At 40.5% G+C, this 288,358-nt stretch overlaps 7 protein-coding genes, 1 long non-coding RNA gene and 1 pseudogene across 15 annotated transcripts; 5 read left to right on the forward strand and 4 right to left on the reverse strand.

The window, feature by feature from the left end:
* Positions 1 to 2,318: 2,318 nt before the first annotated feature.
* Positions 2,319 to 27,659, reverse strand: LOC131444128 (kinesin-like protein KIF26B). The gene is made up of 15 exons (XM_058614288.1): positions 27,335 to 27,659; positions 26,729 to 27,109; positions 22,485 to 22,949; positions 19,747 to 19,868; positions 19,386 to 19,557; positions 15,685 to 15,894; positions 15,184 to 15,277; positions 12,843 to 13,114; positions 11,719 to 11,896; positions 11,460 to 11,598; positions 11,060 to 11,219; positions 7,716 to 10,875; positions 6,393 to 6,548; positions 4,016 to 4,166; positions 2,319 to 2,932 (listed from the first exon to the last, which is right to left on the reverse strand). The coding sequence occupies exons 1-15, from the start codon at positions 27,383 to 27,385 to the stop codon at positions 2,929 to 2,931; spliced, it is 5,715 nt and encodes a 1,904-aa protein (XP_058470271.1). The 5' UTR covers positions 27,386 to 27,659; the 3' UTR covers positions 2,319 to 2,928.
* A 2,045-nt stretch (positions 27,660 to 29,704) lies between these two features.
* Positions 29,705 to 38,409, forward strand: hnrnpub (heterogeneous nuclear ribonucleoprotein Ub). The gene is made up of 14 exons (XM_058613327.1): positions 29,705 to 30,416; positions 31,753 to 31,867; positions 33,626 to 33,705; positions 33,812 to 33,951; positions 34,116 to 34,215; positions 34,824 to 34,936; positions 35,194 to 35,457; positions 35,553 to 35,672; positions 35,766 to 35,894; positions 35,985 to 36,153; positions 36,249 to 36,554; positions 36,648 to 36,919; positions 37,157 to 37,297; positions 37,639 to 38,409. The coding sequence occupies exons 1-14, from the start codon at positions 29,882 to 29,884 to the stop codon at positions 37,687 to 37,689; spliced, it is 2,535 nt and encodes an 844-aa protein (XP_058469310.1). The 5' UTR covers positions 29,705 to 29,881; the 3' UTR covers positions 37,690 to 38,409.
* Positions 38,410 to 42,632: 4,223 nt separating this feature from the next.
* Positions 42,633 to 45,168, reverse strand: lft1 (lefty1). Its single transcript, XM_058613888.1, has 4 exons — positions 44,842 to 45,168; positions 44,329 to 44,575; positions 43,964 to 44,203; positions 42,633 to 43,279 (listed from the first exon to the last, which is right to left on the reverse strand). The coding sequence occupies exons 1-4, from the start codon at positions 45,104 to 45,106 to the stop codon at positions 42,955 to 42,957; spliced, it is 1,077 nt and encodes a 358-aa protein (XP_058469871.1). The 5' UTR covers positions 45,107 to 45,168; the 3' UTR covers positions 42,633 to 42,954.
* Positions 45,169 to 54,260: 9,092 nt separating this feature from the next.
* cdc42bpab (CDC42 binding protein kinase alpha (DMPK-like) b) lies at positions 54,261 to 127,966 on the forward strand. 6 transcript variants are annotated; one of them, XM_058612901.1, is made up of 44 exons: positions 54,261 to 54,278; positions 55,961 to 56,273; positions 86,025 to 86,116; positions 91,246 to 91,329; positions 92,644 to 92,739; positions 93,486 to 93,634; positions 102,234 to 102,327; positions 103,020 to 103,220; positions 103,310 to 103,448; positions 103,691 to 103,800; positions 103,931 to 104,010; positions 104,665 to 104,843; positions 104,978 to 105,100; positions 105,259 to 105,392; positions 105,629 to 105,750; positions 105,898 to 106,018; positions 106,341 to 106,451; positions 106,638 to 106,885; positions 108,347 to 108,452; positions 109,716 to 109,840; positions 111,267 to 111,372; positions 111,537 to 111,685; positions 111,833 to 111,924; positions 112,320 to 112,396; positions 113,883 to 113,921; positions 114,498 to 114,617; positions 115,167 to 115,250; positions 115,353 to 115,458; positions 115,590 to 115,726; positions 115,964 to 116,103; positions 116,341 to 116,422; positions 116,567 to 116,786; positions 117,095 to 117,157; positions 117,316 to 117,569; positions 117,649 to 117,773; positions 117,897 to 118,111; positions 118,219 to 118,316; positions 118,515 to 118,599; positions 119,212 to 119,335; positions 119,456 to 119,573; positions 119,960 to 120,077; positions 120,207 to 120,364; positions 121,242 to 121,316; positions 124,247 to 127,966. In XM_058612901.1, the coding sequence occupies exons 2-44, from the start codon at positions 56,096 to 56,098 to the stop codon at positions 124,376 to 124,378; spliced, it is 5,409 nt and encodes a 1,802-aa protein (XP_058468884.1). In that variant the 5' UTR covers positions 54,261 to 54,278; positions 55,961 to 56,095; the 3' UTR covers positions 124,379 to 127,966. The 6 variants fall into 6 exon arrangements, with proteins under 6 accessions (XP_058468884.1, XP_058468886.1, XP_058468883.1 ...); XM_058612903.1 differs by lacking the exon at positions 54,261 to 54,278 and having other exon boundaries at positions 55,050 to 55,972; positions 56,084 to 56,273; XM_058612900.1 differs by lacking the exon at positions 54,261 to 54,278 and adding an exon at positions 55,050 to 55,755.
* A 999-nt stretch (positions 127,967 to 128,965) lies between these two features.
* On the reverse strand, positions 128,966 to 147,413 carry fzd3a (frizzled class receptor 3a). The gene is made up of 9 exons (XM_058612908.1): positions 147,273 to 147,413; positions 145,478 to 146,088; positions 136,446 to 136,642; positions 135,271 to 135,733; positions 134,885 to 135,184; positions 133,876 to 134,127; positions 130,671 to 130,819; positions 129,689 to 129,946; positions 128,966 to 129,604 (listed from the first exon to the last, which is right to left on the reverse strand). The coding sequence occupies exons 2-9, from the start codon at positions 145,676 to 145,678 to the stop codon at positions 129,346 to 129,348; spliced, it is 2,079 nt and encodes a 692-aa protein (XP_058468891.1). The 5' UTR covers positions 145,679 to 146,088; positions 147,273 to 147,413; the 3' UTR covers positions 128,966 to 129,345.
* Positions 147,414 to 147,458: 45 nt separating this feature from the next.
* On the forward strand, positions 147,459 to 157,396 carry LOC131443355 (F-box only protein 16-like; annotated as a pseudogene).
* A 1,811-nt stretch (positions 157,397 to 159,207) lies between these two features.
* On the forward strand, positions 159,208 to 165,100 carry LOC131443354 (F-box only protein 16-like). Its single transcript, XM_058612909.1, is given in 8 exon segments — positions 159,208 to 159,329; positions 159,779 to 159,814; positions 159,941 to 160,147; positions 160,224 to 160,388; positions 160,530 to 160,756; positions 161,387 to 161,498; positions 161,854 to 162,088; positions 164,626 to 165,100. Coding segments are annotated over 8 exon segments (1,134 nt in total). The 5' UTR covers positions 159,208 to 159,233; the 3' UTR covers positions 164,682 to 165,100.
* Positions 165,101 to 165,186: 86 nt separating this feature from the next.
* On the reverse strand, positions 165,187 to 196,465 carry fam49a (family with sequence similarity 49 member A). 3 transcript variants are annotated; one of them, XM_058612910.1, is made up of 13 exons: positions 196,288 to 196,465; positions 180,166 to 180,221; positions 174,745 to 174,824; positions 174,355 to 174,434; positions 171,925 to 172,046; positions 171,603 to 171,708; positions 171,300 to 171,436; positions 170,513 to 170,590; positions 170,112 to 170,228; positions 169,445 to 169,524; positions 168,317 to 168,443; positions 168,163 to 168,233; positions 165,187 to 168,063 (listed from the first exon to the last, which is right to left on the reverse strand). In XM_058612910.1, exons 4-13 carry the CDS (start codon positions 174,425 to 174,427, stop codon positions 168,000 to 168,002), a joined length of 975 nt encoding a protein of 324 aa, XP_058468893.1. In that variant the 5' UTR covers positions 174,428 to 174,434; positions 174,745 to 174,824; positions 180,166 to 180,221; positions 196,288 to 196,465; the 3' UTR covers positions 165,187 to 167,999. The 3 variants fall into 3 exon arrangements, with proteins under 3 accessions (XP_058468893.1, XP_058468894.1, XP_058468895.1); XM_058612911.1 differs by lacking the exon at positions 174,745 to 174,824; XM_058612912.1 differs by lacking the exon at positions 174,355 to 174,434 and having other exon boundaries at positions 196,288 to 196,464.
* Positions 171,430 to 186,371, forward strand: LOC131443357 (uncharacterized). The gene is made up of 4 exons (XR_009233605.1): positions 171,430 to 172,063; positions 184,981 to 185,049; positions 185,249 to 185,383; positions 185,458 to 186,371. It is a non-coding gene; the product is annotated as an uncharacterized LOC131443357 (long non-coding RNA).
* Positions 196,466 to 288,358: the final 91,893 nt, after the last annotated feature.

The raw sequence follows: 288,358 nt of genomic DNA on the forward strand, positions 1-288,358 counted from the left end.
GAGAAAGTCAGCGTTTGTGTCGTTGTCAGAACCACAAAAAAAAGTGGGAAGTGAGGAGCGGTTGGTCGGTTTTTGGTTGGTCCTCACCTTCTGTCACCTTTTGAGGGTTAATACTTGGTTTCAGGGTTAGGGTTATAATTGAGTTTAGGTTTGGGTTAGGGTTAGGCATTTAGTTGTGATGGATAAGGAGCTAGGGAATGCATTATGTCTACGAGTGTTATTACGTCTACACAAATGTGTGTGTATTTGTTACCTTTTTAAGACATTTTCTAGCATAAACGCTGACCTTTTCAGGACCAGTAGTCCTCATGGAGACCAAAACCTGGCCCTAACGTGGCATGAACTCATATCTGAGGAACTGGTTAAGTTTAGGGCTAAGATTAGGGTTTGGCATTAACTGGTTGTGCTCTTACCTTTGCAGCAGGAAGACCCAGGTTTGAGACCTGGTCGGAACAAGGGCCTTCATGCATGGAGTTTGCATGTTCTCCCTCTGTGTGCGTGGGTTTTCTCCAGGTTCTCCGGCTTCCTCCCACAGTCCAAAAACATGCAATATGGGGATTAGGTAAATTGGTTACTCTAAATTGGCCGTAGTGAGTGGATGGTTGTTTGTCGCCTATATGTGTCCCTGTGATCTGACCATAGTTCAGGATAATCCAATTGAATGGAAGTCAATGCATCGTCCCAACAACAGCAGCTGTGCACGTGTGTGTTTTTACGTTCAAATGAAATGCACACTGATTGCCACACACAGCCAAACATACGAGGATGAGACCATGAGTGGAAACACTATTACTTTTAATTTCACAAATCAAAGGACACACAGTTCGCCGTGTTCTACAAACACTGAGAGCTGAGAGCCGCGTAACGTAGTACAACCTTCTGATTAATCAGACTCACAGAAACGAACATCCAGTGTATATCTGTGTACGTCTAAGTGCATCGATCCAGGTAGAAAAGCTAGTATTGATTACTCTGAATCTGCACCTTGTCCCTGATTGGCTCAGAGGTTCAGAACCACAAGGCTCTTCAAACACAATGACGTTATACCTTTAATGTAATTACACCTCCATTAGACTGAGAGCCACGTTTTTTTTTTTTATTGTTCAGTCACAATATTTACTAATGTATTATAGCAGCCAGTTTATTGATTACAGTCCACACATCTGAAGACGGGGGGGGGGGGATCACAGTGGTGTCTTTTGGGGTTGGTTTTAAGTACAGAGACCTCGACTCAAATCCTCTATCAGCTTCAGAAGCTTTGATTCCTAATGTTCACATCAACGCAGCACACTCTCCATGGAACAAACGTTTTTCTTACATTAGTTTAAAGATGTGAAATTCCCTTTTATTTCCATAATTGTATCAGTCACCAAAGTCTATATACAAACTAGTGTCAGGTTACCATCTGCATGACAATTGGCGTCATCGTTAAGGCAGACGAACAATTTCATTAGTCTGAGTTTTGCTGCAAAACCTAAATTAACGTTTCAAATGACACACACGGTTATGTACGTTGGCTTATTCAAGTTTTAATTAGTCAGTTTGATCATAAAACGAGTGGCAATGTCAACATAAGAAAGCAAAGATCTCAGTAAAATGTGCAGTGAAGTGTTCCTGAATCCTGTAAACGTGTATTTGAAGACTGTGAGGTACATGTTTGCATCACATTTCCCAGAAACCGCTTGACATCATAACCTAGTTTATAAAAAAGTGCATAATGTTGGGGCCTTGACCTGTGACGACCTACACACACACACACACACACACACATGCATCAGCTTCTACTCTACGAAGCCTTTTGAGCATAAACTCAAAGTGACAATTTCAGAACCACGTGAATTAAGACAAATCTCTTAAAGGGATAGATCAGTTGTTTTTTGTATGTGTGGATGTATGAGGTAGTGACACATAAGCATGTTAGACGTGTTACTGTGTGCACTCCCTGAGCCTAGAACCAGCCAGATATAGGTGGGAACACTCGGCTGCCAGCAGGACATAAGGAAAAAAAAGGATTTTATAAATAACGACATAACTGAGTCAACACAGTCCTAAAAAAACAGTTATTTCAGTCTGGTAATGTGAACGTAGCCTCTGTTTGTAACTCATACAACTGCACTTAAAGAACAACATCAATTTAAATCAGATTGGTGACAGTTTTGTGGGGTTTTTGCTGTTAATTAAAATAATGCTTTGAATTTAGGATGTACCACATTTATTTTTTCTGAAAAAAAAAAAAAACAAGGGCCAGGTGATAAAACAATCACTGATGTTTGGAATATAATATTTTGCAATCGCAATTTAAAATTATTATTGATTTGTTCATGTAAACACTTCTTTTAAAGGTTTAATCTTTAATATTTGTGAAACGCTTCACAATTTCTTCAACTTTTACTCAGGAAGAAAAATGAAGCTTCAATTATTTGCTCTTTATCAGAGTAATTATTGATATTGAATGATTTTAAATGTTTTATTGCGATGTGACCAAATGACACAGCCCTACAACAACAAAAAACAAGCTACTCCTTATTGTGACTGGCAAAAAAAAGACTTACAAGTGAAGAGAATCAAGTTGCTTTGTACAAGTGTCAGCCCTTTGTGAGTGGAGACTTCCTGTCAACTGTCTCTGAGCTTTGTCCCCACTGTGAAGACATTCAAGATCCAGGACTTGTTCATTTAGGTAGCTATCACAGGTGATGGCGTGGTGTGGAACATAAAGTGTGTGCAAAGATAAGAGATAAGATTTAAGTGGTGGAAATAAAACATAAGCGTCCAAGAGGAAAAGATGCCTTAGTTTGCATGAAGTCTCTCTGTTCACACCTTCTCCTCTTATGCTGCCTCTCAGTGGTGATGTCAAAGCAGCATCATGACGTTGGCTTTGCAGCTTTGTTGTCCAGCCGAGCCGTCACCACCTCCAACGTCTGCCACAGGTCAACTGAGGGAGGACGGTGAGAACATAAGTGAAGCACATTACTGTGTCTGGGTTAGTAGACAACATTAAGCAAAGCAAAGATTAGAGAGGGAAAACACAGACTAGCCACAATGTATCTGCAGATTAAGAGATTAAAGATGATCATTTGTGGGAAAAGTGATTAAATTAGATCAGTCACAGCCACTTATATATGTGATTATGTGATTTTCAGTGTTAAATATAGGGGACAAAATGCGTGTGTATAATATACACTATTAAAAATTGTAATTTTAAACGTTAAATTGTCACTTCATTTTAACTGTCACTTTATTCAAATAATACTTTATTCATATCACTCAAACAGTCATGTCACTATTTGAATATTTCATTCAACAGCTTGGAACTTGAATGCACAGAATTGAATATTGTTTAATTTCATTCTAGACTTTTATCCCTGTATCCCTGTATCCCTGTATCGATTCTGTTTGCTTTTTATTTTATTCTGTTTGCACAACATCAAGACAGAAACTTCATTTAACAGTTTGACGATGTAGCTCCACAAGTGGAGAATAAAAAAATGTTGAATCCCACTGTTGTTCATTTCACAAAATTAGCAACATATGTGGTGTTTGTCACATGAAGATATCCAAACTATTGATATGTCATGACTCTCATACAAGGCATTGGACCTACATTATAGTTTCCAGCCATAATGTCATTAGGGTGTCCTGCACAAAGGAATAAGGAGTTTAAATTGCTATGGACTAAGAAAATCATCTGATTTTTATTTTTTATTTGTTTTTTTTAAACGGTGTCTGATTCCATCTTCTCTGCTGTGTTTTTGTTGCTTTCTCTGACAGTACATGCTGACTTATTCAAAATTGTTTGGTTCTGAATGATTCGCCATAAGAAATATTATTGAAAATATTACTTTGGGCCTAAAGAGACACTTAAAAGCATATTTTTGCTTTTTTGTTTGTATCCAAATCTGTAGAGTCTATACACTTGTATTAACTTTTCTTTTTAGGGGTGTAAAAATATTGTTTTATGTGTTGGTTTTTTGGCTGCTTTTTTTGTTGCTTTGAAAGAATAAATAAATTCACTGACACTCTTGGTTCCATGTGGCAGGCTCCAGGATGAGGTTGTGGTTGACCTGCTCCAGCTCCCTCCTCAGGTTGTTGTATTTGGGTCAGACCTCTGAGATCCTCTGCTGACGATGATCCAAAAGCTCTAGCTTGGCGCTGAAGCATGCCGGACCCTGAAAACACACACACACACACACACACACGTCATTAACTTTATTTGTTAAGATTTTGGACTTTCTGTTGTATTTGATGAATTTTTAATTCAGGATCAGGATTTATTTTTGTAATATTCTGAATTTCTGTATGTAGTTTACTTCATGTTTTACTTTGTAGCATCTCTTCCCTTGTGTGTGTGTGTGTGTTTATTTTTACTTTCCCTGGTTAACGACACCTGTTCCTAATTGCTTTAACCTGTGCCTCGTTATCTCTGTGTTTGTTTCTTTGTTCCCTGTCAGTTGTCCTGTCTGTTCTGGTTAGTATTTAATCATTCTTTCCTATATATGTGTGAATCTGTTACAGGGTTTTTCACCATAATATAACAATTATGGACAATATTACCCAGACTAAAGTGACCCCACCACCAAAATATGTGAATTATGGATCCATGCATAGTATATACCACTTAAAAACATGTGATATACATGTTTTGGAAACCCTTCTCATATCTTTTAATTTGCATTCTTGCATTGAAATATAAAGTTAATATTTTTGATGGTGTCATGTTAACGCTCCATCACATTACACAGGGAATATTGGACCAAATAATGAATTCCTGTTGACGTTTAAAATAACAAATTCAAATGGATGTCATTGTATATTTTACCCAGCTATTCAGCCCTGCTAAGACAACAATCTGTTACATGTAAACATCATGTGATGTCACATACATCCACTCTAAAGAGGGAACTGAAACATAAGATACAAAAACAAAACAAAACCATTCAAACCTCAATAAAGAGGAGGAACAGTTTCAATGGAAAACAAAAGTACACTAAGGATCAAATGGGCTGTAGTGTTAATGTTTTACCACACCATAGTCCCCATAACCCTAAAAGATAATTTACTATGTTATGATATTCGCTTACTGAGTGCTATGTGCTTCAAAATCTCCTGTCATTTACCTATAGTGCTCTATATTATTTGTATTTCCAGTGGTCTTTGTTCTTAGCGGCAACATTGACCCAATTCCCCCCCATGTGGTCATTAAAATTGTATCAAAGTTGCCGTGTCTGAGACCGGAGGAGGCAGGGAGTGGTCTCATGGGGCCAGACCTCCTGTCATTGGGACATTACATCACCATGTGCATCTGGTCATGTTTTTTGAGCACATTTTGACTCAATGTGCAAGCTAGGATTTATTTAACCTTTATTTACCAAGGGTCAATTCCCTACATGCTACCCTAAAGTCAGGAGACGGCTTGTACCCTGTACCACCAGTCTTTGCTTGTGATATCTTTAAGGGTCCATTTATGATCTCTTACTAATTAGAAGCGGCAGCCCATAAAATATTAAGGTGAAGCCACTGGAGCTGGGTTTTAAAGATAATCATATGTTATGTTGTCTGCATAGAGCCTTGCAAAAAACCAAGTAAGGTCATGCTTCTACAATTCACAACAACAGAATAACTACCCAGATTTATTGTATTTATTTATTTTCATTTTTCATCATGGTCATTTATTTAATTACCCAGTGGGTTTGGTTAAAAAAGGGGATGTCTCCCACATTTTGAATCTTTCTTGCTCACAGCGATACATTATGCACTTCAGACCCTGGATCCATCCATCCATGCTCTATGATGCTTTTTCTTTGAAATGGGGGGGGTGGGGGAGCCAATTCCAGCTGACACTGGCTGACAGGCAGTATACACTGTACCATGGACAGCTCACCAACCAGTGACAGCAGATGCTAAGCATGTTTGTAATGATTAAGATGTTAGCCTAGATTGGCTAACATCAGGTTTTCCTACTACGTTCCTTTGGCAACAAGCAGCTAATCCAAGTTATTAATGCTTGATGGTTTGTGTAAAATTGAAATTAGTTAAAAACCTTCACAAAGACTTGGTTTACTTATATTTGTCACTGATTTAAAAAAGAGGGGTTTGTAAGAATATAAAAAAGTTATGATTATGGACATTTTGTGCCAAAATCTCAGCAGGAATCAGGTCCAAAACCACACTGGCTGCTGCAAACCAGCCAGAATCTCAAGAGAGAAAACTGTTAAATGACTTTTTGTGACACAAACCTGGTGTTGATATGATGTTAGAGGCTGCAGGGACCCTAGAAGAGCCTGAGCTGGGATTTGGTCTGCCAATGTCCCATGGGTCTCTGGCTGAGGTTGCTAAAGGTCATATATTGCGTAATGCCCTTTAACCTCCAAAAAACGTCTAAATAAACCCAGCACCTGTTCTTTTCTGCATCCTCTGCCGGTTGTCGATCTCATAGACCTTGATCTCAAAGGCCTCTGGGATTCCCCGATCCACCCAGTGAGACCGCAGACCACTAGTCGAGCGTCTCAGGGAAGTGGTTGAATCTTGGGAGGGACGCCGCTGGTGAGAACCTACAGTGAGGTGAGAAAGACAATACACACATATTTCCCTTTTATCCCTCTGTGAAACATTCTGCAATGTAAGCACCGTGCTGTTTTGTTTTTAAACAAATGCATGAGGCAGAGTAGGAGGTTAATGCATCTACAGGGCGGCTACAGCTGAAACAAAGTCATCTCTGCTACGCTGTCAAAAAAAAAAAACAGTCTACACTAAAAGCATCATGCATCACCGTGACAATGAAAGTGATAAAGACGTGTCCCTGAGTGCCCTTTAACACACAGGCCATGTGCACTTCTGCAACAGTCTGCCTGAGGGCAAACGCTGCTTACCAGGGTTCAAATATTATTCATCATAGTCGAGATGCAGGATGTGATTTTTCTATAAACTGCATTTGCCGATTTGAGAACGGAGATATGCAGTTTGTTTCTGGACCTTTACACATTAAGAATATGATTTAAGTCTAAAGTACATGTGTTACTTTTCATCAGAATGCATTTAATGCAAAATGAAGTACATCAGAATTATTTCACCCACTTAAAAGGCTTGTTTGGAGACTTAATTCATGTGTTCATCCATCGAAGCTTGGTCTATTTCCTGCTCCAGTAGTTCTGTCACCATGTTAACTATGTTTTAATCAAAAATGTCATAAAATGTTTCACTCTACATACGTCCTTTTGCAATTAAGTGTTAGTACGTATATGCACACATCCATCTTTATATTTCACTGCACCATGCAATCATCTTAATTTTCTGCAGTTATGCTTCCATTACTAAGTGCCTTCATAGTGTTCATCTATTAATGATGCGACCTCCTGCAATTAACATTTAATGTCTGTAATGAAATGAGGTCTGACTGCATATGTGTCGTCTCCAATTAATGTTACATGAAAATTTCATGTAGTCAGATGACAAGACTAAATATTGTGAATGTACGATCATGAAAATGAACATGTTTTAAGTTGAATATAATTAATCATACCATAAGACATGATAGACATATGCTAAATTTGTCAAAAGGTGAATTTTGTATGAATTTACCATCAGAATGGTTCTAATGTAAAAAAAAAAAAAAACAATGTATAAAGAAATTTGTTTTATAATATTTCTATAGTTTTTACTTTTGAAATGCTATTTAAATTGTGTAAATTCATGAGTTCAGTTTAATAACTGCCAGTTACCTGTGTTGCCTTTCCTCCGCGATGCTCGGCTGCTGCGACCCACACTGAGGAGAGAGCCGCTCCTGTCACTGACAGACTCTCTGGGTGAGACGCTGCTACCTGTGTTTTCACTGTCCCTCAGCATGCTGCCATAGCCACTGCTCACCATACTGGTTCTGTTGGAGAAATACAGGGATGTCTTCCCCATTGCGGGTGGCAGATCACCACTCAGCACACTGGTGGTGTCACTCGCATGCCCACTCAGGTGATCAGGCGACCGTGGTGCCGTCACCCGACTGTACGGCGAGGAAAAAGGAGTTATTTCATCCACTCCTCCTGCAGTGGGGCTGGAGACCCTCTCCTTTAGTAGGTCTGAGATCCGGCCGTTGACAAACCCCTGGATGACAGATTTTGTGGATGAACATGTGGAACTCTGGCTTGGAGTCCGACTGATGGATTGAAAAGATCGTGGAGGGGAAGAGGGAAGAAAGGAGGATCCCCGCTCAAAGCTAACAGTTTTACTGTCCGGAGAAAGACTGGCACTACGACTGGAGGACTGCCGTAGGCCTTTGTGAGACATAGTGAGGTTCTTTATGCTGGGGGCAGACAGTCGGCGGACTTTGGGGGTAGCCAACTTGAGTTTTCCAACAGCAGAGAGCTTGCTATGGGTCTGCTTGGCAGATTGAGCTAAAGAGCTCTGAGAAGAGAAGAAGTGATGACTGTGGTCAGAACGACGGCTCTTCCTGGGGCTCCTGCTAGCCCTTGGTAAAGTACAATGTCCCTCATTAATGTCCTTATAACCTCCCTTACAAGCCGCTTCATAACTTCCCTTGGAGCTCCCCTTAGAGCTCATAGACGTGTTACTACTGTCTCTGTACAGAGTCGGAAAGTCTCTTGGAATTCTCCCAAGGGAATTAGTCCTGCAGGCCAGCTGCTCCAATTTAGTGTTGAAAAGCCTGCCGCTGTTCTCAGTGGGTGACTGCAACCTTCCACTAATATCATCATGTTTTATTCTTGGACTTGAGGTCTCGGATACAGATCCAATGCCCGTTCTTGAAGAGCTACTAGCTTCCTGTCTATACTCTATTTCATATTTCCGAGGAGAGGAGTGGTGGAGGCTATGGTTCACTGGAGAGTCATGTCTGCCCTGCCTCCTTTCCAGTGTTACTCCTGGGCTGCATGGGGTGGATGATGTCACCTCCCTCGGGTCTCTGTGGTTGTCTGCCATGTGACCGTCCTGGTGGTTGGCATTTTGCCAGCCTCTAGGCAAACTACCCATTTTGCATGAAGCAGGGGCAGTTTCTTGGCAACCAGGTGAAACACCAGTTCTCCTGGGGGCATTCCCAACACGTTTGCAGGTCATTTCTACCCCCTCTGAGTTCCCTGTAGAGTTGGAGCTGGAATAAACATGTTCCTTGTCTCTTGGGTGTCTCCTGTCTGTATTTCTTGTTTTTTTTCCACACATTTTGTAGTCTGCTGCATCATCACAGAAGGCAGAATCCTCCAAAATCACTGAATCATAACACATTTTGGTAAAAGAGTCAAATAACTTGTCAGACTTTTTGACATGAGTGTCAGCAGCAAACGTTCCACTCCTTTTTACATGACTTATTTCATCTTCTGGACATTTGACAGTATTTCTTTTGACCTCAGACCCTGACTTTACTCCTGTGTTTGTATCATAAGGACTTTCTTTTTCTTTAGCACCATCCAAAACACAATCTTCATCTGTATTAATCAACATGGGATTAATAAATGAAGGTAAGAACCCTTTTTCCCTTCGGCACTGATGCTGGGGCTTTTCAGCACTAGCCTCTGAGACTGCAGCCTGAACAACAGAGCCTTTAGTTATACTGGAGGAAGCTGCAGCTACAGATTCTTCACTGACATTGCTGATTATCCTGATTGGTTGAGCATTGACAGAGCCTTGAGTATGTCCCTGTGACTGCCCATTGTCTCTGATACAAATAATGTTTCCACCTGTTCTTCCTCTGTCCAATGCTCCACTAATGGTCACCTCTTCTACCATAGAGAAGACAAGTTCATCTTGACCATTTAGGTCCAGCGGCTGTTGAACAGTGACTGTGATAGTGGCCTTCATTTCCTTAACACCCTCTGTAGGGAAGTTAGTTAAGACATCCCTGTGTATGGCACCGGTAGCCACGGACTGTGACGATGAGCAGGAGGATGAGGGAGATATGGGGGAGCTCTTACCAACTGGTGAGATCCTTTTGTCTGCTTTGGACCATTCAGCAGTTTCAGGACTCGGCTGTTTTCTTGTGGGCTGAAGTGCAAGGGAATTAGTTGCAGCAATATCAGCAGGGAGGGAGGGTTGAGCAGGGAGCTTATCACCTAACTTCAGAGTTCCACTGTTGGGCAACTCAAAGCAACAGGTCTTGTTCAGACTTAGTGTTTGATTCAAGAGTTCTTCACTTGAACTGGCTGCACTGCACTCCTCACAGTCATACAAACCTGAATCCTCTCTTTGGAAACTGTCTGCAGGGAGGGCACTATCTGTCTTCCTTTCTGCTTCAGGGGGCTGACTGCAACCTAACCCCTGATTCATCAAGACCTGTGGTACTTTTGACGAGTGGGTCGATTTGGTGTCTGTCTGCTTCCCTGCTTCTTTTTTGTGATGTGATTTGGTTGTGACATTGTCAACACGAGGGACTTTTGAGGAAGACTTGAGTACTTCAAGTATCTCACTTCCATCGATACAGCCCAAACGCTCTTGAAGTTCAGCAAATGTTTCACATTTAAGACAATCCCTCTCTGGTGGCTTCATGTCTGCTTTGAGCATATCCATATGGCCTTGAACATTTTCCTCCTTCTTTTCCCCCTGCAGCTGAGGGATTCTCAGAAGCTCTTGTAGGAGCGCAGTAAACTCTGGGTCATCCAAGTCAGGTTTGTTGGGAGGCAAAGACGGTATGATTGGCACAAATTCAGGTTGTGTCCGCCTTGGTGCTCCTTTGGACTTGATGAAGCCATCTGAGTCTATTTGGATGACTGTATCACAAGACTGGTCACTACTGGAATGCTCATCTAGTTCACCCCGAAGACGGAGAGGATGGATGTCAACATCAACCTCATCAGTGGAGTGGAAGGCCCGAAGGGAGAAAGATTGAGGCCCTCTCTTTTCTCTTGTTAGACTCCTGCCGCAAGGAGAGCATGAGGTGGATTGCTGTTGAATGTGAATGAATCATGCTGTTAGTTCTAGATCTTGATCATCAATTTACGTACAAATCAATGCAACAATACAACCAATTTTAAAGCAAATTCATTGGTAAAACCTTCATTTTCTTTATAAAAAAATGGGCCACTAATTAAAACATGATATACAATAGACTAGGGGGCATAGACAGTACCTTTGTCCTTTTCTGTGTCCTGCGAATACGTGCTGCCAGCTGGATGGTGGATAACGTTTCTTGAAGGTGTGACAGTGACTCAGCAACTTCAGCGATCACTGTGGTGTGGCAGTTCGTATGACCCAAGGACTCTCGAAGGAGCATCGTCAACTTACTGCTCCTGCGCAGAGACGGTGAATATTTCCACATATTAACTAAAAGAACGGATCAATCACTTTCAGTCTCCTGCCACTTTTAATGTAGTTGCTGGAGTGCCTTATGGGTTTATTTTTAGAAAAAGTTACAGGACTAACGGTAATAATTTGCTTAATGGTCACTGCCAAGATATTAATAGAGCTGACTCCACACTAATGTCTACCATACCATTTGCACCAATAATATTTGGAAGAAACGGTCTTACTTGTTGGACGTAGTTTTATGTCCACTTAGTAGAGACACGATGACTGGGCCCAGCTCAGAATGAGGGGGTTTGATTTTGCTCATAGCGCTCATTCCACTACACACATCTATCAGGGTCAACTTAGTGGGGCCACGGGAACCTACAGAGAGCAGAAGAAGGTTAAAATTCTGGATTAACTATGGAAAGAAAATTCATGGGCAAACAGAAAATTTAGCATGAATGAGCATCACTGAGTGAGTGAATATATTATTATTACAACCTTTGCCAATGGTACTGCTCTCTGTACGAGGGGGCTGGACATGGAGGGTGAAGAACATTATGGAGGTGTGGGACAGGTACGTAATGAAGTCACTGTGCCGACGCGCTGCAATGGCCACGTCCAGCAGGGAAGCTGCTCGCTCAGCAGTGGGGGCCTTCACCCGGTTGTGGTTACGTAGCTGGAAGGATTGGAAGAGACAAAAAAGAGTCAGAAAATCAAATGTGGACAGGAGATCTCATGACTTATTTCAGAAGAAACTGCAGGGTGTGTTTCACAATTATCTAACAAAGCAAATTTGGATGCCAGATTATAAAAATATCAGATTTAAAGAACTGCTTTGGATCTGTAGAAGTTTGCACTTTGTAAAAACTTTGTTGTAACGGCTTCATTCGTACACTCAGTGTTCATGTTTACTGATGGAATACTGAGAAATGCACAGACATCTCTGCCATGCATTTAGGAAACAAGTCCAAGGGAGGAGAGAGCTGCTCACTCATAATGTAATCAGATCTAATCTAATAGAGTTCACTCATTACCAGCATTATCTTCTCACATATGGTGTAGTCTATTATATACGCTGATTCCTAATAAGAACTGACAGTAATCATACCATGTCTACAGAGGAGAGATCCCATTAAAGAAATCTAGTAAAACACCAGATATCAATGCCACCTTATGAAAATGGATGGACGTTTCTTTGTGACCCCCAAAAAAGTTTTTCCAGGAATATGGGCACATTTTCAGTTTCATGGCTGTTAAAACAACCATAAAATAACACTCCTCTGTGAGCTAATTTTCAAATTGAGACTCTGACACATTGCCAGCAAACCTAAAGCCAAGAAAATGTCAAACTAGTACGGGCAGCAAAAAAAATGAAATAACCTTGGCTCTTTGGTTTTCAGATGCAGCACAAGCTGATTTATGTTCACAGAGATTGATTAGACTGCTAAAAATGCCAGAAAATAACCTGTTTTAGAGGAGAAATTGTGCTTCAAAGAAATTCACCACCAATTAGTGTCAATGAATCGTTAAAAAGACTTCACGAGACAAATTAGAATGCACTGATAATTTATACTATTATTTATGCCCTTTTTCTTTCTAATAAGAAGTGTGATTAATCCTACTTGTATCCCGTAGACCGGATCTTCTTGGAGTCTGATACGAGCTCTCGGGCTATCCTGGACGCTGCCCACAGAAGGAACGACCTCCCCCAGGAGATCTCTTAGCGTGTCCTCCTCTCCGCAGCACAGCTCAACGGCAGACACTGATACTGTCAGGTCAGTCCAGGTCTTCTCTCTCCGCCGCTCGATGGTGCTGTACAGCCAGGAGATGGCACAGGGAATGAGCCCCAGCTTCTGGACGCTCTCATCACTCCCCACCATGCTGGACCAGGAGCCTGAGGTACACAATGGAACAAATGATGCATCCATGCAGTATAAATACCATGCCAAGCATATTAAAATGTCCACCCCGTAGTATACACACAAATACCACCAATCTCTTAACACACAAGAGATACGACAGGACTTCTGTATTTGTACTGCTGTTTTGAAAGAGCTACAGGAGTTTTTTGGTTTTTTTCAATTACTCCATTATTCATCAAGCTGGTTATTTTACAATCAAATACAAAAAAACGGTGGAATTTTAGAGTTATGTGAGGATAATGAAAACCATTCTTAAAGGGCCAGTGTGTCATCTATTATCAATTATCTATTATCAGTACATATGTATATATATTCATACATTTTATATACAGAATCTCACTTAACATTTCAAAAGAAATCTCAAATGCTACAAGGGCAAGACGACCCATAAAACTGCATCAATTTGCTGGAGATAAAAAGCTAACATCATAAAAGAATGGCCATAAAAACATCAACCACTGAGGCTAATTAAAAGCCAAAGGTTTTCCATGTAGGAGGATCTGCTCCCTCTGACACACAAACATTTTCAGATCATAATATATAATTGAAAATACCCTTGAATTCAATTTCTCTTCATATATCCCTCCCTTAATCCTATACACTGGACCTTTAACTCTGTACGCTACATATGAAAGTACTATTAGCAGCTGGTAAGCTTAGCATTATCTTAAATAGTGTTGCATCTTGTTTGTTTGAACAGAGGTTTATGTCCTGTGCAATTTGCACCAAGGCAATAAAGTGGTTTGAGAATACAGGGTGGACCACAGACCACGGCATTTTTACTACTACAGTTGACCTGGTCATAGGTGGAAGTTGGTGTTTTTGTCTTGTCACTGTCATAGTGCATTGTGGGAGTGGAGCCTAAGGGGTGACAGTATGTACCACCCAGGCAATTATACCCCCTTTTAAAATGCCCAATAATGGCAGGAAAGGAAGAAGCATCTGATAATGTGAGCATGTCTGCTGCAGTTTGCAGGTCAGAGGTGAGCAGTGACCGTGTCTGTGACACTGAGAGAAGACAAATACAAGAGAATATGGTATCATTAATGGCAGAAATGCACTGATACGAAATACAATGCAGGAACACTTAAAAAAGCCCAAATAAAGCCGACACAGGTATTCAGAAACATCCTCACAAACAGATTTTCTTATGGTTTGGTGCCTTGCTGGATGTCCTGTTGCACTTTTGCCCCCACATCAGTTGTGAGTCGCGCTTTTATCCTTTTTTGTCGTATCCAAACTTAAATTGAATAAGGATAGGGGAATTGGTTTACTAGATTTAAAGGCCGAGCTGCCTGCCGTTATTCAGAGAGAATAGTATTCTGTGGAGGAGATTGATATCCCCCTGGCTGTGGGCCACGTGTAGTCTGAATTGGCCAACTAATTCAATCAGATTTACGGAGAGTGGCGTCATGTGAACAAGCAGCTCCAAGGAGACCATGTCCTTACTCCTGCGTGTGTGTGTGTGTGTGTGTTGCACGTCTATTAAACCCCTTCACTGATGCTAAGTGCAGGGTTCCATCTCTGTAATAGCAATGGATTACAGTCCATTTTGTTTCCACTGCACACTGAGCTTGGTGTGTCAGAAAAATAAAATATTATTTTTTCCTGATCATTATCTTTCACCACAGTCACAGCGCTGATGTCTTTTTGTGGTGTGCTGTGAGGAATGGCTGGCTTTTTCTTTTAAAGCACATGTATTGTATAATTAATGAATAGGCTTTTATTCACAAAGTAACAGGTGCAAGACGAATGGTAATGCAGGACCGAGTGGATGGCAACACTTTAGGTCACTATACTGTGGGGAAGGAAAGAGGATGGAGAAAGGACAAATGGAGAAAGAGAGTGTATCAGGATTGGCAGTGGGACAGAGATGTAAAAGGGAGACATGAAGTTTAAGCAATAATGAAAGAGTGAATGATAGCAGGAGCGGGCCAGAGGAGCAGGAGGAGGGGAGGGTACGTTGGCCCCTGAGATAAAAGCATCCCACTCCCATCTTGAGATTTTAACCCGTGGCCTCACACAGTGACCGATTACTCACCCACGTCAGCACACCCCAAACCCAGGACACATCCATCGCTGCCGCTGAGCACACAGCGGATGACATCAGCCAAGACGCCTGCACACACCTCAGCCTGGCCGGAGAGAACAAAGGACAGCAGAGCATCTCGTGATTCACCTCCACACTGGAAAAGTGCATCCAATGAAATGAAAGTGCTGAAGCGGAGGAGGGATGCATGCTGATTCTCTACATTCCCCTGGGCTCAGATACTGTAAGCAGAGCTCGGAGAAGGTTGAGTTTAATTGATGGACTGTAAGATTGTGGTGGCTATCCAGGCCCTATCAGCTTTCAGGTCATCAGACAGGGAGAGCAATCGCGCCATTATGTGGTGTAGAAGTGGAAAAATGCCTTTTCAATATTAAAACACAGAATGCACAACATTTGTCCATGTAAAACAAATCCATCAAGAGAGATCAGTCATTTTGAGCTCAAACAGAAACCATTTGAAATAATATTAATCAGAATCAGAAGGAACCAAACCTGGCTTGACTCTTGAGGAAATGCAGCATCAAAGTTGAATGTTCTCAGAAGACTTTTGCCATCCCTGCCGAGTATCACTGCAGTGGGTGGTTGGCTGTTGCTCACTGGTTCCATTATGATGACTCTTTTTTTAGACGGGTCAATCTGGAGAACAGGTGGTTGGCCTTGGCCCCGTGACTGTTCTGGGCTTACCCTGAGCACGACTTTGACCTGTATTCAAAGGAAATTAGAAGGAGAATCATGTTGATTGTTACATACGAAAAACAGATGACTTCAAATATGTTTTTTTTTTAATTTGACGAGGTACATTTAGTAGTACTGTAAACAATACAAGTATTTCTTGAGATTAAGAGATGCTAATAAGAAGCTATAGTTGTGGCTGTTGAATAAAGAGTGTGCACAAATATGTGACTCACTCACAAATACGCATGCAAGTGATTTCAGAGGAAGCCTGAGAAAGAAAGTGGACCAGCAGTCATTTCTGAACATAAACACCAAATATCTTCATATCAAATTTGGTGCGTTTCTAACATTGCTGTCTTTGCATCCTGATTTCAGAGGAAACTTAAATATACTGCATACACATATACATATATATATACTGTAAATATAGAGAGAGAGCATGATGTCATATGTAGCAAAGAGAGCAAACTATTGGACAGACTGTGTGAATGAGGCATGGAGTAGTTTGTAAATTGGAAATGGGAACCTTGGAAAAAATAATTTGGTTTAAGCACTGGGTGTGGTGAGATAATGATGCTGCATTTGGCTGTTACTTACAGTATATTTGCAAATGACATCATTTTTAAAAATGTTTTTATTCATTCGTTCATTTCAAAGGAAGAGTTTAAAGTTAGAAAATAAATGTTACCATTTGATGCACCGTACCAGACTATAGCTTACAACTGATTTGCATGTGCAGTTGCTTGTGCAGCATTTACACAAGGAAAACGTAAATATAAAGTACATCACAGATGTATGCTTGAAAATCAAATGAATAGTTAATCTTGAGTCACAAAAAGAGTGCAGAGCTGAGCAGCTTTTAACAGACTTTATAAGTCGTTAAAAGTGTGGAAACACCTGCAGCTTCTCACATCATCAAATATGTTCCACTTAATTGCAGCAGCAGAAAAAGCCAACGACCAAAATGCAATCGTAAAGTCCAGCGCATGCAGTATAAATGACATTCTAAAGGAGCTCATGGAATACTTACCTTGTGGGTGGGGCCAAAAACAAATCTAAACATTTTAAAGCAGAGTATTTATTATTTTAGATTAGATTTAGATTATTTTATCCAGTATCTGACAGTGAAAAGAGGGCTTTGCTCGTTTGTTAAGAGCTTTCAAAGTTTGATTGTATAAAGAGCCTTGAACTGATTTGCACAAATACAAAGAACAGACTTTATATTTTTCTTTAATGTTTCCTTGAGATAAAAAACCTGCTTCCTTTTGATTGCATTGAATAGACACTTGATCCAGTGAATGCAGAAACTGCATGTAATTACAAATACATAGTGAGGCATACCACCTGCTTTATATTTCCGCATGTCATGACATTAATTCCTTAATGCAGCTCTGTTCGGGAAGCCCTAGAATTTAGAGGCTTTAAGGTCTTAAATTAAGTTAGACCCTGACTCTGACAGCGTTTAACAAGGCTCATACGTCTCAGTCTGCAGGAAGTCAAGGCAGCATTTACCTCACAAAGGACAATATGCTGTATTATAGTATGTAAACCAGTTATTAAGTCATTCATAATCGGGGATTCAGGTCTGCAAGATTGCACATAGGCCAGATAAAACAGGATGACATTACACCATGACATCATCCGCCATTGACGATGTAAAAACCAGACAGCCATTTTCCATCTGCCACATAAGTTTCCAGTGAAGGATTTTTCCCTCTCTCCCCCCTCATAATTTTTATACCTTATGCAACCCTATTGAACATGTGTCAAACTCTATTTATGAGGATTAAATTATTCAAGAGATCAATTTAAAAGCAGGGAAAATCTTCCTCCACTCCCGCACACATGTATATTCTTCCACACACACACACACACATAGCTGAGTGCTCGGGCAGGTGCGGGGTCTATCCAAGCCCTTATCTGTAACTCTAGACTAAACCCAAGAGTCCATCTATGAGACAAGGGAAGGGCAGGCAGCCATATTGATCCCCCAGTTTCTCCCCGAGGAGGAGAGGAGAGGAGAGGGGAGGGGAGGAACAAGATGGAGACATTAGCACCACATTACAGTGTATCATGAAAGAGGATTGATATAGGATCTCCTCCAAAGTGACTGTGAGCTTGTTACTCTGCAACACGGGTGGTGAAAACACTTCCAAGGTGGTGTAAAGATGGAGTAATATTCTTTCACATTCACACCACTATTCCAGGCTTGTTATTCTTGTCTCGAGAGTAAAGTAGACCAATTTTCAAGCGTAATCTCAGAAAAATGTGCAGAAAATTGGGTCCAAACATTTGCCAGAGCTGGAGATTGTCAGGGTCAGAGGTGTTCACAACAGCAGGAGAATCTCTGGAACATCTTTTCCTGCTCAAGGCAGACGAGGAGGTGGAGGCTCCACCTCCTCGTCTGCCTTGAGCAGGAAAAGAGGCAAGACACTTGCAAACTCACTCACTGTGTATAATCCAAAGTTTCTCCTGCTGCGTTCACACATGAGCTTACATGGACGTTATCCAGGGATTTGGTGAGGAAGCTGGCGGGAGACGAGCCGGAGAATGTCCAAAGTGACTTTTGAGGGTGTTCGCGTTCACATATACAGCCACTCTATACAATTTCAGGGATATGTTTGGACTTCAGTCCATGTCTGAAAGCAGCTTAATACCCTCCTACAGACTGTGAGATTTCATCAATCTTATAAGACCATTATGAATCACACTGTGCACCATGGATCTAATAAACGTGGCTAAGTAATCAAGTATAAAGCATGCAGAGTCTACAATGCTGACACATACTGAATCGTAGGCTACAACAAGCATTAACGTGTATTGGCAATCTCTTTATGTGTGCGAGAAAAATTCAAATAAGAGGCAACAGATCCCACATAAGCATTCAGTTTGTGTTTTGCCTACATGTGCTGCTTCATGTTTTCATTGGCTAGTCAGTAGAAGTTGAATATAGCAGGTCTTTTCACATACATTTCACAGAATTCTTGTGATGGTCTTTGTGTGGCTGTCTTGACTTGATATATGATATGAAGTCAAAAGCCTGAATCAGTCGAACCTTTACGAATACAAGCTGCGCTGACCTTTGTGAGCACAGATAATGGCTGAGGGCTGCCCCTGATACTGTAATTACTTTGAAGGTTAAATAAATAAGGTGTGTTTCTGATGACATATGATAAACGAGCACCGTTTCTAATCGAATCTGTTTTGGTTTTGTTACAGCAAGGATGTTCAGTTGGAGGCTCATTAGGGAACATGACTGGCTACGAGCCACTTCCTCCAATGAGGTTGATTTTAGTTTGACAATCTTCATCTCCATGGAAATTGTCTTTTGTTCATATCATAGTTATTCAACAGCATGCCCAAACCAATTTAATGATTTGCTTTATGCCTTTAGATAATCAAGTAGCTCCAAAAGGATTATTGGCATTATAACCCAGTTACATCCGTATGAAAGTGGTCCATTTAAAAACAGAAAAATCTTCTGTAAGTCTACTGGAATGTGAAGCTGCAGGATCTACCTTGCCAACATTGGGTGAGTCTCTGGTTCTGGTGGCAGCTTGGAGCAGGCAGGAGGGAACTGATGGTGGGTTTTTCTGGACAATCTCCCTGAAGCAGGTGGAGAGATGGGCGGGAGCTGGATCAGATGCCTGGCCCTTTTTCCTCAATGTCAGGCTGAGCTTCTCAGCCGCTCTGCAGGAGGAGAGGAGGCAGCATGACATGCCAGTGAAACCACTAATGAAACCGTTACAGTCAGGATGCAGATAGACATTTGCTGTTATATTTCACATATAGAGTAGATATATATATATATATATATATATATATATATATATATATATATATATATATATATATATATATATATATATATATGTATACTTTGCCAGAAAGGACATGGCAGCAGTGTTGGCGATGTTGACCACTTTGGAGATGTGAGGGATCTTGGAGCTCGTCTGTACAGGCCCAGCATCAACACAGCCCTGGGTTGCATCACCTGCAGCCTATCAGGAGAGAGAGCTCATTATAGAAATCCAAATTTGTAATTGCCCACCATTACCCACTCCAGGAGAGGATATTATCTTGGGAAATACTCTGGGGAGAAACCCAGGGCGTGTGTGTGTTGAAGTAGGGCATCTAGGCTGAGAGAGCACTGGGTTAAACATGAATCATTAAGTCATATTACAGCCGTGCGGCTCGCAGCGTGTGGAGAGTGAGGCAGCACTTGTGATGGCAGAGGTGACTGCCCTCTCGAATTGAAACATGAATCAAACATGACACAGGCACACAAACCTGCAGTCATGTTCCAAGTCATTCCAACACTTTCGCAGTCGTTGCTTCACAGTGTGTGGTTTGCCCATTCATAACGTGTGTGTGTGTGTGTGTGTGTGTGTGTGTACACAACATGACCTATTCAGCATGCATCTGCTGCTGCTCAACGTGAAGTAACAGAACCTCGCCACAGGCCTCAGAGTCACTGTTGTTGTATGACATTGGTCTTCTGCTCCGCTCCAAACCTCCACATCTCATCAGTGTCTCACACATTTTTAAGGCAGCTAATTTTTTTCCCTCATAATAATGTCCAACAATGACAATTAATGCCATGGCAGAAGAAATACAGTCGTAATTTTGAATGAGACTAAAGTGAAATTGTAAAGATGTTGTTAATACTGAATGTAAAAGAAATACAAGCACTGCGTAATTCCTCCTCCCTTCCTCCTGTTCTGATTTGCTCTCGTGGTCATTTATTATCTTGTTTTCTTCTCTCCCACTCGCCACTCCATCATCTAACTTTTTCCCTTCCTTCTCATCTGCTTGTTTTGTCTGCTTACTCTTTTCTCTACTCTCCTACTATTTCCTCTCAGATGCATAAACCTGTATTGATCTGCTCTGATACAGGACGTGCCAAGACAATTTCTTCTTGAACAAACCAGGACAGTTTTATGTGAGTAGAATTGTTGCATTGTTGAATTTGACCAGACATTACAGGGTAATTACAACATTGCCCTAAAGGCCATTTTAGTCTGGATGAAAATTACTTCACACCCTTCAATATAAAAGCACTGCTCTTATATTGTTTATGTGTAAACATGTTTATATACTGTAAATATATAGCATTTTTTTTTCTTTTAACATTAAAGTTAAGTCAAACAATAAACAAAACAAATCAAGAGGCCAAAAATATCAAGAAAGTGTAAACATGTAATTTTGTACATAAACCAAACATAACTGTTTACCAGCTATAAACATTTAAAAAAATTCAAATTATGCTATATAATAACATGGTCCTGTACAACACTGGTATACTTTGTGATGTACAGTCGACCTGGTCATTTCAAATAGTTTTTAAAGCTGGAAGACAACTTATCATTATGTTGTTGTTACACCATGATATTATTTATGTTGTTATAAATAATATCATGGTGTACTTTGACCATCCACATTTGTATAGTTCGCCTAAAAGCCCTGCCTTCACGATTACTGTCTTGGCAATGGGGACATGTTTTTTTTTCCATTTAAAAATAGGGGTTAATTTACAACTCAAAGAAGTTGCATTGTTCTGCATCCAAGACAATGAAGAAACTAGCTTTCACCGGGTATTTATGCTGTTTTTCATACAGAAGGAGGGAAAATACCCTTGTTACTCACGTCTTAACCACTGCTGCATCTTTCTGTCAATAATAATACACCTGGAACCACTATGTGAAAGTATTTTGTTGCTTCTTTAAGTTAAATGAAGAAATAAGTACCACTAACTGATGTGTTTGGCTAATAGAGCTGCTAACGTTAGCCTAGCTCAGGTTAGCTTGTCGTGTTTTATCATGAGCACATGTTTAATGTAACACTTCACAAATCTACTCTGTGTAAAGTACAGTGTTAGGTTACTTAGGTTAATGGACGTAACAGCGTTGTTAGCCAGACATGCTAATATGCCGAGCTTACACCAGAGCACATCAACACAACGTTAGACACATTTAAAACAAAATCCACCCTTTCATTTCATGGGGAAAAGCAAAGCTTATAAGTGTCTGTTGTTAAAGTGTGACTGAAAAAAATGCTGCTCAAGGAAGTGGTTTAGCAAATGGTTTGTTGTGATGTCTATGAATATTTTATTAAGTGAGGCAAATAGTGCATCAATGTTGAGATATTTGGATTTTCCCTTTGTCCTTCGAAGTAAAAGGAGAACTCCACAAAAACTCACCTAACAACATCATACAGTATAAAAACTGTTCACACTTTAAAAGCTTTTTCATTGGGAGCTGGAAAGTAGTGTGCGCTCAATCTGCTTTGACTTCCATCACAGTAATGCATATCACAAACCACCCTGTTAAATATGACCACCCCCCTATTGATCACAAATGCATTTTGACTCACTGGCTTTTATGATGGGGTTAAATCATGACCCGATTCCATTCCATTAGCAAAAGTACTTTTAAACAACGGCCCAAGCCAAAGGATCTGAATAGGCTCTGATTAGTCTCTGTAAATCATTGCACTGCTGACACAAGTACCCGTAAGAACATACTTCACCCACACTGCTCATTTAAAGGGGGACCCTCACTGGGGATTGTGTTGTGTGAGATTTATTGGTCGAGAGAAAGCTTTTAAGGGAAGCCTACCTTATGGTAACGATAGATGGTGACACCATCAGGATTGTACACAGATTTACAAGTGATGAGCTGCTGCTCCTCCACCCAGCGGTCCATATCCTGGTTGGGGAGTTTGAGCCCCCTGCGTCTGAGGGTTTGAGGGGTTCTCTGAGGGGTCCTGGGGCTCTGTGGACTGTAGGTTTGAACATGCGGTTGATGTGCAGCCATGTCAGCTTCTCTCAGACCCCGATCCCCATATCTTGTCTCACTTAGTCCCAGCAGTGTACTGCTGCTGAGGCTGGGCTCAGGCAGAGGCTTAGCCAGCGACTGACCCCTGTTCAGAGCCAGGTGGATGGCCTCATGTTTGAGCTGGTTCAGGCTCGTACCACAGGCTGAACACTGACCCTGCTCCCTGTCTCTGTCCCTGCATTCAGTGGTGGAGCGGCTGTGGACGCGGAGGTTGTCATTAAGAAATGCTGATAGGTCACTTGAGTCCTGCAGGATCAGAAAAGAAGACAGAATTACTGGATTTCAAACAGGAATCGGACTTAAAGCTGCAGGACATGATTTTTAGTGAGTGTGGTTGTTAATATCATTCTGCCTCTTTTGGGTCTTCCTGATCAGAAACTCTGGTCTGTCAAGCATTACTATCAGACCAGTTTGTGTGTATGCAGCAGCACTGAATTGTTGAACAACTGGGCTTACTGAGCAGTAGAATTCACTTCTTGGGCACTTGTTTGTGTTTTCAGTCATTCTCCAAACTCTCTGCAGCTGTCTCACTTTACTCGTACAATTGCTGTTGCTCTGTCTGTCCTGACATACAATGAATCACTTCCTATGTGCAGCACGGGAATGTTGCCAGGCAACATGATATCTCAACACTGCGATACTGAAAAACACAGAGAGTTGTGACAAAGTTTTCATTCAATCATTAGTTTATATTTAAAAGTTACGCACTACAGCTTTAAGTGTTGAATACTCCTGACTTGATTTTCTATATTTTTGCAGAGTTTGCACTTGTCTGCGTTATGATCTAAGCTTGATTTTCCAAAAGCTTATGAAGCCACTATGAGCTAATGTGCTGTATCAGGATTGAGAATTACATAAATGATTACTGTGCATATGAAAATTGAGCCCGGGGACGGCACTGTGGGCGGTCCCGGCACTTAGCAAAGTAATCACTGTGTCGGTAGTATTGAAACAACCCTCGTCATCTTTATTAGAGCAGTAAGCAAAAAAATGAATCGACCGAACCGCTAACGCACATGAAACATGTCATGAATCAGAAATCTGCAGTTAACGACAAATTCATGGAGAATGACACAGAGTGACACATCATCACGCAGCCATAGTAACAGGATCTCTTTTTTTTCCAACTCATTTGAAATCTGAAGATTTTCTCCCTGGCTGCAAGACATGTTGGTAAAATACTATAAAACATAGAAACAAGAGCATAAGGAAGGCTACTTTCTATGAATAAGAGTTTGCAGTTCTTCTATGTCATCCTTGTTCTGGCTCCTTACCTCAAATAATATTTGATTATGTATTCTAAATGCTCCACTGGGTCCCATTAAAACAAAATCCATCTCATTTGAAAACTGGAGGTGATTAGAAATTTCAGGCACTTTTAGGGCCCCATTTTTCTGTCCTTTTAAATCTCTTTTAAACATGTTTTTACTAGTTTAAATCCTTGCTGTCTTTTTATGTTGTGTGTCAGATAGCATTTCTATTATTTCTTATTTTAACATCTTACTGTACTATAAAGCTTTTGTTTTAACGCCTTATCTGTTGTAAAGCACATTTAAACTTTGTTTTTGAAAGGTACTATATAAATGAATGTATTATTGTGATGTCATGATTCAATGATCATGTGTCACTAACTCATCTCTTTTTAACATCTTCTTTCCTCTAACACTTAAAACATACAGTACATTATAATGCTCTTCTGGTGCGTTTCAAAGCACTTTTTTTGGGGCCCTTTGATCAAATCAAACCAACCCCAGACCACATGATATCAAACCACAAATTGAAAACAATAGTGAATTACATTTGCTTATTGTGTATTAACAGCTTGGACAGAAGCTGGTCCACTAAAGACCCAGCTGTTTTAGCACTGAATTGAAAACCCTACTCGTTTTTTTGCTGCTATATAATATTAAACCTTGTCATCAATTATTCATTAATTTATTTTCCTTCTCCACTTGCCTCGAGTCCCTGAAGCGCTGGAACACTTCATGGTTTATACCTTACAGAAATGATGAAGCTTTTGGCAGCAGTGTTAGTGGCCTGTTAAAAGGGGGGTACTCTTTCTTTGGGGACACTCTCTCTCTCATGTCAGGGCCCCAGGGAATTGTCTGCTTTGCTTATACCCTGTTGCTGTCCCCCCCGTCTCCATTTTGTCTTATCAAACTAATACTGCTTTGCTTTTGTGTGTTTTTCCTCCTTTGTCTGCACCCCCTGCCTAAACAAAAATGAATCCAACCTCCAAATCATGATATTGGACACTCCTGCAGTGCAGTCACTTCCTGTTTGTTCTGTCCTTGACACCCACCGACGTCCAATGGACTCAGTCACCCTCTAGCCCCTCCCATCCACTCCATCCATCCTGCCAGTGCATCACAAGTGACCCATATTCCCCCAGAGGAGCACTGAAGGAGCGCTCAACTGTTCCATAAAAACAAAGTCATTCATATTCTGAAAGGGCTGATATATAATACCAGACAAATCGTGCCACTTTCAGTTTTCAACTAGCAACTCATTAAAAGGTTTAAAGACAGACACATAGTCGGGGACAGGACTTTCCATCTTAGCGAGATCACAAACACTTAAATACCTCTAAAAGATGATATTACAGAGACACAATGCTTTTGAGAAACCACGCTTAGTTAGATCAATAAACCTGCGACAAACTGACTGGCTTATCAGATTTCGACTGACCATGTCTGTGGCCACAGGATACAATCTCTCCATTCTGCTGCTGCTCGGACTGTGGTCTCTCTCTAAAAACACTACAACGCTAACTGCATGCATGCCCCATCCCACTCGAAGGAGGACGGAATAAATGGCCTTCCCTCCTTGGAGAGGACTGTGAGGATGACGCAAGCATGTAGAGATGAAATATTCATGTCCATTTGAAAGCGCTCACACTGGAGCAACACTGGTTTACTCTGTCGATTGGAGTGTTTGATGGATGTCAGCGGTGACAAATGATGGATGGATGCAGAAGTGTGTGGGCATGTGCATTCCTAATAGACAGCACGGGAAACACTGATGCTCCACTGTAATGTGCCTATAGTGTTTATAGTGTTTTTATTACCAAATATTACACATTTTCAGAACTTAAATTGGCCGTATTTAAATGTTTTAAACTGTCTTTATGCTATATCTAGAATGGAAAATTAAATTGCTTTAATTATGCCCAAATATTGCTGCCATATATGCAATGTTCCCCATCTTTATTAATTTCAGTCTCATTTAAAATAAATTTTAATCTCAATTTGACTATCCAGTGGCTGAATATGTATATACAGTATACATATATATATATATATATATACTGTATGCATGTATATACAGTATAAATATATATATACTGTATGTATGTATATATATATAAATAATTTATAATGCAAAACATTAAAAGTGTAAATAATAAGTGGATTTATTTTATAATTTGCATCTATGAAATCTAAGAAAACATTGATACACTAAAATATTATGGATAAACATGTTAATGTAAATATGGAAATATTCTTGACAGTGCTTTAGTATTTAATCCTCTGAGTGTGACCACTGGTTGGGATTTCAGCCATTTGACTCTCTTCCACGCTCCCCTCAGACAAAGAAAACTGTATCTATAACATTGTTATTTTTGCTATTAGTTTGTCTTATTGTTATGGTGGAAAAATCACAATATATCAACTATAATATCCAAATCTATCACAGTGTATAATCACACCTGAAATGTATCACATCACCAGATTTTATTGCCAAAACACAATATTTTGGGTGGAGACAGAAGAAAGCTTATGCTTATGAATGTGAGTCTAATATTTTTAACCTTTAATTTTGTTTTATTCAATTATATATGTTTCTCATTTATGACCCTACACCACCTGCCGAGAATCCTGTGATGTGTGTTATTTAATTATTTCAGCCCATGCCAAACCTTTAACACATTTCTGACAAATTATTATTCCAACAACAATTAGAAAGCATGTGTGATGGTGCATTCACGGTCCACGGTCCTCCAGCGGAGGCTCTCTGTGACTGACCTTGCAGGAGAAGTGATGGTGAACAGCCAGACTCAGAGCCTGTTTCTTCAGAGCAACGAGGGTCGCTGAGCACTTCTCACAACACGCAACTTTCCCCTCGGACCTCCCGAAGCCGGGTTTCTTCGCTTTGGATCCTCTGCACATGCTCCCAGCACCAAACCACATAGTAGTCCTGATGCGGTCCCCCACGGAGCCGGGCAGGGACATGTACGAGCCCGGGACAGCGTCCGATCCCTGGTACATATTCCGGTGTGGGTCTCCCTGTCTGGAGACTCCGGCGCCCTCAGGAGCAGGGCGCTCCCTGTTGGGTTTTAAGCGGTCTGTTCCTTTAACACTTGTAGAAAAAGCAGTGGTCTCACAGTGATGCTGCACTTCACAGCTCTGAGGAATAAATCATCATAATAAAGAGGATGATGCGTGTTGGGTTTTGGCTGTGGATAATTAGATATTAATCGACATGCACAACTGTCTGTAACCACACCCAAGTGTTTTTCTTCTTTTCTTTCTCACAGAGCAACAATGTGGTTCTTTTTATAAAAGTCTCAACAAACCAAACATGGTTTTAATAACGTGAAGAGGAAGATAAAGAAGAAATGTGCCACTTACCCAGTGCGCTCCTCTGACCGAGCTCTCTCCTCTTCCAGTCAGAGATGACATGACAACTTGTTAATATTTAAAAAGATATCCGGAACAAAGGCGGGCTGCGCTTTTATTTAATTTCGCCAAAGCTCCGTGGGTGTGAAGCAAAACCATTTCACTCATGATGATCAGAGGTGGACAGTGATGAGACAAACTCAGAGGCTGCCTGTGAGGAGACTGTGAGAGATGGAGCGGTGACAGTGGCACAGTGGAGACGGAGACAGCGAGCGCGCCGGAGAAGTATACCGTGCATTGATTCACTTGTCCTCGGGGAGGCGCTGAAGAGCAGACAAGTACAGTCAGCAGGTTGGACCAGACGCTCAACAGTTTTTTTAATAAGAAGAATAAAAACAAATATGTTATACACAAGAGGCAGTGTGAGGGAGAATATCCCCTACATGCTCAATAGAAAAAAAACAGGTAAACAGCATTTACTGTGTTAATTATGTGTCTCATAATTATAATGCACAATAAAAACATAGTTTGGTAAAGTGTTTTGGCAACAGATGTTTGTATGTTGTTGCTGTATGTGTGCTATGTTGTTACCTGCAATTATTGTTTTGTTGTTTTTTTTTCTCTCTCTCTGTGTGTGTGTGTGTGTGTGTGTGTGTACTTGTATCATTACCTCTTTAGGATCTTTCTGGCATAAACTCTGACCTGTACTATGACCAGATGGTCCAAGTGACCAACATCTGCTCCTAATGAGCCTTTTCTGAGGAACTTAAGTTTCAGGCTTGGATGTGCTCCATTATGGATGGGGTTGTTTTTTTGTGGCTTTTTTTATCCCACATTATATGTGAATGTTTGTGGTCAAGGAGCATGCTGCTGACAGATACTCTAGTATTATTATAATAATAATAATTATTATTATCATTATTATTTTTTAAAGCGGTAGAAGATGGATGGATGGTCAATGATAATGCAACTGATCATGTAGAGGTATCTTTATGTCTGTCTGTCTACTGAATTTTAAACACAAACACAATATAAAAGGTGATCATACTTAATACAAGGGGGGAATAATAACTGAAACCCATGCAGTTTATATACAGTGCATGTGGAAAGTAAGGGTCTGTTAAAAAAGCGATTATTAAATTGCTGTGGAGAGTATTTGTTATTAATGTATAGGAAGAGGATTTCATATTTTGGACCCTTGGAATAACATATTAAAGAGGGATTGCGAAATATGGGGGGAGGGCTACGCCTTGGTAGCCCATGAAATTGATAATTCAAAGTAAATTATGTCATAAAGGAAGAAGGCAGGGATCTTTTGAAATAAGTATGTAGAAATAAACTGTTCAGTGAAGATTCTTGCAACATAGCAATTAAATACAACTGCCTTTACAATTGTGGACACATGCAGTCTTTGAAAGGTTCCTAATATCAGTATAAGCCCTGTGATGTGACTTTTGTGATGGCACTAGAGATCTCATACATGCAGCGACAGTTTCCTGATAAATAAGAGGTGAGTGTAAAGTAAAAAGGCAAGATCATTTTAGCAAGGATAGTTTTGTTATCTTTTAATGTGTGAAAAACAGGGATATATCATGACTTGAAAAAATAGATGAAAGACCTACTCCAGTGTGTTGGTACTGCACCTCGATGTGGCCACAATAACCTCAATTAGTCTTTTATTGGTTTGCATCAATCTCTTAAAACATAGAAATGTAAATTTCTACAACTGATGATTTCATTGGGATGTTTTGCAGAATATAGTGTCTTCCATGAGATTAAATCCTACCTAATTAAATTAATTTTGAAATAAAAAACATCAAATGGGTATCAGTGTATTTCCCAGAGAAGCGAGAGCTTTTAGTGCCTTTCACTTACAGAGTTGCATCAGTTTTTTTTCCACATCACTTTGAAAATTGACATAATTTGATCTTCTTGGCTCTTCCTTTGCACACAAAGCAGATGATGCTTAATGGGGTGTGTCAATTATTCTTTCTTAAAACCATATGATTCCATATATTATATCATACTTTACATACGCATATTATATCATACGTTGTAATACTTTATAAGTGTGGTAACACTGCATTATGGTGATCGTATCATTGACCTTAATGATATTGAGGGTTCTTGTCAGTTTTGAACACTTCTTATTACATTTTCCTTATGTGTACCATATATAAGTTTCTTATTGTCCAAAAACATGTACATATTTGAATAAATAAGCAAGGTAATATCCATTTTTTTCTTTGTACGAGCTGTGTGTTTTTATGCCCCACTTTTTCCACAACAAAGAATCCTTGGCCCTTGTTAAAGCGGCGACAGATGGCGTGTACGCTACAAAAGCTGGCCGCGCTGCTTTCTGGGTAATTACGGTATCGTCATCCTCCTCCCCCACGGCACAGACTCTGCTCAGCTCTTTAGCCGGCGAAAGATTTCTCGGAGAGCGGCTGCCATTTGGCGCAGAATTGAGCCACATCCAAGATCAAAGCGCGACAATTTATTTATATATTCTCGTATTTGTTCATTTTACTTGACACACTTTACCGTTAAACATTCACGATGAGCTCAATCAACGTTAAGAAGCTGAAAGTCAACGAGCTGAAGGACGAGCTGAAAAAGCGAAATCTTTCGGACAAGGGGCTGAAGGCCGAGCTGATGGACCGCCTGCAGGCTGCACTGGACGAGGAGGTCTTTGCCGGTGACTCCCCGCTGGAACAAGAAGAATCGGCAACGGACGAGGGTTTCGACCAGGCCGCCGAACAGGAGTGCATGGGCGAGGAAGAAGAGGGCGAGGGCCCGGTAGAAGAAAGCATGGAGGCCAACGAAGAAGAAGAAGAAGTAGAGGAGGAGGAGGAGGAGGAGGAGGTGGAAGAGGTGGCGGCGGCTGCGACGACGACGGCGGTGACGGTAACGGTGAAGGTGGAAGACGAGAACGAGGGCGAAGGCGATCGCGTCGCCGAGGACGAAGAAATGGGTGAAGGGGAGGAGGACGGTGATGAAGACGACGACATGGACCCCATGCTTAAAGCAGATGTGGACGACATGGAGAAAATAGATACAGAGGATGGTGAGCCCGGGGACCAGGCTGCTGAGGGTGAGTCTACCAAGTTGATATTTTAGAAATGAGATTGGCTGGATGGGCTATGGCTGGATGTCGATTTTCTGCTATCACGTTAGCGTTAATGCTACCGCGGGAGGGAGCCCGCTGGACTACAGTTCAAATGCGTTACCACCATGTTAGCTAGCTGCGGGTAGCGTGACCTCGCTAGGCTAGCATAAACGGTTAGCCCGCTAGCGTAGCATCCGTCACCGGTGGTAAAGTTAACCGTTAAGCAACATTTACTATTGACGACGTAACTACATACGTAGGCATTTAGTGTCACGTTCAGCACTGAATGTAGTTAGCTACACTTCCAGTGTGAAGGAACGTGTGTAATGGTTAATAAACGAGCTTAACCTGGCTTTTCGTTTCGTTTGGTTAGCGTGTTAGCTTTTAAGCATTTTCTTTGTGTCCTTGGTGCAGTGCTAACTAGCTCGTCGTCCGTTTAGCTAGTTCAATTGTTCCCATGTTAACGTTTGAACATTGGGTGGGGCTGGTTTACGAAAAGCTCTATGTATATGGTGTCCGAATTAATACAACGTGAAATTAAATGGGTTGGAAAACATCAGCGGTTTGTTCCTTATGCCACATCCAAATGCGCCAAATGAATTAGCATTAGCTCTGGTAGGGCAGTGGGTTGTTCCGAAGAGAAATTAAAGCCTTTAGGAAAATTTGCAATAAAACTACTTAAAACACCCGAGGCTCACTGTGTTTGACCATAATGACTGGGAACAAATGAACTTGCTAACATAAAGCTGTGCGTAAGATTTGGTAGGCGCCGAACTACTTGTTAGCTAGCACATGGTTAGGTTGTCAGTGGTTTGAGTAGAACGTGTATTAAGTAATTTAAGAAAATATAGATAAACACTGATTAGTCTCTAACGTAGTCCATGGTAAACTGTGAGGGTGGGAGTCAATACAGGGCTAAGTAGGCCCCCCTATTTCCTTGCATGATGATGCATTTGTCCCAGTCAACAGTTCTTAGTCTTAATGTATTATAAATATTAAACAATCCCTTCTATTGCAGGGCTAATGTCCCATTTACTTTGCAGAGACTTGTTTTTCCAGCCCCAGCAAATACTGTTGATAATATTTGGACCAGCCTACATTGTAATTACTATCTGGTCATTACAGTATATGAAATATGATTGTATTGTTTCAGTCTAACCTTGAGGTGTAACCTCTTGGATATCTATAACATTGATGATTATGGTCGACACAATGTAACTAATGAACGGGCTTTGTGGGCCATAAACCCCACTGCCAGTCCGACCTCTCTCTCTCACAAAAAAGGAGCACCTCATTCTATATCTTTGTTCTATTTTCAAAGGGGATGCGGACAAAGACACGAATGCTGATCAGAAGAATAAGAAGGGTGTTAAGAGACGCCGGGAGGAACATGGAAGGGGCTACTTTGAATTTATTGAAGAGAACAAATACAGCTGGTAAGGATGGGACAGAGCAAAAATGGCCTTCGGCATCCCTGAAGCGCCATCCATAGCTTTGTTGAACTGTATTGGCTTTAAGGGCCAATGCACATATAACTAGCAAGAGGAAAACCCTCACTTTTAATCGTACTATCTATCAATATCCTTACTCTCACACACATGTTTTTGAGGGTCATTCCTGAGCACTTAAAGAGCCTTACCATTAACCTTTTACAGTGCCCACTCACAATGTCTTTAATGGACTGCATTCTGTAGCAGAAGTGCATCTATCAAGTCTCTGAACTTTCACACCTGTTCCTTCTGCCACTTATTGTTTTTGAAAGCCCGTTGTGTCCTCAAGGTGAATCACAGCTGCTCAAAGAGAACCCAGAGGAAAGTAGCAGATGTGCACTTTGAGTGGAGGGTGGGTGGGGAGGAATAGCTGAGAGTTGTGGGAGCAGGGTTCCATTGCTGCAAAGGTAGCACACACGGATGTAGCAAAATTCCTTAAGTGTTTGGAAATTCCAAGGAGGAGCTCGTTCTCGACCGTCCATCGTTTTACCTCGCAATGGTCTTTTATTGTTTTTGTTTGTTTTCCGTTCTTGTTTTTTTCACTAGTTGTATGACTTAAATGCTATATCTGTCTCGTGTATCATGTCTTGTGAGTGTTTATCATGGTGTGGTGGAATGGGTGAATGTATGTATTTGCAGGGCTATTTTCTACCCTTGCACAGGTGACTTGATGCATGGTGTGTGTGTGGCATACATTTACCAACTTACTGGTCAGTGTTTTGTTTCCATTGCGCTGTTCACATACTGTAACAATCAAGAAGAAGATGGAATCCCTTTTTAAAGACATTTTTATGTATCGGGAAAAGTCTAGAGCTCTCCAAGGTGCCACGGTGAATGGAATACAATATTGCAGCATTGTCTTTTCCCTTCCTATTGTCTGACAAAAAATCCCAATTAGAATGGTAGTGCTTTAATCTACCCCATTTTAAAATGGCTGCCCTGCTCATCCACATGCCCACAATGGAGCAACCAATATATGGCCCACCACACATTTACTGATCGACTTCAGACTGGCGCCAACTTGTATTTACCAGAGCTTCTGTCGCTCTCCCTGCTGCAGCCATTTCTACACCACTCACTCAAATGTATTGTACTCTGTTCCACCAGATCTACTTTGGGTGGAACACTGTGTTCCTTTTTATAGTTTGTTAAATGTTTATACATAAACACAAGCTACTAATGATGTAATGAGTTGCTCTAGTTTTCAGGACACCATTAGAAGCATCTGGGCATGATGGCAACTTGTATTGCATAGTTATGTAGTTCAACAGAACAGAGTTAGTTGTGACCTTTTCATTTGGAATACCACACATAAGAAGTTAAATATAACTGCACGTAGCATTGCTGTGAGTGACCCCACAGTAATCATAGACATCAAAAACACACTGAATTAAAGGGAGAATTTAATTAATTAATTATTTATACCAATCAGAATTGCAGAGCTGCTTTCTTTCCATGTATCTTTCACATTTTAGACTTCACTGGACTCTTCAAGGTAAGTGTTTACTGCTGAGGCCCTCTATACAGCAAATTATCCAAATTCTGGAGGCTTGTTTGCCTGTTTATTTTGTGTTTTCCCCTAGTCTGTCTTTCCAATTCTTTCCCTCAATGTTTTTTCAGGGAGTGATACCCAAGACTTTTAAATGTTCCATGCAGCTGCATTGACATATCAACACACTCACTGTTGTTGGTGTCTCTTTTCAGGGCCTCATTTAAGTCTCCTGTGCCACCTCTGGAGGAGGAAGATGAAGAGTTTGATGACACAAAAGTCTGTCTGGATACCTGTAAGTCACCATATTCAACAGTTTTTGATTGCTCTTAAAGAATATTTAACCAGACGTATTCATGTTGGTAACATTCTGTTGAATGTGCATTTCCTTTGTGCTTCAGACAACTGCGACCTGCACTTTAAGGTGTCAAGGGACCGCTACAGTGCTTCCTCTCTCACAATGGAGAGTTTCGCTTACCTGTGGTCTGGAGGCAAGGCCACCTATGGTGTTAACCAAGGCAAAGCCTGTTTTGAGATGAAGGTACAGCAACAATTCTGTGTACTGTAAATAATTCACATTTTCCTGTTCTAGCACACGGATCTCCCTTATCCTAGCAATGAAAATGTTATTAAATTCAAAATAGGGAAACTATTGGACACATTTGACCACAATCCTTACCTCTCTTTATTCATGTGTTTTACCAGATAACAGAGAAAATTCCTGTGAAGCACATTTCCAGCAAGAACATGGAGATCCATGATGTGCAGGTTGGCTGGTCCTTGGCTACTGGCAGTCTGCTCTTGGGTCAGTTTCTTTATACATATGTTACCTCTGAACATATTGTACTGTGTCATTCCGTATGAGTGGAATAAAATGGCCAACAGAAAAACGAGTAATTTCTTCTGTCAGATTCAACATGGTGGACAGTGCAATGTTAAATACGGTCCTTCTGTTTGGAGCCCGCCATTTTCAGTCAATAACGTTCCTGTTCTTATTTGCTGTTATTCATTCATGCGGGATCCTCAAGATACTTTTTTTTTTCTTACCGATCTGCTACATCTAATAGATGTGGGCAACAAAGTCACTACTTTTCACTTGGAACTTGGTCAAAACTCACGGCACTGTCTGTTTGCATTTGTATAAAGGTCCGCAAAGTAGCTCTAAAACTGCAGCTGTGCTCTGAAAGGTAGTCTATCCCAAGGTAGCCCTCTAGTGGTGCAAATGCAGCATGACATGTTGGTGTAAAATGGCTCCAACTTTGGCTGCAACGTTGTAATGGTGTCTGGCATCGTGCCAACATGGACAATGCGTTCTCCATTTACAGAGACACTGTTGTAATACAGTAATGTCATGTGACCACTGTTTACGCGATGAATTAATCATTTAAAGTTGGTTTTCCTGTCAATGTCCAGGTGAAGAGCAACATTCTTACGCCTACTCTGGGAAAGGAAAGAAGACGGTCAACTGTGTGACAGAGGACTTTGGGGAGACTTATGAGGAGAACGATGTCATCTGCTGCCTTATTGTAAGCCATGACTTTTTAGTGTTTGTATTGTGGTGTTTTTTTATATTTATATATATATATATCATTTTACAACAGTTGTACAAGCCAAGTGTAGATCATAATTGCATATCTTAAAGAAAGATTAAATGCAGTGATTATTTTCTGCAGCATATGCATTTTTCTGATAAATTGCATTCATTTTGAAAACATTTTGTATAAAGTGTTTTTTGGTTTCTAGCAGATGTGTAACAACCTTCCGTTTTGTTGTCTTTGCTCAGGACTTTGAGGGCGAAGAGGTTGTGATGTCCTTCTCTAAGAACGGTGCAGACCCTCAGGTCGCCTTCCAGGTCAACAAGGACACTCTGAACGGCCAGGCCCTTTTCCCCCACGTCATCTGCCACAACTGTGCCGTGGAGTTCAACTTTGGTCAGATGGAGACTCCGTATTTCCCTCAGCCTCAGGACTACACCTTCCTGCAGCAGGTCCCTGTTGATGAGCGTGTCCGGGGCCTCAAGGGGCCACAGACCAAGGCGGACTGTGAGGCAAGTATAGATCCAGATGTCACAAAGTCGTCTGTATAAAATATTTGTCATTGATGTTCATAATTAATTCCATATTTTGTCTTTTGGCTGTGTAGATCATCGTGATGGTCGGTCTGCCAGGCTCAGGGAAGACGACATGGGTGAAGAACCACATCCAGGAGAACCCTGGGAAATACTACATCCTGAGCAGTGACACGATTGTGGACAAGATGATGGTCAGTGCTTATCCAATAGTTCTATGACAGATGGACATAGAATTAAGAACAGTTGTGTGAAAGTTGCATATTTTATCCTTTAATTTGACACAGATCAACAGCCTGAAACGGCAGTCAAAGGACATTACAAAACTGACCGGCATTTCCCAGCGAGCACCACTTTTCCTGGGCAAGTTCATCGAGATCGCCGCCCGCAAGAAGAGAAACTACATCCTGGATCATGTAAGTGGTTTCTAAATAATCACTGCCTTTGCTGCGATAAAACGGAAACTGCGATTCCTGTGTAATTGAACATCTCTTTCCACTTTTCAGACTAACCTGTCTGCCCCGGGACAGAAGAGGAAGATGTGTCTGTTTGCAGGCTTCCAGCGTAAGGCTGTGGTGGTGTGTCCATCTGAGGACGACCAGAAGGAGAGAGTCCAGAAGAAGGTGGAGAACGATGGCAAAGAAGTGCCCGAGCATGCGGTCCTCAAAATGAAAGGTAAAAACCCAGTGAAACCTGTCCCAATAGTTTTAAACTTCTGCTCTGTCGTTGCTTTCCCCGTCATGTTCTGGTGTGTTTTCCCTCTGCCACAGGTTTCTATTCTCTGCCTGAGGAGGGAGAAAGCTTTAACGAGGTCCTTTACGCTGAGCTGCAGAAGGAGGATGCCGCCAAGCTGCTGGAGCAGTACAAAGAGGAGAGCAAGACCGCTCTGCCCGCTGAAAAGAAACCCAACCAGGGAAGCACAACGCCAAAGAGAGGAGGCGGAGGTGGTGGTGCCGGCGGTGGCGGCGGCCAGCGCACTGGTGGCCGGGGAGGCAAGAACCAGTTTGGTCGTGGTGGACCTGGACAGAGAGGTGGTGGCCGTGGGGGCTTCCCTAACAGAGGAGGCTTCAGAGGAAGTAAGTTGGACATTTAGGGATGTCATTATTTGTGGAAAAGTTGTGATATTGTGAAACTCATTCATCCTAATTTGCCTCCTGTTCGGCCTGCAGTTCCCGGTCCTCGTGGCGGTTTCAACCGTCCACCTCGTGGCTTCCTGCCTCCCCCGGCCTTCAGAGGATTCCCGAGCCGTGGAAACTTCAACCGGGGCGGCCCCATCCCCAGCCTGGGCGGATCCCCCCGTGGTGGCCCAATGAGGGGTAACATGGGGCCCAGAGGAGGACCCATGAACAGGGGTGGCCCCATGCACAGAGGGAACATGAACAGGGGAGGCGGAGGCGGAGGCAACATGAGCCGCGGTGGAAACAGAGGTCATCCCGGCCAGGTGTGTTAAATTGTCGTATTTGTTGTGTTTTTATGTAGATTGGGTAGACAAACTACTAGTGTTGTTCAATAAGGTTATTAATTTAAGTAAAGCTTTTTTTTTTCTATTTATTATTAAATGCTTAAGAAATAAAATTTTGGAAAAATCAGCATCATTTATCTTCCTGAAAAATTGGTTATAGAAAAACCCACACTGGTCAAATTCAAATCACGTGACCATTGTCTACCCCTCTTACAGTTTCAGCAGAGAGGTGGTAACCGTGGCAACTACGGCAACAAGAACGGCAACTATGGAAACAACAGGAACAGCGGAAACTTTGGCGGTAACAGGAACGGCATGGACAAGGCCCAGGCCTTCAACCAGAGCTGGCAGCAGGGGGTCAGTATTTCTGCTTTTGACCAAGTGTTTTAAAGGAGGGTTTGACAACTTTGATAAAGAATTCATTAAATAAATGAAAAAATAGAAGTGTAATAGTTGAAGAACACTTAATGACAGCCACATAGAAAGCTCTAGATTTCTGTCTTGATTGTCCTTGTGTGACAGCTTTGTTTAGTGACTTACGCATTGTGAATGGAAACTCTTTGTCGTGAATGGAAACTTTGTCGTGAGTTGGTCTCGGCGACACTGACGCACTGTAACTGACGTTATTTCTCGTTTTTGTTTTGAAATGAAAAGCTCGCTCACCCAGACTGAACTTGCGTGTCTTGTGTTCTGTGCAGTTCTGGAACCAGAAGCCGTGGAGCCAGCAGTACCAGCCTGGATATTACTAAAACACTTGTTGTAAAGGGACTGGTGGCCGACACGGAGACCCACCTCTTGCCACGGAACATCCCTCCACTCAACTGTCTGACTTATATTTTTACCATTACTGAATTTGTCTCTTCTTTTTTTTTTTCCAAAACCCCAAACTTATTAATCCAAAACCAATCATGACTGAAGAGAAATGGAGCAACAACATTCCACATCAGAGAGGAGAGCAGGCAGCCAGGAGCGTAATTAACGTCCGATGTGGGTTCAGTCTCTCATTCAGCCTTTTTTTTCCCCTTCCTGTTGTATATTTCATTCATATTCTCACCACTTTTAAATGACATGCTTTTAAAAAGAGAAATCTGTTTGTAATATCAGGAACCACAAACATTTTGCATACCCAGCAAGTGTTTAAGCAACTTTTTTTGTTTTTCAGGGTTGTGCATTTTATCTGTGCTGTGATTTTTTTTTTTATTTTTTTTTTTTTTTTATGACGAATTGTAAATATTTTTTTTGTTTTCATAGTTTGTATGAGAAATTTAAGAGAACGGTATTGATTAAAAATTCACCTTAGCTTCTCTGAAGCATGGTAGCTGATTGAATTGTTAGACTGTCCATGTCCACTGTTAAACTGAAGAAGCAGCAGGTCATTATTATTTTTTTGTCTTTTGTTCCCACTATCAAACTTGTAACCTTAACTTCATAGACCTACAATAAACAACTGGTTGGCTTTTTTACATTCATCCTGGCTTATGACTTTTGATTGACTTCAAAGGTGTGTAAAAGACCTTTGAATGGGCGATGGCCTGGTTTGCTACTTCAAACAGTAAGGACATCAGCCCCACTTCAAGCCCCTGTTGACACGTCAGAAGTTAAGTATTCAGTCAGTCTCCGCTCTTTGCTCCGTTATTTCCTCTTCTCTAACTATTCTGATGCACATTGTCAAAGCAAAAGTATTCTGGCTGAGCCATTTTAAGGATATAACTAAGCCATTTTAATACGTGTGCTTTTACTTAATTTATATTAAAATGAGTGCTTTTGCTCTGCTTGATGACTAGATAAGTGGTTTTCCAGATAATCAGTTGTCCTTATTGTGGTGTAGTTTTGACCAGTCCAGTTTCTAAAACCCAGAACAACAAACTCTTAACCCTTCTTTTTTTTTTTTTTTTATCTTTTGCATGTCTCTTTGGGTAACGATTCATATTTTGAAGTATTTAAATTTCCCAGCTTCTTTGTAACAATGCCGGTTTAACACAAAGTGGTTTGAAAGAGGTGCGGTTGCTCATTTTCACCAGCAAACCTAAAGGGCTATGCAGTGTCACATCCACACAACAACCACCAACAGCAGCAGCTCATGGAAAAACCTCAGCTGGACGGGAACCAACGCGGAGAGTAACTTAAAGCATTAGTGCGTTGTTTTCTGTAGAGTCCGTGGTGGTGAGCGTGGGGGCAGCTCATTCTCACCACTCCCAGTGTGTGTGTGTGTGTGTCCCTCCTGGCAGAGGACGCACCGCTCACGCACGTCCACACTGGAGCGAGACCAGATTAAATTTGACGATGCAAATCGGTCGTTTTGATTTTTCAGTTAATAAACGTGTAAATATTGCGCAACTGTTTCAGCCATGCACGAATGTTCATGAATAATCTGACTTTTACGAGTAACAAGTGTATTGTGATTAAGAAAGTGTTAGTTTGCCAGATTACTGCTGTGTGTGATGTATTCTACTTTTATGTGTGGGCACTTCATGCTCGTCCTGTTTTAATGTACCAGATACACACATGTATCAGAATGCGAGCTATGAGTTTACAGTATCTATAATCTATAATACAACAGATCAGACACTATATTTTTATTGCTTTGTGTTGCAGGTTGTATATCAGGTCTTTTATTATTAAAAAAAAAACCCAACCGTTGCAAAAGCTTTGAGACTTTTTTTCTGAGATTTGTTGTCTTTTTTATCGGATGGTTTTTTGATATTTGTGTTTGGAAAAAAAAAAAACAATTTGAAATTGTATTGTTTTTTTAATTTGTCTCAACTATTAAAGTTAAAGAAAAAGAGTTCTAGTGTGGCTTTGTGGTTTTGTTGCAGTGGAGGATAAAGCGGTAGAAGATGGATGGATGGAATTTGTGTTCTCATTGTTATCTTTGTGAAAACAGATCTCCACTGAGGAGAGATGGTGATGGGGATCACACAGGCACGGCTAATTGCAGAGAATACTGAAAAATTCTACTCGAGTAAAAGTACCACTATTTAAATGGGACATATTATATCCTATAAGTTAAAATAGTTCCCTGGTCTAAAAATGTACTTGAGTTAAAGAAAGAAGAGTAAAAGTTACTTTTTTTAACATGGTTGGGCTTCTGTCTTGTGTTGTGCAAAAAGGACATGAATTGTTTTAAATGAGAAAAATTGGAAATGAAAGTGCTGACAAAATAAAACATGTATTCATGTGATGTATCAGTCAAAATGGGTCAAGGGTCACTAATGCTTTAACTTTCTCACTCGGCACCGATTCACCTGTTCTCATTATTCACCGCCAACATTTTGTTTACTGATTTAAAACGTATCGGAATACAGTACTTCCAAAAAGCCATACTTAATTAAAAGCAGAATTTCTAATTTAAAAAAATACTATAAAGCATAAAAGTACTTTCTCCAAATCAGGACTGAATCATTTATTCAGCCATTTTCTTGAGTTTTCTCCTTATTTCGTTGCACACCCTCTCTTAAAACAATGACTTTCACAGAAACATGAACCCACAACTGTCTCTGATATAACTTGAAAATGATTTATTATTATATAATTATAATCCACGCTTAAGACAAACTTAATATTTCATTACAATGAGACGTCTGTGTCTGCAGGTAGTTTGGCCCCCTATTGTTGTTTGAATAGTTTCAATAATGGTCTTTATTCACGTTTTCTTTTTAAAACAGCAGCATTTTTTATAGTTTCTATTCTGTACACTGTAAATGTGCTGTTTAAATGTTCTGTCCATGAACACAGAGCTGATCTGACGATGCTTAAATACTGCAAAGAATATTCTCCTAGGATCTTTGTAGTTTGTCCACATGAAAACTCAAGTCTTAAAATTAAACACATTTTCATTAAGAATAAAAAGTGTGTCCATGTCTGTGTTGTGTGTTGCTTTTTAGTTGATTTATGTCGAGTCATGGTGTTCACCTCCTATTTTGCCACAACCACGACTCAGCAAAGACTTCACAAAGTGGTAAGTGTTGTTCTTCTCTCACCTTGGCCCCTGACGTCCTGCTGGAAAACTAATCAACTGTGTTTTCTTCCAGGAGTTCTTCATATTTGGCTCTGCCGCCTCAGTGTGACGTTGTCTCACAGACACCTGAGTCGTGACTCTGGAAATAGACGCCTGCGTCAAATGATCCCGACTGAACTCTCTCAACAACCGTTCTGGATTCCTTGTCCGCTGTGTGACAATTAGTGACATCTAATGGTTAGACTGCAGATTATACCAAACACCCCTCCATTCCCAAGCATGACTGAGAACTAGAGTGATCTTCACATAACAGAACAATGTTCATTTCTTTGTTGGCATAGTAAGATTCCACTTAAAAAAAAATATCTACATAAATAATACATCTATTAATGTAGATGTAACGTAATGTTTGTCTTTACACTGAGACAGGAAACCGAAGTTTGTGTCATCTCATCTTAAACCAAAGTCTATAGAGAAAACCAGCGATTTTACCTGACAGCACACAGGAGTTGTTGACCCACTGCTGCCTCCATCGGTGAGTTCAAATGTTTTCTTTTGTGATTTCAGCATTTTAAATCCTGTGTTTGGTTTTATTTAAGTGACACAAACTGACCTATAGAGGCAGCAGTGGACCAGCAGCAGTGTGAAAAACAGTGATTTTCTCTATGGACTTTGGTGGAGACGGGAGCAGGTCGAGACGTCGAGAACTTTCAGTTTCCAGTGGGAAAAGTCCGTCTAACAGCAAGATAAAGCAACAGACTTGTTCTCAAGGTATCGTAGACTTAAAGGAATACTTCACCGATTTGAATTTAGCTTTGTATTACTAGAATAGGTGTAGTATTTTTGAAAAACTGTGCTTCCCATACTCAGTTTCCCCTGAATTGAGGGTTAGGGTTAGGGGTTCTTTGTTACGTGCCCACCAATGACACTTGGTCCTGTTAGTGTAAAGATGGCGACACTGTTTACATTCTGGGAATGAGGTCTAAAAAGTGTGGAATTCACGCTGCAGTTAAAGCGAAATGCAAATCTGTGAAGTATTCCTTTAAGCTGGCGTAGACAGTTTTTCAGCGTTGCTTACGGTGACAGAAAGCGTCTGTTTGTGAATGTGTGACAGTTTGTAAATGCATGAGCTCAAGTCATTTTGTAAATAACCATGTTGACATTCACGTTTCTTTACAGCACCACCTGTGCTTCCTCTCCTCTCGTGGCTCCTGCTGCTGCTGGAGGTGTATAATGGCAATCCACTTCACTTCCCTCCCAGACAGAGGCGCAGACAGCTGCTTGTCCTCGGCAGGGACGACGCGTTTGCCTACATCAGCAGCGTATTAGTGAATGACAGGACCCCCCACTCAGATGGCAAACAGTACATTAGGTATTGGCCCTGATTACCAACGTTTGGCCCGGTCTAAGCCTGATGTAAACGCATTCTCTGGCTCAATGTGAATTGACTTCATGTTTCTCTGTATGTGGCCGTGTCGCTCCTTCCCACTGCAAACACTGCGGCTCAGTGCAACAGGTGTGATAAGTCATTAGGCAAATGATTTGCTCTGCTCCACTATTTCCTACGCGTGTGAATGAAGATTAAGCGGCGGCGGCAGCTGTATGTAACTGCATGTGAATGTGATCATGAATGTGAATGGAGGGCACACACACACACACACACACACACACACACACAGGGATAGACAGCAGGAAGTAGAAGGAACGGAAACTTTTCTTCTTCTTTTTTAGTGAAACAAAATATTTTTATTTTTTCCAAACATAAACTCATTCATATTATGTACAGCGTGAAAATATACCACAGGAGACAGAATTGGAGTGACTGCTGCACCGTCGGCTGCAGCCTCAGACAAATTCGAATATAAAAAAAGATATAAAAATGTACAAATTATATAAAAGTGCTCGTGTGGAAGGAGGTGGAGCCCCGTCGCCTGTGAAACTCCACATTTAATGTCCATTTAAATAGAAAGTACTAGACGTGTCGCTTAAAACCTTTAAATATATCAGCACCTCGACGAGGGAAAGAAACCGATCACTACAGCTGCTCCCCGTGACTTCATACCACAGACACGTTGTCCATTGTGCACGCGCACCGTTCTACGATCATATTGGGGAACTCGGCCACTTCTATCTCGGTGTAGTCGCCTTTCTTCACCAGGTACATGATGGGCAGGGGGGCGCTCTCGGACACCGTGCACCGCCGCTCGCCGTATCCGTAGTTGCGCTTCGGCTGCTTGCAGCCCCCAGTGCACTTGAAGGCCTGGTAGCCCGCGGGCTCGATGATCCAGTACTGCGTCCATGTGAGCGCGCGGAAGTCGATGTAGTACTGCTCTCTGCAGCAGGTGCCTTTGCTCTGGCTGACCTCGCAGTCGCCACTGGAACTGAGGAACAAGAAAGAAGGAGAAGAGTTAGACAAGTGCTTTTTTTTTAGCTGGTGGGTCATGTTTCAGGTGGGCCGAGAATTTCTTAGATGCACCCCTGCTTGTAATACAACTGTTAAATTATGATGTCTGTCGGAAAAGGCACTATTTCTTAAATTACATTACATATTATATTACATTATACTACATGACACACGTCTTTAGAGTACAATGTACACATTATAATGAGTGACTTTTTATTTGGTTGTCTGAAATCGCTCCTATATTGTTCAGTTTATCACACAAACACATGAAATACCCTGCTCCAGAAAATAAGGGAGCACTTTAAATTACATAGAAAATCCTGATTTGTGTAATATTTCATCTGAAAATCCTCAAAGGTGTAAACAAAATAATGTAACATCCATCAATGGAAAATCACACAGAAAATCAAAGACTGTAGTGATTAAGTGTTTATCTTTATTTACTTATGTATGTGCTAATGTCTTTGGACACAGGTTTTATTATTGTTATTATGAAACGTCACTCACTAATTTACCCCTACAATGAGACTAAAGGCCCGTGTGTCACACTTCCGCTCATCCACAAATGAACGCGGGTGAAAACAAACATCAACGCAGGCGGATACAGGCCCAATTGTCACGCTTATACAATATCCTGTATATCAAAAGCTCGAGCCCTTACCCGTATTCTTCGAGGTTGAGTGTGTAGAGGATGAGCTCAGGCTTCCCCAAGGTGTTGTCCGTCTGCTCCTGGGTGGTAAAGTGGACACTCCTGGCCAACTCTCCCGCGTAGCTGCCAGGTCTCTCGCCCTCGATCCACACCTCCAGGTGCATAGGTGTCTTCTGCTGCGTCTTGGACCAATAGTGCACCGCCTGAGTCACATCAAAGCTCTTCCAGCCGCTCTCATGAATGGGGATCAGCCTGCGAACACGAGAGATAAGCAGCATTGATTAAAAAAAGAAAAAAAGGAGATGGAAGGTGTTTTCTGCAATTGAATTATGGTTTGGCACCGGCATCCTCACAACAGGGGGGAATCGAACCCTTACCTTGAGTCTACTAGCGATGTCCGGTTGGATCCGTTGGGTAACACCTCCACCCAGTAGATGCTGACCCGCGCGTTGTTGACGGCGCGGTGGTTCTTCCTCTCCACAGTGAGGCGCATGTGATGGTTGGCGCGCTGGTAGAGCTTCAGCTCCGCCATGGTCACCTCGCTGTTAACCGGGATCCTCGCCTCCATGTCGAACACCATGCGGTACCGGGCGGAGTCAGAGTAAACGTACTCCCCAGAAATGTCTAAAGCACAAGACAGTTGCGACATTTTAGCCTCTTTACATTGTTGTTTACTCAGGACAACCTGGTGCGTAAAACTGCTTTTACGCACTGTTTACGCACGGGAACAACCGCGCTTCAAATGATTATTGATGATGATGATGATTATTATCATTGTTATTATTATTATTATTGTTGTTGTTATTATTTAAAATAATAATAATGATATTAATAATAATGTTAAATGGAAAAAACATTTTGATTTTAACGAGGTAAATGTCCTTTCTTACCTGCATTGCCGGGGATTCCCCTCAGGATGCCCGCTAAGCTGGGCAGAGATCTGCGTCTCCTGCTGTGGTGCATCTTCAGCATGGACATGTACTTGTTTCTGATGTGCGCCGGAACCACCAGGTTCTCCAAATCCCTTTTTTGGATCTTAGGAACTTCATCCAAGCCCAGTTTCTCCAGCAGCGCGTCCTTCATATCCTGATGCGTAAAAGCCTTGGCGAGGCAGAGCAGAGCTGAGCACAGGAGACAAGCGCGGAGGAAATCCATGAGGGGGAAGAAAAAGTTGAGTTGTGTATAAAAAAAAAGAGCTGCACCGTCGCACAGGTCACCCAGAGACAGACAAGTGTCCCCCGTCTCTTCTCTGGCCCCTTATATTGTTGCGGCCCTCCCAGTCGTTCGCACTTTGTCGATGGGGGCAGGGAAACCTTATCAGAACAAAGGTGACAATACAGCCCCATCCTAAACAGGATATCTAAGTGGCCATACTTCAAACAGCAACAATTAGACTCGAGTGCCAACCATATTGTGGAGGTGTAATTTCACCATAGTTTCACTAAAACTATGCTTGATGTTGTTGGCCATGATGCCACAGTGAGAGATTTAAATTTAGCTTCTTATGGTGTAAAAAAAAAAAAAAAAAGTATCTTTTCTTCCCGGAAATTGTGGATGAGGTGATGCTAACTGTCAAATCTTTACATGTATTGGTCACATCACGATTTTAGAAATCCAAATGAGTTATTGCCCCAATAATTTAGTTTCTGACTGTCTTGCATTAAATCAGAAACACAATTTTCTGGATATTGAGGTTGTTGGGATCAACCTTAAAGGCTTTTATTCTGGAAAATAGTCACTGAGTTGATGCTAAATGTACAAAAGGAACTGTCAAACCTTTACAAATTTCATATCACTACAAACCTCATGTTAATCCTTCAGATTTGGACTTGTCTTTACCATCAAATAAATCAGGTAAAAAGTGTCTTTATGAGCATTCATTTGAATTATTTGCACTGTTTTTGTCCAGAATTAGAACACGCTGCTCCTCGTGTGCCCCAGACAGACAGACATTTCATCTCTTGACCCTGTGAACCTGAAGTGCCCTCTCTTCAGTCGCACCCTTGTCTACACACACACACACACACACACCCCACACACACTCTGTTGTGTACATTCCACTGCACGATGTCAGGCTGGGACAGTCTGGCAACAGCATGTCACAGACACAGTGGGGTTTATCTCTTGCCCCGCTGCAGCTTCTCTGTGCAGCACGAGTTTAAAGAGCATCACCACATCCAGTCTGTTCACTTTAGTCCAAGTGTGTAGCACATGAGGGGAGTCAAGGAGGAAGTAGTGCAGAGGAGGGAGGAGGGCGGCAGAGGATTAGATGTTTATTCCGAGCCCTGTCACCCATTCTGGGCCCTCTCCAGCAGATTAAAATTATTAGCCAAACAGACAGTTAATCCAGGGGCCGGGGGGCCGGCGTGGATGTGGATTGGGGCAGGCTCTTCACAGGTTGGTGATTATCTGATTCCATTGCGAGGATTTGCCTTGCCTTTTTTGTCACACAAACATTAGAAGAGGGGCTGCTCTCGCTGGCTGCCCACAAGGCCCTGCCTGTGGTTGTGTATTGGCCGGTGTTTGCTTAGAGATGTCAGACAGACTGAAGGGACACACAGGAAGAGCAAATGACAGATGACTGCCAGACCTGCTCGCTCACTGCAGCTACACTGGCTGCAGCTGACTAACAACAGCTATTATTAATTAGTGCAAGAGGCCTGAAATATCATGATGTACTGTATGTGTGCAGACATTACGACAACCAGTAAACTTCATTCAATGCAATGTTAATGCAGGCACGGCTTTTAAATGCAGCATGAGTGTATTATTGCGAATATAATATGAATATTTTACTCACTTCTCTGTTAAAAGCACTGACTATTTACCTTATTTGCATGTTTACTCTCCTGATAATTATTATTGTTATTGTCTATTTGTTCTTTTTATGTCATTACCGAGTGAAATTGACATAAATATCATTTAAAACGTGAATGTGCTTGCAGTAACACAAAAAGTGTCTCTTTCTCTGTATGTATGCGTGTGTGTAGCTTAATATTTATTTACTTATTTTTGTCATGTCATAAAGTATTATTTATTTCACACTGTACCGCACATTTTCAAAACTTTTCTTACAAAACGACTGCGTGAAAGTCAAAGTTAATCATTATTATGTAATGAACACTAATTAATATTTACATTATTTCTGTAATATGGGCTGTTACACGTCAAATCAACAATATTGAACAGAAAAGATACTGCAAATGAGCCAAAAATGGCGTTTGAGGCTGCTTTATTCAGTCAGAAACCCACAGAAACTACATTTAAAGGAATATACATACAACATAATGCTACATTTTGAATTTTGAACAAATATGATCAAATTTGAAGTTTAAATATGAGAACAGAGGCATTTTTTAAAAATCGTTTCTGGATCACACAGACGTTGATCCCCGTCTATGATCACATGTGTAGTGTAAAGGTGATCTGGCCATACTGGTCTAGAAGCAGCAGCATCATCATCATCATCATCATCAATGCAGACATGTAAATTCACTATTGTCCAGTCCAGCCAAAGACCAGTCTAATAGAGGGCCAGTCTAACAGAGGCCTGTCCTCCAGAGCCTCACATACACAGATTGTGCTGCTGCTGCTGCTTCTGCTGCTTCTGCTCCTTCTGCTGCTGCTGCTGCTCCTCGTCCCCTCACATTACAACCGCTAATTTGGGAAATTAAGATGCCCTTTGTGTGATATTTCTCAGTCTTTCTTCCTTCCCATGCCAATCAAAGCCAAGTTGCCTGTAGTTCAAAGCTACATCTCGATGCTCCAATAGGTGCCATTTCTTTTCAATCAAAGGACCAACAAGCTCCCACAATCAACAACACAGGTGTTAATTAACATCCAGCCATTTGCATACAAAAGCCGTCCAATTTATAGGTCATTCCCTTCCATTTGTGAAACATGAAATCCCCTTTACCTGGAAAACAAGAGAGAAGTGCTGTTTGTAGAAGACAAACTTCAAATGCTCACAGCAGACAAACAGCAGTGTTTGTAGACTTCAGCTGGAGGAACGTGGATGCTGCCACTCAAATCCTACACTCATGCTCAAATATATACTTTGTTTTATAATTTCATATATATTTAAGCTTTAGTTTAATATTATTGCACAGTGATTGTCCTTCTTTTCTTAAATGAATCTGCTTTATACTGACCTTGAGTTATCTCAAGTCTTTCTTTGCTGTTGTGTTTGTTCTGCACCAAAAATCAAAGCATATTCCTTTATGTATAATACAATGTAATATAATAACATTTACTGGCAATTTTCATATATACAAGACACTGTTATTGAGCAAGATTTTATTTAAGTTAACCTACATTTACATCCTCAATGTATGGAGTTGATGTATTTATTCTAAATGTGGGCAGGTGGTTCTTTTCATTTATTCTACCTTTACTATTTGTGTTTATTTTTCTTTAATTTTCCCTTTTTTTATTCTTTAAATAATCTTGTTAATGTATGGGCACAGAGTTATAGTCAACTGACAGATAGATAGATAGATAGATAGATAGATAGATGTGGAATACACTAGTCAATTTGAATTTTTTCCCATTTTTAATGTTTTTAAATGTTTCAATGTATTACCCTGTTATAAAATTGATAGAAAAAAAAGAAAAACAATTACTAGAACATAATACAGATTCTGCTTCTGGTTCTTCATACATTATAGACGCTCTTCCATGGGAACAAGGCAAAAGCTGCTGCTGCTCCACAGAGTCAATATTGAACCTGTGTTGTTGGAGGGTAAATTTCTCATTATTCACATTATTCACATGGATATACAAGAGACTTCCTGACCTGCTTTATCTTAACATCAAATATTTGGGAGAAAGAAACAGTGACAGAGACAAAGAAGGAGGAGGAGGAGGAGGGGAGTGGAGGGGAGGGGGCGCTCTTCTCCACTTTACTTTGCACCATAATGGCTCCCAAACATACGAGCTGCTGTGTGTGTGTGTGTGTGTGTGTGTGTGAGCGTCGCAGAGATGGATGTGACTGCTAATAATCGTCATCCATCAGTCTGTCAGAGGGAGGGAGAAGCGCCAGACCTGTGTGCAGGGACAGCGCCATTATTACTCAATGGTTCTCCACATGTAGACAAAGTGCAGGACAGTCTAATTGCATTTCACACACACACACACACACACACAGTTAATGACAGGCCAATCAGCGCTTTAATCCCACCACTGCAGACTTGACCAAATACGATCAGACATGATTAGATAGAACTAACAATAATTATTTTTCATTCACTTTTCATTAAAGCACAGGGTTAAGTGGAGGCGTTTATTGTTAGTGCATGATATTTGTGATGAGGTGGATTTATGCACCATAAGTGTGTGATACATTAATATAATCTACATTATATCAATACCTTTGGATTATTAATAGTGGGATTCAAAAGTGACAAAATATCTGAAATTAACTCGCGAGACGAGACTTCAAACAGTTGTAGGAAGAGGCTTTGTGCAGCAGAGGGCGCTACAGTAGTGTTAGTCAAGCAGCCACAGGCTTTAAAGGGAACATCCACATAAAAAGCAGATCTCTCACCCATTAACGCCTGGATCAATGAGAACTGCTGCTCATATATATGTGAATGGATGAATTCAAAATGTCTGAATCCCTTTGTTATTAATGCGGTTTACTCTGTTTTATCTTTTGTTTTTGTCATTTGCCTCATGTTCAACTTTTAATTGACTTAATCCATCTTCGTAGTTTGTTATTTAATAATTTCCTATGCTTTTTTTTTCACCTCATGTAAAAAACAGACCTAAAAAGAATACATTATTATGAATAATATAGTTTGATATACATTTTTTTTTACAGTTTTAATATAAGTTTGTTTAAATATGCTATCGAAATAAACGTAAGTTATATTTTATCATATATTCTGAGATTGGTTGAGCAACATGGCCAAAAACATTACATTAAAGTCACTCTACGTTGTTAAAACCAGTTAGTTATGGTTTAAAAATTATTAATGAGCAACAAAAAAACAAAAGATTTTATAGTGAAACAACAGCAAACAATAGTCATTTTATGACTTATTTGTTTGCATTATATATTAACATAGTACTAATGAATATATATATACATATATACTGTATATATACATATATTAACATATTTTGGACCTCTTTTAGTAATATTGAAGACAATTTCATGAAGGAATGTTGTTATTAAGTTATTACTCAATATTATACATTATATATGTTCCCACTGTTAACTGTCATGGCGTAGTCAGAAAATGATGAATAACCCCTGCATATATTTATACTGTTATTATATATTTAAACTGGGCACCACACCAATGGACACTATTACACACACAGACGTGACATTGATTGTGTGTAACACGCCCATGGTGATTAAAACCCTTCACAACTTACAAGAAGACAACAAAGAAGTCTAATCAGTGAAACGTCAATAACTGATGTGTGATGGATGTGGTGCATGTGAACGTTTGATAAGGTGACCTGGTTTGTGCGGTGCGACGCACAACAGTGAGTCAGGGATATTGTGAAATACAGTGAAAACACATGTTTTCGTCTTTACTACTCTGTTGATATATTGTGTTGCTCATGGTGCTATTTCCAAACCAGCTTAATCAATCATGTGGTCATGGTTACACACAGTGTAGAGTATGTAAACTATTATTGGGCCAGTTGTGATAAACTGTCATGCAAAGACGGCATGTTTCAAATTACATCTTGGTCACCAGCTAAATCGATTTTATTGAACACATCTTGAGTGCTAAGTGGCTCTTTGTGCCTTCCTTCTCCCTGGCATGGAAAAAATAAGAGACATTGTAGCAAGAATTAATTTGAATTTGTTCTGGAATTTTTTAAAATAAGTTTTTATTTTGGTGTTTTCCAGTGTTCGGGACACAGAGCCACACTCACAAACACTCACAGGGCTTCCTGCACCAAAGATTTGGCCGCTTTGTGTGCTGTTAATCATTCATAGGTGTACTTTGAGAGGTGATAAGCAGCGCCACTTCAAAAAGATGCAAGATTTCCAAGCAGGAGATGATAATGAGTTCAGAGGACCGGCCTGAGAAAGTGTATCAAGCCCCGCACGTTGTGTGTCATCAATTAGTTGAGCAATAGATCAGGATTACACTGTCACATATCACTTTTGGCGTGATGCTTTTTATGACACAGACAGCATGATAACTAGTGTTTACAGCAATGTTAGATAGCAACGCAATCATAATAGCCTTGTTCCTTTTGTGGAGATGTTATCTGATTAACTCAGGACTGTCTGTGTGACATGTCCTCAGTGTGGATCAGGCTCTGATGAAGGACACAACTCACTTTTTAACTACTGTATTGTTCTATGTGGCAGTTTTGACGTCTTTTGACCTTCCCTCTTCCTCTCTGTGCAGAGTTATAATGAGGTGAGTGAGGTTAAAGGCTCAGCGTGTAATGTTTATTTGCAGGACCTATATGTGTGCTTGTTTAAATTCGTATGTAATTGCTTTAAAATTAAATTTGCTTGGTAGGCAAAGACCTTTATTGTCAGAGGCTTCACAGATCTTGAGGCGACGTGTTTCTACGGCAGCCTAAATGGACAAAAACAGTCAAAGCGTTTATTACTTGACTTTGGAAGTTGAACTTTACTCCATTAGGTAACAATTACATCATTTCTGGTACGTGAGGGCCACCATAGTTTCCCGATGTGCTTGAGAAAGAGAGGGATGGAGACCTTGGTTTGTTGCAATCTACAGTCTCACCATTAGATGTCACTAATTCTTACCCAATGAACCTTTAAGAAAGGGAATGGTGAAGGTTACAGGAGGCAACATTGCAACATTACTAACACGGTGGGGGCGTCAATTGAAATGCTTCTCATGAACTTATAATGGAGTTGCATCAGCATGAGCGTCTGCCAATTAAAACAACACAGGCCTTAGTCAGTCACATCACAAGTTATGCGTTCAGCTGAGATCCTGGACAAGGTTGTTCTTCACGTTTCTGATGCATTTCACCGGACAAGGTGTGCCCTGAAATGGCAGACATCCCATCACCATCACTTTAGCATCATTAGCAACTCTTGCATTATAGTTATGGTGCATTTCAGTTGTAGTTTCCAATGTATCTGACTCTGTCATGGGTTTTCACCTCAGTCTTATTTGTATCGCAGTAAATCAGTCGTAGACATCGCACAGGCGTGTCTACAGTTATGAGTTTGCTCTCAGCTTTAGGCCTTTAGTCGCAGGAGCTGCATCCTGGAAGTACACACACTTGATGCCGTGGCCCTGCAAGGACCCTGCAGACAGTCCAAACCCTTCTGCTGAGACACCCGTCTAAAAGTTGATGTCACCTATGAGGGCGTGATGTCATTGATGTGATGCAGTCAGCAGTGAATGTAAACATGTGGCCGTTGGTGTAAAAAACAAACATTCAGAAGTGGGATGTAACCATGTTATTATAGGCTGCTGGACATTTGCATGAATGCAACACACAAGCCAAAGTAGGCAAGGTGTGTGTGTGTGTGTGTTCACTGCAACAGCACAGGTTCCACTGACGCACAGCACTGAGCCAGTTAAAGGGACAGCAGCCATTGTTATTCCAGTCCGTAGAAAATGTGTCCTGACTGCAGCACGCTGACAGACAGCCTGCTGTTTCCATTCACAGTATTGACAGTCCCTCACCCCCTCACTCTCCCCCTCCTCGCCCTCACCCTCCCCTCCGCACAGCAGATGCTGTGACGGGCGCCATGATGATGAGCTGGGATTTTGCCTGCAGCGGCAGACAGAGATGCTGTGTCGCAGAGAGATAGGCCGCCGTCTGTAAAAGGGATTCACAAAAGATGGCGGATTTGAGGATTCCGAAGTGTGTTTAACTTTTTTGGGGAAAAAAAGAAGCATGACAAAGTCACGGCCTTTTCGCGTCGCAGACAAAGAAGCTACGTTAAGTGATGGAAAATAGTTTACGAGACTTTATAACAAACTTGTTTTTTACGCGTATACTGTCTGTTATTAGCAGCGTCGTGAGCTAAAGCTTCCATTTTTGACTCATTCATATTTTACTGCCGAGCCCCACTTCCCACAATCCACCGCGGTGTTACGTACAGTGCTGTCTACTGGACCGTCTCTCCTGTCGAGTGTCTCCGGCCGCTGCTGCTGCCGCTGCTGCTGCTGCTGGTGGCGGCTTGACTGTGCAAAGACAGCGAGCAGCGACCGACCGGTGTTCTGAGCCGCGTGGATCGCTCACCAACTAGTTACTTTGCGCGCTCACGAGGCTTGTGCACAAGCAGCCTTGTATCTGCTGCTGTGACTGTGTAAGTTTGAACTCAATCAAAACACATGACAAACATATAATAAAATAATAATAAAAAATCTCTGAGGTGGATTCAAACACGCAACTGCAATTTCCACCCACTTGCTTGATGCATTTCTAAAATATGACAAACAATAAGTCATGATGAAGCTCTATAAGAGCAAATGTAGGCATTATGTAGAGTGAGTAAACCCAGTGGTATGCACAGACATTTGGAAGGGCAGGGGCAAAAGGGGCACCTACTGCAAGAAAATAAAGCACGCCACAGAGTGGTTGCTTTTAAGTTTTGTGTCTAAATCCTGTGTTGAACACACATATTACTACAGTATTCAGTCTATTTCTGTCTTTTATTTTGACTGTTGTTGCCTTTACCAACAGTCTGTTCTTTGACTGGATTTTTGTATTTCATTAAATAAAAGCAGACGGCAGTTTGGCTAACTAGTTGTTGTCCGTTCTTTAGCTGGCTCTTATTCAACGAGCTAGTGGCTGGCTGCTTTATTGTGTTTTTTTATGGCAGAAATTATTAGTGCGGTGGAAAATGAACAAGCTATAAGAAGTATTGACATTGACATTTAACAGGTGCTTTGTCTCAGGTTCAACTGACTCAGCATCACGTGCACACATTGCCCTGTGTGTCCTCTCTCTATGGCCCTGCACACACCTTTGTAAATCACCTGCCAAGGGCGAAGTCTGTCAAACTGACCCAATGGAAGGTCATGTGATTGACAGATAGACTCTTGTCTTTGATTTGTCTTTGATGGGAATCTTGAATCTAACTCTCTCTTTTATGACTTTGATGTGCTGCGACCCAAGACACAGGCACACACACAGAGACATGCACAGACAGACAGACAGACAGACAGACATTTCTTGATTTAATGTCTTGAATTAGTAGAGAGATAACTGTTCACCTTAGCTTTAAATCTGTAATTTAGCGCTAAATCAAATGTATACTGTAGCTTTAAACTACATCAGTTTACCTCTGCTTCAATCAACAACCGGTTACAACAACCGGTTACAACAACCTACACTAGTGCTAAATCAACAGGTACTGTATGCTCAGCTTAATGTAATATTATGGTGCCAACTGCCTTAAAACTCTACCAACACCAACTACCAGCAGCCATTTTGACAGGACACAGGTGTAAACAGGGCCGGCCCAAGCCTAAGCTCAGAGTAGCCAGTGTTTGATTATTATTGATACAAATATAAGACTATAAATTGTATTTTATTATTATTTTTATCTTAGAGGGTGTGGTGAACATGAATGAAACTACTTAATTACTTTGCTTTTTAACACTTAGAACATATGTGCACTAAATGAGCAATCATCAACTCCAGAATAAAACCAAATAACACCATTTAGATTATTTATTCACTTGGGCTGGCTCTGGGCGTAAATGATCAATGGATGATGGCTGAGTTCCATTTGGCTTCTTCAGTTTCAGGGCACATGCTGGTTTACTCTCACACTGTCCTGACATACGTGTATTAAACACAGCCTTCGTGAATATTATCAGTAACACGTGCTTTTCTTCAGCTACTTGTCAAAATGGCTGCTGAGCAAAGAGTCAATTAGGTTAATTTCATAGACTAAATATCTAAGTGAAACCACGTGTAACGTGTTTGTTTCCAATGTATTTTTTAATGTGTGTTTGAGATGTAAACATATCAGGAGAATGAAATGCGGCCTTAAAATCGTGATTAATTTATTCGAGAATACATGAGCAAGCTCACTGCAGAGCAGACAGACAGGGGCAGGACGACACTGCGTCCGCGTGCTCGCGCAAGGAACGCAGTTGGTGAGGGAACCAGAAAGCGCATAACACCAGCGGCGGAGGAAGGCAACGACAAGGGGGAAAGGACAACGGGAATTTAGGCTGTGTCCCGTATTTGGAATAAGCAGGAGCAGACTGCAGCTCTCCTGCTGGCGTGAAACAAACCAACTCCTCTGTAACCTTCAGCGAGGACCCGCGTTTTGACTGCGAACTTAATGAGTCACTGTAACTGTTCAGCTGCCCGTGGTTTTGAACTGGGGGAGAAACTAAAGCGACGTTTCGGGACGAAGAATGGGATTTAAAGAACATATCTGCCAGTACTGAGTTGTGAAAACAAGGGGATATTTTTTCCCAGTTGGATATAAGAATAGCGAATAACGCCGAAACGAGTTGAATTCAGTCCAGCTTTATTAACACGGTGCATATCATATGTCCACTCCTGGAAAAAGGGGGTCAATGATGGCATTTAGGAGCGGAGAAAAGTAGCGTTAACGTTAGCTCGCTGGCTAGCTCAGTAGCTAACCTAGCAGGCTGCTAACTAAGCCTGTGTCGCCCTTCCATTCCTGGAGCAGCGGAGGGGCGCTGGGGCTTTGTAGCATTGCGGATCTGCCTTGCATTTTTGGGTTGCTGCAGGAATGGAGAGCCCCAGAAATCTGCCACATCTACTCATGAGGATTTGTTGAACCACTACGACTTTGTTATTTTACTATTCGCCACAAAGAGAAGAGCAGAAAGTTCCAGCAAACGGTGGGATTTTATCAAAATTAGCCGGCCCGGGGCAGCTTGGGACTACTTCTTATGTGTGGGGATTGGTGTTAAAAAAATGGGGAAGTGCTGCACGTCTTATCCACCTCTTAGATACTGGACATCGAGAGGGAGATCATGAATAGGCTGGTTTTAACGCGGAATTAGCCCCGGCTTGTCCTAAACTCAAATCCTTTTTTATTTTCAGGACATATTCAAGGTGAGCAAACTTCTTTACGGGCCCTCCTGCGCTCACTAACAGGCCGAGGGGGTGTTTGGTACTCTTCCCTTCCTCTCTTAACTTCTCCATCATCATTACTTCAAAAACCAGCAAGCCGGAATAATGTCGGGAGAGGTGCGTTTGAAGAAGCTGGAGAAGCTGATCCTGGACGGGCCAGTTCAGTCCACAGGCCAGTGCCTGAGTGTGGAAACACTGCTGGATATCCTGGTGTGTCTCTACGATGAGTGCAACAACTCCCCGCTCAGAAGAGAGAAAAATATCTTGGAGTTTTTGGACTGGGGTAAGACAACTTAATTTATTATCTTTATTCATTTTATTGCCTTTTGTTTGGGCCCATGCACCCAGCCTCTCTTGTCTTTTTGGTAAGATGATAGGCTAATAATGTTGGTGGTGCAGTGGCCCTCCCTTTCCCATCACATTCCTTTTATAGTAGTAGTGGAGCTCTGTTGGCCTGAACTCTTCTCACTCAAACCCTCCCTGAAACTACAAACAAGGCCAGTTTATTCTTTTGCAAGTAAATGTTTGATAAGTTCTGGCAAAAAAAAGACATGCACAATGACCACATCAGCAGTCATGTCAAAAAGCAGTTGAACTGGAAAAAGAGAATGAAAGAAAGAAAACTTGGTACCAAGTTGACAGTTGGTGGCTTTCCTTCAACCTGTTTGTATTTCTCATGTTTGGTTTGCACATGTAACCCCAAACATGTCCAAAACATTGAATTATTACTGCTATATAGATGGAGAGGCACAACAAAAAGCAAAGGGCTAGTGTCACTCTTTATTTACACTATTGCATTGTGCCTTCTTATTCCTCTACTTTGTGCTCCACTTACTGCTGATCTTGACGAAATGATTCCCAAAATACATGCATGCTAAAACGCAGCGTGTTTTCTCTTGTTTTTGTAAATTGGGTTCAAGTTTGCTGTACATTTTAGGAGTGTGGTTGCCATACTTACAGAAATATTTAAATACTGAGATGCACTCCTTTACACTGTGTTCATGTTCATAGACATACACTTATACAACTGTGTTTTTTATTTTTTATTTACTTATTTCGTTAATTTTAGTGTTGGCTACAGGCAGAATTTGAAAGTGTCTGTTTTAGAGCAGAAGCAGAATATTATCACGAGAGGAGACGACACAGTGACAGTAATGGCAAAAACGTTATATATATTAAATATCCACTGTGTGTGTGTGTGTGTGTGCGAGAGAGAGGGGGTGTAAGCTAACGTTGGCAGGTGTTCTCCGTTTTGCTGCTGCATTAGGAAAAAAGCATCTAAAACTTCCCCTTTCAGTTGTTCTTATTAACTGTACCAACACTTCAGACCCTTTCTTCTGCTCTGGTTGAGACATTTTTGAGAGGGGTAGTGAGGCTTTTTAGGTTTGATGTTTCTGGCATCCTTTGTGTTGAAGTGTTCTGAGCTGTATTATATCATGGTTGGTGGTGGGGTGGCACAATAGACCAAGTTTGTTGCCACAAATGAAAATTTATTTCATGAAAATACTGCACCATTGCTGTCACTGAAACCAGTATTTTAGTTTGACATGTTTCCTTAATCTCTGACCTATTATGGTCATCTCAGATCTTAATATAATACATTTCTTTTATATAGCGCCTTTTAGTGAAACCAATTTACAGAGATTTACATTAATTATTTATGACATTAATTTGAGCTGTATTTTAAGCAGGCACATTTAAATGTTGGTAATGAATCCAAGATATTATAAAGATTTTCCACTACATGTTCTTCTTTCAATAAGTAAGTGCCACCAAACCCTCTTCAGTTTGCTTTTCACAGCTTAGCACGTCAGTTTGTTTTCCTTTTTATGGGTGTGTAAGGGTGAAAGGTTGCTGATGACATACATGGCTGCCTATTAAAGGCACTGATGTGACAAAGCAAAACAGTGGAATTTTGTTGCCATCTGCTGTAGATAGAGATTAGTGGTATAAATGTTTTACTCTGAGCTTGATTGGTTTAGGAGGACAAGCAGTGTTTTGGCTAAGAGCTCTGTAACTTCACTTCTCTAGTTAAAGCAAGGTTTGAAAAACACAACTGGCAGGAAGACCACACACACACACATAGACAAATGATTGAGCTGTGTGTGTGTGTGACATCGGGGGTTTGGTTTGTGCATGAAGCAGGAATGTGAACAACTCACCTTTTTTATCTGGCGCAGAGGCCCAGCTAGCTGCCGGAGCATGCCTGGCTGGTCTGCTTGTGCTTTAAAGCCCTAAAAGAAGCAGCACTTTGAGGCAGAGCATGAACAAATCATTGCACCAAATCAGGGCAAATGAATATTGCAGCAGGCAAAAGGAAAGGAAAAAAAACAGAAGTATAATGGAAAGAAAGTAGTGTCTGACATATTTGTGTGTGTCAGTTATTTATTTAATAGTTTAAACACTTTAACATACAATGCTAAGCAGGCTGTGTCTAAAACAGACTGGAGGGCAGACGAATCAATAAAATGGTGGTCAATTTTTGCTGTGGTTGTCAAGTTGGTCAACCCCACCAGCCACCATCTTTTTTTCAATTCTGTGCTTAAAACTGGAGCTACCCTGGCTGGTAAAATACTGGAAGTGGCTGTATTTGGTGGTCTTGTGTTTAGAGATGAAGAAAGCACTTTCCTCTAGGGGTGGATATTGTGATTGATCTTGTTTTTTCTTTTCTTTTGGGATAATTGAAAAAATATTTTCTCCCTTAGAATCATGCTATTTCTACTGGCCCGATAAATGTAAACAACTATCAAAGCACCTGAAAAACTATTTCTCTTAGTCAGTGTTATCTGCAATGTAGTGTTTTATCTTAAAACTTCTGTAGGAACGACAGTGTCTTGAGCTTGCAGGAGCAGCTTCATGATGCATTCAAGAAACCTGTTGAATATCATCACTTCTGCTAACACCCATGCAGTCCACTCACTAAATGCTTGCGACTGCTATGGAATCTGCACCCTAGTATTGTGATACAATTGAATCACAACAAAAGCATATCGTCCAAGCCCAAGTTATCCAACCATGTTTATTCATTGCACATGTATTAGTTCTGTTAGAGCAGTACACTTGTGGCCTTGCTGGTTGTCCAGGGCCGATGTGCTGCTGAAAACCTGTCCATGCAACTGGCCCTGAAACAATGCCAGTGTGCCCTGGCTTTTAAGGAGAGGTGCCCTGTGCTTTGGTGCCAAGTGGTGATTTCATCCTGACATTTCCCTGTGTTGACACTTGAAACTCCCTGACTGAGCTCGTCCAGACACAACACACAACATGCAGACTTGGTGTCAGTGTCATAATTGTGCAAGAGGTCCCATGTTGTTGCTTTGTTGTATTCCAATCCAAAGACATTTGTATGAGAATCCTCTAGTCACAATCCTCAATTAAATCAAGTAGCAAGAAGTTGATGAAGCTGAAGAAAATTAATTGAGACCCTAAAGACCCCTTTTGTTTTCTCGAAAGAAAAAAAAAAAAATTGGAAAATGAAATGTAATGAAAAAGACTTGTAACTCAATTGTGAAATTCAACAAAACATTGCATCCATACATGTTTTTTGAAGAGGTGGTTTGATACTGTCGCTTTAACGTTTATTTTCTGTGTCGACTTCACACGTCACCCCTTTAGCATGAGCCATGTCGCCGCTATGACTGTATACCTCTGTGTGTGTGTGTGTAATGCACTGGGGAGAGAGGAAATTAAACCACAGTGGACCAAATTAGGCATTGTAATACAATGTTGACATTGACTTGGCACTTTATTAGTCTTCCTCATGTCATGTTCAACTGTTTGAGAGTTATTAAGTGTTTGCACACAGAGCAGAGGCCCATTTTTCAGTCGGAGCGCCTCCCCTCTGGTCAGACCCAGAATGTAAAAATATAGAGTGAGGATTGCAAGCGAGTGTTCCTGAATTCTGAAGCTGTGGTGGTGAATTTTTTGCTGTGGCCACAATGAAACATGTGTAGAAGAAACCCTAATTTATGTATACTACAAACAAGATGTGGAACAAAAAAATGATGCAGTGGTGTATCGTCATCCTGATGACGATACACTCTCCTCTTCTTTGAAGAGATGCAATCAATTGTGTAATTCTGTAATGTGTTTGAAAATGCATCGATACAATTACAATTAAAAAACACGGTAGACCACCCAGCCCTAACAGATGGTGTTGACAGGGTTGCAAAATTCTCATATTAAAGGGAATTTGTGGGAATTCATGGGAATCAACTGGAAATGCTCAAAATTGAAGGTTGGCAACTTAAACATAGTTAATTATATATTGTAATAATATCCAGATGATTTCTAGGAACCTGGTCTATTGAAGTCACACATTTGAGCCCCACATGTTTTTGTTGTTCAATGAAAGAATTGATTGTACAATGGAATATTTTTATTTCTTATTTATTCCCATATGTTCCCACAATTCCCATGAACCGTTTCCATCCATCAGCTGATATAGGGCGAAAAGCTGGTCACACCCTGGACAGATTGCTAGTCCAGCACAGGGCCTGAAGCATTTCAAATTTGGAATATTTTCAAAACTCCCAAAATAAATTTCCCATGGAAAGTTATTGGGAATTTACTGGCGGTTTTCTTCCCCTTTGCAACCCTAATGAAAATATCTAACTCCTTCAAAACCTACACTTCACCTTTTTAGGTGGACACTGGACAGATGTCATAATGGATTGTTAGTCAATATATCAGTAGTCGCTAAACAATCACTACTTTATGATATTATCATTATTTTGGGCCATGTTTTGCATCACAAGAAAAAAAAAATTATTCCCACCGCCAGTTTTGACAATATAGTTTGAACCAGTATAAGCACTGTCTCCCTGAAGGCGTTGCATCAGGGCTCGGTGGGGTGGATCCAGTGAGTCACACTGTAATGGTGTGACGCAGACAATGAGGATAAGGTGTATGTGTTTCATCACTCGGCTGCTGGATGTGAATACAAACCATGCTGATGAGTAGATTTTATCTTTTAGGAAAATATTGTGATATTGCACGTCCACCAGATAGCACACCACACCTTTTGAGATTAAGTCGCCAACAAAAATAAGGTTTAATTGAGGCCAAGTCTTAACTTGCTCCCTAAACATTTTGGAGGGTCACCACTCCCATGTTTTCCTTTTTTGCTCAGCAGAGCATCCACCCAGAGAGTCTTAAGTGCTGTTACACACGTAGCATCTTTGGGATAAGTTGGACAATTACAAGCTTAATATTAGCCAAAGATAATAATATCAAAGCATTGACACACTATATTTAAATTAACCAACAGAGTCAGTGAGGGCTCATGTATCCTGTTAAGACATTAATCCATTTGAAGTGTTTGCCAAAATGTTACTGTGCAACACATAACCAGAGATTCCAAGGTTTGATTCCAACTGCATACTTTTGCTGCTGCTTGTTTGCTTCTTTATGGATGAATATCAAACATTCAACCTTTAAAAAGATTGAATGTTTGATAATTGACGGACAGCATTACAGACAGCATTAAAACACTTTAAGCAAAGTTTAAAATGACAGTGACCTCTGTATTTTTATTCTCGGACTCTACTATTGTGGCTTTGTATGATTCAAAAAGAGTTTGTATTTATCTCTAACTAAGTGTTATGCAATTACTCAGGACCTCTGACTGAAACAGGCAATATTAGATATATATCAGTTTATGTCCCTCTTAAAAGGGCCCTTTGTAAGCCCAAATTCTTCTGATTAAACACCCAAAAGCCAGCCAGGTGGCACCATACCCAGTGCTTGTAAACATTAACTATTGATGTGGTGGTTCTGGGAGAAAACTATTTAGAACTAAATAACTTTGTCAAATTTAACTGTATATTACTAAACTCTAATCTGATTTGCAATACAATTGTGTGACACAAACCTCCACAGAAACAGATCTCAGCAGGACTTGGTACATAGTATTGGGAGACACTGGGTTATGGTTGTATAATGACGAGTTTTCCCCAAACCTCAAAAATGACAAACTAAGGACAGTCAATTTACTCTCATGGAGGAGCAAAGAAACCAAAAAAAAAAGCTCAATTTTTGATTGACTGATTTTATGTACCTTATTAAATAATAACCCCACTTAAACTGATCTTAACTATTAGCTAAGTAGTTGGCAGTTAATTAATATTTGATCAATTGATTGCTCTCTTAATCACTATCCTAAAAATACCCATATTAGTTGTTACATGTCTGTAAAATGAGCTGAACTGCCATGTGAAGTTGGGAATGTCTATTGTCAGGAAATACAAATCAAATAAAGTTTATTCTGTTATTGCCTAATGACAGTTACAGTAAATCTGCAGCATTAATCAACACAGTGCCGTATATAAAATATAATCATATTCATGAAGACTGTTTTGGGCTGAGCTTGGAGAGTAATTAATGCTACATACAGGGAAAAATGGTTGAAGTGTGGCTCCGTGAAACCTAAGGACTTGTCTGACTTGATAGTGATCTGCCTCTGTGCTCTGAAAGGAAAGATGCATCATGGTACCTTAGTCACCAGTTCTGTGAACCTTTCTTATTCAGCGGTAAGGATGCGACACAGCTGCCGCTGTCTTCCTCCTCCTTCTTGACGATGTTTATGAGCCGGAGAGGTAGACAAACATTTGTAGTGGGTTTGCTTTTCCCTCTTGTTTGGTGACCTCATTTAAGCTGAAATGGAGACCCCTATATGACCTGCAGCCACAGGGGAAGTGAACATGGGAAAGTACACTGTATTCTGACTCCTCACTCTTAGCACACTCGTTATGTGTCTACCAATATCACTTGCTCAGACCTGCACTTGTGTTATAGTCTTGCTTGTGACAGTGCAGTGTCAGCCTGCCAGCATGTGTCTTGTGCATTTCTCATTTAATAGGGTTTTTAAAACGAAGAGAGTTCAGTTTTCTGTGGATGTAACAGTCAGTTGTTCATAGTTACACCCCCTCCACCAACATTTCCTACTTTGTTTTTTGTCCTAATCTCCCTCCCGGTTTTGGGAAGTCGACTGAGGGGCCACTGAATGAAAATGTGCAGCCGTGCCAGCCCACAGTTGCCAAACATGGGGGAAGGCAGCCTAACCTCTTCTCAATCCAGACTCAGTGTTGGCCTGCAGTGGCCAGCTGTTCAGCTGCAGCTGATGTGTGCTCCACCCTGCAAGGCTTTCATTGGCAGCATGCCTCACACACTATTCTCAGTGGAGATGCATACACCACTATTATTGTGGTTCTGCCTAACAAGGCTATCTCACTATGCACAGACTGGAGACCCTCCCTGTTATTCCCGTTGAACAGACCATTACATTTTCAAGAATTTGTGATTTGTGTCACAAAGATTTAAATTTAGTTTGGGGGCCAATATTCACCCCGCAAGAAAACAAACGCGTACTCTTTACACACCACTGTTACACAGCTCCATTTGAAGCTAATGGTTTGCTCACTGCTTTGCCTGTTGTGTTGTAGCAATCAGCAGCACTGCAGCAACATCAGTGATGCTGCACAGTGTTCCTTGTTCAGGTAGATGTAGACGAGACATGAAATGTAATCTAGTGTATTTATTTTTGGCAGTATGTGGTGGATAATTAAGACAAAGTGGAGAGTTGATTGCTCAGCAGTGCACTATTAAATTATAATTGATCAGCTAAAGAAAATATTTAAATAGATGCTGGTAACAATACTTCTGTAGTGTTATGATTAATGCTTGTGGTGTGAAGTGCTGATAGTAGAGTATACAGTAAGTTGTCATCGCTGGTTGTCTCCATCAATGCATTAGTATGAGAGGTTAAAATCCAGTGTAGTCTCAGACGCCCCCGTTATCCCTGCTCTCTGGTTGTTGAGCTGTTTCCTGGCTTGCTGTCCGGTGGTTGTAACCGGTCCAGAAAACAGGAAGGAACTACAAGGACTCAGTGAGCTTGTCTGGACCCAAATGGGTGCATGATGTCATACGAGGAAGTGGGACAGCTGTATCGCATTGTGTACTCTTTGGATCACTCATTTCCAACATATAACTGTTGTTGGGAATGCGCAAGGCCACTAGCATGTTTATTTCCTTTTATGTCCCTTGTCTCACCAGCTCACGTCAACACTTAGTTCTTTCTATAGGGTACACGCACACACACAGAAATTCCTTTTTGTCCTAAGTACACTCACAATCAATCAGACATAGCAGAAGGGCCCATGTAGATCCTCTCTACTCCCAAAGGGAGCAGTCCAACATCCTTTTTTGTACTACTCCATTTTTGTTTAAAAATGAATCAGTTCTGCTCTGGATATATACCTGCTTTCCATACAACCCCAGCATGATTTAAAAAAACAGATGTCTAAAAATGCTGCTGGTTTGGTTTTAGTTAAAAAATAATTTTATTCTGTATAGGCAGAAATGGAGACCTCTGAAGGTGATAATGCAGTAACCTGCATTCACTTCTTGATTGGTACTCTAATAAAAGAAATCCTTGTTCTTTTAACCATTGTTTAACTACATAGTAGAGGAGAGAATCAGCTTCCTGTTTACACTGGCATGAGCATGCCTTGTGTACCTGAATCTTTGTGTGGTGTGTTTTTAGGTGTGTTAGTATGGAAGCAGATTATTTAGTCTATGAAGCTGAAAAACTTGTCTGGACACAAATTGTTTAATCTGGAAACACCTTTTTCAAATGAAAACCCAGGTGTATGCGTTGTCTAAATCAACTCTGCAGCACTCTAGAACAACCTGCCAGAAAACAAAGATGAATCATTCATTGACATGTTGTAGTGATTTACCTGATTTAAATTACTCTAGCTTTACACTAGTTGCCTATGTTATAGAATTGCTTAGTTCATCTTGAAAGAGGCAATTTAGTATTTAGACATGACACATGGGTTGTAGTCTTTTGTACAGGGTCCATTCCTTCTTGTATTCTATAGTATGTTTATGATGGTATACCACAATTCCCATAATGCATATCAAATGAATTGTGTCTCCCAGGTGACCCAATTCTGACACCTTTAAAATGATTCTCCAAACCCGAGTCCAGGCAACCCTAATAACATCATTAGGGTTATCTTCACAGGCTTTGGTAAACCCCCTACTCATAGCCACAAATGACATTATAGCTACTACAGCGTGAGCAGTATGATGAATACACGGACCTTGGTGGAACAGCTGTTCAATACCAGCGGTTAACTGATGCAATCAGTGGCCAAAGCTTATCTGACAAGAAACCAGTGATTTTCCTACGTCCCATGCCTAATGACATTGAGAGTTGGGCATGTTAAATTACACCAGTCCCTTGAGTGCAGTTGGTGTGTTTTTTATTAATCATGTTACTGTCATTGAGGATTACCTGGACCTTTGCCAGTAGCGTATGACATTTCCAGCATCCTAATATTCACAGGTGGCCTTTTAAAAACACTTAGTCAGTGTGCCTGGCAGCTTCTGTAGGCAGGGAAATGCCTGCTGCTAATTGTGATGTGTCATCAGAAAGTGGTAGGGGAAGGGTTGGCTTCCTCTCTCCGTCCCCCAGAGGACACGTTGCACCGCAGGTCATTAGCCAGCCCTTCACCACCCTCGGGATCCAACTACAAATGGCCTCGCCTCCCCCCATTTCTGTCTTAACTTTACCTCAAAGTCCCATCTCTTTCCTTTCTTCGCTTTTCTTTTTCTGCCTCATTTCCCCCCCATGCAGTGTCTGTTATTGACCGACACCCAGGGCTCAGCTGTACGTCCATCACCCCAGTCAGTGTTTACACATCAAATGAATGAATAAAGCGGCTCAGATGACCATTTTTAGACTCATTATAATGTTTCTTTTTCCACTGCAGCTTTTCAAAATAAGACAACCTTTGTTCAATGAATCTATTTTAGCATAATGCAAACACTGTGCACTTTTAGAGGCAGAATTATGTCGTTTTAGTCTGGCCAGTCAGGAAAGATCATGGTTTGCATGAATTAGGGCTGAAGTTGAAATGAGTATTGTGCGTCATGCTGTTCCTTCAAAGATATTTAGATATCCCCCTCGCTCACATGCACACATGAAATGTGACATACTTTATTATTCTGAAGACGTTAGTCAGCAGATTTGTTAGTAATTTTGCCATCTTTAGTGTAGAACCTGAAATACTTCCACACACCGCTCTTCAGATTCTTTGGTTGTTATGATTATCCTCTCAGGAGTTCAGTTCTTGGCTTTACACAGCATAACAACATAACATTGCCGTTTTATTTTTCCAGTGTCATCACTTTTCAGATGGTCTGATGCTCTTCTAGGCTGTATATTTTGATCGCAAATTGGTTTTTGAGGTTCGAGTTGGAACCTAAACTTAATCTAGTGCTTTTACTTCGGTAATATTAGGCCCCTAAAAAACTACAAGAGGGTTTGGTGCTACACTCAAAATAATAGAAGTGTGTTGTTGTTTTTTCATATACTGAAGGAAAATGTTCTCTTGTTCTCTTCAGCTCGGAGGAGCAGTTGGCAAGTCCTCCTGTTAGTCTGTGCGCTAAGTCACAAACACACACACAAACGCCACAGACAGAGCGACATTGTTTTCTCACAATATTTTTTTCTCTTCATGTCAAAGGGTTTTCCATCCCTCCTCCTGTTACACCGAAGCGGTCCCAGAGCCAACTGGCGAAGGCACTTCCTCGCATAATTTTGTCGCTTCCCATACTTACTGGACTTGGGAGAATGTGTCAGTGCAGAGGAGTGAATCCACACTGATCGTACTGAGCAGAATAGCAGTAAAAATCTTATACAAAACGCCAGCAGAGAAATGCACACTGCGGACATTCCTCCTTTTATTCATTCATAAAACCAAGGGGAATATTCCTGAAAGTTTCTCATTGCACATTCAGTCTGATTATTTTATATTTTGTATATATCTTAAATATCAATGTTGATCCGATTTATAAATCTACTGCATCTCTGGTGTCTGGTGCACATTCACCAGTAGTAGTTATTTTCCTGGTATCTGCAGTATGTTGTGGTACACTTGTGACAGGGTAAGAGTCTTAATTATCCTTTAAAGTTTAACCACTGTTAAATGTAGGGATTAGTGAAAGTTTTTTTTTGGGCTCTGACCATAAACAAAATTTTGGCAACCATACAATTTTCTCCCAGATGCTATTCAAACTGTGCCTACACAGTAATATCTTATTTGTGCCACATTTCTAAACAAAATCATTTTCTTTTTATACTATTATTTCAAACAGATAAAGATGGATGTCAGAGGGTGAAAAATAACTTAAAGTGCAAGTACATCCTGTTGTTTCTCATACAAATCCATCAGAATGGAAGTGTGCCTTATGCCCAACCCTCCACTGTCTCCAACCCCGGGGTAAAACCTATTAGCTGCTCTTAAAACCCGAGTCCTCAGGAGCCCTGCAAGGGCACAAGGTCATAAATAACATGGAAGTAAACTGCAGCATGTGATCCTCTTTGGTGCTTTGGTTTCTCCTGTTCTTTCTTCTCCTTCCTTTGGTCTTTTCCATGGCAGGATGTTTCTCTGACATACAGAGAAACAGCCAGGCAGTTTGGCATGAAGTCCCAGCTCTGGTAGTATGGGGAGATGCCAAGGAATGCAGTTCACCTCTGCTTGTGTCTCCATGAAGCTTGTGCTTCCTAGATACAGTTTGTTACCAGGGACATTCTGTTTTCTTTATGTTGAATTCAATTTTTTCAACATTTAGTCAATTGCGATTGCCATCTTTGGCTGTGCGTTGATTTTCCAGCTGTATTTTGTTGGCCCATATTTGTTCTGTGGTGTCTGACAGTGAGTTTGCATTAGCTTCAGCATGGCAACAGTCAACATTAATATTACATACTCAATCTAACCTGTTAGTCATCCATGTTCTGTGCTAATGTTATGTTTAATTAATGAGGATAGTGTCTTTTGCTCACTGCACCAGCTCTGCCTCTGCTATAATGCCTTGACTATAGAAACGTCCGTAACATTTTTAATTTATCATGTTGCAGTGTCTCCATTATTACATTAATTTCAGTGGCATTTACTAGGTGGAGTTCAACACAATTCTGACACTTTTGTGCTGAAAAACATAATCCAGAACAGATAATGTAAACCATAGCTAGTGTCTTATGCATGGATGCAGACGGCACATCCCCTGGCTGCTTTGAGCTGAGGGCTCAACTGTGTGTGTGTGTGTGTGTGTGTGCGTGTGCGTGTGTGTGTGTGTGTGTGTGTGTGTGTAGTGCTGACTCAGGCCCCAACCCCTCATAACCAGGCTGCCTCTGGAATTTGGAGCTGAGGTGCAACATTTGGGAGAACAGCAGCTGTTAGGATGAGGTCTAATTCTTTGTCCACCAGTGCCACTTACCCCATTCACTCTACAGGGCTGCCTGTCAACCTCTGTGATCTCTCTGGCTCCCATTGTTTATCTCACTGTTGTCCCTGCATTCACACAAGCTACTGCCATGCTACTTCATTTTCATAAAAAAAGCAGGAAGCAGACTAGAGCTGCAACTAACGATTATTTTCATAATCGATTAATCTGTTAATTATTTTTTCGATTCATCTGTTAATTATTTTTTCAATTAATCACGTAATCATTTGGTCCATAAAATGTCAGAAAACGTTAAAAAACATTGATCAGTGTTTGTCAAACCTGCAAAATTTCTTTGTTATGTGGAGCAAAGAAATTAAGAAAATATTCACATTTAAGAAGGTGAAACAATCAGAAATCTTGTTAAAACCGATTATCAAAATAGTTGACGATTCATTTAGTAATCAATTAAAAGTCGATGAATCGAGTAATTGTTTCTGCTCTAAAGCAGACTGTACTACTCCTACTTGTGACTAAAAGGCTGTGGTAGTGTGAGCAGCAGAAATTACCAGGAGCAGAATGTATAATGTTTTCAATTAAAAACAAAGTAGCCTTTGTGGATGCAGCCTCTTCATTGCTTTTATGCAATCTATGTTTTTTTATGCAATCTCAGTTGGCCCTCATTTTCATCTCTTTTCCCCTCTCCTCCTCTCTCTTTCCTTCTTTTATTTCTTCTGTTTGCTCTCTCCTCCTTTCCTTTCCCTCCCCTTCCTGTCTCCACTCAGCCCCCTCCCTCACTGTATCCTACGGCTTGATCCCAGTTTTGCCTAGTGACAGAGAAGGCAGGGTTGGTGTGTGTATGTGACCCAGTAGTATCATGTATTGTGCACATTTATACACTTGTCTCTTTTTGGATATGTTTGTGTGTGTTTGTGTTAGTCTGTGCAGACAAGGACACGCATGCAGACGCTGAGTCGATCAGGCGGCTCACGCAGCCAGCAACAGCCTGACAGCACAGAGCTGAGCATCCCTGACAAAAAACATCTTCTGCTGCATCTCCACATGCACAAACAGGCTTTGATCTTTTATCCTATGCTGTAATACAAGGGAACTTCATGCCAAATGAAGTCGGTATTTGCTCTTTGATTATGTCTGGGCTAAATAAGGACTGCACACTCCAGTGGCTTAAGTCACTGCATAGCACGACTATTACAACTGTGCTGCAGCAGCCGACACGATCCAACATTCATATGCCTTTTCTAACATCTGGCTGAAATGTAGTCAAAGCTAAAAGTCTTTTCATGTTGTCATTCATATTATACTATTAGTGTTGTTTTCATAGCAATGTCTGTCACATTGTTACTTCTACGTATTGAGTGTAGAGCAAAATATTCCCCATGATTCAAAAAGAAAAAGTATTGGACACAGTCCAACTCATTTGGCGTTCAAACTTGTATTTTGTGGCATTTCCGCTCAATCCTCTTAATTGGATAATGAGGGAGGAGATGTGAGAAATTAGGCAAAGTGTGGAGTGTGACAGAGCAAGATTGGAATTGAATTGAAATAGTTGAAAAAAGCTTATATGAACCCACATAGTGGAGGTCATGATGTCACACTCTGTTGCTCTGCCTTGGTGCTGCTTACAGAACTGCTGTGTGATGGAGCATTGACCTTGGCTAGTTGTGCGGTGGCACATTCGGTGGTGACGTGTTCTATTCTTGGACCTCTCTATATACTGTACGTACACTGCAGAGTGCGTGTCTGTCTCTTGTACTTACTGTTCCAGCCTCCCCTGTGTTTATAGTGTAGACCCATGACCTGAATGATGTTGGATTCTGCAGCAGTTTGTCTGCCCCATTCATCCATCTTCCACCTGAATGGCCGTCATTCACAGCAGTGGGTCTCACATGCAACTGATCTGATTGTCTCTGATTCCTTCCGCTTGAGTCTGAATCACTGCGTTGTCTGGGCAGATGCTCCGTGATAAAATGAAGGCCCTGTGCAGCACCTGACAGTCTGTTTACGCACAAGGGCATGTCTCCACTCAGCTATTTTGTGGTTTTGAAAGAGGTAATTTTTTGTGGGTTCTGGGGGAAGTGTGTCACACTGAGTTGGTGACTGCTTTTGTGTAACACCGGAGCTGTTTGTATGTGACTATAAATGGATGTTTTGTAAGTTCCTCCATATATTCCAATGACACTTACATGTGGTTTTACTAGCCAGTATCCTCCTGCTGTCTCTGTCCGCCTCCCGACACGTTTCTGCTGAGGAAATCCTGTGGTCGTGTCAATTCACATCTCAATTGTCTTCCACCGCTCAATTCCTATATATAGAGACCTCCATCACGCTGTTTCCTCTCAGAATGGAGGGTCATGATACAGACACAACAATCTGACATTACATCTGAGGAGTAAGTTCCATCCCCCAAACCAAATTTTACCCTTTAGACATTTAGAAAAGACTAATAAGTTCCTCAGACTTTTAATACATTTTTTTCTCCTTCCGTTTGTTGATTTCTTGTATTTCATAGTCCTCAGTTTTGTGTGATACTGTTGTGAATCAGTTAAGCATGACCCACTTTTTTCTTAGAAAAGGAAATACTCACAGCATTACACACACATACACATACACTCTTTTTTCCGCACTAGAGCCCACACATGTTTCTTACACAAACATCTAATTGACTCATACTTTATTATCAGCATTTCCAAATACATGGTTAAATGTAATTAGCCTTTATTGCAATATTCCGTCCAATTCACTGATATTGAGTAATAACGACTTGCATGCACTGGAGATGCTCTGGCCAGATGCTTAGCCTTAATTGCATTGCTAAGTTCCCATCTGTTTCCAAAATGTCTTATTTGTGCAAATCAGTTTCCCTCCAGACTCGGGCCTTTTCCGATAAGGAAATGATGTAAATGAGGTATTTGCCATTTATTATTGTCATAATATTCCCATGGTTGGTGAATGAATTAGCAGGGGCACGATTTAGCCACAAAGAAACACATTTATTGGTGAATTAAAGTGCTTCTTCACTGGTGCTGTTGCAAACCTGAATATTGCGGATTAAACCATTTTAGTGTGAAGTTTATAGTCACTGGAGTTATAGTTGAAGTAGTAAATTGGATTTGGAGTGGAGCGGTTTCGGTATGGTGCATATTTTTTTGCCTTTCCGTTAGGAATAGTACCAAATAACCAGCCCCAGTTGTTCCATTCTTTGGTACCCTTCCCTTGGGGTACCAGAGTAATGGTACGGTATGGGTGGAGCTGTACCATAGTAATCTCTAATCGCTATTGATATTGATAATCTACTGGTAAGACAACAATATTGACACAGGATTTGAACCTTTATTAAACCCCATGTGTAGCCTATGTTCTGGCTGTCAAACTTTCCTTACATCCATTGTACACGGGCAATTTATAGTGATTATGGTTGAACATATACAAAGTAAATGCATGAAAAGCAGGCTTATTGAATTTTGTGAACCCTGAAAAATGCTACCACATTTTATTGTAGATAGCTGGCTTGCAAATGCTTGTTAAATTCATGTGGTTGGTGAATGCAGTCAACTCAGACTGATATGTTTTTAAACAAAACTTTCTCCACTCCTGCATTTCATGGCTACAGACACGATAGCATGCTTGAAGAGTGAAGTTGATGCTGTAAGCGGAGCAACTCTGAAATGAAAGTATCTCTTGTTTTAGCTGTAAGCCTGGCGCTTCAACTATTAAAAGTTAAAAGCTTGAAAGAATTGAAATGCTTCACATAATTTGATCAGTTATGACTATTTCTGTTCCAGATCCCCATCTGTTAGTCAGTCCTAGATGGAGGCGATCATTGTTTTTTTTATTCGTAATATTTCATGGCTTTATGTGTGACTGAACCAGTGACAAACTCATCCATTTAAAGTATGAAAACAATCATCCTCTAGCCAATGCTAACAGTGAAAAATCAAAAGGAATTCAAAAGCTAAATGGTCAATCATACAGTGGTAATATTCTAACAATACAAAATACCACACAGTCTTTTTTGATAAAGTGCTGAGATAAATGCTCTTCACACTGTGGACACATGCCCTCATTCTCCTTTAAACTTCCTTTATAAAAGTCATTGTTCACCGACTCACCCAGCATAAATTAGTCGTAAGAAGTTGTGGAGGTTCAATGACCCACCTGAGGAAGTCACAGGTGTTGAGACTTAAGTGTTTATGATGAAACATCTTCAGCTACAGGTGCTGGGCACTGCCCTGTGACATGTCCAGCGTGTTACTGTGGAAGCAGACAAAGTGCAGCCAGTGGTTTATCAGCCCGTTGAGAGAGTTTGTGTCTGCCATCATCTAGATGTCCCACGTCCTCGTCAAAACAAGGGCCCATCCCACTGGAGCCTCCCACGCCAACTCAATCTGCTTATCAGTGAGGTCATTAGTCTTGTAACAGTTATCTAGGTGTCTGCCTGCTAACTACGTGGCCACTGTTTGTTCTCGCAGCTTATACCGTTGGGTCTGAGCTCTTGGATAAGTCCTAAATGGATAAGGGCTGGAGTTATCTCTGCTTGTTTAAATCACGATTGATCCTTTAATGGGTCTTGCAGTTAATTTAATTGTTAAAATGTATTGCTCTAGTTCCATGTTAATTATTGAATAAATTACAATAGTTATATTTGGTCCAAAAATATTATGTGATTATAGAAGATTGTTTGTCCTTTAATAATGAAGGCAGGATGTTTTTTTTTTTTTTAAGACTGATCATTTTCTGTGCTTATCGTTGTGTTCATACTGCAGAGGTCACATATCTACCTGTCTCCTAAAAAAACCGACATGTGCTAACATGCCCAGCTGTTGCCAGATATTTTCAGGATGTTTTTGGTCACATGTTCCACCACAGACACCTTTCTTCCGGGAGTTATAATTAGTACCCAAGCCCCAGTCCATTTTGAAGTGACAGAAAGTGTCTGTTGTGAACGGCTACAGTGGAGAGTGTGTGTGTGTGTGCAAGCCATCACCTGCATTGGAAAAGTGAACATTGTCACAATGCTGTGGTATCAGTTACATTTTTATTCTTTTAGGGTGCATATCCTGTCAATGATTAGCTGAGAGTTTCAGTTATTCTACCGTACATTGTACTTCTGTCTATTTCATGTTGTTTTGATGTGATCTTATCACTGTGTAGAGACACAACCAGCAGGATTATGTAATACCCCTTTAAAACCACACTGTCTAGAATGTGTCAGTCTGTATGTAGTTTTGCAGTTCATGAGCTGCTCATTTTGTAACAGTATACAGAAATTCAAAATGGATTTGATACAGTGTCATTCATCTCAGGAATGTATAGGCCTTTATTTTTAAATTTGTAATCTTAAAAGCCCCCAGGTTTTTTTTTATGTAGAATAAAATAGCCTGAGAAAATGGTATCTCATGCCTTGTGCTAAATCACTTCTGACTGTCCCTCAAGATTTCTTTTGACTAAGTATTATTTACCCACTTATCTGTTTCAGTGTCATCTGTCTGAATTTGTTAGTTACGGTAACTACCAAACAGACATGAGTGTATGTCTTGTCAATAGTCTATGGGAGGAGTTGGGAGCAGATAATGTGAGAGCAATAATTGTGCTGAATGTTCCTCTAGTGCTGGAGATTAATTACGGCAATATAATTGTCTGGGATAGCAATATGACAAAAGTTCACTTTGTGTCATTTTCAGTATAGTATTTATGCATCGCACAAACGCTGAGATTGAAGCAACTACTGTGAATGTTTTGTCTCAGAACCACATTTAACTGGTGTCTTTGTGTCTTTGTCTTTAAATTATCCGGCATTTGTATAGTTTGAGGGCTGCTAAAGCGATGTAAACATTTCATTCGGTTTTACATTTCCTTGATTGCGTGAATGTTGTGGGCTGCTGGAAACAGACATGTAATCTGGGGATATAGCATGCTGCAACTTTAAACGAGCAAGAGACAACGTTCATGCCTCGAGCTGTTCCTGTTTGGCCAGTACTTTTCCTCAGCGCCGGTGATGTGTTGTGTCATAATAAAGCATCCCTGTGTGGAGATATTGAGTGAACGCTGTGCTAGCTAGTCTCTGCAGTGTTTTAAACATGGAATAATGCAGTGCCTTTGTAAACTGATATGCTGTTTTTCTGACAAAAATCCCAAACCGATGGAGAAAAACATAGTATCATTTTTCTATTGCCACAAAACTGTGAAATCAGTTTTAACATCATAATGATAACTTGTCGATTTCAGCTTTAAAGCAGACCTCGCTGAGAGATTGGCAAACAATTTAAGATCGGAACTAAGTTGGAGTGTTTTTCACTTGATGCTCACCTGAGCTGCCTGTTCATGGTGAGAGTTTTAGTCCCATTATTTATCCCTGAGCTGTGATTAGTCACACACAATTACTTTGCATCACATTGGCAGTTCATTACAGTACCACCTACATATTTAACTGCATAATCACATTTATGATCATCAGTTGTTTTTTTTTATCCATTCAGTGTATATGATTCACAAGTCCTCACCAGGATGATGTGTGCAACCTTGGCCTGTTTCTTATCTGTCATTGTCTTCATGTCAGCCCAAGCTGGAGCACACCTCGCTGGGCAGGTTTCCAAAGAATGAAAAGGATCTTGGGTTACCTTCACCATGACACATATTGCCACAGGGTGCCCACAGCTGCAACACATCTTAATGCTGAATAGAAGAGACCTGGATCATCTTTGTACTAAATATCACACTGGTTGTTTTCTCCTGTGACAGCAGTGGGGGGAGGAGTGTGTGTATGTGTGAAAAGTTTACCTTTCTTTGTGTGTATCACGAGACAGTGTAGCTTTAATCTCACAGACATGTTTCTTTTTTTTTTAAATATGCCTTTTTCACTCCTGCCAGGTTTTTTTTTTACTTTCCCTCCTCTTTACTGCTCCTCCCTTATTCCTCTGCATCCTCGCCTTTTTTGCATCCACCTGTTGTCATTTCTTTTCTTATCTCTTTTTTCATACACTGCCCATCTTTTTTCAGTCTTCTATCTATCTCTCCCCTCTGTGCGTCTTCTTTACTTGAGACCTGAAATTCCCTCTCCATCCATGCTAGTTTAACTTTCCATATTATTGTAATCCCCTCACTATTGCTTTAAAGCACTTAACGAAGTCTTAGTGGATGCTTTCATCCATTTTGGTGGATCCATTTATAGTATGGGTGGTCCCAATGGGAATCAAACCCTTAAATGGTGCAATGTCAGTGCTGGGCCGTACCAGTCGAGCCGCAGAGGGCCGTTGCATGTTAACAACCCCCCTCATTTTCCACAAGCTGACGACATCCAGAGAAGGGGAAAAAATCAATGAGAGGATGAGCCCAGAAAAGGCAGTAGGAAAGTTGGCCTATAATATGTGTCAAGATGTTGTGACATGTTGGTGCTGGAACAGCACTGGCAGTAAAATCCTACTTTTGTTTAAGTGATTGGTGACTTTAATTTGACTGATCTTAAAATTTATAAGGTGCTGCTGGAACTGGAGGAGGTGCCACATCACGGCCACATTCTTGTGTATACGTGCTGTGCCAGTTCAGAGCTTTACACATTCGGTATTGGAAAATAATATCAGGGTTGCTGAACATTCCCACAGCACATGCCCAGTATTCCTTGCTCTGGCTCTTGTAACCAGCCTGTAGTTTTTTTCCCTTTCAGGTTGGTGTGGGGGCGATGGCCCGTAAAGCGGCTCTCAGGCTGCCATAAAGTAATTTCTTCCTGGGACTGAACAGCAAGTGTTTCTGCTGGCAGTAAAAGTGGACGATTCATACAGCTGTCAGTGTCTGTCTCTCTGGTGGCCACCTCCAGGCTGCATCCACACTAATATCGTTTAGATTTACCACACGTCACTTTTGCTATGCTTATGTTTTGCATCCTCTCTCTTTTTTTTTTAAAGTTGTTGAGCCCCTAAAACAGAGGAAAACCATTGGAAAAAATGCTTGTCTGTTTCACTTTGAAAACTCCAGGGATATGTTTTAGTTTGGCGTGGCAGAAACTAAGACTTTGTGGAGTCATGATAAGGCAGATACCCAAGTTCACTTCCTGATTGGGTCTTATCAGTCACAATGTATCCTTCCCTGATTAGCCATGCCACTATCATGTGACCTTTTACCTGAAGAAACAAACAGCAGTCAGCCTAAACAAGTGACTGCAGCATAAATAATGAATTCATAAGGTTGCTAAACCTATACTCTATATAGGGAACATGAATTCCATTTGCACTAATGGCTGCTGCTATATTATATTAATGCTCTCAACAAAGCAGGAATGAGCTGATTTTAATTCTCTGTATTAGCATTGGTCTTAAACTGGTCAAAATCACTGGATCAGATATTTTAAAGAATAAAGTAAAATCTAATGCAATCAGCAAACCGTAAATATCCCTTTATTGATCCATTTAGCTTGTTGTAAAGAGAGACATGTGCCACAGCTGTCATGTGACTGTTGCATTGCTAATCAACATTTATTACGTTAAATACATTTGCGTAAAAAATTAGAAATAAAAGTCACTTAAGAATACTTTTAATTTTAAGCCTAAGTATTTGTGATAGCATATTTATAATTCATTTCATTGTTTCTAAAATGTGTAATTTAATTACATTTAACATTTAAACAGCCAAATAAATAAACCAGGTATTATCTGAAACGAAAAATAAAGTAGTGTATATACTGTATTTAAGTCATAAACAGTAGATAATGTATTTACAGTGTATTGTCACTCTCCTTTTCATGAGCCCAGAGAAGCAACCTGTGTCCAGCTTTATATCTCGATATATCTCTTATATTGGGATATAGCCTAAAAATATCCTGATTATTTATAAGCTATGTCACCCACCCTTACTTGTTGGTATAGGACATGAAAGTGTGGTATTGAACACAGTATATTTACTTAAACAACTGAAGCATTTTTCATTACAAAAGAAAACGTGGAATATGTAATTACAGGATGTAAAAATAAATGACCTTTTTGCAAAACAGATATAGCAAAATATACTGAAATTAAATACTTTCAGCTGATGTCACAAGGTGCAAATTAAAATGTGTGTTTTTTAAGTTCTGATTTATTGCACTGGAGTCAGGTTTACTTATTGACTTACATTTTTTTCCCCTTGACATCCTGCCCACTTATAGTCATTGCTCAATGACTATCAATAACCACCGGGGAACAATGCAGCACCTGGTGCTTCCACCACCAACAGAGTCGAGTGGCAGACAGTATGCAAAGTCAGCCAAGCTGGGTAACAACATGGCCTGGCAGGCTCCTTCTCCATTCGCCCTTTATCTCCAGATGGCATCAGACGGCTGTGTTGACACAGAATTGTGTAAATCTACTTGTTTTGCGATATGGGTTGAGCAGGTCATGCTTATGTGCGGGCTTGAAGGTTTCTTTGATGTATTGTTCGTATGTATGTACCCCTCTGTACCTGCAGTAACGGGTGTAGCCTAGCCCCACTAAGGTAGTTTTTCCTCCTATTCTGTCAGCCTGTGTGTCCGTCACTGCAGCTTTAACACACAGTTGGTCCCATGTGTTGTTTTGACAGGCTCTGCCTAACTTCTTTTCTTTGGTGTTTGTGGTTTCTTGATATTTTGGGAACATCCTGTTTGTGTGTTTAATGCCGCAGGGCACAAATTGTTTAGTTTAAGCCCACTGACCATTCCCATCCTCTTTTGTTAGATTAGACCTGAATGATTAGGAAAAGATATCGCAATTTCTGACAGATTTGCAATGCAAACAGTTCAGTTCAAAATTGACTGGAAAATAGGGTTAATATCGTAATGCACAATAGTATTGGGGGCCGTAATTTATCCGCCAGTGATGAGAATAAAATGTTATTTGAATTTATTGTTATAATTTAATTTAATACGAGGCTTTAGGAAAACATCATGAATTTAAATTTGATTGAGCATTATCATACCAGCAAGGGTGAAAACATAAAGATATTATATTGTTTAAATTGCATAAAATAGAAGACTTTAAAACAAGAAATTGTAAAGCCTTAGTGTCCATGTACTATGAAAATGATTCATCGATTATCCTTCATGGTTCCCTGAATTTATCAATAATTTAATGATGCACCCCAACCTATCGGATGATTTACATGTATCATGCACAATAAGTGTCTGGTCACCGTCTGTGCCCCCTGGCAACTGCCTGTTAGGATCATGTGTGACATGAGAAAAATCTATTATTGGGGTTGGCTGTGCCTCCCTTCATCCAGCTGCTGGGAGAACCTGTGGCTGTGACATAAAGGGGCCTGGTTCTATTTCCATCTGTAATTTAGATAATTTGCTGGATGTTTTTCAGCTAGTTACAATTGAATTGCTCATAGCGCGGTGTGTTTGAAGTGCCTCTGGCAATGAGTCACTTTCCCCTTTTAAGGACTATGTTATTAGAATCCCAGCTTTAATTTGTCCTTTAAGGACCTTGGTGTGCCATCTAGTCAGCCACAACTTTGTCGCATTTATTTGGCTTTTATTTAACCAGGAAGCACTTTTATAATGAGGCATTTGTTATTCTTAGCAGACCACAGTCTCGTATTTATGAATAAACAGGACACATTGTATCAGGAACAGCTTAAACCCAAGTCTATGTCTATATCTGACAGCCAAGTAGGTTCAATAGTTTTATTTTAACTCTTAAGAACTCAGCAGTTTCATGTACTTTGTGTCAGGAGTGGTGGGATGATGGTCTCATTTCCTGGGCAGAACATGCTGAAGCAGGAAAATTACACAGCAGTTGGTTGGTGGACCCTGTTTGAGTTGGTTTCAGGGTTTCTGCTGACACAGTGGCACCGAAATGTCACATACGTTGCCGTTTTGAATCGGAGATTAAAGGTGACATGGGGTGAGAGGTGGTGAGAGGAGTGGTGAGGTATACTGATGACAAAATCAACATACGGAAGTGCCGATTGGCTTCGCGGAGCCCAAGAAAACAATGAAACCCTATTTTCTCAGCAGTGGCTGAACTGTTTGTTCTGAAACTTTAGGGTTTCATAAACATGGTAATGATGCAGATACACACACAAATGCAGCGTTAATTGGAGCTTCCGATCTATGTCGCCTTTAATGTAACAGACCGCCTGGCTGGCAGCAATTTAGGGGAAGCTTGTACCATGTGACCTCACAGGAAAATGTGTGCTAGTACATTTATACAACTTACATCCAAAAATATCAAAGAAGAACAGATTTAGTGTAAAATTCCTGATTCCAGATTCCTATTGTATGTATTTAATGGCTAATGTAATAAATCAGGAAAATAAATCAGACCATTTATGACCCTGGCAGCATCACAGGCCAGAGTTATCATTTGCTCCATTTTTATAATGCAGAGTGTTTCTTCAGCAAAGGTTTACGCAGTCTAGGAAAACTCTTCGGCAGGTTATGAGGTGTAATAAGTTTGTCCCTGCCATGGTCAGATGGAGGAAAGGCCATCCTTGGGTCTCTCCCTCTCCAATCTTTCTCTGCCATGGTTCCTCTTCAGGTCAGATGCTGGAAGGCCATTCTCTCTCCCTCTCTCCCGTCTTCCCTGTCTTTCTCTCAAGCAGCATTTTTCTGTCGTTACCTCACTGTGGTTGTAAATAATCCCCATTATGGCTTCCAGATGTCTCTCCATCCTCTTCTGGATTTGAGGATGGGGTTTGAGCGCAGTGGGGGTGTAAGGGTTGGACACTTACTGTAACTGGCTCAGCTGCTGACTGGGCTCAAGTATAAGATGCTTTCTCTGTCTCAGCTTTCTCATTCTCTTTGTCTGGCTCAGACTAACTTCCTCCTAATAGTTGGGATGTAATTACTTTTTTCCTGTCTCAGTTTCTCATGTTTTCTCACTCCCACTTTGTCCCACGTTTGTCCTCTGCCCTTTTCAATTCTGATTCTTAAAGTCAAAAGTGTGATGAGATGGTCCATCTTTTCAAATTCAACATAACACCACCAACTTAACCCTATTATTTGGTCACGCATATTAAAATGTGCCACTTATTAGGGCTGGGTGATGAGTCCTAAAAATAAGCTCTTATGTATTTACACCAAACATTTTCTTTTTAACTGGCGATATGTCAAGGGTGTACCCTGCTGAGATTGGCACAGCGCCTCATGCCCCTCATGTGGAGAATAAAGCGGTAGAAGATGGATGGATGGGTGGATTTTCTTTTGGTAAACCCCTGGGTTATGCTTGCGTTTCGACTAAGAACAGGTCTATTACTTGGCAGATGGGATGTGTGCCTGTGTCAGCAAGATATTTAGCGTGGCATCGCATCGTCAAACACAACACACCACACAACAACGGATGCTTTTAGTTGACATCTTCTTCGTGATAGAGTGCTATTTAAAATTGCCTCGACTTCTATGGGATATTTCCACCTGTTGCAAGGGGGAGACATTTTTCTGTCGCCCAATCAGCTGACGTCCGTGGGTGGAGCCAGTCTAGCTCCACTCTGGGGTACCTTACTCTGGTGTTTTAAAATCTTTGACCTGCATATATACTGTATCTATATATCGTGGCGAGTGACATCTCAGTTATCTCAAGGCTCATGCACACGTTCACTCTGAAGAATGTACCAGACGCTCTCTATGTACCAAGTTGATGTTTGTTTTTCCTGAAATATTGACAGAGGTGGTGGGTGTGCCAAATTTCACTTAAGAACACAGATAATGTAACACACCCAAAAACAGTTTCATAGTTATTAGCACACTGTAGTAGTGCAATGTTCTAACAGTTATGTTTTATTCGCTGCTGAAAAACATTAAACAAGTAAAGACAGAGCAGCATTAAGGTTTGTCAACGTAATTGCATTTACAATAAGCTATTACAAGTTTCTATTAAGTTAATTTACATTCATTTCACAAAAGAAAATGTTACACCCAGCACTGAGTCACAAACAGAGACTGTGTGTGTAACAGACATTGTATGCACGCTCTTATTCTGACAGATTTCACATGAGCACGCCCTGGAGACATAGCATGGAAGAAACTGAGGCTGAGGCCTGCTGTGAGTTCTGAGCATATCATTTGTGGGCCGGCTGCTAAGTGAACACACTTGCATGTAGTTACAGAGTTTCACACAAACATGGCTCAGACTTTTTTTTTTTGCTGGTATGGAGCAAGAACAGCCTAATAAATGCTCAGCATTTTGGGTTAAACCAGTCCGGCTATGTGGATTAGCTGGCAACACTTCATTTTCCAGTTTTGCTACATGTTAAAGCCAACTACGGAACATATTTGTGTTTGTGTGTGTGTGCATTTCATTCAATATGTGGATGAGTGTCTTTTCCCCACAGAGCATGAGGTACATTAATGTGATTAACATGTCGTCTTTTTCCAGTGATGACCCACTTGCCCTACACATTGCTAAACCATCTGAAAACAAAGAGCTTCAGTCATGTTGAAGCTTAGATTACCTTATTTCCAAGCGTTGCCAGGGGTATGTACCACACCTTTACATAGCAACCGTTGCTGTGTTAAGCCTCCCTATATTTATTTATATATATATATATGTATTGCTAGTGAGTAAAGCCCTATTACCAAATCAATGGTATGTTTTCTCTATTTATGAAAAAAAGGATGAGACATGTGCTATGAAAAGTACAAAAAGTGCTTTGAATCCCTTGGTAATTATGGGTGGACTGTTGTACTGTGTATCTGTGGGATGTGGTGGAAAAGACTTAAAACAGCACTTCTACTCGCTCGTCATAAATACAAGATCTTGAGATAATTGTCATGACATTGTATATGGTTATTGTAACAATGCCATGGCGATTGTGTGCTTTAGGCAATCTAAAGTTCTGGTTCAAACTGAATATTTGAGTTTGTGGCTTTTCTATTGGCCGGGCAGTGGATGTTGACCCTACACACTGACATATAGTGTCTAGTATTTCCAAAATACAACACACACACACAAACCTACAATTGATTTCCATCAACAAATTACACCACTGACAAATTACAGGCTGGAATAATGTGTTAAAAGCTGCTGCTGTGTGCACGAATGAACCACCTGCCGTTGGAGTGCTGTTCGTTTTTTACTCTTCAGATAAGCAGAACATCCAATGTGCTCAGCTCCTGTATTTCTGCCAAGGCCAGAGCATAACATAGTCACCAATTACATGTCAGATGTAGATGTAGGGCACTAATTCTTGTTTGTGTGTGTGTGCACATACTTGTATGTATACATGTTTATATGTGTGCTTTGTTGTGGATAGGGCCTGTGGGCTCCTGGCTCAGAGATGAAAGAACTTTCTCATGTGGCTGGTTTAGTTGGAGCTCCTGAGTCAGCATGCAGCTACTAATCAGTGTTTTCTCCTTCTCAGCTAGCTGTTCCCTGCTACTTTATAGCCTGACTTATATAATTGAGAATTAAATCACAAGTGAGGTGGATGGACTGTATGTATTTTAGCCTTGAGCTGAAGAGTGAAAAGCTGCTCGACCTTGTCGGATCAGTTTAGATGGAGAAGATGGGGTGAGGAAGCAAGGCATCTAAAATTACAGAGAGATGGCCTAGTTGTCTTCCCTATCGCACTGGTCTTTGTTGTTGTGGACTTTGAGTATAAACACAGTTGAATTGGGATGACAACTGAATGGGAAACACCCACAGGGTTCAAGGTTTGGTCTATAAGAAGTAGATTTGTCTGCATTAGATCAGTCCACCCTGCTGTACTGTCATGATATTTAAGACAATTTGGCTGTTCACTATTTTACAATTAGTAAAATAACACATTAGTGGAATATACAGAGCTTTGATCAACTACAATAGCAGCTTTCTGACTGAAAGCATCAGGGTTAGAATCTCTGCTGAGATTCTGTGAAAAATGTCTGGGGGAGCTGTACATATGTGTGAATGCAAATGTCCACAGAAGTCGCATCAGGGAATCCCTGGAGATTCTCTTGCCAGCTCCCTAAAATAATCCCTGGGTGAGCTCATATAAGAACACGTTGAAGAAACCCCTACTGCTGTGCAGCTCAAAGATCTTCATCACAGTTTAAAGAATCATCAACCTCCATTCACTTTAAGGGCAACGTCATGTGAACGGACAAGACTTATAATCCTCGTTCAGGGCGTTTTCAGTATCATTCAATTTTTCTGCTCTTTGAAATCAGAGTTCATGTCTAAAACCCACTACAGATAAACTTCTTTGTCAGAATGTGAACAAGTCACACACAAGTTGCAATAAATGTTAAGACTTAGCAGTTTCTTTACATGCAGTTTTTGGATATCAGAGTTTTGTACTAACGTACGCGAATGGAAACTGAAAAAAAAATCTGCTCATGCAATTAAACATTGAAAATTGTCCTTTTTTAAATATACCTAATCTCTTGCATAATCTTTTGCTACTCCAGCATATTTATGTGGCTTTGACACATGAATTAATATGAATCCCTTTAGGATTTAGTTACCAGATAGTATCATGACCCTGGAAAACATGCCGTGACTGGTTAGCTATGTTGGCAAAAATAGAGAACTCTATTTGGCAGAGACTGAAAAGAGTTTGCAGTGGAAATTATCACAAGCCTTTAGCCAAATGACTGCAGACTTGACTGACTTATTACGTATGAGCTTTTCTTTCAGTCAGTTTGGCAGTTGACCTGTGGTCAACCTGTTCTGAATGAGAGACATGAGGTGATTATCACAACCAACAATGCAAGTTGACATGTAAGTTTCTGTGAGACCTGAGGAGGACAATATTTCTCGGAAAAAACCTGATTTCACATTTTTAAAGATCATATCGACACGGCAGCAAATCAAATTTAGAGGGGGCATTTTGCCAGCCAAACATCTGTACTGTAGACTTGGCTACTGTTTGGATATAATCTGTTTGCTTCTAGCAGTGGATCTTGGGTCTTTCCAGGTCACAGTGCTATGTATCATTCTCTCCCAGAGACTTTACATTTTTTTGTAGCTTGCTCAGTGGTTTGTTACTGCACGAAGAGCAGAGACGAGGATAAACACGACAACAGTGGGGGGAAAGACCTATTATTCGTGTGATGCAGCCTTGTTTGTTTTCATTTTTTGCAGACTTGTGGTGATGTTTTCTTGAGTGGCTTGAAGCTGGCACACCACCCCAGATACAGCTGTGTTGATCAACAGCTATGCAAAACTGTGTCTCTGGTCTTTTTTCTGTGTAACATGTCAGGTGTTTCCCAGCATTGCAGAGTGGACTGTTCACATTGCCTGTGTGTGTCTGGTCTGTAGCAGCCTGTGCCAGGACATGGCACACTGCACTTGCCCTTACTTCTTCTCTGCCCTGCAGTCATAGCAGGCTGGGTCAGCTGTGAGTGGGCTGTTAGTGGAGTGCATGAAAGCTAGAGGTTGTTGAGCTATGAGTGTCCTGTTTGTTTCAATTGCAACAGGCATCTCCCTGTTTCACGTTATCCTTTTCTGGAGGTTGTGTCAAGTCATGGCAAGTTCAGCATGATATTTGTCCAGTTAGGGGTTGTAAACAGACAGACATTGTAAGCTTGGCACAGTTTGTATAGTAGATGGAAATGGTGTCTCTTTTTTTAATCAAAGTTGCTTCTGTATGTAGTCAAACACAGAAGTGTGTGTTAATGCTAAACTGTGCTAATCTTGCCGTCAACAAAGCATTTAAACTGCAAATCCCTTTTGAATAAATATTTAAGTTTAGTTATCTCTTATCAGAAAATCTGTGTATCAGTGAAACTAATTTGCTGACCTTGGTGAACTTTCAGCCAATCTCAGTTATCCTTGGCATGCAGGAATCATGTAAACCAGGAAGTGCTTGAATAGCTCTCCACAAATGAGGGAAATGCTGACTATGTCAGCCATAGATGAAATCTGGCTAGCTTTGTGAGAGAACCCTGGTGTCCCTTGCTGATCCCTCCCATGTCCTTTTTCCCACCAGGAACCATAACCACAGGGGTAACAATAGCTTGCTTTATCATACAGCCCCTCTGTGTCCGGTGTCATGAGCAAAAAGAGCTCCAGGTGGTCACTACCGCTGATAAAGTTCATGTAAATGAGCGCAGCAGCCTTTCATGTGTTGCGGGGGAAATGGCTCCCCACATGATTAGCACAAGTATGTTTCCACAAGACTGTGTGAGACGATAAAAGTGCATTTCCCTGCCTGAACCTTTTTGCCTGGCCATTACGTGGGTCTGACAATTGGTGATTCTTCTGATAATAAGTCTTAGCTTAATTTAGAACAGTGGTCAAAAGAGTTGGTGAGCATTGTCTCCCCTCCTCAGTCTCATCATGGCCATTGCTGTCAGCCTTATTTTCTGTCTAAAACATGATCCTGTTTGTTCAAATACTAATTTTCAGTGGTAGCAGTTACCTCCTTTTATCTTTGTGATTCTTTGGTGTGCTGTGGGTAAAAGCCCTTTTATAGCATCAGAGTTTGGCTTAGTTCTGGCCACTTTTATGTCTCATTTATAGACACGATTCTTTTCTCTCACAACACAAGCTTGGGATTGTATGAAATTCAGCTTTTTGTTTGTTTTTCTTTTCCCCAGAAGAAGAAAACATTGATATTTAAAATGAAAAAGTGTATAATTGACCCTGACATTAGGGGACAGATAGTCACCTTAAGGGCGAGGCCCCTTACTGTGGGTAGTTCTGATAGTCATGATATTTGAAGGAGCCAAATACAATCTTGCTTGAGTGTGCTTGATATTTACCTCTGTAAAGTCTACATCATACTGTGTTGTTCAGTTCAATCAGTCAATTCTATTTTGCAGTGTTATCAGAAAAACACCTGATTAAAATGGCGCTCATTGTATATATCACCTTTTGACCCATTTAAATTAACCCAACTTTGCTTCTCTCCACAGCCAAACCCTTCACATCTAAAGTGAAGCAGATGCGCCTTCACAAAGAAGACTTTGAGATCCTCAAGGTGATTGGACGAGGAGCCTTTGGAGAGGTAATATACCTTCTAGTTTTACACTCAACCTAACTATGAATTACCCATTACCACACAATTCAACAATCTGCTGTGTGGTTTCCCGCCTTTGTCTTTTTTTGTATAAGAAACAGGAGTTGTAGTTAGCTTGGGGCATTTTCTTATTGGTATATCATCAGGAATGTATATTTGTTTGTCTACTAGTACGTTTTGACAGGAGACATCTAAAAACATGGAAGTCATTCCTTGAGGCAAGGAGTTTTCAGTGGGAACATGGGAACATACCTGCACGGAAAAGGGCTGTTGTCTTCTTCTCTTGTACCCTTGTACCTTCCTACCTGTGTTACAAAAGCCAGGAGTGTTGCTGCATTTAATAGTGGATTGCTTTCCGCTGCATTCCTGTAGCAGTGCGTAGTATTGGTCTGCCACATGAGCATGACTCTACTTGCAGCTGGAAGAGAACTTTTCACATCTCCTCTCACATCTAACCCACGAGGAGAAAATGAATTGGTGTCAGTGAAACCACCTCGTGTGGGTTTACATATTGATGTTTGTTTGGTTTGTCTTCAATTATGTGCCTGTAGGGAGGTTGAAATGCATTTGTCACTGGGTTTCAGGTAATGATGTCAAAGCTGGGGAATGCTGGAGGGACAGGTATCGTGGTTCTCAGCCAAGAAGACTCTTGCATAATGTCATCAACGTGCACAAACCCTTTGTCTTAAAAGCTGATTATTTCGTAATTCCGCATAATTCTCCCTGTGATGTTTCTTTAATAGATTTTGTTTCAACATTCATTTGTTAATCTTGACGCATGACACACACTTCCTACCTTTTAATCTTGGAAATTGTTATCCAGTATCTGTACAAACAAGTTAGCAAATTCCTTTTAAAATGCTCTGAGAGGTGGAGGTAGACAGAACGAAGTCAGGAAAGTGATAGATTTGTGGCTGTGGATGGATCGGACACACCTGCCAGCATGTAGCAACAACGGCAGTGTACTAATGTGCTCACTTGAGCCACTGTGAGGACGGCTGGTATTAGTGTGTGTGAGTCATGTGTCTTGTGTCTTGTGTGTGTCTCTAAGGCTTGTTCTCAGCAGTGTGGTGTGACCCATGAATGGTGTTACATTGTGGTGACATTCCAGCCTCCATTCTCTCAGCCAGCCGTGCGTGTGTGTGTATATGAGTTAAACATGACGGCAAAATTAAATTAGTTTAAGAAACATCACATTTGTCCCATGGCTTCAACTTTTAATCACCTGATGGAGACATGCTTGATACATTGTGTACATTGTGTACATGTATCATGCTTGATACATTGTGTACACAATGATACATTGTGTACCGCAACTAGAGCAAGCTAGATATCTTGTTGATTTTATAGTTACTATATATTTATATGTACATTTTATTTCTTGTACCAACTCAGCATTATCAGATTCGGATAAGCTCATTTTCGCACCCATTGTTGACTACTTCGTGAGACAGCTTTTGTTTAATGTTATTTTCCTTTACCCTTTTATTAAAAAAAGATTAATCAGGTTGAAACAGTGAAATTGCTTTTTGTACATATGACAGTTAAGGAAGGGATGAAAATATGTTCTACATTATTCATTAGATCATGGAGTGAATCCAAAATGGAGAAGCTCACAAACAGGCTGTAAATGGCAGACTAATATGCAAACATGCCTGAAGCACTGCGCTCAATAGCTGTCTGACAAGGCTGCTAAAGTGCTGCTTCTTACAGGCAAGCGAAAAGTGTTGAAAACAAAAAAAGCACATGCCATAGTGTTTCTTAAAGTCAGTGCAAAGTGAGGTTGTCTTACAAATACACAGCTGGATGACGGTAATAATAGCTGTCTGAACTGAGGACAGACCTAACACATATAGAAAATGTGTATTTTGCGGTTTGTGCCATGGAATTTTATAAGTGTATGATTTTTATATAGTGGCTTTTTCAAGAAAAGTGAGGCGATGTGGGAACACGCAGTCAGTTAAAGATACAGAAGCAAATGGATCCAGACAGGCAGACACAGGCACAGGAAAACAAAGTTTAGAAAAAAATACTTTGAGAGTCAGAAAGGAAGGCGAGTGAGCTAGAGTTGCAGGATGTTTTGATTTCATCCTCCCATTGTCAGCAGCAGGCAGAGGAATGGCCTGGGTGCGTGCTGTTGTGGTCTTCGCCTGATGAATGGACCAGTGTGTACTGGCCGACTGGCTGCGAGACTCATCAGGACTCCGTTGTCTTTCCACCAACACAAATGCCAGGGTTAAAGGTTTTGTTTTTAGTGGCTGATATTGCCCAACATGGATGTCATTGTGGTAGCAGTGCAGTTTCTCAGGCGGTGTCTTCCGTCACATCCTTGTAAATGTGAACTTGATTGGTCAGAAGCCAGTTTTCAGCTCATAGCCAGTGGGTTTTCAGGCTCTCTTTCCCATTTTTAAATTTGTCTACTGCTGAATCAGTAGTAGAACAGATGTTCACAGATATATCAGTTTCAGCATATATAATGTCCTACATGCACAGTTTGCTACTACCTCATTTTCTTTTTCCATTTGTTGCTTTTACATGGGGACCAGTTACCCAGAGGTGGTAACAAAGTTATATAAAGCGTTACAAATAATTGGTAATATTATTACTTTTAAAATGACATATAACACGTTACCACCTGTACTCTGAAGCCAGGTTAGTGAGCTAATGTGAGCAGAACATAACCTGGTCTTGAGGTTTGAGACTAAAATGCCCCCAAAACAGAGTGGTAATTTTTCCTCTTTTAGGTTATACGGTCAATGAGGGATTCTCAGATAAAGATTTTGCTTTTAATGCACAATAATGAGACTGAACAAAGTCCAGTAATAACGCTGTCAGTAGAGCACAAATGTATGACTTTGTAAAATAATTTGAGGTGAACAGACACCAGCATTCATGCTGAATATATCCTCTCATCCAACGCTGAATAAATGATGACTGAACAGAATTGTAAAACCCTAATGTTGATTTTATGGTTTTGTTTATCTGCAACAATTAGTTTCACACAGCTGTTTTTGTGCGGGTCGTAATAATTAAGTTATGAAAAGAAAGTTGTATTGTAGTATAACTTACTACCTTTTAAACACAAATGAGTAATAGGCAATATATACATTTCTTTAAATAACAGGAGCAATAAAATTACCCCTGTGTTTTCAAGCCCTAAAAACAGAAAAGATTGAAAATGCTGCTAAAGGAAACCAGCAGCTATCACCTTGTCTTTCCCTGATTAACTCTTATTGGCCATGACTTGACGATGAACTGTGAGTGAAAAGCTTCATTAATGCTTGCTTTGAGTTTGAGTTTGACCTTGTGTTTGGTCTCATAACAGAATATTAGTTCTTACTTGTCAGTGTTGTTTCTATTCAGTAGCACGCTCTGAGAGAGAAGCTGCTTCCTGATCCCGCTAGTGTGATATACGTTTTCTGGTGTTTTTGTATGGATCCAGGTTATTTTATGCTCATCTAGACACAGACTGTTTTAATCTGACAAAGCTGTCGTCAAATGAAAATGTTGTAGTGTGGATGCAGCCCTACATTATAAAAAAAAAAGTATTGGCTGAAATTACTCTCGGAATTTTAAACTCGCCAAAATTGGCATCAACCTCAAACATTTTTTTTTAATTTGACACTGTGTCTAAGAGGGAGGATGAAATCAAGGAATGAACACTAGAGAGAGAAGAAAGGAGACTTGAGGACAAAAACAGCTAGGCGTTTGCCAAGAACAGTGAACTCCCCCCTTGTCCTCCTGTCTTCCTCCGCTATTCCCCCTCTCCTCTGGTGAGGGATCACTGGGGGAAATCCAAACACTGCAGGAATGTTATCATTGTATTGCATTAGCAGCATTCCCCAGCTCATTTAATAGACTACAGACCCCTCTGTTGCGTAGGGCGCCTAAGTTTGTTTCGCTACTCATCACTGTGTGTGTGCGTGTGCACGCACAGGCAAGCAATGCACTTAGAAAATTCCTCTATGTACATTTTCTGTGTTTTTTTTATTAGAATATATCTATGCTGTTCCCTCATACCTCTGTGTGTATGAATCAATCATTTTAAGAGACATATTGAAACTGAAATCTTGCTTTGTGGGTGAGTTGAGTACAATGAGGCTAAACAAGGTCCGCCCACACATACATGTGCATGAGTGTGGCCTTTGGCTGGCAGCTCGCAGCAGTGATTTGTCACAGCAGCTTGTGCAGCTCCTTTTTTGGCTAAATGTGAAGCCAGAGCTGAGGTGGTTCATCATTGTAATGGTCAGCAATTATCAGTGAAGGGAAAGTTGGCAGTTATGTTGTTAATGTGGCACAACAGGCTATGAGAAACGTAATGGAAGAGTGTGAAGGAGCCTTTAAATGACAAAGCATTGTACCTTGTTAATGGGGGGGATATTAACAGGGTATCACTAGTAGCCGTTTTAAATATTTAGCTTAAACATCATTTGTTAAGATTGTTGCTTTGCTACTCAGTGGTTTGTTTATTTTTTGAGATTGTGGTGGAAGGGCTAGAAAATGCTGTGCTTCAATATCCAGTTTCCTCTTTATCCTTGTTCTCTTCACTCATATTCGTCCGTTCTTTATTTCCATAAACCCATAAATCATCCACCTTAATCTGTCTCTGCTCCGTCCCCTTTCCCCTCTCCTTTCGATATACAACTCTCTCTATTCATACTAAATGCAAAATACTTCAAATTTAGCTCAGTCATAATTTCCTCTTCTTCTCTATGTCCTTATGATTTCTTCTCAGGATCACCTACTTCTGTTTCCACATATTCTCACATGTTGTTATCATTATTTATATTATTAATAGATAAGTGGATGTCATGTAATGATTCTGACAGTCTTACATTCAAGAGTGAACATTATGGGAAAAACTATGTTGTAATTTGTAAAATTGTGTAAATATTGATTTGACATTGTCTGGCCACACATTGTTTTGATTGTATGTTAATGTGATTTTTGAAATGTGATCACATCTCTTTCTTCATGTAAGGATAAATTAAGTTGGTTTGGTGTTTTTTGTATTCTCTGTTTTTAAACATGCTCCACATTCTTTGACTGGCTTTGCTGTCACACAGATGATTAAAAACAGTTTTCTTAACACTGCAACCTTTGTGTCCTCGGTGCAGGTCGCTGTCGTAAAAGTGAAAAACACTGACAAGGTCTTTGCTATGAAGATTCTCAACAAGTGGGAGATGCTGAAGCGAGCAGAGGTGAGTATCAGCTGCCGATTAGTCCAAACCTCAGTGGTTTCAGATACAGGGTCGGTGAATTAGTTCTGGACAGACATTTAAGATAAAGAATCACAAGGATTAATGATACATTCAAAAGTCTCTGCTGTCAAAAGGAACCATAACCCTTGACTATCGTCCTCCAAATCAGACTTTCATTGATGGATGTTTGCAGAACATGTCGCTGCCTGAGCGGCACGAGCTGTTGATGCATGTTTTTCTCATCGACTTCTTCGTAACAGTCTGACATTCCTGTCAGTCCCGCGGGTCTTCAATCTTCATGCCTCATACGTCACAGGCCAAAACTAGTCCCCGTTGTGTGTGTTTTAACGCCTCCATATGGGAACCAGTGTAGACACATAAATGTACTGTAGACGGCGCACACTATGAGCATACTCTGCTCTACTGTTACATGCTTATACAAAGGTACCACTAGGGATAATATATGCAGTAATAACAAACATTTATTTTTCCCTTCTGGGCACAAGACTGAGTTTTACTTGCATGATGTGTTGATGTTTGTTCGCAAGTCAAAAAATTCCATTAATTTGATTGACACAGAAAACCTGACGTGACCTTGTGTACTTGAAGTGATCAGTTATGCCATTCCTGCTCTCTCTCTGTGTTTTGAATTGGAATTTTATAAAACGACCCACTGTTCAGCTGTTGCAGTAATTTTATGTCGACTTACGTGAGTTTCAGATTTAGTTTGTCAGATTAAGTTAGATTTAATTCATTTATTTTGGACATAATGATCCCCCAACAGCAAATTACATTAGCAGTTTCAGTCCTTTTTTATTTCTTTTTTTTGCAGTTTTTTTTATGACAAAAGAAAGGGTCTTTTCTATAGTAAATTTGAGTGCAAGAAATCAGGTTATTGCAGAATGCTGACACACCTAGCTGCTTAAAAGAATATGAATTCCCTGAGCTGAAAGGTCATCTCCATGTTAAACTGTCCTTAAGCTAAACAACTAATTCTTGAGAATTCCACACATGCAGTTGTGTATAAGGTTGTGACATCTGACACTAAAATAGGATTGGGTCAGAGGTGTCACATAGTATAAAACACTTATACAGACAACACAGAGGATTAGTGATTTTAATGTTTTTAATGATTTAATGTCCTTATAAAGGAGCTGAAATAAACTCTGAAAGAAGATATATTGGTTTTGGCATAAAGGTTGACCTGGCACTGATGTTTGGCACATCAGAAAGTTAAATCACCATCTTTCTCATATTGTTGTGTGATGAAACTTGTGTTATATTTCTAATGTTAATCTGTGCATCTGTCTGTAGACGGCATGTTTTCGGGAGGAGCGAGACGTGTTGGTAAATGGAGACTGTCAGTGGATCACCACCCTGCACTACGCCTTCCAGGATGACAATAATTTGGTAATGCTGCATTCTGCCTTCTCTCTGTATACAAGCGCACTACCTGTCAAACTGGAGTGTGACAGTGATGACGTCATTAGGGCTGTGTCTCAATTCAGAAATCTCTCTCTGTACTTCTTTTCCTCTCACTGTGAATATTGAAATTTAGATGCAGATACAGAGAAAACCTTATCAGATGTCAGATTATTTTATACTCTTCAGCAAATTAAAATTTTTGAGGGTAAAAATCTTTTAATACAAAAATAATACACTACCCGTACGTACTTCAGCATCCACCCGCTTTTATAGTGGAGTTTCGCACTCTGTCTAACCTGACAGAGTGTCCTCTCACTATGACCCTGAGCTCAAATGCCAGGACTGCTTGTCATTCCAGTTCCCACATTCTCACAACAAATGCTTTGCCCTGGACACTCCCCAAGGCATTAAAAATATACACCACTGCCCATCCAGCCATCTATTTTTAGGAAAATGAAAAAAGTTAATCACCCTTTAGGCACCCGCTGCCTCACTGCCCCTCTGTTTTAATAACACTGTGAGAAAACAGGGAGGGGAGACATGGTGAACTATGAGTGGCATGTTTTTACTTAATATGTCATTGTTGGGGTTTTTACATAAATAAACTCACTGTTTCATAATTGATTTAACTCTCACTTAGTGACCCTCCCTATTGATTTCTGATGACATAATGAACTGTGCTTCACAGCATTTCAGTTCTCACATTTTCTTTATTTCCTCTCTATGTCCAGTATCTGGTCATGGACTACTATGTGGGTGGTGACCTGCTGACTCTGCTCAGTAAGTTTGAGGACCGTCTGCCCGAGGAGATGTCCAGGTTCTACCTGGCTGAGATGGTGCTGGCCATCGACTCTGTTCATCAGTTACACTACGTACACAGGTGAGGAGCATGCAGGGTGTGTCTGTGAACTGTGTGTGTGTGTGTGTGTGAGTGTACATTTTTGAGGGTAAAAATCTGTCTGAGATAAACAGACTGAGCAATAAGTCTCGTTGATAGATGATCGGTGTGTTTACATTATTCTTTGCCCTGTGGACATTTTTCCATCTGTGGGGAGCCACTTAGCTAAATGAAAATAACCGAGAACAGTGGAGCGCGATTGTGTGTGTACAGGTTTGTCAGTCGTCACTAATGGTAGTCAATGCCACTGACTAATTATAGAGGATATTAGTTTTTGTTCTCCCGCGTGTGTTCTTTAAATATTTCACTCACTTGAGGTTGTGTGAGACAATATTTCAATGCTTTAGAGAATCTTCTAATCCAATCTCGGTCTCTAATAGAAACCTCACCCAAAAGAGCAGTTACAGGCTATGATTTTTGGGAGGTAGATGTGAAAATGTTCAACCAATAGAAAATCTTTTCCTTGGGAGCAGGAAATGAGGCCGTACCGAACAGGAAGTGAGCACAACAGCCTGATGACTGTTACAGTGTTGCTTCCATTAAGTTTTTGTTGCACAATGAGTAAGGGAAGGATGGACAGACGGGGGGGAGATGTATAACAACAAGGCACGGTGAGAGAAAAGAGCAAGATAAAACTCGAGATTAAAGGGACAGTAGGGGTGGAATCTGGTGGGCTGACTTTTCGGGTGTGTCTTCAGTGACACTCATTGCTGGAAATGTTGGAGGAAAAAAAGTTATGGAGAGATGTAGGTATAAATGTATAAGTCAAGAAAAGGAATGAATGAGAAGAGAGCGGGGAGCCACTAATTGCATGGTGTTATCTGGGGGCTGTGGGTGGGGGTTGGCAGAGACAGAGACAGAAGTGGATGCAGGGGAAAAAAGGCCAAGGAGGAGGGGACAGCACTGTTTCTCTTTAAGTCCCCCCGTGGATGCTTTGGGACAGTAATGATGGGGTATGGGTGTGTGGGTGGGGGTGTGGTGCTTCTATCTCCCCCCCATGTACCAACCCCCCAACTCCTCCTTTGCTCTCACTTAGTCGTGGGAGATTTGTGCGCTTGCTTTGTCGAGGGTGGAGACTGACAGGCAGGTCCCCCGAGGAGGGTGTGTCCTGCTGACTGGTCCTGTCTGATGAGTGTGTGCATATGTGTGTGTGTGTGTGTGTGTGTGCGTGCATGTGTTTCAGGGTGTGTGTTTGTCTTGGCAGTGGTGTGTATGTGCAAATGTGGTGTGTTTCCTATTCTTGTGACTAAGCCAAAAGACAATGTGTTAACCCTGTAATTTAAAGGCTTTAATGTCCATTAAACATCAACGTCATTTTCATTGGTCACTTTCAGTTGCACCTAACACACATAATTAGGCCCCTATTTGTGAGTATTAACACAGCAGGGTAATAGTCGCTTTGCGTTTCTCCTGGGACATTTTCAGTGGCCTGTGTTTGCCCATTTATTTCCTGGGAAAAATATTTGAGGTCCCTCTCTCATGTGACTCGGTGTCTGGTACTCATCCAGATGCCAAAGTGTGATCTGTCTTTCCAGTCTGTAAAAACACTATATAAGCCTGAATGAAAGACAGAGATGCTTGTTGTGAGAGTTCCCCTGCTTTTCCAAAGTCCTTTTTTTTTTTTTTGGAAAATTACATTATTTCTTTTGAAAACCTCTGACATGTTAATTGCTGCCAAATATGAATATGAAATATAAAATGCACAAATCAACGTAAGATCATGAACTGACTAAAACTTTAAGTTCACTAAAAACAAGTATTGTGTAACTGTTCCACTGTTAACTTCAATCTTAATGACAGCTATGATATCAGTCACACTGCTGGGAAGTTTACCCGGTCAAAAATAAGGAATCGGTCTAACTGATGAAGCAGCCAGAGTGATCATTTCTGGTAGTTATTATTTTTTTATTTAGCTCTATATTGTAGCTCCGTGCTGCCTTAAGTCTTGGCTGCTTGGCTTATCATTCATCCTTAGTGTGTTCCTCCTTTAGAGCTGCAGTGGGACATGTTTATTGCCGTCCTAAATGTATTTGTGGCTGCAAAACCATGTTCCACAGGCCATGGGAAACTCCTGCGGTTAAACTTGGATAATTACACACAATTGGTGCACTCATTGGCATTGCTACATTAACGCTATAAACAAACCCATAATGCATGCATATTGTGAATAGGTTTTCAGTCAGCGGATGGAACTCAAGTGTTGTAGGTTGCTTTAATTGTGCGAATGATCTTTTGAGAATGTATTTCACTCCCATGAACTGTGCTGAATGTGTGGTAGTTAATTTGCAAGGTGGAAAATTGTCAATACTCCTGTAGTAATTGGTTGGTTTTGAAGATCATATCAATAGAGAAGGAGCTGACCTCACTCCAACTACTACTGTAATATCCTTGTGAAAAAACAAAGAAATGAGAGTTAAACTCTGGTGGTTGTTGATGTGGATTATTGCCCACAATTTTAATACATCTGCAGATATTCATTGAATACACACGTCTGCAAAATGTCTCATTTTATCACGACTATCACTCATGGTAGCAATCATCATTTCACCCAATGTGAAAATCCTTTAAATGACCGTTTAATCAAATGTTTCTAGCACCTAGCGTGTCATTTTCAATGTATTGCGATGAAGCTGACCTTGGCACATTGTCGTCCCATTTCAGAATTAATATCTTTGGTCCTGTTGACACTGATGAAGTTGAAAAGAGCCCAGATGAAAGAAATGATGAGCAAAGAGCATTGATGTCAACCTTCTGTCCCCTTCTGAGTCCCATGAGAGGCTAAGTGTGTTAGAGTCAGATGCTCAGGGGGACTGTGTGTGTGTGTGTGTGTGTATGGTTGAGTGTGTTCATTTATTCAGTGGTCAGTGATCTGTGTGGCCTCCCAGAGGGGCCTGACAAACGTTTCAATAGGCAAACTCAGCATGGCTTTGTGCTGCCGAGAACCACATCTGTCTGCCATTGGTGTGTGTGTGTATGTGTCCGTCCATGGGTCACAGTGAGATAGGAGGAGTCCGATAGTGAGTGGAGAGAGGGGGGGTTGGTACACGGGGACAAAAGTGGATAGAAAGAGGGGGATTTGTTGTGAACACCAACAACACCAACAGAGAAAGACCTACAGGGACACAAACCCTCTTAATCCAATATGATGTTATGTGTGTTAGTCAGCATCACTTATGAGTGAGGTCTTTCTACTGTAGAGTATTGTGTAATTGTGTGTGTATCTAGTGATGTGTGTGTTTCTGATGACTGTAGCCTTTGTGTGTTTTATTGATCAGGGCCATGTGTCTCTTCACAGCCCAGTGATCTAAACGAGCATCGCTCTCTCTTCTCTCTCTCTCTCTCTCTCTCTCTCTCGCTCTCTCTCGCTCTCTCTCGCTCTCTCTCGCTCTCTCAAAACAATCATTTAACATCAAGTTTTATTAATATGTTGTTATTGGACACTTCAGTAAAATATTTAATAAGAGACATTCAGATAAGGAGACTGTGTGTGTCTTTCTTTGTCTGTCAAGTGATGCCAGAAGTTGCACAAGCAGCAGTTCTTTATACCATTAGTTTGCAAACCCTTAGCCAGAGCTGTGTAGACATGTCTCCTCTGTGCAGCTTTTAGTGTTGCTGCTGGGTACTGTGTGTGTTTGTGTGTCTCTCTGTGTGTGTGTATTGTGAGGTGGTGACCAGATGGCCCTCACAGATGGATGCTGTGGTCTTAGAGGAGATTACCTCCCTCTATTCTTGTCCCTGTGCTGCTCCTTAACACCACAGGAGCCTTGTGACACAGTAGCCCAGTTAGCTCCACATGTTAGCCTAGCATAAGTTTAGCATTATCACCTTTATAAGTCCATGTGTGGAAGGATAAATGTTAGTCCACTCTTGACCTGTCAGCTCAGTTGACTCTTGGTATATGAGGAAGTGCGGGGTCAGGAATATAGTGTGTGTGTGTGTGTGTGTGTGTGTGTGTGTGTGTGTGTGTGTGTGTGTGTGTGTGTGTGTGTGTGTATATATATATATATATATATATATATATATATATATATATATATATATATATATATATATATATATATATGTATATGTATATATATATATATATATGTACAGCAAAAAAAGGGCAGGGAACACTGTTATTGTTGTTAAGTTATTAGTACTAAATAACAGTAGGAGCATCACATTCACCCATTTGGCTTTTTTAAACAGCAGATTAATACCATTAGGCAACTAATACACCTGTAACTAACATACAGTACCCTGCAGCACAGATGCCATTTATACAAAATATGATGTATTACTAGGGCAGCATTATTTAATTGATTCCGTTTTGATAATCGGAACAGTTTTGATAATCCAGTTATTGGTTTGGGTGTTTTTTGAGTTCTCTTTTTCAGTTTTCAGCTTTTTGAATGTGAATATTTTCAAACTGAAAATAATAATTTCAAATGTTTGGGAAACACCAGTCAACATTTTTCAACATTTTGATTAATCGAGAAATAATTAACAGCTTAAGCAAGTTTGTAAGTAACTGTTCATTACAGCCTTTCTATGTATTATTATTATTATTATCTGATAGTGAGACATGTTTATTTTAGGAAAAGCAGCTGTGTCCAGCAGCTGAAACATGTTTACTGATGTCATTGTTGTTAAACACATGATTACATTTTCCTTAGAATATTAGGTATATTACAATTCTAATAGTTGTCTGTTTTTATGGATGGAAGATTAAGCAGAACTTTAGTGTAGAGCAGAGTGGACATCAGGACAAAAAAGCGGGATGTAAATATAGATCCATTACCATTTACCTCATTACTTGTTAAAAGCCTCATGTCCAAATTTCCAGTTTAGAGTGCTGGCATTTTTTTAACAGACCTGCCACTGAAACTGAATTATGTTTCATGTTTGCAAAGTAGAATGGACACTTCTCTAAAGGCAAAAAAGATTTATAAGATTTTAAGATGGCAAGCCAAAAACCACAAATGTTTTCCACTGATTATGCCCAAGTTTGTGTCCTCTTCCTCACGTCTTACCTCATGTCTCGGTTTGAGTTGTTAGAGTTAAGGTGGAGGTTTACAACAGAGCAGTGTTCGCTCCAAGAGAAATGTCCTTCAAGAGACATTAAAATTTTATCTGAGAAATCTTAATCCCACCATCTCTGCATTTTATGCTCTTTTTGATGGTCCGACATTGAATGTACATCATGTCAGTTGTTTATGTGTGTTTTTGTGACTGCCAAGTTGAAGTTGCTCCTCACGGGTTTGCGTGAATGTATGCACTTGGGTACAGTATGTGGTTTCCATTCAAAGTGTTATGTACAGTATCTACTTTGGAAAGTGATGTCCAATCTGGAACTCGTCAGTGAGCAGTCTTGTTCTTTAAAAAGACTTCTAAGAAACCCAACGATGCAAACAGAGATTTGGTTTAAGTGTCAGTTTATATACAGTTGAAAGAAAATGACACTTTTTGGAGGCTGACTTTATGTATACAAGTCACATATGTGCAGCCTTCACTTAAATACATGGTTTTATTAGGTTGGTGATTTGATGGCGTCTTTTGAAGCAGAGAGACGTATAGATAGGACTATTAAGACTAGTGATAAATGTCAGGGGCTTCACATCTGGCTTTGTACAAATCTCTCGCTGAAGACAGAGGCATCAAAGACAACTTCAAAGTCAGTGTGTGCCGATTTACTCCGTATGTCTCCGGCTTGGGTCACAAGTCTCATGTCTTAATTAAGTAGATCAAAAAAGAGGGAAAAGAAATGAAAATGTTTAGTGGACTGTTAGAATTTCACGAGGTTTAACTGAAAAACAAAACAATATTACATTGCTTGTTGTCTACCATGAGTCTCTGGAACGTAGTGGTTCCTCCTTGTAACTTGAGTGCTCTGAGATTCTTAATTTTCATGTATTGAGCTTAGAAGGTCATGTCTCTGCTCGCTGTCCTTTATTATTATACACACTTTTCATAAGTCAACCTCTTGTTATTAGTATTAGTGCACTGCTGGTTTGTTTGTACATCAGTTATAGAGGGAGGGCAATGTGTGGGGGTGTGTTCTTATGTTGGTATCAGGTTTATTATTTTAAGCGGAGTCACGCTCGCATCACTGGACAGAAATAGCACCGGCTCACTTCTCTGACCTGTTACATCAGCAACTGTTTGGATGACTACGACTTCCACATTAAACCTTTAACCAGTGTATTTGAGTCTCTATGTGAAAATGTGTGTATGTGTAGTTGTATAGGTCACATCTTCTGCCATAATCACTGACCTTATCAGGACCAGTAGTCCTCATGGAGACCAACACCTGGTCCTAATGTAGCAAAACCTCATTTCTGAGGAACTGGTTAAGATTAGGTTAGGTGCTAACTGGTTATGGTTAAGGTTAGAAATAAGGCTTTCTTTAGGCTGTTCAAATGCAATGGAGGTCTTTGCAGAGTCCTAAGAAGAATAGCTGTGCAAACCTCTGTGTGTGTGGGTGTGTATGTGTGTGTATGTGTTAACGCTACTACAAAGAGTTTTTTATGTTCCCTTCATAGCAAGTGTATTGGGGCATGTCGTGGTTCAGTGTGTTAATATGAGGGCACAGACGCGGGGCTCGACAGGGTCTGCCCTCAGGGGAAATCATCGGAATGGTCAGACGAGGACAAAGGCTAAATTTAGCCTTGATGGGGGGACACAGTGATGTCTCTGTGTCATACCAACTGAGGCTAATGATCATCGGGGTTATTTAGTATGTTTTTCACAGTTATTGTGTGTGGATTTCAAACAGAACATACACACAAATCAAACACATTAGCACTGACAATAACAGGTCACAGGTGAAACAAAGGGTGGGGGATGTCATCCAAGAAGAACAAGCATGGAGTCACTCATCAGAGGCTGGATTAGACGAGGCCTGGGAGCAGAGCAGTGTAAGACAATAGCACCAGTAGTCCAACATAAACCACCTGTCAGACATCACCTGGTTGACATGCTGGAAAATGTCCTGCACATTATTCTGGTTGTTTGTAGAGACCAAAAAGGTAAAGGTACAACCAACAGGAATTAGACAACTGTTTAACTTTAAAATTTAGTGCAAAACTCAATTCCCTGAATCAATCTAGGGTAACATGTTTTCATTTAAGTAACAAAGGTGGCCAGATTTAATCATTTAATCAAATATATTGTATTATTTTGCTAGTTCCAGTAATTGTTCAAGTTTAATTATGTCACAATTAATTCAGCATCTTTGTCAGCATTTTTTTTCTCTCAACATTTTAAAGGTACAGTGCGTAAAGTTTAGCAACATATATTGGTGAAGTTTGCCGGTCCCAAGCCCAGATAAATGTGAGGGTAGCACCAGGAAAAGGTTAGGACCGGAAGGGAAAAATAAAAATAATTGGTGAAATTTAATGTTGCAGCTGAAAATCCTGCTTTCCCTTCCAAGTGTGTTGGGGAATCTATGTAGCTTTCATTTAGCATTAAAACAAATGACGTTAAGTTTGTCCATTATAGGCTACTGTAAGAACAGAGAGGTTCAAAATGGCAACCTCCGCAGAGTTGACCCTGATCCTGACATGAATATAGAATGCTCATTCAGGGATAATGAAAAACAACAATTCACACAATGAAGTGATTGTACACTTAATACAAATTGAGAAATGTTTATCTTTAATTTGTCTAAAATTAAAATAATCCAACCTTGATTTTACGCAGTGGACCTTTAATAAGCCAAACTAACAATCAGTCGGGGAAACAACTCTTTGTTAAAGCCTGAACCAAATAAATGCTGCTATTTTTGTTTGTTGTTGGAAAGTCTTTCCGTCTGTCCTATGATCCTGTTACACTCAGAAAAACTTAGTTTACGAGTTAAGCAGTGAAAGTAGCTGAATCCTGAGATGTTACAGCTGGTTGTAGCTAACAGACAGCAAACTGGAAACAAGCCACGGTATGTGTCTATATTATAAACACATCACCAGCGGTAGTAATGTAGAACAGATTCAGGTTGATGAAAGCCTACAGCAGCCACTGCGAAGACCACATCTGCAAAGGAATGTGTTGTCAGTAAACCCCCCCGTTCCCCCTCACCCTGCCCGACTCTGTTCACAAACACAAATATTGTCGGAAAAGGGAACAGGGGAGTGTGTCTCTTTAGGACAAGGTTTCTGCTTTCTTGTTTTTTGAGGGGGGTTTGTAAGTGGGAGTGTGTTTGTGCACTGCATATTTCCTCCAACAGGGCATGTTTGTGAGTGCTTTGTATCTTTGAAACGACACACACTCACGCAGTGTGTAGAGCGAATTCCCACAACACAGCTTTTTCCAGAGTTGATTCCCTACTTTGGTTGATTTAGGGTTGCTGCTGATAAATGAGATGGGGAAATTACATTTGATTAGGGATGTATCGCCATCATTCTTCGAGTTTGAGTTATCTAATTGAGTTTGATGAAAAATTGCTGGAGAATTTGCACATTAATGTGAGATCCAGCTAGTGTGTGTGTGTGTGTTTTGGATGCCCTGCAAGTGTTGTTTTGTTTTCCTGATATTCATAATTTCTTTTGAGTGATCACTTTCTCAACGTGTCTCTTGTCTTTTCCCTCTTTCCGTCTTCTTTCAGGGACATTAAGCCCGACAACATTCTGTTGGATATGAACGGCCACATCCGCCTGGCCGATTTCGGCTCCTGCCTCAAGCTCATGGAGGACGGGACGGTAAGTTTTTACCACACTGCTGCTGATGCCTCGTCCTCTGGTCCAAAGCAAACATACCAGAGCTTTACTGACCTCCCCGTCAACCCCCCGGGGGTCTCCCAGGAGGAGTGTGTGCGGTTCAGATGCTTGGCCGTGTCTGCATTTTATGATTCAGACAATTCTTCGAGCAAAAAAGAAAACTTTCCCCACTGTTTATAAAAGGAAAATGAAAAGGATGAAATACATGATCAAAGGAGCGCTGGTGTTTGCTCCTCTAATTCGAACTTTAATTTTGATTAAAGAGTGAATCATGTCATAAAGCAGCTTCTTGAATGATGACGTCAGGTGATGTTTCCAAACTCTGCTGCTTTTTTCTTTCACTACAAATATTGGCACTTGATCGTTAGAGTCATTTGTGAAAATGTATATCTTTGCATTTTAAAATGTTCATATCCACTGCTTTGATTGTTTTTAATGAAGGACTCAGGACATTCTCATTTTCAATTCTTGTATTGAGGATCTGAATGCTCAATAATGCTCTTTGTTTTATTATGGCATTTATGGTGCATGTCTCCCAAGAGCTCAGCCAGTATCTTCATTATTTGCATGTAACTGAAGTTTACATTTTGAAATCAGGGTTGTTCATGTGTAAGACTGTGTCAGATGTGACAGTTTGGAATCGGCCACTGACTTTTGTTTTGTCCCTTCACCAGGTCCAGTCCTCTGTTGCAGTGGGGACTCCAGACTACATCTCTCCAGAAATCCTCCAGGCGATGGAGGATGGGAAAGGCAAATATGGCCCAGAGTGTGACTGGTGGTCCCTGGGCGTCTGCATGTATGAAATGCTGTACGGCGAGACCCCTTTCTATGCAGAGTCCCTGGTGGAAACCTATGGGAAGATCATGAATCACAAGGTAAAGGCTCGAGTGAAATTTAATTCAGGAGTCGGCAGCACCACAGGATCGCATTATTTTCTCATCTCAAATCCGTTTTGTTTACTCAGGAGCGTTTCCAGTTCCCACAGCAGATATCAGACGTGTCGGAGGAAGCAAAGGATCTGATTCGCCGGCTTATTTGCAGTCGAGAGCACCGATTGGGCCAGAACGGCATTGAGGACTTCAAGCAGCACCCTTTTTTCATTGGTATGGGCTGTCAGACCTCTAATGTCACAATGTCCTCTGGGATTTTAGATAAATTGACATGTGTTCCTTTATCAAGGCTACTGAATGAATAGATTAAAAATTTTAAATCATATAACGGTCTAAATTCGATGTATTTGCATCCTGTGCAGGTTTTTGTACTGCCTTCATGAAATGGACCAGTCTGACTGGACTGTAAATCTCTAAATAGGTGGAGTGTAACTTTTAACTTATCTTGTGTTCAGGCATCGATTGGGACAACATCCGCACATGTGAGGCCCCATACATCCCAGAAGTCAGCAGTCCTACAGATACCTCCAACTTTGATGTTGATGACGACTGTCTGAAGAACTCGGTAAGACTTGTTTAGGAACCAGCGGGGATGTCTGTCCGCTCTGTATACTGCAAATTTATAATTATATATTTACTATCACATGTATCTGTTGGGATTTTAATTGATAAAAATTGTCTTTGTCATGTTTCAGGAGACCATGCCCCCTCCCTCTCACACAGCCTTCTCTGGCCACCACCTGCCCTTTGTGGGCTTCACATACACAAGTAAATGGTGAGTGCTTTCAACAAATTTTGGTTGGAATTGGATTTTGAGGCACTTTTCTCCTTGAGTTTTTCCTGTTTCTAGCAAATGTAATATTATTTAAGGTGAAAATGAGGCCCCTGTCATTTCATTGATTCATGTTTAGTTAAGAGACACTCCTCACTACATAGCATTCACATTTGCTGTCCTCCCTAATAAGGTGATGTTCATGACTTGCTGTAGATCTTAACAATGAAGTGGCCCCCGTGAGAAAGTGACCAGTCACTTATCTACTCATGGCTCAGTCATTATGGTGTTTCTACTTCTTTCTCTTTCCCCTGCTCTGTCTCTATCCATCTCTAGCTTTTATCTCACATCTGCCTTTATGTCCCTGTCACTCCTTCTTCACCCTCCTTCTACCCCCTTCTTCCATGACTCAACATCCTCCCAATCTTTAAACTCATCACTCTGTCGTCTGCTTCTCTTTCCTGTTTCCCCTCCCTTGGCTATTTCTCTGGCATTTCCTTCTCCTCTCATTTGCTCCGTAAAACAAACACTTTCATATTGAATTTTCTTTCAGTGTTCAACACCATTATAGCCATTACTCACCCCCAGAAGTGTTTTGTTTTCCCAAATCACAACTTAATAATAATATTATTCCTTTCTTGTTCTCCTCAACTGTAGTTATCTGTCTGACCGCGGTTGCCTGCGGCAACTGACAGGAGTGTCGGGTACAGCAGGTCAGGACCAGTTGGACTTGGATGTCCAGCGCAGCCTGGAGGACAGCCTGGCCACTGAGGCTTATGAGAGGAGAATCCGCCGCCTGGAGCAGGAGAAACTAGAGCTGAGTCGCAAACTGCAAGGTGAGGGTAAAGAACTGGGTGTCGATTTAAGAGGGAGCATTCATGTCATCAGTTATGCACACCAAAGCATGCCACAATCATGGTTTATAAATATATTAAAAAGAAAAACATGTCTTTGACCTGACCTGCTGCAGAGTCGACACAGACGGTGCAGGCGCTGCAGCATCCAACAAGCGAGAGCCCCATCAGCACCAACAAAGAGGTGGAGATCAGGAGTTTGAAGAGCGAGATCGACATCCTCAAGAAGCAGATCGCTGGTTAGGATTAATTTGTCTATGTTCTAGTTCAACTCAACAATATTATACCAAATTTTTAGTTTCAAAGTGGAGGGTTATTGCAGAAAAATGTCACTGACGAAAATGAACAGTGATTTTTTTCCATTTGACCTTAAAATATAACTTATTTGTTTGCTCAGACTCTGGACAACTAGAGAAGCAGCTAGAGGATGTGACGTTGGCCCGCAGAGACCTGGAGGACTCCTCGAAATACATTAAAACTCTAGAGAAACAGATGAAGAACCTTACACAGGAGAGAGACGATCTGCACAAGGTACAACCATTATTTCCTGTGTGATTGTGAGACAGTGTGCAGACGGGCAGTTTGTTCATGTTTATTTAAACACTGTCTACCTGGCTTCCAGTGCTTTTAAAAAAGTAGCCATAGCTATTGCAGAAATGACTAATGGCAACCAAATGGACATTTTTACCTTCTTGTCAATCAATAAAGGATAATGTGTGTTTGAATATCGCTGTGTGAATCTTACCGAGCTGTACCTGTTGTGACAGGATCTTGTGGATGCCAGTGAGAGAATGAAGTCCCAGTCAAAGGAGCTTAAGGATGCTCACAGTCAGCGAAAACTGGCCATGCAGGAATTTTCCGAGATCAACGAGAGACTCACGGAACTCAGGTATAGCCACGGCCCAAATCATATACTTGCACTTGGTGTAATTTATGTCTAGAATTATGTTTCTCATTGACACATGCCAGTGAACCTGATGTTCCTCGACTCACCTGCAACATTGACCCCGTGATGTGTCCGAACTTTTCTACCCAGGTCGGCAAAGCAGCGTCTCGTTCGGCAGTTGCGCGATAAGGAGGAAGAAATTGAGAGCCATAGTCAGAAGGTTGAGGCTCTCCGCCTTGAGGTGCGAAAGGCTGAGAGGGCCAAGAAGGAGGTAGAGTAGTCCCCCTGTGTTTGCTAGCACACACCCTCTTCTCTCTCCATTTACTGGTTGGTGCACGATTCAAAGTCCTATTGTTGTCTGTGTACTGTTTCTGTATCACCATTAGAACTTTATTAAGTATTTATGCAGTACAATAGAAACAGTGTTGTAGTAGTGTAATTTTCCAGTGTATTGGTGTTGTTATGTATTGGTAGTAGCCTTTGCATGTTTTTTAAGGTTGTCGGTATGAAAATGATTGCCATGCCTGCTTATTCTAACGTGGGAACATTTTTTGATGATTTCACACTTTTTGTTTGTGCGTGTTAATCACCAGATGGAGGCGCAGGTAGAGGAGCAGTCAGAAGAGACTCAGAAAGAGAGGAAGCTCAGAGAGCGCAATGAGCAGCACAGCCGACAGCTGGAGGAGGAGTTAGAAGGGCTTAAGGTGAATTTGCAAAAAAGCACAACACAAACTCTCCTTCTATGGAATGTGTGTCCTGTCCAGATACATAAAACCCGTTTTTTCCATTGGAAAGAGAAACCTCAAATTTCCCCTGTAGTGTTTGAGTCAATCTCCATCATCTCTGATACACGGCCTCACCAACGTTTTTCCCATATTCCCACCACCCAGCTTAAGCAGGCCGGTCCTTCAGCTTCTCCGGCCTCAGCTGACCAGACCCAAGAGGTTGGACGCCTGCGGGGAGACTTGGAGAAGAAAACACTCCTGTATGAGGAGGAACTGGCTCGTAGGGAGGCGCAGCACAGCAGTGAATTTAAGGCCCTGCGGAAGGAGCTGAGGGATGCTGAGAGCCAGCATCTCGCTCTGCAGAAAGAAATCCTAATGCTTAAAGACAAGCTGGATAAGACTCGCCGTGAGAGGTACTTTTTTTCTGTCCCCCTTATTCTACTGTCAGCATGATTTGATATCACCAGTCGTATGAGAAAGGACCTTTTTTCTTTTACATCTATATTTGTGGTTAGTGCTGGATCACTGGTGTTTCTGCCAGTATTGGTTATGATACATTTACTTATTATATTATTTTTCTTCATTCTCTTTTTCAGTGGTGATTCCATGAGGTAATTGAAGTTAAATTAATGCCCTGTCTGGTGTAAACATGTAGTCGTTGTTAAGCGGTGTTTCTTTTAAATAGTTAATGTAGCTTTTCCCCAGAAAGTCTGAAGATAAGACAACCATAACACAATTCAAGTTGACTTTAGACCCTGTTGATACAATTGAAGTGGATAAGGCTAAAATAAGAGCTTTTTCAGATTCAAAGATTATATATATGTTCTCAGAAGGAAACTCTTGCGTGTTTTATTTTTAAACCAGACAAGTGTTTGTACTCTTGACAGTTTAAAGGCCTTATCTCTCCTCTCATTTACACAATACCCAAAAGGAAACCAAGCAGAAAGACACCCATAGTGTTGTTATTCCTGCTCGGCTCATATGATGAGTATGTAGCTCAATAACTCAACATTCCACTTAGTCTCATGTTTACCTCAGTCACATTCCTAAGCCTAACAGTTAAAGTTAAGAGCTAAGCAGGCAGTCCTGCAGCTATCCTCGTGAAAATGCATTGATTTATGTGCTCCTTGCTGAATTTGTAATTACTAAAAGTGAACAAAAATTGTCAAACCAAACAGTCAGTCAAAATGTGACAACACGGATATTGAATACTAATCAGTCTTGCAAAGTAAAGTCCTTTTCCTTCTCTGGTGGGTACTGAGTGGCACCTGATCCCACTGTGCGACCTCCTGCTTCAATCCACCTGAAATAGAATCTTGTTTTTGAGTAGAGCTTTGTTTTTATAGCCACCTTCTCAACCTTCCTGTCTGGTATTCCCATCATATTCTCACTACTTACAAATTAATTTTCAAACACATAGCTGTATTAGATTCTGACTGCATTACTGTGTTTGGGTTAAATAATATGTACCTGGTCTCAGTACCAAGCCTTAGATTTATTTAGGTTTTGTAAGAAAATATGTAAATGGAGCCTAGAGCCCACACAAGAACAAAGGTAGGAGGATAGAAGAGGCTTTCTGCTGGAGGTTGACTGGAAAATTGGTGGATATTTGATTGAATACATGATGCGTTTGTACTGATGCTGTTATAAAACTCAGATTATTTGACGTAATCATTTACTGTAGAGTGACTGGAGAGGAGGCAGAAAACTAGTCCACAAAACCCAAATCTCTGAATAAAATCCTACTTTTGGAAGATTGAGTCAGCATTCATGTTGAATGACTCAGGCAGTTATAATTTATGGTAAGGGCATAAATGTAAGTTCAGACCAAGTTGCAAATGTAACACTTTTGTGTGTGTGTGTGTTCTCTGCAGCCAAAGTGAACGGGAAGAGTTTGAGACGGAGTACAAGCAGAAGTATGAGAGGGAAAGAATCCTGCTGACTGAGGAAAATAAGAAGCTTTCCAGTGAAATAGATAAGGTATGTTATCTGTTCATATATACAAATAATGAAATCTCTCTCTGAAAGTCAGGTTTTTCCCTTTTTTTTTTCCTTTTATCAATGTTTTTTCTGTCTTGATTTCTCAGCTTTTTAGTGTTATGTTTATCCCTCCAACATGCACATGCAGAAAAACACGATTCCCTGACCCCAGGTAACCTTTTGTGGTCGGCCCAAACTCTTTCATCACATTCCTTCCTCCACCCCCCTCTCTCTCAACAATGCCAAAGAAATCACTGTTCAATATTCCCATAAAAACACCCTGTAGCCTCCTACACAGTCAGATGGAATGACTCTCTGGATTACGCTCTGTTGACTTTGGAAATGGCTTGTGGAAGTTCAAAAAGGCTCCCAACTTAAACAGTGTCTCAGAGGTGGAAGGCATTTTGACATATGGAATAAAAAGTGAGAGTGTTATTTTTAAAGTCTGCAACTGATGAAAAAATGAAATGGAAAGAATATGGATGTGGTTGCCACTGGAAGGACTGTAGTTATTTAATGTATTATTCTGTTTCACTTTTTGAGAAATTGTATTTTAAAAGATAAAGCACTCGGGAAGGATTGGATCTCTCTCCGTGCCAGTCCCTGCACAATATAGCTCGTAAATGCATGTAGAGTGTCTGAAAATATTATTGTATGACTTGTCTTACTTTTAAAAGAAGGTGCTAAATTTCAGCAGTATTTGCTTTGTAGCAGAATGAGGCCAATCCATCTCATAGTTCTAATGGCTTTTCATACGTGTTGTCAGTGAGTGAGTGATTGGGACGTTTATTTTTCACTGCTGTCAAGATCAAACTGGTGATGAGTGTGTGAGTGTGTGAGAATGCAGAGAGACGAGCTCGGTGAACGGTGGTTTAACGAGACATTAGTAACTTGAACTATTTTACTATTAAACTGCACGTGTTAAACACAACACAGCTTTCAAATACTGGGCCTCATGCAGGAGTATTTATTTATATATATATATATATATGTGTGTGTATATATATATATATATATATATGCATATATATGTATATGTATATATATATATATATATATATATATATATATATATATATATATATATATATATATAATCAAAGGGTTCATAATGCATTTAGATCAATACAAAATCTGTGTATTTGTACCTTTTACTTTATAATTGAATGCCTATTTGTACTGGTTAATTGTCTCAACCCTAATATAAATACAAATGTGGGTATATATTTATCTGCGTGTGTGTTTTTGTGGTTGTTTCCGCAGCTGACGAGCATGTTTGAGAAGGTGAGCACCTCCAACCGGCAGCTGGAGGATGAGATGAGGGAACTGGCTGACAAAGAGGAGAGTGTGGCTCACTGGGAGGCCCAAATCACTGAAATCATCCAATGGTGAGACACAGATGTAAAGCATAAATACCCACATGCATGTGTGCAGTGACTTTCGCCCATGACATCGATACTTTCTATCTATGTCCCTTATCTTTTTTTATGCTATAGCCCGGCCGGAAAGACAGCTCAGCTAAAATTGCAGACACATGCTCACACACACTCCCATGTTGTGCAGTGCTGGATTGGGTTCCCTCCATACAGTTGTAACTGCCGCATTTCTCACATACCTCTGGAGATCTAAGAGCTTCTCAACCCTCCCTTCCTCTCAGATCACTTCCCATTGCAGCTGACACCTCGCCAGCTGCTCAGCCTCCCTCTGTTGGACAAGGCTGCAGTCCCCACATACCTCACATACCACACACACACACACACACACACATATAGCAAACATGTACATACAAATTTAGTCGGGGATATACTTTCAGAAGAATTTAATGATCCATATTGCCCCCTAGTGGTGATGCTGGGGTACTACAGGAGATGAACTAGGAAACAAGATGGTCTTGAGCAGTTATCCAAAACTTGGTCATATATTCTTCTTTAATCTGAAGTTTGAAGTTTTTAGGATATCATGCGTGTGATATCATGATAGCATGAACATGTGATATTGAAATGTATTATTTCCATTCCAATTTGAGTTCCAGTTTCCATTTTGTGAAAAGGTGTATCGCAGGGATTCCAAAAACATTTCATATGGGCGCCCACCCTTAAAAGATGATCCAATTCTTAATATAGATTCACAACAGTAACAGGTTTCAGACTATTTTCACAGCTGTAATTAATTTTAATCACATTCAGCTAATATTATTTTAGGCACATCAAATGAATCACATGTCCCTAAGTAAATGGCTGGAAAAAGTCTTCATAATTTTTCGGTGTGTCCTGACCCAGTATGCGTGATTGACTGGAATATTGCACTTTGATGATATTGCAATGATGGTAAATGTTCGATTTGTTATTTTGTGCAGCCCTAATTCTTTGTGTAAAGTCTGTCTGTGCATGAGGAAGTCGGTACATGTTTAAGTTAGAGTTAGCTTGAGTTTGTAGGTGTAGCTCTGTCAGTGTTTATTCACTGTTGAATAAACAGTTGAAGATTAGTGAGCTGCCTAGAGCTACTCAAGCACTGTGTGTGTGTGTGTGTGTGTGAAGATGTGGAGGTGATCTGGATCAGGTTGTTCTAAAGGCAGTTTTTACATCATGAGTGTGTTTGTTTTAAATTTGTCCTCCTCAATGATGTTTGCAGAAAATAAAAACGTGTGTGTCTGCATATGTGATTATACTGTACATGTGACATTTAAATGAAAGTAACACAATACAGGCATTTAAAGCAGAAATGTGGACAGTCGGCGGGTGTTATGCCATGATTATCCGTTGTCAGTGCATGTGTGTTGATGCAAATATGTGTTTTTGTTTGTGTTTGCTGCAGGGTGAGTGATGAGAAGGATGCTCGAGGATATCTGCAGGCTCTGGCCACCAAGATGACAGAAGAGCTCGAGGGACTGAGGAACACCAGTCTGGGAGCCAGAGCCACGGTACAATAAGACACTGTAGACACTCTGAGTCATTTATTATATTTATCTTGTAATTATTCTATAGTAGTGATGGATCAGGAGAGTTCCTCTCATCCAATCTCATCTTTTGGACTTCCGTGTTTCATTGTTTGTCATCTGCTGACATTTGTACTTGCTTGTTTCAGGACATGCCATGGAAGATGCGTCGTTTTGCTAAGTTGGACATGTCGGCACGTCTGGAGCTGCAGTCAGCCTTGGATGCCGAGATCAGGGCGAAGCAGACCATCCAGGACGAACTGAATAAGGTCAAGGCCAACAACATTTCCACAGACTGGTACGAATTCTTCACAAAAGTTGCTCAATAGCTGATTTTCTCCCCTTGAGTTTATTTTTTAAAACTGTTGGCAATGTATGTGTGTTTTCAGTGATTAAACAGATGTCCAAAACTCTAGTTCATACTTTTTTGTCTCTGATTCACCAGTAAACTGCAGGAGGTGGAGAGTAAAAACCAGGAACTCTTGGCTGAGATTGATCGGCTCAAAAAGGAGACAGAAGAGCTTCGGCTACGAAGGGGTATGTATTTCAAATTATTCTTTTAGTCGCCAACAATGGATGACATAGCAGTAATTGTAGTATATTAGTGACCTTTCATGTTTATGTTTTTTTTCTAATTGTACTCACAGTGCAGATTTAGAGAGTAGGGCAACGTTTAAAAAAATGTTTGGGGCTGATGTTTGACTTCACACTGTGAATGTTTCTGTGAGAGATTATCTCTGTGAAAGAGGTTTTTTTCTACAGTCGGAGCCAAATTAGAAGGGTTTTACATGAAAATGTATTGTTACCTCATATGAAACAGCCCCGTCCCCTCCAAAGAAACAGTCCTGGGACTGATTTTGTATAAGTCACTCTTTGAAGTTTTAATATCATGTACTTAACCAGAGTTGTGTTGTTTTGTTCTGTGTCCTTAGGTGTCAAGCACCAGGATTCCCAGAATTCCTTCTTGGCTTTTCTCAACGCCCCCACCTCAGCACTCGACCAGTTTGATGTAAGTATTTAAGAAATCCCATCATACACAGGCTGTATTTATTTTATAGCTAATGTGAGCAACCATGTATGTGTCAAAGGTTCACTTTTGATCTCGTGAATTTTCCCAGATCTTTATGTTTGTTTTGTTTTTGGCCCTTTTTTTTTTTTTGCTTCACTCTTTGGTTCTTCAGGACTCTTATTCCTCATCCTCATCCTCTTTAATTGAGTTTTGGGAGGACGTAAGTTTATCTTGGTTAGGTAGAAATCCATGTGTATGCATATGCCCATTCAGACCTGCAACAGATACTGTACATTGTAGAACTGTGGGCACAGAAGCTAGATGAGAAACATAGAGTAGATGTGTGTATGTACATGCTGTAGATGTGTCAGGACGTGTGTGTGTCTGTGTAATCACTGTTCTATCTACAAGGAAGAGAGAAACCACTGCAAAATAAGATGGTCCTGACATTTTAACAGGGTTGATGGAATTAAAATGAAGGCGATAATTCAATTTTTTCCAGTTCATACAGTATTTGAGACTATATTAAATCCAAACAATTGTTAAGGTGGACATTGTCCCCTGTATTCACATGCTTTGACCCTCATTGGCTTAAGGAATTCTCTGCTTCCTAGTGCTAGGACTTTTATCAGTTTGAACAGAACCACAGAATACATCATTGAAATCCTACTCTTTATATGTTTTTGTTTTTCACCAGTCATGAAGTGAACTTGAGTAGTCACTATGTGTTGCATACAGATTTTTCCCGAGCTGTGTTCCCTCCCCGTGACTCCTTTTCCTTCCTTCCTTCCTTCCTTCAGCATCCATCCCTTTTCCTCAGTCTCTGTCCTTAGTTAAATCCTAGTTAGGATACTGTGGTAGTCTAATGCAGTGATTCCCAACCTGTGGTTTAAATAGAGACAGCTATCTACATATTTATGCTCAATATTATAAACATCCAAGAAATGTTGTAACCCGTAATGAAAAGTATGTATAGCAAGTTAGAATGCAAACTGAGAATTTAATAGAGTTGGATATTTGTACAAGTTTTGAAATGATTATCTAAATGTAAGCAGTAAGCTAACATTACTGAATAATCACATGTTAAGACTTCAGCAATAAATTAGCTATTAGTACAGTTAACTTTAAGTACAGGCTAATTATTAAATTATTCCAAATTATTGGAAGATTATCTATTTTTATATAATATTACCATTAAGTATCAGTCAGTGTAAATCTGTAAGTTAGAAGTTTCTCTGTGGATGATGAAGCAAAAGGTTGGGAACCACTGGTCCAGTGTCACCCAGATATATATATATATATATATATATATATATATATATATATATATATATATATATATATATATATATATATATATATATATATATATATATATATATATCTGTCTCATTGAATGTGTTTTCAGCTCTGTGAGTCTGACTTTCTGATAATTCACTCATCTCTGTGTCTCTGCCACTCTCTGTCTCTTCTCCTGCCACTGAAGCGCTCGCCATCCGTTGGCCCAGCTAGCAAAGGCAGACGTGTAAGCACCATCACTGCGCTCTGTGACTGCTCTCATTGAGCTTTTCTGAATGTTGTGTCTTGTCCTTTTCAACGTGATTAATTTTTGTGTGCACTCTCGGTATATGTTTATTATAGCTGCTTGTTAGTTGTCAGACATTAATTAATGGTTCCATGCTTATTATGAATCTGTGGGTGCTGCAAAGGTGGCTGTGCTGGTGTCTGTGGTTATTCTGCAATGTTGCTTTGTGATTGGCTGTGCATGGTGTACGGTGTCTTTGAGCAGCATGGTCTTCGGGCTGTGATATGTGGTTATGTGTTATAATACCTGAGGTGCGATAGAGTTGTAGTCAGTTTTCTTTTATAGATTACACATATTGACCACAGTATTTCTTTATTCTGTTTATTATGAATGTTCATTATATAGCTTTAAGCATGGCTGCTGCACTTCTCTCTTTGTCATCCACCTTTCCTCCTGCCATCATCCTCTGCTTATATACTTCTATTCTCCCTCCTTTTGGCCTCTTTCCTCCTCCCCTCACTTAAACTTTCTTACTTATCCCCGTCTCCCCTCATTCTCCATTTTCTCCACTCTCAGGTGGACTCGATGGATAACTTCACCCCCTCCAACACTCCATCCCGGGAAGATGACCCCAAGTCCCACCTCAAGTCCCGCTCACGTTCACCATCCATGGCCAGCGATATGGAGCCTATAGAGGTCAGAAAACTCCAAAACACCTCCGTTTTTCAGTGGAAAACTCTCATTTCCTTTAGTCTTGTTCCCCTCTCAAAGTGTGACCAGGATTATTTTAATTTAAACATGAGCACAGGAGAAAGGATTTCCAGGGAAACTTCTCAGAATCAAGAACGTCTGTATTTAGTTAAAGCCATTACTCGGAGTAACTCACAATACCGAGACTGTTGAATGTCAGCTCTTGTGAATCATAACTAACTCAGTTAAGGGGAAATGCAGGGAACAACAGAACAAAGATAAGGAGTCATTCTAACACAGAGATGTCATGTGCATGTGTAATGTGGGGAAAAACGAGAATTGCCTTTGGGAACATTGGAACTCCAAAGTCACATTTACAGTTTTATTTTTATCCTGTCCTCACTGCTGAATTGAGCGATGACGATACAAGTATTTATAAATAATAAATAAACCCACCTGGGTTGCACTATCGTTCATTTTGAAATGTCAGTGTCACACACAGTATGGGAATTATGACCTCTGTAACCATGTTTTACTTTGTATCCTCGGTTTCAGTTGATGGATCATCCTCCTCGAACAGTCCAGACCCCCACCATGCGCTCAGGAGGATACGGCAGCATTGGACGCTCCTCACCTAAGGTTGGACCTTCTTCTGTGGAGTCCCGCTCCAGTGTTGTTCACGTTTGCCTCAGTGATCTTAAAACCTCTGATTGTAATCTCATTCTCTCTTTCACTCCACAGCCCAAAGCACATCAGTTTGTGGTGAAGACATTCAGCACGCCCACTAAGTGTAACCAGTGCACTTCCCTCATGGTGGGACTCATACGTCAGGGTTGTACCTGTGAAGGTAAAGGCTGTTTATTTGTACTTTAAGATTAGAACTTCAAAGCTGCTTTGCTTTCATTGATTTTAACATCTGATACATAACCAGTTAAACCTCATTTGTTTCTCATTGACTCTTTCGCTCTCTTCACCCAGTGTGTAACTTCTCCTGCCATGTAACATGTGCGGACAAGGCTCCTGCTGTTTGTCCGGTGCCCCAGGACCAGACTAAGGGCCCGCTGGGTATCGACCCTCAGAGAGGCATTGGTACTGCATACGAAGGCCATGTCAGGGTGAGTGAGACCCATGAAGACCTTGGTTGTCTTCAGCTCCTAGTTATGACTCAGCTGTCACCATATACTCCGCAATCAATGAAGAATGCAGCTGTTTTCCCACTTGTTTACTTGTTTTTAAACCTTGACTTTCACTATTTTTCACTAATTAGTATAATTTGTATTTGTAAAAAAACGCAGTATTTTAACAGGTTTTGCTTCTGTTCCACGTGTAACCCTGAACTGTGTTTGTTCCAGGTGCCCAAACCTACAGGAGTGAAGAAAGGTTGGCAGAGGGCGATGGCTGTGGTGTGTGACTTCAAACTGTTCCTCTATGAACTGGGAGAAGGAAAAGCAACACAACCAAGTGTAGTAGTCAGTCAAGTCATAGACATGAGGTAAATGAAGCACTGCTGAAACAATCTATGCACAAGTGAAGTTTTGCGACTATGTCTTGATTTTCTTGGGCTGTGGTAGATTGTGAAAATTAGTTTTCCCCCTTTTCTGGCATTTTATGTACCAATGGATTAATCGAGAAATATAGAAAATAATCAATAAATTGTAATGTAGTAATTTTAAGTTTTATTCTGGAGAAGATGCCAAGAAACTAACTCATTACATTTCATGTCATCCAGGGATGAAGAGTTTTCAGTCAGTTCTGTCCTGGCCTCTGATGTCATCCACGCCAGCCGCAAAGACATCCCCTGTATATTCAGAGTAAGTTAAAGTCAAGTCATTCAATCTAATGGAGCCAATGTAGATGACATCAAGTGGATTTGGAGTTGCTGAGAGGTGAATTAGAAGCAGCAGAAATGTTATATTCAACATCTTACCTGACTGTTGATTCCCTCCTCTCCTCAGGTGACAGCGTCACAGCTCTCCCCCTCCAGCAGCCACAAGCCCTCCATCTTAATCCTGGCTGACAGCGACCAGGAGAGAAACAAATGGGTGGGCCTCCTCAACGAGCTCCACCGCATCCTCAAGAAGAACAAGCTCAAGGAGCGGTTTGTCTACATCCCCAAGGAGGCTTACGACAGCACGCTGCCACTCATCAAGACAACACAGTCTGCTGCTATCATAGGTGTGCGACACTTGACCCTTACACTACAGACACGATGTCGAGGTGTGAGAGAAGGCAATATCTCAAGATGTTACAGTTGCACACTCACCTTTTATCCTCATCGTCATAAACGCACTTAAAAGTAGATTCTTCTTTGGGAATTCTCAGCAAAGTGTTCCACAGAGAAACCATCTATGCCTCACATTTGAGTCCAACGTGTTATGAAATTAGACACCAGCAGACTGGAACATTTTCTGCACACCATGTCCTTTTCTTTCTCCTCTCTGGCACTAAAGTCACTGTTTTCCCTTCGTCCCTTTTGCCACCAGATCATGAGCGTGTCGCCCTGGGCAACGAGGAAGGTCTTTTTGTCATCCATGTCACCAAAGATGGTGAGACCCACTTCAAAGATGTTTATTTGTCTCCATGTAAATCTGTCTATAAAAGTGTTTACATAGTTAGAATTGGTTGATTTCCTGCTTCTGTTTGCCTCTTCACCGCTTCCTTCCTCTTCCCTTTACTAATGCACACACTCTGCACACTTCCTCAGAAATAATCCGGGTGGGAGACAATAAGAAAGTGCACCACGTCGACCTGATCCCCCAGGAGCAGCTGCTGGCCGTCATCTCCGGCAGGAACCGCCACGTCCGTCTCGTCCCCACACAGGCACTGGACGGACGCGAGATCGACTCGCACAAGCTGGTCGAGACGAAAGGCTGCCAGACCATCGTCTCTGGCCCCGTCCGCAACAGCTCGCTCACCTGCCTCTGTGTGGCCATGAAGAGACAGATCATATGTTATGAGGTCAGAAAAAACATTCCTTCTGTTTTCTTTTTTAACATATTATAAGATCTTTAAAAATGATTTTCATTTCTTTCTCCAGGTGAATAAAAGTAAAGGGCGTCACCGTCGGTTGCGAGAGTTTCAGGCACCAGGTCTGGTCCAGTGGATGGGTCTGCTCAGCGAGCGACTCTATGTGGGCTATCAGTCCGGCTTCACCCGATACAGGTACGCAACTCTTTTCCAGCTTTTCCTCCGCCGCTTTAAAAAAAAATGTTCCAGCTGAGATAAACACACTGACGGTGTTTTGCATGTGAATTTGCTTGATCTAACCTTGCATTTCCTCCACAGTGTCCATGGTGACATGTCTCCCATCAGCCTGCTCCACCCTGAGGACCACACCCTGGCCTTTATCCCCCAGCATAGCTTGGATGCTCTCTGCGCTGTGGAGATTTCCAGCAAAGAGCTGCTGCTGTGCTTCAGCGCCATCGGGGTGTACGTGGACTCTCAGGGCCGGAGGTCGCGTCAGCAGGAGCTGATGTGGCCAGCTGCACCCATCGCCGCCTGTGAGTGGAAGAACTCTGGTGTCATATGATGATGAGCTTAAGTGATGCGTGGAGAGTGTGGATTACTTACTAGAAATAAATGATAAATAATGTTTCCTTTTGTCCAGGCTACAACGCCCCCTACCTGTCAGTTTACAGTGAGAATGCTGTTGATGTGTTTGACGTCAACACCATGGAGTGGATTCAGACCATCCCTCTCAAGAAGGTCAGTTGTCTCTGGCTCCACCTGCTGGCTGAAATTATTATTTATTTGTACTTGTCTTGTCACTACAGTAAGCTCTCATATCTTCTTTAACTGTGCTGCCAGAGCAAAAATGTTAATTAAACGCAGATTTCATGTTTATTTTAGATCAGTGTGAGAAATATTAGGTTGCACTCCTCTGATTCTCTGATTCCATTTCAGGTGCGGCCACTGAACGTTGACGGCTCTCTGAACCTCCTGGGACTGGAGACGGTCCGGCTTATCTACTTCAGAAACAAGATGGCTGGTAAGAATTTAAAAGTGCATTGGGTCAGGGGCTGTTTCCATGTTCATTGCACATTTCCCTCACAGCAGCTTTGCGGCTTGTTGTATGTGAGGAGAAAACAAGAAAAACAAGCGTGCATAGTAGTGTGTCCTTTATTTGAAGTTACAGAATGGACAAAGAACAGTTTGATCTACTTTAGAAAAATTTGCTTGAATATCAAAAACGAAATCTAGTCACTGATGACACAACAAAGGTTTATTTTATTCTGGGTTGGAAAGTAAAAGGTTTGTTTCTTTGACATTATGATCATATATGAGTAAGAAGAAGTCAATAATGCAACATTATTACAAATGCAAACTTCTAAGAAGAAGCTCCAGCAGGATCCACTGATACTGAGCAGCTGCTGAAGCAGGCAGCTGTTTTTGCAGAACTCTTGATTTGTGGCCTATTAAACTGTTTTCACTGAGTGAGCCATCTCCTCTTTTATACACAGTACTCTGTGTTTAACAGCACAACAGAGACCGAAGTCGGAGAGGAAAGTCTGACTTGCTCCTCTTTCGACAGCAACGTAAATCTGAAGAGCTTTGTAGTCGTTCATGTAAACATATGTGGGGCTTTGTTTTGATCTTCCAGAGGGTGACGAGCTGGTCGTCCCGGAGACGTCAGACAACAGCAGGAAGCAGATGGTGCGCAGCATGAACAACAAGAGGCGCTTCTCCTTCAGGGTGCCTGAGGAAGAGCGACTTCAGCAGAGGAGGTATGTTTACCTGCAGCACTTATCAGTCTCCTGCTTTATATTCACTGTATGACATCCGTCTTCCCTCTGCTCTGATTCCTTGTGTCCTGCGTGTTTTTATGCATTTTTTTGTGATTCCAGAGAGATGCTGCGAGACCCAGAGATGAGGAACAAGCTGATCTCCAACCCCACCAACTTCAACCACGTAGCCCATATGGGACCAGGAGATGGGATCCAGATCCTTAAAGACCTGCCCATGGTAGACACACGTGCACACTCACTTACGCATGCACTCTTGACACACACACTCTAAAGTAAAAAAAAAAAAGGCAGATACACTGCGCTAATTCAATCAGGAAGTAAGAACAAAGATAACACACACACACACACACACATGAGTTTAGAATGTAAAGCATGCATTAGTAGTGTTTTTTGTTCGGACTGAAAAGGACTTTTCTTCACCTGAACACGGTGTGTTTATCGTCACATGTTTGCATGTCTCTCTGCTTAGATCTTACTGGTTGATCACATTTGTTTTCAGTTGTTTGTCACAGTGCACCCTCCTCACTCCTGTTCCCTGCACTGCACTCTCTGTGTGTGTGTGTGTGTGTGTGTGTGTGTTTCTTCTGTGTTTGTTAAAACCAGAACGTCCGTGTTCAGGAGAACCGTGCAGGCTTCAGCGGTTCAGTCAGTATCCCCTCCATCACCAAGAACCGGGGTGAGCCAGGCCGCTCTATGAGCGCCAGCAGTGGACTGGGCATCCGTGAGTAAAAGGAGTTCATAAATCTTATCAGAATGAGTAACTGCATTCTCTTCTAAACCATTTTCTTCAAAGTTTATGTTCAACTCACCTTCTTCTCTTCTTCCTCATCCTCCTCCTAACTTCCCTCAGGCTCGTCCTCACAGAACGGCAGCGCCTTGCGCAGAGAGCTGTCAGGCGGAAGCTACAGCTCTAAACGTCAGACCATGACGTCTCCCTCTGAAAGCTCTTTGTCCTCTGGTGGAGGAATGGACTGCGGTGATGCGCCACTCTCACAGTTTGACAGAGAGGTCAGTAACTGCATTAAATAATAATAAAAAAACACTCAACATACAGCTTTATGTGCGGTTGACCCTAACACTGAAAGGATTTAATGCAAAAAAAATTTGCAAGAGGTCAAGTCTAAACATCTAATCAATCAGAATGTGGAGTTAATGTCAACCCAGCATCAGCTTTGTATGAACACGCGTGGTTGTTCCCATGATTGTAGACATTAGACAAGACGTTATTAAATCCTTAAAATACATCCCATTGTTTTCCACTGGAAAAAATAAATCCTTGTATCCCATCAGTCACAAACATCCCAGCCTCTCTGTGCAGGCCTCTCACCTCATCCCACTCCTATTGGCAGATTGGTTAGCTCTCTCTGTGATGTCAGTGCTTCTGACAGCGTCCTCTGGCCGCCTCCTCTCTTCCCAGTGTAGAAACTGTTGTTCCCTCCCTGTAAAACCTGCTTTAAAAGGTTTAGGTAGGGCTAGTGTAATGACACAAACGCTGATCCCTTTAATAGTTAATAAATAAGTTATAACTCAAACCAAACACTGACTTTAAAAGTAGCAGCATTTATCATAAGATTTCACCCCTCAAACACACAGATTGCATCCGACATTAGCTTTGTTTTTCAAGCGCAACCCACATTTGCTCACCTCACCTTCAAACTGCCCGAGATCCTCCTCGTGGCTCCTCATCCCCACGGCCCGCACACCTGGATCCTGTCAACTCCATTTGCGCATCATTGTGCCCCATTGTGCCCCCATCCCTCGTCTCCTTCCTCCCTCACCCCCAGCTGTGCCCCGCCCGCCCTCCCCTCTTGCCTGCCTGCCCGCCCCCTCCCACCCCAGCATGTTGTCTGTGGGCTGGGCGCTGAGTCTGAACTCTCCTCTGCAGTGGCAGGCGGTCTCACCGTCGGAGAAGACCCCCGATCTGAAAAGGGCTTTAAGGACCCTGCTTAGTAAGATGAAGGTAATGTCAACGGCTGCAACGACTTTGCACCAAACACACACTCCCGAGAGCACCGTGTCATTGAGTATGTGTACACACACACACACACACACACACACGCGCACACAGCCTCTGTGTTACTGGGCAAACACGCATCAGTAGCATGAGCTGCATTCAAATTCATGAACACACAGAGGCTGTCGTGCCACAGTCCCCTGCTGCACCATTTTAGCCGCATCATGTCCGCAGCGTCTGACTGCTCATGATCACCGGACCATCAGCTTTTGACCATTATTCCGCTGCTCTCTCAGCCAATCACAGAGCATGTTTGCATCGGCACAGGTGGCACTTTGCACGATGCTAAACAAGTGGTGTCCAGGTCAGAGCACAAACAAGGCCAGAGGGAACTCAGGAATCTACCATGACAAAGTAGAACTGAAAGTGCGGAAGACTCGGCAGCAGCTGCTGGGCGGTTCACACTCTCTCATCACATGACTGTAGCATCTGCAGTCACCTCCACACACTAAAGTGTTGTCCTTGTAAAACACATCAGCTCTGCCCCAGATTCACTCGTTTCAAGCCCCTAAAGAAAGTTAGAAAATGCTGCTGACTCTGATAAAGTTTAAAAACTGGTGCTGGGTTTTTGTCTGCGCAAACAGAAATGAAGACTTGTCGAAACTGGAGAAGTTAAGCCAGTGCTTCAAGCTACTGAGATGTTGCAACTTTTAACCATTTGAGGACTTTGGAAACATTTGAGGAAAAGTTTTTTCTTTTTGTAACCACACCTCCTTGTCCCTGCTCTTAAGATTCAGCTTCTTTAATGCAGTGTTTCCCGACCCTGGTCCTGGGGTAACACTGTCCTTCCATGTCTTAGATGTTGCCCTGCTCCAATTAACGATTATTTCCATAATTGATTAATCATTTGGTCCATAAAATATCAGAAAACCTTAACAAATGTTGATCTGTGTTCAAATGTCTTGTTTTGCCCACAAACCAAAATTATTTCAAATGATTTCTTTGTTATCCAGAGCAAAGAAATTATGAAAATTACGGAAAAACTTGTTTAAATCATGAAAAAAGCTTAGAACCGATTAATCAATGATCAAAATTGATTCATTTAGTAATCAATAAATAATCAATTAATCAAGAAATGGTTTCAGCTCTAGCTCCAGCACACCTGATTCAGGTATGTTGGAGCAGGGACTCATCTAAGACGTGTAGGCACCAGAGTTGGGAAACACTGGGTTAATAGATAAGATACTTGAGTCTTTTAAAGTTTCCACACTGTCCTCAGGCCGTTGCAGGACAGTCTTTATGCTGAACCTCAGCACATATTTGTTTGAGGGCAACAGATGAGCAGAGTGATTAAAGTTACTGTTTAATTTGTGCCACATTTTTACATATTAGTGGAAACTGCACAAGGTCATCTCAGGTTTACAGTGATTGAAGGATGAAAATAAGGAATCTTGGAAGTGCAGTGAAGTTGGGTGTGGGAGTGACTGCTGCTGCTGAATGATTTGCACTTTTCTTAGCTTTACCAGTTGGAGGAATATAAATAGCAAATAAGATGTTTCCAAACTCTCTAGGGAGATGAAAGAGTCTCAGTGATGATCTGAATGTCTGTAACTCAGGGCTGCAGAGACTTAGTTTCTCTGATCATAACATGTTTACTCACATACTTCCATGAGTGTTAAAGTGTGTGTGTGATTTCTAAAACAGATGTAAAAACATGTCGTGTGAACTTGGCTGTAAATAATCAACAGTGATTCAAACCATCACAACACAACGTATATGACAGACTCTGCAAGTCCAACTCATACTGTCTTGTACAGCATTGTTTCCCTCACTTTTCATAAGAGACGTCTGTAACACCCAATATCATATATTTGAATTGTTACTCCGAATAATTTTAAAGAGATGTTTAGTAAATAAATTATAACTTCATATAACACACACACACACGCTTTGACGTGTCCTCATCTGCATGTTTGTTTTCCCTGAGCCGATCATTTCTGGTCAATTGAGTAGCTCATGTGCTGATGGTGTGGAACGTAGTGGAAGCTGAAGGTGGAGGTGGAGCAGCACACTCTCACTTGTGTCACATCTGCCTGCCAACACAAGCACATTCACGAGGAGGGCGGAGGTGAAGACAGGCATGCAGCTGTCAGAGATCACATCTTCACTGCTGCCTGTCTGTCTGTCTCTGTGTGTGTGTGTGTGTTTTCACAAACCGGCAGTCACGTTGTTAATGTTTAATTTTAGGTGGAGACATGAGCCTGATTTAAACTCAATGACTCGATACTTTTCATAAATGTTGCTCAGCAAAACTTAAAGAATCATGCAACTATGGTCAGTTTATGCTCTGGGGAAACGTTTTAACACAGAATCATCCGTCGTCCTGTTTATTTGTGTCCATATCCGTGATGATTTTTCTTTGTTTTGATAATGGATGGATTTATTTAAATTGTTATAATTGAGAAATAAGAGATTTGGAATAAAGCATTATCAATTGATTGATCACACAGAAACTATGACCTGCTCCTTTTATTGCTTTCTGTCAACGTCAATTTGACGTCCAGTCGTGAGACATTTAGCTCTGGTATCAGTCGCTCGACACATTTAAAGTGTTGTGAGTGTAAATCAGGCTTCAGTCTCCACCTTCATTAGTCTGAGTCACAGAGAAGTGATGCAGTGTTTCCCAAACTTAACATGTGCATGTTATTAAAACATGAATCTTAATTAAACTGATTGGAACATTTTGCTAATTTGCTTAGGGAATCTCCTGTGACCCATAAGTGGGTCCCGACCCAGTCTTTGGGCATCACTGATGTCTTGTTATTTATCTAACGTGTGTCTTGTTTGTTTTTTTTGTTTTCTTTCCCAAAACGTCACCTTCTTCCCCTCCCCTCTCCTCTCTCTCTCTCTCTCTCTCTGGTCTCCCCTCCCTGCAGGACTCGGACTCCCCCCGTCACTCCACGGCCTCCAACAGCTCCACCTTCAGCAGCCCCCCCAGCCCGGCCTCCCCACACAAGACCAAGTCCCTGTCCCTGGAGAGCACAGACCGCATGGCCTGGGACACATGAGCCTCCTCCAGCCTCGTCGTCCACTCATCATTACCAACGACCGACCGACTAACGACAGACTGACCGACAGCACAGGACTCCAAACCTTCCTCCTCCTCCTCCTCTTCTTCTTCTCCTTCCTTCTTCTTCCTCCCCTCCCCCCCGTCCCCCCTTCACTGCCCAGTGAACTGCACCTCCTGCTCCCTCCTCGTCGACGTTTGTCCCACTTCACCGCTTCAGTTTGTCTCTCGCCGCAGCTCCGGCGAGAAACTGAGGGAGAATCTGATCCTGTTTCAACGCTAGTGCTGATGTCTGAACGTCTGAGTGTGTGTGTGTGTGTGTGTGAGTGTGTGAGTGAGAGAAGCCATCTTGTGCTTGCCAGTGTGTGCGTGTGTGTCTGTGTGTGTGTGTGTGTGTGTGTGAGTGTGAGGACGGATGTGATAGGAATGAAAAACTCTGCCCCCGATCACAAACAAACAAAGAGAGGAGGATTATTGTTGAAAGAAAATGATTTGTACTTGTACATAACACTACGACCCTCTGGGTTTTAGGGGACGATGTTTTAATTTATTTATCGATCTCAGATGAGGAAAAGGGACGTTTGCTTCTTTATGGCCTGAAGCAGACGAGTGGAGTTTAGACTCCTCACTCCCCTCTGTTGCTTTCTCTTTGGGTGCTGCAAAAATAAGAAAACAAAAAAAAGAAAAAAAAAGAAGAGAAAGTGAGGAAAAAAAAAACACTATTTTTCTTTTTTAAATTTTTTGCTCATGAATACTAAGTGCAGTGATCTTTATAATATTTTTTTTATTTTCGACCGCCGGTATATAAAAAAAAAAACAAAGCTCCGCGCTGCGCTCATAACAAACCGTCGTCACGTCGCGGCTCCGCCTACTGTGCTACTCTTCTTCTTCCTCATTGGTCCGGTGCGAGCGGCGTCGTCCACCGTGTAGCGTAGATGTTCCACTTTGCTGTAAAACCAAACTGACCAACTCACCACAGACTCTCCCATCACAATAATGTACATAAGTAGAGAGTAATATATGATAATGTAGAAAACTACACGGGAAAGTCAAATAATCCTCTGTTGACTTTTTATTTCTGTTTTGTTTTTAGTGATTTGAGGTTGTTTTCACACACACACACACACACACACAAAAAAAGCCATTTTAAACGACTTTTCTTTTTTTAAAACGTTTGATTTTAGATTTATTTTTATTGTTTGTATGACACGTGTTTTGTGTTTATTCTTATTTTTCCCTCACTTGGTTTGAATTTGAGTGAAGAGCAGCGACGTCAGGACCCGTCATGTAGCGTGAACACAAACACACACACACACACACACACTGAGGTGGTGTTATTATGCAGCAGCAGCAGCAGATGCCTTGTCGTCCTGCTGCTCCTCCTCTGACCGTCAGAGGTGAAGCAGCTGCGATCATTGACGTGTGTTTCTGCTTTTTGTTCCACTGTGGCACCTGTGTGGAGAGCGTGAGTCCTTCTGCTCCTGGGAAACGCCAAAAAAGAAAGAAAGAAAGAAAGAAAGGGAGGGACTTTGAGACGCCATTTTCTTTCTCACAGCCTTTACACGTCCTCGAGATTGTTAAAAAAACAACGAGCTCTTCATTTAAGGGTCCAGTGTGTGAGATTTCACAAAATAAGTGCAACACAGCCAAGTGCAATATTCAGATTGAAAGACACTGCTGTTTGTATTATTGTGACAAAATGACACAAATTCACTGGCGAAAATGACATTTAAGTGCTCGTCCTAAATATGATTCATATCCCAATCACAATATCAGTCAAAATAATCACAATATATATATTTTTTTTACGTATTGTGTACGAGTGACATCTTACAGTGAGACGATGACCTTCACATTCTACTTCTACTTCTCCGTTTGCATAATAATCGTCCATGTTCTGACTGATTAGTGCAGTCAGGCTGCTGTAGAAACTTCTTTGCTTAAAGTACATCTATATAAGTCTTAATTTAAGGCTACAAGCACCAAAGGACGGTTATTTTAAAGCGATTGTACACTCACTATACCTAAATGTTACACACTGGACCTTTAAAAGCTGAAGAAGCTCGTGTAAGAATGTAAAAAAAATCAAATAAATAAAAGTCAGAGCGAGTGTCAGCACTTAGGTTTCTGAGGATAAAATAATCCCAGTGCTTCCCGTGGTTGTTGTGGTTGTTGAATGGATCTCTGTGGCAGAGTGAAACAGTGTGGCGCCTCCTGGCTGCGGAGCAGAGCACTCGCAGCCAAAATAAACCCCCCAGTTACCTCCGTTCCTTCGTCTCCTTCACTTCACACAAACTGAAGAGTATTTTTTTTACTCGTTAAACACACAACTGTGACCTGGATTTACTGTGGTTTTATGTGCAGAGAGAAAAGATCAGTGTGTTGTGACTGTCGTTGGCGATGAGAGCAGAGGGATCACACACACACACACACACACACACACACTGAATGCTCCTACAGTGCAGCGTCCCGGCTCACAATCCTCCGCTTTATTCCGCTTGTCTCGTTTGTCAGAAAGGGAAACAAAACTTTTAAAGTACTTCGGCGCACATTCCTGCTCCGCTCAAACACAAAGTAGCTCCTAACGACACATTCCATGTGTTTCATTTCACTGCGTATGTGAACGTAGGACAGAGAGGTGTGGAGCCCCCACAGTGTGTGACACAGATGTGTTGTTTTTTTCTTTTTTTATTATTATTATTATTATTATTATTGTTATTATTCCAAAACAGCCACCTCTCAGAAATGTTTTTAAGCTATCAGCTCTCCTCGGTCCCTGCTGGAGTAATTGTGTAAGAATGTATTTCTCTAAAGACCGAGGAAACGCCTCACGTCTGGTGTTTGATTTTTCAGCCCTTATTACTATTATTATTATTATTATTATTATTATTATTGTACATAGGACCTGATCCCAGACACAGAGAGATAGAGAGAGGAAGAGAAACTCAGGAAATGTCAGAACCAATGAATTATTTTCATTTAGATGAGAGAAAGAGTGATTGAATGATGGATGGAGGAGTGAGTGATTGAGGGAAATCTGGCTGTGATGTACAGTAGAAGAAAAGAAAAAGAGATGAAGTGTTTGTGGGGGTGAAGGGTGACGGCGGTTTGACGGCTGCTGCGGTGCCACAGTCAAAACATTAAAGAGGAAGAAAAATGTTTGTTTTTTTTAAAGAAAAGTCAAAACGCCTTTGCATTTCAGTGAGGTCTTATCCACAGTACCTTCTATATTATTTTGCTCTTTCATATCATATTACACTTTTTCTTTTGTTTTCATTTTCTAGGATTGCTTTGTAATAATTTGTACAGTTTTGCATGTTATAGATGTAATCATCTTTTGTTTTTGTTTTTTTTTCTTTGGTTTGTTGTTTTACTTGGACTTGCTCCTTTTTGAACGGTTTGGGCGTTTTACTGAGGATAACCCACTACAGGTGATGTAGATTCTTTTTTGCACAAAAAAAATATTTAAGGTGTAAGGTCAAAGCAAAAAAAATAATGTATGGAACTGGCTGCCACACTTATGTGGAAGAACTCATTATATTAACCTGACTCCGATGTATTTCAATAAAGCGGAGGGCTGTTACAAATACACAGGAAGTGAGTGTTTTTTTTCCCTTGTTTTCTTTAAAAAAAAAACTTTATTTAAAATGAACAAAAGATAATTTTCTTTACATCTATGCACAAGTGTTGCCACTAGAGGAAATGTTGGTCTAACATTTACAGCAGCTAAGCAGTTAAGGACACATTTAGCAGGATCAACTATTCACACTTGGACTAATTTCAGGACGGACTAACTTCTAACTGTGTTCAGACAGAACGTGGAGTCAAACCGTGTTTCTTTAATCTGTGTAATCTCATTCAAAACATTGTTTTTTTTTCCCACATAGCACCAGAACATGCAGATTTTCCAGTTATTATAGAAGCTCATGCTCGTTTTCTCTGCTTCTAACGAACATTCACACGTCTGTAAGCTTCTCGTTCTGTCTGATCACACAGCTGTAAGGCAGGAGTTTGGACTCAGCTGGTTTTCAGCCCTTAAATTCAAACAAAAACAACCGTATTCATTTTTTTCATCTTTACGTACAGTACACACTGCACAGGTGCAGTGAAGTGCACCTCGGTATTAAAAACAGTGTCAACAGTGAGACGAAGCTTCTGTAAAAAGGTGAAAGTGTTTGTAGAGATAAAAGTCAACTTTGACAGTTTTTGGGAATCAGCTCGTTGGTCAAGTAAAGCTGAGAGGACGTTTAAGGCAAAAAATAAAGCCACACTCGGTCAGTAGTTGGTTCTTCTGTATAAACTCACAGATAACGTGGGACTTTTTAAAAACTGTTTATAAATACAAGTTTTAGCAGGTTGAGTTACCAGAACCTTTCCGGACATTTTAAAGTAAAAAATAACTGTGATATCAGAAGCTGAAGAGGTGCAGAAAAAGTAAAAATAAAAAAAATTAAAAATAAAATACCCTGCATTCACTGTTTGTTTCTTTCCACGTGCTGCACACAGGAGCCTGGACTTGGATGAGGTTCAGTAGTGAGTCCAGGTTCCGTCACACAGCAGAAACACAATAAAGTCTTCAGACACGGACAAGAGGAGGAGACCCTGAACGTCTCATTCAGAGTCTTTAATACACACACAAACACAGAACAAGAACTCGGTCCAGTGCAGTCTCTGTCAGTGTCGGTCACATTCTGTCTGTAGTGGCTCAGTCGTCGAGGTCGGACGGTGAATCTTCTCTCGTCACCGTCGGGGGGGGGGGGGAGTTCAGTTTTGGGATCAGCTGAGGTTCAGGTAAAGGTTTTAAGGCATTGATCCACACTCTGTTCTCTCAGTCAGATCTGAGTCCTTGTCTCCAACAGTGAGGTCTGCGCTCCCAGAGTCAGCAGAAGTGGTTGCTCGAACTTTTACGCCAGATCCTCACACATTCTTTTATCGTCTCTCTCCCGCTCTGACGTTCCTGCCTCAGTGTCAGGCCGTGGCTCCGTCCTCCTCCAGGACTCTGTGAATCCCGTTTCCTGGGACGCTGAGGACGGCTTGCACGGTGCTGCTCAGGTCCCTGACGCTGCCGTGGCGCGACTGGTTCTCCAGACGCTGCGTGGAGCTGTGTCGCGACAGGCTGTCCAGGCGACCGACGCTGCAGTGTCTGGACTGCGAGTGGTCGTTGAGGCGGGGCATGCTGCCGTACGGCGGCCGCTCGTCTGCCGCTCTGAAACTGGAGGCCGTGTATCTGAGGCGGTACAGGAAGGAAGAGCATGTTCAGAGGGGGAGGAGTTCTGTAGAGCTGATGGAAAAAGTGAAATAAAAACCTCACCTTCCGTCTCTGGAGCGATGCAGGCTGCCGTGGTAACTGCTCATCTTGGAGCGCGCGCTGCGGACCGAGCCGGCTCGGCTGGTGCTGGCGCTGGGCGGTTCGTCCAGCATGGCCAGGTGGGTGGAGGAGGCGTGGGTGGAGGTTCCCTGTGTGGACGTGCCCCGCGACTTCCTCGCGATGGGTGTGTTGGGGTCACGGAGCAGCAGCTGGGAGAAGTCGGGCTCCTGGAGAACCTGACGGCTGTCGTTGACCATCGCACTGCGGCGGGAGGAGCAAGGAGAGGGCAGAGGAGGCAGGGAGAGACGCAGGGGGGTGGGGAGGGAGAGGGGGAAAGTAGAGAGGAGGTGGGAGTGGTAGAGGATGGAGGAGTGTGTGGAGCAGACGGTGAGAGAAGAGGTGAACACTCTGAGGGGTGAGGAGTGAGAAGTGCTTGTGTTCAGACAAGACACATCACAGCAAAGCTTTGTAGAAACATGTCACTCAGAGTCTCGGAGTCAAAAACAATAACAAAAGACCTAGTTTACTGATGACAGGAAGCAGTGTGGGATCATGGGAATTGTTGTCTTGTCTTGTTTGGTTTCTGTGTGTGTGTTTGATCTTTGTGAGGAGAACGAAGCAAAACTAAACCTGAGTAGCATCGTTACCTTGAATAGAAATACTGATTTCTGTACATTTTGACTAATGTCACTCCACTACTCTGTTGTTTTTTAGATCTTTTAATGCAGAAATGTTAAATTTTATAACAGCTACTGTGAGATAGATAAACATCAGTGAGTGTCATCTTATTTCATGATTGTATATTGGTGAAAATGCGCTGATACAGTGTACAGATTATGTGTGATTTAGATTTCCATGACTTGAGTGTTTCTGAGGAACTGGTTACATTTAGGGTTATAATTGAATAGAATTGTGGTCGGATTGAATTGAGGTTTAGGGATAAAGCTATGGTTAGGCTGCACACAAAGGAGTGGAAGTTACGTACTTTTTGCGTCTCTTGCCGTGGAAGAAGCTGGCCCACTCAAAGCAGGTCTTCTTACTGCCCACCCAGAACACAGAGGGGATTCCTACGATCAGCATCATCAGATATTTGATGAGGAACAAGACGAGGTCAGGACGACTGGTGCTCTCCACCTGCACACAGAGAGAGAGGTTAGAGTTAACTGTGATGCCAACAGCAGCTAATTCAGCCACTTACGACCTGAGGGTGTTAATGTGTGTGTGTGTGTCTCATGTAAACACAATACAGCCGTGCTTTCTTTATTAAAGGTCCAGTGAAACATGTAAACATCGACATTCACCTCTGACCTGCAGCAGAAAAACAGCTCACATTAGTGCTTTGTCTACAGTCGCTCACAGGTTTGTTTGTTTGTTGACACAGTCCAAAAAAAATCAAAGTTATAGCTATTTATTCATCACTATGATGGAAAACTAATCAGTCGTACTAATTATGAATCATATCATCACAATATTTGTCAAAATAATCTGAAAAAATGTGTTGTTGATCACATGGTGCAGCTCTGTGATGTAAACATGACAGCTGAGTGAATTCAGTCATTTCACCATCTACAGTCTGATCATTTTACTCAATTTAGACAATTTAACGTGCGATTAAACTGACAAAAAGCTTCGTTATGACTACAGTGGTTCAACATACACATTATGTATTTACATTCACATACAGTCATGGTTTTTCATTTCAGTTGAAGTTCTGTAGACTGTAGTTACCACAATTCTGCTTTCTGCCATAGCAACAATAATTCAAGTGGCATGAAATCACATCTCCCTTTCTCTCCTCCGGTTTCTCCCTCTCTCTCTTAGACACACACACACACACACACGGAGAGAAAGAAGTATTCATGATGGCCTCATTATGAGTGAGCCAGGCTCAGAGCCCTGAGGCTCAGTGATCCACAGATACACTAGTTATAGCAGAGAGATAAAGAGACCGAATGACTACAGCAAACAGCCTTGTTTTCTCAATAGTAACACACACACACACACACACACACACACACACACACACACACACACACGTGCATGTGCAACCACAGCAGCAGCTTTAAAAGCTTCAGACTAAACAGCGTTTACACAACTGAGCCTAAAATTTGTTTTTGCTCTTTTGTCCAAACTTATGTTTGAGTCAGTCCTGTGTTGGTTAAGTTTTAATTGTAGTTTGGTTAAGGTTAGGTTGATAAGGAGACACTTAGGTTAGGCTGTCTAGATTGATGAAAGTTAATGCAGCATCCTTTAAAGGATAGCTCTGTGAACCTGTGTGTGTGTGTGTGTGTGTAGCAGAGAAAGGGTTTGAGCCTCAGGCGAAGCTTCTGAGTTAAATATAGTGCGGCACTTTCGTATCTGAGCTTTTTATTGATGTATGTTATGGACTTTGTGTGTGAGTGAATACAAACACGTGTTTTCACGATCACAGAGGAGTGAGAGGGGGTGGATGTGTGGGTTTACACTGAGCAGCAGCAGCATCATTACACTCAGCTGTATCTGTACGATGTGGAGCAGCGCGCCCTCAGCGACCCTGTCCTCTCGCAGCACAAACACTCACACACACACTGGATTATCGCAGTGTGCCGCTCAATTATACGACAAAGTGTTTCTGTGACAGATTATGAGCAGGACAACGCACACAGCTTTAGGCCAACTCAGTGACCCTGCATCTCATCGTTTAACATTACACTTTAAAACAAGGCAATAAGCAGATGATAAAGCCTGCACTTTGCTTGTTCTTTTACTGGTTGTTTTCATAATCGATTAATCTTTGGCTCCATAAAAATGTCATAAAATGTTGAAAAATGTTGATCAGTGTTTGTCAAACCTGGAAATGATGATGTTCTTGAATGTCTTGTTTTGTCCACACACCAAAATGATTCTGTTTTTAATCATTTCTTTCAGAAAATCTTCACATTTAAGAAGCTGAAACAATCAGAAATCTTGTTTTAATAATGGAAAAAGCTTCAAACCGATGAATCGCTTAATATTTGACGATTCATTTAGTGTTCGATTAATAATCGAGTAATCGTTTCAGCTCTAACTGTACGTGAAGAACTTCTGCTAATCGCTAGTCACTTGACTGAGACTCATTATTTCTAAGGTTAAATGAGATTTACTGTGTCACACACACTATTATGAATCGGTTACAAAAAACATCCCATGTCTATTTGCCGCTGCTGAATAGTCTGAGATAAATGCATGTTTATTTGTGTCTTTAAAGTTATTAATAATTGTGATTTAAAGTCAAGTAAGAGAACTAGCTAAGAAACAGCTGATTACTGCAGAATTCAAATTAAAGTTGGCAGTTAAAGGCGAGCGTTTGTTTTTCTTTTCCTGGTTTGAAGGTTCTCAGTCATACAGGTCATTTTATCGTTAAGAGTGTAGAAAACAGCAACTGGTTCCTGAGGAAGTGAATATATTATTCACTGACGGATTAACACGTATTGATGGTTTATAATCAAACCATAACGAGACAAGACATTCTCACACTTGCAAATAAACCAAAAGCCAAATCAACAAGAGCACACACAGAACACAGAGTAGCTGATAAAACACATATACAGATCTAGCTCTGTGCTCTACCACAAAATCTGCGTTTGACAGCGTGATGACAGAGGAGTGAAGGCAGCTGCAAACATGGAAGGTGATACCTGACTGAAAGGAGAAGAAGAAGAGCAACGGAGAGAGGGAAAGCGGTCTGAATTATTCACTGCTCTCACAGTCTGCAGTGTGCTGATGCTGGAGGCACACACACAGAAAGTGAGTGTGTGTGTTCGGTCTGTGTTGGACAGTGACTGTGTATGTGGCAGTTCCTGCACTTTGACGTCTCCGTACAAACACACGTGTCAGTTTAACAGCTTTCTCCAGCTCGTGCTTCCTGCTCCTGTCTTCTAGCTTCCCTGCTGAAGTCTCAGTGGTGTGTTATAATGAGCAGCAACATCTGTGCAAAGTATTTCATCTGCCGTCACTACTTTGCATAGTGGAGGGTGTAAATTGTTCATTAACTCGATATCTTCAGAATATTTCAATGCAGCAGGTGAATTTCCCTCATGTGGGATCAGTTAAGTCTAATATGATCTAATCTGAACCATCCACCCAACCAACCACCACTAATAACCTGTTTATGTGTAAATAATACTGTCATCATCCCCTAAATGGTGGATCCATTTATCAGAGTGTATTACCTGGTAGGGGCAGGGAATGTGGTAGTCTCTGCACCGCTCCTGCACCCAGGTGGTCTCCCACACGGCCCTGTAGCTGTTCTCGTAAAGGTAGCAGGCCAGCACGGTGAGCAGAGGAACCAGGTAGAGCACGGAGAACACGGCGATGCGAATCATGAACTTGACCAGTTTCTCCTGGTTCTCCTTCTCCAGCGGGATCTCCATGCGCACGCGGTTCAGAGCTGCGATGCCTGCCAGAAGCAACGCCACGCCAACCTACGGTCACATGACAGAGGGACACGGTTAAACAACAGGCGTGACAGTTTGTATATGTAAGAAAAGACATGTTAATAATATTAAACTATGTCTTTGTGAATATAAATGACTTTCATCTGAAAACAGGCTATGTCAAGCAATTCCATCAGACCTGACTGAGGGAGCGTTTGTGTGTATAGGAATTCACGCCTGAAACTTATCGTAGAAGCTTCTTTGTGTTTTCAGTCAAACTCCAACCTGTTTGTAGCCGTCTCACTTTATTCAACTACTGTATAAGATAAGATAAGATAGCTTTTATTTATCTCACAGTGGAGAGAAAACGGCGTATGTGTAGGAAGATCTAAACACTGCTTTACTGAATAACACAGAGAGACTTAATTAGCATTGTGTGGACTCAGTTTACAATGGTTTGAATCGAGCAGACATTTGTTTATATTTAAAAGTTACGCACTACAGTTTTAAGACATAGATGAAATTAGCAAGTTGGTGATATCTCTGCAGTTTAAATGTTTTTAAACTTTGTGTTTAGTGCAGTTTAGCATTACTTTTATAACAATGTATAAAAAGTACTGCTCCAATAGTCGTGTTAACTGCAAAACACACAAGCCATTACTTCATGGAGGAGTGACTCTGTATGTTATTGTAGCAGAGGACCAAAGATTTTATTCATAAATCTGCTCTGTAATAACAATTTACACCCTTTATATTTTCTTTTAGCAAACCAGTGAGATGCAGAGAAGACAGAACAAGTCCTCACCACTACGTCCAGTCCCAGTGGAGCCAGTAGGAACCAGCGCAGCACCGTGATGTTGTAGAGTCCCACAAAGCAAACTCCACTGACACTGTCTCCTTCAATCTTGTTCATGGCGAGCAGACTGACAGTGAGGACACCGGGGATGCCCCACGCGCAGGCGTGGAAGAGGAGGGCCTTCTTCTCTATGGCCTCACTGCCCCACTTGGGAACAGCAGCCAGGAACCAGGTGATGGTCAGAATGACCCACCACACGCTGCCGGCCATGGTGAAGAAATACAGCACCATGAAGAGCAGAGTGCAGGCCTGAGACAGAGGGAAATAAAAACAAAGATTAGAAATTAGCAGGAAAACAAGAGAAGAATCCAAAGACCAAAGGCCACATTTCTGACCTTATTGTGGGAGCCTTGAGTCACAGTCGAAGCCCTAAACCTGCCAGGACTCGCAGCGTTACAGGAAACTCTGTCCTCCAGAAGAAAGCCCAGGAAGAAGACCAGGGACACCATCATGTAGCACACGGCGTAGAATATAATCGGACGCTCCGGGTAGCGGAATCGCGACACGTCGATGAGAAAAGTCAGGAAGGTGAAGAGAGTGGCGGACAGGCAGACGATGGACACCACCCCGATGAAGTACCGGGCGAATGTCAGCTCCTCGCGTGTGAAGTACATGTTGGAACAGGGGGGCGAGCAGTCGCGAATGCCCATGAACGAGTACCCGAGCTCGGGGTCGATCTTAAGTTCCCGTGGACACCAGAAGCCGTAGTCTCTCTGGACGGACATGGGGGACTCTGTGGTGTCCAAGCTGGAGAGGAGGTCAACGGGGCGAGGGTAAGACTCGTAACAGTCTGGGAACCTGAGAGCACACGAGACAAGAGAGAGTCACATTCACCTCTGCTCTTCCAAATATGGACTGTTATTATTATTTATAATTTTATGACAGTATTTTTGTATCTTTTATTACTAATTTATTGCCGTCTTGGTTTGTTATTCATGGCTTTGTATTTGTACATTTGTGTGTGTAAATTATATGCAGCTATTAATGTTATTCAGTTGCCTGACATTGACATGTATAATCTTAAATCTGCTTTCTAACTGATATTTAATTAAATTTAAGCCACATTTTTATACTGTTTATCCAGTTTCATTTTTTCACCTCCTCCAAAGAGGTTGTTTTTCTGGGATTTTGATGTAATTTTCTGTGGTTTTATGGGTTACAAATGTATAGATTTTGATGGTCACCTAGAAACAAAGTCACGTTTTTATTATTTAACACATAATCATTAAGTTTGTAAGATATGGGGAGAGTTAAATCTTTTGTTAAAACAGATTTTGGCATCACTCATTCAACATGTCTTTGCTTGACACAGTTGAAATCTCTAATGTGATCTGCTTTTGTCCTCTGCCAAAAAATGTGCCCTCTGTCTCAAAAATAATATTCTCCTAAGCCTCGTCTGCTCTATGATCATGAAAATCTTTATTGTGGCTCCGCCTACAAAGGAAGAATGATGCTGCAGTTACTGTCAAACTAAATCCAGGGGGAAAAGACTGATTACTGTTGTAACAACCTGTTGCAGTCCATCTCCTCCGGCCAGCTGACGCCAAACATGTCCATGAGTTTGTAGCAGTCGCTCTTGGCCCGCAGACACAGGCGGCGACAGGGCAGAGTTATCCTGCCGTACTCTGTGCACACGGGAGCGTAGAGCGCGCAGAGGAACATCCTGAGCTCTGGGGAGCACTGAAGGTTCACCATGGGATGAAACGGCTGCAGGTAGACACACAGAGAGAGAAAGACTTCAGATATGTGAGCAAAATAATACTTTTCTATAGTTTGGGATGAACTCTGGACAGCAAACGCCACAAAGTAGAGTATTAGTACAACCCAACACAAAGTGAGCACAAAGAGATCAGTGGAGCATGTCGGCTGGCAGTTTCTGGAGATGAGTCCAAAAAACAACTTGGGCCTTTTTCCTAATAATCCCCTCCACCCCAATAATGTCAGATCCCCCTTCCTCTCTCATCTCATCTCATCTCTGTTCCTTCCTTCCAACCTTCACATGGTCAGAGCTCCATGAGTTCAGCAACCCCCCACCAATACACACACACTCACTGACTTAACACTGGGCTTCTTCTGCTGCTGACAGGGTCTTTGTGTTACGGGGAGGACCACGCTGTGAGTGACTGACACGCTGTAGTAACGTGCAGGCGCTCACACATAAGCCGCAGTGCCAATGGAAGTATATTATTTACATGCTAACACACCCACGTACCAGCACAATAATGATCCCACACATATGAGAAGAGCCAAGAGGCAGCATGAGTGTAGGAAGTGTCTGTGGGGAATGTTGTTGATATGCAAATAGCTTGAGGAGAGAGAGTGTGTGTGTGTGTAGTTGTATTTGTTACCTCTTCAGGAGCTTTTCTGGCATAAACACTGACCTTGTCAGGACCATTGGTCCTCATGGAGAACAAAACCTGGTCCTAACAAGGCAGAACCTCATTTCTGAGCACCTGTATAGGTTCCTGGCTAAGATTTGAACTGTGTGTGTTTGTGTTTGTATTTGAAATTTAGTGGGGAAGTCCTGATACTTATCATTGTATCCAGGAGAGGACAGTTCATTTACTCTGTCTGCATGAATTTGCATATACCTCGATTCTGTGTGTGTGTGTGTGTGTGTGTTTGTGTGTGTGTTACAGAAAGGCCTCCAGCCACACCCAAGTCAGTCAGACAAACGTTACTCACCCTCCCCCCAAAATTTAAAGACAGAGGTCTGTATGACAGACAGGGATGATGAGGGGGAGGGGAAGGGAAGGGAAGGGAAGGGAAGGGTGAGGAGCAATTTGTCCCTGTGTTTGTTAGAGAAGACTGGATTTTTAAAGAGGACGAGGACACTGTGGTTGAAAGCATTGAAAGATTTTGTTCTGCTTCGTCTGTAAAATAAAGGACTGACGTTTGTTTGAATAAAGTAAGTCAGGAACGGACCAAATAAGACACAATTTAGTGTCACTTTGTGAGGGACATCATCTGCCACATGCAAAAGCTGCTTCACAGACAGAATCAAAGCAGGAGCAGCTACATCTACATACCATGAAATCTTAAGAACAGACTGTAGGACACTGAGATAGAATGTTTATTTTGACAGACCTCAATCCGATGTCCACACATCCATGACTGTCACCCACATGGGATGTCTTTATGTATAAAGGACTGTAATGTCATTAGGCTCGGCTCTTAACGCACAAAGCACCGTAGACATTAATGCAGCTTTCAGCACAATGTTCATATCACATTCAGGAGAGAGAGAGGATATTCTGCTGCTGAGGAAGCGACAGAGAGTGATTATGAGACAACTATGACAGTCACGTCCACTGTTAGAGGTCAAGATGACGACAAGGATGTACGATCAGTATTCATATCCTCTCTGAAATGCAGAGAATCCATTTTGGAGACCTACAAGCCTGTCCTCAATGAGATTAATCAACTATTAGATTGTGTAATTCCTTAAATGAAGTAATCTCTTTCCATTTGGCACCACTGTACATTAACGCAATGACACAAGCACCCGCAGCGATGCTCTGAGACAGAATTAACTGTGAAGCAAGAAGATTTATATACTTTTAAATCGATCCATTATTGCAAACTGCACCATTTAATAACTTCAGGAAGTATATCCAGCCTGTCCTGTGACAAATGGACTAACCTTTGAGTCATACATTACAGGTCTCTTTTCAGATTTATGTCAAATCTTAAAATTTGAATTTAACTGATTGCTTTGAGTAACAATTATTTTAAAATAGAAATTGTTGATTAACTGTTTGGTCTATAATGTCAAAAAAAAATCTAAATTGACATCTTCAAATTAAGGAAACTAACAAATATGACTTATTTGTGTGCTTAAAATGACTATTATGAATATTATTTAAACTAATCTTGTGTTACATAAAAGTAGACTTAGATGGAGAAATACCAGAAAACCTCCCAGTAGCATGAGCACAGACCTAGTATCTTTCAGTGATTTACCCACAGTTCAGCTGTAGTTTCCATGACCGGGCACAACAAGGTCAAAGAAACCAGAGTATGTTGTTACACAGTCTCCGGCTGTGTAACACACAAAAGCACAAAATCCTGAAGTTCGCTCCACCCTGTCAGTACGATGAAAAAGGTGTTACTGTGCTGTTTCTCCTCCCTGTCACTCCCACTGCATTCTGATGCCAGTGTGGATTCCTGTCTCATCTCATACTTCATCAGTAGAGCCCCGTAACCACTCACTCACACATATGATCTAATGGAGCTAAAGCGAGTTTGCATCTTTGCTCTCCATCTCTGTTTTGATCCCCAGAGGCCACTGATAAGCTGCACAGCCCATAATACACTGCACTGAGGTGGACTGCACACTGAAATGACATAGGAAACGCATGAATAAATATGTAGGTTACAAGAAGTGAGCCTTTACCAGGGGAAAAAAGCTCTGCTTCTCTTCATATTCATCCCAATTCCTTTTCATCATTTTTCTATTTATACACTCTTCCATCATCCATCCCACCCCTGCTCCTCTTACCCCTCCTCCATCTCTTCACTATCTCCATTCAGCCATTTTATGATGGTCCACCCATCATGTGAGCCAGTGTGGGCAGGACTTAGCTGGTGGTCGATGGGACATATGTCTGGTTGGTCAGTCGCCCATATCATTCCAAACACCAACAACTTGAGGTTCAGCAGAAGCTCTCCACTCTCCACACTGATACGGTGTTAATGGTGGCACTGGAAACAGCTGGTAAACCACTGGTGCGATAAATGGACAGAGGTTTGTCATGGCGCTGTGTTACCCAGAGTCAGCCATGTAAGGTGAATCAAGCGTGTCATACACACAACTCTGTGTAATGGTGCAGGCCTGGGGGGGGGACGGTATGCTAATGTAACTTTAGCTTCACTGCCACTGCTACAGTCATTACGTATTCATGGGAGTTTGTTAGGGGGATTTTTGATCTCTGAAAATGTGAAATAATATGCCGGTGTCTGTGTGAGCAGCCTCACACACAGTCACACACAAAGGGAAATTTGTTAACCTAATAGTGTAAGACAACACTGAAGGCAAATGAACTAAAACTAAACAGAAGGCAAATCCCAGACTGACCTGAACAAGAGATCTTTTGTTGGGAATTAAATCGATAGATTACTTAAATATCTGAACATAACAGGATCAGAATCCATGTACCTGGGACTACAGCATCTAAATGGTCAAACTGGTTAAACAGTTTTGTTTTCAGTGTTGGTGCCAGCTAAAGGACACAAAAAGATTGAAAAGTGACACTGAAGTTGCCCTTTTTCTGCAGGACAGGTAAAGGTTTTGTGTGTGTCTGTGTGAACTGTAGGGGCTGTGATTTCTTTATTGTCCAGACCAGTTCAGTAATGTAGTTACATAGCAGTTACTTATGGACAGTAGGGGACAGGAGTTGGTGGTTGGAGATTTTCAACTACAGCCTGCTCTTGCTGGCTTTTCCTGAATTGCAGACAACACCTTTAATAGTAGTTGTGCTGGTGATCTGTGAGTTAATGGCACTAGAGAAGCTATGAAGGTATTATATTATTAGTATTAATCAGTGTATTCATATAAATCTTATTATTGTTAAAATGCTTTAGCATTTACTTGACACTTAACATATGATTTGAATTTTCAATTTTTCTAATCTCTGTCGAACCGGGGAGACGTTGTGACCTTACTTTCGCCTCTGTGCAGTTTTGAGAATAACCAGTGTGTTTTAAATCAAATCACGATTGTCTTGCTGTTAATTATTAATACAGCCTGGTCCAATGAGGAGCATGCAAGTGTGGCAGTATCAATCTTCCAAATGCTTAAGTAATTACTCTTTAATAAAGGCTGTGAGTCAGCTGCTTAGATGCAGCGACTGATAAATCGCCCACCACAGCCAACTGCTCAGTGTCGAGCTGTCCTTTAATAAATACCTCCAAGTCACCTCTCTTCCCATCATCCCCCCCTCTCTCCCGCAGCAACCTCTCCCTCCCACATTTTCTCTATCTCACTCTCGCCCTCTTTTATGCCATTCCAATTCCTCCAAATTTTCCAAGCTCAGCGCCATGGTGACGAGTGATGCATCACCAGGAAGGAGGAGGAGGAAGAAGGAGGAGGGCTGAGTTTGAGGAGGTCAGGGTGTGGGGCGGAGGGGACCACCTCCCGGGAGGCAAGAAAGCCTCTGCTCCCTTTGTTAACAGCACAATTGGGACCGTTTCCTGGGCAACGGGTGAGCCCTGCGTAGGGGGAGGGGGAGGACAAAAGAGATGGGCGAAGGGGGAGTGACAGGGAGGCCGAGAGAGAAGGAGAGAGAGTAGGGATGGGTTGACTGAGTCAGCCGTGTCATTCACCACTGAGAAAGTGGTTAAAAACCCTACACTCTGGCAGTGTGTAGTGTCTGCATACACACACAAAGGTTGTTGTGGACCAGCAGCTTGCTCTCTGGATGTGCTGCTCATTCACTCCACAGCCAATAAACACGGTGTTGGACATTAAATAAAACAAGAGGCTCTTTTAAAGTGCAGGTCACGCTGGGTAGGATTTATCAGACCATGTTGTGTCTGCATGTGTGTGAGAGAGTGCACTTCTCTAAAGTACATCTTTACTAGCTGGCACAATAAGCATGTTAAATGGTGTCTTTTTTTTTTTAGTTCACTGCAGCTCTGTTTTTTACAGACTTGCAGCCACCGCACACCTTTGTCAGCATTTTACACACACAGCTCTACCACACACACCTTTACCAATCCATTCACACAGCTTGGGTGGAGCATCTCGGTTTTTCTGAACAGAAGCTGTAACACGACACACAGTTTATCTGGGCGAGTTGTAAACCTGAGACAAGAGGCTGATTTAACGACCTGAATGGAGGAGGAAACGAGTTAAAGTGGAACTGAGCAGATTAAAAAGAGACCGTTTGTGTCACTGCACGAACCCCACACAAAACAAAACGTGTCATATTCACACAAAAAGCTGGAATCCACATCAGCTACCATTTCCACAACGAATTTCCTCCCAAGGAGTTCTTTAATGGCACAGCCATTAAAATGATTTGCTGGCTTGCCTTTGGCTTCATGTAAACACACCCTCTTATCAGTCCAATTCAATTATGATCTTCACTTTGTCCTAGCTCTAGCTCGTCCCATCTGTCCTTGAATAAGCAGTCCTTATTCTCATAATCTTGACCTGACAGTGACTCCAACATCTCTGTGAAAAAAACACCTACAGCAGCCAGACTAAACTCACTTTGACAGTATGCTTTCATCATTTTAATCCAAGAAGTGTATCAAATGATAAAAAAATGTGCCCGGTTTTATTTGTTCTGGATATTGAAAGACAATCACAATAACATAGGTTAGTTATGGTTTGGTTACTGAACAGATTGCTTCTGTTGACTGTCCAATAAAACACATAGCTGCAAGAGTAATTTTCCACATGACTATCTTCATTACATCGATAGCAGCCTTGATATACTGTATATCATCACTGTCTCCTGATCTGAGGGGGGGGGGGGCAAGGACAGTTCATTCATTGCAGCTCAACTGATTCACTGTGAGGAACCCACACTGCTTTACACTCGTCCAATAGCCACGCTGTGCAACTATCTCCAAAGACGGGGATTGTAGCCCTTTTCTTTCGTCTTTTTGTAATGCCAGTAAGATTTGCCATGCTAACACTTATCTTATGATTGTGGCATAGTATCATTGTGGCACAGAGATAGCAGATTCCCAGCCCTGAGGCTACTGCCCCACTTCAGCGTTGGGGTCATTCAACGGTCAGCAAATACTGACTGAGAAAGGATAGATTCCAAAACAGAAAACATTGTATTTAAGTGTCATTGTATTGTGTCCGATAGTGAAAAAACTAAAATAAACTTGTAAACTGAGTAAATTTCCCATTAACCACATAATTAGCAACAAACAAAAAGATCACTCCTGCAATTAGAGGCACTAGACAGTAGTTTAAGTCAAATTTAGCTCAAAGCACAAAGAAAGGGGACAAGTTTAATAATTATGTTATAATTTGTGTCCACTTTCTCAAAAACAAAAACCTTGAAAAGACCTTGAGAAGCAAGACGGGAAAAAGAAACCCTGAGAGACACCACTTCAGGGGGTTTTAGACAAAAACTGCAAGAACGGCAGGCGCTGGTTCTCATCCAACTCCCAGCTTCTCCATGGTGCAAGGCATTCATCATCATTATCATGGCTATTCAGTGGAGCTAATTCCCTTTAAAATCAACTGTCAATTCTCATTTGGCTGCCCTCAACATCTTCGAGGCTTTGAATTCTCCCATGAACTGGATCTCGGGCAAGTTATCCAGAAAACAAGAGCCAACTAGAGGCATAGTTTCTGCTTTTTGGAATGTATTCAGTTGTCCTTGTGTTTCCAACGCACATTTCTGAGCACTAAAAGAGACTTAATTGCGAATCCATGACCAATCAAAGTGAACACCGTCTAAACCAAAAGTGTTTCTCCCTGTTCACTGCGACCCACACAATGTGATGAGGAGTATAACGCTCACCAGGCCTCAAAACAACGCTGTCTTAATAAAGTACCTGCAATGAGAGAGTCTACCAACACCAATATCATTATTACAAATGCACATTTGTTCTCAGAAATTTGAGAACTGATATTAACTTAACTTATATGTAACCAGATGGTGGGGGAAAAAAAGAAAATTGGCTAAATATATTGGCCGGGAAATCTGCAATTATCGACCATTGGCTGCTCTGATTTCTAAAAAGCAGAGTTTTCACACTAAAATGCAACCAGCAGCATTTACTTCTCAGTTTTTAGGGCAATAAAACATCTGGGTAATGGACGCCCAGCATGTGAATGCAGAGTGCACAATTTATGTGTTTTTAAACAAAAACAGAGTCATACGGATGAGACATAACTTCAACTTGAAGACCATAAAAAGAGTGTCAGGCGATGAGACAGAATTATCTTAGCAGTGACAAGAAAGGACACAGCAAGTCTGAATAGAAACAGCGAGAACAGGCAGTCAAAGTGGGATGGACACGAGTCAGTACAGTATTTGCATCTTTTTTAAAAGTGAGTGCAGCTGTGATGTTGTGTGATCTGATGTGATGCTACATGCTCCCAGGTTACATAAGCCCGGATTTTCATGCCATGCGCCTGCGGCTCCTCCCACCAATCATCTCCCTCTCACTCACACTCAACATGTTCTCAGTGCAGACTAGAGTACTGCAAAGTGGACAAAGCACAGATGGTCAGCAGGGCTCCACACACATCAACAACAACATCAACACTTTGCCAGGCAGGGCGGGGCGTAGTCAAAGGGTAAAAGTGATAGAGGGAGCTGGAGGCGAGGTTGGATAAACTGCGGTAAATATAGACAGATGAACAAATAGTTCAGTCAACAGAGCATCCGATCCAGTGTTGCTGCAGTGTGGCCAGTAATTGCTCGATGGATTAAATTCCAGAAATATGGGCCTACATACAGTAAAGGATGGGATTAACTTAACGAGGAGATGCATCTGCTCCATGATTGTGTGTAAATTACTTACTCGACATTTTCTTAGAGGATAACACAGCTCTGCCAGTCAGATGTGGTGGCTGGTATTCTATAGATTATCTAATCTAAGAGGCAGAAACAATAAACATGGACTAAACATTAGGATCTGAATTTTAATCCATCAGCCGAACCAAACTGAAACTAAAATTTGCACTTTTCTTCACTCCCAGTAATGTTAGATGGATTTTAGATGTGAAGAGTCACAATCTTTCTCCCTGATGTTTGGCCATAAACCATTTTAGAAGGACACACCCTGTTAAATCAGTAGAGTACAATAATGTACTGTTCTCGTGGCCTCCAGGGATAAATATTAAAACTTAATTTTCCGCTTAATGTTTTGATAATACACACCCACTCCCTGCAGCTCGTCGAGCCAAATTAAAGTAGGCTAGAACTTTGATATGATCAGCTCTTAGCACATACAGCTGCGGTGTAACTATATCTAGGCTACTCATGTCCACGGGGCAGGTAGAGCAGCACATGCACTGAACCAATTATTCAACGTACTCTACATGACCCAAACATAAAATCAAACCTTACAAAAAACGACTACATGAAGCTGTGTGCAATCATGTCCCACACATGTTCTCCATCCATGACACAATTGCACCAGCTTACGGAGCAGTAGACAGAAAAAAACAGCAGATCAAAAAACATTTGTGAAAAAGGGTAGGAAATGGAGAGCAAAAAATAATGATTATATAACAAACACATCAAATTATTATTAATAATAAAACAATAATAAAATGGGCAACTGATTAATTTACACTTAATCGTGTAAATAGAAGGTTAAACCTGGTTCAGTTATTTTAATTCACTTATTTCTGAGACCATTGTATTCAATTTATACAATCTTGTATATTGTGACAAAAATGTATATATTTCTATTGTATATAATAATATTTCATTCTTATTCTTCTCTTTTTTACTTCTATAAATTAGGTTGTAAATCTTGTTACAATTTTTTTAGCGACCTGTTATGGATAGTTGAAAGCTGAGAAAAAAGGTTTATCTGCAACAATGAGTACTGTACCTCCATGGCGAGAGCGGCCGTTTGCTGGTCGTAATGGTTCAGTATATTGGGCATGAAGGTGGAGTTGTAGGACAAACCCTGACACATGCGGAGGGTGATGGGCTCACAGGTGAACATACTGTGGCTCCCTGCGACCGCGTCCATGGGAATGGCGACACACACCGTCAGCATGGACACCGACAGTGCCCACAGCAGATCCATGACTGTGCGGTTCGTACAGGAGGAGGAGAAAAATCCAGTGAAGGCTTGTTAAGGTAAGTGTTTGAACCCTGTTTGAATCTGGCTCGATCACCAGGGAGGAAGAATCTCGAGGCTTAAGGAGTGTCTGGCAGTCTCTTCTTCTTCCTCCTCCTCAGATCACACAGAAGTACTCTGTGTTGGGCGGCACAATCCAACAACACAGCCATGGTTGAAAGTGGCTCCATCCATCACTGCGGCGTCTGGGGCTGGAGTCTGTCACAAGACTTCCATCACCTGAGAGATGCTGTGGTCCTTTAAGACGCTGTGCTGTGAGCGGATGACTCACCCTCCTCCCTCTGCTGCCTTAATGGACGGTGGTGATGCTTCAAAGAGATACTGATGTCAACCACAGATGGGAATGATGCTGCAATCTGAAACATAAAACCACATTTCAAATACACCCTACTCTCTATACCTTCAAACCCAATGTTATACTGATACTATGTTGTATGTCAATGGCCAAAAATGACCTTTCTGTTAACTGAAAATGCAATTTAATACAAAACTCAAGGGAAAAAGATATAAGACGGCTTTTTTAATGAGAGTTTTGGGCCACTGTGGTGGTGGGCTATGTGGATGAATTATTAGCATTAGCAGCATTAACTATCAGCAATACATCATCATGAGCTAAATGGAATAGAGCAATAACGGTGTGAATAGACTGCTTATTTATGTACAGCTTTTTGTTTTGTGTGTTTATGTGTTTTTTGTTTTGTTAAAGTTATGTTAAGGGGTTATGACTGGTAATTTTAGTAGTAATTTTAGCCGCTTTTAAAATAGAACCTTCTAATTCTTTGCTGCCACGTAAAACAAAATCCCTCACATCATTTTTAGTCTTTTACGCATTTTGTTGCTTTTCGTGTAACTGTTTTAAGTTTCTAATGTAATATTTTATTATAAATTGTATTTGTTTTAAATCTTTCTTTTAACATCTCACCCTCTGTGTGTGCTTTCTCTCAGTGTACATTGTGGGTGTTCTTTTGGTGGTTCTTTAATTTCTCTAAAGCACACTGAATAACCTCTATAGTAATGTGTTATAGACACACATTTGCACGCCAGTACACACCCATAACAACCCGATACCATTCCATTCACTAACTCTAAAAATAAATATCTCCATACTATTTTAGTAATAAATGTCAAACAAACGCGGTTTTGCTATATTAATGTCATTTATACTGAATGTGTTCATATACCTGTGTTAACGGTTCCTGCTGCCGCTCCTCGCCGCACATTCGTACATTAATTGCTGCTCGTAAATGAGCGAGTACGTCACGAGCGTTACCGGAGGACTCGTCACTGTTCATTTATTCGCTTTTTTCCTCCGTTAAAACCGGTGTAAATGTCAGGCGACGCAGCGCAGACAAAAGATGACGCTTACTTCATTACTGATAGTAACAGCGGCATAAACACAGCAGCCTGCTATGTGGCGGTGAAGACGGTAACCGAGCCGAGGTGAACCGAACAGAGCCGCGCGGTAACGGGTGTAGCTGTGCCACGTAATGAACGCGCCGGTGTTGAATGTTAGCTAACATTGTTAAAACAGCAACTTTACCTGACTGCGGTGCCGAACATTCACGTGCAGCGGCGAGGTCTCCGGTCCACGGAGCCGGTGTCTGTACTCCTCCTCAAGCAGTTAGAAACAATGAGTGAGTGCATGTCCTTTTCTCCAGCAGCAGCGGCACCCTCCTCCTCCTCCTCCTCTTCTCCTCCTCCCTCTGTCTCTCTCCTCTGTGCCCAGGGTCGAGCTCGCGACATTTTAAAAATGGCTTCCAGTCGAACCCGTCAAACTAAAAGCATCTCCGACAAAAGTAGACTAACACAGAACTTTCACAAAATAGAGAACACAGGTAAGTGGCTTAATTGAGCCTACACTTTTACACTTCCTTCTTTATACATATAAAATAGAAGAAGGACACACTTAATCATTTGGAGGACAATGTGAAGAGAATTCTAGAATTTTGGAAATTGGCATTCTACTCAATTTCATGGAAGCATCTAGATTCTCTAGAGTCAGTTGGCAGAAATAGGAAATACTATACAAATATTTGTTTGTGTAAGTGTAAAATGAATTTAACATAAAAATATTTGTTTTTTGTTGCTTAAGAATATTTATTTTACGTGTACTTTAGGCATGTACTTGATGAAGGACGCCATCTTGGTTCAGGTGTGTTAATTAGTATACAGTATTAATGTATAGTAGTGTAAAGTATAAAAGCCCATTTCCACCACTTGAAAAATGTATATGTATACATATATATATATGTATGTATATATATATGTATATATATATATATATATATATATTAGTAACTCATAATTCTGAGATACATTCTCATATTTTGACTTATTTCATAATAATTAGATACTTTTTGTTTATTATGACTTTGTATTTCATAATTAAGAGATGCCTACTCATAATTATGACTTACTATCTCATAATAATGAGAAACTTTCTCCTAATGTTGACTTATTATCTCATGATAACGAGATACTTTCTCATAATTATGACATACTAAATAGGCTTTCATAGTGAGGCATTACAACTTTCAAAACTGTAATAATATTACAATAACTAAGCAATTACTGCTGAGTGACTATATTACTCTATTGCAATTTGTCATTTGTCATTTGACAGCTAATTATTTTTTCAATAAAGTAGATTCAGTTCCAGAAGAAACTTGAACATCATGTTTTTATTGTATTTACTGACACATTAAGTAAAAATAATGAGGGGTGTAACATTACTTTTGATACTTCCTGGTGCAGACTGTATTTCACTTAATTTCCATTAAAAATACCATGGGTTAAAAAAAGAGGGGGAAAAAGAAAAAATTTCCTTAAATATTGTAAAAGAAATACTAAATAATACTATTATGAGCATGTATGATTTCAACCCAACTTGACCTACACCTTCACCTATAGTAATCCTGGCTTGTCCTATGTTAAATGTTTAAAACCATGACTGACTGATACAACTATAGGTCAAGCCAGGCCTTCTCTCTAATCCTGGATTCCCTATTTCTGATTTTGTGACACAACCCTCTGATGCTAATGTTTAAACACGCAGAAAGTCAAAGAACAGCTTTTTAAACATATATGTATCTTTATTTTATTAAGATTAAAGTAACACATGAAACAAGAGCCAGCACAAACCCAGTACTTATAAACTTATAATTTGTGTTAGTATTTACTTAGATGTATTGAAACCAATCATTTCAATTGTGTAAATAGCAGATTGCAGATAGCAAAGGGCGTTATTCACAGCAGCCATCTTGACAGATCTCAGGAGGAAAATCGCAGGTGATGACTGAATAAGTTACATGTCGCTTGGCATGTGCTGGCTTACTGTCACACATTCCTGACTGAGATGAGTGAAAATGTCTGCTGTAAATGAAAAAGCTGTGGCGGTGGGCGTGGTTGACAGTCAGCTGGAAGTGGAGGTGTGGAGGTGTGCAGGTGTTCAGGTGGCTCATGAAGCAGTGTCAGGTGAGCTGATTGTCACAGCTGATGCTCGTTTTGCTCTCCCTTGCAGTCGCAGCCTGGAGCCTGTGAGGCTGACTGCTGCACACTCTAAAGAAGATGCTGTTTTGTGGAAACCTGGACGTGTATTGGCCAAAGAAGCCAGGACGCAAGTGCGGTTAAGTTTGTATTTTATTTTCTTTATGTGTGGGCAGTAGCGTTGATAATAATATTCCTTATTAACTGTTTGTGGCCTGACCTGCATCAGTTGTTGAGTGAACTCATGGTGGAAGCATATTACTGCTGCGTCTTTATGTTTTGAGAACAGTTAGGGTAATTTCCTGCTGGGCCATTTTATCAAATGTTAGTGTACCTTGTATTTTTCTCCAAATATGTTGTTTCTTCTATCATAGTATTGCCAGAGCCTCCCCAAAACAAATCTATGACTTTTTAAGGCATTTGAATACCCCTTAGAATGAAATACCAGACCAAAATGGAAGGTCAGTATTCATTTTAAGCCCATATGGTAAATAAAAAAATAAATGAGAAATTTTCTATAATCTTTAACAGAGTTGAGAGCTGTGTGTACTCTGGATGCAACTGGCTATCTCCAACTTGGGCCTGCAAACCTGGTTAACCATCTGTTTTATGGGGAAATTAAAATCATGTTAATTTAAAGGGAATTTTTGCATTGTATTTCTTGTCCTGCCTTCCAATATAAATAATTTTAAATGAGGCTGCATCAACTAGCAGACATAGTAAAAAGGTAAGCAGTGATGCACGAGAATGACCAGTCCATGTTCATTGTTGACCATTTCTCCCAGCAGCCACATTTCTGCAATATTAATACATTTGCTTTGGTATATTATGATGATACTTTGTGTGATGCCATTTTATTCAGTGAAATGTTGAGTATTATTAAATATAGTACCTGAGAAATCAACATTGACAAGTGTGAAGCATTACACTGTATAATACATACTGGTACTGTTTAAACCTGCTCTCTGGCTCGTCTGAAAATCAACCCTCTTGCCACACTAGGTTTTGCATTTTACTTTGAAGGAGGAATTGCTGCGTGGTTTCCTGTTGTGATCTGTCTCTGTGGGTGTAACTTGATAAAGCGCTCTCCCTCCTTTTCTTCACAGCAGGTTGTCTGCTTTTTATTGCGGGTGATCAACCATCTGAGCAGGAGCAGGGGGACATCTCAGACTAGTGAGATGAGAAGAGTTTAGTGTGTGTGTCTAAAAGGGGCATTATTGTGAATAATAATAATAATAATAATGATAATAATAATAATAAAAACACTCTTGTGTATGTAGATCACATTTATTTCACCTGGCCTCTCGTTTCATAGATGAATTTGTTGATATAGGGAAATTATGTAAATCTAGAGTTCAAAAGTATATTCCATCTTGTCTAAGCAGAATCTAATCTGTTAAACCTTTTTTTTTTGCAGCATCACAGTATTCACACCAGCTGGTCTCTATAGCAGTTGCAGTGTCAGACCTTCTGCTCCTACATTTGTCATCATTAGAGCAACTGAGATCTGCACACTCCACACTTTACACTTCACTGTGGTTTACATTGCAGCAGCTCCCCCCTCCTGTGTGTGACAGACTGTGACAGCCAGTGTGTCTCTATGGAAACAAGTAAACTGTGCACAGGAGAGTAGGGAAGATGAGAACAAGAGTTTGGTGCAGGGACACAAAAGAGGCCATCAGGAGCGAGCACATGACCACAGTGAGTTTAGGAGTTGGATTGATTTATTTCTGTCAACTGAGAAGTGACGGTGAGTCAAATAACACAGGAGTGAGTTTTACAGCAATCGGCGTACAGTGTCCTGTTCACACATACACACTGCTGTTTTGAATAAGTGTGTGTGAGGTTGGATTTGCTCTTTTTTCTAACTCTTTGAAATCTGCAGAAATACAAATGAAGATGCTGTGTAAGGTAACAGAAGAATGTGAAACAAAACCATCAGAATGGGTTGAAGGATTAACATCTGACACTGTTTATAGCAGAATTTTAAGTGTTATAATAAAAGCTGGTATGTTATGTAACCTCAGTTTTTGGAGGCTTAACATAAGCTCGAGCTTATGCCTATCTCTCTTGTAAACAATGCTGTAAAACATTAAGACACATGATGTACCAAGACAATGTGGGCAAAAATGATCAAACGTAAGTTTTGTGTCAGTGTACCATAGGACATCGCTAATACATAGACCCTGAGATGCCACATCCACCACGATCTGCCAACAACTGTGGCAAAATGCAGACAAAACTGAGCACCTGGACTCCTCTGAACCATCCTGTGGCAAATGGCAAGGTCAGATCAACTCATCTCCTAACTAAATGGAAGCAATAGCTTATTTTATATTTAAGATTAATCCCAATGTGCAAGTCATAAGAAGTGTTACCACCACATGAAAACCTTTGTGACAAATGCATCTTGACTTTAGTGTCAAACTGAATTTTAAGATTGAAATGCTATTAAGACATTGTATGTGTGTGCATGTTTTTTTAATGTGGTTGTGTAAGGCAGTGATATACAGCCAGTGGTCTGAGCTCATTCTCACTGAAAATGTTGCCGTCTGCAAGAACACAATGAAACATAGATTTTAACCACAAAACAAACGGCTCCCCTAATAAAATCTATGCCTGTTAAAGTTTTAGATTTTCTGAAGCTTTGCTGTTTTTTGCCTCGGTGAGACGTCCTTTTCTGACTGGAAATGTAATTGTTCATTTTTAAAGCTCTTTCTTTTTAAACCTTTTAGTCCCAGCACTAATGAGTTCAAATGTGTTGTAACACAAACTTACCAAATGAGGCAACAGTGTAAAAGCAGCTCCTGTGTCCCCTCAAGCTTTTTCAAATTTCTGGTCAAAAAAGTCTGTATAAGAGATAAAGCAGCAGGCATATTCTCAATATTTTGTAGATTTAATCAGGTATACATTTTATTAGATGAGCCTTTTATAGATTGTCTAAAGTCAGTTTTTCTTGTGTCCCCACTGGCAACCATTTTTCCAGGGACAGCATTTAAAATCAAGTAAAACCCAAGATTAATGTAAGGTGGCAGTGTATGACAGAAAAAACACATCAGGTCCATTGGTGTAACAGAATTTCTCACCGTCACTTGAAGATTGATGCCAGTATTCTTCTCCCTCAGGTATTTGAAGAACGACGGACTCTTCTGGCAAAGTGGGTAAGTGTAGGTCACACCGGCAGACACAGTCAAAAATAATTATGTGCTGTTCACCAGGGCAGCTGATGTTCCTGAGTGTCATTGTGAGCAGACAGCTCCCCCTGCAGGCAGCAGACTTCACTTACCTGCTGCCTAGAGCCCTCTGCCTCTACATCTTCTCCTCCCTGGACCCTCGCAGCCTCTGTAGATGTGCACAGGTACACAAACTGAACATGAACTTGACCTGTTGGCTTGTTTACATGGAGGACTAACAAAGTAATGTACTGTGCGCAGGTGAGCTGGCACTGGAAGAACATTGTGGAGCTGGACCAGCTGTGGATGCCCAAGTGTCTGAGGTTCAGCTGGTGCATCAGTTTCTCCCCCTCACCGCTTAAGCAGGGCGTCTGGAAGAGACACTATATTCAGACTGTGCAGGAGCTGAGACTGACCCGACTGCAGGTCAGGAGATCGTTTACAGAATCAGCCCACTGGTCAAACATGACGGTGGCTCAGGAGGATGATAATAATACAAAAGAAACGCATGTTTCAAGGTACAAATGCTGTGAAGAATAATCAAAAATAAATTCCTTGATCCACCTCCAGAGTGCCACGTCCATGCAGTTTGTGATCCCAAAAGTAACAAGGATGAGCAGCAGACATGAGGATGAGTCAGAACCAGCCTTACTCACAGAGAATCATCCAGTGTCTGAGAAAAAAGCCAAGCAGCAGAGTGCTCTGCCTCCATGGAGAGATTCTGACAGACGTCCTAAAGACACACTGCGTTTTAACTACCTGGACAACCTGAGCCCCATCAAACAAGCCCTGAAAACGTAAGACTACGCAGCAGGCACATGAAGCACTTTACAGTAAACACAGCTTTGTGAATTAAAACATTATTTAACTGTAATGTGACAAATGTTGATGGAGGTACAAAAACAATTTGAAAATGAAAGTTTCTTTTTCCCTATATAATGTTGTAAGTTAAAGTGCCTTGAGATAATGTATGTTGTGATTTGGTACCAGACAAATACTGTTATTGTGATGCAGAGCTCAAACTTCTACTGCCTCATGTAACTCATGCCTAATGCCTCAGTCAGGACTGTTTAGAGAAATGTTAAAATAACAAAACTCAAACTTATGTCAAATACATTGGTGTATGTGTAAGAGACCATGGGAAGTAGATTTCTAGACAGTAATGGAGTTGCACATTAACGTAGTTTCAGAGATAAAAAGGCTTTAGCAACAAAGAAAATGAAGATGGAATTGATTGAAATAATAAAAATCAATTTTAAATTGAGGTTGTATTTTCTCTTTCTGCAGCCACATTAAAAGCCCAGCTCTCACCTGCCGCCACAACACATCGCAGCACACATCAGACGTCGAGAGCAAGAAATCCCCGTCTGAGGCCACTCACAAACTCTGCAAAGCCAAATCTCTGGTAAACCATGCTCCATTTATCATCGCTACAGTAACCCCACTGTGACGGTGACCTCCTTCTCCTCCTCCATTCTCTGGAGATGCTGCAACCAGCAGACGTCATGCATTATGGATCAGCATTTACACAGAGATGCATGTTAATGATGAGCTGCTCAAACAGGGAGGTGATGGGGAGGAGGTGTCCACATTTAGTTAATGATGGGGTTTGGGGGAGGAAAGGGTGAGATAGAGGACACCATGATATTTAATATTCAGTTGAAATCAATTTTTTTTTCTTCATATCATATTGAGTACATTTGTATTTTCATAAACACGTTAATTCAGATTTTGCTCACTTCTTGCAGATGTTCCTCAGTTCCAACTACAGACCCCAACATCCTCCTCTGCCTCCTCATCATCATCATGATGCCCAAACTCGGCCTCAACAGGACTCTTGTGGTAACAGTCATCCTGTCACTAAAGAGACCACCAGGAGCCTGCTGAGCCTGGCCCAGTGGAATGCTGGGGTCCGTCCAGGGCCCGTGAGGTCGGCAGTTCCCCAGCTGAGCGTGGAAACACTCACAGCACAGCTCTCCCAGTGAGTAATCACAGCTCCTCCACTCCTCTAGGCTCAATATGATGTAACCACAGCCAGAAATGCATAAATTATGGATTAAAAAGACTGAGTAGTTTGTGATTCTATTAGGAATGTTGTTTATTAACCTGATTTGATTGTTTTTTAGGTTCAAACATTATGGTTTTCTTTAACAAATGAATGCCCAATAGTGTAAATGTGTTAATAACCTCATTTCTACCCTCACAAGTCACTTTATTGGGTACAGCGAAAACCTAATAAAATGATAGGAGACACTCAGTGTGGTCCTCTGTTCCTGTAGTCCAGGCCTGGCCAACCCATGGCTCTCTTGCGCTCATATCAATGTGTTTTGTTTTTTTTCATGTATATGTGTACACATGTTTGCCTTAGTTCAATATCAAACGCACACAGGAAAACAATGAGGGAAAACCTAATTTTTGAGTAAACAATTTGTCGTTCGCTCTGAAATAAGAGGTCTGTGTGTGTGTGTGAGAGAGAGACAGAGTGAGAGGAAGGGATGGGGGGATGTTCATGTGTGCCCGTGTGTATGATGTGGCTCTTTGCAGTAACACTGTAAATAATGTGGCTCTTAGTCTGAGTGGTTGGCCCCCCTGTGTAGTCCATCTGCTTCAAGATTAGTCGTGCATTCAGAAGTGTGAGCTATACTTTTATACTTCTATTTTGAACCAGTCTGGCTGTTCTACTCTGGCAATAATGTGGTATTTAGACCATTTCCTGTAAACCATTGATATGGTTGTACATAAATAATCCCAGTTGACGTTCAGTTTGAATTTAAACAGGTCATCTTGACCATGTGTTACTTTATTGTACTTGAAAATGTAATTTATTTTCAATATTACATTTTTCCACACACTACAGTTAAGGTTTTTGTTAAACAGTCTACAACTGTCTTAAACCCCATTGTAGAGTAATCAATTATCATATCAATAACACCCAAACTGTTTGAAAGTCTCATGACAGAAGTGAGTTTCTGAGATAGTTTTCTCTCCACCTTTCTTGCTCAGTTTACATCAGGCGTTCGCTCTCCTTCTCCGCCTTCGGGAACCTGTTTGAGGTCACCGATCTTCCACAGTTCCTTGTTCCTTTGCCACTTCTCATTGTCCTTCTGCTTCTCTTGCTCAAGGTCTTTGACTTTTCTCCTCCACATGTTGTCTCTCACAGCCAGTTCTCTCTCCGCGATGCCGTGGAGTTGGCTCAGCTTGTCTTTCCACCTGGCTTCTCTGCTCTGCAGCTCAGTGATTTTCTGGGTGAGCAGAATGGTGTGGTACATTCCTAGTCTGAACGACTTCTCCTTGTCCCTCTTCAGAGCCTGGAGTTGGTCCTGGAGGATGCAGATGAGGCTGTTAGCCCTGGTCTCTGTCACTCTCCACTCCTCCTCTCTCTTTTGCCACCTCTCAGCGTCTGTCTTTCTCGCTCTCTCGACCTCCTTCAGCTGCCAGTTTTTCTCTGTCAACATGCTCAAACAGTTTAAATAGTCCTTGTTACGGACCTGCCTCCTCTGTACAGCGCGTTTGAGCTTTTTCTGGAGCAGGTTCTCTCTTTTCTGAAGCCGGACCATTTGCTCTTTGAGAGCCTCGTTCTTCTTTTGCAAAGACTCGCTGCCCTCAGGTCCTGTGGAGATGGTGTCTCTCACAGTCAGGGGAGTCGAGGTGACTTGGTCGGTCTGATGCTCCATGACTGGAAGAAATACTTGTTGAAGGTTTGTTAGATGTTGAGAGTTTTGTTGTTGTTCTGTTCAAGGAGAGTGATCTTGTTGAATACCTGGTCTGAAGCGATAAACTGCCTCCGGGGTTTAAGTAGTCTCAGTCCCCGATGATGTATCAAAGGACAACTTGATCACGTGACTTTACAGTCAATAACCGTTGTAGTAGAACTGCCATATGTGTATGGAAAATACAGTGGGTTTTTTTTTTATAAGTATGTACTGAATTAAATACAGGAAAAAAACAAATATATTTTTATTGGTTATTTTTTCTCCTGACTCCACCATTAGCTACAACACATTATACACTGTTAAAATTCCTCAGCAACACAAGTAGATATGAATGTAATGTCAGTTTGCACTTTGTCATACTTGCAGCTTAGTTTTCACAGTTCTTACAAAGGTAGGACAAAAAAAAAAACATAGTTTACACAAAATATGGATTTACAAAAAACGATAATTCATCTAGATAGCTTGCCAGTGTGGTTGCTAGGCAACACGATCAGCCTTGCTGAGCCCAGTCCTGCACCAGATTGAAGTAAGTTATAAAAACTGTAAGAGGGAACTTTTCCATCAAATAAATGTTCATTTATAAATAATTCTCCTTGAAAGTTGAGCAGGAAAACACTGTCTGTCTGAAGATAATTAGCTTCTTTCAAGTATGACAGTGTGGTCCTATATAATCTTCTGGTTAATGGAGTTGTTTATAATATATTATGTTTATATGCATATAGATTTAACAGAGCAGTAAAGTAGACATCGGAGGGAGGTCAGGGGCTTTTGTCGTGGAACAAGGAGGGAATTATTAGATTTTGTTGTTAATCCAGATTGAGGATTATATTAATCAGTTAACCTTGAGATGTGGGAGTAAATTATTGATACTGTGGGAAACTGAATAGCCTTGGCTGAGTTTTGTGCTCCCTGAGTACGTTATTCTGTTTCCCTATATCTGACAAATATGTGTTTAATTTAAGATGACTCATAAACCTATACTGTTTACTTCACCATTATGTTGCAGTCATTGTTTTATTTTGGTAACTTGAAGGAATTCAAGTGTTTGATGGATGATGGTGAGGTTGTCAGCTTTACTGTGTCGCCTACATTGTTTTAATTCATGTTTGGATAGATTTTAGGTTTTAACGTATGAATCATTTTAATCCTCAGGTTCACCACTGTTTGAAGTTCAACCATGGACTGTGGCTGCTTCACACACACAATAATGAAGAGCAGAATACATCGCCCTCGTCAGGAAGACATGAGAACTACACTTTGAGGACACAACTCATGGTTCCAGCCTGTGCTTTGCAACTGAGGTTTATTTTCAGGGTTTTGTTTTTTTATATTAATCACTTGATTAATCACTTGATTGAATTACTTAAAGTAACCCAGTAACATTCTTTTTTTTTTTTTAAACAGGAGTTTGCATGATCCATAAATCGGTTTTTATTTATATTAATTAAATTGTACTCCACAAAGCAAACACTAAACTGCTCAAATTAACAGCACCAATATATGGCAGTGTTTTCAATGAGTGAGCTACAGTTTTGTTTGTCTGGACTCACAAGGTCTTCTCCAGACAATGAAAGAAACTCCACAGGAAAACGTTACATTTTGGATTAAGCGAATGAACTTGAGCTGTATTATAATACCATAGGTCAACCATTTTTAAACTTAAGAACCCAAATTAAATCTTCTGTGGCTTACAGAAATATTTTACTGGCATGTTTTACCACTTGAACTATCACTCCGGTGTGTTTTGGTCAAATATGATCCCCAACTAATTAGGAGAGACATGTTTCGGTATGAGTGTTACAGATCTAAAGACTGTACTAATACAGGTAAGAAAAAGTTGTAAATGAAAATAATTTAAATTCCATGTTTTTTTTTACAACTTGCTTATGCTACGCGACCACTGCATGTGATGATAAATAATCCAATGGAAACGGCTTGTGTAAGAAAACGTACTACCTTTATTATCCAATCCACATAGTCTAATTCAGAATGCTGACTCATCTGAAAATCAGCACCACTCTTGCCACAGCATGTTTTACATTTTACTTTGAAGGAGGAATGGCTGTCAGGTTTCTGGTTGTGATCTGTGTCTATATGTTTAACTTGACAAAGCTTTCTCTCTCCTTTTCCTCTCAGCAGGTTTGTTGCTTTTATTGCGAGTGATCGACCATCTGAGCAGGAGAAGGACGACTTCTCAGACTAGTGAGATGTAGACTTCATCTGCTTCTACATGGTACTTTATTGTGTAGAAGTAAATAAAGTTCATGTAGATAACATTTATTTCACTCGACAGGTCGTGAATTTGTTGCGATAGGGATTTACAGTATGTAATATATTCTAAACTTTGTCTATGCAAAAACAAATCTGTCACACTTGTATTTTACAGCATCACCGTGTTCACACCAGCTGTTCTCTAGTTGTCGTCATTAGAGCAGTTAGAGATCTGCACACTCCACACTTTACACTTCACTGTGGTTTGCATTGCAGCAGCTCCCCCCTCCTGTGTGTGACAGACTGTGACAGCCAGTGTGTCTCTATGGAAACAAGTAAACTGTGCACAGGAGAGTAGGGACGACGAAGACGAGAGCAAGAGTTTGGTGCAGGGACACAAAAGAGGCCATCAGGAGCGAGCACATGACCACAGTGAGTTTAGGAGTTGGATTTATTTATTTCTGTCAACTGAGAAGTGACGGTGAGTAAAATACCACAGGAGTGAGTTTTACAGCAATCGGCGTAAAGTGTCCTGTTCACACATACACTGCTGTTTTGAATTAGTGTGTGTGTGTGTGTGAGGTTGGACATTTGCTCTTTTTTTGTAACACTTTTTAAAAGCTGCAGAAATAAAGATGGAGTTGATGTGTTTAACAGAAGAATGTGAAACAAAACCCATGGGTCTGGGTTGAAGGATTAACATCTGACACTGTTTATAGGAGAATTTTAAGTGTTATAATAAAAGCTGGTATGTTATGTGACCTCGGTTTTGGAAGGGCTCGAGCAGCCTATTTCTCTTGTAAACAATGCTGTAAAACATTAAGACACATGATGTGCCAAGACAATGTGGGCAAAAATGATCAAATGTAAGTTTTGTGTTTGTGTACCATAGCACATCGCTAATACGTAGACCCTGAGATGCCACATCCACCACGATCTGCCAACAACTGTGACAAAATGCAGACAAAACTGAGCGCCTGGACTCCTCTGAACCATCCTGTGGCCAACGGCAAGGTCAGTACAACTCATTTCCTAAACTGAAGACTAAATGTGTTGTTCTGGTGTGACTTACATCAACAAAATCTTTAGTTTGGTTTTCTCTATGTGACACAAACTTGACAAATGAGGCAGCTCTCGTGTCCCCACAAGATAAAAACTCTTTGGCATACGTGTGTGAGCAATTTATATACTTGAGTTTCTTGTCACAAAAGGCTATGAGAGGCTAAAATCAGTTTATCTTGTGTCGCCACTGGCAACCATGCTTCCAGTGCCAGGGTCACATGCTTCCTGTGACCCTGGGGTAGGTACATACAGCCACACTTTAAAACTGAACTAAATCAAATGAAGCCCAAGATTAATGTTATGTGGCAGGATATGCCCATATGACAGAATCAGGTCCATTGGTGTAACAGAATTTCTCACCGTCACCTGAAGATTGATGCCAGTATTCTCTTCTCCCTCAGGTATTTGAAGAACGACGGACTCTTCTGGCAAAGTGGGTAAGTGTAGGTCACAGTAGCAGACACAGACGAAAATATTTATGTGCTCTGTGGAGACCATTGTGAATCAGTTCATCTGAGGCACACTGGAAATAATCCAGTCACATTATTTCACCTGCTGGTCAGTTTGACAGGTGGTCTGACAGCCAGAGGAGAGCAGTGCTGCAGGACTTTGTACTGAGCTGTTCACCAGGGCAGCTGAAGTTCCTGAGTGTCATTGTGAGCAGACGGCTCCCCCTGCAGGCAGCAGACTTCACTTGCCTGCTGCCCAGAGCCCTCTGCCTCTACATCTTCTCCTTCCTGGACCCTCGCAGCCTCTGTAGATGTGCACAGGTACACAAACTGAACATGAACTTGACCTGTTGGCTTGTTTACATGGAGGACTAACAAAGTAATGTACTGTGTGCAGGTGAGCTGGCACTGGAAGAACATTGTGGAGCTGGACCAGCTGTGGATGCCCAAGTGTCTGAGGTTCAGCTGGTGCATCAGTTTCTCCCCCTCACCGCTTGAGCAGGGCGTCTGGAAGAGACACTATATTCAGACTGTGCAGGAGCTGAGACTGACCCGACTGCAGGTCAGGAGATCGTTTACAGAATCAGCCCACTGGTCAAACATGACGGTGGCTCAGGAGGATAATAATACAAAAGAAACACATGTTTCAAGGTACAAATGCTGTGAAAAATAATCAAAAATAAATTCCTTGATCCAACTCCAGAGTGCCACGTCCATGCAGTTTGTGATCCCAAAAGTAACAAGGATGAGCAGCAGACATGAGGATGAGTCAGAACCAGCCTTACTCACAGAGAATCATCCAGTGTCTGAGAGAAAAGCCAAGCAGCAGAGTGCTCTACCTCCATGGAGAGATTCTGACAGACGTCCTAAAGACACACTGCGTTTTAACTACCTGGACAACCTGAGCCCCATCAAACAAGCCCTGAAAACGTAAGACTACGCAGCAGGCACATGAAGCACTTTACAGTAAACACAGCTTTGTGAATTAAAACATTTTTACTTGAACTGTGATAAATGTTTATTGATGGAGGTACAAATTTGCATCCTTTTGCACAAACTAATTGAAAAAGAGCAACAACTGTTTGTGAATAGAAGCAGACTTAAGTACTACACAATTATTTATGAATGAAACTTACTATACTTAAAATTTGACCCAATCCAGCAGAGGCCGCTCTCACTGGTTTATTTATTATTAAATTCACTTTTGCCAAGTGTTTGTTTAGTTTCTTTTTCCCTATATAATATTGTAAGGCTTCTCTAAAAAACCTTGAATTGATGTATGTTGTGATTTGGTGCTATATAAATAAACGTAATTTGATATTGTGATGCTGAGCTCAAACTATTGTTGAATGCATTTGTGTGTGTGGCTAACGAACCATATTCTCATTTACCTGCATGGGAAGTAGATTTTTTAGACAGTTGAGGAGTTGCTTATTAATGTAGTTTCAACAGCAGCCAGGTTTCAGAGATAAAAACAAGGCTCAACAGAAAATGAAGATAGAATTGATTAAAATAACAAAAATACATTTTAACTTGAGGTTGCACTTTCTCTTTCTGCAGCCACATGAAAAGCCCAGCTCTCACCTGCTGCCACAACACGTCGCAGCCAGACGTCGAGATCAAGAAATCCCCGTCTGAGGCCACTTACAAACTCCGCAAAGCCAAATCTCTGGTAAACCATGCTCCATTTATCATCGCTACGGTAACCCCACTGTGACGGTGACCTCCTTCTCCTCCTCCATTCTCTGGAGATGCTGCAACCAGCAGGCGTCATGCATTATGGATCAGCATTTACACAGAGATGCAAACAGGGAGGTGATGGGGAGGAGGCGTCCACATTTTGTTAATGATGGGGTTTGAGGGAGGAAAGGGTGAGATGGAGGACAACATGATATTTAATATTCAGTTGAAATCATTTTTTTTCTTCCTGAATACAAATGAATGAAAAGATTTTGTGCTTAAAGTCATATTAAGTACATTTCTATTTTCATAAACACGTTAATTCAGATTTTGCTCATTTCTTTCAGATGTTCATCAGTTCCAACTACAGACCCCAACATCCTCCTCTGCCTCCTCATCATCATCAGCCTCAACAGGCGTCTTCTGGTAACAGTCATCGTGTCACTAAGGAGACCACCAGGAGCCTGCTGTGCCTGGCCCAGTGGAATGCTGGGGTCCGTCCAGGGCCTGTGAGGTCAGCAGTTCCCCAGCTGAGCGTGGAGGCTCTCAGAGTGTGGAAACGCTCACAGCGCAGCTCTCCCAGTGAGTAATCACAGCTCCTCTACCCCTCTAGGCTCAATATGATGTAACCACAGCCAGAAATGCAGTCAGGATGAATAAATGATGGATTAAAAAGACTGAGTAGTGTGTGATCCTATTAGGAATGTTGTTTATTAACCTGATTTTTTTTTGTTTTTTTTGTTTTTTTAGTTTAAAACATTTTGAAAGGGTTTTCTTTAACAAATGAGTGCCCAATAGTGTAAGTGTGTTAATAAGTTCATTTCTAGACTCACAAGTCACTTTATTAAGTACAGGACACCTAATAAAATGACAGGAGTGATGCTCAGTGTGTTCCTGTAGTCCATCTGCCTCAAGATTAGACATGTGCATTCAGAGATTATTTTGAACCAGTTCTACTCTGGTAATAACATGGTATTGTTGACTAGAAAACTGCTGCTTACTGGATATTTTCTTTTTTGGACCATTCCTTGTAAACCATAATCAACCATGGTTGTGCATAAAAAATCCCAGTTGTCGTTCAGTTTTAACTTAAAAATGTCATTTATTTTCATTATTACATTTTCCCACACACTACATAATAATGTTTATTAAAGAGTGTACAACTTTGTCTTAATCCCCACTATAAGTATAAGTAAATAAAAACACTTGTGACACAGCAGTGAATCAGTCTAATGTGAGATATAATCACACCAACTTTTCCTACAGCAAACCTGGAGATTGAGGTTCACTGTTACTCAGTGAATAAATGATATCAGACACCACATGATGTAGATCAACCATGAAATGAATGTATAAACATGCTCATAATTTGTCTTTAAATGAGGCAGTAATTCAACATTATGGATGCAGCTGCCAGTAAACAATATTATCAACCAACCTGTTTTAAAAGTGACGATTATACTATTTACTCATAACCATACAATCCTGTATAAAACACAGACTTATACAGTTTGTGACCACAATTTATTTTATTTGAACATTTCATGATATATTCTTACATTTCCTAAAGCATTTACTCAATATTTACAAATACAGATGGAGGTGCGAGAGGGGATTATGGGCAGGTGGGTGGTGAGTGGGTAAGGTAATGAATCAGGATTCAGGGTTGGCGGTCTCATGACAGAAGTGAGTTTTCTCTCCACCTTTCTTGCTCTCCTTCTTCCTAGTCTGAACGACTTCTCCTTGTCCCTCTTCAGAGCCTGGAGTTGGTCCTGGAGGATGCAGATGAGGCTGTTAGCCCTGGTCTCTGTCACTCTCCACGACTCCTCTCTCTTTTGCCACCTCTCAGCGTCTGTCTTTCTCTCTCTCTCGACCTCCTTCAGCTGCCAGTTTTTCTCTGTCAACATGCTCAAACAGTTCAAATAGTCCTTGTTACGGACCTGCCTCCTCTGTACAGCGCGTTTGAGCTTTTTCTGGAGCAGGTTCTCTCTTTTCTGAAGCCGGACCATTTGCTCTTTGAGAGCCTCGTTCTTCTTTTGCAAAGACTCGCTGCCCTCAGGTCCTGTGGAGATGGTGTCTCTCACAGTCAGGGGAGTCGAGGTGACTTGGTCGGTCTGATGCTCCATGACTGGAAGAAATACTTGTTGAAGGTTTGTTAGATGTTGGGAGTTTTGTTGTTGTTCTGTTCAAGGAGAGTGATCTTGTTGAATACCTGGTCTGAAGTGATGCCTCCGGGGTTTAAGTAGTCTCAGTCCCCGATGACGTATCAAAGGACAACTTAATCACGTGACTTTACGGTCAATAACCGTTGTACAATTGCCATATTTAACCGTGGATGGAAAATATGGGGTTTTTATGACTATGTTCTGAATTAAAATGTAGAAATAAACGAATATATTTTTATTGGTTAACATATTTTTTTTTCTCCCGACTTGCACCAACACACTGTTAAGTGTTTTAAGTGGATATTAATGTAATATCGGTTTGTAATTTGTAAGAATTCTGAAAACTAAACTGCAAGTATGACATAAGTGGGACACATTCTTAGCTTCATTCATGACAAAATAGACGAAACCGGCGACTTATTTGTGTTCACCGCAATTTAGTGGAGCCGCCATTTTGTGTCGTTACCGACGGTGACTAAGCTAGTGCTACAAGCTAAGCTAACTCCGTTTAGCTGTGACGTTATGACAACCGCGGCCAGAAGTGAGCTATTGCTTTCATATATAGTACAAAGTGTAGTAGTTTGTAATTTATAAAGTCGTTTAAAGTGTAAATTATTGTAAAAAAATATATACATAGTCTACGCAAAACATGGATTTACAAAGAAAACACAAATTCGTCTCGTTAGCCTGCCCAATGTGGTTGCTATGTAGCACAATCAGCCTGCTGGTGCTCTGCTGAGCCCAGTCCTGCACCAGATTGAAGTAAGTTTTAAAAACTGTATGAGGGAACTTTTCCATCAAATAAATGTACATTTATAAATAATTCTCCGTGAAAGTTGAGCAGGAAAACACTGTCTGTCTGAAGATAATTAGCTTCTTTCATGTATGTGTGGTCCTATATAATCTTCTTGTTAATGTTTCATGTTTTAACGTGTGCATCATTTTAATTCTCAGGTTCACCACTGTTTGAAGTTTAATCATGGACTGTGGCTGCTTCACACACACAATAATGAAGAGCGGAGTACATCGCCCTCGTCAGGAAGACATGAGAACTACACTTCGAGGACACAACTCATGGTTCCAGCCTGTGCTTCACAACTGAGGTTTCTTTTTAGGATTTTGTGTAAAGCAAAAAGAATACATTTTTATATTAATTCTCTGAAAATAGTATATTCTTGAAATAAAATGCACTTAAAGGGGGAAAAAAATTCCCAGAAGCAAATGTGTTATTCAAACAGTAGTATGTACTACACATAGTTTTTATTATTTATATTATGATTGAATTGTGTGTTCCATAAAGCAAACAAATGAGCTTCTATAGGCAGAAAAATAACCTCCACAGGAAAACGTTACATTTTGGATTAAATTGTGATAAGGTAAAAAAAAAAAAAAATCTGGTGACACTAGACTGTATAAAAACAATTATAATTTAGCATCATTTAAATCCCATGTTTTACAACTTGCTTATGCGTCGTGTTTACCACATCTGATAAATAATCCAATGGAAACAGCTGGTGTAAGAAATGTACCACCTTTATTATCATCCAATCCACTTTGTCCCATTCAAAATGCAGTACAAAAGCCAAAGCAATCTATATAAAAACGACGAGTTTGAACTCCAACAATATTAAACATAGCTGTCAGTTTAAGACCCAACACAAACAAAATCAACATCATTTTTTCTCTCAGTATTCAACACACAGTAGCAGATCATGAGAGGAGCTTCGTGTACATCAATCATGACAGACGACGTGACGTTTCTTTCAGAAAATCACTTCAGTCAAAAGAAATATCAGTATCATACGTACACTTCACTTTAAGTCTCATTCACACTCTTTACGTGAGAAACATAGCATCAAATGTATGGCTTACAATCACACACTCACACTCACACATGCTGGCGTATATATTACTAAATACAAGAGGATCCAAAACTAACAAGTCTTAAATGAACGATAGATGCCCGACATGTTAATTTAACGTTGATATATTGATGTGTTAATGTCAGGTCAGTGAGGGGTTTATTAATGGAGAAAAACAACATGTCTTCACAGGTTAAATGCTACTGATTTACAGGAGTGATGCAAGTTATTACGGTCATAGCTTTAGATGGTTAAATAAATAAAAAAAAGGATGCTCGGATGTTTCTCTGGAAAAGTAGCTTTGACAACAATTTTACCAAAATAAAGTGTTTGAAAACTGATCTAGTTGAATGGCTCTAAAATGGGTGTCTAGGTTCTATGATGAATGCATTTATTGACTAAAACTACAGAAAATGTCCTAATTGAATTACACAGTAATATAGACCTATGTAAGGTATTACTGTATTACCCCAAAGAAATACTTACATTTTAGCAGTTATTAATTAAAATTAATCTTGAATTCTTGGACAATAAATTACTTAAATACCCAGAAAATATGTAATCAAAATCCATAATCATGTTCTACCAGCATTCAACATTCGTTGATGTTAATCATGATATACTGCATTTAGATCAATGTAGGGCTGAAAATTAATCCGTTAATTTGATAATGTTTTGTAAATCCGCCCCAGCTTCTTAAATGTGAATATTTTCTGCTTTCCTTGCTCCATATAACAAAGAAATCATTAAAAACAGATTTATGTTGGTTTTTGGACAAATTATGTTTGAGAAAATCACAATTTTGAGGTTTGGAAAACCAACATTTTATGGATCAAACGACTAATTGTTGGTCTTAGAGGACAAAGAACAGTCTGATTTTCATTATCTAATCTGAAACAGTTAATAGATTACTTCCTTTTCAAACAGATGAGGGGATAACCAGAACATATGGTTTTAATCTCATGAGGCTTCTTGGCTGAGAATCAAAATGAGAACCTGTTGATTTGTCTTAGTTGCATTCTTTAATACAAACTCGTTATTATCCACTAACCTTCAATGAGATTTACAGTGACAGTAAAACTGTGACTTTATACAATGTAAAACCATCAGAAGCGATTGTCTGACCGTGTGAAGGAGGTTAGTTTTAGCAGGTGTTAGAGCAGCAGGAATCACAAGAGTCTGTGGTGTCATAGCAGTAACACAAGGACGTGAGGAAACGGGCTTTAAAATGACAAAGTTTCTTACACACAGTCCAATTTTAAGGCAAATTCTGAGATGGTTATAGGTTATGATGTAATTAGTTTGAATAAAAGACAATGAGTTTATTAGAAGTGGGTAGCAGTGCAACATTTACTGCTTAGTAATCTACATTAATTATAGTTCATGATCAATTTTGTCTGATTTCAGCTTCTTCATACTTTCTTTGCTTCTCTACGACAGTAAACTGAACATCTTTGGTTTGCAGACAAATAACATTTAAGTTTATTGTCATTTTTCACAATTTTAATGGATAAAAAAATGTAGATGGTTTAATTGAGAAAAATCAACAGATGAATCATAAATGAAACTGTTGTGTAACTCAATTTAAATATAACTCGGCAACATTTCACATTAGTCCCCCAGGTGGACACACAGATTTAAAAAAACAAAACATCATTTATTTAACTTAAAGATTTTTTGGGTGTTTATTTTTTGAGAAACTGATTTCCTGTTTTATATAAAAAAAGCCACTTAAAGCACACCAAAACACACAGTTATCATTCATAGCACTGCCACATTTGGTTGATTTGTTTCTGTGATTCATTATCTTAGTATTTCTATTCAGTCCGCAAAAGCAAACTGTGACGTCCTGGATTTGACTCAATATTTAATTGTGGATTTATATTTAATCAGCTGCACAAAGCGAGAGAAACAAAGAAAAATACTGCTTTGACCATTTTATCAAACCAATCAATCCCTTATCTTCAATATTTAGCCCTTCACAGAAATATTCACTGATTAGTTTCATATTCTGCCTTTTTAAATCAGAAAGATAGAACTTCACTTACTGTCAGAATTTAACTTCACCATTTCAGGGAGGAAAAAAAAAGAAGATTTATTTTGCTTCAAAAACACAAAATTCAGTCAGACTTAAATCTGTACACGACGCTATAAAAAAAGGATTTGTTTAAGGACATTTAGCTTCTGCTGCCTTGTTCACTTGTTTCCAAGTGTTGTGGCACATAAGGCTGATGGTTATTGATATTTTGTGCTTTGACAGTTACCAGTAAAGACAAGTCACATGATGCTTTCAGGAGGGGGATTCATTTTGTTGCTAGGTACAAGTTCTGCAGGGAATGACTATGCAAATCCACACAAGTATGAACATCGAGTCTGTTTCTTTAAATAATGTAAACATATACATCTTATCTGAGGTCAGAGCATTGATCCTCTTCATATCTATTATAGTTTATAAAAGAGCAAACATTACTGGAGCATCGTCCGGATGTTCTTCGGAGTGGACTCGTCATTCAGGTGTTTTGTGGTGAATCTGCAGAGACGTGAACGTTAAACATAGTGGGTTAGTGTCGCCATTGTCGTCGTCCGTGCAGCTGCTCTGTGTGCAGGTGTTTAAACAGTGTGAACCTACTTGAGGGCGTTGAGGAGACCTTCTACGTTGTCTGCGGGCTGCTCCTTCAGGACTTTGATGCAGCCTTTCATCTGGAAACCAAACAGAGACAGAATGAAGACGCTGAGAGACGCCGAGAGTCCGCATCACAAACACGCGTGTGTGTGTCTCTTACATCGATCTTAGACGACTTGTTGAAGGCGCCGTTGGGATGGACGTGGTCGTACAGAATGATGACCCCGACCATGACCCTCATGCAAAACAGGAGCGTGTCCTCGCTGCTGAAGCGACTCGAATATTCTCTAGAAACACAGAAAGGCAGGAGTCAGGAGAGAGCACGTACTTACTGGGCGTAGGTGGCTCAGTGGTAGAGCGAGTTGTCTTTTAACTGGAAGGTTGTGGGTTTGTTTCCTGGCTCGAAACTTAACCCAGCGGCATGTGAATGGGCATGAAAGATGTGTGACAAGATGCACTGTATGAAAGAGTGTGAATGGCAAAACTGAAGTGTAAAGCGGCTTTGAATGGTCATCAAGACTAGAAATAAAATGCTTAATAACCATTTACTATTTAAAATGACCAAATAAAAGGTATGCCAAGTCAACAGGTGGTGATATAACCATAACTGTAGTAGAGATATAGACAAAAACTCACTAATTGTTCTGGTATAATAAAAAAGAACAATAGCACAAATTTGACAGACGTCAAACGCTGCAAACAGAGGAGACGCTGACACATAGTGTGACGTTACAAGCCAAAGACTGTTTGAAAATCTTCACCCTGTAGTTTAAAAAAAAAAAAAAAAATCATAGATCTGACCAGCAATCTGTGTGTGTGCATATATTAAAGTCTAAATGCTTTCAAAAATTCCCTCTCACATGACTGAGCATTAGAAACCTTGTGATTGTGTGAGCAGGGTTCATCCACTGTTTAAAAGGTCAAACTCAAGCACATTCACTGACCATTTTCAAACTTTTCCAGCACATAAAGCTGTGTTAAATTATATATATCTAAAATGATTATTTCACTTCTTTAAATTGCATTCAAGAGTTGATGATGGAAGCAGCTTTTCAAACCTTAAACACATTCCATTTTCAAGAATTTCAAGCACCCATATGAACCCTGCGTGTGCTTGTATTTGTCATCTCTTTGGGACTTTTTGTGGCATAAACCCTAATGAACCAGTACCTCATTTCTGAGGAACTGGTTAAGTTTAGGGCTAAGATTTGTATTGTGGTTAGGTTAAGGATAGGGTGAAGCATTAATGAATGGGTCAGTGGAGGTTTGGCTGTGTGTGTTTACTCACGGTGTCTCCAGCATGACTTTGCAGACACTGGCCATGGTGCTGAGACAGTCTGTCGTGTTCTCCAGAGGAAGAGTTTTATTCTACAGAGAAACAATCACATTATGAACAATGACTTTATTGTCCTTGCAATAAACTACATGTGTCCTTAATCAGTATAGATGTGTGCATGTGTGTTAATTTTAAAGGGAGACTGGGTGTCGCCAGGATTTAAGTTTTTCTCATTTAATTTTACAGGCAGTGTCAGTGCTGGTATTTCAGACGTATTAAACGTATGCATCGCTTCAGTGCTTGATGGTGTGTGTCATGTCTGACTTTGTAGCAAAAGAAGATAATGGTGATAAAGCTACGGCAACATGGTGTCTGGTGCCGTTGGGTGCACTCTGTCCAATATGCATCCACAGACTGGAGGGTGAGCTGTTTGGGCTTAAACACATAATAAATGTGATTTGAGCTGCCATTACCTGAGCTGGATTATTGTATAAAATGAAGTGTGAAAGGCTGGTTCTGAGAAAAAAAAAAAAAGTGAAGCAACACATCCACGATGTCGTCTGATAAAGTGTGACACGGCCTCATTTAATGTGAATAAGAAGCATTTCAGTCGACGCCTCCACTGTGTGTTAATATGTATTAGTATGTATAAGTGTGAGACAACGGTTGGTTTTCACACCTCTGTCACAAAGTTTGTGGTTGCGTTGCTGAGTGTTTTCAGCATGGGTGTGGCCTCGGCGTAGAACAGAGACATCCTGTTGGCCATCTCGTTGTTCACTTCATTCTCAATGTCCAACTGTGGGGGAAGAAATGCATGAAAACGTGGTCATTAATTAAATGCACATGAATCTGTCTTTTATAGAGAGAACTGAGGCAGCACCAGCTTAATTTTTAACGAGTAACATCAGATCAGTTTTTCTAGATTCTGCCCAAACATAAAAAAGAATAAAGTTTCCTTATGTCATTCTATATTTGTTTCCTGTGCTTTTCCTGACAGAAAATCACTGGGGATAATAAGTACAGAAAAATCAAAGCCTGCTGTTGGACTGGATACTGATCTTTAATTTCTTGCCAACTCACATTCATGTTGTTTATTCGGTTTCGACTGATCGTTCTTCTGTAGTAGCTGAAGTCGTTCTGGATGGCAGGAATTCTCATCTGAAGGAAAACAACATCACGGTTAGCCGTCACTGTCAAATAGAATGGATCCAACACAACAAGTATGTGTCCTGGCTTTTCAAATGCATCCTGAATGCAGCACAATCACAAGTGACCTAGTGATCACTTGTGATTGGATCTTACATCTGAAAATGTGTTATTCCTGCACCTAACCATTCTTTACATAATCTTTAAATCTGTCATTTATTTTCTTGATTAATCCAGCAGTAGTTTGGTCCACAAAATGTTTCGAAATGTCTTTGTTTTGTCTGTAACCTTAACGTAATCAGTTTGAATGTCATATGGAGCCAGGAAATCAGAAAATACTCGCATTGTAGGAGCTGAAAGCTCAAAATTAATTAAAATTATTAAGCAAAATACCACTGAAACTGAAAAGTATTTCTAACTGTTTTCTTCTTCTGTGAACAGCTTACATCAGCTCACATCAAAGCCTGGAAGCAGGAACAGTGGAGCATGTGCAGAGCACCCAGGCCTCTCTAGGTACCATCGAAGGTATACATGCAGTAGTAATGGGTGAGTTAATCCGACTTGACTAATATGATTAAACTTCATGTATTTTCAAAGTCCAGATTTAGTCAGGCAAACAATCAGTGTGTCTATGCGAGAAGTAGCGATCAGCTAAAAACAGCAGAGTCTGTGTGTGTGTGTGTGTGTTTCTGAGATAAAGCCCTCTGTCTTCCCCGCAGACCTTGAGTTCATCGAAGCGCAGAGTAAAGTGCAGGATCTCTGCGAACTGTTTGGCCAGTGCCTGCTCCCTCTCCAGGTGCTGTGTAGGCGTGAAGGGCGGACACGTCAGGCACTCCAACAAACTCTGCAGAGCCTCCTCTGCAGACAAGCACACGTCACACGGCCACACATTTAACACACTTTCAAAACTAAAGGGATGTGAAATGTAACGGATATTAAAATGAAATATCGTGTTTTCACTAATTCATGGCTGTGGGCTGAAGGTGTAATAACCCAGATTAAATGTGTTATATTTGACTTGTACCAAGTCTGAGAGAGAAGCTGTAGAACTTCTTGAGTTTGATGACCAGCGGGCAGACGGAGTTCCAGGCTCGCTCCTGCAGCATGTGGTCACTGGGATTTTGAATTGCCTGGAGAAAAAAACCCAAAAAACCCTTAAATCTCTATTTATTTATATTATACTTTAATTTCAGTATAATATCGTGGACCATGTGAATCTAAACAGTGTTGGTGTTTGTTAGACACTCAGATACTTTAAAAAGTTAACTGTATTTACTTGTAATTAGACATGAAAGCAGTGTGTTGTTTTGCTTATTTGCTGTAAGTGTTGTTTGTACACTCCTTACATCTCTGATCTCTTGGCCGGCGCCTTTGTACGCCTGCAGGCCCAACAGGATGTTCTCAGAGTCCTGCAGGACGGAGTTCACCTGGTTCCACACGTCTCGCTCTCCTTCTGTGGGCTGTGCATCTAACAGACAAACACATGTGAGTAACACACACACAGACACACACAGAATCACATCACGACAGTAAGCCTGAGCTGTGATTATGCATACGCACATATTACAAAGCTATAAAGCCCTTGAGATGAATTATTATTATTACACAGATCTGATTGTCCAACTTAATATTGCAGAACTGCATGTTTAATATTCGTAACATTTGTAATCATCATGATCAGACGCCGGGGGAAACAGACATTCATTTTGTGCCATTAAAATTAAATCTGTGTTTATTTGATTTTGGTCATGTGATTGTTTAGAAGACGAGTAGATAAGAATATTCGGCATAAAGAACTGTGTGTGGGTGAAATTTCTACAGACAGCAAAGTATACGAGTTTATCCACAGTCAGCTGTTTTAATGTGCTGCCTCGAGCGCCCACAGTGCCAATAACCTGTGAGAGAATTCTGCTGTAAACTTAAAAGCTCCACATCAGTTTAATAATTCATTATCAAAAACACACACACAGCAACTATACATTTGGAGCTGGAGGCATTTTCTGTATCACTGTTTCACAGTTTAGAGACTATTTCAAGGCAGCAATATATGTCAGCTCACAGTAAACGAGCGAGCAGTGGAGTATACACCAGGTTGTATGTCATTTTAGCAGTATATGTGTTTGCAGGTATCTTATTCTAAAGCATGCTGCAGCAGGCTCTTAGACAGACATTACACTACAGCAGAATCTTCTTCATGAGCCGTGCAAACAAAATGAAGTCATGTGTTCAAAGTCGGGTTCATAATATTCATGGAATTTTACTATGTGAGAATAACTGATTTTTTGTTCAGTCTAATCTACAGGGCTCTGCAGCCTGCAGTCAAGTTTACTGTTATATTCCCTGCATTATTACAGCAAGAACACAACACACATGCCTGAATAAGGACATTGATTGTTTCCGTGGTTCTGCAGAAACTTTATTCCTTTAAATAAACTAAAAATGTGTTGACAGCTTGGTCTACTTCAGTTGTTGGGAAACTTTGTGTGTATGTGTGTGTGTTTGAGCTCCATAATTCCATATATAATTTTCATTTTAGGTTGTCTTCAGGCGGAATAACAGCTTTGACTATCATGACCCCAGAGAGTGAGACTGTACAACAACAGCTCTAAATATAGAGCATCGCTGACATTAAAACGCTGCGTCTGGGGTCTGTTTTGCATTTCAAAAACCCTTCCACACCCATCATTTCCTCTTTGCTGAACAAACAAAGCCTGAGGTTGGCTACATTGTGAGTGTGGCTGAAATGCCATAGTGGAGGCGTATTGTTTGTTTTTCTGTGGGAGGTTTTCACAAAAACACTAAGGTAGATTTATTTGCTGTGTTTTAAAAACAGTAATGTAATGTGGCTGATCAAATACTTTGATGCAGTAGTCGCTGATATTAAAGCTGCAGTGCATAACTTTGGGTGATGTTATCCTTCTGTTTCTTCGTGAACAGAAACAATGTAACATCAATTGTATGCTGTGTCCATCTGAAAACTGTCGAGCAATACTATCAGACCTGACTGAGGGAGTGTTTGTGTGTATACAGCAGTGCTGCAGGGGTGGGAGGGGTCAAGAAGTGACCAGTGGAATTCATTTCTGAAACTTTTAAACGTTACTTCTTTGTGTTTTCAGTTTTTTCAGTTTGGAGCTGACTCGCTTTACTAGCACAATGTTGTTGTTGCCTGTCTATCTTGATATAAATCACTTCCTGTGTGCAGTGCAGAGATGTCAGTGGATGACACATTTAAACGCTGCTATACTGAGAAAACAGGGAGTTGTGTGGAGCTGATAGACTTAATCAGCAATGTGTGAACTCATTTGACAATAGTTTGGACATTTGTTTATGTTTAAAAGTTACACACTACAGTTTTAACAAGGCTATATGTAGATAAAAACATTTTACAGTGTTTACAGGACCTGATGTGTTAGTAACTACATAATGCCACATATAGTACATATGCATCAAATGTGCCTTATTGCATGTCAACATACAGGGTCATACATGCAAGTTAGTAAAGACAGACGGCAAAAGTCAAGGGTCAACTCCATTCTTCAACTTATCGTACAGAGAATTGACGTGGAAATCAATAATAGTTTATAATAACAGCCTTCAGAGGCAGCATTACACAATCAAAGGGGTCAGGTTAACAATTCAATCGTTGAATGGGTTGACCCTTGACAAGTAACCGCAGCCAACAAGAGCTTTAGAGGAATGAAGGAAGGAATGAATATCAGGGTATGGAAGGGGAAGGGTTGACCTAACAAAGACAGACAGGCATGAGCTGTTCTCACTTTCAAAGTCAAGGAAAAAGTTTGGCGCCTGTTCAAGCTCTGTGCAAGTGAGCACTTTTAACAGATTCCCCATTTGGTTTCTGCAAGAGAGAAATAAACAGACAGAAAGAAAGGGAAAGGAAGAAGAGAGGTACGTGTGATGTTAAGAAGTCATCAAAACAAACGTTACTCGAAGATCAGATCTGAAATAACAGGAGGTCATTACTGAGTAGAAGAAAAAAGAAAGGGGGGGGGGGGGGAGGAGAAAAGGCAGGAGCATAAGCAGACTCCTTTATGGCTTTGTCATCGGGAGCAGAAACCTGCTAACAGAAAAGAAACAGCTGAGTCGTTCATCATCCCCCCACTTCATTTATCTTTTCTCCCTCTGTTCCACTTCTTGGCCAGACTTACTTTCAAAGTCCAGGAAAAAGTGTGGATAGTTCTCTATATCTCTTGTTAGGACTTTTAGCAGGTTACCCATCCCAGCAAACCTGATGGTCAAAATACAGTGGTAAACAACACAAGACACAAGAAGACATAAATGCAGACATTTTTACATACAATGTGTAGATAAAAGTACATGACACAACAAAGACAACGATAACTTCACACAGTATGTAATTGTCTTCATCGCACAAACATGATTGAGACCCACAAATTGAATACAGACACCTCAGTGTATTTGATCTCTACATGTAAATAAAGCCTGTGTGTTTCCAGAAAATAACTATAAGTGTTCAGCTGATGCATTTCAGATAACAGGATTTTAGTTGCAACCCTGCTTCAGGACAGGCATGTGCATTTAACCTGTAGAAAGAAACCCAACTACTTTATACAGTATATGCTGATGATTGTACTGCATGTGTTATGTGTGACACAATTCAGAAGGTTCTGCTTCTGCTCTGTTGGACTGAGGCTGTTCTGAGCGTAACCAAACAGGGATGGAGTCCTAAAATGGCAGTTACACTCTATAAAGGTTTTATTGGAGGCAAAAGGCAGGAGGTGTAGGTAGCAATTTCCTGGGGAAATTCTCTCTCTCGAGTCTTGGCGGGTGGTCACAAACTCTGTAATCACAGCGGGCCTCAAACTTACAATAGTCAGGAGGCCGTGATTACGGTTTGAAGCAAAACGTCACAATATTGTCAAGGTTATGTATGCCGAGACCGTTTAAGGCCCAGTTCACATCGGACTCTGCCTCATGTTTTTTATAGTTTTGGCGCCCATGTTAACAGACTGCAGTCGTGGGGGTCCATTTCAGATTTCCATGCATGACATGAAGCACAGTTTCCAGCTAAAATAGACAGAGCAAACCTGCTTTTAATGGTATTGACATTCTATAGGCAATATTACATAAAACCTTTCACAGTCGTTTTAGAGTCTAGACTGAATCTAAACAGAAATATTATATTTTATAACCGTTTTGTGGAGAAAGTGGAGCAACAACTACAGGAAAACCTGATGTAGGTTATAATTATATCAGGTAAAGGGCAGATTCTCTCTGATTCTAAAACGCCATGGGATTTTTGTTTACTCAGATGGACACAAACATACTGGTGGGTGTGGGGAGGCACAGGAGCAAGACACAGCAGACACACATGCCGGTGTGAACCAGGCCTAACCTTAGTTGGGAATAGAAGCTTGTTATTCGAGTCTGTAAAATGTAAGAATCTTGCGTGACAGATTGATACAGTGCAGAGAAGAATTTTCTTCTCACACCCCACTTCCTCTTGACTGATGATGTGGCGTGAAGTAACAACAAAAGAGACACTGTACTGCAGCTGCACATGATAATCACACTGGATTTCTCTGCACAGCTTCTACCAAGTGCCCGTCTTGTTTCAGACAGTTGTGGTTAATGATTCCTCATTCTCAAAAATGCATACAGATGTGACAGCCCACATGAACTGATGCTGCAACTTTGAAACATCAGACGCATGTTCAGCTAAGGAAGTCTCTCCACACTCGGTTAGTGTACATGCTACCGCAGTCTTGTAAGAACCCAGCAGGGGGCAGTGCTGGTTCATTTCTTTTTTTAACATTTCACTGACAGGATTCAGTTTGCACTGTAATGGTGTCATGTTGGCACATGTGTTGCAGCAGCTGGATTTTTTTTCCTCTTTTCCAAATTCTAACCTGCGGCGACAAGTTCCCCAAGAACCTCACCTGCTTTAATCTTCAGCCAAACAACTGCTGCTACCTGCAGCTACCATTCAACAATTCAACTGAGAGCCAGTTCCATCAGTGACAAAAATGTCCCACTAACATCTCATGGAGTTTTTATTTTTATTTTTTGAAAGGCCACAGATGAGGGAAAAGTAAATGTTCTGTCAAAAACAATATAACTTTTGACTGAAAGTGATTTTTCCTCTTTCAGGACATTTTTGAAATTCTTTTTCAGTCATTAGGGGAAAATATGTCACAGTAAACAAGTCTCATATTTTCAACATTATGAAAGAAACCCTGAAGGTAAATGTGATTTGCTTTCACATTGCCGGGAATCAATTATTCAGTCTCTATACAAAAACTTCTTTATAGTCTTAAATCAAAGCTCTCTCTCTTACTGAGTGTGTATGTACTTGTATTTTGGGGACTTTTCCAGGCATAAACACCGACCTTGTCAGGGCCAGTAGTCCTCATGGGACCACAACCTGGTCCTAATGAGGCAAAACCTAATTTGTGAGGAACTGGTTAAGTTTGAATTGTGGTTAGGTTAAGGTTAGGGATAACGCTTTGTGTTGGAAGTCCATTCAGTGTCCTAAGAAGAATACTGTAGCAGTGCAAACGTGTGTGTGTGTTTGGGTGTGTTAACATAGCTAACCAGCTGGTTTAGAAACACCAGGGAAAGTTGATAATTGCGGTGATGTCATTCAAATTTAGCTACACAGCACCAAGTTCATGGCTTTTGTAATGCAAGGCAAAACTGCAACATCTAAACAGGGAAAACCATGATTTATACATAATCTGACCAAAAAATGTCAAGCAAGTAAAAATATGCTAATGTGTATGCAAATCCAAGCCTCCAGTAACATCGTTTGACACTTGACTGGAGGTAAACAAACCAGATCCAGCTGCTTTCTCTTCTCAAACGACGTCAAGATGAAAAGAAAACAAAAGACAGCGGGGGTTTGTTCTGAACAAGCTGAAAATACTGGATGAACTCAGAGCAGCACAGTAAAAAGAGTTCCATGATGACATAATAATGACAACTGTTTTTGTGTGCTAACTGGCTATAAACAATAGAAAACAACAAACTGTAAATCTGTTTATGTGCAGCAATTATTCACATTCTGTTCTCCTCACTCTCTCGTGTTTATTTACTCACAGCTAAATGTACCATACAGCTTGTTGCCATGATAACTATTTTTGTTGAATAGTCGAAGCAAAAGAGTCAAGAAGGTCTTTTTACATTGAAAAAGTTGTTAGGTTAAGTTTTTACTAGTCCTCATAACTGAGTGACACATCTGAATAAACCACAGCCATAAATTATTGAAATGACCAGCACTCTCCACTGTTAAAAAGGGATTAATTTGGCTTTTGCAGAGTCATGCATTAAATATTCAGAGAATCACTTGTTCACAGTTGATAGTAGAGGGAGCAGGCAGGACTGATGCGTTAACCGAATAGCTTCAAGCAAAAGCACTTCACCTGACCCTGCTTCAAAACCCTCGTCTTGACCCGAGATAAACACAGGTCAAGAGATTGGATGGGGAATTTAATTTAAAGCTACTAACAACTTTTAAATGACGAGTCCAAAATAGTGAGAGATAATCAGAGAGTATGCAGAGAGACTCCCAACTTCATCTGGAACTTAAGTAATGTAATTCTGTGTAATTAAATGGTTTAGCACTGATGTGCTTAAAGCTACAGTTGGAAGACTCTGAAGAGAAAACCGACAAGAGACCAACTCATGATAAGGCAAATGCACAGTCAAGCAAATGGTTCACTGCTGTGTATTTCTTGTGCTTTCACATTGACTGAACTTTATAGACTCATAAACCGCTCTGATATGCAAGAGTTTCTCCGCCTGTAGCCTTTCATGTTAAATCTTCGTACCAGACAGGGAAGGAAAAATCACGCAGGGAATTTTCTTGTCTGTCTGGTTCCTCTTTCACAATCACTTATCTATATGGTTGGACAGAGAATGGAAACTTTGACTTTCCTCTTTCCCGTAGTATTTACAGCATCAGCTGACGTGTTAGTAAGTAAAGTGAAATACCACATTCAGTATAGGACGTATGAATATTATTCTGTGCGCAAAACTAAAACTGTCCATTTAACAAATAAATACTCCCTTTTAAATTTAAGGAAGTGGACATGATATAATGAGACTTCTCCAAATCAAAGAGAGACACAAAAACTCCCCCAGTTTCCCCCCAATATCTTTTTTAAGCTATAAATCAAAATTTCAAATCCGTCTCTAGGCCCAAATGGCGAATTGTACGTGTGAAGAACTCTTCATTTCCATGTTAGTCAACTTGTCTGTCTTGATCAGTGACCTCCCTTTCCAGTGACAGAATAATCCCACTCCCTCAGAAATAATCCCACTGTCCTCCTTTTACATAAATTTGAACATTCCTGCTGCTGTAAAAACATGCATGTCAAACGACCTGCAGCAGTCTCTGGGTTACCCCCTGCTTTATTTAAAAAACAACAATAGTTTTCTTTTCTTGTTCTTCCAATCGTGAACGTCATTTGTCATGTTTTTACAAGGTTTAATATTTGATTTTAAATAAAGAGGGGAAAATATCTAGATGTCAAAAGTATTTTCACATCTACGGTCAGTGTTTCTGTCTTCAGTTGAACAGGAACAGCAAAGTACCCAAATCATTACATACTTCAGTTTTCATTTTCATTTACAGTTATTTGAAAAACACACACGTACAAGAAACATGACATTAAATCAAAAAAACATAAATGGCAAATAATTGACTTGCACATGTTCAATGTGAGAAAAAAAACATGGAGTCGAAGTGTTTGTTTGGCCTCACTGTGTTTTGGTGAGAAACACTGGACGTAAACAGAGCTTTAGTTTGTTTGTAGGGAAACTCCACAGGGATTTTTTGTGGGTTATGCTCACGGTACACTGTTTTTCACTTTTTCTTCCATTTATAATCTTCCATTTGTCAACTCTGTCCACAAGAAAAGCATCAGAGATTTAGTTTACGTCATGCGAGACAGACCGATCTGTGGATTGTGGAACTTCGTCAATAACTGTGATTTTACTCAGTAGAGGAGGAGATGCTGAGAGACTGATGTTCACTCTGACTACCTAAAATGCTTTGGCCACATCCAAACTAATTCATTTTCATTTGTTTTCAAAACAAAAAGGTCCAGACAGGCGTTTCAGCTTCATGCCACATGTATATCATTCTGCAACACTGGGCATGTGCCATTGTAAACAAGAGAGGGAACTTATTCTGTGCAGTTGTTTGCCTTGTTCAGAAAATACTACTAACGGAAAACGAAGAGCAGGGATTTGTTCAATTAGACTGACAATGAGGTGAAACTGAAATTTAAAGTAAGCGTAAACAGAGCTTTTCGTTAATTTGCTAAATTGGAGGTAGACTTCTTGAGGTTGTAGCCTTTGATAAGTTTTAAATCAGATGCTTTTGTCAGCCCTCAGGACAAACAGTAGCCGCAGAGAGAAAGAGAAAGTTTTTGGGCTTAGATGAGAAAATGCAGGCTAATCCCTGCTGTAATCACCTAAACCACAGCATTGTTACAGGGATGATGTGCGTCAGTGGCAGCTTAGAGCGTATTAAACAAACATGACTACACTAGTTTGATTCATTTTTTCTTTGTTAAGTGTGCATGTGTGTGTTATTCCTTTACCTTCTCTGGTGGCTGCACTGTGGTTGCTGTCTATATCATCCGCTCTTTCTTGGTCTCTGAAAAAGGCGAGAGAGAAAAAAAAGAAATCATATTCAAAATGAATGTTTGCATGTTTGTTGGTCAGAACCAGACGGTATCCACTTTCAACTTCACAAACCACCTTTTCTTCAGACATACAAGCTAACTACGAACCTGCTCCCATCTCTAAATACGCCACTAAATTATTCAGCAGTGAAATAGACACCACTCTCTGTTATATCCTAAATACAGCTGATTAAGCTTCTGTCTCCTTTATACTCACTGGAGTATTAAATGTCCTGTGACAAGCTGGAGCTGCTAACAGTCACTGGGATCTAGTGCACTGCAAGTCCCCGCAGGGTGAGGCAATAAAATAAATAGATTTAGTTAAAAACTAGGGTAGTGCTCATTCAGTGTGACATTTATTGCTCAGCCAAAGATGATGAAGACCAACAGGAATAAGTGAAGGTCATTAATCAGATTATTCATGTTGTATAACTAGGGATGGGCACTTTAAGCAAAAATGCTGTTTGGATATTTGGCCGGATTATTCGAATATTCCTTTGTGTTGAATAAGCATTGGTGCTTCAGCCAAACCTATGAGAAACACTTTAATTTGTGTTTCTTCATCAGATATCAATTTGTCAGTGGGAAATTCTCCACTTCAACCCAATTAATCAATCATCATAATCAAATAGTTGGCAAATATTTATTAACTAGTCTCTGCAGCGCTAACACGTGTGCACACACACACGCACACAAACGCACACCTTCTGTAACATCTATTTGCCAAAACACCATGTGGACAGCACAGAATGAGTGTTGATGAGCAGCGACACGTCACCATCACACCCACTTCACTCATGACACATTTAACTTCTCCTCTTTACTTCCACTTATGTATCCACATATAATCCCCTTCTCTCCTCCCCTTTTCTTTTCCTCATCACATTCTTTCTCCCTTTCACTCCACTTTCCTCTTTCTGTCAAAACGGCTCAGTGGATTTCCTCTGTATTTCCAGCCGGACTGACAGATGTCATCAGGCAGTGCGCTTCATTAACACAATAACACTGAATATGATTAAGCAATTTACAGAATCAGTTAGCAGTCATTCTTGCAGACTAAAAAGCAGCCTTAGCTAGTCAGTCTAGCCTATCATATGGACCAGTTGGTTAGCCTTGTGAGCCAACCAGTTCAGAAGCAAGCCACATTTTGTCAGTTCAGGAGTCGGTCAGTAAATCTGTCAGTCACCCTGGCAGGTAGCGGAGCCAGACAGAGAGTCAGGAGGTGAATGCAGACTCCTAAAAAATAAACATGTTTTTCAGGAAACATCTACTGAGAATAGGAATGGAATTTTCCAAGGACCCCATAGCAACAGCATGCATAATAATGATGATAATACAGGCCTGCTACTGTACGCACCGTTGCGAGTTATTAAATATGACTATTGTGAGGTCAATATCACCATAAAAAGTATTGTTAAAGCATGTGAGCAGTAGTTAAGTTGATTTTACAAATATGTTCTGCTGGAATGACATTTAATTGAGTTTGGGTTATGATGACATTACTTTTCGGTAGGAAGTTTTGTTAATATGGTAAATGAGTGCAAAGGTTTCATTTCCATTACTGTATATTATAATCAACGTGTTGTGTTGCCAGGCTCTGAAACCATTGTTTGCCTGGTCTTAATCAGACCATTTTAGTCAGTGAGTTGAAATGATGCAGGTAACGTGATACTGACAGAATAAGAATCTTAGAAATCCAGGGAAGACTATGCACTTTTGCATCTTTTTTCTTTAAAGAGAGGTTTATGTTTATAATTATTGCGATGTATTCCTCGTTTCCACCGAGCAACTTTTGTGCATAGCCATGCATCTCGCCTGCCATGTCTCGTCTTAAAGTTGTGTTTCCATGGTGCCAGCAGGGATGTTCAATGAAACAGGGGAAGTGTATGCATTTGACAAGAGTGTAACACACGTGTACACTTTTTTCATTAATGTTAGCTGTTAAGAAAAAGGGAAGGTTCGTGATGCAAGCTGTTGTCACTTCTGGTGTTCAGATGCCAAACGTGATGGGTGGAGGGAGTGACAGACTGCAGGCGAGTCATGAAGATGAGAAAATAACAGAAATGAGAACTCCTGGATAAATATTTTATATGTGAAAAAGTATAAGTAGAAGGTTTTGCATCTAAATAAGATACAACAACCTCCTTCTTATCAAGTCAATACTCCAGGGTTGCTGAAGGGAATGAACAGTGAATTAAAAAAATATAGTGAAACAAGGGTGCATTGAACGATTTCCCTTCATGTACCACATGGAAGAAACATGCACAACTTGACTTTGTCAGACCTCAGTGAATGTCCGACCTAATGTCTACAGCCGTAGTTTACACGCAATGACAAAAGACTCCATATCCCATAATTCACTGGGTCTAATAAACTGAACTATCACGAGATCCTCTTATCTACCTCTCATATCAGCTGTGTTTTCACAGTGTGCTGATAACACTAGCCTCAAGCCACTGAGTACTTAATAAATCACTGAACACATATTACAATCTAGAGTGAAGTTTGATTTTCTTACAAACAAAAACATCAACATGCAAATATTATAAACAGGGCTGCTATGATTAAAAAAAACAATACATCAATGACAAACATCGTTAGGGAAAACTGATCAATATTTCTGACATTATTTGGATCAAACAAATAATTAACTGAGAAAATAATCATCAGATAAATCAATTATGTATATAATCATTAGTTGCAGACAGCCCTAATAACTACTCAACACTAAATGTTTGAGTGCTGTTGTATGCCTGGAAGCTGATGACATCATTTTGAAATGTATTCATAAATCATTTCCAACTAATTGTGGGTCCCTCTCAATATTTTTCACAAATGCCAGGTAAAGGAAAAAATAATTTAGTGAAGTAATATCCCGAGTACTTAGATACAAAGAGACAAAGTCAGAGGACATTTGTCTTGAGAGCAGACAGTAGAATCAACAAAATACAACGTCATCAAGGCCATCTCAGATGGGAAATACAATGCTTCCGAACACAAAATGACACAGTGAAGACTTATACAGTTGAACTGTTGTGTCAGTGCTGAGTCAAAAGATCTCTTTCCTGAGGAGAGGAAGAGGCCACGATCCATTTTGGATCAAGACCAAATTTCTACTGATAATTAATGTGAAGAGCTACAAAATACAGTAACCAGAGGATTAGGGAAACATAATTTTTACGTTGTTATTTTTTTTAAATCCACTGGTAATTGATTCAGCGTTGGTAGATATGCATAGTCCAGGTGTTGGGATGGAAAACAAAAAATTATGATAAAATGAATGAATGTAATTGTTGATAACTGTCAACCACACCACACATCTTTCATCTCTCTTTCTACATCTCTGCTGAGAGTGACAAGCGTAACAACAGATGCCTCCGCCAACTCTGTTAGCTCTGTTTGATCTTTACTTTGTCATCGATACCATAGAACCAGAAATACTTCCACACGCTTTTCAGATGGTTTGGAGTTATGATCTTCAGTTTAGGAGAATTTGTAAGCTCATTTGTGTCCACCACTATCACAGCAATCGTCAATAATTGATGACTATTAAAATAGTTTCAGCCCTATACTGGAACAAAACTGATAAATGCATACAACGTGTACTTACTGCATTTTAATGAGGATTAAAACCTCAGCAATGGGGAAAAACGGTTAGCATAAAATGACCAAAGGTTTCTGCTTTCACAGTCAAACCAGCTGTTGCTCCTCCATTATACCCGCCATAAAAGTGAGACAAGGGAGCCTTGGCATAAAACATGAATAGCGTGACAGCTGCTGATGCTCACAGACATTCAAAAGTGAACCTGTGAATCAATTATTTACATGAATGAGCATCATCTCCACTGGAAAATGCACATTTCCAACATGGCGCCCAGTCACGCAAGAGGAGATGATGTGCAATTTTGTGGAAGGAATAAGCACGAGGTCCCAGATGAGACCAACCCAACTCGCGTTTGCCAACAAGAAGCAAATGTGTGTCAGTGTGTTCATATGAGCACACATCTCTGAGGGCAAAAGCCTCTATGTCACAATGAGTGGAATGAGTCTCTCTGAGAGAGTGTGTGTGGTGGACTTTAGGTCTTCTACAGGCTCCCTCTTAGGGAGTTAGACTAGGGTTAACTCTTAATGGAGGTTCAATGGGCTGGAAGACTGCAACCACTGTATGTGTGTGATGAGAGAGAGAACTACGGTGTTCTTCCATTCTGCATGGCAACAGCGGATGAATGGATGATGGATTCCAAACAGCTCAGTGACTTCTGTGTTTGGGGGAAGCAGGGACATCACTAAAGCCTGATTTATACTCTTTATCGCATGAAAAAATTAACACACTGAACGACAGAAAATTACGGAAACAAGAATCATTTGAAACTTTCCTCACATGTCGCTCAACTGTAGAATTTTCATGTGTTGTGGATACTGGCACCAAATCCATTTATTATCAAAACCGAAAAAGTAGCACAGACATAGACACTAATATGCTGACATTGCCATGAGGATAATACGATCTGAATTGGTAAGTGAAAGCGCTGGCTAGAGGTGTGGGGTTACACAGACAACAGAGATTATAGAAACCTTTCTCCCTTGTTGCATGACTTGCAAGTTTTGTCACGTGACGATTCTCCAAAGTGGCAAGTGGGGTATAAAGCAGGCTCATGGTTTGTGTTTCTTTGAAACTACAGAATTGTAAGAGTCATACTTCTGCAGGTAATACCTTTCATTCATCAACAGACACTCAGTGGAACAGGAAATGCAGCAGTCTACTCAGTCACTGTGAAGTGCAGAGATACTGACTGTGTGGTGAGTAAAACTGTTATGTTCCTTTTTCATACATGTGAAACTACACAGCTTCATGTGACATGTGATTACCATTCTTTTAAAAAAGCCCAGTTCCTCTTTAGTTAATATTTCTGCATATCTGCTCTTTTTGCTCTTTCATTATACAGTATGTAAGCAATAATATATAATTGTTGTCCTAAACAAAATTTCCCTCTACAAGGAAAACCCCAAGCCGGCTGAACCTGATCTGCAGTTTGTGGAATCTGGTTCCACTTTGGGTCAAAGTGATGTCACACTCCTGCAAATACTTCAGCATCTTCGGCAAACAACTGTCAAACAAAAGCTCTTTTCAAAGGTAAAATATAATAATGTAAGAAAACATCTTTGTGTACGTTGGTGTAATTGCTTTTTTTTTTTTTTTTTTTAAAGCTGAGAAGCATGCATTAGAAACAGAAAAGAAAACCTGGGCCTGAGTAACACATTCCCTGGCAGAATAAAAGCCTTCTGTGTGTTCATCATGTTGAGGAAAAATAATCTGCCAATGCAAAAATAAATACATTTTAAAAACACTTGTGGCACTATTCAAACAGTGAATCCCAGACAGAGGAATATGACCAACAGCCAAAAGTATCTCCATGTTGGCAGAGTTCTGGAATTCATTTACCAGCCACTTTGGAAAGGAATCAGATATGGAAAACTTGAAAAGACGATTTTGTTAAGTATCAAGTGAAGAATTCAGTTTACAAAAAAGTTGGCAAATTTTTTGGGGTCTTGATGGGGGTTAAATTCTTGCTGCCACCGCAGTGCAACGAATTCCAAATCTTGCAAAAGTAGTTGCACTTTAAGTGGGGTTAAGTTTGAAATCAGCTACCACAACTGAATGTGACAGACTGAAGCACCTGTCAATCAAACAAACATGAGTCACAACTCTCTAGTAAATCTGGACTTTCCTCTTCTTCCTTCTGCTTTGTACATGTTGTTCTCTTTCTCTATCCTTGTTAAGAAAAACATAACAGATTAATTGCCTGAGAAAGAGACAACAATGTGGTATGTGCAGAATGTAAATAGGTCAAAAATAATACTGAGAGCTATGAGAACTTCTTTGCAGCATAAGGTGCATAACCACACTTTGTCAACTGTACCACTACATTATTTTTTAGTTTCTGTTTCTTTTGGTTCTAGCTTTATTTTGGCAACAAGAATTTGAAGAATGTATCTTTAACTTTGTTAAAAGTGCCACAAAGACATCAAACTGTGTTATGTATTAAAAAAAATGACTGCTATGTAATGCAATGATCTTTTCTGCTTTTTTCAAATTTTTATGTGACTGGATATCTACTTCTAACGACTACTATTTCAATGGCACTTCAACCGCGGTGTGCCTACCCACAACACATGTCAATGTGGGAGTTGATGTTCAATCCTCTTAAACACTCCACACTCACCCAATAGTTCTTGTGTTAATTCAAATCCATTTCCTTTGAGAGAAACTTTATATAAACCAAAGGAAACCAAAGTCAACACCAAAAACCCAAAATAACCTCTGTTGGGTAATCTCTAGGAAAATGTCTGGTGGACAAAAAATGAATTGTTTAACTTACGTGTCTCTCACCAACAGTGTTATCCAAACTCAACTGCTTTTACAGTAACCCAGCAGTCTGTCAGTTTATTGTCAACTTTAATGGACATTTATGTTTAAATATTCCGTAATTAATAAAAACCACTGAATTTCTGAACTTCATTCACCACAATGAGTTCGGAAAAGTAAAGAGGAAACCAATAATACTCATGTCAGTGACCTCTTGCCTGGCATAACCTGGGTGTGTTCACTACACCAGATTTATTGTGACAGTTACTGTGACGTCATGCAGTTATGCAAACGATTACCAAGTACTAATTACACAAACTACATTGGAGGTAACAACTGCCATGACAGAATGAGCACATTAGAGCAGAATAATAAGAGGTTGGTACTTTCAAAACATAATTAAATGTTCTATGAATGGCAGACCGCTCAAACTATGCACATATAAAACTATTAAGGGACTTTGGAGCAGGCACTAATCTCTTCTCAAGATAAGGCTATTATGTGTTAGCCCTCAAAAAGCAAAACAAAACAAAAAAAACATCAGGCCGACACTTAAATGCATTCAACTTGACCGGCCTTGGCTTCCTGCATCCATTTTTAAAATCCTTCTGCTGTTTTGACTGGCCAGGAAAACAGGCCTTCAAATTGGGTTAAGGGAGCTGTGTCTCCCTCAGGCTCCCTTTGCAGGAGCAAATGTGACAGCAAGGCGTGTTTAGGGATGGGTGGGGGGTGAGCTCAGCTCAAGGGGAGGTTGGCTGAGTTTTGCCCTAATATGGACACAGGCCGGGGGGCGGTGGGGTGCTTCTGGAAGGCAGGGCAAGAGGGGTGGGCTCTTGCGGCGAAAACCTGAACAGCACCACCACAATGGCAGCCTTACTTTCCTCTGTTGTGTCACCCATGCCCTTTATCCTTGCCTCTTGTGCCTCTTTCACATACCAGCAGCACAGGACTCAACTGTTATGGTTTACTAACTGCTCTCTAAACGCTCTGCACACAATGAAGATCTCTTTAGCAGTCAGGACTTACAGATCGGCACAGTGAAGTTTTAAGTGCTCCCGATGCCCTCCAAAATGCTCTCACTCCGAAACCATGCACCGAATACAGTATCACGCACACTTAAGTCGGTGACACTAAAGCCCAGTGCTGAGTCTCTTTCTCTGCAGCAATGCTCAGCTGCTGGCTCTGTGTGCCCTCCAGCTCAGCCAGCTGGGCCTACTGCCTTATTTTACACTTGCTCATTACAGACTCACCACTATCCCTCCACATCTGGCCTCTGGTGCACAGAGAGGGAGAGACGGTGATAAAGGCGACCGCGACAAAAACTCACAGTGGTCATATTTTTCTGCACGGGGAGAGCTGAGGATGAAGGGGTGAGGTGGGGTGTGAGTGAACATAGTAAACAACTCAAAGAGGCTTCTGTCAATGCTAAGAAAGAGAAAGTGGGATGGAGAAACTGCCAAGGCACATACGAATGATGAAAAGAACAATAGACGGAGGAAAAGAAATCAAGGCAAAAGGCAAGTAGGAAAGTTAGGGAGGGCATTTGGTATTTAAATAGGAGGAGGGGGCAGAGGGCTGTCTGGCTACTAGTGGCCATTGCTGCATAGAGTGGGACTCCAGGCGTAAAAATTCCTCCTACGTCTTTTCTCAATGCCACTTCTGTTCTGCCAAGCCCTGCATGTCAGCAGCACTGCAGATACAAAAGGCAACCATGTCTGTGTGAAACTGACTTGTGTGAAACTAGTGTTAGCCACAGTGTATGTGAGGGCATCAAACCATTCTCCACCACTACAGGCTCCTTTTCTGCTGGAAGGTGTGGCAAGCTAGCGGGGCTATGCCCAAGAGAATCAAAGTGATGTTATTTGTATGATAGTATTCTGTCAAGCAATACTATCACAACTGACTGAGGGTAAGAGCGAGAAGCGTTTATCCCATCAAACGGACAGTTTTTTGTTTGTGAATTATACTTTTATTTTAGGCTAATTCAGTAGAATTCACTTCTGAAACTTGTCATCCATCCATAGGAGTAATTCTTAGCATTCAACTAGAGTTGCCCTATATGTTGTCAGGTCTGTAACATATCCTGCATTTATTCTATTGAATCATAGTGTATGAGGCTTACACGTTACACTTTTCTAAAAACCTTGACAGTTTGGGAAATACATTCTGCACTTGTTGCTGACAGTAGGATGGAAAGATTAAGAACTCTTTGTGAAATGAAGCGTAACAAATGGTAAAAGACCTCAAATTTAACATAATAATAGCCACAAGGCAGTGACGTTCAATGTTTACCATTAGGGATGCGGCTTCCACATCAGGTTAAAGAAATGGTCTCGTTTGTCCCAATACAGTATCAAAATGTTCAGATTTATTACAGATCTCACGTTTGTTCTGTCTCCCTCTCTTGAACATATTGACTTCTGTCTATAGTCTATCTAAAGTCTTTTTTTGAAAAATCCTTTGTGTAGCATATTCAAGCTAAAATAAATGATCATTATCTAACTAGAAAGAGAACCACTTATGTTTGGTGTTCACAGCTAAGAGGGAGGGAGAGAGAGAGAGTCATTAATTTCTGTGAAAACAAGTTGTAAAATGCAGGTGGTAAGGCACAGGGGTTTTCTTATAAAAACAAACTATTTATAGCCTTGTACTGTTTCTACAGTGAAAGATCAGTGCAGGATCACATCACCAAGAATGACCAAGCAGACGATTCTTGACCTTTGTGGACGATGCAGGCCTTTGGTCTCTGTCATTGGACAAGTCTGTCAACCAAAGCCAAGTGCACTCACAGTTAGTCACGCAACATAATTAGGTCATACTTGTTTTTTTTTTCCCGTCTTAGACCACTTTCACTTTTGTTACCTTTGCTTTGTGTTTACAGGTTGTATCTTATATCTTGGTTCAGCAAACAAGCTGCTCTAGTCCCTCCACTGCTTTTTGAACATTAATACAACCTCTTTACCAAAGATCTTCTTAAGTTAAACATCCTAATATTTATACTCTCACGGACAGCCTGCTTGTCATGAATAACTAACAGCCATAAATCTCTGGATTCCTGCACCTGCTGAGATCAGTGAGCGGGCTGCTAGGTTGCAAGAAGCCAGTCAGACAAGGAAAACATCCCGTCTGCCAGCTGAGAAAATGCATAAATAGAAACAGGTGGAATGGCAGAGCGGGGTACAGCCAGCTCACTCAGTTCTCAGTTCAGTATACTGATGAATATTCCTGCATCTTGCTCTTTTTACAGTCCAACTGAATATACTTTATAACTTGCTGATCTGGCAGCAGCAGCATTGTGTGACTCACAGGTAACGTCTTTACACGAACCAGAGAGCACGACTCACGGACCATAAGGAACATGTTATGTGAAACATGAAATGATCAGAATAAATCAATCTTGAGTAACATTTAAATTTAGTGCCATGGCTTTAAATCAAGCTTCGTAAACATATTTCAAGGCTTTCTGATTGTTTCCAGTGGCCTAGAAAGAATCATGCCTGGGGCATTTGTGCATAAATAAAGTGCCACAGCAAAGAAGCCCTTTGTTGAAAGTAGTAGGTGTACAAAATCGATAAGACAAATGGCGTGCATTTTAAATGACCCTGGTGTGTCGCTGCTCAGGTTTCAATAACTACAGTTACTTATCAGGCATAAGTCAGCATAAAAAGCTCCCAAGGTCAAATGAGGCCAAAGCCAAAGTTGTAAAAAAAAAGGGGGAAAACAGAAAGACAAATATTTCTCATCACAACAGCAATCATAAAAAACACATAAAAACATTTCTGTGTATTAACACACATTGGCGATGTGGTTTTAAAGTGGGAGGATTTGAAACACCCTTGGTTACCCAGAAAAATCTGTTTCCTATCATGGCACAAACCTTTAAATATTCCTGTGGAGAATTGTTACATAAACAAACAAGAAACTAAGGCTGAACATTTCGAGGAATGATCTACTTTACATTACTTTTCTCACAGATATTATGATTGTGACTATTTGCGTCACTTCAGTTCAGTTTAATAGTAATTGTTATTATTTACTTGGATTAGTGACAATTATGTTTTCTCTCTTTAGTAATAGTTATAAATTTGAAATGTAATGGAGCACTACCAAATTACACAAAAAAATATCCACTACTGTATATTCTAATGCAAGGTTGAGAACTAAGATAATAAACTGTTTCCAGTGGGTGAATTAAAAACAACAATAAATGAAAATTTGGTAACCACGTTAGACACAAAATGAAGGCTAATTTATTGGGACAGATTACTCACCAAACATATTTTTGTTTTGTTTTATTAAAAACAAATTCTCTACTTTCATCTACATAAATGTGAGTATTTTCTTACGTTAATATCTTTGGTTTATGGACAAAACATCATTATTTTGAGGTTAAGGAAACCCTGATTTACATTTCTCACCTTTATATTTCACAAAAGTAATTGATTCAACCAGAAAATAATCAACAGTTTACCCGATAATGTAAATACTCATAAGCTGTAGCCCTATTATAGCGATAACATAACTGACAATAAAAAGCACACCCTCAGCACAACGCTAGTGATCAAGTGCACAGCAGACACACTTACACAGAGCTGTTGTCCCGCTGACAGGATGCGAGTATAAAAAGTGAAACGTGAGCGGGAAGTGTGCAGGGTCACAGGGCAGCGCAGTTCGACGCACACTTGTTCTCACAGGCTCACAGACAGATAAGAACGACAGGCAGACGACGCATAGTTTGGGGTAAAACAGGAACCTGGAGGACAGTTTAATCCACATGTTATTTGACTGTGACAGCCGCAGCTGGCTACGCACACACATAATGCCTTTCCTGAGCAGAATGAAAACAGGACGGGGTGACACAGCAGGGTCAAATAATATAAGAGAATAATAATTATTAATTATTGCTGATGAATACAATACAATGGTGGCTTAAATGTTAGAACACTGAGCTTTTAAGAGATTTGCCAGAATTGTGAGATGGAAAGATCTCCTCATGTAAGTGAGTACCGAACAACAGCTACAATGATAATGTTGATTTGAGGGTATTTTTCACAGCAGACATTTTGATGTGTCACTGTAAGAAAAGGACAGGTGCTGTTTAACAAAGGCTGTGTTCTATTCATATGTCCAAATAAGTAATGACAGTGCAGAAGTGAGCCAGCATGCACAATGTGAAGAGCCTGAAACTGAAGTAGCTGAATGGAATGTGTCAAAATGTCTTTGTGAATGAGACATTATAACTTATTACAAAGCCATTTGGTCCAACAATACAGCCGGCTTTGCTTGTGACATACGAGATCTCTATTTGAAATTGCAGGCATAGCACAATATCCTCGCCTTAACGGTCGGGCTAGGCAATAATTCACTAACAATATACATTGCAATATACATTTCATAAAGTGTAATGTAGCGAAGGTTCAACTTTCAATAAAATATTTATGTATTACAAAGCAATTTTTGATAGTTTTAACTAAAATGTGTGAAATGTTTCTGTTTTTAGCTAGCGTTAGTTGTTTTTTGTCCATTAAAATGTTTAAAATCGCAATGTACTATTTTCTTCAAATTTAATAATTATCAATTTCTTTTTCAGTGGAAATGGGAGGCAGATTTGTAGAGCTAAAACTCAAGTTTAAAGTACTTTCATCAGTCTGTTATTTACTTAAAATCAAAGCCGGTTATGACCAGCACCAAAGTGGGATTCTCCAATGTGCCACCAGAGAAAGTGGTAAGACCATTTCTATAAATACATGGTCAAATAATAGAAACATGCAGACGTTTCTGTGTTCATTTGGATGTACATAGTACAGTTTAGTTGCTATTACCAGATTAATCAACTCTGTCAATATAAGTAATATACAGAAAGATATTTTTCATTTTTCAGACTCAAGTCTTAGTCAGTGTAGTATTCTTGTAGTTATCACTATCACACTTTCACTGGAGATTTCTAACTATATTCACTGTCACACGCATACATACAAACACACTCACAAAATCTGTTGGCTGAGAAAATGAGGCACTACTGCCAGTGAGAAGTCTGCCGTGTTTTCTGTTCCAGCACAGATGGCAGCATTGGTTGAGTCAGCGTTGGCTGATGGTTCACTGGATGATTAGCTGTTGATAACGGGAGGAGAGCCGAGCACAAAGAGCCAGGAGCTGAGGAACTGGGAGACATCTTAGCCAGTTTGTTGTGTTTGAATGAAATAATGGCTTGAACACGTGTAATGAGAGTGTTCAGCTTCATTAAAGAAAAGGATACTTTTAAACACGAAAGGACAAATGAAGCCAGAAACATTTGCAGTATCTGCTTCAAATAATGTTTTTATACTGAGACAACATTGTATATGCAGCTTTTACTTTCTATTTATTTTCTCTTGTCGTAACAGTCATGTTCTCATTCCGTTGAATGAACACAGAAGGAAGAATGTTATGCCAAAATCTGACATGCATCAACAAATGTGAGATCAAATGTACATGAGACAGTCGCTCAACTGAGCTGGAACATGTGAAATAATGATTTAAGAAGGCGTCACAGTGCTTGTTCAGCACTGTTGCACTGAGCGGCACTAGAGGCAGATGCTCTTATACAGAGTCAAGAAGCAACTTGTGATTGATAGCTGAACTAAAAAAATAAAATATTTTTTAAATCACTGCTGCTAGCAGTCTCATTTTGAGAGTTTGAGAACAGCCAAACTGCAAATATCACATTACCTCTATCCGGTCTGTTGAGACTTTAAAGTAGCACATTTCAGTAGATAGTAGCCCCTTTGTAATATGACTATAATGGCTAAAGTCATCATGTTTCACACATCAGAAGGCCGTGTCACTGGCAGTTTGCTAACTGAGTTTAAATATGGATACTGCATTGCTTTGATCATTAGGCCAGTTTTGGTTATGATAGGGGTTGTAGGTCTTAAACTTTAAACCACAATATAAATATTAACACACAACATCTCCCACATGTTTACTACGGTTGATCTTCATGGATTCCTTACTTATTATATTTTCTCCAGACATTACAGCAGTGGCCTTGTTGTAAAAGTCTAGCAGAGCTAAATAAGTGCAAAAGAGCCTATGTGTTGCAACACAAAGGCTTTCCCCATGTGCTCGCCTCAGGCAACCTGTAATGCAGCAGCAGGTAAAAACCACAGTGAAATGCCACAGTTCGAGAGCGTTTGAGATGCCATATCCTGTTTTTCTGTTTTACACACAAACACTAAACGGTGTGAGAACAGCCAAACAAACTCACACTGCTCTCAGTTCTGCCAAGATTAATTTGTTAAGTCTGGCATGCATTCTGCTCTTTTTGGTGTTCTCCCATTAACTGTACCACAAAGCATCAGCACAACATCTGAACCCTTTCCACGGTTCACAAGACGCACACAAAACCCAACAAGAGCTGATTAGTCCTTTTAAATTAGCTGCACATAACTAAGAATTAAATCATCAGTTGAATCATTGTGATTGTTGCCAAACTGAGCTTGCTGGAACATCTCTAGGATATTAAAGAAAACATTGAGCAGTTGACACTGACTGAGATGTTTAATATATATTGGGAGGGTGATAGTGCTAAATATAGGGGTATTTTGGGTTAAGTCATACAGAAAAAGACTTGGATTAAAGGCATTGCACATGGTTGTGAACAAAATGCCACATCATTCGTGGTTCTTTTTATATGTTGCCGTTCATAGTCATGACCTAGTATCTTGCTTTTGGGGGCTATATAAAGCCCTGCGTGCACCAACTTGTTTCCACCATCTAAAAGTGAATACTGCAACACAGAGCTACGCTAGGCCATGCAAAAACACATGCAAAGCATTTTAACTTATTCCAAGAGAGATAAGTTTCACCCACAATAGCCATTGTTCACAGTATGTTGTAAGTCACTGAATTCAACCAGCATTCCAGAAATGCTGCAATTACAGCCTGGCATACTGACTGAAACAAAACACATACACACATGTATGCACATACTCAATCCCTCTCACACACACACACACACACGCCGTTGTTAGGGGATGCAGCTGTTGCTGTATGTCTTCTTCGACAAAAGAGCGCCATTTCAGTCCACTAAGAGCCACAATAAAACACATTCCTCTCACAGCTAACAGAAATTAGTATCTCAGCTGGCAGCATCAGATGTGCCACTCATTTTATGTCTCAAACTTCACTTTGGAAAATTGGCTGGTTAATTTTATTCTTGAAGTCTATTCATGGCTGATTTCAGAGACAATCAATACTTGCAATGTAATAACTGTTCGGTACCACCATTTACACCTCAACCCTTCCATGTCTTTAAGTTAGGGTTGGGCAATATGGCCAGAAAAGATTCCTATCACCATATAAACCTTCATATCATTTCATACTGATAGTTATCACTAAATCAAGATCATTTTGGACTGATTTTTGCACCTTAAATACTGAAACATGTGAGGTTAAACATCCAAAGCATTTATCTCAAAGTGGATCTGCACAATGTACAAAACAATCATGTTATAGGATCTGGATTCAGGATAAAAACAAACAATTGTTGACCTTGCAAGATAGAGTGGTGTATCGACAGTGGAATTGACACTGTGGTAAACTTGGTGAAGCGTTATCTAGTTGTATCACTGCCCAACCCTGCTTGAAGTGTCTGGCACTTAGAGTCTGGCATTTACAACAGCAGTCTGAGAGAAACATTTCACTGAGCTTGGAATATTGGGCTTTTGACTTCCACCAGTCCAACGGGTTGAGATGTTTGAAATTCTTCAAACCTATAGCAAGCAATTTTACAATAGCTTTCATTGGACAGTTGTGGAAGGTATGGATTATGTATAGATCCGCTATTCAGTTTTACCTAGTCAAATATCCACTATATAAAACTTGCTTCATCATGTGTTGTTCAAGGTATCTTAATCCCCCCCTGGGATTACGTTAGTATAACATTATACATATCACAAACCGGGATTATGGCTAGACTCATAAATGCAGTATAGCTGAATTAAATTGTTGATATGTGAAAGAATCATGGAAATCTGTAATATAACATTTTAAAAAGGCACACCATACAATCCATCCACCTGCTTGTCGATGATGTACATGTACTTCACTGTTGGACTTTGGACAGTTGTGAGCACACGGTGATTGAGGTTAAAAAAGATGTTATTAAAATGTCATAACAACTTCAAACTAACCAGCACCCTAAAGAATGTATCTCCAGTAATGTATTTTGTCCAAACGACTCAATATCAAACCAAAGCAGTGACTACATCACTGAGTGAGCTGACCATGAGGACATTCAAATAAAATGTGGCTGGAACTCTTTGCTTGTCTGCTACTTGTAAGCTAAGTTTGCTGGTTAGCCAGTCCGCCCGTTAGCCAGCACTGCTGCCAGGCAAACCATGGAAAAAGCTGGTTACATCAACACAAAACTCTAAACAACTTTGCTTTGGATGTCAGAGTCTTCACACTCACGAACAGCGCTTTAACTCCACCGCGGAACTCATTTGCAGCGCTTAAAGTCGGCTGTTGCTAGCTAGCACGTTAGCGCTTTCCTCCCCGGCATCTCTTCCCATGTGAACTCGTTTGACAGTCACTGCTTTCACTGACGGGGGAACACAATTTGGCACGACACGGGGAACTTCACGACCCCACGAAAGACGAATAAAAGTTCACCAACGCCAAAAACTCACCGGTGCGTTGCTCGTTGTCAGTAGTTTTCTAGGAAGTAAGCACCTGAGCGTTGACGTGAGCAGGACTTTCACCGACCCTCTGCGCGTCTGTCCCCAGCAGCAGCAGCAGCAGCAGCAGCATACACATTCACACACACATACACGGACAACAACACTCGCAGAGGTTCCCCCTCCCTGACTCTGCCAGCGGAGAAAATAAAGACTCGAGTTTCAGACCACGCCCACTCACATTTTAATTGGTCGGAATTAGGGACAATGCGAAAATAACCCAATAGAATTAGTTGAAGTTGCACTTGTAATGCGTCAGATTATGTAATTGTTCAGTAGTTTCTGATAATGATTCTCCTCAAAATTAAATTCAGGCTGGAAATGTGTGAATTTCCGATTAAGATCAGAGCACAACATAGTTATAAGAGAGTCGCAGTTTTCCTCAATGACTAAAAATACTCAATATTCAGTAACTACATTTAAAACATGAAAAATTAAGTTTCTGTATGGATTTCTGCGACTTACATTTAATACTGTACATCAGTTGGCCACGTGTAAAGCAGGTATACTATGATATTAAATCTTGTTAATAACTTACATTTTCAATATCTACTAATGTATTAACTTATCTATTTTAATTAACTTTTCTTTTTCTGTCATTTGATTGCAAAAGTGAATAGCTCTTTTTGACTGTGGGTCAGACCAACCAAGCAATCTAAACATGTGACATTGCAAAAAAACCCACAGTTTAATAATAATAACACTAATAATACTAATACTAATACTACGACTTCTACTACTACTGCTAATAATAATAATAACAACGATAATAATAATAATGCTTACAGCCATTTTACAGAGTTGGAAATCAAAGAATACTATGAAACCGAGGGCAGAAAGATAATTTAGCTTTTAAAAGTAATTCATTATCAGTTAATAAGATACTGTTTGACATTAGCTCATGCTCCCCTCACATAAATGCTATATGTAATGATTTAATAAACTACATAGTATTTTTTTTTAATCATTGTTGTTTTTATCAGTGTATTTTTAGTATCTTAATTCTCAGACAATTGTAGTCCTAATTTAATTCTAATCATAATTTGGAGTGTTGTGGCTTTGACCGATGCAGTTTTATGTTATGTGTGGTTGTGTGTGGTCCGATCTGAATGAACTCCTGTAACCTCTGTAATATCCTGTGAAGGATCAATAAAGTATACAAAGTATCTATCTATTTATTTATCTAATGCATAATGTAACTTTAATTTTAGTTCAATTTTAATATACTTAGTAAGTTTTGAGTTTGAATGTGTCATTCCTCCAAAAACCTCTCTCATGGCCACACCACAGGGTCACAATTCAAACTGGAATCTACATCATAACAAAGTTCCTGCTTGTAACGGCTGGTCTGTGCCTGCAGTAAGATTGATGGATGAAGTCAAAGGCGAGTTTGAATGAGGTCCTGCATACTTGGCCTTTGGGGCTGCGATGCAAAGGAACACACAAACACACATATACTGTAGCTCACTATGCAAGGCTACACTGACATTACCAGGCACATTCTACAATTATGATTCAAAAAGCTGCATTGACTCTGATATGATCATTCTCACCCATGTCACATGACTCTGTGATGTATTTTTATCCAGTCCCGGGCTGCATACTGAATCCCAACTGACAATCAAGATTTCTGTGTTTAATCAGCCCGGAAAAAAAAACTCAGATATGAGTCACTTGGTAATGGGTATGCAGTCCCAGTCCCCTGTGTTTTGCCATAATGAACCCCAGGCTTTGTGAGTGCGGGAAAAGTAAGATGCTCATTGCAATAAGCAGTGTCATCCATGGCATGCATAGGGTTAAGACACCTCCACAGGACTGTGAGGGCTATTTAGGTCGGATGATGAGAGGTCAGAGTACAACCATGTGTTCCACAACAACTGTCTTTTGTGGAATCAAGTCTCTTTTATAGTAACTCACTCACACCAAACACACAATGATATACACATAAAGATGCGTGTTATTCGGTCCTGCCCTCCTAGTACATGTAACACTGTCTTGTACCTACAAGGGATACTTGAGTAAAAGTACAAGTACTGTATCTTACCAGGAAATGACTTTGTTAGAAGTTAGAAGACTGAAGTTTTTTTTTATAATATTACTAAAGTAAAAGTCTTGAAGTATATGACATTTACTGTGCTTAAGTACTCAAGTTTTAGAAGTGAATGTAAGAGTATTAAAAAAAGTGAGAAGTTAGGATCGAGCCATGGTGGATCAGTGGTAGGGCCAGTTGTCTTTCAACTGGAAGGTCGTGGGTTCAATTCAATTTGAAGCATAACTGTAACTGCAAAACTGTAGTGTAAAGCAGCTCATCAAGACTAGAAAAGCTCTATATACTGTTAATACAGACCATAATACCAACTCTTCTTCTTCTGATTTGATTTGGTAGTAACGAGTCACAAAGAGAGTTTGAGGAAATATAGTGGAGTGAAAGTAAAAGTTGCTAGAAATATAAATAAATTAAAGTACAGATACATGAATTATGTACATTACAACACTGATATCATGCAATTATTCTCTTATGTGTTGTATCGATTGAATTATGTCACCATCAGTTGCCAGGGTAACATTGTGAATGACAGACAGCTTTATGGAAATACACTATTACAGACAGAGGTATTTTAACAGTAAGAGCAAAGTTGAGTGACATAACTTAATTTCACTCTCTGAGCAGCAGATCAACTGACTAGACTGAAATCATAAGAAATCTAATGTATCATGAAGCTTAAGTTGTTGGTCCCACTGTTCATTTTTAATCATTTAAAACACAAGTGATTGAGGGAGGAATAATGCAGAACTGAGCTTATGTAAACTTGTCAAAAAGTGACATCTAGTGGTGACTCCTGGTAGATGTTGCACTGAATGGCCCATTTTTTGTACACGATTAGTTGAAATAATAATAACTCCAAAACAGTGGTTTATTAAGTGGCTCCAACCGTGGTCCATGTATGACTGACCACTTTCTGGTGCTTACAGAGAGACACAGTACAGGTCTGAAGCAAAAGTAAAAGTCAAAGATTTTTTATATTTTATGATATAATTATACAATTGTGTTGTTGTTCCTCAATCACCTCAAGTGAATGCTTTAATACAAATGTTCCCACAAATGTTTTGGACCCTCAAACATCTCATGATCTTACACAATGTACTGATTTATTTATTCATTATTGCTATAACTCTTGTTCATTCACATGCTTCTGCAATGAATGACCAGTCTAAGAGGAACATGATGGCCAATCCTACTAAATAAATCTAAGAAAAGATTTAACAAAATAATAATAATCACTTTTATCAACTTAAAATACCACAGTAAACTACAAACAACCTGTGGGTAAAGTACAAAGAAAAACAACACTCACTTCCCTAATAATATCATTAATAATCATCAGTATTAGGTTTACTTCAGTTATGACACCTCTTCAGTGCAAGTCAAAAACTTGCATATTTAGACAAACAAATACAATTGTTTTGCAAATAAAAACCCATTTTTCTCTCCATAGCAGAACTAAACAAAGCCTGAGCCTCTTGGTGGCAGTAGTTCACCACACTGCTGACTCAGCTGATTCTAAGTGTATCTGTGCAGGTCTGGACTGAATTGAATAAAATGCTCATCATCTGTGTTTTAACACACGATACACAACAGCTAATCCAGTTTTGCAGAGATGTATGATCTATAGTTTGAGCATTAGAAAAATAACTTGTTTTGGTGCTCGTCAATGCTCTTAACGGCTTCTCTTAAATGCTTTCTCATCCACGTCCCACGGTGCCTGCTCAATTATTTATACTTTATGCTTGAAGATTTATGAACATAATGCGACTGCAGCAGGGGTTTGCAGTCACCTAATAGGATTTTAAGTTAGTCGTGTCCCTGAGCAAGGACGACAAAATCTTATTTACTGTCTGCACTAAACGACTCCCAAGAGGGGGATCAGAAATTAGCTTAATATAGTGATGTAATGCAGCTGTTGTTCCCAGGAGGAGGCAAAGAGGTGGCATAAAATAATACATACATCAGTTTCGGCATCTGAACCACAGGGGTGGAAGCGATTGAAAAAAACAACCTTTCTGTTTGCCCTGAGCACTGTGGAAAGCAGAACGATAGTTTATGCCATTTTCATCTTTCAAAGTCCACAAGCAGAGGCATTTCCCTTAAATGGACTATATTCCCTTCAATTCAGATTTATTTTTATATTCACATTCATAAATCCTCCAGACATGCAGTTTTAGGATTAATTATTGTAAAACCCTAAAAGGATAAATGTAAAATGTATCTTTACAATTAAACTAGAGTTGAGACTTTCCAATATTTAAAGCTGCCGTGTGAAACGTTTAAGTGAAAACAAATGTCCGTTACATTTAAGCCATTGTCAGACAGGTTCACACAATGGCAGTGGATTGTTTTCATGTCTGTGGAGACACAGAGGGACAACCGAACAGCTACACTAGCAAAGTGAGACAGTGGGGAACTTTAGGTTAAGGCATTAACCCCAGTTCTCTGAAACAACTGAGGCAGTGCAATAATGAAAGCAATGGGAAAAGAGTTGGAATATGGACCGAGTGTCGTTCTTTCAGAATCCTCTGCAAGTCTTTCTTTATTATTATATTTATTATTGTTGTATTATATGTTAATGCATATGGCATAAAGTGCATAAAGTGTATCCATTGAAACCCATTATAAACTCTATTTTTAATCACCCTGTCCCAGAAAGATGCAAAATCATGCATTCCATGTTATTATGCGTTCATTCTGATGTCATGGTCTCCAGCTGGAAGAAACTGATGATAGAAAAGGGTCTGGAAGAAAGAGGGTTACTACAAAAGCAGAGGATAAACATGTCATTGTCACCAGTAAGTGAGATCGACAAAAATACAACAGCGACAAGGTCAAAACACACATCTCTGACAACTGTAAAAAGATGTTTGAGAAAGGCTAGACTGAAGGGTTGTGTGTCTGCAGAAACAAAACAAAACATTACTTTTCCCACAAAACAAGATGAAGAGACGCAAAAATTAGACCTATGATGACTGGAAACAAGTTATATTTGGTTTGAATCTTTGTCTGCAGAGAAACTGGTGAACGTCACCCACAGTAAAGCATGGAGGTGGTAGTGCCATGGTATGGAGATGTTGTACAGGTGATAAAGTAGGAGATATGTTTGAAATAATGTGTGTTTTGCAGCAAGATAATGACCCATTCTCCCAAGCTATGTCAGGGTTACAAAAAAGATGAGGATGGTGTTCTTCAGTCCCTCAGTATATAGTCATCCATTAGGTTTTTATAGTATTATTCTTTGTGTAGTGTCATTTCAAAATGATGAGTAGTCTCCTCAGGGTGTAGTGAACTACTTTGTTGGACACAGTTAGGTGTTTTTTCCAATTTCTCTTTCAGTGTATCCTCCTTTCCTCAATGTCAGAGACATGGACACAGTTGAGATTTATTGGGATTTTTGTATGTAAACTCTCAAAAGCCATGTGTATAATGCAAACTGTGATTTTTTATTTGTTGATGTTGCGACTCTTGCAAATCCTCTCAACCCTAAAACTAAGCCCTTCTTTTCTTTTGTGAACAATTATTCAGCCTTACTCTGGTAACATCAATATACCTAGAGGTAAATTGAGGAAAATGGTGCATATCAATGAAAGCAAAGTCTGATCATGCAGTAAATACACAAAATCCAGAGAACTCATACTGGTTTTTGGAAAAGAAAGGCATTTTTGAACAGAAACTTGAAGTTTGTGTCCTGTAGTATGCATGTATATGTATATGTATATATATATATATATATATATATATATATATATATATATATATATATATATATATATACTTATGAATGTGATATATGTTAATATAATTTTTTTCTCTCTTTCTGTTTCTCCCTCTCTCAGGGTCCCCACAGCGGATGATCTGCATACTTGCCCTCCCTTTTATCTGGGCTTGAGACCGACACTAGGATGTGTCTCCCCCATAGCTGGGGTCAATATAGAGTGTCCAATTAACAATGAGAACACTGAGCAATGGGGACTGGGTACCTTGCTCAGGGGTAACCCATTCTTGATTTGAACTGGCAACCCTCACGTTACAAGCCCAATTCTCTTCTGCCCATCCATGGCCTGCCCATAAATGAATAGATATTATACATATAGAAGTATATAATGTTTATTAGCAGTTTTAGTGATAGTACATTTTGTGAACACAAGGTGCTGAGAGGGTAGTCCTTTTTTAAATCTGATCATAATATTGATGTTTAAAGATAATTTTCCCTCATTTTTACTCATTTGCACTTTCCACATACTGAAAAACACGTTTTGCTTGAAAACAGAGGGAAAAATGTTAAATGATATGTCAACATTAACATTTTTGTGGTCCACGTCCAAACGCTGCCAGGAGAGCTGTGAATATACATGGATTCTAAATGTCACCACTGCTGCATGATGAAAAGGGCTCTGTGTTGCCCAGTGGACCAGGTGCACTGAAGTGTCACCGCCACTTCCTCGCAAACTCTCAACACCGCCAAGTGTCCAAATGTCAGCCCTTTGTTTGCTCCGGTTGTAGAAACAACCGGTTTCCTTTTCTTCCATTTTTCTCGATCTGGTCTGGTGACACTCGACTAAACTGTTCCATCTTGTTTTCATGTTCAAGTGTTCCATGTCACACCAAAGGGAGGGACGGATCCACAGAGAAGGTGAGACTCCGGCCGTGCCAGACACTCGTGAAGTTAGTGCAGCAAGTCTCAGACTTTAAAACCTCCAAACAGTGCAGGCCTAAGCCTTTACGGGGCCTTATGCACAGTTTTATTTGGGCCCCCCTCCCACCGCTTGTGCTTGAGTGTTATTGATACAAATGTAACAGTATAAATTGCATTAATTATAGTTGTGATATTTAATCCAAACCAGTATCACACTTGTTTTAACCCTTTAACACCGAGTATATTGCAGACGAAACGTTTGTGCAAGTGCACTTCACATTACCGTAATTATGCGACAGTATGTGCTATTGGAAAAATTCCAAAGAAGTTGAAATGTCAAAGCAAACATGTGGTTATTGCGGTAATTTCACTTGCGCTGTTGCAGGAAGCCGGTCAATCAGAGTCTTTGTCACCAGGGAGGAGAGAGAGATGGAAAAACACCTGTACAAATTTTTTGTCAAATTTTGTGCCCTGTTTCTGGACATTGAGACAAAAACTCAAACAAATGTTATTTTAGATATGTGTTATACTGTTCATATCTCAAAATTGCTTATTTTTCTAGATTTGTATATATCTCTATATTTTGTGGGGTTTATAATGCATGCTTTCCATTTATTATTGACTTTTTCTTTGACTATATCTGCTGCTCTAACACTGCAAATTCCCCCATTATGGGACTAATAAAGGATCAACTTAACTTAAATTCTCTTCCTATTTAAAGGGTGTTGAAATGAAATGCTGTTTGAATGTCATCTGCCCTAAAAGGAGGCAGCGTTGAAGTGTTCCCCTGTTCTCCAACACCCATGTGCCTCACACAGTTGTGTTGTCACGCTAATTGGCTTCTGTTCTGCAAGCGTGTTACACACAAACAAGCACACACACACACATACACCTTGACAGTAAACAGCCTTTCTCAGATCTGCCAGGCTCTCTCGGCTTTAAAGCACTTGTTGGATGTTTCTGCACATTTTGATCTGATTAACTTGGTCATAACCCCTTTGCCTCTTCTTTGTCTCCTTGTCTCCTCCGTGCGGCCTGTTTTCTCTGCAGCTCACTGGATCATAATCAAAGCTCCTGCCTCCAGAGCTTTGTTGCACTGGTAATTGTTTGATGTAGCTTGCCATTGAGCAAACATGTGCATCTTTTTTTCCTCTCTATTCTCCACCCTTTTCCACACTGAACTGACTGCCTGTGAAAAATAAATTTTCAGCGCGCAGTTTATCACAAAGAATCCGAGGGTTGGTTGTGGTAACATCTTCCTTTGTATACCGATCAATAACCAGAAGAGCACAGTGCGTTTATTGGTGCAGAAACATGTCAGAGAAGAGAATGGCAGCAGCAGCAGCAGCAGCAGCAGCAGCAGCAGCAGCAGCAGCAGCAGCAGCAGCAGCAGCAGCAGCAGCCTTGGGGGACCTGACCGATTAGTACAGACAGAAAAGAGGAAAATAAAAGAACCAAAAATCATTAATGGAAAAAAGAAAAGGCAGCATAAGCACTAAAACCCACAGCATTTTCAAGCTGTTGTGCGTCCACACCCTAGGCTTTATCATCAGATTACTGTGAGACATTAATAGGGAGGATGGGAACTCGGGCATTGTTGACATATGAGCATTTATACTGCATGCAGTGAAATTGAAAAGGAGTGTGTGTGTGTGTTTGCCCTGGAGCCATGCAGTCACTGTGCTTGGATATTCAAGTCTAGCCTCATTGTACCTGCAGTGAAGCCCAGCTTTTGTTGTGGGTAGAACAAAAAAATAAATAAATCATATAATCCTGTGATGGTTAATGATTTTGACATTAAGCTTATAAGATGTAGCACTGAATGCAAGAAATAAATCCAGCTTGGGCAGCTCTAATTCTAAAATACTCATGGTTGCTTTTACCTGGAGGGGCACTGTGGCCTACTTTTCTTCCATCACCTTCCATTTCTCACTTCAGACTGCATGGCACATCAATTAGGTCAGCATCAGTGCATTTAAAGAAGCAACGACATGAAACAAAGCAAACACAGATCACATCAGAATCTTTTGAGATTGAAGGTATTTGAATGGGCCCTTGCACACACACAGTGATTGATGCGTCTGTCCATTATGTTTTCACTTCCACACACACACACACACACACACCTGACAAGTGAATGACGTGTAATTTCCTGCATGGAGTGCATGCACAGCTTCAGGGCAGACATGATAATTCTTTTATACCACATACTACATTAAGTGTAGATCAGACTATGAAAGTCTCAGTAAAGATCATTGTTATAAAATGTTAATTTCCTATCACCAGCGCTGTAACTACATCTGAATATTGGCAGAGCAGTGGTCAGCAACTGGCGTGCCACCATCAGTTTCTAAAAATGACAAGTTCATCCAGAAATCAGAGCCTTTATTCTAAAGAAGTAGGAACTGAAAGAAAGAGATTCTGTTCTGCAATCACTTCTGTATTTAAGAAGTGATGCATACATAATACATGCCTCATGTACATTCCTCTCAATTTGGCAGGCTATTTAAGCTGCAAAATTTCCCCCATCTCTCCCTCTGCTCATCAGTGCTACTGCTGCCCTGTGCCAGTGTTGCTGCTCATGCATTAAGCCTCACCACCCCAGCATCCACCTGCAGGCTCTACAGGGTTTAAAATGTTTGCTCATCACACCCCGATATGTCAATGTAACATATCTGTGGGGAGTGATTAAGTCGGATATAACCATTTGTATTCTGATGCATTAAACAGTCTAACATTCAAACGAGTTAGGCCCAAAGAAGAAGCAGTCATTCTCAAAATTAAAATGATGCACAATGATGAGAAAATATAGTTTGTTAAGAGCACTTTCATTTTTACATTTTATTCTCATCATCTCTCACACATTTGCGTCTTAAAAGAGTCTTTGTAAGAAGTTGGTGATTGAAGACAACGTCCACATTTTCATCAGGCCACTATTGTTTGCTTAAGGCAGCTCACAGATGTGGGTTTTTGTCTCCAACTGAAGACATTTTAAGACAATCGCAAAAAAGGTGGAGAAGGTGAAGACACTGTAGAGTAAACATCAAGATGAATTTGCCTCAATGGAAGTGACTTTAATTACAGTAGATCTTTGGAGTGGAGACAGACAGGCAGATAGACAGACAGACAGGCTTTTTGTTGTTGTGATTACAGGTTTGGACCCTCATAAATATTTTCCTTTATTTGATCTATTTTCAGATAAAAAGGAAACAGGGGGAGGGACAGTCAACAAAGAGCCTGCTGATTTTCACAAGTCCAAAAAAAGAGTTAAACAATGTTTAGCATTTCACTTGTTGATTTTTGTTGCTCCCTTCATTTTTTTTTATATATTCAATTGCACTTAAAATGAATTTAAATGGAAACAGTGGCCTCACATTTTTAAAGGTTTAGCCATTTTGTTGCTAATGTACAGCTAAAAAGATTTTTTTTATATAGACTACATTTTTCAACAACCCCCTTAAGTAATTGATTTACCTGAACAAAATAGATAGATAGAGTAATATGATATATTCTGGGATAGATTGTGAGCCAGTGTGGGCACAGATTATAATAATACGGCCCTATTAGATATGTCACATAACTTAACCTTCGTTATTAGACTGAGGGCCCATCATGTTGCCTAAGGAAGGATAGTAATGCAGAGACCTGGGCTTCAGGGCAGCCTGAGCGGCCTGGGCTCCGTACAGTAATCCATACATGCATATTGATATTATATTAGCCCATGGTTTTCCACAAGCTTCCTTCTACTTGGAGGGAAATCAGAAATACTGTTCTGGTGTATACATACCAGGGTATGTGAGCAGTGTGGAGTTAATGAATTTGAAACAAAAAAAAAATGATTAGATCCACCTTATCTCTCATTCAGTCTTAATCTAATGTCACTATACCAGTGTGTGTGTATATTTCTATATGTATATGTGTGTATGTGAGGAAGAGGAGGATGGTGAGACAGTAAATGATTTTATTGAGAGTAAATCTGCCTAGTGTGAAAAGTCTGGAGCTGACTTTGCGCGACCTATTTACACCCCTGTATTTTAACGTTGGTGATAATAGTGATACTCAATATTTTATCAGGTGGTACCTGGTATAACAAGTTTGAGAACCCCTGATATAAATAGTAAGGATAGAAGGGCGTATAATTATTTAAATTCTCATTTTATAATTTGGGTCAACGCGCCGAGTAATCAGCTGATTACCTGACGTGTATCAGGTGCGCCTCACTTCATCACCTCAGAGAAGAGCATGTTCTTCTCGCGCCTTCACGTCGACCAGCAGCTGCAGAAACAAGAAGAAACCCCGCACACACAAAACTGTGGACATTTCAAACAACATTTCAGACACTTAACAATTCTGGAGGAGGAGGGTTTAAGGTTTTAAGGTTTTTAAAACAAACGCTCGACACAGCAGCGAGTGTGACGTCAGACGCCAAACAGGTTGTCACGTTTAACAAAGTAGTTGTCGCGTGCGCAGCAGGGAATTTAATTCATTTAATACATTTAATAAACTCATGGATTGAAATTATGGCAGAAGATCAGAGGCGACATATAGACCTGGTCCAGATTCAACACTCATGCACAGAAGGTGAGTCATTGTTTGTTATTTTTCCAGATATTCTTTAGTTTATGTGTTCAGAAGCAAAGTCTGTGAAGCCGTTGATTTATAATTAAGTCTTTACGTCACACAAACTTGTTTTCGTTCTTGTTTTTCATTAATTAGGACTTCTGCTTCCCACTCCGGGACCAGGTCGTGCTCCACAAACACCTGAGACTCTCTGAGAACATGTGAGTGACACATGTTTGTTTGTTTGTTTGTTTCTTTGCAAGTACAAGATGAATCATGAATCTAATCTTCTTTGCTCATTTAAACTTTGCACATTCTGTGAAATTAATAAATTCAAAGCCTCATTAGCTTAAACACAGAACCTAAACATGCTTGCTAAAATTATTTATTAAATGTATTCATATTTGAATTTGAAATTAACTTTTTCCGGTGACCTTTTCAACTTCAACTTTAAAAAAAAAAAAATAAATAAATGATGTACGGTGTATTTCCTCAAATTCTCAAATTGTTTATACGTACTAGGATTAAAAGCATAATTTTATAATTTTTTGCCTAATTAAAATATTATAATGTGAACAGTTGAGACTGGACCCTTCATTTTCTCTTTCTCCTCCACAGGTTGATCTTCATGAAGATCTCCAAACAGTAAGAGTAATTGTTTTTATTCTGGGTGGTCGCCGTGCCCCCTCTTCGCTTGGCCGCTGTGCCAGTATCGCTGTACCTGTGTGTTAATCATGGCTGCCGTGACATTTTCATGACTTGTCCTCCAACATGCCGATCTGTACGTTAGGTCTGGCCACTCATTACTCCATCCATCTGTCTTTCTTTATCCATCTGTCTCTTTTCTGTTGAATTAGCTGTTGAGGATTATTCATGGAGCTGCAGCCACATACTGTCAGAGCTCATTTGAAGTCAAGCAGCAGGGCAAGACATGCTTTCTGTGCTCAAGGGGAAAGAGTAGAGCATATAGCAGTTCTCTGCTTATTCGGTGGTTGAAATTCTGTCACCGATGTAGTTTTTTGGGCCTAGTTTTCTTGTGGTAAACAGCTCAAGAGGTTTTAAACTTTAAACCCACAATGTTGGTGTGAGGAATAATAAACTTAACTGTGACATTTCCATCAAAATATAAATAAGATAACTGACTAGTGTGATCATTTTTAAAGTCAGTCTGCTCCAATAATAAGCCTGGCTAAAGCAATAAACAGTAAAAACAGTTTATAAAACAAAAACTCTATCCCGATACTAGATTTCCGTGATCATCAATTTGTCAGCATTTCATTTTCACTTCACTGCCACGTCTTCGTCCAGCATTTTTGAATTTCCTCATGGATCACCGCTTCATCTCCCGATGGGTATAAATCAATTGTAAGTACCATTTTCCTCTCTGTGTTGTGGTTGTACTTGGCTGCTGTGTCATAACTACACTTCTATTTCAGCTCCTCCAAGCAAGATCACCACCCACTTCATTTTATTCTGCACATCAACATTTTTCCTCCTGGATTTTCCGTCAATCGAAATGTTCGTTCATCCCGTCTTGCGTTCGGTCTAAAAAGTACCAATTATCTTGACGTAGGTGAGGTGTGTCATTTGTGACAACCCTCACATACGTCAAGATATGTGGCTAAAAATGGAATAGAAAAATATAGAAAATGGAGCAGTTGAGTTGATGACAAAAAATAACAGTACTTTATGATGGTGACTGCTTTATCCACAAAACTAAAACCTTCAGGGAAGTGCTGTTCATGAGTTTAAATGTGTACTAAAAGGGATTCTTGTTGGTGTTTAGAGATTATTTCAGTGACCTAGAGGACCAGAGTCAATCGGATCTTAGTTCAGGGTGGAGAGTTTGTTGGTAGAGCTTGTTCACTTAATATTTACAGAACACTTTATGAACCGAATTGTGTCAAAAGTTTAAAAACTAGCTCAGTCTGCATATTGAAGGTGCCTTGTCCTGGTTTCTAACATGGCTGCCTGTCTCTCCAATTCTGTCCTTTTTTTCTATTTGCCGCAAAATACGACATATTTCATAATATTTTTCCTGTCATCCTACACATCGTCCATTTTATCAGTCATTTTACTTCAAAAATAATCAAACAAAACACACAAATTGTACACAGGAAGTGGCTTTTCAGCTTGTGGTTTTGCAATATCTGCTTGTCCATAAAACTGCCTGTTCAACATAGTTGTGCATCTGCCCAATATTGTGTTTTAGTTGCATGTCAAAATATGCCGTTTTGCCCGGCCTCGGTGCGCTGCTTCTCTGCATCATTCTAATGAGTCTACAATGAAAGTGCTCTGATTTGGCTGCCCCGCCACAGGGGCTAAGGTTTTTCAAATAACATGGCCACTGCGTTTATGACTGCTCTCTTGGCCGCTGTGCTCTTATTTATTTCCCTTTCATCAGCCTCTTGTGTTTGTACCAACACTTGGTGTGTGTGTGTGTGTGTGTGTGTGTGTGTGTGTGTGTGTGTGTGTGTGTGTGTGTGTGTGACTTTGACAGACTACTCAAAAATCTGACTGACTTTGAAATTTATTGGACCAAGTCAAATTGGCTTTATTGGAAACCAATATTGCCAAAGAAGCAATTAAAATTAAACCTACCAGATTAGCAAAACAGAATAGAAAAATATTCAAGTTTGAAAACAAATATTCAATAGCCTTCAAAGCAAACAGGGCCAAGTGGTTAGCTGATATATAGGAATGAGATCCAATCTTTGCAGTCAGCTCTGTATTACAAGCTGCCAAAGATGTGACAAAAGTTTGTTCTGAGCTTCCCCATTATCCGACATTCTTCGTTAGAATAAAACAGCACTATTCGGTCACAGATTTAGTATTCTCCTTTCAAGGCTGCTATGGTAAGACTCAACATCATACATGGAACAGGTGAGTTACTGTAGATCTGATACATTGCAGAATAAATTCAAATGAACTGATTTCACGTTTGTTTAAATGAATGGTGAAAACTGAAATGGTGAAGGAGAACCGAAGGCTGCGCCACCATGGACCCTGACGGAGGAAGGCTGTGAACCTGAGACGTTGCATCTTGAATTGCTGTGACGAAGGCTGCCCAGCTTTTTTTGCCACAGTATGTTTTCATGAGTCTTTAGAAATAATCTGCCTCCTTAATCTGTTTGCTTTATTCTTAACTGTTCTTTGCTTTCAGATGTTCAGTCTTGAGGACATGACCTGAGCTCATCCAGCCCTGCATGCTGCCTTGACCTCCAGACCTCACCTCTGACTGCTCTCTTCACACCACAAGGCCTGTTTTACCACCCTGCTCTTGATATTTTGAATGAATTGGCCCACCCTAAGCCAAAGACTTGCCCATTGCATCCTACCGCTGTGAAATCACAGCACACCACTCTGTAGAAGTAAACCCACCTTTCAGTCTGTGTTAGCTTCTCCCAAGGTTTCTCTCACTGCTTCCAATTCCTCTGGTCCTCTTTTCTCTTTAAGCAGCTTTTCAACATTCACCACTGCTGTTGTATCTTCTGCAAAAGGGTTTCTAAATCCTCCATGTTTGAAGATGTGATGGTGCTTCTTTGACAAAACATAGTGTGAAATGCTCGATCCTAATTTGCCCGAATAATTGACATAGCTGAACGTGCTTTTATTATATCTGAGGGTCTGTAACTGGACTCTTTAGTCCTTTTAAACAGTTTAAAGATTGTGCATCACATGCACCACTTACTCAATTAGGAAATACGTCAGGGGGTTCATAGTCTGCTCTCCCTAACACTACAGAGAACTAGGTCACCTGAGTCGACTCATCAGCTGGTAAGGATTTTCTCCTTCCCCTACTTCTCTGTGTGTGAGGAAATCCGACCATGGACCCTTAATGACTCATAGGGCGTGGTTGTGCTGTTTCCTAAACTAGATAAGGATCCATCTAGTTTTGTGAATCGGCTCACCATGGGGTGCCATCATCCCACTACACCAAGACACAACCAGCAGTTATGGGTGTGTCATGAAGCTTTTTGGCAAACTGGGGTGAAGCATAAAATACTGGATGCTTTGTCAAAGATCCGCTGCCACATCTGACCAAACATGTTAGATCAGGAAACTCTTTGTAGATGAGATGACGGGAGCAATGAATGTTGAAAAGCTGCATGAAGAGAGAATAGAGCTGGAGAAAAGGTTGAAGTGGTGAGAGAAACCTTTGCGTTGCATGTTTCCTATTCCTAAGGAATCTCTTCCCCTTAATCAATATAACAATGCACATAACTATTGGAATGGTTCCATAAATTGTGGTGATGGGAAGAGAGAAGGCAGCTGAAAGGGGGTCAAGGCTGGATTCACACCCAGGACACTGTGGTAAGATTTGACCTTGCATACTTGAACAATTGCTCTATGAATTTACCTTTCAAGGCTTGATTTTTTTTACAGTGATTTGAAATGAAATGACAAGTTTTACATTTAACTAGGAGCCAACTGGTGATTGAGGCCAGGGGTATGCGCCGCTGTCTCCCAGAGAAACTGAAGCATACTGTGACCCATGGCATCCTGTGTTGCTGTGATGAAGAAGAAGGTTGCCAGGCTGTACCAAACGCTTCATGATGCCTCCTTTGCTGTGGACTGTCTGCGTAGTATGGTCTTTCAGATGTTCAGTATAGCCACCTCCATAATAATCCTTAATTGCTTACTTTACATGTATACGTGTATTTCTTTTTTTTTTTTTTAGATTTCCAGACTTGAAGACCTAGGACCTGAAATCACCAAGCTCCGCCTCCATGTCTGCACCACCAAAAGACATGTTCTCCCACCTTTATTGAACAAGTTCCTATGAACTACATCATCTAAAGCCGCCCAAGACCCATACAATCCACTACCTTCTACTTCCACTGACTGATGAGACACTGCCCTGACGATGGTTCATGGCCACAAGAGAGCATATGCAGATGAGATGTCGGCACACGTAGTATTGAAAGGCTGCATGAAGATGGAATTAGTCCAGAGAAGCAAAATGAGATTCTTTTCATGCATGGCCGAATGAAAAGTGTGGAATTCAATGGTGAGTCTCCCCCATTTCTCAGCAACTTTTTTTGTTCATGCGACCTTAATGAGGCTTGAAGCTCTGTCTGTGCCGTCACAGAAATCAACATTGGGATGCTGTGACCCAAAGAAGATGCATCCCGAATAGCTGTGATGGAGAGGGCTGCCGGGCTTTACCACACAACGCCTCCTTGTCTATAAATGTTGGCAGGTATTTTCTTACACCATTTTCTACCTGTTTAATCCTTGCTTGTATTTTATTTTCCAAATCTTAAACCTTAAGGTCATCTGACCTCATCATACCAAGCCATACTGATTGTTTTCATGTGTAGCCAAATGAAGGTTGAAGCAGTGAGAAACATCTGGGAGAGGCTACAGGTCTGGTGTAAAGGAAGAAAGGATGGATTTGTATGGTGAGCCTCCTTATTGCCAAGAAACCAGTTATCCTTAATCTGTGTTTAATGGATCATTGGCCACCTAAATGTTGGGCCATGAAACCGTATTTACAAGATTCCAAGTTTGGTTTTCTCGATTCTACCACAGTTATCAACCTGGGATGCTGTGGCTCAAGTTTCATTCTGGATATCTGTGATTTAAAAAAAAAAACGGCTGAGCTGTACCAAACCCTTCATGGTGACGATGCCCCTTTGCCCTTTGAGTTCAGGTGTGTCCTTTTGATGAATTGTCAACATCCGTTTAATCCATGGTTGCTTTATTCATGTGTTAACTAGCTGGTTATTTTCATATGCTCAACCTTAGAGACCTACGACCGGCGCTTGACGAGCCCTGCACACTGGCCCTGATCCACTCCTCTCTGCCACTATTCTGCAGATTTTCCATGAACTCTACCACTTAAAGCTAGAAACTCATCCAATCAAGTCCCCAACTTCAGCGAATCCCAACTATACACCACTCTGTTAAACTAGCACATTTACATCAGATGAAGCAGTTTCAAATTCTTGATCCTAATTTACCCTGATGCTCCAATACACTTTGTGTAACTGCCATAACTTTGTATGTTTTTGATGATGATAATAATAATAATAATAACTTAGATTTATAAAGCGCCTTTCACGAAACCCAGGGTCGCTGGGTTGATGTTGTTGAACATTTCAGACCCATGTGTCTGTTTTTGTAAAGTGAGAACATTTCAGGTTCTCTGTGCATGATCCAAGTAAATCTTGTGCATCATTCTTTTGCTTTTAACAATTTGGAAACTAGTTGGGAGGATTATTGAGCTGGGTCTCCATAACACTACAGAGAACAAGGTTAATTGAGTCGACTCGTAAAATGGTAAGGATTTCGTCCTTCCCCTTCTTCTCTGTGTGTGAGGAAATCTGATCATGAATCCTTACTGACTCGTGTGTCATGGTTGTGCCGTTTCCTAAACTAGATAAGGATCCATCTAGTTTTGTGAATCCGCTCACCGTGGCGTGCCATCATCCTACTATACCAACAGGCAACTAACAGTTGATATGGTCATGTAGAGCAACATGATCACCTATAGACATGAGTGTGAAGCATTTGGGCAAATTGGGTCAAGCAACACTGTAGGCTTTGTCAATGGTCCCTAGTTACATCTTCACAGACATGAAGTCTAAAGAAACCCTTTTCAGATTTGTCATCAACTCTAGCAACTTTCTAGCTCTACAACTGACTCGCAACCACACACCACTCTGCAAAACCACAATACACTCACACCACAGACAAGTACATTGAATTTTAACAGATGTGATACTGTAACCTATTGGATAAACCTTCTAAAACCCCACACTGCCAACATTATGACAGTCTTGCCATTAAATTGATACATTTGGGCCAAAGAGGAAGGCATGCAGAGTTGGAGATCAGATGTCAACGTGATGTAATCGCAAAATCCTCCATGACGACGGCTCCTTATCATGGGATGTCCTCAGGTATGTCCTGTCAGATATTAACAGGTCTATTTAATCTGTGCTTGCTTTGTTCCTTGTATTAACTGTTGTTTGCTTTCAGATGTTCAAACACCTCTGACCTGAACTACACCTCTGACCCCAGACCTCATCACTGAGTGATTTCCACATGTCTGCAAAAAGACCTGATCAACCGCCGTTCTTCAGGTTTTCCCTGAACTGAAGACCTCATCAGACCTAGTACCTCCTACCTCCACTGACTTACACTACAACTACACATCATTCTGTTAAATTACCATCTATAGACCACTGACAAGGCAAACAATTTAATATGTTTGATCCTAATTTGCCTAAATGCCTCAGACTCCTCACTGTTTACAAGTCTACAATTAACTTTCTATAATTATTTGGTTTCTGACGTAGGAAAAAAACATGTTTTCAGAGCTGCTTCATGGTTTGTAACCAGACCCTTTCGTCCTTGAACAGTTTAAAGCTTGTACGTATTTTCCTAAATTTGTAAATTAGTCAGTGGGTTAATGAGCTGGGTCTCCTTAACACTGCAGAGAATAAGGTCACTTGAGTCGACTCATAAGCTGGAAAGGGTTTTCCCCTTCCCCTTCTTCTCTCTGTGTGAGGAAACCTGACCATGGACCCTTAGTGACCAGTATGTCATGGTTGTGCAGTTTCCAAAACCAGATAAGGATCCATCTGGTTTTGTGAATCTGCTCATTATGGCATGCTGTTATATGTAATGATTGCTGATGGACTGCTGGCAACCTCACTTTGGGTGTACTATAAATCCATGAGGTTTGGGCACTTATGTGCATGACAATAAAAATAATCAAATACATTATACCAAGATGGCAAGTAACAATCTGGTATAATCAGATTTGTCATCTAGAACAAGGTAACCACTTGTAGACACAGTGAGTCGGAAGCATTTGGCTAAATGAAGGTCAAACATTTAAATGTCTATGCTTCGTCAGTGTTACACGGTCACTGCCACAGATAACGTGTAGTGCAGCACTGCAACATAATTACACACCACAGAACGACACTTTAAACACACCAACACAACAGGACACTATAATATAACCCACTGCCTGGATTTTTAGGCTTTAATTATGCTACTTAAATCATGTAAAGTTTTGTTTTTATTTACAAATATTTGGAGGGACTTTATCAAGGGGCTTTTTTTTTTTGTAAAATGCTGTAATAGATTACCCAAATGCATTAGTATCTTTTCTATCAAACTGGTCAGTCATGATCTTTGTCAAACATAGTGTTTACCTTTTTGTTAACCTGTAATGTTTATGCTTTAAGCATGTACAGCACCTACAGCAACAGGGTGCTGTTAAATTTGCTAAATGATATTTGATTGGTATATTTTGTGGCACATGCTTGTATTGAAGAGATGACTGGATCTTCATTTAAAAAAATAAATGCCACCTTATGAACTCTGTATATTGCCATTTATTATTTACTTCATACACACTAAGGACATCAAATGGGAGAAATACAGTTTATAGTATTGAAGGCTGTACTCAACCTATTTGTGTTTTGCTCACTGGCTCAAATTTGGGTTTATTAAATGCTAGAAATTTTTTTTTTTTTTTTTTTTTTTCTTGGCCAATGTTAGGTCTTTAATTCTGCACTTAATCACTGTTGGCAAAGAAACCTGTCACTGAGCATGGAAATGGCATACATGAGTAGTTTGAATCTTCTCTTCCTGTTTGTGTGAATTATTGGGCTATTGATTTGGCCACTTAGACAGTTTAGTTGACTTTATGCTCTATGTTGTCAGACAAGTTGCAGTTTCAAATTTAAGTACTTATTAGAAATTGGAGCAAGATATAGTAAGTTCTCTGCAGACCAGAGATTTAGCGGCTGCCATGTCATTTTTATATTTTTTGTGATCAATTAACCATGTAGATTCACAGTAAGGAATGCTCATTTACAACGTTTGATCAGTTTCAAAGCTGTGAAGAGCCATTGGCTGTCTTTGTACTTGCGAGTATTATCTGCAGCAGCCCAACTCCCGAGATGATTGGACAGTCAGGTAGACTGCCATTATTCAGAGTGAGTCCAGAGTTCTGCTGCTACTTTCAAAGAAATAAAAAAAGTTCTAGTTGTTCTGGCATCTGATTCACCCTCCACTTGGGGATATATGGACACATCAAACTGGTAGGAGGTGCGTTGCTAGACTTTGAACATATTGGAAAGATTATATATGTAATCTATTCAGGGGGGACTCTGAATTCTCAAACGGCAGCCTGACAAAGTCTGGACTGCTTTGGATGACCTGCTGCCACTGCAACAGAACTGAGAAAAGCAACAGGAAATGAATGGTTTGATGGATTTACAGTATCATCGAGGCTTCACTGCCCTCATATTTTTCAGGCCGTTAGATTTAGAACAGAAGGTGTCCACGGTAACCTTGTCAATATGTACCAAACCAGCAAACACCTTTAGAAACTGTGCAAAACCTCAGCTCAAACTGTTCCATTGTGGGCATTACTGTCGACGATTCCCTTCCCCTCTCTGCCAGCACTAACAGAGAGGCTGTTTGACACCATGTTATGTAACCAGCCAAGGCATCCAGGCATGGATATAGAGGAAGAGTGGGGGAATAGTACTTGGTGCCAGAGAGATCGGCAGAGTGAGTGCTGTCTATGAATGAGAGTGGATGAGAAGAGGACAGCAAACATGGTTTACAGTTTGATCAGTCATGTTGATGAAGCTGGGATGGAAGGACTGTGAAGCCCATGGCCAAGAGGAAAGGAATTGGGCTTGTAACTGCCCACTGCTCCTGCATCCAGCTTGTGTGTGTGAAAAGGATGGATTAAACACAGCAGTCAAATTCACTATCACTAATTGGTGAGTGTGTAAAAAAAAAACCTAATAACTCAACAAGAGCAAAAGAATTATTGTTGCCTTTTTTAAATTTCTAGTTTACATGTGTAACGATCTATACGGAGGGCTGACAGTTTGTGAGATTTGCCACAGACCATAGCTCAGTGCAAACTGCAGCTTTGAAAGTCGGGACTAAGACTCTGCAGTGCTCACTGCAGCCTTTATCATTCTTGCTCTGTCAGCGACATCGTTTGATTTATGCCCTAATTAGAGGCCTAATGATGGTAAAACTCCGGGCTCTTGACTTGATAATTATGGGACATTGATATTCTTACTGCACATGAATATGCACTAATTTGATCAACAGAATATTCTAAATCTAGCTGAAGAAGTACAAATGAATCTGTTTTTCCACTTGCAAGTGTGGTCTGACCAAAGTTACAGTTGGAGCACAGGAAGGAACTGTAGCAACAGATCATAAATATGCACTAATTTCATCATACGCTCACTTTTACGCCTTGCAGAGTTTTATATTGCTAATATTTTTCACCGTAGTGAATAAAGTTCTGCAGGATTATCAACTGACAGCTTTTGGCATGTTTGCACATCTTTGATATTGAAGTGCTAAATATGGCTTATTAAACAGCTTGTTCAATATTTCTCAAGACAACTGGTGTTTGACGACACATGGCATCCTCACAGGAGTTCAAAATAAACCCAAATATCCATAAAATGGAGCACTATGAACTTAAAATACCTGAAACACGCATGCCGCAGCTTGAACAGTTGTCAGTGATTCCACCAAACTTAAGAGATGATGATCAGTATCTGTGAAGTGCTACATTAAGTTACTGCAAGTGACTTCCCACTGATGCATCTTCATTTTAAAACCATTTAACTGGCAGGAAGTACACTGTGTTATCATGGACATCAAAAATTGACAGAATCTTCCCGGTTTCCTTTGTGAAGTCAATCAGGAAGTTTTTAATATATTATTAGCCACCGTTGTAAAAAGTAGTTTTTAATGTATGTCCATGGGAACTTGATTTATAACATCAGTAATCAGTTTCCTGAGGTATTAATGTCTCATTCACTAGTGCCAGGTATTCTTCAATAGTCAATTTTGTAATTGTTCCCATTTTGATGAAAACAGATTATAAAGAGCAGCACATAGCAGTGGACACTAGTTTGATTGACAGCGGGTATCATCCAATAGGATGTTTTGTTAGGGATGCTTTTGATAGTGGTCTCATATTTTAATTGTTATTGCTTTTATTTAAAGGTCCAGTGTGTGACATTAAAAGTTAACACTGAGTGCCACTAATGAAGGACTCGGCTATCACTCCAACCTTCCCCCTCCTTTCCTAAGCACATCATATGGTGAAATACAGTGAGAACACTCTTCCACTTCCATTTCCATTTTATTCTTCACTGGTATATTTATCAGGTTTAAAATGGCGGAGTCGTTCTTCTTTGATTGCATAGTGACCTTATCCCATGGCTACAAAAACTCAACATTTGCTATTTTAAATTGGTCAAATATTCATACAAACACACACTGGACCTTCAAAACTGTTCATATGTGTAGTGCACATTAGAACGGGTTAAATTAGAACCGAGGATCTGTTGGAAATCAAAATGATGTTGTATGGCTTCTGGTGAAAAATGATTTAGCATGGTGTGCAATTGTATTTATATGTATATATATATTTATTTATTTTTTTCCCTTTTCTCCAACTGACATTTAAACTATTCAGTGTTTCATTAGTTAAAACACAGTGTAACTGCTTACACAGGTTTCACACCCTCTGGTGTTTTAACTGCTATCACATTCCACATGCCTTCACCAATTCTGCATGTCTTTTATGCTTCAATTGAGTGTTTTAACGGCTACGGTTAAGTTTTAAGTGCCACTTCATATTTCACTTTGTGCATAAAGTAAAATTCTCTTCCGCAAACATACACTTCACTCTTCCCCCTTTCTCTGCACAGCCTGTACAAACAATAGCTAAGATGAGTGAAGCCATTGGTGAATAATCACAGCAAAAACCTCCATTTTCCCTGGCTGTGCAAGATGTTCCAAAAGATTCTTTAGCTCAATAAAATATCCAGTCAAGGTTTTATGAGCGTCATTAAAATTAATTTACCACCATGTCTTAAATCCTTTCAGCAGTGGATGCTCAACCATAGCTGCTCCATCTGGAAGATTACAGTCAAGTGGGTTTAATTTCAAGTCTAGTGGGAATGGTCATGTTTGAAAAATACAGGAATTACTCTTTGAAAACAAAGCATAGCCTGTATTGTTTATGAATGTGTACACACTCCCTCCCTGCTGCAGATCTGAACTTGTATGGCTAACAGATTTTCCATACGAGGCTCACAGCCCTCCTCTTTATGCCATCCATCACAGACAGCCCTGCTGTGTGCTCCCGTTTTATCATCTTGCCGCTCTTTCTCCCGGTCGCTGTTGGTAATGATGCTGTGAATCTATATATAGTCTCGCATGTATACTTTGAAAATGCAGAGGGGACGGAGCATCAGACGGAGAGCCGGAACAAAAACAGTGCCACTGTCAGAGTTGGAGGGGACAAATGGTGATGATGAAAGATGAACTCAGAGCAGTTCAATGGGAATACAAGTACAAAGAGAAGAGGATGAGTGGGCCAGGTTGTGTGAGAGATAAGAAACCTGGAGAACTTGATGACTTCTCTCTGAGCTTTTCCCCCCAGCTGCAGTAACACACTGCATATGAATGAAACATACATTATAACAGTGTTTTTTTATAACCACTGCTGTGAGAGATCATCAGATGTGCCACGGAAAAATCATCCAATTCCACTTAACTGGTCCAGAAAATTGATCTTAAATTGTGCATGAGCATCCATTTCATTTATACAGCGCTTGTTGAGCATATGGTTGCAGTACTAGTAAAGAGCCAGTGGGTGGTGCTAGTGCGATACCCCAATCTGAACATATTGATTATCAGAATTGGAGTTGCATGTAAACATTTAAATGAAATATAACACCTCACGACAAAGATAGATAAAAAAAAAGTTGAGGAGGAATTGATATTATAGGTTACTGTGGGGTTTCATTATGTAACATTTGGCATGTTGATGATATTCTGTGGGATGTTTTTTTAGTGTCAATGTGCCAGAAACGTTTGAACACACTGCATGACAAGACAGAATTCATATTGATCACCGAGCAAAGATATTTGTATCTTATCTAATACACATTTCTGTGTGACCTTAAGTCCGGTTTGTATGTGGAGGGTTTGGTTACTGATCTTTTTCTCTATCGGGTTGATTCTGGTGATATTAGAGTATTTACAGGTTTTCCTCACCATCTTCTTTCTCAAATCTTGTTTCCTGCTCACTTGAGTCAGAAGTTTTTAGTCTAACACAGCAGTCACAGACTCACACCTCACTATTGGCTTCAGTTCAAACTGCCCACTGTCAGAGCAGAGATGTGTAAATCATGTATTTTTTTTACCACTCTCCGATCCTGAAACAATCTTCACTCCGAACTTAAACTTTACATGGTTTGAAACATGTAAAGCTCGTCGCAAATAACTGCAAATGTATTCCCTAAATAATCTGTCGCTGTATTATTCAGACTAATTGTATTCTGATAATTGTTAATGTAAACATGTTTGTCCAGTTGTATGTTGCTACTAACTGACCTGTCTTGACTGAGTCTCATTTATACAAGATCTTTTTTAATCTCAGTTAGGCATAAAAGTGAATTCTTCCATAAACAAGTCCTGGATATAACCCTACTACAGTTTTTGTGCACACGTGCCTCTCCTCTCCTGACTCCCTCCCTCCCTCATGCATGTTGCTGTCTCTTGTCCCCCTTCATTATTTCATCTTTAATTCAGCGTCGTCAGCCCCTCACTTGTCTCTTTCTCCGTTTGAACTCAAACAGTGAAACTGCAAAAACAAAGCAGTCAAAAAAGTGTATTCCTCTTGTATGTGCGTGTTTGGGGCGTTGCTGCTACGTAGCGGTGACCTCGCCGCTTTGTCGCCGTGTTCATCAGTGTGTGTCTTTTATATTTATACACAAATACAGGCGCACAGTAGTATGAGGGTGTTCTCATTATCTCATAAAAAAGCAGAAGCAGCAGAAGAGGAAGAAAAAAAGGCAGCTTCCGTTGGTAAATAATGGATCTTCTCTGAAAAATACATCAAAGTCTCTGTTCTTCTGCACTTGAATTATATAATCAAGGTCTCTGTGAATGAAACATTTCGGATAGGAGTTAGATAACACCATGGGGCATCATCATTATCTCTCCTTAAAACAAAACAAAAAACAGCATTCCCCTGCTCTGAACAGTGGCAGCTGTTCCTGTGTTATATAAAATCAGATAAATGAAATTCTCCTTCTCTTTTCTCCCTCTGTTGTTCTTTTTCTTCCTGCACTCCCCCTCGTGCACACAAACTGCTGAGTAAAAAGACACAGACGCCGCTGATTGCCTTTTCACTCTGTGTGACGGGGACAGACGTGCACTCACTGGTTAGAAGCTTTATTTTTTTATTTATTTTTTGCCTCCCTGTGGTTTTCTGCTGCCTGTGCTGCTGCTGGGACAATGAGGTGCATTCCTTGGCACATTTGCATCCAGACAAATACATAATTAAGCCCATGTTTTGATTAGTCTCTGTTCCAGTAACTGTGCTTTAACATATTTTAAATGTGATTCTAAACAGAGGCTACATAATGGCTGTTAATTTAGGCTTCTTTCTGAGGCGTGATTTCAAATAAAAGAGCAAAATATAAAAATTCACCGCACACAGTGTGTTGCAGAATCACTCGGGGTAACTGATGCTGGAGCTTATAAACCGTTATAGTGTCTGTAAAGTAATGAAAATATCTCTTGTGACTTTGTCTCGCCACAGGAAAATGTGTTCCTAACCACCTTGCCAAATTCTAGTTATTAAAAAAGTTGCTAATTAGTTTGAAATCATGCAAAATTCAGCATCGTTCTCTGCTCTGAGATGCGGGGGGTGTGTCCACTAGAGGTGCAGAGCAAAAAACACTTACACACTCTTATAGACTTATACACTTTAGTGAGGACCAAAGTCTGTTTCTCTGGCTCTGGTATCAAACTTCTTGTTCATCAAACATGTTGAGAAATACAGCTTTGGTCCCAACTAAAGCTTGTTTGTAAGTGCATGTCAGCTGGAGGAGTTCTGTCACTTCCACATACACATAATGGTTTATTTGCTTTAGGGCACATTCACATACATGGGGGCAGTTATGGTCCAATCAGTCAGGAAAATGACAAAGAACACTCTATACATGCATTAAAAAATGTCTCTGCCAGATGTTGCAGAACATCCATGACTTACATTCAGAGGTCCAGGAAATCTGTATACATTCCTGTCCTCTAGAGGAAGCATTGTGTAACGTCCTTTCCAACACAGAAGATGCACAGAGGTATGGAGGGGAGTGATGGAGATAGTGTTAGGGACGGAGGAACATGGAGTATAAATGTGGCCTTTAGTGTGGACTAAAGTCTGCAACGTATTTGTCCAGAATGTAAACGTAAACAGCCCGAAATCAAACCACAAGCGACATTTTTTTTTATCATTTTGGTCGTTGTTTAATGACATACTGGTCATAAACGCAGAGCTGGTTTAGCTGCAGTCCTGCTCTCTGTCTCCCTCTTTGTCTGTCAGTGGTACTGCAGCCTCACCGCAGGAGTCTGCTCGTCTGTCTGTTGTTCTTCTCTACTTCATTGTCTCATCTTTGGGAACTCTAAATCAAGCTGTGGAGCAGGTGCAGTTACGAGTGCTGATAAAGTGCACTTGAAAAATGCTAACTATGGCTCCTGTGCTGACACGGAGACTGGAGATAAACTGTTTTCAGTCTTTTCTCTAAAGTTCTTTACACCACAGTCATTTTTTCACATTCCACTATTTTCCAATATGTGTGAAAAGGAGAAATGCTGCATTTGCTTTACAGGCACTTTAAGTAATGATGAGCCTTGTTGCTCATGGTGGAGTCAGTCAATACGGTGAATTAACCTTTCCCTCCTGAATAACTCCAAGGCACTTCTGAATGTGCTCACATTGCCCGCAGAAGTAGTCGTTTCACACATTCCATCCACTCAGACGGTGCTTTCCCAGAATCTTTGCGTTGACAATGCTTCTCCCTCCTTGATGCTAAATGAGGATGACCATTTTTTTTTCCAGGTAAAATGGCAAATTGAGGCGGTTTAACTCAAGTGCCGACCATTTGAGCCACGAATTATCCACTGCGCGGCTTTGGCCGTCGGGGCAAATGAATTGGAATGGCGTCTTTTTTTTTTATCTCCCCTCATTTTCTCCCTCGCCATCTAACGTGACAGTGTTATCTACCATCAGAGAGGATTCTCCTCAGATTTATTACCTCATTCCAAGGGCAGATGTGTGATTGGCAAAGGATGATTCACCACAGCGTGGTCTGGTGTGTGGTTCTTGCCGCACCACGCCCAGTTTCCATCTCCATGGAAAGGCCGTTAGAGCTTGAAGAGAGATAATGCCTCGATTACAGTGGAAACCACAACAGACGTGTCAGATGTGACAAATTAATTTGAAATATTTTATGGTGTGGGTGAATTGTGAGCACCATATTCACAATTTTATCGAAATATAAAACGTTTCATATCTTATGCAGTCATCTTTATGTCCTATATGTGTCGCCTAATGAAATATAAAATGATTGATGTTGTATAAAAGTGCCATTTCCCTGCTTTGATTTGTGTAGGTTTACATTAGTGTGGAATGAAATGTGTGGCAGGAATACAGTAGCTCTTTAAACATACAGTATCTAAGGTTTAGGGCTTTAAAAGTACATTTTTCTTTTGTTAACATGATGAACTAATAGTCTATGACTTTATTTATTTTGCTGCATGAGCAGAAGAAAAGACATTGCACTGTCGTGCCTGGTTAAGCCATTAGCAGACGCCAATATTGATTCTTCAGGATTTCGCTAAATCGTGATGATATTGAGTTTCACATACTGCGACAGATGTTGTTGTCTCGGTATGAGTGTGATGGAAGTTGTCATTTCTGCTGTTTCAGCTGACAACAGGAAAATTCCTGCCTCCACAGAAGCTGCAGGATATTTTGTAATCAGTGCGTTCTTCCCTGCCGATTTGTTGTTTTGCTATAAACGCTGCTTCCAAGTACCAAGTCACGACCATGTAAAGAGCAATTTCCTGTAACAGGACTATTTTCTTTTTCATTAAAAGCTTGGCATTATAGAAGCAGTGGAGTCTTAGAATGACCTTTTTCTAAGAGAGACGAGTATTAGTTTGGTGCCTGTGCACAGGTGAGATAATCTGCTATCAAAAAACACATTTTACACTAAGTCCATCTCCTTAGATAATGTTAAGACTGCTCTATTGCTGTGTTTCCATCATAGTACGGTTCAGTTTAGTACATTACGATTTGTTTTGGAACAGTAAAGCCCAGGGTTGAGGCTTGTGTCTCAACTGAGAACAATACCTTTACTTGGTAGAAGTTGTGTGCACTGTGCCCGATGGCTGTGACAGCGCGATACGGAGCGTGACGTCTTACCCGGAGCGACAACAATGGATCTTGTTTGTTTTCCTGCTCAGTTTGTGGCTGTTTGTCTCAACAAGACATCAGTGTTTGTATGAGAATAGACTGCGGGTGTTGAAGCAACACTGCTTGTAAGGGAGTGACAGTTTTCTGTCGTAGTGGAGCTAGACTGTACCATATCCCAAACATAGGGTGCCAAAAATGGAACGGTTGGGGCTGTTTGTTTTGGTAAAATATGTACCATACCAAGCTGAACTGCTCCACTTAGTTACATTTTTAAAATGTAACTAAAATTGTAATCATGTAAATTTCCAATAGCAACTGTAATTTAATTACACATTTTCATCCCAGTAATGTAACGGATTACAATTACGTACATTTTATAATAAATTACCTAATGTCGTTACATGTAATTCGTTACTCCCCGACACTGTTCATCACCAAAATGACACACTGCAACTTACTATTTTAAATGTCTGCTTATGTTCTCCATATTTAACGGGTTTCGTAAATAAAATGACACATAGCTGCAACAACGGAAGGGAACTTTACTGATTTCATTTCACTAATGTTGTTATAGCCACGTGCAGCTGGGAGTTTCTCCAGGATGGATGCATTTTGCCAGTCACATGAATGTTTACCACTTCTTTTCCTGCAGAAAAGGAGTCATTTGTCATCTTCCTTTAATTTCCTCAGAGGATCGGTGTTTGTCGTAGGAGGGTCAATCTGCTGCTGAAGGGCCACGCTTCACTTGTCCCTCCTGAGCGAGCGAGGTTTGCTTGCTCAGTTCTGTCATCACACAAAGACGCTCTGTCTCACTCGATGACAAAAAATATATCCTGAGGGCAGCAAACAGTTGTTTATTCTGCTTTGAAAATGTCGGTAATAAATCCGGATGGCTACTCTAACTCCAATGACGTACTTTGGTGTTGTGTAGAGTGTGTATTATATCTCAACGTTTTATGACAGAGTGAAGCGTGAGCTGTTGATCATAAATGTTCGCACAGGTTGGTCTGATGAAGGCCACACCTTTGCTAAAATATACAGGGCTTCATTTTTTAAACATCGTCGTAAATGAGCCATGATATAAGACCTCTTACTTTGAGACGCAAAACATCCTTCAAACTAAAGAGAACCTTCAGCTCATGCCTCTTTTGTACTCTCCATCCTCTCTTTAAAGACGTGCCATTTTGACCTTCTCTGCAGTGGTTAAAATTGTTGCCTCACAACAAGATCACTGGTTTGGATCCCAGTTTTAGTGAGGGCCTTTCTGTGTGGAGTTTTCATGTTCTCCCTGTGTGTGTGTGTGGGTTCTCTGGCTTCCTCCCACAGTCCAAAAACATGCAGTTTAGGTTAATTAAACACTTTAAATTGGCCGTTAAGCGTGACTGTGGGAGCGAATGGTTCGTCTCTGTGCGTTGACTCTGCCCTTCGCCCTGTGTCAGCTGGTATTGGCTCCAGCTCCCCCTGCTCCCCTCATGTGAAGGATAAAGTGGTAGAAACATGATGTCATTTTCACTGGGAAATGCCTTGACATGGAAATGTCTGTGTGCTTGTGCTCAAGGTTACATTAACAGGCTGGTTTCAGTGGGCATTGCAATTCTTATGACAATTCTTATGACTTTGAAGCCACGTTTTTTAAGTCAGACTCCAATTGGAAATTAAATAGGAACCACAGTTACAGGTTTGCATTCACAACTAAATTTCTTCCATGGCCCGATGTTTTAAAATACTCTTATCTATCAGAAAGCTGAACAGCTGCTATTGCAAAGTTAATACATGCTTCAGTGTCTGACATTGTTTCAAGATTATGAGAATGTTCAGTTTTCATTGACAACCTTTTCTTATCTGAGAGCTCATCCAACAGAAAAGCCTGAATCTCACCAAACCGTGAAGCTTGTTTTCCACTGTGTTTTACAAACCTGAGCATTCCAGACGTGCCTTTGAAAAGGGCCACACTGTGACCGGTGGTGTCATTGTGACGTGCTGTTTGGTCGTTGAGTGCGTGTGATTGCGGGACGATTGTGGGACAGTGGGGAAAAACTGGCACTGATCGATTTTCGCAGAACTCCTCAAAGAAGAGGTCCTCTGTGCTCGTTGAGTAAGGCTGTTTGGCAGTGAAAGAGGCTGCATTTACGCTGCATGGTGCCACTGACCCATTTCTGATCTTTTCTTCCCATGTGGCACAAATCATATGTGACGCATGAAGGTGTGAGGAGGCAAAAAAATGGATACAGATAACTGCCGATTGGTTTGTATGTAGAAATAAACCGAATTGAATCAGATATGTGCATTTGCAGGTTAGATATTACCCAGTCAATATGACTCGTATGTAACCGTGGTGAATGACATGGACACACATGGACCCATGATCACATGACTCTCTTTTGACCAGTGCAATGGAGGATGAGGACTCATACAGAGGTTTCATGCCTTTTAAAGCTTTGGGGTGAGGATTTCAAAATGTCATTTGGCCATTTCTAGTGCAGTGGCCACCCCACCCTGCTGGTTGTCTCCCCAAGTGTTAACCAGTGTAAATGCAGATTTCTGAATTTCAGATATAAGCAAGTTGTCAAAAAAGACCTGCAGTGTACTGTACATACAGCCTACACAGCCGTTCATTGACATGCAAATGACTTTTAGTCATCAAAACTGAGATTTTTTTTTTTGGAAAAAACCTTCCAAAGTTTAGATTAGATTGTAGCATTTGGGTAACAAAGACATCACAGGTGATTTTGCTCATGCCCAGAACAACAGTGGTGGTTATATGCTATTTGATTGCTAGGTTTGATTGGTGAGCACTGCAGCATCTAAGACTGCAGTCAAGTTTAGTATTGCTGCACTAAATTACCTGCACTCAAAGGTGTTTTTAATAACCCAGTATTGCAGTGGACTGGTATGGTAGATATTTCCTTGCGTTTCCATTAAGAATAGTACCAAAATCGGCCCCAAAGCGTCATTCCCTTGCAACCAGTGCTTCTTCTGTGCCCACAGTCTGTTTTCATACACAGCTTGACGTCTTGTTGAAACAAACGAGGAGCTGCTGAATGTCTGTTGTGTTGTTGTCTGTTCAATGTCGTTCGGTGTCGGCGCGATGTATCACGCTAAGCACAGCGCACACTCCACCTACCCTCAAGCTTCCCCACTCCAAAGTGTACTGCACTGTACCATGATGGAAACACAGTGCCAGTCAGCCAAAAAAAAACGAACCAGCTGTTTGGATAGTTTGGGGCTAATGCCACCTACTAGCTCAGCAGGCTTGTTTGGCCACTGGTATTCATTGTTGTCTCGTCTATAAAAATGTGGGTTGTATGTTTTCATTAAAAACATCTGCCATAGTCAATGCGTCTCAAAATAAAGCAATATTATGTACCATCGACCTGCAGCAACAACACTCAGGTGATGGAGGCCAACCAGGCCTTGTAAGTAAAAGTTGCATATTCATTGATGGCGTTTTCATGTCTCTTCATTCTGTCAAGTGAAAGATTTTGACAGCAGTGGTCAAAACAGTCCTTGAACTGAGCGCTGATGGATGTGAATCCACCGTGTGACTTTTACACCGAGGCAGATGAAGAAATGTGCGCTGCAGTTCACACTTTACCCTTGACTGATCATTGTTCCCAGCTCTCAAAGCATGAATAACAGCTTGCTATCAAATGTCCACATCCATCTCCCTCTTGCCCGTAAAACCTTGTGTTGGTGTGAGTTATATTTTCACTCCTGCTGCTGCTGCACTGCAGTCTCTCTCCAGCACTCGATACCCCCCAAGAATACACCAAATTGTTCTCACATTGCTGAACAAAATCAATTAAAGAAGCTATTATTCCTGCTCCTATCTTAATATGCGGCTGGTCCCCAGCCCCTTTTTTTAAAATCACGCGCTCTACCTGAGCTTCTATTCAATCCATTTATAGAAGCAGTCGATATTGTTATCGAGACAAAGCAGGGAGCCTCTGCTGCTGCCAGGCGTCTGCAGCTACACCTGCCTTCACCCGCCACACTCATCCAACCTCCCTCCCTCCCCCCCCCCTCTCCCTCAGCAGGGGAATCCTGGGAAGGAGAATCCCTTTGTATGAACTGCAGAGCTGTATCCTGCTCGGCTGGGCAGGATGACAGGCAGACTGCAGAGGTGAGAATGAGGAGAGACTTTCTTTTGTATCTCACCCTTTGTCTCCACATTACAGGATTTCTCTCTCTCTTTCCTCACCCTCTCCACCTTCCTCCTCTGTCTCTCCCCGTCTGTCCCTCTTTCTCTCACTCTCTCTCTCTCTCTCTGATTGGTATGCAGAGCCAGACCTGCTCTGTTCTGCAGTGTGCGTTTGTGAACGCTGCTGCATGTCAGGGAGCAGAGGGGGAATCGCAATGCAGTGCTGGGTGGAGTGGGTGTGCACACTTACATTGACGCACACACACACACACGCACAGAAAATCCATAAGCCTCCCCCTGTGCTGCACCAGGAAACCCCTTTTAGAAGCGACTGTGTCATGCTTCTTCTTTTTTGCAAATGGAATTCAAATCCAATACGTGCTCCTGTTTCCTTCTCATGCATGTTTGCATGTATCGACTGCACTACCATTATTGTAAATGTTCTGCCCCAGCATGAGCTCTTTTCTTTCCAATGCAATAGTATTGAGTGTCGCAAGGAGAAAGGCATGTTTACTGTACATTCATCGACATACTGAGTGGAGAATACTATTATTAGACGCATGCTTTACAGTGATGGAATTACATATATTGATATGGTTTCTGCGTGCACGGATGAATCCATGGGTTCACATGTGTGTTGCCATTGTAACGTCGGTGGCAAAAATCAAACTGAGGCCAAGTCTGGGAGCTCGAGTATAAACTTTGTCACATTGATGTTAAACTGAAGGAAAAAAACACACCAATACCCTCTAACATCTAGTTTTATTAGCAGTGGGAATGGATACGGTCTGCTTTTACGCCAGGGTTGGAGTTTTGTCTGCAGTTGCACCATTAGATGTCACTAATTATACTGATTAATCTGATAGGAATTGCGAATGCGATGTGTTTCGTGATATCAGAGGGAATGGTCATTTTATCATAATTATTCTCATTTTCGTTTGATTTCTGTGCAGATCTGTGAGAGACAAATGTGTTCTCTTCAGTCTGTAGAATAAGGTGTGTATGGGTCAAGACAATAATTCCTCTGAAATGATATTTTGACACACATTTTGGCTTTAACAAATATCGCACCTCCTTGAAAATTGCATTAGGCTTTGACTTTTATTCATTTGGACAGCCTGAACGACGGGTTATAACCTCAACTATAACCAGTTAATGCCTAACCCTAGTCTTAACCTAACCACAATTCAAATCTTAGCCTCAAACTCAACCAGTTACTTATAGAAATTAGGTTAACACGCTTACACATACGCTTTAGTGGGGACCAAAGCAGCAGTGTTTGCACCTCTGTTACCTGCAGGAGTCTGTTCATTTGTATTCTTCATTTTCTCCATAGGCATTTTAAATAAAGTGGCAGAGCTTTTCTGTGTCTTTGCATCACGTTAAGACACATTTTTGGCACAAAGTCATCTCGGCTATCTTGCAGACCAGAGGCTGTAGTAGGAGCAGGAACAGAAAACTGGAGAGAAACTGTTTCCAGTTTTTGCTCCACAGCTGTCTTTTTTGTTACATGTTCTCAGCCACTTGTTTTTAACATATATATATCTACCTTATATGTGAAGAGGAGAAATTTCCTGCACTAATAAAGTAAAAAAACTTTAGAGTTGAGCTTCCACTGCAGTAACAGTGGTTTGTCTGTCTCCGCCCACAACCCAGAGTCATCTGCACTGAGACACAGTCAGACTTTTACATGGCAAAAACTTAGAAAATGATGTAATATCACCTTACACTCAAGGAGGTGGCAGCAGGGTGTCGGCTGAGAAGGAAGGCATATTGCGTAGTGTATAAAATAATGAGGGCTAATTTATTAGAGGCTATTTTGCCATTTCAATGTGTTAATTTCAAGGGAGATGATGAGGCTGCTTCACATGAGCAGCAGCAGCAGCAGGGATGTGGGAGTCACAGTGGACCAACAACCTGCTCTCCATTGCACCAGAGAGGAGACTTCAATGGATTTTCTCTCCCGGCGCTGGTTGAACCCAATTACACTTGAAGCAATAAATCTTTAGCAATGCAATTTCCCCTCTAGACAAGATCTGCTGGGCTCCCCCAGGCCCCTCCCCCCTCCACCACCCATCTCTCTCTTTGCGAGACACACAAGCACACGCTCTACACTCGCAGTCATTCACTCGACCCAACCCCCGTCATGAATGGTCCCTTCTTTCTCTTCCTCATAATTTATCCCGTTTATATCTTTCAATTCTCCAGTCTCTCCTTCCTCTGTCTGTCCGGGCCTGTTTCTTTGCCCGCTCCATCAGTCTCCTATTACACCGCTCTCGCAGTGACCTTCATCTCCCCTGTCCCCCGTTTCCCCCCCTCTCCTCCACACGTCGCATCACCGTGAACGTTTCTTCTGTAATCACGTCGCCCTTGTTTGTTTTTCTTAATGTGTCCCGTTACACATATTTTCTTCTTCTGTCTTCTTGGCTTCATGCACTGTTCCTCCTCTCTTACAGAGTCATTACAGAGCACACGTTTTATACCATCTATATGGGAGTTATAGGACTAAATACATTTAAAAGTCAGATTTTTTTAAAAGGATTTTTCCTGTACAACAGTAGGGTAATAATCAGTCTATACACATTCATGTTTTTAAATCAACTTTATTTTACTTATGAGTTATTATGATTATTGCCTTTGTGCATTTCTCTCTTATTTATCATTCTGCGTGTCTGTAACCTCAGGGAGTCTTTGCTGTTGAAATAAAGTTAGACGTAAATCAAATAAGTTGTAAGTAACTTGTAGTAGAAAGTGGTGCGACACAATACACAGTGTGCACTCTGTCACTCTCTAGCTATTGAATTAGAATTCTTTGCTTTCATTAGGCTTCCTGTATTATAAATATTACTGATGTAGCTGTCAGGGCAATAATACAATCACCATGTAGAGTCTTTGTTTGTGTGTGTGTGTGTGGGTGGCTTGTTGCATTATGATATAAAATATAGTTTAAATAAGCCATCATTCATTTTAAACTTATTTACTGATTGGTTATTTATTGATTGGTTGATTCCACCTGTGTGTCCTCGGTGTTGTTGAGGTGTAACAGGTGAAATGTTTTTCTTCACAGTCAGATAAATCATTATTATTATTTTACTCTGAATTCTAATAATTCTACATCTCTGACCACAGAAAATAACAGCTCTATATCCTGTGAGTTAATGAGACTGATGTATACAGACGTCACATGCACACTCGCTGTATCCAATCTTACGTGATTCATAACGCACTTTAAAACAACCTAATGTTGTACAGCATCATAAATAAAAGACAGAATAAATAAAAGCTTACATGAGGCAATAAAATACATCTAAAAACACCTAAAATAAATTAAAAGAATAAAACAAAGGTTAAAGTAACAACCATACAATAAACCACAATACAAATAAAATAAAATAGCGTCAAACAACTTAAATAGTGTCAAAACTGTACACTGTAAAACCTTGTAATGTAAATGTGCAGTGACATTTGAACAGTATTTATGCCATACAGTATTATATTGTAAAATACAATGCATTCTGCGAGAAAAATAATCATTTTTACACCGGATGCCCTTCCTGACACTTTTCTATTCACCATAAATGCAAACAAGATTGCTGATGTTTTGCAGCACGTTAATAAAATCAATTTAATTAATTTTGCTAAAACAAAACTGCCATACTAAGTTAACTAATGTGGTATGCACTGCACTTTAAATGTACACTCTTCAAAATAACAAAAAGTAGTCAAAAGAGTCAAGGAGTTTATTTAGTCGTGTCTAATGTTGCCTATGTTCCACTGGTGACAATTATTTGCTTTTGTTTGAAATAAATTTCAACAAACAGTAATGAAAAAAGACCCGTATTCTTTATTATTATTATTGATAAACTCATACTCTAAATGTACAAGAATACAGCGATTTACTGTACTTTCACAGTGTAGGGTCAGATGATGACATTCAAAGCAGGTAGAGTTTGTAGATGAATGTAATTGGATGAGTGTCTCTGGATGGGAAGAGTTGAATTTGCTTTACACACAGTACAGGTGTAATTGTTGGTTTTGTGGTGTTACTACTGTATGTAGTGTACGTGCAGCGATCTTAAATCTACATAATCAACGTGTCAGCCCTCCGGCAGTATGAGCAACACTGACTTCAGCATGCGTTTGAGTATAAAAGAAAACATATCGGCGATGAGAACAAATTATGCACAGAACCATGATTAATTACGACGTGCACGGCGATGCACGGCAGCTGTTTACATGAATCCAAGTGTCTTTAATATCACAGAGCACGGAAGTGTTACTTCTTAACTCGACCTCTGAAAAATGAGCAATGAGACGTGACATGAGCAAAATATTTACTAACAGATTAAACAGAAAATATGATTTTTCGACAGAAATAAAGAGACAGTAATTTGTAAATGGGTTTTTTTTTGTTTCAATTCAACTGCAGTTTCAGCAATCACACTTGAATGATTCCTTGGGTTGTTGTTGTTTTTTTTAACTGTCTGACAAGTGGAGTTGTTGTGTTTTGCTGAAAGCAGCAGCCTGCTGTGGGAAATGGTGCTGATGAGAGCAATAGGAGTGAAAGCTTTAAAGTAGCTGGATGAAAGATGCTTAAAAAAAGAGCTTCACCTCTTGTGTGATCCATTTTAAATATAAATATGGAGAAAAGAGCAGCTTTGAATTATTTCTCCAAAAAAAAAATCTTATCTGTATTGTTGCGCTGGACTTAAAATAAACTAATACCTTAAAATAAACCTTAAGATTCTCCTTATTTACATACATATTATACCTGTATTGATATGTGTCATTGTTTAAGTATAGTTAAAAGAAGCGTAATACCATAAGTGTGTGCTTTTACTAATTTAGTTGCAACTTTTAAAGTCATATTCCTGTTATTGTACTAGTACAGTCCATAAAACATAAACATATATACTTTATATGTTTATAACTCCTCCCAAGTGTATGAGAATCAAAAGTCTAAGTTAGTTTTCCATTCTTATATTTTGTGTGTCAGTGAGCGTTCAGTGATCCACTCACTGGCGTCATCGTCATGACAACAGAGGCGGTCGTCTCAGGAGGTCGCGCTCACTTAAGCGTCTGTAAACAAGGCAAAAGATATCACAGACTACATTAAATATGGATTTAGTTACATGGAGGATGACTGCCGCACAGCATCTGACTGATACAGGATCAAGGAAAAAAACTATTATGAATCAGGTGCAGTTTCTAAAGAAAAAAAGGGCTTGCCATAAATTAGAAGCAGTCACGTTGACCCAGTATAATCTTGTCATGCTTTTGATCCTTCAAAATCACCTCAAACCTCCCCACAGAGATCAGTTTCACATCACTCTCTAAGTTATTCCATGTTGAGGGAGCAGGTTTGGTTCCTACACATGTAGATATACAGATATAGACAAGCCATGCCAAGTATAGTCTTGAAAAATGTGAAACTCATGGCCACTTTGATTCCCCCCCTCCCCGCCCACGTTTACCAGTACATGAAGGCATTGTGTATTAATATTATTCCTGTTTTGTGAAATACCTTAATATAACATTTTTCAACTTGTTTCCTTTATTCATTTATTCCACGCTGTCATCCCAAACAGGCTACATTTTAAAGGTGTGAGAGTTGCCCAAAGAATTAAAAATAATGTTGAATATAAATCATTTTCCTACGGTGGGCGTTTTTTTTTTTCTTCTTTCTTCTCATTCTGTCCTTGCAGCAGTGAAATCAGCGTGCAGAACGACGCAGTATGAAACTGTTCCTCACTATCAAGCACGAGCTGCTTAAGATAAAGCTCTGAATATTTAATCGGGCCTCTTCTGAACGCCTATTTTTATCAGACTGGTTCAATAATTCAAAGCGCACTTCTCCTGTTCTCATCTTCAGCACTGTGTGTATGTTGGTGTGCCAGCATGCTGTATATGTACAGTCTGTCTGTGTGTCTGTGTGTGTGTGTGTCACAGAAAGATAGTGAGTAAAAGGTTCACAGTTGAAAGGAAACACTTTGGTTTTCAGCTGTTTCCATCCACACTGATATCACAGACACCCAGCCAAGGAAATAATAGGTTCTAGTGGGCTGTGACCCGATTCTCATCAAACCCTGTGGATAAACCCTTTCTTCTTAGGGATCGGTAATCAACAACAACAACTGAGATGAGAGGGAAACATTGAGGAGAAACAGCCATTTTTTTTGTTCTTATTTATTTTTAAACCACAGTCCAACTCAGTCCCCCTTGAGTCATAAATGTCTGCTCATGAAAAGGTCTGTTTATGAAGAAGAAATGCCCCAATCAAGCCCAGCACTTGACCTACAATCACAGCCAAGCGAGCAATCAAAGGCTTCTTTTTTGTCTAAATGTAGAGAAATCTAATCAGGCCATATTTCAAAGCCGTGCCTATAGATTTACAGGTATAAGATGTAACATTTCTGCATTCAGATATCTAAAAATAACAAGACGGACGTTATATATTCTGAGTGTCGTGTTCTTGAACTATAGCCAACATGTGTTCAACACTGTTTAAATCAATACATCTGCTATTAATTCAGATTTAAAAGAGGAAGGAAACATTTGGTAACACTAGTTACTGTGTGCAGTTGTGTGTCACAGGAGAACCAAGTGACACACAAAAGGCAACAAATTCCCATGAGCCCACGCTGCTTCCGGACGTCATGAAACTAGGTTTTACAGTATATTATTGTTTTAATTAAGAGACGTATAAAACTAAGCCACGGCAGTTTCATGTGTGTGACTGTGTTGAGAACAAATCTGGTTAAAATATCTTATCAACTGCCTTTATAATACATTTTTAAATTGACTTTTTAAGAGACTTTATGGACCCCCTGTATATTGTACTGTAATGGAAAACCAACCAAACATAGCATTTGCCCAGGGACACTAGAGGAAGCCGCTTTTTTTGTCATTGGCACAAAAACTAAAAGTTAGCTGTTCAGTCTTAGTTCCATTCTGTGACTCTGTTTACTTTAGAATGATTCCACAGAGCAGATTTAAGATGATTTACTGAGCTACATTTACAACAGCCCTGAGGCCACTAAAGAGAAGTGTTAGGTGGATTTTCATATCCTAACTGGGCCCGTGGGCTTTGTCATTTGACAAATTAATAACTACACTACACAATAAGTACACTTTATTCTAATGAGTGTTTTTTTTTTGCTCATCATCAGTTGGACAACGTTTGCTGAGTTTGTTAAATACAATAGATACAGAAATAGAGTAGAGAATAATACTATTGAGTTAATGTGAGAGGAAAAAGACGGCCTGAAAGTAAGGCCCCAAAAAAAAGTAACTGAGCAGAGACAAGAACAACAAAGGAAGATGGCTCTATAAACACTTGAGGTTATACTGTATTTATTATTGCTTTTCTTTGCTTCCTTGTGTGTGTGTGTACACATTTCTATCTATCGGGTATGTGCAGTAATGTGTGTCATGCATGAGTGTGCACATTTACAGTCCTCTGTGAATGCATTTAACTGTAAACATGTGTGTAAGCCCATGGGTATCTGTGCAAAAGCACATGTGTGCTTCTGTGTTCATGCAGGCAAAACAGCCGTTGGAGGGACAGATGGCTCAGGTGCCCTGCTCACCCATGTTTGAGCACCGCTCATGGCGCCGCACCACGGCGTTCTGTTGCGGGTGTGTTCCTCCTTGGCAGTGTGTTATTCTCTGCAGAGACCGGGAATGGTGCTGCGCAACCTGATGGTATCAGAGGGAGCAGTGCCAGCAGACAGAGAGCCTGCACTCACTTGGGAACACCCTGCACAGCACAGCACAGCACAGCCACAAGAGGAGAGGGCACTCTGAGTGTTTTATGTCCTTTGTTATGCAAGATTGCAGCCAAAATGAAAGTGGTTTCTCACTCACTGAAGATGCTTTAATCTCCCTGCAGGTGCATAACGTATTATATTCTATGCATGTGTGTGTGAAAAGTGCAATAACTTCCACTTGGAACAATTATGCTGAAGCTGAATTTGTGTTTTGAGGACCAACTAAAGATATTTTATAGACATTGATTATGTAGAAATAGAAAATCAATGTGTGTTATGCTGCAAATATTAAATTGACCATATTTTATAGGTGTTGTAAATGCACAGAATTGGACCCAGGTGTAGGAACAGATGAGTTAAACAGTTCAAGTGATGAGTCCAGGGGCAGAGGTGAGGCTGGACAGCACTGGCGTGTTGGTGAAAGCTGGCGTGGCAGTGGCATCTGAACACAGGAAGCTCCAAAAATAAAACCCTGATCGCAGTGTGATCATAACGATAGGGTTTTATTTGGGAATGTTAGCAGTTACTAAATATAACAAAGATTGATCCAAAACTTAATTGGAGCTGCGCTGAAGGTAACAGCAGCAGGCGTGATTCATGTTTGTAAGAGGCTAAAATCATGATTGTGTACTTCTTATGTCCAGATTTATTTCTACCAGTCGAATCCACATCTGAAAATTTCTGCGGACGCTGCTCGGCATTTTCATCCATAGTGCTGTATAGACTGTATGAAGCCGTCTTGCTTTACTTGCACTGTGTGCTTCTTCTGCTTCCATGTAAAATATGTCACTCACTCTGTGTGCAGTGTGTGCTTATATTCAAAAGTAACAAACTACAGCTTGAAGGCAGTTGATTGACATGTATATTTTTCTTCATTTACATCATAATGTATAAAGTACAGTTTCACTGGGACTCTTCCGGTTTAATGGATCCATGTTTAATTAAGAATCACTTCTTGTGCAGTACAGCACATGGAAAGCAGGTTACATAACAACAGACTGCATCACAGCAGTGGTGGCTTACAGTGAGACTTTAAAGTCTGCAGACAGTATCTCACCAGCATTCTCTCTGCTGCTCCTATAGTCACAACTAGCTTTACTTAGACCAAATATAAAAGATTAGCAATGTCAAGGTCTGCGAGGTTTGCTGCATCACCAGTGTAATTTAGTTTAGTGATTGTGTCTGCAGATTTAATGCCTCTCCACACACCCACCCAGGTGTTTTCTCTCGCGCTTCATTTTTCTTGAAACAAACAATCATCTCCACCACATTCCTGTTATGGAGTCTGTTGTTCTTAATTAACTTGATTAAATGAAAATGAAAAGCTGACAAATGCTGCAGCCCAAAGTGTAAAGTAAAATGAATGTCATAGCCATAATGAAATGCCTTTTCATAATAAATAGTTTCTCCTTCTTCTTCTGGCGTCTCCCTTTAGGGGTCGCCACAACGGATCATCTGCCTCTATCTTGTCCTGTCCCTCGTGTCCTCATCATAATTAGTTTGGTTTGTGTAATTCCCCATTGATTTTACAAAGTCCCTGTTCTCTCACACACATTAGTTTAAATGTAACCATTGCTACTGGCCTAATCCTAACTTTGATCCTAACCTTAACCTCAGCCTAACTTTGAAACATGTCTCCACCTTAAAACTAGTAATTCACGTTGTGGAGACTTGATTTTTGGCCCCATAAAGAAGACAAATGTGACTGTGTAAACAGGTCCCCACAACTTAAGGAATGCCAGGTACACACACACACACATATCAATTCATTCACATGTTTCAAATGATTTTATTTAATATTGAGCGACTCACCCATTCAAGGAAGTCCACTACAGCTGCGATGATCAGGCCTCTTAGATATACCGGAACCTCCTGTGCAGGACCGATCAGTTCCACCTAGGACTGGAGGATGTGTGTCTGTATGTGAGACCCGGGACTTTGCTAGACCCCCTTAATTTTGAGATCTCGGGGTCGGCGGCCCTGATCTTGCAAGGCTGGGTTTTTTGCTAACAGACAATAGACAAATAAAAACCTGATTATGAAATCAATGGCACAGTATGTCACTGTTATGCCAAGGCCTCATTATCATTCCAGATGCATTTTCTCTGCATGTTACAACCAGGATTAACGGAGTATGTTTCTAAACTGTGTGTCTTGCACAACAATCTTTTCTTTTAGATATGGACACGCCGTTTATGCACTTGCACTGTGCCTACAGAGCGTGTGCTGAGTTTGGTATAATGCAGCGCACAGAGAGCTACACAGAGAAATAATTACATAAATCTAAATGGTAATGCAGGAGGAGGCTGAAGGTGAGGGAGCAGAATATGAAACATTTGACTATAACATGAATTCCAGGGAGATTCATACACACAATACAACCCCCCCCCCCCACACACACATGCATACACATAATGTTGCAAAAATATAGATTTATCTTGCCTGTGTTCATACGTGTGAGCAATGAGCCTACACAAACACACTCACGTGTCTTTCTCATGCGGCGCACGATAGATGGAGATATAATGCTTCACTAAATGATTTCCCTCCTCCATTTTCTGCCCTCCATCACCATCATTCATCACTCCTTCCATGCCTCCATCTGCTGAGGCTACATATATATATGTAAGAGATGCATTCTGGCCAGCCTAGACACTAAAAGCCAAATGGAGAGAAGTGCGTCTACATTAAGGCGCTCGGTTCTGAGCGGACGTGAAGTGACGACACCGCTCACTCGGAGTTAGTAGTTACAAAGATTTACGGTACGTTGGAGCCCCTTTTTTTCTGTGACAACAAAACATACATTATATGTAACTGCGTCCTACTTTTTAATTCAAAGCAAAACTGTGCAAGTCCTGGTCGCTTTTTTCCCCTTTTTCTCCCTACAGTTTGAACATATTTTTATGCCACTACTATAAACATCCATCCATCCATCCATCGTCTGCTGCTTTATCCTCACTGTTTACCCTTTACCTCACCTGGCCATGTGCATTTGTTTTCAAAGGAGCTGTGGAGCCATGTACATGCTGGTCGGCATCCGTTTTGCATGCTTCTGTGTTTTTCAATTCTCACCATTCGAACAAAGCCGGTCTGATGTTTACTCATGTGTGGTCCCTCGCTCAGTCACACAGTCGTTTCCTCTTCCCTTTTTAAAATAACATTATCACTGTCTCCATCTTACCTGGCTTGTGTGTGTGTGTAAAGCAATTTGTGTTTCTTGCGAGACCTCCTCATTGTGAGGACTGCGGGTCGGCAGCCCCCAATCTCCCCGCAAAAAGCCATTTCACCATCACAATGACTATGAAGCTGTCGAATTACGGAAAAAATCCTGCAGTGCTCTGTTTTAAAAAGCATCTCCTGATGGGAGATATTTGAAGACATGGCAGGTTTATGCACACCGAGGCACCAATGGGAAAACCCCTGACTGTGTGACTGTCACTCTGTGTTTTTAAGTCACTCTGTGAGCATTTGCTATGATTAAATCTCATGGCTCACTGAACTGAGACTCAATAGTGGAAACAAGCTATCAACATGAAATAGAGTGCGTCTCCGTAGATAGAAATGTCAGTCTGTCGGTCTGTCCAACACTTTGGTCTAAACTGTCTTACTGTTCCCATTATGTTTGGCACGGACACATGGATGATCACATAACAGCAACACTAGGCTCAAAAGAACATAAAACGTGAAAGAGTTAGATCTGCACTGCACACAGGAAGTGATTTCTGTTAAAATAGATCAGGTTGGAATATGACTGAAAATGCAAAACAACCCTCATAAATGATTTCAAACTGCTCGTAAAACCTGGTTGTTCAGCATTAAGTCATGAACAGAAATGATGAGAGTCGTTAAGTCGGGGATATTTTTCACGAGGTTTCCTCAGAGGTTCACTTCTTTAAATATAAGGTCACCTTACTTTATCTTACTTTATCACTGTTTGCTCAGAGCAGTCAGTCATTAATTAATAGAAAGGGAGTTGAGGGCTGAGTGCAGCATAAATGAAGGCCCTGAATTAAATGCAGTCTATCCAGGAACTTTTTCTTTTCTTTCAGATGTTGATCATCAGTTGTGTCGTGATAATATGCAGTATTTTTTAAAAACAGACCCTTTATTTACATAAATGTGTGTGTGTGTGTGTAGTCTTGTGTTTGTGAATGATAATTTTTTTAATCTCTGATTGATCAAACAAATCACAAATCAGTCTTCCAAAGTCAATTTATATTATCTGTATTTAAATCAGGGCCACATAGTGGAGCACGTGGCTACCACTGTTGCCCCGCAGCAAGAAGGTTGCCGGTTTGTATCTTATTCCTTCAACCTGAAAGCTCTGCCTAAAGTCACATTTCCAACATAGGATTCTGAGATAGTGCTGTAACTTTTCATCTATTTTTCTGATTAGCAGAAACTTTTCTGAGAAGAACAGACGGATCTGTAGTTACTGATTTGCAGCATGAGCGTAGGAACGAAACGAGGCCTCTGGTTGTATCAATTGTCTCAGAGTTCAGATACAAAATGAGGTGACCTCACCTCTTATTGAGCCTTCTGATGTTTTAGCAAAAAATGAAAAAAAAGATCTGTCAATACCATTGATTCACTGGTAGCGGAAGTTTGTTTTGATTCTAACAACTGAGAATTACTTTCATCTACATACAAGAACCCTGAAGATTCACAGTTCAACACAGTTTGCAGCTACATTCATGAGTCATGATGGAATATGATGGCTGAGGAGGATAGAGAAGCTTCTAGCAATGAAGTGAGGGGGTGAGAGGGCGGGTGGTCGGCAGGATTTTTTGCATAATTGATCAATAATTCATGAATAACCTTTCATTATAATGTAAACCAAGTAAGAGAGAATGACACTTGTGCTCCTCATCTACACCATGTTTTTAACTTTGCAGCTAAATCTGAAGCTTTGACTAAACACAGCAGTTCAGAGAGAGAGAGAGAGAGAGGCGCTCTTATAGTCTACTATTGTACATTTCGTCTGCTTCCAGGTCCGTTTAACACAATGATTGCTACTCCAGCAATGGCAACAACTTCCTATGCTGCAAAGAAACCTGCAAAATTGAAAAGACGAGAAAAGAGTCAACAAAATAAATGCAATAAGGAGAGTTTTAGAGAGAAGGAGATTGCTTTTGGGTCTGCTTTGGATTGCTTTTTACGTTTTATGAGTAGTTGTCATAAAACGTTTATGTTTTCCCTAGTTATATCCTATTAATAAAGTTTTTTGCAAGGTATGCCGGTTGGCATTGAGAGTAGACATAGGTAATCAAGGAAGACAAAGAGGAAGCTGATGAGGAAGAGGACGGTGATGAGGAAATTTATGGAGTGAGGTCATATTGTGAGGTTTGAAGTGACACATGATGCCAGGCAGCTGCTGAGGAAGGAGTGAGAATAAACGCATGCTAATCCTCATGGTGGAGTTAATGAATATGAATGGGAAGTCGTGTTGGGGTGGCAAAGCGCTTGATTGGCTGGGAATCACTGTACTCCCACAAGTACAACATGAGTCATGTTGTAAATAAGTGGAAGCTACCAGTGCTCCGACATCTGTCTCATGACAAATTTATGGGAAAAAGTTTTTTTTCAAAAAGCTGCTGTTTAAATTATGAACCTTTTTTTTAAAAAATTAATTGTAAAACTACAAATGCACGATGATCTATCTTGTGGCCACATGTGAACTTCTTGCTCACGGTGTTTAACTCTCTCTCTCTCTTCCAAGTTAACATTCATCCTTTTAATTAAAAAATGTAAACAATAAATTATACACTCAATTAAAATGCTGTTAAAGGGAAATGCGAGAAGCCTAATTGTTATGTTTTATTGTGAACCATGTAACACCCAATGGCATGGATGGATTTATTTAGATTTTATGATAATAAATGAATCTATTTGAGCAAATTCTTTAATAGTGCAGGTGCTATAACTATATTTGCGATAGTGGTTAAATCCACATTATATGTGTTTAATACATCAATACATGAAACAATCCTGTCACTGTCACCAACCTGCTAGCTCCAGTGAAAATATCCTCAAAGTTGAGTGAATGAGCAAATAAGTGGCAAGTGAGTTAAATCAGTGAGCGAATGACACCAACAACAGGCCACACGAGTTAGAGTCTAATGTCGACCTCATCACCGCCAGCCTCCTGCCTGTCACCGCCCACTGAGTTCACCGTGGACTCATCCAGCTGTGCCACACACCTGTCAACACGGCCCGCTTTGTTTAGGCGACGTCTCTGATGACACGTTTGAAATGAAGAAAGAAAAAAGTATCACTTTGCTGCAGGTAAAAACAGAAGAGAGCAGGCATCAACACACAGTGGCATTGATAGTGGTAAATATTTATTATTTTCTCTAAGGGCATGAAATGTAATAAAAATTGCCTCTGTCTCCCTCTCTATTTCTGTCTCTGTGCATGCTTGTATTTGTTATCTCTTTAGGACCTTTTCTGTCATAAACACTGACCTTGTGAGGTCCAGTAGTCCTCATGGAGACCAAAACCTGGTCCTTCATAGAGAGAAACTAATTTCTGAGAAGCTGGAAAGAAGAAGTTTCATGCTAAGATTTGAGTCGTGGTTAAGTGTTAGTGTCAAGTCACTGCAATGTCCTCAGAAGAATAGCGGCACAAATAGCTGTGTGTGTGTTCATTTAGAAATAGGACGACATATATGGAGAAAAGTGACGGATACAAAGAGATGAAGGGAGGAAGGGTTGATATACAGTGTAGGATACGGAGAATGAGATCGAGAAGGTCAAATAGAATGAAAGCGAGTTCAATCAAATGAGTGACAGTGATAGAGACTTGTGGTGTATTTCAGGCAGACGGGCTCGAGTTGACTGTACAGTGGAGAATAATGACGAGACGCTGAAGTCACTGCAGCATCAGTGCAGTGTTACATAAGACTCTTACAGAGTTTCCTACTCTCCTATTCTGGCTGAAACCTCAAGAAAAGCACATTCATAATTCTGCTGTCGCTGAGCTGCTCCTGCAATGCTGCAAAGGAGTTAAATAAATAGCTGTAATTAATCATTTTGTGTCACATTTGGTGTGTTCTTCATATTAATGGAATCCAGGTAATATTAAAGACTGACATTTACAGCACATATTTTGACATAGTATTTGACTGTCACTAAAAACCTGTCACTGAAATTCACACAACACAATTTTTCTAGTAACAGACGAGTATTTCTAACTCGTGGTGCGTGATTGCTTTCTGTATATTTACATACTGAATCTGTATAGAGGTTAACTGCACTTTTGCTCTAGCTTAACATTAAGACATTAAATACCCATCGAGCTTATCTTTAAGTGGAAATCCCAGTTTATTTTTAACCTGTGCTTATAAATGTGGTTATGTAAGTGAATGGTATTTGAAAAACTTTAAAGAACTGGTGCAGAAGTCATACCTGCTGGTCACCGTCTCATCATGAAAACTGCACTCCTGCTCTGTTTAAAAAACCCAGCTTTCAGCTCCAGTCTTTGTCGAATTGTTCAGCTTCCTCATTTGGTATACTTTTAAGTTTAAGTCTAGTCTTGTAAGTTTAATAGTTAGAATCAGTTTGTGTGGCTCCATCAGTTACACCTTCTTTCCTGTGCTCATCAAATGTCTCATCTTTGATCCAGCTCTTAGGTCCTGTTTGGTCACCACACATAGCTTTCAGCAGTCTCCCTGCCTGCCTCTCAACTTGGAAATACTGGTACTAAATACTCTATCTATCCCTCCATCCATCCATCCATCCAATCTTTTCATACACATAAAATGTAACACAACAAAGTGCTTCACATAAAAAAATGCCTCCCACATTTTTATTGAAGAGTTCACAAATTTGCATTCCGTTGGTCTCTCTCTGCTTCAGTACCAATAACTAAAACTGCAGTTTTGTCCGTGTTGAGCTGAAGAAAACTTCTCTGAACATCCAGTACTTGATGTCTAAAAAGCAGTTGAAAAGGCCGTCATTTGGCCCTGAGTCATCAGAAAGCATGTAAAGCTGCGTCTCATCAGCGTGGCTATGGAAATTGATGCCGTATCAATTACTGAAAGTTTTAAAAGACAGGCCTAAAATGGATCCCTGTGGTACACCACAGTTACATAAAGAAAAGTCCATGCAGCCCATAGACAAGCAGAAAGGTTACTGGTTCTAGTCCCTGAGAAATGTACCCAGTCCCCATTGCTCATTGTTAATTGGACATTCTTAATTGACCCCAGGAGACCCACGGGGGCCGCACACCCAGTGTGCTCCTCGTGCTGGTTATGTCAGGAAGGATGCGACCAAATCAAATATGCAGATCATCCGCTGTGGCGACCCCAAGAGAGGGAGAAGCCGAAAGGAAAAAGAAAGTTTGTTCATTGTAAAGGGTGAACACTAAATTGAAGTGCACATAATATTGCCAAAGTCTGACCCATTTATATTAGCAAGTGTTTTGAGAAGCTCCAACATGTGTCAAGTTTTATTGTATAGAAGAAAATACATTCTTTGTTTTATCCATCTGTCGAAGTGGAGGCTGCCATCATGTCCCTGACAAAGCCTTTCTCTCTGGCATTCTACTTTGATGTTCAGCGACAAACAAGCTGCAGAGTGGAAGAATGTGTTTTTCTTTATCTTTGTTTTTTCTTTATCTTTATTCCTTCAGCCTGTGTGTGTGTGTTCTCTGCTCTTGTACTGAAAATGAGTGTAGCATACTCTAAATTTTAATAGAACAACAACAAGAGAGCCATGTTAACACATGAGAACGCAGTTCTCTTCTGTTGTTTACGAGTTTACGAGTTGTTTTTTTCTCTGCCATACTACAAGAAGCATTCATCCACATCTGTTTGTTTGTGTTTTTGTGATGAAATAGAGGGAGGTCATGGACAGGAGCACCATGAGAGTGATGGAGGTGATGCGATTGAAATATAAAGCTAGCGGGGAGAATTCTCGGCCGTAATGCTCTGTGGTCACTTGGGTTTTTCAGGGTAATAAATGTATGTACTTATACACGCACACGCACACACACAATGCAGTAGAAGTATACATGCTGCATTGGCGTGCAGCCTGAGGGGCTGAGTTGTTATTGCAGAGACCAAGCGAGAGGGTGGGCGAGGTTTGATGGACTGTATCCTTGCATTATAATGTGGATGTGTTGGCGCTGTAGCTCTCCCAGCTCTGTGACTGTAATAATGTTGATGACTTAGAGGAGGAATATTAATTAGTTTGACAGTGCAGAGCAACACGCTGCAGCCTTAAACTGATCAGGACTGCAGCATACTGTATTAATAAGAGCATTTCAATAACACGCTGCAGTATCAAGGGAGCAAACTTAGTTAGTGAGCAGTTGTTCTCTGCTGAACGCTGAAGCCATAATTGCATGACAAAGACTCAGAATTAAAAAATAATATTTGCTCAATAAGCTGACATGAATTAAGGCATGATTTTCTGGAGTCTCTCTCCCACTAAATGATATTTAACTGTACAACTTTGTAATTTGGCGCCATCATTTTCTGGAAGGATGAATGAAAGCTCTCCTGCCAAAGTCACTTGGATTCAAATAATGACCTTGAAACAAAAGCTGTGCAATTATTTATCCACATTATTTATTCATCATTCTGGTAAATGAATGTGTGAAATGTTTGCAAGCCTGAGCACAAATGCCTGTTCACTTGACCTCCTCTAAATAGTCTTTGACTCAAGCAATCATTTAACTGGAATTATTTAATTACAGTGTTCAAACTGTTCTCTGGAAGCTGTGATTAGGAAATTATTTTCAAGAAAAGAATTGGAAATTATTCAGGAATTATTAAGAATCAGTCCTCAGCTGACCGGGGGCTTTATGTGGCCCTAAGCAGAGTTAGATTTGAACGTCTTCACCACCACTAACAACACTTTTAATGAATGGACGTACGATCATTCACACAGCAGCCTGCAGTCAAGCAAAGTGTGACCTCAGTTTATTACTACTGCACTCAGTTCACATTAAGGCTGAGCAATATGGCTTATGAATAATATCTGGACATTTTCAGTCTATAACCCAATATATGAGATATATCAGGAAAGGTTGTTCCTCTGGACCCTTGAAAAGTTTTCTTTTGAGAGAGGTTTGCTCTTCTCAAAGGAGAGTGACAATACACTGTAAATACAAATTAAAACATCTACTGTGTATGATTTGTACACCTTTCTTCTTCTTTGGTTTTTTAAATGAAGGATAATTACGAGGAAATTGCCTATAAATATGGTCAAATGCTGTAACACAAATAATTAGGCTTCAAATGAATGAATACATATTTAGTGTATTTAATTAATATATTCAATATAATAAATATGATGATTATTAATGCAACAGCCTTTAAAACCAGGAAAAGTCATCAAAGATACCTTATCACAATATGCCATATCATAATATCCTTATAACGCTAACCCTAATGCACATGTTGTATGAGTCAAACTCACTGAATGCTTTTTAATACTGTACATTTCAGTCACATCATTCCAAATGCAAGAGTTTGACAGCCGTGAGACTTTTGCACAGTAATGTGCTACATCGACGCTTATTGCAAACATGTCACACAGCATTAGTTCTCATTAACTTCTAAGATTGTTGAAGTTGAACAGTATTTACAAGGCATTCATTCACAGAGGGGAAACAAATGGAGAAAAGAAAACAATGAAGTTGTGGCTCTCTGTTGCATTCATTGCACATAAAGAGCCAATACAGTGTTAGTGTTAGAGCACACAGGAGAACAGTATACGGTAATGCTTGAACTATTTTATAGCTCCGCAACGATGAAGAAATGTGTCAAGTGTTGGATTATGTTGAATTGTAAAGCAGTAGAATTCAAAGCATGTTCGGAATAGATTAGACTGTGTGTTTAACTGGTTAACTGCTCCATATGATGATGATGATGATGAAGAGTTAGTATTTGTCATTGTGACTTCTTCCTGTCACCGCTAACGTACGACAGCTACAATGAAAGATGCTGGAGCCTGATCACCAGGGGCCCCAGTAGTGTGTGGAGAATACCGTTAACATATCAAAGAAATCTAGATATACTTAGATGTTGAGAGTAAAATTCAGAGTTGACGATTTCTCATCAAATGCAAATTTGCACAGATTTAGAAAAAAAAACAAAAACAAAACAAAGTCATTAAGTTGGTTTACTTGTTTATTTCCAGCTCAGTAACTTCCAATGTCATTTTAAGTGTTGAGCACCAGCTACTTCAAATCAAATTCAGCTTTGGTTCCCATAAAGACTTGGGCTGGCCCTGAAAGATACTATAAAAACGTAAATTATACTTTTTAAGAATAGCGAATGACAACTAAAAACAAACAATATAACAGAAAAAGGTGTATTTTATTTCACAAGATACCAGGTGGTTGGTATTATATTATTATTATTATTGTTCACATATAGGTAGGGGAAGTTGCAGAATAAAAAGAAACAGGTGATGTTCACTTTGAGATCATTTTGCAATGTAAAATGTATTATTATTATTAGGTAAATAAGGGTGGAGAACGGTTTAAGGAGTTTACCGACAGATATGTAAACGTGGCCCTGATGCGCCTTTGACTTCACTGATTCAGTCTTGAATTATATGTCAAGGTGTGGACATATAATTGTTTTCATTTGAATGACAGCTGTGATTTCTATAACAACAGCCTGGTGTGGTTGTGGGAGTGTGTGAAGCATCAGCTCAGGTAATAAAAAGTGGCCGTATCGGCACCGACTGAACAGAAAGTGCAATCACTGACCTGAATGATGTGTAAATTGTCCGGCTGGATTTAAGAGAGCGTCTCCAACCTGCGGCCTCTCTCATCATGGAGTTGATTTTTGACCAAACGGCTCTTCCCCCCGCTCTCGTTCCTCTTTGTCTGGCTGTAATTATAGCGGACGGGGCTCACTTGCTCAAGCCGCTCTCATGAGAGCCTTCTCTCACATTTCCTTGTCAAATTAGACTTGTGTGTGATTAGATCTGGCAATATGGCGGCGTGGCGCTCGGCACACTCGCTGTCAGGACCAATTAGAGTGACGGCTGACCTTCTCGGCGTTCATGATTATGTATTTCTCACACAAAGCGTATATATTTAATGTTTGTTTGACACGGGCAGAAGAAGAGACCCTGAAGTATTTATGTTGTGAATGGAAGCAAAGGTATTTTTATGTAGACTGAAGTAAAAGTCTTCCTAATACAGAGACATGTTTCAGGATCGGGGTAGGGCTGTGGTTGAGTCCTATATACTGCATATTCAAATATGGGCATCAGCATCTGTGTGTAGTATGAAAGAAATTCACATTTATTTAATTAATTAATTAATTAATTAATTAATTAATTAATTAATTAATTCATTCATTCATTCATTCATTCATTCTCTATTGCTTTATCCTCCACCTGAGGGTCACGGAGAGCTGGAGTCAATCCCAGCTGACGCGGGGTCAAAGGTGGGGTAAACCCTGGACAGGTCACAGTTCTATCACAGGGTCAACACACAGAGACGAACAACCATTCACTCTCACACTCACAGGTAAATTAGAGCGTTTAAACAGCTTTTTTCCATTACTATGTTAAAGCATATATACAGAGGTGATAAGAATGTGCAGTATAGAGTGTCTTATATCCTTTTTTTCCCAGCAAAACCTAAAGGAAAACTGATGAAAAAGTAAAACTAAAAATGTTTAAAATTGGACTGAATTTGTGAAATTTGGAAATATGCCTCAGTTCAGAGTCGTTTGGCTCATTTTTAGTAGAGCTTTTGTTGTGGTCTTGCACAATTATCGCTATTCCTGTTTTTGTTTTTTAATTATTAGGTTTAAAATGAATCATTACTTAACAACACATAAGATTAAAGAAAATGAAAGATGCCAAAAACTGCATTTTTTAAAGCCTGAGGATGTGACCTATAAACACAAACGCCAGTATGTCCATATAAGGAGTTGTGTATTATTTCCGAGGCAATTTACCAACAGTTAATTAACCTCTGCATGTTCTGCATGACCCCCCCCCCCCCCCACACACACACACAGGGAGAACATCCAATCTCCACACAGAATCCAGGTCTTTTTGCTGCAAGGCAACAGTGGTAACCATTAATCCACCACATGACCACAAATTTAGTCAAATAAAAGGATATTTTCAGATTTTTTGTGATAAAAATGTTCTGTGCAAACCTTATTTTCTCTGATTATCAGTGGATTTTTGTGTGTGTGACTCACTCTTGTTCACACAAGGAGCTGCTGCTATGTTGTTTGTCATTGATAATGCCATAATATACATTTAAATACTGCTGTGTTCCATGAAACACCCAGAAATCTAATCTGAAGCTGTGCAGCTGTCAGTCCTGCAAATAATGTCAGAATAAAAGTCTTGATCTGATTGGGTAGCTCTCCCGTGATGATACAGGTTTAGTTGTGAGGCTGTAAACGGAGCCTGGAATTACATTATGTTGAAAGTTTTCATGCAATTATTGATCAATAACACCAACACCATTTACTTTGAATGAATCAAAAATCCTTGTTATGTGTGTCCCTAATCTCAATAGAATGCAAGTGAAGAAAAAAAAGCAAAACAATATGATGACAAATAACTCACAAGCTACTTTTTTGATGCAACAAAGGTTTGCACAATTAGTTTCACAGCAATAACCCGCCTTTGTGTCACGGTGCTATGCACATCTGACATCACCTGCTCTAAATATAGAAAGAATAATTGATAGCAGTTTCAGCTGAAGCTGCAGTGACGGGAACCCAGTTGGTGATTGATCTTCCACGATCTGGAATATATAAAACCCTAACAGGTCCATAGGAATTCAGGAGAGGTTCCTTCACTTATGAAAGCTGTGGGTTGACAAGCTGTTCCTCACATACAGTAACAAGCAGCTAAAGCTGTCAGTTATATAAACCTGCAAAATCAGTTCAAGTGTTTTTGTGAAACAAATTTGCACGACAGCAAACTAAAGTTCACAGTTGTGTCGCTGTTGTTAAACAAAGATAATTGTAAAATATGTTACCTTAATTGTCCTTTAATGATGTGACACATGTTCTTAGATGTTGATGCTATGAAGAAAAATAGCCTTAAAGGGCCATGCCGAGGCGAGGCGAGTAGAGCCATTGGAAATACGCCATAAGAGGTTTTTTTCTGCCTCATTCTAATGCTAAAAAATGTGTTTTCATAACACCAAATTTAGGTGCATTGTTTGCCTTAATATGACCACATTCAAGACTGTGTTGAAAAAGCTTTAGGACATGTTTTAAACTGTCAGGCTTTCACACAATGCGTGTTTTTAACGGCACACATGGATTTGACCTTGTTTCCCGAAATGTCCGCACTGTAGCAGACAGTGTGAAGTTCAATAGTGACTCAAAGAAGTGAGTCAGTGTGGAACCATTTCTTGTTGTGGTTTTGAAGTTTATTTTCAGACTCACAGTGTGAGTGACATTTTAAAGAAAAATCCATACGGCGATGACTCAGCGCTGTTGGTTTGGAGACTGAACTGGAGGGCTGTGTGTGATATGTGCAGCCATCTACACTTGTTTTTATAACTTCTGAGATATAATATTAAATATTTCTCCCATAAATATCTAAAATTGATGCTATGTTTGCATCCGCAGTAAACTCAGAGGTGATGCGATCCATGAATGTATACATATCTCATATAACTTTTTTACCAGTTTGCATTGTTTTTTTGTTACACTGCCAACTGTACCTTTAAAAGTCCAGTGTCCACTCAGGCTGTATAATTGCTTAAAACAATTTTTAAGCAGTTATACACATACAAATAAAGATACTTCTATTTAATGTCCAACATTTTTGTGGTGGACAACGCTTTGGTCTTAAAACCTCACGGTTTGTGTCCATCCCTCCATAGACTGTCAGTACTGTTGTACCTTTAACTACATCTGCAGTCTCTCCGCGACATTAACCTGATCTCAGTCGCACCATAAAAAAACTTCCATCACCACTTGTTCAGCCCATTTCCCTCCGAGTTATTATAAATAATAGGTGTATAAGCGCCTGTGTCCAGGTTACACGTGAGGTGTGAAATGTGTTTTGTTGCCGCTACCTCTCTGAATCTTCCCTCACGCCCTCTACTATGAATCATAAAACCGAAATAAAAATACCAAAGCTTCAAACATCAAATGCTCATTTTCATTCTGTGTTGATGATGGATGTTACACAATCATGATTCATTCTACAGTATCTTTGCTCCATTAGTTTGTGAGTGGCAGGTGCTGCAGTTTGATAAAAACAAAATGAGAATGTCTTTTGTGTGATTATTATTTTGTGTGTGAAAGTTTATAGCTGCCACTTGTTATGCCTACATGTGCCTTCTTGGAATTGTATTGATTTGAAGGTATTGTATTTGCCATTAGTCTCGCTAAGACTGGCTTTCTACTCTCTGCTACATCTACAGAGTGAGTCAGCGAATGCTGTGTCATTCCTTTTCTGCTGCATGGAACCTTGTGACCTCTTACTACCTCCGGAGAGCTTCTTTCTTAATTGTAGTTGATTGCCAGGGTTCAACCTTGACAATCTTGATTTTGAGAGGAGAGAACTGGCAGGTGCCACTCACCCATCGCTCATCACATGTGGAATCTTAGCCCCCCTTTTAGCATGGCACAGCTCGGCTCTACATGGTTCTTGGGTAATTTTCCGTTACTATAGCGTCGCCTCAACGTGGGCGGAGTCATCATACCATGGCTGAACAGAAATGTTGTGGCGTCATTTAATACGCACCACAAACACACAAACTAGTGATGAGCAAAGCAGTTATTTTCTGTGTACTGAACCATTATTATCACTTAAAGGGGAATTAAGATAATTTTCGACCTGTGCCCTATGTTTATTCATGTGGGTGTGTACGTGAATAGTATATTTTATATATATATTAAAATACTGGAATTCCCCTTTAATTATAAAGATTAGTTCAGTATTTGCTGCATGACTGGAGCACAGACTCCGTCTGACGCGGTCACTGAACTTAAATACGGCTGAACAGGTTGTGATGCAGCTCATGATCGCCGGCTTTCAGCAGTGCTGTCACTAAATACACCAGACTACTCCGTTAAAGATTGACACTTTAGACATTGTGACCATCGTCTTTTTCATTGATCTACAGTTCGGCATTATGTCAGACTTTGCACTCTTGACTCTTCCAGCGACGACACTCTCTGACCAATCACATTTACTATCAGCTCAGCCCCCCTTTAACCTCGCCAGAGCAGGTACTGGATAATTACCAGGTTCTATCGCTAATGGAAAAGCAAAAGAAAACCACACGTATAGAGCCAAGCCGCGCAACAACTGTATAGTGGAAAAGTGCCATAACAATCACTAATGTAACCTATTTTTTATTATGGCAGCTCTTAGAAGAGCTTGTCAGGAGTGTTCATCATACCTGATGTGCAGTTTTGTTGTGAAGGGTATAGACCAGGAGTGGCGCCGTTTGTTGTTGCCGGGAAAAGTGAAATAAAAGTGAGACACTGTTGGCATTAAAACCAGCCATTCGTGTCCTTCGATTGTTTTATTACTTACCCAGTATAGGCGCCCTGTATGCTCAGTTACACTAACATTTGGCTTTTTTCGCAACAGGAAGAGATAAAATTCACTCCCTGGATGAAATAACGCTGCAAAGTTGTGGCTTTTTTTTTTATCATCTCTGGCTTTGATCAGCAACAGGACTGTACTTTTTTTGTTTTGTCAGTCTAGTCATTTCCAGGCTGACATTTTATGCACAGATATCTGAAATCATTCAGTTACGTTTGAGTTAGAAAGAAGGATTGAGGTGAAAGATATAAATGTGTAGACACAGTGACATTGTCAGCCATGGCTGTTTCCTCTGTTGTGTGTTGCACATTGGTTTATGTTTGTGTTTGTGATGTTGATCATGACTCACTGGAGGATAAAAATAACTGACAGACACCTCTACTGGCAGTGTGAAGTCAATCACCTTTTTTAGCAGGTATAAAAACCCCACATACAGTATACTTGCTAAATTTGGTGTAAAAGAAGCCGTGTTCTGAATTACACCATGACATGCTTCCAAACTATTGTTTTACAAGCATGACAAGCAAGAGTGGAATAGCATTGGGTTTATTATTAGACGCAGTCTCCAGTGTTTGGAAACCGGTATGCAATTGTCAAATAAACACATATTGATATATTTTACTATTATTAGGTTGTTTATTTCAGGAACTTCATTGTACAGAGTCAAAGTCTGAGCGACCTACCGAGCACTACCAAGAAGCTCTTAAAGACCCAGCTCTCACTAGAGGCCTAGCACTTATCTTACCATCTCCTTCTGCACTTAGATCCACTCTCACCCTCTGTCAGTCCACTGTTCCTATCTAGTGGAGTTCTTTCCAAGACTTCTTATGTAAGTTGCTAAATGCTTAAATGTAATGTAATGTATCTTTATTCATTTCATATTATTTCAATTTAGTTCTTGGGGGAGAAAGGTTTTTTGAAAAACCAAATTGCATTGCTGAGTATGACAACAGCATTGTTAAGTATACATCTTATCAATACAACCTCAGCATCAATTCATGTGTATAATATTATTTTATTCAATTCAAAGTGGCTTTATTTGTATGGAAAACAAACAAACATGTCTTAGCAACTGTGCAAAGAAAGCAAAATCCAATGTGCTTTGTCCAAATGGTGTTTCTGTACCTCGCTGTCCAACGTGGCAGAGCAGCTCACACATACATGACGTCAGTCTGGTGTCACCAAAATCTGGTTGTGATAGAGATGAAAGTGCAGCAACCATTCTCAGTTACACAACAGACAATGACTTCCAGTGTTTTACAGTATGGAGTTTTGACGTAAGGGAGTGGGAAGTATCTGTGCAGCCTTCCACACTTTAGCTTTAAGATGAACATAAAGAATCCCTGACCCTGTCCTTCATAAAAGATGTGGTTTAATCATCATCTACAATGCAGTCAAGAAGATTTGATTAGAGGAAAAACAGAAAGATTTGCTGAGGGACGCTGCAGCACTGAAGTACATTATGTGCAGCCCTCCTTTCTTTTCACATTATTATGATATATTACCGCTGCCTAAAGTATGGACTTGCTCTCTTTACATACACTCTTTAAGATTACTGAAAGGCAAATAAATTACCCGCAGCAGCTTCCAAAATACTTCTGGTCAAGTCACATTTGAGAGAGGTTCAATTTTCATTTAGATGCCAAAATAAAAACAAATCACGCCACATGTTCTTACATTTTTGTTTTAGGTGGGCATTGTGAGGCACCTCTGCATCGTTGTTTTGTTTTATGCATCACCTCTGCATTCTAACCATGATCCCCTCGTATGTAAGTGACAGGGCGTTGTAATTTTCATGACCTGTTGGGCTGTAATGAGGCTGTGGGTGTGCAGAGGCAGAGAGGGGCTGTTGATGTTAGCGAGGAGATGGAAATTACCTTTCATAACAGCAACAATTGCACTGATCTCCAGGAGTTCATTAATATTCACTGAAGAGAACACATCAGTGACTGGAGCAGCAAAAACATATATATATATATATATATATATATATATATATATATATATACAGAGAGAGAGAGAGAGAGAGAAACATTGCAACCATACATTTACATGGAATACAACAGCACAGGTGCTCGGTGTAGATCCAGACTGGGTTTGCTGTGTTTTCCAGCCACAGACGTAGTTTGCAATTTATTACTCATTAGAAGCCAATATTAGAAAAAAAAAAAAACATGTTTACATTCCCTTAATCTCTTAATTGTTTTCCATCATCTTATCTCAGCTCTTCTGTTCACTGGAGAATTCAGCCAAGTCTTTCTCATTCTGTTTCTTCTACAGCAACGTGAACACGACTTAATGAAGCAGTTGATGAGATATTTTTGGGGTTATTGATCAATTATTCCGCCAGAATTCTGCACCTCCGCTCGGCTCTGTCTGTTTACAGCCTTTTCTTTCTCACCTGTCATGGGAGGATTTGACGAATCACTTGACTGTTCAAAAAGAGAGAGAGGGTGTTGGGCTCCACATACTGGTCCCTTTGGTGGATTGATTGCTACTCCAGCATCGGAAACAACTTCTGAAGCTTCAAAGAAAGCTTATATTAATGGGAAAAGTCTCAAAGGGTAGTTAGACAATAAATCCATTGAAACGCCTTAATATTGGCAGAGTGTATTGGGGATGGAGGGATTGCCTCAGGTCATTTGTCGCCTGTGAAAAGAATGCGTCTGTCTGTCTGTGTTCATCGGTGAGAGGAGGCCAGGACAGAGAGATGTGATTTGAGAAGTGTTTTAACAACCTGCAGATGAAATTCATTGATTTAATGAACTTCAGCTTTAAAGTTAATAAGACAAAATCCTCCACACTAAAATAACACAACTCAATAAAAGACAAAATGAAATAACACGAGAACAGAAACTGATAATTCAGAGACTAAATCATCTCAACAAGAAAATGTCTTTCTCTTTTCTTGATTTATTTGTTTTTGGAAAGGTTTATGGTCTGACAGCCATGATCAATCTCTGGATTGGATTTTGTTAATATTCTGCCCACTGTGTTTAAAAATGTTCCTTGTAATTGAGTTTTATATGATGTGACCTTAAAGCTCAATCTGACTTAACCCTGCTTTCTACCTATCAGTGTCAGTTGCTGGTCTTTGAAACAGGGGAAGCTGTAGTGATTTTATTTACAGTGTATATGTAGAATTAGAAAATGGTCAATATCGCCTAGCAAATAACACACCAGCGATTTGTCTACGGACTTCTCACGTAAAATCCACACAGGGCTGAGGCAGAAAAGGCTCCGCTGTCATGTATGTTTCTGCAACGCTGTCAATCAAAAAAGTGTTCCGCCTTTCAGACAGTTCGTCCAATCATCATGCAGAAGCCCAGTGTCTGTGCCCGCCCACTGCTCAACTGACTCAGAGAGAAGCTGAGCTTCCCTTTAAGTGACATTTTTGCCACTTTTGTCCAATTACTGTCGAGCTAACTGCAGTGACAAAAACCTATTCTGTGTCATCCCGTAGAGAATAGAGTGGTTTTAATGCGGAGGCTGCTACGGGAATACGAAAATCACGTAAGACGATCCATCATCTGTGATGAATAGTTGATTCTGAATGAACTAGTGGCACGTTCTAGAACTGTTTTATAGAAATTGACACTGCTTCCTATTATTTCCCTTCTTCTGCAGTTAAACGGGAAATCCAAGAACCCAACTCTCTGTACCTGAGAATGTCCTGGTTGTGTTGAGTTGTGATCATTGTATTTCACCTCCCGATTCTCCGGAGTCACCTCACCTGCAGAGGTAATGCCTCGAATCTGACTTTTATCACGCTCCTTACTCAGCAAATCTTCTCAGATAGTGCAGCCACAAATTACCATTTTGGCCGCAGTAAGAAAAGTGAGAACTGCTGCTTGGCAATGATGTTAAGGGCATTATGGACATTAATAGTGTTTCACTGACAAGTGATGCCTTTCAAAAAAGTCCTACTCAGCTTTTTTTCCTTTTTCTTGACATAGTGTCATTGAAACGAGCTAAAAAGTTTTATAGAAGTCACACATGGATTTCAGGACACGCACACTGGTGTGTTTGACTAAACTTAGTTGTGCAACTTTTTGTGATTGCACTGGTTGATCAAACAACCCTGAGAATCAGTGTGTGTGTGTTGTGGAAAGTGAGGACACAGTATCTGTAGTCACTCTCTCACTTCACAGTATCAGCTTGGCTTCTCGACTCTCTTCAATCCAAACTGCAGCTGAGAGCCTGAAAAAGTCTTGTTTACTAACACTCCAGCACCTGGTCTACGGATTAGCTGCCTTATCAGGGAAGGGAAGAGTTTGTTTGTAACATGAAATGTTCAGACTCTTTGCAAAGCCCTAAAAACACAAGCATATTTCACAATAGACAAGGAATACAGCTGTGCATTACGGAATAAAGCTGCAGTATGTCATTTCTCTCTTGTTGATGCCTTATCTTAAAACAGGCTCTGTCAAGCAATACTATCACAGGGTCACATATAGAGACAAGGCAGATTTCCCCAAACTGTAAACACTGCCCATAGATGCAGGACTCAACTTTTCTCTCAGATCACTTGATTTACATTATGCTGAAAAATTATTATGCAATTGTTGATCAATTCGGCCAAAAAATATCCTGCCCACTGCACCTTTAATGTTCCATTTGGACGCACCTCTGCCAATTATTCCATAAAATATTCCTGAATTGAACTGCATTTTCATTTGTCATCCATTTCATGCTGTACTATGACACTGGCTTGGACTGACTGTCAGGGGCCACACATTTAAAATAACTCCCTTTATTGTGAAACTGGGCTGCAAATCTTTTATTGGACTCTAACGTGTTTCCCTTTAGAAGAAAAGGCCCCAGCTGACTTTTAGTCAGTAATATTCAGTGAAGCGGCTCAGAATATAAATGACTACTGAATCCATGTTAAGGTATTATGCAAAGCCTGCTCAATACCCCTTTGAAAAGAGGATGTGAGAACAGGCTCAGTAAGGTGTGTCCAGATGAACATTTGCTCGTTTAATGACTGAAAAGGTTTGCTGCACCAGGTGTGTGGTTAGTCTTTTGATTGATTGTGAGCATAAATACCAAATAGCCAGTGAACCATTTATTTGACGTTGTCCTTAAATGATTCAAACATCTGCAACTTGGTTGTTCACACAGTTGACAGTTTGTCTGCTGCTGTGCTGCAGCTATGTTTTACATAGATTATGACCATTAAAAATGTCGTAATTCGTACCATTTATTTTAGGATGCCCCCAACCAAGCTTGTGTATTTACTGATCCTGCAAATATTTCACAATAAAGGCCCTTTAAAAATGAATGGATGCAAGGTAATGAAGCGCTAAACAGGTGTTTTTACTTTGAGACATATTCACAGATATTATAATATAAACTGTGGGGAAAAAAAGGCCAGAACATGCATGTCTCATGTGGGCAGTGTAGCTGCTCTAATCATATAATGTCAAGTCAAGTCTATTTTATTTATATAGCCAAACATCACAAATGCCTTGATGGGATTTACAGTCTGTACAGCCAGTAAGGAAAAACTCCACAAAAACACCTTTTTCCCCCGTCCTGGGAGAATTGAAACACAGTGGTGCAGGCATTGACAGATTCTGGTCTCACCTGAAGAATTTGACAACCCAAGACGTTGCCAAACAGAAATACACCATTGACCACTGTGGCGGTCTGGAAGAGGACAGACCATAAAGAACATTAAATAATCGTAATAGTCGTTCGAAGACAAAGATGCGCTACTCGTGCATCCCGTGTGTCCCAGGCCTGAGACAGGTCTCACACTGGCGGATTCACCTGGCTGACTCTGAGTCACAACAGTTGTCATCACAACTATTTGCACAGTTTAATTAACTCCAATAAAAACTGATCCCTTTGAAGTGTGTGGATAATCCAGAGTAACTAGCACATTGACAGTGGCTCTAATTAGTGTAATTAAAGGGCTCGACAGTGTCACTGATTATGTTTAATAAATCATGCTGTTTACGAGGAACATCAGACAGCTCCAGCCTCCCCTTATAATAATCATGATATGGCTCCAGTGAACACTCATGTAGAGAGATGGAGATGGACTGCATATGTGATCAGAATACCTTGTATGAGAATGTCAAACAAGATTTTTATGGGGGAGCTGAAAAATGATAAGCAAGCATAAGGTGGTCACAATAAGCATTATAGTGTTATTGATTAACTTTGACATTGGGCTTGAAGATAAGATAATATAATCCTTTATTTATCCCACATGGGGAATATTTGATAGAAACAGAAACAAATGAAAACAAGATGAACGACAGTAGCTTTGCTATATACTGTACACTATATATGTAAACAGTGCACTCAGGGAAGATAGTGTTATAATTTGCAGTATTGGAATGAGGCAGTTTTGGTGCAGGTGTGGTTTACTGACAGTGCTAACCCTGCAGCGGGGGGAAAGACCTGCGATACCTTTCTTTAACACACTGAGGATGCAGCAGCCTGTCACTGAAGAAGCTCTTCAGTGAGGTCACAGTATCCTGTAGAGGGTGAGACTCCTTCTCCATTAAAGATGATAACTTAGCCATCATCCTCCTTTCACCCACCACCTGCACTGAATCAAGAGGACCTCCCAGGACAGAGCTGGCCTTCTTTATCAGTCTGTCCAGTTTCCTCCTGTCAGCAGCGGTGATGCTGCTGCCATAGCAGAACACACCATAAAAAAATGAGATGACCTGAACATGAAGTCTGCAGTGTATGAGGATGAAGAGGAACAGAGCCAGGACCATTCCCTGAGGGGGCCCTGTGCTGCAGACAACCATGTCAAACATACAGTCCCTAGTCCTCACATACTGTGGATGGTTAGTGACACAATCCAATCTGTGAGGTGGTGGTCCACCCCTGTGTGCTCCAGCTTTTCCCTCAAGAGTCTGGGCAGGATGGTGTTGAAAGTATTAGATACATCAAATAACATGATCCTCACAATGCTCCCTTGGTTCTCCAGGTGAAAGAGGGCTCTGTGAAGGAGGGAGATGATGGCATCATCTACCCCAACACCAGGCTGGTAGGCAAACTGTAGTGGGTCCATTGATGAGCTCACCAGAGGGGAAAAAGGTTGGAGAAGGAGAAGACTCCAGGAAACTGCAAAACCAGCACCATGCACATCACAGAGCTCCACATGCTCTTAAGAAAACAAGTTGTGATGATGATGGATTAACAGGAAGATGTGAAAAACCAAAGGCTGTATGGAAAATGGACTTGACCACTGGGTCTGAAAAGTAAAGTGCTTGAAATGTGTGTTTCACTTTACTGACCATCGGTGTGACTCAGCAAGAATTCACTTTGTGTGTGTGTGTGTGTGTGTGTGTCTGTGGGTTAACATCTGATAAGTTTGAGATCTCAGTCATTAATTTAAGGTCTTCTTCAAAAATGGACATAGGTGTGTTATTGCAGGTGGATGTGCAGTGGACGTGTCAGTCACAGTCTAGCTCATCAATATATGGTTAAGGCCCAGGTATACTTCTGCTCACATTCTGCACACACCAAGGGGCACATTGCATTGCACGTCACATATCGTTGGCCCTGTTATACTCGTGCGCCAGGGTCCTATGGTATCTCATTTCACCATCGGGTGGTGGTACAAGTCTAGACACAGTGAATAGGACACTACCAAAGAAGAAGAAATCGATGCTACAGCTCCCTCGGACACATCTGGTTCAAGCAGTTCACAGCTGAAAGAGTCCGGTGTGTCAGCCGGTTCAAGGGTTGCCAGGTTGAGGCTCGGATGACTATCCTTCGCGACTAATTCTTCTGTTGAGCAGGGCTTATGCCCTCCACCTACCAGTCTGGAGGAATATACCAGGGCCTTTACTTGTGGTTTACAAACATGGTGCTGAACCAAAATACGAGTCTAGAGGCTCAAACACTGCACGGGTAACGTCACAGCGCGCCGCCACTCCTGGAAAACACCATAAATTACAGGCAATCTGCAAATTCAGGCCAAAGGAAACCCCCAGCTCAGATTAAGCACTCGTGTTAGTTCCACGTCACATCATCCAACTTGGTTTGACATTCACTAACATAGCTGGTATTTCCAGCAACATCATTACTGATCATTAAAGGCTCATCAGGCATAGACGTGAGTGCATAACTAAAAGGAAGTGCATGTGAGCGGCAGATGAGTCCGCGCTTAATGAAGTTTGTCTCCAAGTATGCATACATCAACCACTGAGGGACACGGCACAGGGCACAGCTGGGAGGGGCTGAATGATTAATTGATTTTTCACACAGATTCTTCTTTTTCTGTTGATTACCAATCCGCACATTTTAATTCAGCTCTCCTGGGAAATATTCCTACCCTTTTTAGTTTTTTACAAACTACGAGTTCACTGCTCTTATTATTTAATTCAGATATCTAATTTGTTCACTGTACATGCATCAGCAGAAAATAGTTGTGTCAGGAATGAAAGACTTCTATTGTGAAAATCTCAGAATAATACATTCACCCTGCTTCTCACACTCAGTAAATAAGTGCTGCCTAGGTGAATAACATTTTCTAACATCTGGTTGCCCTTCATGGAACGTGGTCTGTACAGCTTGATGTAAACGGTACATCCATGGTACATGTGTGGACGAAGCATTTTTAATTTTATATATTGAATTGTTTTCCCCCCCCCTCTTTTTATTATGTCTTCTGGTTTCATTGGTTAATTTAACTGATTTTTATTTCTATTGTTGTTATTATTATTATTGTGGATGTTTTTGCTGACTGCAATTAATGGCCCTTTTCCACTATGGTCCCAGCTCGGTTCGGCATGGCACAGCATGATTTTGGTTGGTTTGCCACTACAAAAATAATACCTACTTTTAGACATTTCTTTGGTAGTTGTTGGAGACTAACAAAGTAACTAAGTCTTTTTAACTGATCTACAGTTTGGAATTTTTTGGCTTGATTCTTGTGTCGGACAATACTTCCTGTGACGGCACACAGAGATGACACCTATCAGTGGCCAGCAGTCTGGTGATGTGACGCATAGTATCTACACAGTGCGCTTGGAATCTCGCCAGAGCAGGTACTAAAAAAAGTACCTGGTATCAGGAACTATGCTAGTGGAAATGCAACTTAACCGTGCCAAGACAAGCCAGTGGAAACACGCCATAAGTAAACATTCCCATAATTGCTTGTCTGGGGCAATTGCTAATCCTAAATTACCAGGTAGTCCATCTTTTTCCCTTATTTTCTGCCACATGGTTTATTTCACATTATTTCATGGAAGCACAGAAACTGCACCCCATTGCTTACTGACTTTCACAACCTTGCATCACACCAAATTTTCACTGAAGTTCAAATTTCTTTCATTTGTGCGGCTAAAGCAAATTATGCAGATTTCACATCAAGCATCATCTATTTGGGTCTTCCCATGGAATTTGTACGTAATCTCATCGTGTGAATGCACCTTCAGTTGAAGATGGAAGATATTTATTTTTGTCCCGTCTTAATGTTTAAGATCCCACTAATCTCTAATTGAATCTAATACACACACATTCTCTGTAAGTGGAGGACAAAACTGAGAAGAGCAGCTAACAGAACGCCTCCCACAGCAGCGGAAGATTCACTGCCGACTTCTGATGTAACGCTTGCTGGGGTAAACACACCTGCTGCCAAAGGCAGTGAACATGAACCAGAGGGATTTTATGGTTTTAGAAGAAAATGGAAGCCAAAGTAGAAGTTTGCCCACTCAGCTGAAGTAAATCTTCACTACAGCAGTGTGAACACTGACTGGCTTTTAATTTGCTTTGAGGCCATCCTGTTGCTGTGAGGAAATGCTCAGAATATATGAGTGTGTGTGTGTGTGTGTGTAGGTTGTTTTTTTGTGTGTTTGTGTATTTATCCCCATGGGTGGGGGTTTGTTTGTTGGAAAAGTTCACTTAAGAAAATACTGCTTTCCCCATTTGCCTCAGTCATGCAGGTCCACGGATGTGGTTTGCTCCACTGACCGCTGCACAGCTTATATGGGCTTATTACATTAGAGCACTGTGTCTGACTGCTGACTGGGAGGCATGTGGGTCTGATGTTGTAAACAAAGCACAGTTACAAGAAAACTTTATTTTATTATATCTTGGGCCTTTTCACCACTATAAATGACAATATCATATTCATTAAAACAATCATTGAAGAGTAGAATCAGTGGCACAGAAACCCTACTGCCAACTAGTGTTTAATGATGTAACTGCAGAGTGATTCTTTACACCATCGTACTGCTGTATGTACTCAAATATACTAGTTGTGTATGCAAGTATGAAATGTAAAGTAATGTGTGTTTAAAAAAATTACAGTGTCCATTTATGTTTAGGGCCACTGTGTTAGAATTAGTGCCATCTATTGGTGAGATTTTGTTGCAGATTGCAACAAAAGAAGCACTCCTCCAAACACACTCTCCTTCAGGTTACTATGGTGGCCTTCACGTACCAACGAGCATGTGGAATTGTCCGTCAGCTGATGAGGTTCCCATAGAAAGTAGATGTTTTAAAGATGTTTGTTAGGGTGAAGCCATATGTCTTATTTTTCATGGTAAGCTTCTGCTTCAAAGTCCAAAATGCTTGTTTGGTTGGTTTGTCTATTCTGGCTGCTGTAGGAACATGGCGGTGCAAGATGACGGACTTTGTAAAAGATCGACCCTTGCCCACAGTACATAGGCTTATTCTAAGGCTACAAACATAGACTGTATATAAAAACGGATGTGGTGCAAAATCAACTTCTATCCTTAAGTTTTGCAATTTGAGAGCTACCATGTGAGTTTTTGATACCAAACGTTCCTCACCTGTAACCAGGCACTGATTGCATGACACCAGCATCACACTCAAACTGTATGTGTCTAAATGGCAACATTATTCCTAAAATGGACATCGTGTTCATTGTCAACTTCAGTCCATCGACAATGTTTTCAAAATTAGAATTCAAACATGATGTACAGCTTTGTGACTTTTGTCAAACACCCATACACCATCCTCCTGACATCCATAGTAAATTATGTCTTACTACATTAAGGCTGCACTGCAGCTGAAGTGAACATCTTTGTGAGGTCTGCAGTCTTCCATTAGAACCATAACTCCTATAGCGATATGGTTCTGGCACAAGTGCTGCAAAGAGTAGAGATAAAGAAAAGTGTTGAAACTTTAACCCTTTGTTGTTTTCTCCTTGTTTGACTAAATGATAAACATAATGATTTTTAACCTGTGAAAAACAACATTTAAAGTCTGAAATATTCATGATGATTACAACAGTATGCTTTGCCCACACATTAGCAATTTAGCGTACATTTTTAGTAATGCATTGTATTACCAGCATGTTTAAATATTAAAAACAGCATTTAAAGAATTGTGTTTCATTATTCATTAACACATGGCTTATAGGTATAAAACATAACAGATCCAGGTTTGTTTTAGTGTTATTTTTCCCCAAGTGACACTGGTTGGGGAAAACAGATGACTGTGTCAATTATAACCAAATAAAGTGGTGTAAATGAAAACTGTGTGCGGCCCAGAGGACGAGAGGTTACTAATTAGTTTTACAGGAGTAATGAGGTTTGGAAGCTGTGGTTGGGAGATGAAACAATAAAACCTGGGCTCAGTGGGAGCTTCACTGACAGGCTGCAGGTCAAGAGGGGGACTGGATTTTGCTGTTTCACTTACTTTTTCCTCTGGAGAGTAGTAAGAAAAAGCTGCCACAAGAAAAGACAACATTACGCCTGGAGATAAGAAGAAGCATCACCAAACCTTACCCTCTGTCCTCCTACCGAGGTGATGTCCAGTTTACTGTGACTCATCAAACACACTGAAGTCACACAGGCAGGAGAGACATAAATGCTATTTCGCGGGCGCCAGCCGCCATGCGTCATCGAGAAAATAGAGCCATAAATGTGACGTTGGAAATATTGCTTAAAATACAACGTAGCACTTCAGCACTGTGTGCTGTAAACAAAACACACATTTGAATATGACACAGAGGTCAGTCCTCATCCCTCATTCCTCCAGGTCTGTGTTGTCATGGTTATAAATTCTCAAAATGAATAATGTCCTCACTTGTAAGCTCCATAAAACATCTTAAAATGAGTAAAACCAGCAATTTCTCAGCCAGGAACAGACAGACAGGCAGACAGACAGAATGTTTTTACAGCTGTGATTAATGGTTTTAAAAAAACATAACGGCTTTGATTGAAATACATGGTAAATGTAGTGTGATACATATTAAACACAGAATAAAATCCTGTTTCAGAGTAAACTGGACAATAATAATCAATAAAGTAATTAGTGCTGTCAGTTGAACGCGGGGGGCAGCCTGTGGCCAAGTGGAAAGGGAACTTGGCTTGTCGCCGGTTCAAGTCCCCACCAGGTCGAAAGGGCTGGGGTACCCCTGAGCAAGGTACCCAACACCCATTGCTCCCCAGGCGCTACTCAGTGTGGCAGCCCACTGCTCCTACTTCTAGGATGGGTCAAATTGCAGAGAATAATTTCCCTAAGGGGATTAATAAAGTATCTAAAATTTAATTTTAATTTATTACATCACTTTGACAGCGTATCATCAAGGCTACTGCAACACTCTAGACTAATGCTGCATCTCAGTGTGTGTATTTCCACACGAGTAAGTAAATGGCAGCATGCAGTGCACTATGAGTACTCAGATAATGCACTAACAAAGGTCAAAGAGATGAATGTAAAACAATAAACTCTCCTCGTGAACTCTGGTTGACTTCTTGCCTGTGTTGCGTAAGAGAAGGAACCACTGATGTATTTTGAGATTTAGATGTTGTTTGACACTGGGGGCACATGAAGGTAAAATATTCATTTCATTTCAAGGTACAGTGGCAAAAAAACTACCCATAAGTATATATGTGTATAAGAAATACTTTAGGTAAGGGCCTTGCTTTATGGAAATTAACTCTTTATGGCCAAAATCTTACGCTTCCTCATTTCTACAGAAGCCCAAATGGACAAATTAACCAAAGTGTTCTTTCCCTGACTCCATACCCTGAGAAAGGGAGAGTGAGTAGAGGTGTCCTCTGTGTGTTGCAATCTTCAATCTCACCATTAGATGTCACTATTTTTTACACAATGAACACTTAATTCAAGCAAGAAAAGAAAAGTGTCGATGGTGGTCACATGGCACAATAAAATGTCGCATAAGTTCAATTAGGAAGATGCCTCTGTTCCTTCTTTTGGTTGCCATATTTAGACTATTCTCTCTTTATCTCCTTGCACACCGTTGCTGTGTTTTCCTACGACTGACAACTGATAAATTGAAAAATCAGTTCATCAGTTGGTGTCGTCGAGCACATTATCTCTGATAACTAGAGTGGTTATCTTAGCCGGTTCGAGGGTCGCCAGGTCAAGGCTCGGATGACTGTCCTTGGCTACTACTTCTTCTGTTGTCAAAATGTGAGCGGGGCTTGTACTCCATCTACTGGTGGGGCAGAAATTAAGTTTGTGCGTGCAAAATGTGGGCAACCTGTGTGTTGATGACGCAAATAGCACCATGTGCATGATGCGCGTTGGATCCACTCGCTTTGCACGGAAGTATACCAGTTCATTCATGCCATCCATCTCACCTCATTGTCCCCATTCATTCACTGTCTATGGCTTTGTCCTCCACATGAGGGTCATAGGTTGTTGGAGTCAATCCCAGCCGACAAGGGGTGAAACGCGGGGTTCACCTTTCTCACAGATCTCCAGCAAACTCCATACAGAAAGACCCATGTTTGGACCTGGTCATGAATCCAGATCTTTTTGCTGCATGGCAACAGTACTAGCCATGGTTGCCATCATTGAATTAATTATGAATCATTAACCACTGTCATGACCACCAAGGTCTTTCATTTCATTCAGTTGAGTGTTTAAAAAAGATTTTTTGTGAGTTTTTCTGTTTTGTTAGCAGCCTGGATTTACTCAGTGATATTTTTACAAAAAGTATTATATCTATTTGAATAACTTTACTCTGTATGAAAAATGTCATTTTCCAAGATACCAGTTGCTGAAATAACATCACACTTTGCTCTGAGCACCTGAACACAAAAGCTCTACATCTCTGCTGACTGAGCTGTGCGTATACAGACTTGAAATCCAGAGGGAATCCAAGACCTCAGTCTAATTAGCCTGCATCCATCTTTGCTGTCACAGCTCAGTGATTATACTTCCTCAGAAAGCAGCGATAACAACCTTTAAGTACAAAAGCGTCACGGGTCGCATCTATACATTCACAGTGCAAATTTGCAAATTGTCTGTGCCTCTGCCGTGCGTCCCTAACAGCTGCTGGAATAAATTAGCTGTCATACATCCAAGATGAATGGCTTCTTTTCCCTGATGGTGTGTGGGATCCATGGCAACCACACCATCATCTTCTAAAATGCTGTTGTGTTTTTGGGCTCAGCTTTTTCTACCATTACACTGTAATTAGGCTTCGACAAAATCTAACAAAATGCAGCCAGCTACACTGATGCCAGTGGACCTGTTATGTGCTCTACACGATATTAACATTCACTAATGCTGTTTGGTCCAAAACAGAACTTCAACATCAACCACTGAACAGAAGAGCAATGCTTTGGTGCTACTGTAATTCCAGTTTGCCTCACATTGTAATGAGGGTTTTAAGTTAGACGGCTCTTTTATATTCCACAGACACTGTAGAGGAAAGTCGATCGACTGAAAAGTTTATGTTGCTCTTATTATGGGATGTAAATAATTTGTCTCAATTAGAGATCTGCCTCTACATGAGTTGAAGATTAAGAGAGGCTGATGAACTGAATACTGAATAGTCAGCAGTGTAAGTAGTAAAGTAACTTTCTAAAAAAGGGATTTACATAAAGTTCTGATTGTATTGTGTGACACTATTACTATATTGGTTTGTTAATAATTTGCTAATTCAATCAAATGAAATATTTAAAGGTCAAGTGTGTTGGATTTAACGACATCTAGTGGCAACGTCGAAGATTACAGCCCAAAGAATTGCTCTCACCTTGCAGGAGAATCTACAGCAGCCTTCAGGGAACAAAAAAGTGAAGTGGCAGTTTGTGATTTGCTCCAATATGGCAGTGCAACTTTTAAACAGATACCATAGTGGAGGATAGACATACATGGCTCTTTCTATTATTATTTTTTGTTATAATCAGTTTCAGGTGCTTATAAAAGCATGAAAATGAATATTATATATTATATGAAAATAACAGTATGATAGTTAACCTTTCACTTGTGTACAATCACCTTTTTTTTTTTTTTTACTAATTACTAATTTCACCAGCCCAAAAAACAAATCAAGAAAGTGGGGTCTAAATATATTCCTCTGTGATTCATATGTCTGTAAAAAGCTTAGATATAACCTTAAATGTTGACCTAAAACTGCAAACCTTTAATAATGGTATCTAAAAATATGTAATGGATCTGCTTGAAATACAAACATACTGGATAACGTTCCCTTTAAGTTGTAAAACAATATAACCAAAATACAACTACAGGAGAAAGTTTCAGTTTTTGGTAGTTCTCTAAATGTTATTGTTTGGTTTGGTTGTAACTAACTAACACACTGTACCTTTAAATTCTTACACCGGCATTTTGTTCATAGATTGTTTCACATTCTGGAAATGATAACATAGCATCCTCTCTTGCTGAAAGTTGAAAAAGATCAATATCACTCTAACAGCAGTGCATGAAGTCCAGACCCGGAGCCCTGGGGGTGAATAACTCCGCTTAGCTTATGAACTGGTAGCAGAGAGAAAAAGCTGCTTCCAAATCAATGATCACGTAAATTCTACTGGTATTTTTACACATTTGATCTGAATGAATTATATGCACAGTGTCACTTACAACTTCCACTAAAATATAAGGCTGCACTATTACTTCTGGTCAGTCTTCGCTGAGCTGTGTTTCTGTTTCATGGTTTGGAATGGTAGAGCCCTGGGTCAGGCTTGTGTTTCGACTGAGAACACTACCTTTGCTTGGTAGGTGGGATGTGGGCTGTGTCCGATGGCTGTGTCAGCGAGATCCATAGTGTGTCGTTGTACTGATGTGATGACAATGAACAACATCATCGAACGGGACTCAACAATGGAGGAACCATCCATTGAAGAGAAAGACAGCCAAAAAAAAGGAGTGATGTTTTAGCTGACCTTTTAAAAAGATTTAATGATAGGGGCTGGTTATTTTGTGACTATTCCTAATAAAACGGCAAAAATAAATATGCTGTACTGTACCAAACTGAACCTTTCCACTTGAAGGAGGTAACAATAACTTGGCTGGCTTATTGAAAAACCAGGAAATGACTGTGCAGAGAGTCAATTGAGTTCAGCGCACTGCGTCCAGGAAATACCGAACCGAATACCAGAAGCCAAAAAGGCTAACAAGTTTCTTTTAGTTTCCATTTTCACTCATAACTGTTCAGTGTTGAATGAAATGAACACAGCTCGAAATCTGGTGCAGACAAGAGAGTGGTATTTTCACATCTACTTTTCAGCATCAAAATGAACAAGAAAAAAGCACATTTCCCAAAATATAATTCCTTCCTTTATAATTCTTAAACTTTACCCCCTCAGTTTAATTGGTATTCTCCGTGAGAACTATATGCCGTTGATAACAACAGTAAAGATCGTGTGTGTGTTGAAATCTTAGTGCAGCGTAGAAAAAGCCCATTATCTGGAGCTCGCAGTTCAGTAGCCTGTGTTGTAGAATATGTTCAGGGTATCATGTCAAATAAAATGACCCAAACAGACCTGAACTCTTTTTTTTTTCTTGCTTTTTTAATATCATATTCGAGTACTTTGAAAGTAAACAAAGTGAAAGTAATTTCATGCATCACTATATGAGAAGTTTCCAGCCTGTGGCTTGTGAAATAAGGTGAACAGTACTGTTTAATTTAAAATGCATGATGCATATCAAATGTGTCGTGAAACATGTCACGTCAAAAGCTGATTGTTTTTGCTATTTGTGTGGCGGCACAGGAGTGATGAATATTTTTTAAATATTATGTGGATATAGTGGCATTTTTATCAGTTATGTTCATTTATTCCATGCATGTAATGCACAAGTCCACTGAGAAACCAAAAACAAATAACACTTAAATACAATAGTTTATTTATTTCACAGACTCCGTGATTGGAAAGGTGAAGGGAGAAGAACATCTTATTTAACCTGCCCCGTATTACATACACAGTCTGTTCATCTCCTACATTGACTACTGCCACACTCTGCTAACAGGTAAATGTAAATATGTAAACATGTATGGTCTGTCAGTCCTGTAATTGGGAAAGAAATAGATCATTGACAAACTGTTCACTCTCATATGCCCTCATTGTTCTTTCTCTGAAAAATAACTAATATAAACACCTTAGATCAGTCTGGACAGAATTCCAAAGTTTGACTCCAACAACAGAAATACACATTTGCTTCAAAGTAACATGTGTGAAATGATGTTTAAACTAAACTTTCCTTCTATGGTTTTCAGTCTCTGAACTAAAAACAAATTTTGAAGGTTTATATGCAATAATATGCATTTAGCTCAATCAATTCAATCTTTACGTTATAAGGTTGCATGCTTATAGTTTAAAATTCAAATGAGGTGGACAAACCAGTCAATCCGAAAATGACTTATCTTATCTTTTAAGGTTTTATTTTTCAGGAATTTGCATAAGTGCTGAAATAACATAATATAAAATTCAGAAACCATCATCTCTGCAGAGAGAAAAAAAAACCTTTTTAAGTTTGTCTTTGATCGTCATCACCTTCATGTTCCAACAAGTGAACCACTGAGATTTTATGTTAAGTGGAAAAGCTTGTTTGCCTCGGCTTCTGGCCGAAGATTAGAACCTCTGGGTTCAAGGCGATTGTGTTTCTGCAGGACGGGCTGCGAGCTGACTGACAATCCTCTCCAAAACCTGGAGGGATTGATGCAAGAGATTGAAGAAGAGAAGGAGGAGGACAGATCAATGCTTAGTCGACCCTTACTAACAGATCAAGGGGTCACCTCTGAGAACAAGCCCAGAATATCTCTGCGGCAGAACACGAGCACAGCTTACGAGAGTGGAAGGAGGGCGAACACAAAAGAGGGGAAGTAATTAGGAGAGGAAAAGTGCTGACTAAGATCTCGGGGCACAACAATCACGCTTTGCATCGTTTCAAAGGTAACTGATGTAAGTATGGATAAAACGCTGGTCAGTATTTCAGTGATTTAATTTCAAAGCAGCAATAATGTAAGAGGGGATTCAAAGCCCCCTGCAATACTGATGGTATCTTAAAGTATCTTCCTATCACAGCCACACAAAACCCATGTTATACATATTTTACTCACAATCCTCGTCTGAATACAGATGCAGTCAAACCAGAGATACTAGCGGGGGGAAAAGTTACAAAACTTCAGGCCCTATGCACTCATAAACGGAACAAACATAAATCATCATTATAGAAAAGTTCTCTGTAAACATGGCATCATTTCCACAAATGTCTTCAGCCACACAAAAGGACTCGAAACACTGTAGTACATTATGCCACGCCTGTATGTGGCACTGTAACCCGGCTGTACTAGAAGATGAAGCATGCACGCTGTGTGTAAACTTAAAAAATAAATAAATAAAGCTTTATTCGATGTATCGTATATATGGAAAACACATGGAAAACACAAGGGTGGCGTTTAGAGATTTCCATTTCCAATGTAAGGGCTCTCAGAATGATGTTTCTGTGTGGAGGAAACGATGAATCGATGCGATAAAGAAGTTGGTGAATTCACCTGGACTCATTTTCATGTGGACAGACTGTTAACGTCTCTGTGAATACATACAAAGACTTGACAGCTGCAGCAGATCAGCAGTGCTCAGGTGGGAAGTCCTGGAACTCATGACCTGATCCCCTGAAATCTACTGCAAACGTCACCCTCTTAAATACAGCCACCAAACCCTGGTTAATTAGTGCTGATGTTTATTCCTTAGTTAGTAAGAAATGTTCTGCAGTGATTTAAAATGAATACTACCCAAGTCATTCTCTCAAAATTCACATGGCCCTTGTCTCCAGTCCTCATCCATCTTTCTCTCAGTTTGTCTCTCACCTGCAGGAGGTTTGAATAGACAGAGGTTAATGGTCCAAACCTGCACCTCTGTCTCCTGCACCATATTATTTCCCTGACTTCTGACATGTCATCAGTAAGAATATCCACAGTGACAAATCTGACACGACACCTTCCCTCATTCACAATGAAAGCTAGAATGCTGGCCCAGACCTTGTACCACTGAAGGCTGAACATCTTTAAACCATGTGACCGGGACTCACTTCTCCTGCTGCTTCTCTGTGTTCGCTGAGTGACAGCTGAAACACACACCTGCAGGCTTGCTTCAGCCAATCCCCGTCCCTGGAACCCCTGAGACCGTGCATGACAATGCACCGCAGCATAACTTCATTAAAGTTTCATTGTGCCTTGGAGCAAGCTTGACGGGAGCTCTAAGCCGCCTGCCTGCTTGCATCTCACTGCTGACTGAAAGTCCAAACACTCCTGTCTCTGACTCACTCCTCCCTTCCACAGACTCCCTCCACCTCCTTCTCTTCATCCCCCGCCTCTACCTGTCCTCTCTGACCAAGCTTGTTAAAATAACACGAAGGGTTGTCCCCAGAGGTTTGTCTATAAGCTTGTTGTTGAACAGATGGCCCAGAGGACTCTTTTACTCACTTATACTGTAGCTGTCTCTTCTGGGATTTGACATGCCGTAATGACTCAGGAGTGAAATGTAAGCAACACATGAAGCAGGCCAGTGTCTTTAGTACTGAAAACTCATCCCCCCATTTTCACTGGTCCAAAAACCGATTTAAACATGGGGTTAAATTAAGGGGCAAGTGGTGGCGGCGTTGGCTCCATATCTGCCCAAATGTGTCTAACATTCATACTTGTTTTGACCCGGAGGAAAACCATGCAGACACAAGGAGAACAAGCAAACTCCACACAGAAAGGTCCCACACTGGGAATCGAACGGAGCACCTTCTTGCTGTGAGGCAACTGTTGCGAATGTATGTGTGAGAGAAAGAGAGAAAGAGAGACAAGCAATTCAACTATTGTCCACTCATGTGCCATACTTTATTTTCCTCTAAATGGCTAAATCTTTCCAAAACTGACATCATGTGCTATTAAAGAAGACCTGAATCTAGCAATTGAGACATTTGCCTCCTTACGAAAATGTTTTCTGATGTTTTTCTGTCAAACGAGAAGTAGGCTCAGTTTCCCTTAGACTTCTAATCAAAAGGAGTTCTTTTAACAACCAGCAGAGTTGCCCTCTTGCCACTCTCGGGCACATACAGTATTGTATTTTGCATCAAGCCTCTTCCACACTAAATTCAGAAAAGGTGACACCGTAAATGAATTAAAGGCGCAAATACAATTAAATTAAATAATATTAATCACGGTCCCAAGAAGAATCTGTCAGGAAGAATCAGGAGGGAGCAATTGTTGGTGTCCGTCTCTTGCAGAACCAAATTTATGGGATCTGTCTTTCCGTCACATCTCAAGTTTTAAATCCATTGGCACCAAAAGAGGTTACAAAAATGTATTCTTAATTGGTCGGATTCATTTTCCAAAAGTTTGATTGACTTGGTGTTTGTTTGTCCAGTTGAACTTTTGTTTTTGTTTTTTTCTTTTGGCTTCTCCCTTTGTTTGTATGTGGCCCTGTAGAAGATGGATGGATGGCTCCTCCCTCTCTAGTGGCTGCCACAGTGGATGCGCCACATGTTGGCATGGCAGAGATTTTTATGCCAGATGGGACTGGCAGTAGGATATCGAGGCGCTCGTGGCTGCGGTCAGTTTCCAGTGTCTAATTAACAATGAGCAATGGGGATTGTGGACCTCGCGCAGGACGACCCCAGCCTTTGACCTGGCGGGAATTGAACAGCAACCCTCCTGCTCTACCATGGGCTGCTCTAACTTATTTTGAAGTATTCCCATTATTGCATGTTTATCTCTCTTTTTACATTGTTGGTTATTGAAGCCATGGAGCAGATCGTAAGTGTCTCAGTCTTAACAGGATTGTACTGCAGGTCCCTCAGTTCACTTGAAACTGTTTGCACTAGCCACCAGGGAAAAGAGTAGAAAAATAATTATCTTTACCAGTAATCATTCTGAGCCCACATTAACTGGCATGATTTCCACAAACCACCTCCCATTAAATCAATCCTGTTGAAATTACAGGCACCAGATAATCAGCAAACCACACTGATCGTTCAAGTGCTCTGTTGGGAAATAGAAAAGACATTTAGTACAATCTGGTGTCGAGCGAGAGAGTGAGGAAGGTCTGACGCCGTGGCAGAGAGATGAGAAGAAAGTGAGACAAATATGGAGACAGAGGATTTATTAATTAGAAGGTGTGACATGTCTAAATGTTGTGGTGGCTTGTGGGAGGGTTGACAGTGTCTGTCACCCTGTGAATATTCAACAGCCACTCACTGTGGCTGATTCTGCGGCAGTGTCGTCTCCCTGAGATGAGTGATGGCTATGAGAGGCATGGGGAGGAGGGAAGGGGGAGAAGATGGGAGGTGGTGTGGCACATGTCCTGTTACCATGGCGATGAGTCCCATTTCGACTTGCTAAACATCAATTAATTCCCGTTTTTCCCCGTTTTTGACATAAAAACACTCTTCGTCTTATCTATTTGTTCTCAATGCAACTGTATCCTTCCTGACCCGCGGCCGACTAATGCTGACAACTCATAGGAACAACAAGACCTGCTGGATACTGTATGCCGACAGTAAGATAGCGCTTAGTCATAGCTCCTGATTATATTCATGCATATGCTCATAGACACAGAGGAGGATCATGTGCTGTTGTGAGAAACTTGTTCCAGTGCCATTTAAAAACATGCCGACAAGATCTCTGGTGAGATAATGCGGTTTGATGTGTCTGACGGGTTGGTGTCGGTGATTCATGGTGCTGAAAAATTGATCCTGATGTTGAGTACAGATGAAACACGTCTGCAGGTGGCAATGAAGAAACATAGAGAGAGAGAGGGAGAGAGAAGAGGGGGAGAGGCAGAGCATATGACACGACAGATCATTCCTGATGGCTCGGTCTTGTCAGCTTGTGCCGTTAAAACTGTTGTATATCATGACACACGCACGTGTGTAGCCATCAGTGGTTTTTTTGGCTAAAGCTTTGCCGCTGCACAGCAAAGAGAACAGATGGCCTTGCAGTCGCAGCCCCTGTGGGTCCTCAGCCACCACTCTCACATTTTCAATGATATGTCACGTGTCATGACTGTAACTGTCCTTCAACCGGAAAGTTCCTTTATTCTTTGTGAGTCAACTGTGTACACGCTCTTAGAAGGTTTCTGATTCACACCCTTTAAACTTTTTACCATTTTATTCTCCATGTGCCAATCCCAGCTGATACAGGGCGAGAGGCAGGATACACCCTGGACAGGTCGCCAGTCCATCCCAGGGCCAACATACAGAGACAACCATTCACACCTACATCTGTCCAATCATGGACACCTGTCCAATTAATCAGTAAATAAATTAAAAAATAAAAACTCATTGTATACCAGCTTTCTATCACTAAACAGCAACTGAAATAAATCTACCAGTGAAAACTGCCTCATGCAATTATTGATGTCTATCCCTCAATTTTTGTTTTGCACTTAGTTCCATTACCAAGACAATTAAATGTATAATAAAGTGTTTGCTGTACTGAGGGCATGAGTCAGGTTCTTCTCCATCACTGTTCCAAGGTTCGTCTCGCTCTCACCCTTCATAACAGACAAACCCAGGATTGTGGCTGAGGGAGTTAAATACCCTGAGCATATGTGCAGTTTTGTTTCTGGAGGAGATTAAAACTGCATCATCTGCAAACTTCAGGAGACGCTCTCATCTTGGGAGAAGGCAGAGAACAAAAACAAATTCTTCATGTGTGTATCATCACAGCAGAGGATACACGGTGGTGAAGTGGCTTTTGCCTTGAACAAACAAGGTCACCAGTTCAGATCCTGGAAGATTGCATGATTTCCCCGTGTGTGTGTGTGTGTGTGTGTGTGTGTGTCCTCTCTGGGTTAGGATAATTAGACAAATCTGAATTGACCATATGTGAAACTGTGAGAGTGGATATTTGTTCATTTTTTGTAAGTTGGCCCTGTTATGGACTGTCCACCTGTCCAGGATGTGTCCCACCTTTGTGCAGCTCCCCCCCTGTGGCCCTCATGTGGATAAAAGGACAGATCATGATAACAGATCTTTGTCATGAATGTAAACTGTTTGCTCCCATGCGTATATATTTTCCTGTCTACATTATTGACTTGGCACCGGTTTTAACCCTTCCCTAAACAACAACAAACTTGGGATTGGCACTTATCCGACTCTTGTGCAGCCCCTGTGACTGAATATATGAGGCCTTTTAGGGTTAAGTGTCTTGGCCAAGGACACATCAGCCTGTTGACTAAACTCCTTAACCTTCCAGTTGGATAATGACCCAGTCTACTGCTGAGCCATTGCAGCCCCAACGAGATATTTATTATATGTGTGACTATAATGTGACAGGTGTACAGTAAACCCCCTCCTGCAGAGATGGTTAAACACTCTAAACCCCTGTTTATGCACCATTAGAAGTCATTTGTGCCTCCTGCCATGTTAACTATGCTGCCACACTGAGAAGCGAATGGGAGGGAGAACTATTGACTATTGATCTCAGTGTGACGCTTGTAGACGCAGCAGCGGGTCAAGGGAACTGATTTTGACAAGTGACCTAATTCTCTCGACCCTCCTAACTGCTGGATGTGTCAACCCAGTTTGCTGAGAGGGGGCTGTTTGGAAGTGTTTGAGGAAAACAGGACATGAGTTCTTATTTGTCTGAGTAATGGTGTCAGTGTTCCATGATGCAAAAGACCCAAAGTTTAGACAAGTGGAAATCAAAGATTTATGAGGTTATGCTCCAGTGGAAAACTGGAAAAATAAAATCATATTCAGTGTATTTGAGAACCTCATATACACATTTAATTGCACTTTATGATTTCTAAGTGGCGGAGGCTGTAGATTTTCTGTAGCTGTTGGTACGTCAGAGCTTTTCTTTGGCTGACTAATGCATGTGACAGTTTGATAAAAGATTGGAATAAGAACAAACCGTTACACAATTTACCTGAAAGCTTTTCGAAAGTGCGGCCGCACAATACATGCGGTGGTGAATGCTCTGAGTGGCAGATGTGGGCGCTGAGTCACTCATGAACCTTGAGGGCAACAAAGAATAACCTTCATGTATAAGAAGAGCAGTGATTTTAAATGGTGTTGGTTTAATACTCAATAATCAATAATGGTCCTCTTCTGAATGTAGTGTGTGTGTTGTGTCTTTGTTTGTGTAAAGTGGGCTTTTTTTTTTTTAAATGAGTGAGTCAGGATGTCAATCATCACTAAAATAGACACATTTGTTATTTTTAGTCATTTCTAATGTCCTAAATCCTGTGTTTTCCTTTTGTTGTCTCAGAGGTAGTTAAGTGAAAATGAGACAAAGGCACGAGGCAGAGGTAGCATCTCGGAAATCACAAACACTTGCTGGATTCTTGTGATTTGTTTTGCTGCATTGCAGCAGCGGTTCTCTCATGGCCTCGTCTCAGAGAAGGAGGGAGAGTTGAAAGGGAGAAAAAAAAATAAAAATACATTAGCAGTCTAAATCACAAGTCATCTTCTCATAATAAAACACACATACTCCAACTTTGCTCCCTGAAGCTGCAGCGATCTGCCGTTTTCATGCTTTTTCTACAGTTTTCTTGCTCTCCGCTGGATCCCAAACGAGGCCGTCGCTCGTCTCAAATCCATCCATCCTGTTTTGTGTCCGTAATAGAATCACATTTATATTCCCCAACTCCATATTATTTCATCAGCAGCCCTAATGCAGCTATTTTCCCTGGCATTTCATCTCTCTGGCCAGATCAAAGCAATTTATTAGCCTCGGCGTCAACACAGACATCAATTCCAAAAACATCAATATTATTCTGGACAATTTAGACGAATCAGCTAATTTCCGTGGAGATGTGAGACAGGTGATTGAAGAAGGCGCAATCCTGGGTCAGAGTATTGACAATCGCTCCTGCAGAGGTCAAACCTTTGCACACTGTGCTGTGGTACAGTATATATTCCTCCTGACAAGACGTGAGGACCATGGGGATGGAAGGAAGGAGAGTATAAGTGAGGAGAACACTTTTTACCTGCTTCCTTTTTAAAAAAAAAACACAATTGTGCCAATTAACAGAAATGAACCCAGCATTTGAGGAATTTAAGCATATACAGACATGTAGTTTCAATACAAATAAGGTATAAAATAAGCAAAGAATGACTTAATTACTTGTGAGGCAGTGCTTGTGGTAACTGTTCAGTCTGTTCGCCGAGACGAATGTTGCTTTTTTTACATTTTGTACAGAAGAAATATTAGATTTTGATGCCATGTCCTTGTCCTCAACATCACCACGTTCTTTTTGTGCCAGGACATTTGGTCCTTTGTTAAAGTTACACAATTTTGTCTCACTTGTTCATCCAGTGGTTAAGGAGCCAAAATAAAAATGAAATGAAAAGATAACAGCTTATTTTCTTCTCCTTTCTTTTCTATTATCTTTTACAACGTATCTGCTTCTCTGGCGTCTTGGTTGCATTATACAACACCCACAAACTCTACAAATAAATAAGGTTAAAGTTAGTGCATGTGCTAAGTAACTGAAGCCTTGCTTTCTAAATGTGATGTTTTGACATAAACTTTGCATAAGTTTTTACCTAGCATTATAACAATATATACTATAATATTTTTATGAACGTAACTGCAAACGACCCAAGTAACATCCTAGTTCTGCATGTTCTCCCTGTGTGTGAGTGGGTTTCTTCCACAGTCCAAAAACATGTAGAGGTTAACTGTACACTCTAATCTGACCGTAGGTGTGAGTGTGAGAGTGAATTGTTTGTTTTTGTTTGTTTGCCCTGTGATGGACTGGTGACTGGTCCAGGGTGTCCCCTCCTGTCACCCTATGTCAGCTGGATTCTGCCCCACCTACCCCCTCATGTGGAGGATAAAGTGGTGGACAATGAATGAATGTCTAGTGTTGGTTTCTGTTCTGCAATGATGCTGCACATTATTAACATAATTCTTCTTCTTTTTTTGTCTACGCTGTTTTACAGCAGTTGGCGTCTGTAATGTTGCAATCCCGCCTCCTTAATTCTTACCTCCAATTCACCTCACGCTGAATATGCCTTTCACTGATCCCTTTCTATACAATAGACAGACTGAATCAGACTATTTGGAGCATCTTAATCTATTGGGATTTCACTGATGTAGCGTTTCCATGTGGGCTTTCTCAAATGGTTAAATTGATCAGTTTGTGCCGCAGCCACAGTCGAATAATCCACTGAACACAAAGCACATAGACTTAGTTTTGTTGGCCAAAAGACAAATGTTCCTATTCTTCGTATTCTTACGAACCAGTCGTTTTCTCCACCTGCTCGTAAATCACCTGATTGTGAATGCGAAACACAGCGATATGTGCAGTATATCCCTGACTTCCATGTGCCATCACATGTTTAGGCAGGCAGGGACAACTGCTGCAGCAGAGACTGCCATTTCGTCATGACTGGCCGTGGAAAGAGCACCCGGGAGATCAATGAGGAAATTGATGTCACACTGTGGATCAGGGTGGGGATGGAGTAGGAGTGGTGGTGGTGGTGGGTTTGTGTGGAATGAGAATTAGAAGAAGAAGTCTGAAGGATCAATGCACCATAAACAATTTCACTGACAACCCTCCCCCACTCCTCCACCCACAGCTGAAATAAATACACCTAATTAAGTACCAGAGGGACTGCTGACTCCAGGACCTGCAGCCACACAAATGAAAACAGAGCAGCACAGATACTGTAAAGTGAATCTCTGAACAAATCAACCGTCGCTTCTGATTGAGATCAATACCGCAGCGCACCTTTCCTCCTCTTTGATTTGACAGCGATGTTATTGTGAATCAGAGGAGGAAACCTTTTCTTTAGTGTGACTCTGTGCAGCGACACAGAAGTCCAGTCTGCCTCTGCTGCACGGTCACTCCAGACAACCTGTGTGGTCAGGAGAGGCTTCGTCTACAGATGTTATAAAAACACATTTGGAGTCAGTCATACACACAAAAACAAGATAATCATCATTGAGTGAATTAAGCGATCAAGCTGTCTATAAGAGGACAGCGCATGCTTCCGTTTTCACCTTTCACTCCGCTGCCTGCCTGCATGGAGAACACTTTCAGTTGCCCGTTAGTTTGTTTCGAGATGGAAGAAGAACCAGAAACGCCACCTTCAACACCTTTAACTTCTTTGAGTGATCGTGGTTTTGAGGAAGGAGAGAACCCCTGGCCCTACTTAGAGTCTGTGTTTTCATTTGTGGGCGTAAAAGAGAATTCATAAATTAATTCAGAATGAAATGCCTACTAAAATAATGGCCTTCAAAAATTCACCTTCGAATTTGAAGAAATATTACATAACTTTTACTTTCAGTACTTGAGTAGTACATTTTAAAATAAACTACTTGCAATACTTAAGTACAAAAAAATGTTGAATCTTTTAGTATTTCCACTTAAGTGTGGTGCTTAAGAAACACTCTCAAAACGTCACACTTACATTTTTGTGGGCATAACCAATATGTGACTTAGCAGTGTCAGAGCCCCACCTCTCCTATGTTCTTGCCCTTGGATTCACTGTCGCTCATCTTGGTCATCTTCCTCTATGCAGTTCTTTACAGCACCACATACAGGCCTGGCATATAAACTACAGTGTTCAGATTATTTTTTTTGTGTGAGGATGAAGAACAGAAAAGATCATAAAGGGAATGTTCTGTTTCTGTGGTGGATAAGGCCTCAGTTGCCCCTGTAATACTTGTGTATGCAAGGCTGGTGCCTCAACATGGTGGGGTTATAACCTTGTATTGACAGAAGCAAACAAACCCATTTCCTTTTGGAAGAATAAATACACAGAGTCTGAGGAGAAAAACTGTAAACCTGATTAAATGCAGAAAGAGAGTCACACATCTCCAGTCTTTGCTTGAACTCTAAACTGTTCACACCAACCTTCTTTAGTTGGGTTGAATTGAACCCTGGTGTGTTTACCTTCTTAGTTTCGTTCATTTGAGTTGTTGAGAACTTAATCTGAGACCTCTGATGTGGACCAAACAACCAAGCAACAGACCTCTGGTCCGCTTGAAAGAGGTGGTCTTGGACCACGTGCAAGTGAACTCTTGAGCGGTTTATCTCTATCTGCACTTGTCACTATACAGCCTCAGTGTTCTCCTCTACAACTGCAAGTTACGGAAGGAGGGAGAACCGGGAGGAGAGCCACCAATAGATGGAAATGAGAATGCTGCTTACATCATCTATGGCGAGGCAGGTTCCCAACTCTTCCTCCTCTGCAGGTAAATTTAGCAGCGCATCGTCACCACAAAGCAGCATGAAGTAGAAGACTGTTAAAGCTGAAAGTGCTGTCTTACCAGTGGAGGAGGAGAAGAGGATGGACGGTGTTTAAAAGCATAAGTTTCCTTCTGACCAGCACTGGTTTCCTCCCAGATGAAAACACTGAGGCTCCGCCCACCAGCCACTTGACAGCTTCTGCTCATCCTCACTATCAGACCAATCACTAAGCACAATTTATGATCACGTGACTTTTGTTGCGTTTGAGAGTTCCCTTTGTGGACATGAACTGAACCAGCCGAAATGTTAAATAATGTTTTAAATTTCCATCAGGTGTGGACCAACGAAGCAGACTATTGCTCTCTGGTTATAACCACATCACAGAGCTACGATAAGCAGATTATCACTTGACTGTGAAATGGCAGCCATGAAATATTTGCTCATATCTGTTTAAAAACTGTCCGCGTCGCTGCAGCGCACGACGACAGGAAACCTGTAAGACCTGCTCGGAGGAAAAATTCAAATCTCTCAGCACACACAGGAGCCGACAGACTCTGCAGGGATGCGCCCCGACCGCTTTACTTGGTGACATCTCGTTTAATATCATTTAATATTCACAGACTTTTTCTTTTGCTGTTATTGAGACGGATCAGCAGCTCAAACTGCAGTTATCTAAGAAGCAGGAACAAATTCCTCAACTCGTCCTCGTCGGCAGATTAATGCCCTCTGCATTCACGCCTGTGGGGTTAGCTGAGAGGCCGACAGCGATTAGTCACCGAGTTCAGCAAAATGTATGACAACCTCTCATTTCCACGTCAGCACAGTCACTGCTCCACACGCACGTTGAATATCTTCTCGTTTAATCAGCCTGATGTGACTGTGTTATACAATCTGTGCACACGTCATGTGCCCGTCAAAGTCATGAATCCTTTGACTCGTCACAAACATTAATATATAACTGCATAACATACCGTGTGTGTATTTTCTTGAACTTACAGCTTGCATATCTGAAAAGGAACGTACAGCACTTAGCGTGAAGCCTGAACTGTGGAGACAGCTGGAATACAAAAGGCCAGTGTTCAGCGTGTGGGTGGATTAAAATGGTACGTAATGAAGCACCATAATGGAATTATGAGAGATTTTGGCACCCGTTAATTCAGGCCATTACTTAATGGCCCCACCTACGTCCTCTCCGCTGATAGGCCCTGGCCCTGATTCAAGCTCCACGCACTCATCTGGACTTGGCCTCACAAAAATAACCATCCGCCCCATCGATCAGCAGCAGATTCCACTGATGCCCACAACAGCACTTAATGTTATGGAGCCGATATAATGATGATTTACAGTATGACAGACGCTGTCCTGTTCTGACCTAGAAAGCCAAACTGTCAGAAACTGTCGACGCTGAACTGCATTCAGTCAAAAAGAGCCTGGTTTTACGTTTGACTTCATACCAGCTCACACTGTTTCTGCAGCTGCACAGACACAGACAATCCAAACCCCCCCCATTACCTTTGACAGTTAAACCACTCAGGTGTGAAAATCACACTCGCCGCTTTTTAAACACATTCCCAAGACCTTTGAGTGACATTGATTGAAGTGGCAACCTGGTGACATGCATCTGTTTTTTTATTTATATATAGTTTAGAGCCACAACATCACATGCATTCATCACAACATTTAACATGCCTCAGAACTGCAAGCAGTATATTAAATGCAAAAAAATGTGTTTTTTTGGAGTTGTTGTGGAGGAAAAGGACAACAGCCATCATGGATGGCTTTAATAACATTCAACGTGCTGTTGTAAACAACAAACACCGGTTATTCTTCTTCTTCTTATTATTATTATTATTATCATCAAGTTTATTGGATTAGGACAGCGCACATTAATCAACAGACAAACAAAAAGCCTCGCTGTAAATGTGCCAGAGTTAGCACAATTGCTAAATTACATTCATAATACTGAGGCAGGTGACATAAAACAAACTTCTGCACAGGACGTCACACAAATAACTCACTAATAACTCACAAACAGTAGCCTACTTAACAATCATTTAGATGAGAGAGTATATGACAGCATGGCTGGTTCTAAAACAGAAACCCAATGATCAGTTTCTACTTATTATATATTTTATTGTTAAATGTTTACACCGTACTTTCAATCAAGCAATGAAAGACCCCCACCTAATTTATGATGGATGTGACCAATTTTTTTGGCGATGTCCATGTTCCAGTGGGCGTGGCTTACGTCCGGTGCTGGAGGCAGCTTTCAGAAGTGAGCAGCGCAGTGTTGTTATTCTTGCAAACACATTGGTGTGCACTCTATTTGTTACAAACCACTGTAAGTGGGGAGAATGCCCCTGTCAGTTTGGAGCATTGAGCTGATTTGATTGGTCAGTGCCGTCGCTGCAATATTTGCACATAGGCTGGAGCAGCTTCTTTCAAAGTAAATTACAATGTTGTAGTCACCACAGTGCCCTAAACTTGCTGTTCAACATTTTAAAACTAAGCTCTGTGTTTGTTTTTGACAAGTATATGTGTTATTTTGATTTGGTTTGGATTTACATTTCAATTATAATCTGCCTTCATTGTCTTGTGTCTCTCCTCCTGTTTTACTTTGCAGTGTTGTTTTCTTTGTGTGTCTCCTCAGGTTTTCCATCCCATCGTCGTCTGTTTTCCATCTGCAGTGATTGCCTGCTCCGCCCTGATGTTTTCACCTGTGTCCAATTTCCCTTTTTTGCCAGTGTGTTCAGTGAGTTGTTGTTGTTGTCCCTGTTTGCCTGTGATCACTGTGTCCTCCGCATGCTCCTGCTTTTCTGTTACTTCCCCTGCCTGCAGTGTTTTTGGATGACTGCCTGTTTTAGTGTTGTGTAAGTCTTTTGAGTTTTTATCAAATGTGCATGCTGGGTCTCTCCTCTGCCAAAATCCTAAACATGTTAATTTTCCTCTGTGCTCCATTTATAGCTGTCAGTAGAAAGGTATGTATATAACAATGGATGTATTGTTTTTTAATTTTTTAAAGTGATTCATAAATTAATCACCTTCCATTTTGATAGTTAGGTGAATTAATTAAGTTTGAATTTTCTCATAAAAACAAGGATTCTGATTTTAGCTTCTTTAATGTGAATATGTTCTTCTTTTTTTGGTCTTATCTTTGGTTTGTGGAGAAAATAAGATGTTTGAAGACTAATCACTCAATGGAGGAATTGATGGAATGACAATAATGATAATAATAATAATCCTGAATTTAAAATAATCCTTACTTGCAACCCCACAAAAAAGTTAAATCTATGACAAAGACTTTTCCACATTGCAGCTCATCACATTTTATAGATTGAAAGTTGTTTATTGGGCGTCTGTGAGTGATGATGCAGAGTGACAATGACCAACAAGTGTTCCAAAAAGTTGCAATTGGAGACTCTGCATTGATTTTAAAAACATGCCAAAGCTCAAATTAGCTCAAATTTGAAGTGTAAACAAACCACTTTGTCAGCATTGGCACGTTTGACATAATCAGATCCACCCGTGGTGCAGTGTTCTCCACCAGTCAGTGCACACCTTCGATAAAAACCTGAGAACAGCTGATGTGGTCACCACCTGATCCCTCCTCCGTCACCAGAGACTGTGGGAGCTGATCTGGGATCAGGTATGAGTCAGCGAGGACCCTGTTTGTTCAACCCACGCTGGCGTTTGTTGCGCTCCAACAGGTCTCCTGTCCACTCACTGCCAATTTAATTAGTGCTTTTCAAAAGCAAGCGAAACAATAACACGGGGTTGGGTCATATAACACTCAACTGTGAAATCCTCTTAGAATTCTTCCTCTTGGCTCGCTACCTTTTAATTCTGCTCTATTCCAAAGTGGAGATTAGTGAGCAGACTGCCAGACTGTGGTGGAAAAGCAGCTGGGTAAGTTTCTAGTGTTCATAAATGGTCCACTTGAGGCTTGGGTGAAATAAATCAACAGCGATTCAACAACTTTAAATCTGAAATCCCCCGCTGAATGATATATTTATCTCGGTTTATTTCAGGCTCTCTCGCTGTCACTTGGATCGCATTAAATTAAAGCTGCAGTGTGTAACTTCTGTCCAAAAAAGCGCTGCTCATGTCGCTACGCCCACACCTCAGGGGAGCGTGCAGAGATTTCATATTCCAACAGTTTCTCTTTCAGCATTTGTTTCAGTAGCTACAGTATGGCCACAAGTAATCAGAGTAAAAGCCTGATGGGAATAAAAATGTCATGTGACTGAAGCTGCCAAACATGTCAATCCGAAACTCCGAGGGCCGTTTTATGCCATTCTTCATTATCATTGGTGTTCAGATAAACAGTTGATCCAATCGTGACTTCCTGGTTTGGTGCGATCATGTGCCTGATCCACGTAAACATGATCCCCCCCCCCCCCCCCCCCCATTTCAAAACAGCAATCATAAACAGACATGAAAGTGTAGGAAAATGAGATGGATAGTGGACAGCTTTTGTACTTTTAATATCTGACAGTTATACAAGCTTTTAGGAACTACCGTAATGACAAGTATATGGGCTCAAAGCTCTATTTCTCTGCTTTCCGGTATCCATTAGGCCTGAACGATGTTGAATAAATATATAAAGACATTCTCTTCAGTCTGTAGAATAAAATGTGTAATAATAATTCATCTAAAATGTTATTTTGACACATTTTGGCTTGGAAAAAAATATTGCACCTCCTGCGATTTGAAAATTGCAGTTAGCTGTATTGCAATTTCGGTAAAAATAGTAGTTCAGCCCTAGTATCCATCTCTCCGTCTTCTACCGCTTTATCCATCCACATGAGGGTCACGTGGGGTGCTGGGCCAATCTCAGCTGACATAGGGCGGAAGGCGGGGTCACACCCTGGACACATCACCAGTCCATATTTTTCAAATTTCCTAGATATCGCAAACAGTCTACGAGTTACGGTAATGAGAATTACTCATGCCAAATCCCGTCTGCGACGACAGGATGTTAAGGGTTAATACGGAAGCAGAAGAGGAGCTCCTTCTTCTGCTTCTACTTCCGTAGACTTAAACGACACTGCACACGTCACACTTGATGCATGTGTACGCACACAGCAATCTGATTACTTTGCTTTGTGTCCATGCAAACGATAGAATTGTTACTTCCGATTGTAAATGAATCTTGTCGGAATGAAGATTATGTTGCACATGCACACACAGCTTGTATCGCACTACCTTATGAGCTTCAGAGAACTGGGGTTAATTCCATAACCTAAAATCTCATTCATCTATGGTTTGAATGTAACAGAAAATTGCTCATATTGAAATAAAGTACACACTACGGGAATAAGTGCATCGTTCTTTTATATAACAGAGGTGAAATGACACTGTGTCGCTGTGGTCACTGTGCAGGACCTGCAGTCCAGCAGTGAACTCAGTAATGTGCAGGGCAATGGATATTCTAGAGTATTTTTAGTCTCCACGTCGATGATCTGATTTGGCGACTGTGGCCCAGTGATTGCTATTGATCTGGAAAAGGCAGCAAATACATGCAGGCTTAGTGTGTGAGAGTGGGTACACAGAGAGTACTGTAATGTGAGTGAAAAGCAAACTCGCAGCATAAGCTCTGCCTGTGTGCAGTGGAGAGACGCCCCAGTCTCCTGTAGTCACTTTAATATCACACTTCCTCCTCTCGTGATAACATAACGACGCTTCAGCTACTTTACGGAAAGCATGCCAGTGATTTAAATGACCTTTTCATGCAGACATAGACTACTTTAGGCACTTATGTGTGTATGGAAATGATGTGATTTAAACTGTAGTGAAACTGCGATTCTCACATAATTTCTGTCCGCAGGCGTCCTGTGCTAAAGATGTGCAAGAAATTCAAAGCCATGTAATTACTGCTCCGTGTAGCCCTTTATAATGTAAACACAGTCAACCACAACAATCGCCATGATGATAGCGTTTTAAAAGGATAGTCCAGGTTTGGTTACAAAATGCACTTTATAAACCGCTCACTCAAGTCCATAAGGAAAATCTGTGTTTTTAGCTTTTGGGGATGTAGGAGTTGTTAAATCTCTCATTTGTGTAAATGTTAACGAAACAATTTCAAACATCCGAGTCACAAGATAACACGTTTCAACTCAGTGATGTAGGCAGCAGCGGATCGGCAGCTCCTGTGTGCTTCAATTTAAATTACCTGATTTTCTCTATGGACTTTGGTGAAGGGAGTTAGGGATTTACAAAGTGACACACACTTCATTATGCAGTCTAAAAAAGACCGTCTAGTTTTTTTTCTTGTGTCCCTATTGGCAGCCATGTTGTCAGAGACAGTGACCCTCTCAGCCTGTCTCAGGCTGGTGCCCTTCACTGATGCCGTGTTAGCACCTCATACATCCACACTTTAATAAACCTGAGCTGTCATTTAAACCACTCGTGGCACGTTTTATCAGACCTGAGAGGAAATTTGGTTGTAAATGGTTACAAAAACCCATCTGGTTAGGGTTTCGGAAAAGATTGTCATTAAAAAAAAAAAAAAAATATGTCGCAAGATTAAAACACAGTGGCGTGGTCTCACGAGCGGCGTTAAAATATGCCATTTCACAGCATCATCATAACACACCAGGACGCCACAGTGTTTGGTCTTGAACCATATGCTCTGATGCTCTGCACTCTGTTACTCCTCCGTCTCTGAATTCTGCCCCAAATCATTTAGAAAATGTTGAAACT

This window comes from Solea solea, chromosome 17, assembly GCF_958295425.1.
Source record: "Solea solea chromosome 17, fSolSol10.1, whole genome shotgun sequence".
Taxonomy (NCBI): Eukaryota; Metazoa; Chordata; class Actinopteri; order Pleuronectiformes; family Soleidae; genus Solea; species Solea solea.

What these genes read in the sequence shown, in the direction of transcription:
- LOC131444128 (XM_058614288.1), bottom strand. Translation starts at nt 27,385, where the DNA reads ATGTCATCTCTGACTGGAAGAGGAGAGAGCTCGGTCAGAGGAGCGCAC. An exon ending in TTTGGGGTGTGCTGACGTGG is followed by an intron (nt 13,115 to 15,183) that starts GTGAGTAATCGG and finishes TGTGTACCTCAG; the next exon opens with GCTCCTGGTCCAGCATGGTG. An exon ending in GAGCAGTACCATTGGCAAAG is followed by an intron (nt 11,599 to 11,718) that starts GTTGTAATAATA and finishes TGCTCTCTGTAG; the next exon opens with GTTCCCGTGGCCCCACTAAG.
- hnrnpub (XM_058613327.1), top strand. Translation starts at nt 29,882, where the DNA reads ATGAGCTCAATCAACGTTAAGAAGCTGAAAGTCAACGAGCTGAAGGAC. An exon ending in GAAGAGAACAAATACAGCTG is followed by an intron (nt 31,868 to 33,625) that starts GTAAGGATGGGA and finishes GTCTCTTTTCAG; the next exon opens with GGCCTCATTTAAGTCTCCTG. An exon ending in ACCAGAGCTGGCAGCAGGGG is followed by an intron (nt 37,298 to 37,638) that starts GTCAGTATTTCT and finishes TGTTCTGTGCAG; the next exon opens with TTCTGGAACCAGAAGCCGTG.
- lft1 (XM_058613888.1), bottom strand. Translation starts at nt 45,106, where the DNA reads ATGGATTTCCTCCGCGCTTGTCTCCTGTGCTCAGCTCTGCTCTGCCTC. An exon ending in GGGAATCCCCGGCAATGCAG is followed by an intron (nt 44,576 to 44,841) that starts GTAAGAAAGGAC and finishes CTTGTGCTTTAG; the next exon opens with ACATTTCTGGGGAGTACGTT. An exon ending in CTCAACCTCGAAGAATACGG is followed by an intron (nt 43,280 to 43,963) that starts GTAAGGGCTCGA and finishes CTTGTTCCTCAG; the next exon opens with TTCCAGTGGCGACTGCGAGG.
- cdc42bpab (XM_058612901.1), top strand. Translation starts at nt 56,096, where the DNA reads ATGTCGGGAGAGGTGCGTTTGAAGAAGCTGGAGAAGCTGATCCTGGAC. An exon ending in GATAAGACTCGCCGTGAGAG is followed by an intron (nt 106,886 to 108,346) that starts GTACTTTTTTTC and finishes TGTTCTCTGCAG; the next exon opens with CCAAAGTGAACGGGAAGAGT. An exon ending in ATCACTGAAATCATCCAATG is followed by an intron (nt 109,841 to 111,266) that starts GTGAGACACAGA and finishes TGTTTGCTGCAG; the next exon opens with GGTGAGTGATGAGAAGGATG.
- fzd3a (XM_058612908.1), bottom strand. Translation starts at nt 145,678, where the DNA reads ATGGATCTGCTGTGGGCACTGTCGGTGTCCATGCTGACGGTGTGTGTC. An exon ending in ACATTCCCTGCCCCTACCAG is followed by an intron (nt 130,820 to 133,875) that starts GTAATACACTCT and finishes CTCTGTGTGCAG; the next exon opens with GTGGAGAGCACCAGTCGTCC. An exon ending in CATCGCTCCAGAGACGGAAG is followed by an intron (nt 129,605 to 129,688) that starts GTGAGGTTTTTA and finishes GTACCGCCTCAG; the next exon opens with ATACACGGCCTCCAGTTTCA.
- fam49a (XM_058612911.1), bottom strand. Translation starts at nt 174,427, where the DNA reads ATGGGGAATCTGTTAAAAGTGCTCACTTGCACAGAGCTTGAACAGGCG. An exon ending in TGCGCTTCGATGAACTCAAG is followed by an intron (nt 170,591 to 171,299) that starts GTCTGCGGGGAA and finishes GTTTTCCTTCAG; the next exon opens with ATGAGAATTCCTGCCATCCA. An exon ending in AAAGTCATGCTGGAGACACC is followed by an intron (nt 168,444 to 169,444) that starts GTGAGTAAACAC and finishes CTGTGTTTCTAG; the next exon opens with AGAATATTCGAGTCGCTTCA.